At 43.9% G+C, this 269,261-nt stretch overlaps 2 protein-coding genes, 1 long non-coding RNA gene, 1 other non-coding gene and 1 pseudogene across 7 annotated transcripts; 1 reads left to right on the top strand and 4 right to left on the bottom strand.

Moving 5' to 3' along the window:
• Positions 1 to 1,083: 1,083 nt before the first annotated feature.
• Positions 1,084 to 59,880, bottom strand: MTMR10 (myotubularin related protein 10). Of its 3 annotated transcripts, XM_060179272.1 has the most exons (17): positions 59,516 to 59,880; positions 58,872 to 58,932; positions 43,135 to 43,271; positions 40,486 to 40,558; positions 39,611 to 39,753; positions 30,128 to 30,218; positions 21,198 to 21,384; positions 18,783 to 18,870; positions 18,611 to 18,699; positions 14,843 to 14,973; positions 13,246 to 13,315; positions 12,053 to 12,123; positions 8,516 to 8,685; positions 7,474 to 7,644; positions 5,761 to 5,943; positions 3,531 to 4,041; positions 1,084 to 3,229 (listed from the first exon to the last, which is right to left on the bottom strand). In XM_060179272.1, exons 1-17 carry the CDS (start codon positions 59,573 to 59,575, stop codon positions 3,213 to 3,215), a joined length of 2,253 nt encoding a protein of 750 aa, XP_060035255.1. In that variant the 5' UTR covers positions 59,576 to 59,880; the 3' UTR covers positions 1,084 to 3,212. The 3 variants fall into 3 exon arrangements, with proteins under 3 accessions (XP_060035255.1, XP_007520949.1, XP_016047319.1); XM_007520887.3 differs by having other exon boundaries at positions 1,084 to 4,041; positions 59,516 to 59,878; XM_016191833.2 differs by lacking the exons at positions 58,872 to 58,932; positions 59,516 to 59,880 and adding an exon at positions 51,954 to 52,080 and having other exon boundaries at positions 1,084 to 4,041.
• Positions 59,881 to 65,151: 5,271 nt separating this feature from the next.
• Positions 65,152 to 207,307, bottom strand: TRPM1 (transient receptor potential cation channel subfamily M member 1). The gene is made up of 26 exons (XM_060179273.1): positions 207,198 to 207,307; positions 169,721 to 169,800; positions 166,732 to 166,927; positions 162,186 to 162,399; positions 159,726 to 159,850; positions 155,243 to 155,414; positions 152,481 to 152,655; positions 150,595 to 150,718; positions 149,312 to 149,384; positions 146,725 to 146,825; positions 130,307 to 130,480; positions 127,899 to 128,033; positions 123,881 to 123,931; positions 120,706 to 120,846; positions 119,830 to 119,859; positions 113,167 to 113,459; positions 110,494 to 110,722; positions 103,727 to 103,849; positions 102,929 to 103,060; positions 102,616 to 102,744; positions 100,501 to 100,752; positions 96,474 to 96,648; positions 91,609 to 91,753; positions 90,403 to 90,602; positions 88,085 to 88,217; positions 65,152 to 68,240 (listed from the first exon to the last, which is right to left on the bottom strand). The coding sequence occupies exons 3-26, from the start codon at positions 166,732 to 166,734 to the stop codon at positions 67,019 to 67,021; spliced, it is 4,551 nt and encodes a 1,516-aa protein (XP_060035256.1). The 5' UTR covers positions 166,735 to 166,927; positions 169,721 to 169,800; positions 207,198 to 207,307; the 3' UTR covers positions 65,152 to 67,018.
• LOC132535194 (small nucleolar RNA U3) lies at positions 161,564 to 161,779 on the bottom strand. Its single transcript, XR_009546968.1, has one exon. It is a non-coding gene; the product is annotated as a small nucleolar RNA U3 (small nucleolar RNA).
• A 31,408-nt stretch (positions 207,308 to 238,715) lies between the features above and the next one.
• On the bottom strand, positions 238,716 to 268,800 carry LOC132534924 (uncharacterized). Of its 2 annotated transcripts, none has more exons than XR_009546684.1 (3): positions 268,112 to 268,800; positions 246,137 to 246,222; positions 238,716 to 238,970 (listed from the first exon to the last, which is right to left on the bottom strand). It is a non-coding gene; the product is annotated as an uncharacterized LOC132534924 (long non-coding RNA). The 2 variants fall into 2 exon arrangements; XR_009546683.1 differs by having other exon boundaries at positions 238,716 to 238,947.
• On the top strand, positions 245,293 to 245,575 carry LOC103111736 (ATP synthase subunit f, mitochondrial-like; annotated as a pseudogene).
• Positions 268,801 to 269,261: the final 461 nt, after the last annotated feature.

The raw sequence follows: 269,261 nt of genomic DNA, 5'->3' as shown, positions 1-269,261 counted from the left end.
AGGGATAAAGAATAGGAAAGCTATCAGGGGAGGGGATGGGATATGGAGTTCTGGTGGTGGGAATTGTGTGGAGTTGTACCCCTCTTATCCTATGGTTTTGTCAGTGTTTCCTTTTTATAAATTAAAAATAAAAGTAAAATAAATAAATGTAGCATGTTTCTAATATATACTGGAGACACTGTTGAATCTAAGTTTTTATTTTATCCTTTATGCACTAAACTGTTAAAACATTTCTGACTCATGATCCAAGAAAGGCAATGAAAAATTTAATTTTTTTAGGAATTAAAAATCAAACTCTCATTAAGTTATCTGTTAATACTTGCTTTAATGACCAAAGGAATGAAGTCTGTGAAAGGCAATTGTCCCTTCTTGTCTTTCCCCTTGGGATCATCATTTATAACTAGGTTAGGGATAATTTATAGGATTGGACTAGACTGCTTCGCACCACTGCTGGTATAACCTCAGGATGGGGAAGGGGTAAAAAGGCAGCTTATCAAAACCAAAGGATCAGTTATCAGGAACTGGGAACCTGGTCTTTCACAGACTAGTTCTGGGACACAGGTTTGAGCCTGTGCTACCCACGTACAGAGGAACACTTCACGAGCAGTGGAACAGACCTGCAGGTATCTCTTTCTCTCCATCCCCTCCTCCCCTCTTAATTTCTGTCCTAGCAAATAAAATAGGAAAAACAAAGACCACAAAATGTCTCCTGGGAGTGGGAATTCTTAGTGCCAGTACCGAGCCCCAGCAGGACCCTGGTGGCAATACGTAATTAAGTGAAAAAGAAAAGAATATGGTCCCTTTTTATTTACTTTTCTTCCCATCGCTGGGGTTTTGCCACTCCAGGTCATCTTTTTCAGGAGAGAGAGCTCACAGTGCTGAAGTTTCCCCGTGTAGTGAGGCCTGAGCTTGAACCTGGGCAAAAGCAGGCATACTACCCAGGTGAGCCATTCTGTTGGCCCAGTGCACTGTTAAAAATGCTAATGGTCACTACACCTTGCTTTTGTTTATCCTCTAAAACCAAGGCTTTTGCTTCCTGAAGTCACTGTTCTGGAAGACGATTTCATAATAACTATAAAACACTTTCTGTGAAAATTTTATTTAGCAGTCAAAATTCCCTTCACATTCATTACTTTTGAACAAGATCTGACATCTTCCTCCCCGTCCTGCTATATAACTTGAGTCATCATTTTAGGCACAAAAGGTTTCTGTTTTCTCTCAAAATCAGGTCTGAACTACTTGAGGTTACTGCCAGAGCAAGCAGGTTTTGTTGAAAAAAGAAAAAAAGAACAGTTTTACAGTCTTTGTTAGCACAAGTTAATATACTTTTCTTAAATAAAGTTAGATTTTTGGTTTTAAAGTTGACTTCCACATCATACAATAAAGTTAGACATTGTACATCTTTCATTTTGCTGCTAGCAAATCCAGAGCCATCCTGTCTGCCGGGCACCCACTGGGACAGATCTGTGCAGGGCCTTGGGGGTCACACTCAGGGCTCCTGTCACCACATCCGTTTTGCTGGCAGAGGCCAGGCTGTTCTAGTTGCTTTTCATATTATGCACAATAAACTGTGGCATAATAATCATGACACAACCACTCTCCAGCCAAAATTTTAAAAAGCTATTTTACTACATTTGATTATCATACAAAAATATGCACATTTCCTATTAAAACAGTACTAATAGTACCTAATCTTCTTTTAAACTTGGAAATCAGCAAAATATCAGGTTGTCTGAAAAGTCATGGGACATTTTTATGCAGAAAAATACGTCATGACTTTTTCAACAACCCAGTAGTTACTAAAAACATTAAAATGTGAGGGGAAAAAATATCATGGAAAGATAAATTATCAGTCTAAAAAAAGAGTGACAAATGTGAAACAACTTGTAACCTTAAAAAAAAAAAAGTTTAGTGGGGGAAAAATTATTATGCTTAAACAGCAGAATATGCTGTGGTATTTTAAGAGGACTGACTGGGCCTGGCTTGCAATCAAGAACTATAAAAGGTTCAGTGGCAGTAATGCTTATTTCAGAAACTGGGAAAAGCCCTTAATTCCTAGGCAATAAGTTGGCAGAAACTTTGGGTTTATGCACAAGAGGGTTTTCTTAAGACACTGTGCAGGAACTTCTGTCCCTCTAAATCCAGAAGCAACATGAAGACAATTTTACAAAAGGCAAATTTTTCAAATACAAACAGCTACTAAGTACATATAAAGGTACAACACTTCTTAAGAAGCCTGTTTCAGAGAAGGACGTAAGCTACACAAGACGCCTTAATGTAAAATACTTTTTTAAAGTTGAATGTGGCAGTGTTAAATAGCCAAATGGCTATTTAAGTGTCAAGGTTAGCCCTAGTGGGCGCTGCCATGAGAAGCTTAAGCTTTGACACCCCCCACCCCACCCCACCCCCAGTTTTAGCAAAGCGCTTGGCACACAATGTGAGGACATATCACACTGTTTACTAAAATGGCAGCATTTGAGAGATTATTTTTTCCGTTCTCTATCCCCAAGACTTCAGAACTTTGAGGGAGAAAGGGCACCTGTGACTTTATGACATCATCAGCTATACTCCAGAGTGCCCATGACAGCTCCCAGGGGAGACAGCAGTGGCTTTGGGGCAGATGGCACTCACACACACACACCCACTTCCTGTGGCAGTGGTGGCTTTGGGGAGGGATGGGAATGTGGTTCTGGGGATTCATGGCATTTAACACCATAACTGTAAAAACAAATCATTATTCATCCTGTGTTCTCTGTCTCTTAATGTCAAAGGCACTTTTACGTTTAATTGTATTATCTATAGCAAATTCAAAGTTTAACAGTGCATATATCATTTTAAAGTTAGTCCCCATGAAGCTACAAGCCAGCTCCTAATTTTAAAGCACAGTGATCTCAAGTTCCCCTCCCCCCCCCCCCAAAAAAAAAAGTGTTCCAAAAGAAGTAATGGCCTTGGAACCCCTGGTGAGTCAAAATAGAGATGACAGAAAGTGACTAGAAAAACACAGGAACACCTACTGCCTGTTGGGGGGCTTTACTGGATGCTTCTTGGACATAAACTCCATTTCTGACATCTGTTCCTTTGGGTTGCTAATCTAGTTAGTCTTGAGTAGGTGGCAGGGAAAATGGACGCAGACAAAACTGGTGTGATACATCTGGTTCCTTTGATTATACTTACTAGGAAGGAGGGACAGGGACGGCTGCCTGTTGAGTCAATTAAGAGTGAGCCAGACCTAAAATGACAAAGTAGACATAAAAACAAACATAAAAAGATCTAGGCATATCTTTAAAAAAAAAAAAAGTATGATTGATTCAACATGTTTTTAAATATTAGTGCAAATGCCAACTGTTGTTCTTAGTATAAAATCACTAGGGCTTCGAAGACCCAGGTTAGCAATTTTAGCTCAGAGGAAGAGTCTGTGGCTTCCCTGGACATGTGCTGCTAGTCCTCGTTAGCTAGTGTCTCAGTAGATAACCATATCTTGGGCCCACTCAAAAATTTGCTTAGTGGTGTCCCTAAAATGCTTCGCTTACAGAGATTGCCTACAGGAGAAAATGGGAAGGAGGAGGAGAGGAACTCCGGTGTCCCTGAGGTACTGTGCGGGTGAGGGCCACTGGCTTGGAAGTACATCCTGCTCTGGTCCCGCTCTGCAGAGCAGGGCCCCCCGGGACTGGCCCTTGGCTGCCGCAGCGTCCTACTGAGCATGTCCACCTCATCGGCCAGCAGGGAGAGTTTGTGGAAGGCGGTGATGAAGCCCCCCAGGTTGATCTGGGCTTCGGGGACCCAGCGGAAGTAGCACAGTTTCCACAGTTTTATGTGTGTCGCTGACAGATGTGGCAGAAGGATACCGTGCAGGTCAACAGGCTTGGAAAACCATTCTTGGAAGTACTCCTCCATTCCACTGTTCTGGTTTTTGGCTGGCTGAGGAGGCTTTGGCCTTATTTTTAATATTAATGAATTTCTCCTTGGAAGTAATTGTTGGTCACTGATGATTCCATTCTTGAAGGGAACTGGCATTCCTCTGAGCGTGGAGCTGTAGCTTTTCTGTACCGGAGAGAGATTTCAGCATTATTTTCCTGGAGTCAGTCTCTCCACCTCTCTCCCTCTCCCTCTAAGACAGTAATAGTACAATAGCTAGTATAAACTGAAAATCTGGTGGGGTTTCAGTCTTCAGAAGCATGCTTCCATTACAAGATTTATTCCATTTCTCCTCCACTGGACTTTCAGATTGTTAGGCCTTGACTCCTGAGCTATTAAAAGGGTGGGAAGGTGATGCACCCTTCCTTTTGCTTTGCTGGAATTTTTTCTTCCTCCCCTCTCCTCTCTTCTCCTTCCCTCCCCTCCCCTCTCCTCCCTTCCTTTTCTTTCCCCTCCCCTTTCCCTCTCTTAAGATTATATTTATTAACACAAGATAGAGAGGGAGAGCGAGAACTAAAGCGTTACTCTGGCACATGGGGTGCCAAGGATTGAACTCCGGACTCCATGCTCCCAAGTCCAGTTGCCTACTCACTTAAGACTTCTCAGAGGGAGAACTGAGAGCTGCCTGGTTCTGAAAGAACAGCCAGATTTCTGCATGAGTTTAAAGAAAAGGGCTTCCAGGCTCATGAGTCACTACTCGCTGATTCTCACTAGCTAACTGTCAAGATGAAGTCATTTCAGTTAGAAAGTGAATGACCCCTTAAAATGCAGGCTGGGTCCTGAAATTAGTGCAGCCTAGAATGTTCCTAACCATGACCACAGAACGTGTGCTCAGACCTACAGGGATGCATAGGTTACACAGGCTCTTGTGATGAATATGGCCCCCAGACCAAATGGATGGGGTTTACAGTTAACAATATTCATATACTTTTCCTATATTTGGAAGCTACTTTCTTCCCTAATCCATCTTTCTGGTCTTATTTCAAACTCTGACACCATCTCCCCAGACAATTCCTTTGGTCCATCTCCATGTTAGCTGTCAGACTCAGGCAGAAATTAGTCAAGTCATGGGCCCCTTGGATTACACTCAAAATTAGACCTACTAGATTTTTCTAAAACGGAGACCCCAAATCTCATCTGCTATGTTGTTGCCTTTAGGTTCCTATTATTAAACAATTTGTTCTGCTTTATATCTTAATGCTTTTTCAGCCACCTAGTTGCAAATGCTACCATGACATCAACCTGACTTCTCTGGGAAGACAACCTCCCCAATGAGTCCTAGAACCCCACCTCCCCAGATCCCTGCCCCACTAGGGAAAGACAGAAACAGGCTGGGGATATGGATCCACCTGCCAACGCCTGTGTCCACTGGAGAAGCAATTACCTCCCACCCCATAAGCAATTACCTTCTGCACCCCATAATGAATGATCTTGGGTCCATGCTCCCAGAGGGATAAAGAATAGGAAAGCTTTCAAGGGAGGGAATGGAATACAGAGCTCTGTATTGGTGGGAACTGTGTGGAATTGTACCCCTCTTATCTTATGGTCTTGTCAATATTATAAATAAATTTTTAAGAAAAGCATGCTAGTGCACGCTGGCAGTGTTGACATGGGAAGTGACTTCATTTTTAAGTAATGTGAATCAAGCGTTGGCCTCTCAGGCATGAGGTTCCAAGTTTGGCCCCCAGCTTCACATGTGATGGGAGTGATGCTCTGGTTCTTTTCTCATTCACTGTCCTTCCCCACCTCGTAAATAAATCTTAAAGCTCTCTTTCTTGTGCACACACACATGTAGTTTCTGTGTGCATACCAGATTTTTATTGTTAATACAGGTTTGTAGTTTACCTTTGTCCGTTTGAAAGACTTCACAGAATGGCTCTGTACACAAGGTGTGCTCTTTCCAATGTACATGGGGTTGTGGAACAGGGTGCGATCCTTCGCTGTGAACTGAAGCGACCAGTCCCAAGCTGAGGGGAATTTTAAACCCTTTTCATCACCCAGTTGTATGTTTTTGCTTATAGCAAACTCCTGGAAAATTAAAAAAAAAAAATGTTTGAACATTTGTGAAAAGATGTCAGACTCTTCTTTATTCTGGATGAGTCGCACTGTTCATCATGCAAGTCACATGTGCTAAAGGAGAACACCTCTGATATGCTGGGACCACTGGTACCTTGGGGTGAGAGCAACCTCTCCTGGCTTGTGTGATGCCAGCGAAAAGCACTCTGGACATTGAGTACAGTATCATGAGAAGATCTCATGGAAGTCCGCAACCGTCTGCCATGTGTCAAAGTTATTCTTCTAGTTGCCAGGCTTTACTTTTTAAGCACATGATCACACATTTGAGCAACTACATATAGGAGGTGTGCAATTTGGCAAGCAAATTAACAAAATTATTTGTAGATAGAAACCACTGCCTTTTTTCTTTTTCTCCCTTGAGGAGCCACCCTTCACTTCCCTAGGGGCTCTTAGATGTCTGAAGCAAAGCCCAGGAGTGGGAACCAGTTCCCTGAAGTCTTAGCATGTGGCTGGGACCCTCCCTCCCAGAGGGCCACCTCTGGCTCCAATCGGCTGTTCTTGCCTGGTGATCTGATGTTCCCTCCACAGCAAATTCAAGCTTAGTTGAAAATAAATAAAGAAATAAAGTATTTAAAAAATAGCACTGGTACATGAAAAAGAGTAGGGAGACAATGAACTTTTATCTCTGTATAACAAACTGAGGACATAGCAGAGTCCAGTCAAACAGGTATGAAGAGCTGGTGTTTCTTGGCCTTTGAAGTCCTCTAAGTCCTAAGAGCTGGTGTTTCTTGGCCTTTGGAGTCCTAAGTCCTAAGGTGCCCTGCCCTCCCCCTCTCCCCCCGCACCTATTCCCGGGACCCAGGCTCATGTGCCCAAGTTTCACTCTATAGTCTAACAAGGCTACTGGGGGTCTTGCCTTGTGTCAATTTGAAAGGCTCAAACTGAGTGTGTATATGTGTGTGTTGTGTGTGTGTATGTGTGTGCACACACTCACAAACTAGAGTGTGCAAGGAGTGCAGTGAAGGTGGTGAAAGAAGGAAGCCAAGGGCAAACAGCTCAACTGGCAAAGCCCAGAACTTGCCTGTCTGAGGTTCCTGGCTTGATACCATGTGTAGCAGAATGGTGCTCTGGTGTCTTTCTAACTCTGTATCTCATATGAAACTCTTTCATATATAGTACATAAAAGATAACATTCATATATATATAGTTGAGGGCAGGGAAGCAGCTGTGTGCAGGGCCAGCTCATAATCAAAAGGATCTGAAAGAAGCCATTTAAAAGCCACTGGCATGGGCACAGTACTAGGGGCGCCTGAAATCTCTTGAGAAGCAAAGGATTTGTGTATAGAGAGAAAAATCCACGAAACGCTCCTTTGTACGAGTTCCTCAATTTTGTTTTGCAATAATTTATTTTCAAACTAGAACTTAGGAAAAAGTGGTTAAGACAGTATTAAATTATCTCATGTAAATATGCAGCTATTTTCAATGAGATGTCAATAAAATGTTAAAGAAGGGAAGAGTAGCCGTGGCCACAGAGGGGCTTACTGTGCTCTGCTTCACACGCTGGTGAGGAGAGTTGAAGAGGAAGGTGCCGAAGAGCGAGATGCGGGTGCTGTCGTACAGCACGGCCAGGTAGGTCTCAGAGAACTCAAACGCTGCCGGGTATTGTTCTAACAGCTGCCATGTGGCATCCAAGAACAGCAGAAACAAGGGCGACTGGCAAACAGAGAAAGTGGGGGGGGGCTTTAGTGGCAATCTTCAGTTCACACTCATTCTCACATTTACCTCTGATATGAAGAACAAGGAAGGAAAATTCTAAGTCTGGAGCACTTGGCTCCTGAGTTGAGGCAAGGGTATGCGAATAGGTATCATATCTTTGTAGGGTCTAACTGTTTAAGAAGTTTGTCCGATGGTGATAAATACCACAGTCCTTATTTGCCTAGCAAGGATGTGGAAGTGAAACGGGGGCCAGGTGGTGGCGCACCCATTCAAGCACAAGGATCCAGGTTTGAGCCTCCCACTCGCTACCCACCCCCCTGCAGGGGGGTGGGTGTTTCATGAGTGGTGAAGCAGGTCTGCAGGTGTCTCTCTTTCTCCCTATCTCTGCTCCTCTCTTGAATTTCTCTTTGTCCTAACAAGTAAAATAAAATAGAAAAAATAAAGGGGAAAAGATGGCTGCCAGGAGCATCAGCACCAAGCCCCAGTGATAACCCAGGTGGCAATAAAAAAAAACCCAAACCAACAAAACCAAAAAGAAATGAAACAGTAACTATATGAATGGGCAGAATATATATATGCCTAGTCTGGAGGCAATTCTTCAGAACACTGAAAACAAACAAGTACATGAAAACCAGTATTTTTGTATTAGTATTTTCACCACCAAATATATACTAACCTTTAAAAATACAACAATTTAGATTCTAAACCATCATTTAGACTTGAAATAGGGAAACTAAAATGTACTAAATCTAACACTTAAAAGAGCCAACCCTTCTCTTTTAAAGAAGGGCCATCTCTTCACAGAGTGGTGTAAATTTTATCTTCTGCACTGAATTTAAAGATTGACAGGCTTTGAAGCCTTGGTTACCTCTTTCTCTGATCTCTTCAAGTGGTTGCATCTGTCTAGGAACTGATAGCCTGCCATGACCCACTCCTTCTGTATCAGACTCTGAAATCCAGTAATTGTCCTGAAATAGGGATCCGCCATCACTTGGACAAGAGAAGCGATAACACAGCTTAAGTCTCTTCCTTCCTCCTCTGTTAATAAAATAGGGGGAAAAAAGATTATTGCATTGAACAAAGACTGGTGAAGCAGCTTTGCAGGTCTCTTTCTCCCTATCTCCCTCTTCCTCTTAATTTCTCTCTATCCTATCAAAGAAATTGAATTAATTTTTCAAAAAGGAAAATGTGAAGACTCTGCAAATCTGAGAACTCAGTATGACAAAGGGCCTAACTGGAAAATGGGCCAAAACACTCTATATTTCACCAAGTATGAATCAATGGCAACAAGCAGATCAGGGAAGTGCAAGTGTAAGTTATGGCAAGCTCTGCATATCGTACACACTAGAATGACTAGGATCCTGAAGACAGGCAACAGCGCTGCTGATGATATGGCAAACTATCGTGAAACGCTACTGGGGGGGAAGGAGGGGGGGAGATGCTGCATGAATGAACTAAAAAAAAAATCACACCTAAGTGAAAGGTGCCCAGGGCGAGGGATCAGATGTTACAACTACTTTCTGTATGCAATATGCAGGTAAAGCAAACCTAGACACTGAAAGCAAACTGACTGAGCTGGCTGTACAAGCAGTTTTCCGGGAAAGATAGAACATTTCTATAGTTACTAAAAATTACTGAACTGGATCTGTAGAATGGGAGGGTTTTTTTTTTTTACTGATTTTTTTAATTATTAGTGATTTAATGTTGAATTACAAAATGGTTTTTATTTTCTACAAAAAAAATAAAGTTTCAGGGTAGGGTGGGGGTAAGGTCTCTTTGCATATGCAAAGAGACTCCGATGCCTGAGGCTGGTAAGTTCTATCCAAAAAGATCTGTGTACACATTATGTTCTTAGCAGCACAATTTGTAATAGCCAAAACCTGGAAGCAACCCAGGTGTCCAACAACAGATAAGTGGCTGAGCAAGTTGTGGTATATATACACAATGGAATACTACTCCTGTAAAAAATGGTGACTTCACCGTTTTCAGCCGATCTTGGATGGACCTTGAAAAATTCATGTTAAGTGAAATAAGTCAGAAACAGAAGAATGAATATGGGATGATCTCACTCTCAGGCAGAAGTTGAAAAACAAGATCAGAAGAGAAAACACAAGTAGAACCTGAACTGGAATTGGTGTATTGCACCAAAGTAAAAGACTCTGGAGTGGGTGGGTAGGGAGAATATAGATCCAAGAAGGATGACAGAGGACCTAGTGGGGGTTGTGTTGTTATATGGGAAATGGGAATGTTATGCATGTACAAACTATTGTATTTATTGTTGAATGTAAAACATTAATTCCCCAATAATAAAAAAAATAAAGTTATCAGGAGGGGATGGGATACGGAGGTCTGGTGGTGGCAATTATGCGAAATTGTACCTCTCTTATCCTATGGTTTTGTCAATGTTTTCTTTTTATAAATAAAAATTTTTTTAAAAAGCTGATAAGTTTTAGTAAGTTTAGTACAGCCATATACACAACCATATACTACACATTGTGAATATATTAAAAAGTTTGCTTATCCTTTTGGTGGTGGGAGTGGTTGTTTATGTACAATCCTATTGAAGTGTAAACATATAAACCACTATCTAGTTAATATGAGAGGCGAAAAATTGATCTTATGTCTAGAACTTCTTAAAACACAGACTGAGTCTTTTTAATACATAGGCTGTCTTTGATATGTTCTCTCTCCCAAAAGCCTAGACCAGGGAGAACAGAAGCAACTGGTAGTACAGCTATATACAAGATGCTGGGTATTATACCCTAAACCCTATCAAAGGGACTTTTCAAAGTTAATCCTATCACCAAATAATGTGACGATAACAATAACTATCCATTGTCTTCTTGAACCCTAAGACAACAGGAACCTCACATTTCCACTATAGAGCCTATATTTCCCCCAGTCCTGGAACCTTAGGGTGGGACCCACTTTTCTGCATGCTGCTCTCAATTCAAATCAAATAATATTGCATCAGCGGATCGCAACCTAATCAACGCAAGGAGTGCCACCCCAACATGCTTCACTTCAGACTGTGACCAGAGACTTCAGGTGTGGAATGATAACCCTTCAGCTTCATCACTCGGGTGAGACCTTTCCTTTCATAGTATTCTCTAATTCCATTCTAGGTGTTCCACTCCCAATAAAGTCCCCAAACCTAGGTATAGTCCAAGTCCCCTGAGATAGAGCATAGGGTCACATGTGCCCATAAACTAGGGGAAAAATATATACCTGAAAGCAGAAGTACACAAGAGCATGCAGGGAATACCCCCCAACACTTCATCTACACTATTCCAGGCGTTAGGTCCATGATTGTTCAACAATTTGTTTGGCTTTGCATGTTAACTCTCTTTTCAGCCACCAGGTTCCGGATGCCAGCAAGATGCTGACCAGACTTCCCTGGAGAGACGACCCCATCAATGTGTCCTGGAGCTCCGCTTCCTCAGAGCCCCACCCTACTATGGAAAGAGAGAGGCAGGCTGGGAGTATGGATCGACCAGTCAACACCCATGTTCAGCGGGGAAGCAATTACAGAAGCCAGACCTTCCACCCTCTGCAACCCACAATGACCCTGGATCCATACTCCCAGAAGGATAGAGAATGGGAAGGCTATCAGGGGAGGGGATGGGATATGGAGATTGGGTTATGGGAATTGTGTGGAATTGTACCCCTCTTATTCTATGGTTTTGTTAATGTCTCCTTTCTTAAATAAAAAAGAGGAAAAAAAAAAGGTTGCTTATCAAACTTCATATATGCCACTAAGCTATAATTTCATGTATACTTATCCTGTTTAATCAAAAGTTTATTTCTCTCTCTCTCTCTCTCTCTTTTTCTATCAGAGCAATGATAAACTCTGGCTGAAAGTAGTGCAAGGAGATTGAACCTGGGTTTTTGGAGCCTCAGGCATGAGAGTCTCTTTACATAACCATTAAGATATCTATCCCATCTTTTTTTTTTTTTAACTGTAGCTTATCCCTATCAAACACTAAAGAAAATTCATACTACTATCTCAGTTAATTTCTCTACACCAAACTACTTCTTCAGAGACACAATTTGTCAACAGCATAACCCACAGACATTTAAATTAGAATTTGAATCAATCAGACAAGACAGCAAGGCTAGAAAAAAAAAAAGATGTTATGTCAAGATGAGGATTTTGCATAAATTCTTAAGTGCTATGATCCACCCTTTCGAAAAAGGAGGATTTAGTATAGGACAAAATATTGGGCTCTTCTCTGTTCTAGTTGCCAACTTTGTGCATCACTTGAATGATAAGTGAAATCTGAAGTACATTTGGCGGGATTTTAGTAAATAAGAGGTAGTTAAGATAAATGTAATTTACACAAATGTGGACAATCATCAAGTTTGCCAGCCTGGGGATCAGTATTGGATTTCAGGGATGAATTACCTTGTAAGACAACTGAAAGACGCCTGCTTTCTAGAACATACACAAGTTCTGCTGAATGTTTAAGGAATGTCCTGAAATGAGAGAAAAAAAAAAAAAGATTTTAAAAAAGTTTCCACTACTGTTTTTTTTTTTTTTTGCTTCCAAGATTATCTCTGGGGCTCGGTGCCTGTACTACGAATCCTCTGCTCCTGGAGGCCATTTTTTCCCTTTTGTTGCCTTTATTGTTGTTGGATAGCTCTGAGATAAACTGAGAGAGGAGGGGAAGACAGAGGGGGAGTGAAAGATAGACACCTGCAGACCTGCTTTGCTGCTTGCAAAGTGACACCCCCCCGCCCCCCGCAGGTGGGGATCCAGGGGCTTGAACCGGGATTCTTATGCCGGTCCTTGTACTTTGCACCATGTGCACTTACACTGTTGTGCTACCACCCAGCCCCCTACAAGTATTTTCTAAAGTACTTGAAGTCCAGTACATCTTATATTTTGTTAAACATGTCTGTATTCTCAATAACCTTTATGAATTTCTCCAGTGGTTACATCATTTTCAACAAAATACATATTTATTTATTTATTTATTTTGAAGATTTATTTATTGGCAGGAGAGAGCAGCACAGTACTGCTCTGGTACATGTGCTGTGGGGGATCAAATTTGGGACCTCAAGCTTTTTAAGTCCATCGCTCTAGCCACTATACTACCTCCCGGGTCACTACATTTACTTATTTATTTTTTTGTAACAGTGGAAATCCACTAACTTTTTATTTTTTTAAAAAAAAAGGAGGAGGAGAAGCAGGAGGAGATGGGGAGGGGCTGAATTATATGACATTCTTGAAATCACTCAACTACAAAGATGGGAGATTAGCCAGGAGGCAGAGTGGGGTGGGTATAAGGAGGGTGAAACATTAAGGGTACAGGAAGGGGCCTGTGGTTCTGGTTACTCAAATCTACACATATGATTACCCTACAGAGAAACACACACATGCACTCACGCATGCAGAGAGGAGTCTTGTAAACTACAGAAATCTAGCAAGACCTGTAAACTGAACCACTGCTAGTCCTGGTTTTGATATCACAGTCTTATTTATGCAATATGTTACAGACAGAGAGAGCTAGGTGTATGTCTGTGGTTCTCTACACCTTCTGTGTAGCTGTAATTATTTTAAAATGAGGGGAAAAAAAGGGAAATAGTTATACAAACCGTATATATTCTAACCACCGAGTATTTTCCAATGAAGATAACCATTTATCTTCAGTTTCTTCAAAAGGCTCTGTAGTGACAATAATTATATACAGATGGAATTATTTTCATGCGTACACTTAAACTTAATCTTACATGGTCATTATTAGTGAAGTGTCAAGCATTTTCACTTGATAGCACTAGGCTGTCAGAAAAGTCATGATCTACTGTTTGTAGGTTTTTTTCTGGGCAAAAAAGTGTCATGACTTTCCTAACAACCCAAGATAAACATTTAAGATGTGTTACGACTGTACACATAAGCAGCATGCCCCTGGACCTCCACTTTCTCTGTGGCTCCTCCAGGGAAATCTCATCGAATCTCAACACCTCATAAAGGTTCAGGATTCCCGTGGTCTGGCAGATGGTGCAGAGGCTACATCACTGGACTTAAAAGCATGAGATCCTGAGTTAGATCCTTGCGATGTATTTGGAGTGATGTTTTGGTTCTATTTCTCTCTTTAAGTAAATCATAAAATTCTCTCTTTAAATCTTAAAAACAACAACAACAACAACAAACCCTTGGTGATTTTTGGTCTTTCTGGTCAGCCCCTGCCTTGGTGGTGACCTGCTGCCTTTTCTCACTTTCTCCTGCTGTTGTGGTTGCCGCTGCCCCCGTGAGCGTGGTTTACGTGCCTTTGGCCACTGGCCACCACAGAGATGGGGGGGGGGCACCCTTCCTTGCAGGGCTTTCAGTGTCTCAGCCAGTTGTGTCCTGGTCTTGCACCTCACAAATGCCAAGATACACTCACTTTCAACAGACTGGATAGCTGCTAATCATTCAAGCCACTGACCTTCTCACCGCCACCTACACCTCTTCTTCCAATCCCCCTTCCAGGAAAACACTACTCCAGACTTCCGTCCTAGCTGCTTCTCTTCACTTTCAGGTGACTTAGGGACACTTAGTAAACACCTCAAGGAGGAGCCACTTTATATGGGATGCCTCCCTGTGAGTCATCCCTCCAGGGCACATGGCTTAAAGCACTGGGTGTATGATGCCTACACAGATTATAACAGAGCTCTGTTCAAAATCAACACGTCGTATTTCTCAGAGTATAACTGTTTAGATTAAAATCTTAGAAAGCTTATCTGTTAGTAGCACATGGTTCTACTTGGCAGACACTTATTTTTTAAAAATATTTATTATTGAATAGAGACAGAGAGAAACTGAGAGGGGAGGGAGAGGGAGAGAGACAGAGACACCTACAGCCCTGCTTCTTCACTCTTGAAGCTTCCCCCCTGCAGGTGGGGACCAGGAGCTTGAACCTGGGGCCTTGTGTACTGCAGTGTGTGTGTTCAACCAGGTGCACCACTGCCTGGCCCCTGGGCAGACATTTATTAAAGTGTCACTAAGTGATTAATTCCTTCCCCCTAAAAATGATTTATACATCATTTCCCAAGAGGTTTGGACATTCTGAAACAATAACAATTAGTACAAATATATCAGTGAACTTCTAATATAGTTCTAAGACTTTAAAGGAATATCACGCACCAGGCACCAGTACTCTTATCTCCCACTTGACCATACACACATCTATGTACAAGAAAGAAAGAAACTTACCATTAATGCATAATTGCTTAAGTTTTACAAAAGCCGCTTGTATATCCTGGATATTGGGCAAGGTCTTATCCAAATCTGACTTATACACATCACTTCTTTGAGGGTGACTTTTAGTTACTGCATTGCAAATCCTAGTAAAGACCAAAATCTTTGAGTCATTATTCACTTATTCAGCATTACTATGAGCCCAGAAACTATTCTATAGGCCAGGAAGAAAGTGATGAACCAGATGGGGCAGGTGTCTGCCTTCATCTTGGAGGTCTAAGGAATGAGAAAAACCAGTTTGTGGAGTAGCCCTTGAGTGATGCAACTGAGTGAATGCAGGTGAGTTCAGTTATATGCTCAGAAAAAAGGCTTCTCTAGAACGATACCAAAGTTAAAGCCTAAATGACTAGGAACTGTGTAAGTGTTAAAAAGCAGCGGGGCAGTTAGTGTAAAGGTCCTGGGGTAGACCACAGGCATGGAAATTGGAATAATGAGAGACCAGTGGGGCTATGAGAGGAAGAGGGGAAGAGATGAGGTTTGACAACAAGAGAATCTGTTCTAATTATAAAGAACAGGAAAGGAATCGAAACAATTTTGTTGTGGAGCTGGGGTCTGGCACATGTGTAATTCTTTCCAGCCCCGAAAATAAATAATCCTAGCTTACTAAGTTAAACAGCTGAGACTATGAATGAGTCTGAGCTTTTAAAAATTAACTCATCTAACAGTGTTGCAGTCTCTTCACTTTCAACAGCAATTTTCCTGAGCAGACACTGAATCAGCAGGTAACTTTGTAAAATCAAACGCTTGGGGCATGACATACTGAACAGTTATTTTTTTTTTAAATAAAGATTTATATTTAAAATTTATTCATTTATTAGAGAAAGAGAGAGAATAGACACCAAGCAACACTCTGGCATATTCAGCAGGCAAACTTAAGACCTTCTGCTTGAGAGCCTGATGCTTTTTCTACGGTGTTACTTCCCAGGTCACAGTTAATTTTGAAAACGATTAAGAGGAAAAGAAAATGCACCAGAGAGACGGAGTTGTGTAAACGGCAGTTATCTTCCTCCTCAGTAATCTCTAGGGTCATAGGAAGCTCCCTGACAGCTGTTTCAGCAGATGCGGCACTGTGGGAAGACCTGTAAGTTTTGGTTTTACCACATAACTATGGTCAAGCTCTGAGAAAAGTCTGAATAAATATTCAGTATCATTAAGTAGCACTTTGGGGTTGAACATACAATGGTGTGCCAAAGAGACCCAATCCTTTTACCTCAAGGAGCTTACACTCGAGGAGGAAGGAAGACAAGCGGCGATCAAACTGTAACTCGTATACTTAAATAACAGAAGTAAGTGTTTGAAGAAAAATTGGAGCTCTGTAGGCTGATCTAACTTATAAGGAGAGTGAACAAAGTCTATCATTGCGGACTGGGGCCGGCCCATCCATCCTTAGCCAACCTGGTGGTCCCTGCTCCTGTGAGGTCACCATATTGAGGCACAACTTAGTGTCGATACCTGATTGGCAGAGCACACACAGAGTACGTCACTGCCGCCCAGTAGCTGGGACGGCAGGTGTGTACCACCCCACCGTGTCCGGCAGGAAGACTTTTGTTTGCGCCACCAGGGTTATTACTAGGGCTCAGGGCTGGCACTAAGAATGCACCGCTCCTGGTGGATTCTTTCTCTCACCTTTCTTTCTCTCACCTTTCTTTCTCCCTTTTTCTTTCTCTCATCTTTCTTTCTCCCTTTCTTTGTATTTGATTTGCTAAGACAGAGAGAAATTAAGAGAGGTGGGGGAAGACAGAGAGAGCTAGAGAGACAACTGCAGACCTGTCTCACCGCTTTCTCCCTGCAGGTAGGGAGTGGGGGCTCAAACCTGACTCCTTGTGGTAATGTGTCCACTCAACTAGGTTCACTGCCACCCAGCCCCAAGGCAGCCTATCTTTAAGAAGTGATGTCTGAATTCTTATCTAGAGAATGGACGAGTGCCAAGTGGATGGTGTGGTGAGTGCTCATGGATGAGTCTGCAGAAGGCAGCCCAGGGATAAGGACCAGCATGGACAAACACCAGCATGGACAAACACCGGGAGATGGCCACATCCAGGACAGCTGCAAGTGCAGGGCCTGATACTAGAAGAAATGTGGAAGGAAGAAATGAGGGCCCCTGGCAATATATTGGAGGGATGAAGCTGAGGTGAAAGTCTGTGGGTTTCTGATATTCTGAAAAGTGAGATCACAGATTTGATGATGGGCTTGACGTGGTGCAGGGAACTGGGGGTGGGCAGTGTGTGGAAATGTACCCCTTTTATCCTATGGTCTTCTCAATGTTTCCATTTTATAAAAAAAAAAAAAAAAGAAAAAGAAAGAAACAAAGAAAAAAAATAAAGGCTCCTAGGCTGCTGAGAGCAGGCTGGGATGGGGCATGCTGGTCATAACATGGACTCTGGCTTTGGATATAATGGGTCTGAGTAAATATTTATTCAGACACAATGAGCCTTTGAGATCTTCCATGCGGGAGATGTCAAATAGGCTGATATCCCTAGGTGAACTTATTTAGGAAGGAATGACAGCGTGGGACGAGGAAGTGGCCTTAAAGTCTCTGCAGTGTTTGGAGAGAGGAAGACAGACCAGAGAGGAGGAAGAGGAGTGTTAGAGTAGAGAGGAACAGAGGCTGAGAGCCCACAGGGTTTAGAGAGATCAGTTGGCCACAGTGTTCACTGCTATGAAGCAGATGCTGTGAAAAGGGCTATTACTCCCATGACATGAAGGTTCCTGGTGACATTAGCAGTTTACGGTGGTTAAAAACACTGTTCCAGGGCTGGGCAGTGGCAGAGTCAGTTGAGTCCACACATTACCACGTGCAAGGACCCAGGTTCAAGGCCCCTGCTTCTCATCTATAGTGGTGGTGTGGGTCTATAGGTGTTTACATTTCTCTCCTCTCTACCTCCCCTCCCCTCTCATGTCTCTCTGTATTATCAAATAAAATAAAAATAAAATTTAAAAAAAAGGAAAAAGTGGCCTCCAGGAGGGGTAGATTTGTAGTGCTGGCACCAAGCCCCAGCAATAACCCTGGCAGCACTAAACAAACAAACAAACAAACAAACAAACAAAACAGTATTCCAGTAGCTGCAGACCCAAGCAACACTGAACTACCAGGAAAGTCTAAGCCATCCAAAAGTGTCTCAAGAGGGAACGTTTGATTTATCCAAGTGTTTCAAAGTCTCACTATTTTTTGAAGGTTATGTTAAAGGCAATGCTGCAGCAAGATGGCAGCAATATAAGATCCTCAGCTATATTGATGAACTTTTAATCAGTACAACTTGAACTTAGCTAATCATAATACATCTTTTTTTTTTAATATTTATTTATTCCCTTTTGTTGCCCTTGTTTTATTGTTGTAGTTATTAATGATGTCGTTGCTGGCTAGGAAAGAGAGAAATAGAGCAAGAAGGGAAGACAGTGAGGGAGAGAAAGATAAGACACCTGCAGACCTGCTTTACAGCCTGTGAAGCAACTCCCCTGCAGGTGGGGAGTCAGGGGCTTGAACCGGGATCCTTCCGCAGGTTCTTGTGCTTTGCGCCACCTACGCTTAACCCGCTGCGCTACCGCCGGACTCCCAGTTGTAATATATCTTACTGTGTTCAAATAGGTTACTTCTTACATAGGCTAGAATATGCTAGTTAAGAAGACGCAGCCCATTTCCCAGCTGTTTTCATTGATAGGGCGTGTGCCTCACTTATTTAAGAGAAACACTCAAGTCTGAAGGAGCACTGCTTGTGTCAGTACCTCTGGTCGATCTTCCTCTGCTGCAGAGTGTCCTTGATGAGGGCCATCCGCACAAGAGCGCTGCCATTGGCATGGCTCCAGCACCATAGCTAGGAGAGAAGCAGAGCCTTCACTTAACTGGCTAGCAAAACGGGACATCAGTTTTATTGAAATCCAAACAGACATCACTTACTGGCATCCTTCTTCCAACAAAAGAATGGGAAAAGTTCTTCAGATCTTGGTCTGCTAAAGAACTTGGCACAACAAAGTATTCTGGAAGGCTGGAAGGGGAGAAAACTATAAAGTGAGAGTCCTGTGCTTTTTGCTTCTGGCGAAGTGTGCTCTGTACACCCCTTCATATAAATACATGTGTCCCCACTGAATGTGAACCCAACTTCGCAGCGCATGGTTGGCGAAAGACACTGGCAATCTTGATGTCTCAGTCTCAAAGGTGTGAGGGAGCCAATTATCACAAAACTGATACTCATATCAACTGGAAGATACAAATGGGATACCTGAAATATCTGCAGATCAACTACTAATCACACACATACGCAGTTTCTGAAAAATTGATCTGCCTGGTTCTCTTGACAGGCAGAAGCTAAAGAGATTCCAGATGTGCCAAACCAAACTGAGCCCAGAGATCTACCAACCAGTGTTTGCTCTTCCCTTCTGTTACTTGTTTCTCAGCACATTAACACCAGAGGGCACACTGGCTGCAGAGTTTAAATTCAAGTGGAGATAGAAGATTCAAGTACCAGCCTCAACTGTACTTCCTAGATGCGCCCGGGATGGAATCAACCAGTAACAACTAGCAAAGTTGTGCTCTAAAGCATCGCTTATTGAGAAGAGATACTAAGGATTTCAATGAACTTAAAATCAGACATTCCAGGGGCCGAGGGGGGTAGCTCACTTTACCATTTTCAAGGACGTGGTTTGAAGTCTTTAGCCACCACATGGGAGCCCCTGTGTGGGGGAAGCTTCAAGAGTGGTGGAGCAGTGATGTGGTGTCTCTCCTCTCCCTGTCTCTCCCTGTCTCTCACACTTTATCTGAAAGAGAGAAAGAAAGAGCAAAAGAAAGAGTGGAAGGAGAAAAGAAAGAAAGAGGAGCCTTGAAGGTACAGAGTCCCTTCAAGAGGTTCCAGGTCTATAACCCTGGTGGTAAAATAGTAGTTTGAGAAAAAACAAACAAACAAACAAACAAAAGCACTCCAGCATACCCATTTATACTGAATAGCATTAAACAAATTTTACAACCATTTCTTAGTTCCTTTTGAAGTAGTCTAGGGAACCAGTTCATTATTCGGAAAACTGGGTAAGTAAAGTTCTATTCCCTTTCCTATACTAACTGTATTTCAGGGCACTAAAGAGCTGATGAGAGAAAAGTATGATAGGAAGCAGAAAGAATGATGGATTAGAATATGACCAACAGTCATTCTCAGTGAAATGGTGAGTCAGGGCAAAGACTCGTGTTCCAAATCAAAACTGCTCTTGGTGGTTTAATCTGTCATATAAAAGGGGCATTTAGACTGAGGCTAGATCCAGGGTCACTCAGTATCGCAGAGGGGCCCGGGTTCTGGGTGAAGAAAGAGGAGGCACATGGCACAACAATATTTTGCCTCCAAACCTGAGACCTGGAACCTCTTAAGCAATCTCCATTTTATGGGAAAAAGGAGACAAAGACACACATTCAGAACACCAGTGTAGTGAGCAGATATATCAGAACACAGAACTTGCATTCCTGATCCCCTAGACGTCACAAGTTCAATACCGTCACTTACTATCACAGCCGAGTAGTGCCCTGATCTCTTATTCCACAAACTGAATTAATCTTAAGAAGGGGGGGGGGGGGCTGGGATAGGAGGAAGGAGAAGGAGGGGATCATCATCATCATGGGTGTAATACCAGAAATATCTATAATGCAGAAAATTGTATAGAAAAAAAAAAAAGGCTTGGTTTTGTCCAGAAATGATTTAAGTTAGCAAGGGGTCAGAGCCCTGGGTTCATACTCCCAGAGGGATAAAGAATAGGAACACTATCAGGGGACGAGATGGGATATGGCGTTCTGGTGGTGGGAATTGTGTGGAGTTGTACCCCTTTTATCCTATGGCTTTTGTCAGTCCTTTTTATAAGTAAAAAAAAGGGGGGGGGTCAGAGAAGACTAAACAATACAACTGTCAGAGACATTCACAAAATACAAATGTTAACTAGACTAAGGCACTGGCAAGTCAATTTCTTTCAGTAGACAGAGATAAAAAAGTGATTTTTCAAAAAATATTGATATATTTCTTCTGGATATATAGAAACTGATTTTTAAAAAGAGAGATAAAGAGGGAGAGGGAGAGAGAGAAAGAGTAAGGCAGAGAGACCTACAGTACTGCTTCACCACTCATAAAGCTTCCCCCACCCCCTGCAGGTGGGGACCGAGAGCTGGAACCTGGTCCTTGTGTACTGTAACAGGTGTACTCTAGTGGGTATGGCATTGCTCAGCCTGATACTGTGACTATGTTAAAAAAAAAAAAAAAAGGTACCAATGATAGCAAAGCTTGATTACTACTCATAAAGAGTCACTCCCAGCTCTAGATAACCTGGGTAGAACTGGACTTACCACGTGGATATCATGTAGCCCTCATTAATAGAGCAAACTCTCCACCCGGAAGCACCTGTCCTTTTGATTTCTCTGTCCCAGTCTGAGTACGTTTCAAACAGTGGAGTCTGAGGGCCCTGGCCACCGCCTACAGCACTGCTGCTGCCTCCTCCTCCACCTCCTGAGGGCAGGCCATTAATTCCATTGGCTGTTAAGAAAAAGCAACATTATTTTGCTTTAACCATCACCTTTCCTCCCAATTGCTCTCCTCTTAGCGTTTCTATCACAAACATACTCGGGTGTGGTATCTCTCCCTGCTTCCACCACAGGACAGTCTTATCTTTTCAGCAGCTCTGAGAAAAAGACAACTCTTCCTCTCGCAAAAGAACTCTGTGAGTCTTGTTCTCACCCGCCTCTCCCCAACAACTTTGCTCTTCCTCTCCCTCCACTGGCTTTCTCTCCTCTGCCTTCAGATACAAATGGGTCCTCCCCGTTTTGAAGCCACTTTTATTGGATCACTCTGGATGCCCTGAGATAACTACACCCTGCCCCTATCTCCCACACCTGCGGTTTCACTTTTTGAAGTCAGCCACCAAAATATGGAACACACTTTGAGAGCTCACATTCATATAACTTTTATTGTAGTGTACTGCTACAAATGGTCCATTTTATCATGAGCTATTATGGCTAACTTCTTACAATGCCTTGTTTATAAATGAAATGCTATCATAGGTGTGCATGTAGAAGAAGTGGTGTGTGTTTCATACTCTCCATGATTTCAGGGATCCCTGATGTATGTGTGTGTGTGTGTGTGAGAGAGAGAGAGAGAGAGAGAGAGAGAGAGAGAGAGAGAGAATGTATCCCATGTGGCTAGGAGAAAACCACTATGTAAATCTTCCATCCTTTTACTAACCATGTTACTAAATGAATAAAGTTTGTTGTCCATATTTCTACTACCTTTATTTTCTCCAAAGCTTTCTTTTCTAAAAATTTCAAAATGTTATTTATTCATTGGAAGGAAATAGAGAAATCCAGAAGGAAGGGGGAGGGAGGTAGAGAGATACTTGCAACACTGCCTCACTGCTCCTGAAGCTTTCTCTCCCCCAGGGGAGGACCAGGTGTCTGAATCCAGGTCTTTGCAAGTGGTAACATATATGCTCAACCATGTGCACCACCAGCAGTCAGCCCCTCCAAAGCATTCAACTGTCTTCTATCCCTACTGTTCTACAGAAAATATTCTTCACTCTCCCTCAGTTCCTTTCCCTAAATTTGGGGTAAACCCCAGTCATTCTCATCACACTTTGTTCAGAAAATGAACATATGCATCCATTCACCATTATCTCTTTTCTTAAGCTGCCCTGGTTATTCATTTTTCTTTTTTTATTTAATTTTTCCCCCTTTGTTGCCCTTATTGTCATTGTTGTCATTTCTGTCACTGTTGTTGGATAGGACAGAGAGAAATCGAAAGAGATGGGGAAGACAGAGAGGGGGAGAGAAAGACAGACACCTGAAGACCTGCTTCACTGCTTGTGAAGTGACCCCCCCAACAGGTGAGAAGCCAGGGGCTCGAACCGGGATCCTTCTGCTGGTCCTCGCGTTTTGCGCCATGTGTGCTTAACCCTCTGCACTACGGCCCGGCCTCCTTATTCATTTTTCTAATAGTACCTTCTCAGCCTTTACCTATCACTTATTCCTAAATCGGTGGTCTCCTACTTCTACAGTCAATCTGCCACTGAGAAGTCCACAGGGGTTCTTTGAGCTTCCCCAGAATGTCAGTCTCATGTGGGGGTTCCGGAAAGGGAGATGCTAGACTTGAAGTCACTTAGCAGGGAGAATCACTGTTTTGCACCCACTGCCACAGGAGGACCTGCACAGCGACTGGAGACAAAGCACCTCAGCAGTCCATCAACCCAACCCTGGCAGTCTGGGTGACAGCAGGCACAACTGCTCCTGGCCCACTGTCCCCACTCCAGAGACAAGTTTCCCAGCTAATGTCCCTGACAGGTATTCTGCTACTGTACTGACACCAGTCTGCAGTTTGCGCTTGGCCTGAACTTGGAATCATATTCATTTGCAGCTCAGTCAAGCAAACCTAGATGGCCCTTTGTCTCAAGGAGCCCTCTCATAATTGAGCTGGCCTTGACTCCCATTATGCCCTAGCTCCCATTCTCCCAAGGTCCACAAAAAACAAACAAACAAATAACCTTCTTTGTCCTAGGAACACACCAGCCCTGTTCCCACAATTTACTGATATCTAGTGCAAGACAGGTGTTTTCTGAGAAACTACCACGAGCGAGGCCTGAAAATTTTAAGGTAAGATTCTATCTTCTACATTGAAAGCAACAACAAGAGGGAGGTGGGGAGGCTCAGGCCTAGCCACAGTGCACTCCACAGATTGGGAGGAAAGGTCTCATGACAAGGACACATCTGGCCAGAGTCCTAAGAATTGAGTCCACTGTTGCCAGGTGGTTGGTGAGAAGGAAATGGGTATGCTCTGTCTCTATCAAATAATAATATTTAAAAGATTAAAGAGTTGTGCAGTTTAGAGAATATTCCTATTTGAGAACTAGAATTAAATGCTTTTTAGTGTTCTGAATGACAGACTTTAGAAGCTAGGAGAGAACTAAGCAATACTAGGGCAATACTGGGTCAAGAACTGGCAATATGAGGGTCGAGATGTAATAAGAGACATTGTTTTTTTGTATTTTTTTTTATTCCTGAGCAGGGCTTTAGGTCATTCACAGCACTTTGCACTGTTTGCCATTTTATAGGGTTTGCTTGCTCAAACTCTGTCCACTTCTCGACAACCAGGGCAAAGTCTATTAATGTTCTAGAATTTCTTTAGGGAGAGTCCGTGACAGAACAAGCAGTGGATATACAACCAGGCATTGGAGAATCTAGAAATTCATCAACAAGTCACAACAGCTGACCCGGGGGCCTGGTCTACAAACCAGAGGGGTCAAAGTAACATATTGGCAAAGCTGGTCAGTCTCAGGGAGCTCTGGTTTCCACTGCAAAGGCTTTGGGACATAGCTACTCAGCTGACCAAAGTGAAATTAGATACTGAGACCTCCTTACCTTGACCATCTTTTCTTAAAGTTCAAAAGTCTAATCTTGGACTCTGCTGAGACTCTTTCAGAGTGCTGACTTAATTAGCCCCTAACCACCCATGTTTAGACTGACCTCAAGTAACAACAAAGACAATAAAAAGTGGCCCAATATGAAAAGAAAGTCTATCACTTTGATGATACTGCTGAAATTAAAAGAAGTGTTTTAATTTGGCTGTAAATTACAATGGGCCTCCAGTAATTCTGATGTATGTGGCATTGGCATAACTTAAGAGACGAGAGCATCAACCCTAATAAATGAAGAGCTACAAAGAGGATTTTGAAAGGGTTATGAAACAATCCTTAAAGATTCCTATATTCCCTCAAATGTGTGCTAATAGTTTTCTTTTTTCTTTTTTTGCCACCAGGGTTATTGCTGGGGCTCAGTGCCTGCACTACAAATCCACTGCTTCTGGAGGATATTTTTTCCCCTTTTGTTGACTTTTTAAAAAAATCATTGTTGTGGTTATTATTGTTGTTGTTACTGATGTCCTTGTTGGATAGGACAGAGAGAAATGGAGAGAGGAGGGGAAGACAGAGAGGGGGAGAAAAAGACAGACACCTGCAGACCTGCTTCACCTCCTGTGAAGCGACTCCCCTGCAGGTGGGGAGCCGGGGGCTCGAACCAGGATCCTTACGCCAGTCCTTGCGCTTTGCGCCATGTGCGCTTAACCTGCTGCACTACTGCCTGATCCCCTGCTAACAGTTTTCAAGCAAACACTAAAAGGAAAATCTAATCAGTAAATAAAAAGATTAAAAAAGAAAAAAAAAATAGAGCAGGGGCTGTTGTGTAGCTGGTTGAGTGAACATGTTACAAGTACAAGGACCTGGGTTCAAGTACCTGCAGGGGGAGGCTTCATGAGTAGTGAAGCAGTGCTGAAGTCTCTCTCTCTTTATGAGCAGTGTAGCAGTGCTGAAGTCTTTCTCTCTCTCTCTCTTCATGAGCAGTGAAGCAGTGCTGAAGTCTCTCTTTCTCTCTCCCTCCCTCCCTCCCTCCTTTCCCTCTCAATTCCTGTGTCTCTATCCAATAAATAAATGAATATTTAAAAAAATAAAACAAAATGGGCTAGGGACACACATCCGAGGTATATAAATATATAGCACATGCTCCACAGGTATCTCTGACAACCAAAAATAAACAAACATCATTGAAAACATAATTGTTTTGTTGTTGTTGTTGTTGTTTTTATTGCCACCATGGTTATCACTAGGGCAGCAAGATGAATCTACTACTCCTGGCAGCCATCCCCCCCATTAACTTTTCCTTTCTATTTTACTTGATAGAATAGAGAGAAATTGAGAGCGGAGAGGAGACACACACACAAAGATAGACACATGCAGACCCGCTTCCCTACTCATGAAGCATCCCCTCCTGCATGTGTAGAGTGGGGGCTCAAACCTTGGTTCTCGCACATGGTGACGTGTACACTCCGCCTGGATCCCCAAAACATGCCTTTCTGATGTGAGATTATGCTATCACCTCAAGCTTATGATTTCACCAGTCTGTGATGGAAACGAGCTGGAAACATTGACGCTGCTAATAACTAATTTCATGGGGATATAGGTTCCTTAGCCACGAAGCATAATCTGGCATATTATCACAGTTTTCTAGCAAAGATGAATTTGGACTTTTCAGATATTATTTGCAAAGTAACAAACTGGCTGAGGAAAAACAAAGTCTCTGCACTTCCTTTCATGTTACAAAGGAAACACAACTGCCGTTCTGGTTTGTGCTAGGGCCTCCTGCAGTGTTAGCACAGTGGGGAAAAAAAAAAATCAAAGTCTGTGGATGCTCTCTGTCTTTTTGTGCTTCTAGACCCTCAGACAATGACATGGACATAGCTGAGCCTCACCTTTTCAAAGGTAGTTTCTTTCTTTCTTTTTTTCTTCTTTCCTTTTAAATTTATTTCCTTTTGTTGCCCTTGCTGTTTTATCGTTGTAGTTATTATTGTAGTTATTGATGTCGTTGTTGTTGGATAGGACAGAGAGAAATAGCGAGAGGAGGGGAAGACAGAGAGGAGGGAGAGAAAGACAGACACCTGCAGACCTGCTTCATCGCTTGTGAAGCGATTCCCCTGCAGGTGGGGAGCTGGAGGCTCGAACTGGGATCCTTACGCCGGTCCTTGCGCTTTGTGCCACGTGCGCTTAACCCGCTGCATTACCATCCGACTCCCCAAAGGTGGTTTCTCACTTGTGTGATGTGGACTACAAAAGAAAACCTCAGACTGGCTGCAGCCAGCAAAAAGATGCTTGTCTTAAATAACTGCAGGTGACATCTTCCAACTTTAGATCGTATTTGTGGAAACAGCCTTGTCACCTACCTGCCTGCAAAAAGGACTTCTTTGATCCAGCCAATGAATCAAGGTGTCATCCAGAAGGTCAAGAGCAGATTATAGGGCATTTTTCTCTCACAAATTAATGAATTCTGACTGCAGTGTGTGGAAATTGCAGGCTTCTTTGGATCTTAAAGATGCCGTTTATACTTCTGCAACAGCATGGAAGGACATTAAAGGATGTCACCTTGTGAGGAATTTTAACAAAACTTTGGCCAAGTTGTTATGTTTATAAAGTGCTCGTCAAAGGAAGAGTTTGGAGGATGAATGATAAATAAAAAGTGTCCATGAATACTTTAATTACTCTCAAATTTCATCAATAAACTACCTAAGATTAGAAGAGCTAACTGATGCAAATAAGAAATCTCAGTTAAAGAACTATGGGTTGGATGCAATCACAAATTCGAAGGGACATGGGCACCCCTTTGTTCACAGCTGCAGTATTCACCAAAGCCAAAAACATAGAAGCAGCCAAAATGTCCATCAACAGATGACCGGTTAAGAAATTATGGAATATATATTCCATGGAATACTATTCTGCAATCAAAAAAGATGATGCTGTGTCCTCTGAGACAAAATGAATGGAACTGGAGGTGATTATACTTAGCAAAAAAGTTAAGAGATGGAAGACAACTACTAGATGGTTTCACTCATGTGGCATCTAAAGAACTGACATTAAAAAAAAAAAAAGGAGAATGGACATACATGAACTTAAGGAAGGAAGGAAGGAAGGAAGGAAGGAAGGAAGGAAGGAAGGAAGGAAGGAGGAGAGGAAGGGAGGAAGGGAGGAAGGAAGGAAGGAAGGAAGGAAGGGAGGGAAGGAAGGAAGGGAGGGAAGGAGGGAGGGAGGGAGGAGGGAAAATTTTAAGACCTTGTAAGAACTGTAGTGGTTATCTGTTATCTTTGGGAGGTGGGAGGGTAGGGACACAGAATGTTGGTGGTGGGTGCAGGGTGGAACTATATAATCTTGTAACCTACCATTAATCCTAAGTAGAAAGTGAAAAGAAAAGAAAAGCTATGGGCTGAATACACTGTGGGCCAAGAGATGCCCAGGAGAATGAAGAGAGCTGTGCAAGCACCTGGCGCAGGCATCACTCAATGCATACTGGAGTTTGCTATCTGCTGGGCGCAAGGAGTTACGTCACTGCAGAGATCATGGATCTGTACATACTGGGCTGAGTTGTTTCCACCAAAAAAGGAAAAAAAAACACCAAAAAACAGCAAGAAATGGCCTGTATCATAAAATCAAGTGGGAACCAGAGACTCTTCTGTTACTCCTAAACCTCTTAAACTTTCAATTCAGCTGGTCCCTTCCAAATTTGAGATCTTACTGAGATAACCCTGATGGGCATGGTCTGTAGTATGATGATGAGCCAAAGGGATATATATATCCACCTAACAGTGCAAGATAATATAATGGCAGTCGTGTGCTACAATGCCACTAGACAACTTTGGGGATTGTTGTCATATATATATTTGCCACTGACCAAAACATCATAATATGGCAAATGACAGCATTTTATTTTCAGACAGTAAAGAAACTTATTTTAATTTTTAACCAGAGCACTGCTCAGTTCTGGCTTATAGTAGTATTGGGGACTGAACCCAAAACCTCTGGTGCCTCAGGCATGGAAGCCATGTTGAAAACCACTATGCTGGGAGTCGGGCTGTAGCTCAGCGGGTTAAGCGCAGGTGGTGCAAAGCACAAGGTCGGCATAAGGATCCCGGTTCGAGCCCCTGGCTCCCCACCTGCAGGGGAGTCGCTTCACAAGCGGTGAATCAGGTCAGCAGGTGTCTATCTTTCTCTGCCCCTCTGTCTTCCCCTCCTCTCTCCATTTCTCTCTGTCCTATCTAACAATGACAACATCAATAACAATAATAACTACAACAACAACGAAAAACAACAAGGACAACAAAAGAGAAAATAAATAAATAAAATATAAAAAAAAAAAGAAAACCACTATGCTATCTCCCCAGGCCTAAACTTCCTTTATATTAAGAAATACAACTAAAAACTAACAGTATTGCCTCAGACGAAGATAATTAGAAAGAAATGTCCAATTTGAATTAGAAAAATTAATCTACAAACACACCATCACTCACTTTCTGCAAATATATACCACAAGATAAAGCAGCTCACTCAGTAAAGCGTGAGTATCACTTTCCATCTCTATAGTGGGGATAAGCATCATTAACGTACAGAAACATGCTTATGTCAGATGAATCTACAGATGTTGTGTGTTATTCCTACACTTCAATGTAGTAACAAAATAATCATCCTGGAATATACTGTTATTTACAGGCTACTTAAATTACTACTATGCTTTGAGAAAAGGAAGTATCTTTTACTGTAATGAACAATTTGTAAGATCTTCTTTAATATCATGCAAGAGTAAGCAGATCAGAAATATATAACTGATCTGTGTTTAAAAATGGGAGAGTTCAGTATGTAAATCAAGGTGAAATCACTGACTTACAAGGAGGTTAGCATGAAACATACCCTCTGGCTCCTCCTCGATCCTTTCCTAAGATTTAAAAATAGGCTGATTAAAATGACTTTTATGCATAAAAAAATTACACGATGTGTTTTCATGTGGTGATACTGCTGACAAAGACATGTGGGCAGAACTATTTTACTTTTATAAAAACTGTCTAGAATGTACCTGTCCTTTGGATTAATGCTCAACTTCCTTCATTTTATGACATTTTTCTCATTTTTTGCTCTGCGAAGATGGGGCTTCATGCATGTGCAATCTTACCACCCTTGGGCTGCCTTTTCCGTCCAGACAAACAGAAAGGGAGAGATGCCAGAGATTCTCCTTGTGTCATGGCACTCCCACGTGGTGTTGGAGTCTGTGTCAATGGCAAGGCATGTGCCCTACATAGTAAACAATCTCTCCGCCATCTTTACCAATGTTACTCAGAAGTAGAAAGTCATTACTTTGAAAATCTCAATATGGCCCACTAAAAAATTTAATCACTACCAGCTTTTACATGAAACTAACTGTTAGTTTGGGGGTGGGAGGAGTGTTTCAACTGCCTTTTAGGTTTTTTATTTGGGGGGGGGGTGGCCAGTTTTCTTAAAAGACCAGTTTACTTTCCTTCAAGCTACCAGTTAGAAAAAAATGAGGTGTGTGTGTGTGTGTGTGTGTGTGTGTGTGTGTGAGAGAGAGAGAGAGAGAGAGAGAGAGAGTGTGTGTGTTATGTCTGGGGATGGGGGTAGGAGTGTCCTTTCATCACAAAATATAGTTTTGACTGCAGGTGAAGTACTTAACATGATTCTTACTTGAACCTATGTTAGTTACTAGTGGTAACTAACCTTCCTGTCACCTTTTAAGAACTAGTCTGACAAAGACTATCTTTTCTTTCTAGCATGTAGCTCGTACTTCTCTAATAGTTATGAAGTTAATAATTCTACACTCATTAAAGTTGGTGTTTTTTAGAAACATAAAAGAGTATAAGTTACACAATGTAAAAGTTAGTTACAATATTTAATTTTTTTCATATTTACCTGTATTGTGGTATTTTTTTCCAACATATTCAAATGCAAAGAGTAGCTGGAGGTCTGTTGGCTGGGAATAATGAGCTATTGCAAGGCATACCTAGGAAAAATTCTACATTTAGAATTGGATTTTAACACAGTTAATGAAATGTACATTAAGGCCTTGACTACTGAGGGGGTTATCATTTTGGGACAGAGACTACAGGTAACTTATTTATGTGTTCTTCTGTTGACTGAGATTATGAAAAAGCTCCTTTAAGCCAGGTGTGCCCATCGTTGTTATACCCAACACTGTTCACTCTCTAGATACTGCATATGGCAAGTACTCAGTGTTTGTTCAGTTCAAGTTTAATTGGCAAGTGATTCTGTTCAAATAACTGATACCTGAGAACTAAAGAAGCATTCTCTATAATGGAAATGCGTGACATGTCTACTTGTAAAACAAAGAGAAAAGAAGTCATTTGGGGTGGGCTATAATAATTTAATACCAGAGATTTGGAAGATGTCATGGGGAACAGGCAATGTCAATGTTCATACTTCTGAGGTTAAAAGAAAAAAGTTACAAACAAACAAAAGATTGTGAGTTTGGATAATTATGCATAATGTATCAGGAGAAAGAAAAAGAAAGCAGTAGTAAATCTGTTTCTTTTTTTTTTTTTTAAGTTAAACTGGGGGCATGGAGACAGCTCACCTGGTAAAGCACACACTTTATTAGGTGTGAGGACCCAAGTTCAATGGGTACCATGCAAAGGAAAGCTTGAAGAGTGGCAGAGCTGTGCTCTGAGGTCTTCTCTCTACCTCCACAGTCCTCTCCCTCCCCCCTGTATCTGGAAAAGTGCCAGGAGTGAAGGAGTCAGGCAGGCATAAAACCTAGGCAGTAGGGGTAGGCGAAAACTAACAAAAGAAAGAAGCATGATCAGACACATACATCAAAAGTGAGCAAAAAAATCCAACAGTCCATGGGTGGCTAAAGTGGGAAATCAGCACACTGTTTAAAGCAGACTGGTAAGGAGACTGGTTTTGGTGGGAAAAGTGAGGGTCTTCCAAGCAAACAGATCAGGGCTTGAGTCCCAGCTCTAGCAAGGTCGTGTTATGCAACTGGTCTGAAGGCAGTGCATCTCTGTGAGCCTCAGTGTTCTGTAAAATGGACAGTCAGTAAGATGGACACAACACTTAGAGTTGTCAAAAGGAATAAGACACTTAACACATGCCTGCCTTTGGGAGAAGCTCCATACCTGGCAATAATAGTTTTTATCATTCTTAACTGCTGCTGGGCAAAATGAAGGGTGATATTCTTTCTTTCTTTTTTTTTTTTTTAATTTTTTCATATTTATTTATTTTCCCTTTTGTTGCCCTTGTTTATTTATTTTTTATTGTTGTTGTAGTTATTATTGTTGTTATTGATGTCCTTATTGTTGTTAGATAGGACAGATAAAAATGGAGAGAGGAGGGGAAGACAGAGAGGGGGAGAGAAAGATACTTGCAGACCTGCTTTACCGCCTGTGAAGCAACTCCCCTGCAGGTGGGGAGCCAGGGGCTGGAACCGGGATCCTTAAGCCGGCCCTTGCACTTTGCGCCATATGCACTTAACCTGCTGCACTACCGCCCGACTCCCAAAGGGTGATATTCTATGCTAACAAAACCCTGAACTAAACTGGGAGAAAAGAGCCTTAAATAAGCAAAGAAATATATTTCAGATACATACAAGGAAAGAATACTAGACGACCTCACTTTAAAAGATTACATATTGTTCAGACAGAAAAGCATTAAGCCAGAATGATGCACTTTTGACCATAAGCAAGCAAGACATGTTCAGGTTGCTATTCCATGTCAAGTGAGTGGTACTTGGGCTGAGTGGGCTGATGCAGAGTCTATTAACTGGTAAGTAAGCCCCAGGTTTCTTGTTTGAAAAAAATATTTTAAGAAGTGCTCTATAGAGTTAATGTTTCCTGTTACTAATTATACAACCAATGAGACAGAGATAACATCTGCATCAGTTATTACCACAACAAGCAACAAAAGTGTCTTGAAACTTATAGAAAAATCCTGATTTTTCTCAGCTTGCAGGAGAGGGACTGTACCTTCATATAGCTTTCTACAAAAGTCTCCCTGAGAAAGCTTTGATTCTGAGAATTTTCCAGTCTGCTTCCTAGCTTGCCCAACAGTCTTTCTAAAGCACTTCTAGCAGTGAACTCTGCCCTTTGTTTTATTTTTTAAATCTTTTAATTTGTTTATGATTAGATAGAAAGAGAGAGAAACTGAGAGGGGATGGGAAGATAGGGAGGGAAAGAGACAGAGAGACAAACCAAGCTTTGCCCCTGCAGATGGGAACCAGGGGCTTGAACCTGGGTCCTTGCACATTGTAATGTGTGCCCTTAAACAGGTGCACCATAGCCTAACCCCGGAAGTCTGCCTGCCTTTTAAAAAGTCCTCTTCACTTCCCGGTCCTCTGAACACAATGCTGCAAGATTTGCTGCAGCTTCCTCAAGCCTGTTGTTTATTTCTACCCATCTTTCCTGTGCTGTCACAAGCCACATCCTCACTCCTCTTGTCATCTTGGGGGGGGGGGGGTCTCCTCACATTCTACAATCAATGCAACAGCATTAAGAATTCTCTTCTGAAGGCGAATGTACTCTCTGGAGAATCTGTGATGGATGCCAGACAGAGGCATAATGAGTTGAATCTTTTTACTCATCTGTCACAGAGCTGACTCTCAGCTATAGATGTCTCTTATTTTCCCCACATTCCCTCAGCAGTGTCCAGTCAGAGAAAAACCCGTGTCCACAGATTCTGACTAGTCCCAGCCATCTCTCCTCCCACCTTCTACTCAAGAGATAATTTCCTTTCATTCAGTCAGTTACACATTCTTGGAAATTGTCATCTCTGCTCAATTCTGCCCTTCACAAGCCTTCTGAGACAGAGCTATGTTCACAGTGTTAATTGAAGAGACCCTTCTGTTCTCTCTGAATAACAATTTGATATAAAATTTCTGTTTAACTAACTGTGTCTGTGTAGCTATACTTTCAAAATATTCATGTAATAGTCACACAAGTGGTTTATCCACTTTGCAGGTGGTTTGTCCACACATAAAGCAGAACACTGGGGATCTCTGGTTTACTTCCAGCATTAAGCTCACTTTCACCAAGGTAGATGCCACAACTCTCAACCATTCAACAGATGCTTACTGAACATCCATGCAGCAGTGAACCAATCAGATACAAATCCTTGTCCCTTTTAAGAATCCAGTGTGAAGACAAACACTCAACTTCACAATAGCAATAGAAATGAATTAAAAAATAGGCAAAAAAAAAAAAAGAACAGATAGGTAGGTAGATAGATAGATAAAGTAAAAAGCATACACTCACATTCCTATATTGTACTACTACTACTGAGTTCCAAAGACTGAGATTGGGGTCAGGCAGTGGTGCACCTAGTAGAGCTCACACATTAGCATGCGCAGGGGCCTGGGCTCAAGCCTGATACAGAGGAATGGCAGGAGGAGAAAGACAAAGAGAAGATGAGACACTTACAGCACTGCTTTACCACTTGTGAAATTTCCCCGCTGTAAATGAGGACTTGGGGGCTTGAACCTGTTCCCTTGCACATGATAATGTGTACCGTCTACTGGGTGCACTACCACCTGGCCCCTTTCTATCTACCTTAAAAAATGTCTGTGTGATGGAGTTTTACCACTCTTATCCTATGGTTTTTGTCAGTGTTTCCATTTTATAAATAAAAATTTCAATTAAAAATACATATGCATTTAAAAATGTCTATGTATAGGATATAAAGAAAATGTTGGTATAGAGTAGTTGAATCTGGTAAATATTTTAGTGTGTGTGCATGGGGGGAGGGGGGAAGTAAACTGCCCCTGGACTAAAGTTGCTGTTTTTATCTGGACAGAAGACAGGGACCCACTGTCAGTGGTTTCTCTTCTAAAACCAGCTGGGCTGCAGCTTTGGAGAAGTTCAAATCTCATCAAGTTGTTGTTGTTTTTAATTTTATTTATTTATTGGATAGAGACAGGCCAGAAATCGAGGGAGGAGGGAGATAAAGAGGGAGAGAGAAAGAGAGACACCTGCAGTACTGCTTCACCCCTCGCAAAGCTTTCCCCCTGTAGGTGCGGACCAGGGGCTCAAACCCGAGTCCTCATGCATTATAATGTGTGCTCAATCAGATGTACCACCACTCGGCCCCAAATGCATCAAGTTTTAACAAAAACGGTTTCCTATAATGTGGTCTGAAAGTCACCAAGGAGAATATCTCATATTTAAGGTGAAAATGGCAGATAGTTCAGGAAAAGGCCACCTTATTCTTTAGATAGACAGGGTACAGTTCTCACTTCTAGAAAGTATGCCTGGGGACCAGGCAGTGGCACACCTGGTTAAGCACTCACATTACAGTGCACAAGAACCTAGGTTCAAGCCCCTGGTCTCCACCTGCAGGGGGAAGCTTCATGAGGGGTGAAGTCGAGCTGCAGATATCTCTCTTTCTCCCTCTCTATCTATCTCTCCCTCGCCTCTCAATTTCTCTGTCTCTAGCCAATAAATAAATAAATAATAAATAAATAAAATTTAAAAAGAAAGTATTCCTGAAAAGTAACTTAGAATCAGCTAATCTAAGTACAGACATAGAGCATATGTTTCAGGTACCATCGTTATATGTAGATGCATTCTATTTTATAGTATCTGTATGTTATATAGACATGTCTTGTTATAAATGTTATCATTAAAATATTTTTGTTTCTCAGCATTTGAGCCAAAAGTTTTCCAAGAGGACTTGGTAGGGCCAGAGAGAGAGCACACTGAATAGGGTGCAAGCCTTGTCATTGGTATAGACTAGTGGGTGTTCCAGTGCGGTGGTGTGTCTCTTTTTCTGAATGAAAAAGTAGCCCCCGGGTGGTAACGTGTGCTCGACTATGTGGCCCTAATACCAGAGTGGTGAAGTTACACATAGGTCAGGCTGTGACTCTGGGGGACATATATAGGAAATGGTGGCTCACTTGCTCTGAGGTTGGAAGTTCGGTTCGTATTATCAAGTTCCTTTTTTTTTTTTCCCCTCCTTTTATTTAGCTCTTTCTGAAATAGCTGTATTTTCTTGAATAATGAGGATGGACGCTAGTGAGTGCAGTAGTACAGTGTCATTTAATGTTGTCATAATAATTTTCACCAAGAAGTACTAGGACACCCTTAACAGAATATGAACCAACTTAGCATCTTGAGATTACATATTTCAAAGAGAAATATAAATGCTGCCAGTATTTTAAAACTAAACTAAACAATGGTATACCCCACCACCCACAACCCCAGAGAACTCTGAATATGCATGTGGTCATTTTAAAACAACTTAGGAAACCAAAACATTTCTAGAGAAACCTTACCACTCAAAAGTTTCTAAGTGATAGAACCAATCTGTGATTTGCCAACTGTTACCTAATTTTAGATGAAAATGTTCACGTCAAAGAATGGGTGGGGGTATAGCATAATGGTTACGCAAAGAGACTTTCATGCCTGAGGCTCTCAAGTCCCAGGTTCAATCCCCCACACCACCATAAGCCAGAGCTGAGCAGTGCTCTGGTAAAAAAAAATAATAAGTAAAAAGAAAGAAAGAAAGAAAGAAAGAAAGAAAGAAAGAAAGAAAGAAAGAAAGAAAGAAAGAAAGAAAGAAAGAAAGACTGACTGACTATGTGGTCTGGGAGATGGTGCAGTGGATAAAGCACTGGACTCTCTAGCATGAGGTCCCAAGTTCAATCAATGCCTTGCAGTACACATACCAGAGTGATATCTGGTTCTTTCTCCTCCTATCTTTCTCATTAATAAATAAACAAAAATTTAAAAAGTTTAATAAAAAAGAATATGCTGCAATTTTTGTTTATACCACATGAAATACTGAGTTTTGATAATTACGACTTAATCCTCGTTTATTATTTTTTTCAGAACATGTAAATCAGAGACAAAATTCTTTATAGTCTTATTGCCTCCATTTTTCTCCATGCTTTCCCCCTTGCCCCCATCCCTCTACAGAAAGTTACTTCTTTTAGGACTGAGATAACTTGCTTTCTTTATTTTAAGACAGGAAGAAAGGTTTTCTACAGAAAGCTGGTTCTGAGAAAGGACAGAAATATTTGGACTAAGTCTGTTTCATGAAGACAGTTCAACAAAGTACCCTTTATCATTTACCACAACATAACAGACAAGGGCTATCCTGAATTTTCAAAGCACTTATTACCCATTTCATTCATCTGGCAACCAATGGATTTATGTGGCAATATCTTTTAAGATGCTACTTTGTTTTGCTATTTAATTTGTTCATATTTTATTTTCTCAACTAAATTTAGTATTGGTTTATATATCAAAAATGATCAACAAGTAATCTGAATGGCTCAAGAACTAAGTCAAATAAGTATGATTTCCAATTACTGCAACAGTGTCATCTGAGAGCCCTGCTCAGCTCTGGCTTATGCTGGTGTGGGGGATTTAAAGTAGGACTTTGCAGCCTCAGAAATGAGAGTATCTTTGTATGACCATTACGTTATCTACTCGCCAGTTTCTTTTTTTTGACCAGAGCACTCCTTAGCTCTGGCTACTGGCTATGAAAGGAGTCAAGCCTGGGACCACTTGTAAGCAAGTCCTCTGTATAACCACTGTGCTATCTCTCTGACCTAAAAGATGTAAGTTTCTGAAGAATATTAGGTCATGATATCAATCTCTATTTTTTAAACTCTTTTACTTATTTTATTTCTTTTTAAATTTATTTTGTTTTATTTATTAGATAAAGATGGAGAGAAATTAAGACGGAAAGGGGAGACAGAGAGGGAGAGAGACAGACAACTGCAGCCCTGCTTCACCACTTGTGAAGCTTTCCATCTGCAGATGGGGACCAGGGGCTTGAACCTAGATGCTTGTGCACTGTAATGTGTGTGTTTAACCAGTTGCGCCACTGCTTGGCCCCTTATTTATTTTACTTCTTATTGCAGGGGACGGGGGCGCGGGGAAGCCAGAGCACTGCATAACTCTGGCTTAGGCTGGTGCTAGGGGATTGAACCTGGGAACTCAGAGTCTCAGACATGAGAGTCTTTTGCAGAACCATTATGCTGTCTACCCAACCCGACTGTCCTAACTCAATTGCCTAAATTCTGTGGTACCTGTTGTTGAAATGTTATACATTCTAAATTTAACATTTTCATAAGCAGATTCTTGATGTTTTATAAAATGACTAGTATATATTTAAGCTCAAAAGTAACTTAGCTAAAATATTTTTTATATAAGTCTACCAAAAGCCTTTCTGTGTAAGATTAGACATTGCAAATTAATAAAGCATCAAAATCACAAACTAGGGAATTGAATATCTAAAAGTCAAATGAAAAATTATCTAGTTGGTTTTTCAAATCGCAGCACACTGGAAGATGGCTATAACCAACACTGTTTGAAAACTTTTTAATCAGAGATTCCACCACACAGCTTGACAGTCTATTGGTGGTTGTGCAGTTTCAGATATCATCTCAAACTAAACCTGCTGCCACCTCACAGAAATACATGAAAACAACTGCCTTCAGATCTTTTATAACAGTCTCTTTTTAATATCAACAGAAAATTTATGGCGGTGTGTCTACTGACAGTAGACGACAAATGCACCCATTTGGGGCTGGTGCACAAGCTGTCTCATTTCTGAGAGACAGCAGCTTCTTATTTCATGAAAACACTCCTTCTGTATTTCCAATAAATGAAAACAAATTTCTCCTGGAAATACTATTGTTATCCTCTGCATCTGCAGAACCACAGACTAGACCGGGAACTGGGACATTAAGTCCAGTATCATTTCTCTGCCAAAGCCAAGACATGGAGTCAAAGAAAAGTGAGTGAGTGAGTGAGTGAGTGAGTGAGTGAGTGAGTGAGTGAGTGAGTGAGTGTGTTGAGTGGGAGGCTTTCTCCGTGGGCAAGCAGTAAACACCCTCCAGATGGCAATTAAAAAGTTCTTAGCTCTGGCTATGTCTGTGGAATATCATTCAAATTAATTCATTAAAATGCCTTTATATCTTTTCTTTTTTTCCTTTTCTTTTCCATTTATTTATTTATACTAGTTCTGGCTTAGGAAGCTGGGGATTGGACATGGGATTTTTAAACCTTATGCATGAAAATCTGTTGTGTAACAACTGTACTCTCTCTCTTGTCCTAAGACTTCCATAATTTTATTTTTCCAAATATTTTTATTTATTTGATACAGAGAGAAATTGAGAGGGGAGAGATAGAGAGAGGGAAAGAGACAGAGAGATATCTGAAGACCTGCTTCAGCATTCCTGAAGCTTTCCCCTTGTAGGTGGGGATCAGGGGCTTGAACCTAGGTCCTTGAGCACTGTAATGTGAGCGCTTAACCAGGTGTGCCACTGTCTGACCCCAATTTTATTCTTGAATATTTATTTATTTATGAGAGAGAAAAGTGGAGAGAACCAGAGAGTAATTGGGGCTGGGAAGTGGCACATTCAATTCAGAGTACACATTGCCCTGCACAAGAACTCCTATGCGCTGCAGGGGGAAAGCTTCACAAGTAGTGAAGCAGTCTCAGCACACATTAATGACAATTATCTCTTCATTTTTTCAAATAAGAAAGAAATGGGGCTGGATGGCGGCGTATCTGGTAAGCACAGCTGTTATAATGTGTAGGTAACCCCAGCTCAAGGCCTCCCCACCTGAGGGGTTACTAGCTTCCTGAGCAGTGAAGCTGTGCTGCTGGTTTCTCTTTTTCTCTCTCCCTCTCTCCCTTCTTTCTCATTTTCTCTGTCTCTATTCAAAATGAATAGTAAAATAAATGTAGTGAAAAGAAAGAAAAAAGGAAAGAAACTAGCCAGTAAGGGTCATAATGTAAAAGACGTACTAATCTTCACATGATGGCTCTTAATATTTTAGGAGCTGACAAAAAAAATACAGTATATTTTTTAAATCAACTATAAACAACTAGTCCAAAGGAACAAGCCTTACAGACATTCTTTGTGTGTGTGTGTGTGTGGAATGAATCCAGGGCCTCATGTGTGAGCTCAATATTACACTGCTGATCTGTAGCCCCTATCCAATTTCCACTCCACACTTTTTGGGGGTGGGGTGGGGGGGAAAGAGAAGACCAAAATACCATGCTACCACCCACGAAGTTGCCCCTTTTGATGCTATTCATGGCGCTCCCATTGGTACTGGGGATAAAACCCATGGCCTGACACAAAAGTAAGGCATACTATTTACCCACTTTATTTCCCCCTCCAAATATTGTAGTATACTACAGTGTATACTTTACAATGTATAGTTCTCTTTACCTACTTAAAATCACCTCCCAGGCAACCTACTTACACTTGTGACTCTCACTTTTACTTTAGGAGATATCTGATAACTTCCCTCTCTGACCCCCCCCCCCCAAATTTAAACAACTGAGAAATTAAGAACTTCCACACAGAAATGAAATCGGTAAATGAAGTGCAAAGCCCCAAACATGGTAAAACAGTATTACCTTTTTGGCACTTTCTGGACCGGATTCATCAAAGCGAAATCTGACAATTCTGAAATCTTTACAGTAAATAATTAGCTCTGTTGGATTGAATTTCAGTTTCTGGTTGGGGCCGAGAACCTTTTGCTTCCTTTTGTGGTCATTTACTAAAAAAGGAAAGAAAAAAAAAGTATAAATTCTCCCTTGTTATTCACTTAAGCATACATTTAACAAATTCTTAATAAAAATAAGTAAAAGGTCACCTACAATTTGGATACTGCATCTCTGGGATCTTTCCTGCTTAACTATACTACCTAGAATGATGGGCATCAATTTTGTTTTTCGAGACATTTTAAATGAAACTTTGCACAAACCAGTACCAGCTAGGTACACTGATTAAAATTTTACTTAAAAAAAAAAAAAGGCAGATATTTAGAAAATACAAGTATCTTCATTTTTAGAATATTTTCTTGATCTTTTATTAATGTTCCTGAGACAAAAAAAAAAAAAAAAGTGGAAAAAGTAAACCTCCAAAAATAAAATTTCAATACAAGTACTTCAGTGATATGACCCCGTTAAGAAATATCTCCTGGGGCTGGGCAGTGATGAACTCAGCTCAGTACATATGCTGCCACACACAAGGACCAGCATTCAAGCCCCCACTTGCCGCCTGTAGGGGGAAGCCTCACCAGCGGTGAAGTAGTGCTGCAGGTGTTCTCTCTCCTTTATCTCCCTGTCCTCTTAATTTCTCTGTCTTATCAAGTGAAAAGGGAAAAGAAAATACACTGAAACTCCACTGAAAACACTGGTAGCAAAAGAAAAAAAAAAATAAGGAAATAAATACATTATTTCCCAAGTAGGGTCTGCTTTTTATAGGCTGGGTAAATTGTACCACATACCTGTGACAATTTGCTCAATACACGTTAAAGGGACATCATGCTCACCAAGAAGGAGGTTTCTAAAATGGAATTTCTGAAATAAAAAAATATGGTCATGTTATTTGTTAAGCTGGCAATGTACTATGAACCTGACTTTATGAGAAGTTACAATGACTCTCTATAAGAAGGAGAAAAAAGCTTTTACCTGTGTATCTCTGACAACTCTAAGGATGCATTATCTTCAAACACACTTTAGTAGTAAAGCAAGAGAGAGAGATACTTGCTACATCCACATTCTTTACACTGTTAACCACTCCAAAAATTAAATTAGGTTAAACTGTATACTACAATATCATAGTAATAGACAAGAGATGTACTATTCTTCCCCCCCCTTAGTAGGGGATTAATGTTTTATATTTGATAGTAAATACAATAGTTTGTACATGTGTAACATTGATCAGTTTTCCACATAATAACAGAAATATATTCTTAAGTATATGTAAATGTCAACCACTTTATAAGCAAACATTTGCATGTAAAACACACTAAAATAAAATAAATAAATAAGAGAGGTTCCTAGGTCATCATATTTTAATGGGGAAAAATCATGTCCTCATTTCCACAATGGGGATTTTAGAAAGGTAATTACACTTTTTTAAAAAAAAATTTATTTATTTTCCCTTTTGTTGCCCTTGTTTTTATTGTTGTTGTAGTTATTATTGTTGTCGTTGTTATTAGATAGGACAGAGAGAAATGGAGAGAGGAGGGGAAGGCAGAGAGGGGGAGAGAAAGATAGACACCTGCAGACCTGCTTCACCACCTGTGAAGCAACTCCCCTGCAAGTGGGGAGCCAGGGGCTCGAACTGGGATCCTTATGCCGGACTCTGCGCTTCGTGCCATGTGCGCTTAACCTGCTGAGCTACCGCTCAACTCCTGGTAATTACACTTTTAAAAGTAGAAAGTATAGGGGCCAGGTAGTGGTGCACTTGGTTAAGCACATACATTATAGTGTGCAAGGAACCAGGTTCAATCCCCTGGTCCCCACCTGCAGGGGGAAAGCTTCACGAGTGGTGAAGCAGGGCTGCAGGTGTCTGTTTCTCTCCCTATCTTCTCCTCTCAATATCTCTCTGTCTCTATACAATAAATAAATAAAACATTAAAAAATTAAAAATAAAAGTAGAAAGTATAAACAAAAATCTTTAGGCAAAGTATCACTCACTTTAAGTTTAAGTGCACACTAAGGATAAAGGTGACAATCTTAATCTGCTGTTAGTACAGCACTGTTTATTCGATCAAATTTATTTACTGGTAGATTTACCTATTAGTTGGTATTAGTTTTAAGTTATTCCACAAGCATATGCTTCCCTTACAATGAAGTCTGGGGCTAGAGATCAAAATGAAGTTTAAAACAAAGGGACAAATCCAAGTTTAGAACCAAATGTGCTACTGTCTTGACATATTAGGTACTTATATAAATGTATTAAATTTAACCTAAATATACCTACAGGTGATTGTACTGAACAAATATACTGTGTTTTGAAAAAATAAGGAATGACTGTGGAATCTATTTATCTATTTTTAAAGCACTCATCAAAAGTTTACAGTTACAAGGTCTGGTCGATAGAGCAGCAAGTTAAGCATACGTGGTGCAAAGCGCACAGATCCCAGTTCCAGCCCCTGTCTCCCCACCTGAAGGGGAGTCACTTCACAAGCGGTGAAACAGGTGTCTATCTTTCTCTCCCCACTCCTCGCTCTATTTCTCTCTATCCTATCCAACAACAATGACAGCAATAACAACAACAATAATAACAGCAATGATGAACAAGGGCAATAAAAGGGAAAAAATGGCCTCCAGGAGCAGTGGATTCATGGTGCAGGCACCAAGCCCCAGTGACAACCCTGGAGGCAAAAAAAAAAGAAAAGTTTACAGTCACATCTAAGTATTTAGTTAGAGAGCAATGCTATCTCTGAAAGTACAAACCACTGTATAACAAAATGAAAAGTGGGAGTCAAGGACAATGCTGGGATTTTAAGCTATACAAATGAAAGCTCAAACTTATACAGAACTGACATTTTCCATTAAAAAAAAAATACAAAACAGAAAAAAGGTTATCAAAGAAAATCTTTATCAATATTTTTCCTTGCTCCAGCTGCATTAGAATTTGACATGCTGGGGAAAAAGAATCAGTTGGTTTGAAATGCTGTGAAATCTGCAGAATGTATAGCGCATTTATAAAATTGTTTGGCAAACAATTAGGTTTTCCACTTCATCAATAGTAAAAAAAAAAAAAAAAAGACATATTTGCTTTTGTAAAGTTTATGAGATTTATAAACAAGAGAAGAATAACTCCACAGCAATGACTAGAAATAAGCAAAGTAAGGTAATTTAAAACCATTCCACTAATTCTAATCTACTCAGCTCAATATTCCCCTTAAGCTTACTTTGGATTTTAATACATTCCTAACATTAGCCACTTGACAATAATTCTATGATTGCTTCATTCCTGTGATATATATATATACATATATATATAATTTCTTCATTCCTGTAATATATAATATATATTTATGTAATATATCTGAAATGGGTATTTGTGTAATACATAATAATATGCATCCCCTTAGAGTCAAAGCCTTGATACAATCACATGATATACAAATAAAACACACCTGTAATGGCATTGGGTCATCCGTAATAAAGGAAATTCTGAAGTTACTGCATATCAGTTTTCCCCACAAATCATACTGACTGGTGTCCGTTGCAATGCATTTTCTCACGAAACTGACTTCATTTACAACAATTTCTCCTTAAAATAAAAAAAAGAAAGAAAGAAAGAAAGAAAGAGAAAAAGATGTAATTGTGTAGACTATGTAATACCACAAAACATTAACAGGTATTGTGAACTATTTTTAAAAATACAAGGAATGTTTTGTGATGATTATTACCATGTTTCAGAAGTAACACCAAAGGTACGTAAGAAGGAACACTGCTGAGGAGCTAGAACAATGGTTGCACATCAGACTTTCACACCTGAGGCTCAGAGGACCCAGGTTCAGGCCCTGGCACCACCATAAGCCAGAATTTGTGCTTGTTCTCTCTCTTTTTCTTTCTTTAAAATAAATTAAATCTTAAAAAGGAGAAGGGGGGAGGAGAAAGGGAGGAGGAGGAGGAATATGGAAGGTATGCTAGGTGATCAGCACTGTGAATACTTTCATTCTTACAAAAGTGACAGTGCTAAAAAGGATTTACACACTAAGACAGGAAATGAGGCACAGATGTCTTAGGAATCAGATGATTCCAACCAAAGTCTGCATTCTCCACTACAGGAACACCTTGTTAAGCTGCACTTCTCTTTATTACACTTTGGGTTTATTTCTTTTGCAAACCCTACAGAGACTAAGACTACAAACACCTAGATTCCAACAGCATGTTTTTCACTTCATGCTTCTGTGTCACATTTTGGTAGCTTTTGCAATATTTCAAACCTTTTCTTTATGATTGTATCTGTTATGGGGATCTGTGCCCAGTGGTGTTTGAGGTTACTACTGTGATTGAGAACACCATGAATCGTGCCCATAGAAGACTTCTAACTTAGTTAAGCATCAATTAAATGAATACACTGATAAATGTGTAACACTGTCCCACTGGAAGTGAGGTTAGTGAAAGGAGGGACTGTTGTTCTCTCACTGTAAATTAAGGGTAGAAATGACTAAGCTTCCCGAAGGCATGCTGAAAATAGCCACAGGCCAAAAGCCAGCTCACCAAGTTGTGAGTGCAAATAAAAAGTTCTTGAAGGAAATGAAAGGTGCTACACCTACGAATACATGAGCGGTAAGAAAGCAGGACAACCTTCTACTGAATGTGCTATCCCTCCTGTTAGGGAAGGCCAGTCGTTGGTCTAGGCACAACATATCCTTACACCAAAGACTAATCCAGAGCAAAGCCTTCACTCCCCAACTCAAAAAAGGATGAGAGGTAAGCAAACTCCAAAGTAAAATTTGGAGCTAGCAGAGGCTGACTCATTAAGGTTAAAGAAAGAAGCCGATTTAGTAACTTCAAAGTATATAAGGGCCAGGTGGTGGCGCACCAAACTGAACAGATAGGTTAGATGCACAAGAACCCTGCTTCAAGCCTCCGTTCCCCACCTGCAGGAGGGAAGCTTCACAAGTGGTGAAGCAGGGCTGCAGGTGGCTCTCTTTGTCTCTCTTCTCTATTTTTGTTCTATAAAGTGTAATAGAAAGAGAAAAACAGGGGATCGGGTGGTAGCACAGCAGGTTAAGTGCACGTGGCACGAAGCGCAAGGACCAGCATAAGGATCCCAGTTCAAGCCCTGGCTCCCCACCTGCAGGGGAGTCGCTTCACAGGCAGTGAGGCAGGTCTGCAGGTGTCTCTCTCTCTCCTTGTCTTCCCCATCTCTCTCCATTTCTCTTTGTCCTATCCAACAATGATGACAGACACCATCAACAATAATAATAACTACAACAACAATGAAAAACAAGGGCAACAAAAGGGAAAATAAATAATAAGAAAATTAAAAAAAAGAAAGGGAAAAACAAAAAAAGGGGGAAAATGTCTGCTGAGAGCAGTAGATTCTGTGGTGAGTGCAATGGAGAAGCTGAAGCTCTGATCACTGATGGAGGTGCTTACACTAAAAGGCACATGTTCTGAGTAGGTGAAAACAGCCATGCAGAGAAAGTCAATGGAGAGAGAAACTAGTGTTCTCACCTCCTCTGCTCATTTCTATCATTATGAGAAACCTTTAATACTGATGGATAAGACCTGTTTGCTTAAAAAAAAAAAAAAGAAGGGGGGGGGGGAAACCTGTTTGCTGACAGGCCCCAAACACCTACCAACTCATGAAGAATGCTGCTAGTCTCGAAAATCACCTGCAGCCTTAAGAAAAATGCTGTAATATATCTGAGTGGCAACGGCAACTTTTAGTCAAGTTTGTAAAAATGTGTAATATGAATTTTAAGAAGAGCATTTTAAAACAGAGGCCAGAGGACTGGATTCAAACGTGCTTTCGCCACAATCGTGGCTCAAAGCACATGTGCTATTGTCCATTCTGAAGACAACTCCTCACAAGCCTCCTCCATAGAGCCCGAGAGGCTCTGCACCCTGCTTCTGCACACTGAGTTCTCCTTTCCTCTCCATTCTCTAGCCATGGTGGCCTTTTTTTTCCTTAAATATTCTTTTTTTTTTAAAGTTTTTTTTTTCATTTATTCCCTTTTGTTGCCCTTGTTGCTTTACTGTTGTAGTTATTATTGTTGTTGCTATTGATGTCATTGCTGGATAGGACAGAGAGAAATGGAAAGTGGGGAGACACAGACGGGGAGAGAAAAATAGACACCCGCAGACCTGCTTCACCGCCTGAGAAGCAACTCCCCTGCAGGCGGGGAGCCAGGGGCTCGAACTGAGATCCTTATGCCTGTCCCTGCGCTTTGCACCACCTGTGCTTAACAGCTGCGCTACCACCCGACTCCCCCATGGTGGCCTTTTAACTGCACAGAGATACGATACCATTCTCATCTATGGGGGCTTTGTACACGCTGTTCCCAGTTCCTAGATTGTTTTTTCTTCCTTTTCCCTTAGCCTAATCATTTCTTGGGAATATTCTTTCTATTTTTTTTTCTTAATGCAGCACAACTAACCAAAATTTTAATTTTAAATTTCTTTTTTAAAATATTTATTTATTTATTTCCTTTTGTTGCCCTTGTTTTATTGTTGTAATTATTGATGTCGTTGTTGTTGGATAGGGCAGAGAGAAATGGAGAGAGGAGGGGAAGACAGAGAGGGGAGGAGAGAAAGACAGACACCTTGCAGACCTGCTTCACCGACTGTGAAGTGACTCCCCGCAGGTGGGGAGCCGAGGACTCGAACCAGGATCTTTACGCCGGTCCTTTTGCTTTGCGCCGCCTGCGCTTAATCTGCTGTGCTACTGCCCGACTCCCAATTTTAAATTTCTTATCCCTGCCCAATACTGCTGAAACACTCCCAAAATATTCTATAACCTACCTCCTAGTTTTAAATGAGTAATTGCCTAAATTAAATGCCTTAATTACAGCTTATAATTCTTATAAGTATTTTAATCAGATACTTATTCTCCTTTAGGTCTCTTTTAAAATTATTTTTATTTACTTATTGAATAGGGACAGCTAGAAATCGAGAGATATGGCAAAGAGAGAGGAAGAGAACAGAGAGACACCCACAACACTGCTTCACCACCTCCAAGGCTTTCCTCCTGCAGGTGGAGACTGGGGGCTTGAACTCAGGTCCTTGTGCACTGTAGCACACGTGTGCTCAACCAAGTGCACTACCTGATCCAGCCCCCTATAATTTTACCACTTGCCACAGCTATAATTTTATTTTTTAAAAAATCAGTGTCTATCTTCCTCTCAGAATTATGTGGAGGTATGAGGACTGATTTTTGTCTGTTGCTGATGTTTAACATTGAATAGTTCACGTTTAGCATTTAACAAGTGAGTAGCACAGGGCAGGTGCCTATTAATTGAGTGTTCAATGTATGACTGAATGGATAAGACCATTTCACTACTGGTTTATCAGACTGAAACTGCTCCAGACAGAACAGAAAGCAATAATTTAACTGGCTACACAACCAAGTGGCCAGGAGATAAGTACTGTACGCCTGAGCTTAAGTGAAGTGACAAGTCACAGAACCGCCACCAGCAGCCTATGGTGTATACAGAGAACTAGATACCATATTTCACCATTTTTCCTGCCTGTTTCTTCAAACAACTGATAAGAAAGGTAGGTAAGAAACTTGAGACTGAGTAGATTAGAAGACTTCCTGAAGATATTAAAAATAGCAAGAAGTAAATTTAGAACGGGTAAGCAAGTGCTCTGATTTCAAATTAAATACTTGCTTTTTTATACTTTTTATACTTACACAAAACTAAGTGTATGATTGCTGAGCCACTGCAAGTGCCAAAACTGAACTAAAGACACAAGTCTTAACTGGATTGTAAGGAGGGAAAAAAAAATGACAAAAACATACATCAAAACTCACTGAGTAACTGAAGTACATGAAAAGTTAAATGTTATCAACTTCCCACATCAGAATCTGAGCCACTGAATACTCCATCTTCTCTCTCCACCAGGAAATTTTACCTGTCAACTACAAAAGGAGATCTTTAACTAGAGGAGGAGGAAGAAAGAAAAAAAAAAAAAAAAAAAAAAGCAACAAATGCCAAATTATTCCCAGTTCAGTTAATCACATATTCTTGCAACACTGACTCTGTTACAGTAAATCTACTGGTTCACAAAGCCTAACCATACCATTTATAGCTATGCCACTTTCCTTAACTAACCAGCTCATCCAAAGACTTTCAAAACAAGGCTACTATGCCATAGTTGTAACTCGTAGGAAGCAGATATTTCTAGATAGGACAGAGAGAAATTGAGAGGGAGAGGGGAAGAACAACACCACTTGTGAAGCTTCCCTCTGCAGGTGGGGGCTGGAGGCTTGAACCTGGGTCCTTGAGCATGATGTGTGTTCAACTGCATGTGCCACTGCCAGGCCCCTGCATACAATTTTTTATACTCAAATAAACACTAATTAAAAAATCCCCAGCACCATCAATGAGTCACATTTATGATGTGCACATTTGGGGACAGTGTTTTTTTAGTGACCTCAATTGTCTTACCCACACACGAGTGAAAAAATACCAAGCCTACGAATAAAGAGAGAACAAGACAGTGAAAAGGAGTGTGTGTGTGTTCAGTGGGCATAGACACTGGCTAACTACAGCCTGCGGGCCAAAGCTGGCCCTCACTTTTCATATATAGAATCTTATAGAAAAGCAGTGAGAACCATTCATGTACCAGCTGTGACAGGTTTGATGGGCAACTCTGAAAATCACAGGGAACAAGTTTAGAAGATGGGGTTTGGTGCTACCTGCCAGAGCTGGCATTTTCCGTCTGAAATGGTGAGGTGCTCTCGGAGCTCAGGGAACCCACTCAGCATGGAGGGTGACCCATGGCCTTTCTTTGGAATGCATCTCCAAAGGTCAAAAGGTTCCTTTTTCACCGAAGAGCTGCAACACTCAGTCAAAGGTGAAACTGCAAACACAGGTCTAACCACTCCACTACCCATCCTCCATTATCAAAATGCAAAATAAAAGCATATATCTCAATGACCTCTCTGTTCAAGGTTAGAGTCTGAGATGCTAGTATAAACTCAGGCTTATCTTTCAGTATACAGATGGGGAGACACAGAATCAGAGAGACCTATGCAAACATGGTTTAGTATACATGTGTGCATTTCCTACTGTGTCTCCTCAAAGGGGTATGTACTGAAACTCCCCGCAACAACACTCACTTGGTATGTGCAGATCTCGGTATTAAGTAAGTGTCTCTGTCCAATGAAAAGAGCTGAGGTTCCTTGGAGAAAGAGCTGACTTCAGGGCTGGGGCAGAGGAGACAAAAGTCTGAAGCCTCTGCTCCAAAATGTCAGAGTAGGGGAGAGGAGAGGGTAAAAAGAAGATGGGAGAAGAGGAAACAAGCCAGGCTGGAGAGATAGCATGGTGGCTATGCAGAAAGACTTTCATGCCTGAGGCACCAAACATCCTAGGTTCAATTCCCAGCAATGCTCTGGTAAAATAAGTGATAGGAGCCAACATGAAGAACTTATCAGCCATCAGTTAAAGATGTCGAGAAACCAACAAAGACTGGTGAAGTTGAAGAGACAGGATGACAAAACATGGGATCATATCGTGGGGCAGATAATGGCACAGGCAAAAAAATAAAATGAGAGAAATGTGAATACAATTTGCAGTTTAGTTAATAGCATTAGTTCAGCAAAAGTTATCCAGGTTTTGTTAGACATTAACGTTTGGGAAACTAGGTGGTGAGTATGTACTAACTCCCTGTTCTCTTTCATACAACACATTTTTATTTTTTGAACACAGACACAGAGAAATTCAGAGGGAAGGAGGAGATAAGGAGAGAGATATCTGCAGTACTGTTTCACCACTCATGAAGCTTTCCCTCTGCAGGTGGGGACTGTGGGCTTGAACCAAGGCCCTCGTGCACTGGTTTTAAGGGGGGAGAAAGGGGGGGAGACTGGGAAGAAGCTCTTCTAAGCTACAACCATGCACTGCAATACCAGGGGCTAGAGAGCTGGTATAGACAGAGGAGAAGGAAGACACAGAAGTGGCTCCTGGGGCTGGGGAAACAGCTCAAGCTAGCAGTGTAGCACTGGCAAAGCAGCTCTTTTCTAAAGACACAAGAAACATAACGGAGGAAGCAGAACAAGAGTGCTCTTGCAATGTTTCACATTAGAGAGCCGGAATCTCCCAAACACCACAAATGGCCTCTTCCCTGAGCTTTGTAAGGTGGTAGAGCAGGGCAGACTAGATGCTCACACAGCCTTTGGAGAAGCACTGGGCCCATCTCTCAGCCATTAGGCTGACAGGCTACATCCTGCTGGGTGGGAACATTTTTACCACTGAGCACTTTCCAGCACACCCCTGATGAAAAGTTATAGGAGGCCCCAAGGAAGAATCGCTAAGTAGGGCACTGGCTTCATTGTGTGGCAAGTAAAATAAAATAAAAGCCATCTAAGGAGAAGGATTAGTACCAGATGATCTCATTCACAGTTAGGATTTAAGAAACAAAGGACAATACTGGGTGAAATGGGGCCTGGTAGTAGCAGGCCTGGATAAGTGCACATGCTACAATGTGCAAAGGCCCAGGTTCAAGCCCCTAATCCCTACCTTCAAGGAGGAAGCTTCACAAGCAGAGCTGCAGATGTCTTTCTTTGTCTCTTCCTCTCTATCACCCCCACCTCTCTCAATTTCTCTGTCTCTATCCAATAATAATAATAAAAGTGTTATATTAATAAATTCATAATCAATACAAAAATATTTTAAAGTAAAAGAAATGATGTATCTATCAACCTTGGTTTGGAAAACAATTTTAGACATTCTTTTTTTTTTCTTTCCGACAGTCAATGTGCAGTGGCTGATACATCTACAGAACGTATATAAGTCAAGAACATTCATGGCTTTACCTACGGTGACTGGCTGTCCCATTCTGCCTACTTTTAGCATGAAAACCAGGACAGTCACAGACACTGTAACGGGTTGTCACCTTAGCCATAAATAAATTCAGAAATTAAAGTGACCTCAAGTTGAAACTATGAAGGAGACAAAGAGTGTCTTGATCCTGGCTCTGGTTAACACAGAACTCAAAACAAGTATGCAATCAATCACCACATCCAGAGGTGAGGCAGACCTCAGGGAGAGAATGTCAGCTTGAAGGTTGAAGGCAGAAGAGAGCTGAGCTCGAGAGGTGCGATAAGTAGGAATAAGGGGTCTGGGAGAGGAGCAATGAGCCAGTCTGATGGAGCAAATTCTAGCGTTAGGAGGCAGTGTAGAGGGCCGAGAGGCAGAGAGACCTGACAGACCAGATGCTGAAGGACTTGGGTTTTATCCTGTCCAAGCAGGATTTTCTTGTGGGGGTTTACAAAGCATATCTAAGCAACTATATGGAACAGAGAGGCGATGACTACAAGGAAGAAGGTGAGTAATAGAATGCTGACTTCAGAATAGCCCAGTGGTAGAACATTTGCCTGAAGAATGCTGACTTCCCCAGCCGAGGAGAAGTCAGCCCCAAGGCCTCCTGACAAGGCAGCTAAGACCCGTGCCTGAGGCTAAGCTAGTTGCCAGAGTGCGATGTAAGGCTCGCACTTACATCACACTCACCCCCCACCCCATCCCTTTTTTTTAAACAGACTGAGTGCCAGAAGAGGCAGAGAGAGAGTGTAAGAGACCATGGCATGGAAACTTCTTTCAAAGCAAGGAGGCTGCCTTCAAACCTGGATTATGCACATGGCAAAGCAGCTTTTTCACTGGTCACTGTTCTCTGGTCTTTCAGTGGCGACAGAACCATGGACTAAAAGACTACAAAGCAGAGGAGGACTTAGAGGGGGTTGTATTGTTATGTGCAAATGTTATGCGTGTACAAACTATTGCATTTTACTGTTGACTGTAAACTATTAATCCCCCAATAAAGAAATTAAAAAAAAAAAAAAAGACCACAAAGGTGAGCCTACTAGCATTTCTAAAGCCCATCCATAAAAGGTATGTTTAAATAAAGCCAAACAAAACACCCCAAAGAGAAAGCCTTTTGCCTTTCTGGTTGTTACAGTCCAGTTGAGGAAATCAGACAGTGGAGCAGAGAACAGAGACATTTCATCAACAGTGCAAACAACAAATACGGAGAGAGAGAAAGAGAGCAAGAGAGAGAAGAAACAAGAGATCTAACAACTGTGGCTATTTTTATTTCCCAGATGGTCAGATGCCCTTCCTGATGCTTGTTACAAAAGGCTCAGACAATCAGTGCATTCACTATCGATCTCGCAGCTAATCCTGGTATTGAAAGTGCTACTGGCTTTGTAGATGGACACAGGAACAAGCTGAGTTGACACGCAAAATCTGCGTTGGGGGGGGGGTGCTTAGAAACAAACCATTTCCTCTCCCATGACTGGCTCACGTGACCCTCCTTCTAGGCTGTCACCACTTCTGTCTTTCTCTGCTGATGAACTGAAGCCATCCAAGGGCAGGACCCCATTTCTTTCAGTGTTTTGTTTAGTTCCTCCACCAATCAGCATGGGAACATGCATTCTATACTTGCAGCACAACGGCCTCATTGTCAACTGGGACGTTTCAAGTCGTCTTCCCTCAACTTCATGGATCCTTACAAAAAAAAAAAAAAAAGATCATGTCCCAGGGCCGGAAGGGAGAAAAGGCCATCAAGTGGCACTCATTAACAATCTCACATCCTCACAACAGAGCCACTGGGCGCCACCAGCCTCTGCTGTAGCAGCCAGCGACAGGCAGGAAGTCCACTGCCTCCTAAGACACCTCATTTTCTGGCGGCTCAACTTATTTGAAGGCTGCTCTCTTCAAGCTGGGTCACAGTCTGTCACTGCTGTGGGAAGGGTAGAGCCAGACAGGGACAGAACCTGTCCCTTCACTAGAGACTTTGTGTCAAGCAGTCCACCACTCAGCACATAAATCTGAACATTAAGGGAGACCCCCTCCTCCTTCACTGATTCAACACTAGGCCTGGGTATCAGGCTTGGAACGCTGACTCTGCTCTCTGCAAAATGAGTTAACTCCTGAAACTACAGTTTTCTCACCTGTTACGTCAAGATAAACTGGACCCTAGCTCAGGAGGTTGTTATGAAGAATACTCTGTGAGTTGGGTTATGTATTACTTAAGGATCTTAACAGTTGGGCGTGCCACAAACATTTCAAGAAGTCAGCTAAGAAAAAGAAGAATTTTGTGGCTTTCGCATAGGGCTAAGGAAAAAGGAACTTCAAGGAAAAAGGAACCAAGGAATATGGACCCAGTCAGAACTCTTATCTTGGTGTTTGCCTCTGTGTTTTTTGTTTGTTTTTTGCCACCAGGGTCAGCACTGGAGTTTAGCACTGCACAATGAATCCACTGCTCCAGGTGGCCATTTTTCCCCTCTTTTTTCTTTGCTAGTAGACAGAAATTGAGAGGGGAAGGGGAAAGAGAGGGAGACAGAGAAATACCTGCAGTAATTGCTTCCCCGCTTGTGAAGCTTCCTCCATGCAGGTCCTTGTACGTGAGTACATGTGTGCTTAGTCAAGTGCACCAGTACTCGGCCCCCTCTGGCTCTTGCAATATGTGATTTGGGTTTCTGGAAAGGCTTTCTGGACCTACAGGCCACTGGAGTTCTACCAAAAAGGATCTCTTCCTTTAGCACCCATCCAAAAATACCCAGAGGGAGAGGGGTAAGTGATTATCTTCACTGGCCACACCAGAAGCCGAGATTGGGCTGAGATGGGTACGAGCGATTCGTCAAAAAGGGGAACCTTTCTCAGAAACTGGTGGAAGGACTCCCAGGCAGACAAAAACCACTGATGACCTCTGTGTGAAAGCAAAATGCATCTATCACACAATAGTAGTGCCACTGTGTCATTTTCAGTTCATATTCCAGAGACCAGGTACACTACAGAAATCACTGGGGAACCAGCAGAACTACCCTTTCATTTTATTCACGTAAAAAAATCTTAACAGGGCTGGGGAAGTAGCTTCTCATGGTCAAGCACAGAGTTAGCATGCCTGAGGCCCTGGGATCCCAGGTTCAACCCCCAGCACCACCATAAACCAGAGCTTTGTCATTAAAAAGAAATCTTTATAAAAATAGCTAAAACTATCTAAATAAATAAATAAAAGGATTGTTTAATTAATGAGAGACAAAAAGAAAGGAAGAAAGAAAGGAGAGCGAGAGAAAAAAAAAAAGGAAAAAACAAAATAAAACAAAACAAAAAACAGAGCACAACTCTGGCATATGCAGTGCCAAACCTTGGATCTGCAAGCCCTGCACTCAAATATCTGCAAAGTCACAGCTCTGATTGCCATCACTTAACAAAAGGACATTATCTACACCAAAGCTGCAAGGACGATCTCAGATAAAGAGCAGCCGTTGGACCATTTCAGCTTTATGAAATAATGCTGCATTTTTCTAAATTTTCTCCACTAGACTAAAGGCTGGAATACACTGCATCTGACTCTGGCTAGGCTCTGAGACACTAATCCTAGTGACTGTCTTCTACCTTCTCTACAGACAACCTGGCTCTTGCCCCAGGCCTTTGGGTGATCTGGGCACACACTGCCCTGGCACTTTCTCCAGCACAGAGCTGGGCACCCAGTAGGCACCTGCATCCTCATCAGACCCACTTCAGCAGTTACCAGAAAAGGACAGCAGCACAGTGTGCCTGCCCATACTTGCTTTTCACAAATATATATACATATACATGTACATATACCATTTAAAAAATTTCAAAAGGACTGGGGTAGTTTTACACATATGCAAAGCAACCATGCAAAGAAGAGGGTTCGGGTTTGGGTCATGATAGGAAGATGAAGAGGAAGCCCAAGCAAAGGCAAATTTTAGACAGGGCACTAAATTTACAGATAATGACGTTCCTGGGAGAACAGGGGAGATAGCACAAAGGTTATGCAAAGAGACTCTCATGCCTGAGGCTTGAAAGTCCCACTTTCAATCCCCCACACCACCTTAAGCCAGAATTGATCAGTGCTCTGGTTTAAAAAAAAAGAAAAAATTAAAGGGGGTAGCTCGGCGGGTTAAGTGCACGTGGCACAAAGCACAAGGACCGGCATAAGGATCCCAGTTTGAGCCCCCAGCCCCCCAGCTGCAGGGGGGTTGCTTCACAAGTGGTGAAGTAGGTCTACTGGTGTTTATCTTTCTCTCCCCTGTCTCCCCCCCCCTCCCCTCTCGATTTCTCTCTGTTCTATCCAACAACAACATCAATGGCAACAATAACTGCAATAACAAGAGCAACAAGGGCAACGAAATGGGAAAAAATGGCCTCCAGGAGCAGTGGATTTGTAGTGCAGGCACCGAGCCCCAGCAATAACCCTGGAGGCAAAAATAAATAAATAAACAAACAAACAAACAAACAAATAAATAAATGATTTCTGGGGACATTCCTGGGAAATGTGCCATTAGGAGAAAACACAGATGCATGGTAGAAAATGAGTGTTTTCTCTCTCTCTCTCTCTCTCTCTCTCTCTCTCTCTCTCACTATTGCAACTGTGAGCTGGTTTGTCTCTAGTCTCTGGCTCTCTGTTTCTCCCTCTCGCTCTTTTTTAACCAGAGTACTACTCAGCTCTGGCTAATGGTGGTTCAGGGGACTGAATCTGGAACTTGGGAGCCTCAGACATAAGAGTTTCTTTGTATAACCATTACGCTATCTATCCCTATCTTCAGTCTCTGTCTCTGTGTGCATGGTTATGATAACAATCTGGCAGGCGGCTGAGGAGGGAGGGTGGGCATCCACTCAGCCGGCTTCTTCATGCACTGTGTTAGGCTTTAGGGCCACAACTTCAAGTCAGGCACAATTTCAATAAGGACTGTCATGAATCAGGCAAGATGAAATGCTAACATAAACCACAGGCTAGTTCGCTGCTTCTGTTTTCTTCACTTGATATGAAGATCTTTGTCAAGTTACCCTGTTAGGCTCTAACAAAGCACGTGGTAACTGCACACAAATGAACCAGTGACTTTGTGTTCTAATTTTCATCTGCTCGCTGAATTAAAAGTTCAAACTTTGGGCAACTGAAGTAGGATATCCTTGAAGCCAAGGCATTATGCCAAAGCATAACACAAAACACTATATCCCTGAACAATTAACTGCTTGTTCCTTGTCTCTGTGGGAAGGCCACAGGTGATCTGGCCAGGTGTGCCCTAGGTTTCTGACAGTATCAAAGGGCAGAGCGATCTTAAGCCCTCTGAATAAAAGCTGTATCCTAGGTCTTCAGATATCAGAGGACTTCCAGTTATCTCAGGAGCGTAAGGAAATGTGGAACACAGAGCAGATACCTGTGGCCTGAGATGTGAAGTAGAAAGAAGATATAAGAGACCATAACGGTGGCCAGACAGAAAACAAGGAAGAGAGTGAAAAGGCCAGAATGAGAAAGTAAGAACAGGAGGGCTCAGGCAAGACAACAAAACAAAACTCACTATTTTAGGACTGGCTAAATTACAAACAGAATGCTGGGTGACAGGATGGACCATCGTGCGTGCACAGAAAATGTGTATAAGGATAAAAGAGCTCAGGTCAGAAAACCCAGATACAGCGGAGGTTTCTAGAATAACAAAACCACTTACCATCAGGAAACAGGTTTCCATCTTCTTCAGAAAACTGATGCTTTATCAGAAAAGCAAGTGTTCAGTAAATTCTACAGTAGCAGCACACACAGTCAGTGTGAAGTTATTAAAGTTTACTGATACTTAGTAATACTTTTCACAAGCATGTCTTAAATATAAAAACTAATTAAACAGAGTTATGTGGTTTGGAGTTGAAATGTGCTATTTACGAGCATGGATGGTAAGAGGGAAATCAAAGCCTAATAATGGGCCTGTTCAGACAAAGTAAAAGAAGTCAAAGTTCGAGAGCTCATAGGCATTCATTCAGGATGAGTGCTGTTCCCTACAACTGACTTGTAAATGCCTGGGATGACAAGGATTCACACAGTGTACATGCAGGGAGCAAAGGTCACTTATCAGTTCCATTGCTCCTTCGGAGGAAGAATACAAAATATAATGTGCACAGATTGGGGGGGGGGGACTAGCAAAACTCAGAGAAAATATTTATAACTCCTGCAATAAAGTTTAAAGCAACTTAAAAAAAAAGATTAATGAGAGACGGAGACTTGTCATACGTATGTGGTGCTGGGGATTGAACCTGGGGCCTCTCATAAGCAAGTCCTCCCTTCCACCTGCTTTTCCACTTCTCCAGCAGCTAGGTTTTTGTTTGTTTGTTTGGTTGGTTGGGTTTTTTTTGCATTGTATAAGTGTTTACTGAAGTTTTTATTAAAAAAAAAATCATTAGTGATTTAGTACTGGTTTATAAAATTACATGTCAACACTGTTACCACCACCAGAGTTCTAAATCCCCAATCCCTCCATTGCAAGCCACCAGTTTTTCAAAAGTTGCAGACATGGGTTAACTATCATCTCTACAACTACCTGTCTACATTTGTACATAACCCCCCCAAGTCCTGTCCACTCTTCCCCTCCAAGCCACTCACAACACTATCACTACATCCAAATGTCCCTTTTTCCTTTTCTTTCTCCAAGTCCTGGAAGCTAACTCTTGAGAGATGTGTTTTAATAGATCTGTTTCTACTTAATATTTAAACTTCTACAGCACAGAATTTAAGGTTTCTATATTTCTTCAACTAGTACCATAAAGTTTAAAATGTTTTACTAGCTTCAGTGTGACAGATATTAATGTGTAATGACAGTCATTAAAGTGTTGGTGTTACAGTTCAGGTTTAAAACAGGACTACCACCCCACCAGTGACTTTTCCTAATTATCACACAATTCAAAAATACCAACCAGATATTTTATATGCTTTAAAAATAACCTACCACCACTACCTCTAAGGTCCTCTAAAGTAAATTTTGTTCTAAATCAGTAATTTTTCAACTGGGAGAAAAATTTGCAAGAAGAAAAAAAGGGAAAATGAGAGAGAGGGAAAAGATAGAGGGACAGACACAGTAATCAACCTGGCAATGTCTAGAAACATTTTGGTTGTCACAGCTAGGATGGGGGGGATGGTTACTGGCATCTGGTGGGTAAAGGCCAGGGAAATTAGTAAACATCTTACCATGCACAGGCGGGCCATTCCCTACAACAAAGAATTACCTGGGCCTAAAAATATCAATTGTGCCTGTGCTGGAAAACCTCATGCTAAACCAAAACAGGCAAACTTGCAAATAAAGCTGAAGTCGTAAAAAAAAAAAAAAACCAACAACAACAACAACAACAAAAACCAAGCAATTATTCAAACATTTGCTATTGATGGAGAAACCTGGTCACAATACAAGTTGTGCTCTGCATACTAGTAAAAAAAAAATATGATGACTTAGGTCGGAGGGTAGATAGCATAATGGTTATGCAAACAGACTCATGCCTGAGGCTCCAAAATCCCAGGTTCAATCCCCTGCACCACCATAAGCCAGAGCTGAGCAGTGCTCTGGTTAAAAAAAAAAAAAAAGAAAGAAAGAAAGAAAAAGAAAAACGATGACTTGAATGTTAATCATTAAGGTATGAAGCTACAGACAGACAAGAAGGCTAGTAGCACTTTCACTAAGCAACTAGAGTCCTTTTTGCTGGAAGCTTCACAAGCAGAGAAGCAGTACTGCAGACTTGCCTCTCTTGCTCTCCCTTCCTTCTCAATTTCTGTCTCTATCCAAAACAAACAAACAAACAAACAAAGTAACTAACTAACAAAAATACTTTTTCAGGAAAAAGGACTGCAAGAAACAAACAAAAGAAGAAGTGAAGTTGTGATATTCTTGGCAATTTCCTATGATGCTTACCCGTTCAAAGACAAAAATCAATCACTATGCTTAGTTTAGTTGCCGGTAAATTCTAACCAGTTTTTTTTTTTACCACTTTCAATTTTATTTATTTATTTATTCCCTTTTGTTGCCCTTGTTTTTTTTTTATTGTTGTAGTTATTATTGTTGTTGTCGTTGTTGGATAGGACAGAGAGAAATGGAGAGAGGAGGGGAAGACAGAGAGGGGGAGAGAAAGACAGACACCTGCAGACCTGCTTCACCACCTGTGAAGCAACTCCCCTGCAGGTAGGGAGCCGGGGTTCGAACCGGGATCCTTATGCCAGTCCTTGTGCTTTGCGCCACCTGCGCTTAACCCGCTGCGCTACAGTCCGACTCCCCACCACCTGCAATTTTTAGCTGCAGTTAGAAGCAAACAAACAGAGGAGGAAAGTTAGCCACACAACACTGTCCCGCAATTTACTCGAGATGGACATGGCCCTACTTAAAACACCTGGCTGGGCTCTATGGATTGTTTACCTGGCAAAAGGACTGGCTCCAATTTTTTAATCTTCGGCTCGAAATTAATCTGATCGTCCGTCTGAAACACAACAGCAAAAGCCCATCAACTCAAAGCAAGTGCGTCCCCGCAGCCCTGCAGCCCCGCAGCCCCGCGAAGCCACCTGCGGCAGACACCGCCCACCGCGCCCCACCCCTTAGGCTCCTTCTTCACTTTTTATTCGAAGGTTTGGCACTTGAGCAAACTGGAGGTGGGGGATCTGGCGACCAAAGTATGAAAACGGCCTGCGATCACGTTTCTGCCCGAGGGTTCAGCCTCCTCCCCGGGTGCCCGCAGGCCTGACAGCCACGCGGGAGGCCGCCGCGGGACAGTTGCGGGGCAGGACGCGCAGAGCACCGGCTCTGCTCCCGGCTCGGGGCTCCCGGGGGCCGGGGCGCTGCATGGCCGCGGCGGAGAGCTGCAGAAGTTTGCGCGGAGCCGGCTGGGGCTCCCGGGGAGGCTCCGGCGGCCGCCGGCAGGAGTCACGGGGCTGGGGCCGGGGGGTTCCGCGGCTCGCTTGCTCCCCAAAGTCGGCCCGGCCCCGCGGCTCCCCGGAAACGCCACGGAGTGGGACGCCGAGGAGAAAGAGAGACAGAGACAGACCGAGAGATCGCGAGCAGTTTACCTGGGCCGGCGGCAAGAGGTAGGACCTGAAGGTGGGTCGGGGCGGCTTGAGGGAAAACATGGTGGCGCCGCCTTGCCGTCCCGGCCGGTCTGGAGCCGGCAGCCGCCGCGGGCCAGCGCCGCCGCTTCCCGACGCCCGTGGGCTCAGTTTCTCGCGCGGCCGCCCAGGCCCAGTGTGAGGCCAGCCGGGCCGGGCGGGCTGACGGGCGGGGACGCGGCGGAGAGCCCGCCCGAGCGGGGAGGAGCCGCAGCAGAGTCGGGCCCAGGACGGCACCCAGGCCCATCCCCGGAAGGGGCGCGGCGCCCCGCCCCGAGAGCGACGGCGCGCTCGGAACCGCCGGACTGCTGCTCCCAGCCTCTAGGCCGCGCCGGCGCCGGGTTACGGGGGTTTGCGCCGGGCGCCGGCTGCCGGGACCTCAGCTCGGGCACCCGGGGGAGCGGTGCCCAGCAGCCATCTTGAGGACGCAGCCTCGGGAGGCCTCTCTACGGCGGCCGGTGGGGCTCATGGCCCGCAGGGACCTACGGCGGCTCGCAGCGGCCTGGCGGCGGCGTGACCGCACACCAGCGAGCGATCTGTGGGCACCTGCCTGCTGTCACGCTTCCTGGGACACCCCCCCCCCTTCCCTCCCGGCCCGGTTGCAGTTCCAGAGCCGCCCAGCTCTCTGGTTCATTGCATTTAGTCATGTAGAGGAGCTCCGGGAGGAAGGGAGAAGGGACCCAGTGTGAGAGGGACCTGCAGCGACCGGGATCGAATGTTCTGCTTAGTCTGTGCCACGAGTGATAATCCTCTTCTTCCACAAGTCCCCATACTGGGAAGGTTGCCTTCAGCCACCCCATCTGTTGTCTTGCTCTGGAGCAGATCTCTGAGACCCGGGTGTCCTGCCAGCTGAGCTACCTGCTGCCCCGCCCCCCCCCCCATGGTCTCCTCTGCCTGGGCTGTGGGGACTCTGAACACGTGACTTGGGCAGCCAGCCGCCCCCTACCACCACCTCCATGTAGTTTATCAATTTCTCTCCTCTCTAAACTTGGATGTGGAGAAAGATACTAAGCAAATCACCCTCCTTTCTTTTCTTAGCAGTCCTGACATGTAAAGATGCCAATGAGCAGATAAATGAATGAAAAAGTCCTAGAGAGGAGGGGGATGATAAGAGGAGGCTTCAGTAGGCTATGGGACCACATAATCCGACTGCCAGTTGCAAAGAACTGATGAATTTCACCAAAAATATTATTGAATTAAAAAAATTATTAGTGATTTAATAATGATTAACAAGATTGTAAGATAACCAGGCTACAATTCCACCCAGTTCCCACCACGAGCGTTCCATGTCCCATCCCCTCCATTGGAATCTTCCCGATTCTTTATCCCTCTCTAGGAGTATGGAGCAAAATTCTTTCTGGGGTGCAGAAGGTGGGAGGTGTGGCTTCTGTAGATTGCTGATTTCTTAACCTATTTCTAAGCTGGAGCAGTCTTTGGTGGGAGGAGGATAGTGATATTATACGTTGCCGAATCTCTTATGTCTTTCACAATGTCCCTGTGTCTCCCTAGCTTTCTACTTGCATTAATGGTGGTTCTTCTCTTAAGAGCTGTTTATGAGAAAGGAGGAGAAAGAGAAGGAGAGAACCAGAGCATCACTGTCACATAGGATGCTGGGGATTGAACTTGGAACTTCACAACTGAGAGTCCAACACTTTCTCCACTGTGCCACCTCCCGGGGTCACCCATTATTGGTTCATATAACATGGAGAATGATAGCATTCTCTGCAGATTATTTCCCGTTCTCCTGTATCAGAACAAAAAACAAACAAAGAAAAAAAAACCAGCATTTCTAGGATACTATTAAATTCCAGGTACTTTACTATTAATTCAATTTGCTACCAAATTTATATTCAGTGCTGATTCTGCCAAGAACAACTCATGTCAATAAAAAGACAAAGTTTCCATTTTTGTGGCATTTTTATAATGGGTAAACAAAATAAAAATCATATATAATTGGGCTGGAGAGATAGCCTAAAGGTTATGCAGAGAGATTTTCATGCCTGAGGTTCAGTAAGTCCCAGGTTCAATCCCCAGCACCACCATATGCCAGAGATGAGCAGTTCTCCATGAAGAAAAACTGGACTGGTAGAGGGATTTGAAGAGACAACTCACCTATTAGGGGATATGCCTTGCCATGCATGTGGCTCAGGCCCAAGTCCAGGCACCACATGGGAGATACTATGTCAATGGAGCAGGCTCTGGCGCTGTGGTGTCTCTGTCTCCTTGTTATCTGAATGAAACAGTGTGGGAGCGTTGAAAGTGAACGTGTATGTTGGAGATCCTGGCTCCACAAATCAAAACAAACCTGAAGAGGATGAGGGTTTTATTTGCCATGGGAGGTGGTTATGGGTGTCCTTTCAAATAAGATGACTTCTGTGCAGGGAACAAAGGAAGTGAGGGAGAAAACTGTCTGGAAGAGGTAGAGCATTGTGGGTAGAGAGAATAGCAACTCAAATACCCATGTTTTTGTAATCTGGTGGGGGAGATGAGAGAGGGAAAAACAGACTAGCTCTCAGAGGCCTAAAAGATGAACATTTTCATAACATTTTGAGCTGAGAGAGGCACAGTCTGGCTATTTTTAATATTCATTTTAATGAGAGAGCAAAAGATCAAAACACTGTTCAGCCCTGACTTATGGTGGTAGGGACTGAACCGGGGACATTGGGATGGAAGTCTGTTGGGTAACCATTATGCTATCTCCCTACCCCCTACCCTATGATGACAATTCTGATGGTGAGCTTTGCTTTCTTTAGAGCCATTATGGAGCTTAAGGTTCCCCAGTTTACTCTCAGAAGACTTTTCTTCTAGACTATGACAAAGGCCTAAATGATGTTTTGTTTTGTTTTTCCACCAAAAGCAAAGATTTAGGAATGAAGTCGAAAGCTACAATTTAAGCATCCACTCAAATACATCGTTGGAGTGGGGTTGATTAGTCTCAGCATAAAAATACATAAATAAGTTACAGGGTTTTTTTAATTAAAGAAATATGATCACTGATCAAATATCAAAGTCCCTTAATCCATGTAATGCATTTCCAGTGCTTTTGATCAATTCACCCCAGTTTACGAATTCTGATTGATCTAACTTTCAGGCTCCTTTTTCTTGTTTGAAGATTTGTTTTATTTATTTATCTCATGTGAGGTAGAAAGTTGAGAGAGAAAGAGGGAGAAGTCAGAGAACCATTCCAGTACATGTGGTGCAGAGTTAAAACCGGAGAGTTCAGGCATATAAAAGTCCTTAGCTCTACCTAGTCTCTGTCTTTTTTTTTTTTTTTTTTTTTTTATCAGAGCACTGATCAGCTCTGGTTTATGGTGGTGTGGGGGATTGAAACTGGGACTTTGGAGCCTCAGGCATGAGAGCCTTTTTGCATAACCATTATGCTATCTCTCTCCATCTCATTTTTTTTCTTTCTTCTTCCTCTTGTTCCTCTTCCTCTTTTTCTACTCTTTCCCTACTCTTTCCTCCCTCTTCCTCCCCCTCCTCCTTCTTTTGTCTCTCTTTTTTTGAAACGTTTTTTAACTTTATCTTTTTATTTATTTATTAGACAGAGATAGAGACAAATTGAGAGAGAAGAAGGAAATAGAGAGGGAAAGAGGCAGAGAGACACCTGCAGCCCTGCTTCACCACTCATGAAGCTTTCCCCCTGGCAGGTAGGGAGCAGGGGCTTGAACTTGGGTCCTTGTGCACTGTAATGTGTGTGCTTAGCCAGGTGCACCACCACCTGGCCCCATCTCTCTCTTTTTAAGCCTGAGCACTGCTCAGTTTGGCTTATGGTATAGTGCTGAGAACTGAACCTGGGACTTTGGAACTTCAAACATGCGAGTCTCTTTACATAACCATTACTGTCTCCCCTACTTTTATGTCTTACTTTCAATCACATTTAGTTGCTTATCATCTCTGCTCCCTAACTTTTGACATAACTACAGCAACCCTCTCTCTCTTTTTTAAAAAATATTTTTATATTTATTTCCTTTTGTTGCCCTTGTTGTTTTATTGTTGTAGTTATTTTGTTGTTGTTATTGATGTCGTTGTTGTTGTCATTGTTGTTGGATAGGACAGAGAGAAATGGAGAGAGGAGGGGAAGACAGAGAAGGGGAGAGAAAGACAGACACCTGTAGACCTGCTTCACCACTTATGAAGTGACTCCCCTGCAGGTGGGGAGCCAGGGGCTCAAACCGGGATCTTACCGGTCCTTGCACTTGGCACCACGTGCGCTTAACGCCCCTGCACTGCCACCCAACTCCCTCTTTTTTTTTTTTTAATTACTGGAAACAAAATTTATTTTCTTTTTTCATATCTATTTATGCTCTTTTAAAATTTTTTTATTAACTTTATTTATTTATTGGCTAGAGACAGCCAGAAATCAAGAGGGACTGAGGGTGATAGAGAGGGAGAGAGACACAGGGGCAGCTGCAACACTGCTTCACCTCTCGCAAAGCTTTCTCCTGCAGCTGGGGACTAGGGGCTCGAACCCGGGTCCTTGAACATTGTAACATACGCTCAACCAGGTGTGCCACCATCCAGCCTCTCTATTCATACTCTCTAACACGATACCATTTGTATTTTGTCTCTTAAATTGCTTTAAGATTAAGTTACAACATTATAAAAAGTTGGCATATACAAGATTCAACATACCCACCCTAAATTTCTAGTGTCATTCACAGCAGCCCTTCCCCCTCTCCAGTCCTCTACCTCATTCTTTCCAATAACCATCTTTTTCAGAGTCTAACAGTTAGTTTTGGACCTCTTCCTTCTTCTGTCTCTGTCCTTGTCCCTCTCTCTCTTCTCCGTTGCTTTCGTGGTGTGTTAGTCTGTGCCTCCAATGAGAGTGGTCACCTTCTCTTGTGCTCTTTTCCCATTTCTGTCAGACACACCTGTCCCTGTCCCTTTTCCATTTACTCCACCCACCGGTTCTTTGTGGGTATGAGATGCTGTGCCAGGGTGGCATTTGTTGGTAGCTCCAGGCATGAAGCTGGCTCTTCTGGGTGCCCCAGAGTCTTCCCAGGAGGTGCCCCTGGGGATGGTGGGGCCCAGGGCCTATTTCTAACCTCTGGGGTTATAGGTGATCTCTACTCTGACTCTTTCTGTGTAGTGAAGAGTGAGTAATGGGGAGGGGGCCAAGCCTGGAAGGTGGGACAGCACAATGGAGGGCATTTGTTAGAATTTACAGGCAGGAACACGGCATCCAGTGTTCTCAGCCATGAGTAATCTCTAGGGATCTTTACAATTTTGACCTTGGATACAACAGCTTTCATTTCTAGGGGACAGGTGAATGGGGAGGTTTCATCAAACCACTACAGTAGACAAAAGCACAGTGGATTTGTGCTGGTTCTCAAGAACCGTGCGACAGTAGGAAAATGTCCATGAGACGCTTTATCTTTCTGCATCAACAAAACTTGTGGTCACTTTACATGATTACAGTGTGATCTTTGAGGCAAAACTTACATCATGTGGTTTGGTTTACATCATTAGTGTCAAAACATAAAAATGTATTTTTTTAAATTTCTTTTTTTTTTTAATTTAAGAAAGGATAAATTAACAAAACCATAGGGTAGGAGGGGTACACTCCACACAATTCCCACCACCCAATCTCCATATCCCACCCCCTCCCCTGATAGCTTTCCCATTCTCTATCCCTCTGGGAGCATGGACCCAGAGTCATTGTGGGTTGCGGAAGGTGGAAGGTCTGGCTTATTTATGGTTCTTTTCCACTTCTGACTTCTGGCACTGCATAATTTTCATTCATTCTTTCTCTCCTTTTTTCCAGAAATACAAAGAGAGGTAGAAAGAGAGTGTGAGAGAGACCAAAGCCTCCTCCAATGCAGTGGGGCCGGGCTCATGCCTGTAGGTCTTGTCCCTGGCAAAGCAGTGCACTATCCAAGTGAGGCACTTCCCTGATCCAATCTTTCTTTTTTCTTTTCCTCATTTTCCTTTCTTCTCTTTCCTTTTTTGTTTGCTTTCTCTTTCTTATTTACATAGATTCTTATCCCTTTAGTAATTACTGGTGACACTTCAAGGCATTTCTTAGGCTATTTGGTGGCATTTAGAAAGAAAAATTGTGTGGTCAGGAGGTAGCGCAGCAGGTTAAGCACCTATGGCACGAAGCGCAAGGACTGGTGTAAGGATCCTGGTTCGAGTCCCCGGCTCCCCACCTGCAGAGGGGTCGCTTCACCGGTGGTGAAGCAGGTCTGCAGGTGTCTCCTCTCTCTGTCTTCCCCACCTCTCTCAATTTCTCTCTGTCCTATCTAACAAGAATAATAACCACAACAACGATACAAAAACAAGGGCAACAAAAGGGAGAAAAATAGCCTCCAGGAGCAGTGGATTCAGGTGCAGGCACCGAGCCCTGGCAATAACCCTGGAGGCAAAAAAAAGAAGAAAAAAAAAAAAAACGGTTCAAGCCCCCGGCTCCTCATCTGCAGGGGAGTTGCTTCACAGGCGGTGAAGCAGGTCTGCAGGTGTCTATCTTTCTCTCCTCCTCTCTGTCTTCCCCTCCTCTCTCCATTTCTCTCTGTCCTATCCAACAATGATGACATCAGTAACAACAACAAAAACTAAAAGAACAACAAGGGCAACAAAAGGGGAAAATAAATAAATATTTTTAAAAAAGAGAAATTGAGGGAACAAAATCAGTACAGAGAGAGAGAGAAGAGAGTAAGAGAGGTATTTGGGAGTGAGGAGATAGCAAAAGACTTTTTTTTTTTTTTTTTGCTTCCAGGGTTACTGCTGGGGCTCGGTGCCACTGCTCCTGGAAGCCATCTTTTATTCCATTTTTTTTTGTTGCTGCTGCTATTATTATTGGTAGCTGTTATATTTGTTGTTGCTGCTGCTGCTATTATTTGTTGGTAGGAGAGAGAAATTGTTGTTGATAGGAGAGAGAAATCGAGAGAGGAGGGGAAGATGGGTGGGGGAGAAAGATAGACATCTGCAGACCTGCTTCACCACTTGTGAAGTGACCCCCACCCCCGCAGGTGGGGAGCTGGGGGCTTGAACCGGGATCCTTGTACCAGTCCTTATGCTTTGCACTATGTGCACTTAACCAGTACACTACCACCTGGTGCCTAGCAGAAGACTTTCATGCCTGGAACTCCCAAGTTTCTCAGGTTCAATCCCCAGCACCACCATAAACCAGAATTGAGCACTGCTTTGGACAAAAACAAACAAGTTTGTGTATGGTCACTAAGCAACTTGCCTCAACTGGAGAATTATCACCTTCATCAGATCCTAATCAAAAAAAAAAAAAAATCTAGTTTTGCTAGCATATGCCAGTGAAATACTGGTTGGTGTGTCATATGTTAAAATTGAATTGGCAGATAAGCCCTGATTTCCAAACATGTTTAATTAAAAAAAAAAAAGTTTCCTTAGTCAACTTTGGTTGACTAAGATGGCACTCCTCCGTGGCTTTGATTGGAAAAATAAATGAGAGGCCAAACCCAGTTAGCATTCAGTTTATGTGGAGGCCTTCTCTCACTTCCCCTCTTGTCCTTTTGTTGTGGTGCCAGATGCCACTGCCAAGTCCTTGGCACTGCTGGCTTGTCCAGTTCTGTCTAGTGTGCCCTGCAGAGCTTTTGCATACCTAGGGTGGCCATGTAAACTTTTGGACCTCAATGCCGGAAACCCTGGTGTGGGCTCCGATCTCACAGACAGTAGTAAGTTGTCCTTCTCGATAGTGCCAGTAGCAGCCAGGGACCCCCCAAAGAAATGAGGAGCTGTCTCAGAACTGCAGTAATCCCCTTCTGGTTCTGTCAGTTGCTCTCTGTACTCAGCCTGCATGGCAGCTTCTGACACAAACGGGGGGATCTCAGTGCTCTGAGAACGTGTGATCTTCTGCACTTGGTAGGTCCACTCAGTCGTCCACTGCTGAACTGCAGAGGGGCTCACTGGGCCCCTGATTGAGCTGTACTTTGCACCCCACTCGTTCACCCCACTGACCACCTTTCTTCCTCGGGAGTAGATGAAGCTTCTGGACTTCATAGTTGTGCAAGTGTTCCTGGTTTCATCAGGGGGACAGCATTGCATTTTTGTTTCCCCCAAAGGGTAGGAAATAGTGTCTTGTACCTCTGTGCTGTCCACCGTCAGCTGAGTGTTCTGAACATCACATCTATTCTGTTCATGCATACTATCAGTCCGATGGAAATTTGGGGTGAGAGAGTCTTCTCTTTTAGCATCTGCCTGTCTTTCATCATCGTTAGCTAGAAGCCCCTGATCTGGCCCAAGTTGCAACACTGAAGGGTTTTCCTTGTGGTCCGATGAAGGTTGCCTGCAGTCTGGTGTGGCCAGCGAACTGGTGCTGGACATAAGCTGCAGGCTGGCCAGGTTCTCTGGTTCTAAGCGTGCCCTAGGGTCCTTCTCTTCTCTCCCCCGGAAGGAACAAGCTTTTCTTCTGAAGGCACTGTCCTCAAACAGCAGCTCTTCCCCGTTAAAGTGGTATCTGAACAGGCTATAGCCATCGGCACTATTGAGGCTGCTCTGCCGGAGGAGCAAAGTGGCTTCACACTCAGAAGATGCCCGGGACCGAGACTGGAGCAGCTCTGCCCTGTCGATGCCTGCCAAACTTTCCAGGGCGGTCACCATCCTGGTGGACAGGTCCTCCAACTGGGAGAGCCGCAGGTCCATGCTCTGCAGAGACGTCTTCATGAAGTTCTCTCTTTCATTGACCTCTTCCAGTCTCATCGACATGTTCTCCACTCTGGAGAATACACACAGACAGAGGAATTAAACCCAGAGTCACCAAGTTAACACAGAAGAGGAAAAATGTTACCGGTATGTGGTCTTTTGAGAATCAGAGGGCTCATTGGGCACATTTTCAAATCTCCTACAATGGGGCTGGAGAAATAGTATAATGGTAATGCAAAAAGACTTTCAGGCCTGTGGCTTCAAAGTTCCAGGTTCAAGCCCCTGCACCACTATAAGCCAGAGCTGACTAGTGTTCTGGTATTTCCCACTCTAGCTCGCTCGCTCTCTCTCTCTCTCTCTCTCTCTCTCTCTCTCACACACACACACACACACACACACACACACACACACACACACACACACACCAGCTTTCAATAAAACAAAACAAAAACAATGTTTTTAAAACACAATCAAATTGGAGGTCAGGCAGTGGTGCATCTGCTTTAGTTCACCTGTTACCATGTGCAAGGACCCAGGTTCGAACCCCTAATCCCCACCTGCAGGGGGAAGCTTCACAAGCAGTGAAACAAATATTGCAGGTGTCTCTCTTTCTCTCTCCTTGTCTCCCTTCCCCTCTCAATTTCTCTCTGTCTTATCAAATAAAAATAAATTTAAAAAAATAATGGCCAGGCAGTGGCACACCTGGTTAAGCACACATATTACCATTTGCAAAGACCCAGGTTTAAGCCCCTGCTCCCTACCTGTGTGTGTGTGGGGAACTTCACAAGCAGTGAAGCAAGTACTGCAGGCATCTGTCTCTGTTTCTCTCTCCCTCTCTTTCTCTCCCTTCTCTCAGTTTCTCTCTGTCCTACCAAATAATTAAAAAGGAAAAAATAGGGGGCTGGGCGGTAGTGCAGAGGGTTAAGCACACATGGCGCAAAGTGCAAGGACAGGCACAAGGATCCTGGTTCGAGCCCCCGGCTCCCTAACTGCAGGGGCGGGGGGGGGGGGGGTCCGCTTCGCAAGCAGTGAAGTAGGTCTGCATGTGTCTGTCTTCCCCTTCTCTGTTGATTTTTCTCTGTCCTATCCAACAACAACAGCTATGACAACAATAACAACTACAACAAGCGCAACAAGGTCAACAAAATGGAAAAAATGGCCTCCAGGAGCAGTGGATTCGTAGTGCAGGCACCGAGCCCCAGGGATAACCCTGGAGGCAAAAAAAAAAAAAAAAAAAGAAAGAAAGGAAAAAGTAAATTAGAAAGCAATCAAATTTCCTCTAATCTGAATGTAACTACTAAGAATTATTGAGAGGAATGAAAGGGGATCTTGGCTCCTCTGCATCCCCCACCATCTTCTGTCCCCACTATTTCTGCAGCCATCTTGCCCTGACTCTGCCAGAGTCACTTTTGCCAACAGCAGGCTCCTGTGGACCACAGCCACAGCTGCCTGCCCTCTGCTGTGTGGGAGGGTCGTCGGCTTCTATTCTTAACTCTTCCCGTGGGTAGAGGACTATTTATATGCCCCTTAGGAAACTACATCATTTGAGCAGGAAAGGTCTGGCTTCCTGGAAGTTTGCCACCAGGAGAACCCAACGTCTGAGGACTTCCAACTTTCTTCTTTCCCAACTCCCTTACCCTACAGCTGTAGGTTCTAGGAGTTCACTCTCTTCTGGCACTTTGGTGACCAACAGGAGACTTTTGCGCCCTCGATTTTCTTATTTATTCTAGCAAGGCTTGGTTTCCTCTGTTAAAGTAATGTCTGCCTAGTCACTTTAAACTTATTGCCTCCCTTGGTGTTAAAAGTCATATTGTGTCAGGTGGTGGTGCTTCTGGTTGAGCACACATGCTACAATGCACAAGGACCAGAGTTCAAGCTCCTTGGTCCCCATTTGCAGGGGGAAAGCTTTACAAACAGCGAAGCTGGTCTGCATATGTCTCTCTGTCTTTCTTCCCGCCCTTCCCCCCCCCCCCCCCGCCCTTCCTGCTCAATTTCGGTCTTTATCCAAAAATAATGAGTAAATGAAATATTTTTTAAAAGATTAAGGGGGTTGGGCGGTAGCGCAGTGGATTAAGTGCACATGGCGCGAAGTGCTAGGACCTGCGTAAGGATCTCGGATCAAGCCCCTGGCTCCCCACCTGCAGGGGGGTCGCTTCTCAAGCTATGAAGCAGGTTTGCAGGTGTCTGTCTTTCTCTCCCCCTCTCTGTCTTCCCCTCCTCTCTCCATTTCTCTCTGTCCTAAAAAAAAAATTCGTTCAATTTATTTATTGAGAGAGAGAAAAGCCAAAGTATCACTCTGGCATTTGTGGTGCTGGGGTTTGTACTGAAGACCTTTATGAATTCACCTCTCACAGCCATTTCTTCTTTTTTTATTTGCTAGGACAAAGAGAAATTGAGAGGGGAGTGGGAGATAGAGAAGGAGAGAGACAGGGAGATAACCAGAGCATAGCTATACCATCTGTGAAGCATCCCCTCCCCCCCCCCCCCCCCCCCGCAGATGGGAAGCAGGGGCTTAAACCTGGTCCTTGTGCATGACAATGTGTGAGCTCAGTCAGGTGTGCCTCTGTTTATTCCCTTTTGTTGCCCTTGTTTTATTGTAGTTATTATTGTTATTGATGTCATCATTGTTGGATAGGACAGAGAGAAATGGAGAGAGGAGGGGAGACAGAGAGGGGGAGAGAAAGAGAGACACCTGCAGACCTGCTTCACCGCCTGCTTCACCTGCAGGTGGGGAACTGGGGCCTTGAACCCGGATCTTTACACCAGTCCTTGCGCTTTGCGCCAGCCACCTTATGCTTAACCCACTGCGCTACCACTGGACTCCCAGAACTTAATTTTTTTAAAGGTAGTTTCAGAGATCAAACTCAGGGTCCGCACATGTGCTATAATTACCAACCCATTACTCCCCACCCCCTTTTTTTTGGTCATCAGGGTTATTGCTGGGGCTTACTGCTTGTAAAGCTCCATCATTCCTGGCAGCCATTTCCCTTTTTCTTTCATCTTGAGAGGAGGTGAGAGACAGAGGAGAGAGAAACACAGAGAGACATGCGTAGCACTGCACCACTGCTCATGAAGCTTTCCTTACTGTAGGTGGGAACTAGGACTTTTTTAAAAAATATTTATTTATTTATTCTTTTTGTTGCTCTTGTTGTTTTATTGTTGTAGTTATTATTGCTGTTGTTGGATAGGACAGAGAGAAATGGAGAGAGGAGGAGAAGACAGAGGGGGAGAGAAAGAGAGACACCTGCAGACCTGCTTCACTGCCTGTGAAGTGACTCTCCTGCAGGTTGGGAGCCGGGGGCTTGAACTGGGGTCCTTACTCCGGTCCTTGCACTTTACACCATGTACGCTTAACCCACTGTGCTACCGCCCAACTCCCAACTTTTTTTTTTTTAAAAAAGAATTTATTTATTCATGAGAAAGACAGCAGAGAAAGAACCAGATATCACTCTGGTACATGTGCTGCTGGGGATTGAACTCAGGACCTCATGCTTGAGAATCCAATGCCCAGTCCACTGCGCCACCTCCCGGATCACAGGGAACTAGGACTTTTAAGAGTCAGTAGAGGTATTTATTTTTCCTTTCCTTATTTTCTCTTGAAGTAGCCTTGGTTTTTAAGACCACATATGTTTTAGAAGTATAATCTCACACCCCCTGGACTATATATGTTGCTACATCGCAACCACCAAATAGCAGGTATTCCCCCGCCAAAGTTCACTGGAACTCCTTTAGACTTTCAGTCCATTCATCACTCCCCACTTTCTGATATTAGTTCTCAGCATAGTTCTAAGAATTTGTTTTTTTTTTTCATAGCAACATGATTTTTTATTTATAAAATGGAAATAAAACCATAGGATAAGAGGGGTACAATTCCCACCACCAGAACTGCCTTCATATATATCTGAGTTAGATCATCCGGTATTGGGGCCAGGTGGTGGTGCACCTGGTTGAGCGCAGGTTACAATGTGCAAGGACCCGGGTTCAAGTTCCCTGGTCCCCACCTGCAGGGGGAAGCTTTGTGAATGGTGAAGCGGTGTTATAGGTGTCTCTCTGTCTCTCAGTCTCTCTATCACTCACTTCCCTCTACTTCTGGTTGTCTCTATCCAATAAATAAATGAAGATAATAAAATAAATAGAGTAAAAAAAATCATCCAGTATTTGTCTTTTTTATAAGTTCTTTTAACATTCCTTGTAGGGCCAAGTTAGTGGTAATGAATTCCTCTTGCTTTATCACTCCTTTGAATCTAAGTGCTAACCTAGATGGATAGGGTACTTTTGATTAAAGGTTTATTCCATTCAGCACTTTGTTCATAATATGTCATTCTCTACTGACCTTTGTAGTTTCTATTGATAAATCAGCTGATAGTCTCATGAGAGTTCCATTTTGTGTGACTCTGTTTTTTTTTTTTTCCCCTGATATCTTTAGGATTTTTCTCTTTATCTTTTATCATTGCCATTATACTTACAGGGTTTATTTTGTTTGAAACTCTTTAAGCTTTCTAGGTTTGAGTATCTGTCTCCTCCCTTTCTTGGGGAATTAAAAAAAAAACCACGTTTTTATTTATTTATTTATTTATTTATTTATTTATTTATTGTTGGCTAGAGACAGAAAGAAATCAAGAGAAGAGGGGGAGAAAGTGAGGGTAAGAAACAGACACCTGCAGCCCTGCTTCACCACTCGTAAAACTTTCCCCCTGCGGGTGAGAACCAGGAACTGAACCCGGGTCCTTGTGTGCTGTGTGCGTTTAACCAGGTGCGCCACTGCCCTGGCCCCCTTGGGGAATTCTTTTTTACCTGCTATTTCTTCAAAAAAGAGTTTTGTCCCAAGGGGTGACTCACCTAGTAGAGTGCACATGTAACCCTGTGTGAGGACCTGGGTTCAAGCCTTTGATCCCACCAAGGGAGGGAAGCTGCACAAGCAGTGGAGTAGTGTTGCAAGTGTTTTTCTTCTTATTATTATTTTTTTTAACTTATTTCTTTATTGGGGAATTAATGTTTTACATTCAACAGTAAATACAATAGTTTGTACATGCATAACATTCCCCAGTTTCCCATTTAACCATACAACCCCCACTATGTCATTTATCATCCTGCAAGTGTTTTTCTTTCTGCCTCTCTCCTCTATCTTTCCCTGTCTCTCACCTTTTATCAAAAAAAAAAAAAAAAAAAAAAAAGGCCAACAGCAGTGGTGGAGTGGTGGAGTGATGTAGGCACCAAGTCCCAGCATAACCCTGGTAACATAGATAATTATCAGCCAGGTGTTGACACACATGGTTGAGTATGCACATTACCATGGGCAAGGACCAGGGTTCAAACCCCCACCCCTCAAGCTCCTACCTGCAGGGGAAAGCTTCATGAGCTTTTATTTCTATCCTACCAAAAAAAGGGGGGGGGGGTTACCAGGAGTGGTAAATTCATTACAAGGGCACCAAATGATAATCCTGGTGACAAAAAAAAAATTACATAATTAATTAATTAATTTAAAAGTCTATCCTTTTCTAGTCTCCTCCTGGAATACCTATAATGAGAATGTTAATCCTCTTGATGCTGCCAGAAAACACTCATGTTCTGCTGATTTGTTTTAGCTATTTAAAAATTATATTTAAAGGAGTCAGGGGGTTAAACCTGCGCAGCGGGTTAAGCGCAGGTGGCGCAAAGCTCAAGGACCAACATAAGGATCCCAGTTCAAGCCCCCGGCTCCCCACCTGCAGGGGAGTCACTTCACAAGCGGTGAAGCAGGTCTGCAGGTGTCTGTCTTTCTCTCCCCCTCTCTGTCTTCCCCTCCTCTCTCCATTTCTCTCTGCCCTATCCAACAATGACAACAACAAGAATAACTACAACAATAAAACAACAAGGGCAACAAAAGGGAATAAATAAATAAAATAAAAGTATATTTAATTTTTTAAAACTAATTTTTTAATTGGTGCAGGCGCCACCATGCAAGCTGCTTGACATGGTACCAGCTTCGCAGGAAGTTCAGCCCAGCTGGACTCTCCAGGCCAAACTGAAACCATCTCGCCTTTTGCCATGTATAGGGCTTGGGATTAAGCTCTGTGTGGTCTTAATAATATTTACCTATGGCCAGGCTCAGAGCCTGACCAATAACAAAAATAATGACAAAACCTGCACTACATTCTCTAAGACTGATCATAATGGAACAAGCAATATCAATAATACAGAATTTTTCAGGAGGCTCCAATAGGAAAAAAATGTTTTCCCCTTTATCTACACCACTTCCTTTAGTATTCCCCCTAAAATATAGAGAAAGATTGGTGGTTCCCACAGTGGAGAGGCCACCTTACATAGCATAATTGATTAATGGAAAGTTATGGTACCTGCCTAGATACAATGGGCCTTTTAATCTACCATCCACCACTGTGCTCCCACTTCCTTATGCAGGAATAGTACACGAGAACCTAGGTCACATAGTAAGCACACAAGAAAGATGGATTCCAGCTAGAGAGTTTAGCTTTATGGAGAGGCTGGCCAGGTCAGCACCACCTTGGTGACTTCTTAGTAAGGAACAAAACAAAACTCCTTGATCAAACAATGGAACAGATTTTATGAAAAATGGGCTGCTCAATTTTGTTTAAGGCCCCTAAAAACATAACAAGCTTGAACTTTCTATGAACCATTAGCTTCTGATGCATAGGGGCAAGAGGATGGCATAAACATACAGGTAGAATATTAATCTTAATCAATAGGACATCTGCCTAGCACAGGTACAGGAGTAACAAAATGTCGTTAAAATTTGTAAGCTCTAGCCGGGCGGGTCTAGCTTCACGGGCGGGTAACAGAGACGCGGAGACAACGGCTGGGCAGGGAAGCTATATTTCTTTATTCAAGAACAACGATTCATAAACTAAGACAAACTAATCACAAAACAGAACTCCGCTGTCTCTTTGCGGTGGCACAGGCACTCTCTCTTACTCTCGAACTCAGGAACCCAGGAACTCTCTCCAACTCTGGAACTCTGGCGGGGCCCCTAGGGGCGGGGCCAAGTGGGCCCGCGAAATTAACTGGACTGATCTAATTCTCTTGGGGGGGGGGGGGAACTAGAACCCAATGTAAAGCATACAACAACAAAAAACATAGAAACGGTGATGTGATCTCTAGGGAGGAAAGTGCCCCTGGAATGTGAATGTTCCACAAAGCAGGAGGTGTTCCCTACCTGTGCTGTTCTTACTTGATTTTTGTTTTGATAATCAAAGCCTTGGTGATATTTGTATTGGTGACTAAAGCCTTGGTGAATTTTTGTTTTAATAATCAATACCTTGGTGATTTTTGTTTTAATGAGCTAAGCCATATGAGACTATAAAAATAAAGTTCTGCTTGAGTATGACAGAGATGTCTGCTTGAGCTTGATTCAGCATCAACTCACTCGTCTCTCATTCTTCATTCTTCGTCAACGCCTCTCCTCCCCCAGGTTACCCTACTAACCTGCTGGGGCTGGCCCCCGGCATTTAATATTTATTTATTCCCTTTTGTTGCCCTTGTTGTTTTATTGAGGTAGTAACTGATGTCATCGTTGTTGGAGAGAGGAGGAGAAGACCGAGGGGGGAGAGAAAGATAGACACCCGCAGACCTGCTTCACCGCTTGTGAAGCGACTCCCCTGCAGGTGGGGAGCCAGGGGCTTGAACCAGGATCCTTACTCCGGTCCTTGCGCTTTGCGCCACCTGCGCTTAACCCGCTGCACTATGGCCCGACTCCCTATATTTAATTTTTTACTTTATTTATTTGTGATAGAAATTGAGAGTGAAGGGGAAAATAGAGAGGAAAAGGGAGACAGATACCTGTAACACTGCTTCACCACTCATGAAGCTTCCCCCTGCAGGTGGGCACCTGAGGCTTGAACCAGAGTCCTTATGAATTATAACATGTACACTTTCCCAAGCCCACCGCTGCCCATCACCGTTTACTATTTTTTAATGGTTCTCTTTTCCCAGTACTCAAGCTCACTGATTTAACCGTTGCCTTCTATCTTTCTGTTGAGGTCCTTTACTGTGTTGTTGTTATTACTATTATTGTTGTACCCAGGGATTCACAACTTTGGGATAACTGTTTCAGACAGAGAAGAGACAGAAGGAGAGAAAGATACCACAACATTGAAATTTCCCTCAGTGTGAGGGGGCTGAGCTGAACCTGAGTTGCATGCAAACAAAGCAGACACCTTCCAGCTGAGCTATCTGACTTGCCTTATATTATATTTTAAAGATTAATTTAATTGGGGCCAGGTGTTGGTGCACCTGGTTGAGTGCCATGTGTTACAATGCTCAAGGACTCAGGTTGAAGCCCCTGGTCCCCACCTGCAGGAGGAAAGCTTCTTGAGTGGTGAAATAGTGCTGCAGGTGTCTTTCTCCCTCTCTGTCTCTCTCCCTCTCTGTCTCTTCCTGCTCAAGTCCTGTCTCTATCCAAAAAATGAATAAGTAAAATATTTTTTAAAGATTAGTTTATTTATCGAGAGAGAAAAGTCAAAGTATGACTCCGGCATATATGATGTTGGGGATTGTACTCAAGACCTCATGCTTCTAAGTCCAGAATTCTACCATTGTACCACCTCTGGAACTACCTCTTACTATATTACTATTATTATTATTATATTTTGGTTTTGCATTTTGTTTTGTTTTATTTTATTTTATTTTTCTCTCTACCAGAGCACTGCTCAGCTTTGGCTAATGGTGGTGCTGGGGATTGTCCTGAGAAATGTGAGCCTCAGATATGAAAGCCTTTGCATAACCACTGTGCTACCTCCCAAGCTCTCTTTGACTGTCCATTTTAGCTTAGCTATTGTGTACTTTAGTTCTGTGGTTTTAGTCAGGACTTTTCTTTTTTTTTAATCTTATTTTAATTTAAAAAATTTTTTTAATACTTATTTATTTTCCCTTTTGTTGCCCTTGTTGCTTAACATTGTTGTGGTTATTGATGTTGTTGTTGGATAGGACAGAGAGAAATGGAGAGAGGAAGGGAAGGGGAATACAGAGAGGGGGAGAGAAAGACAGACACCTGCAGACCTGCTTCACTGCTTGTGAAGCGACTCCCCTGCAGGTAGGGAGCCGGGGGCTCGAACCGGGATCCTTACGCTGGTCCTTGTGCTTTGTGCCAATAGCACTTAACCTGCTGCGCCACCGCCCGACTCCCAGTCAGGACTTTTCTTATGCATTTTCTGATTTTATTGACATTCTCTTCCACTGATCATTTAGACCATTGCTTTGCAATCTATTTTAGGAAGTTTATATAGCTGTATTGCTTTTGGATTTTTTTTTTTCTCCAGGTGTTTGTCTTGCTCCATCAGCATGGGTACTCTCCTCTGTCTTCTTAGTGTAACTGGTGCTCTGTAAGGATCTGGGTGGGGTCTGTGCTTGAATGGGTCTGAGCAGGGGTTTGTAGCTGCCAGTGCCTTGCAGAAGCTATCACATGGAGATCAACCAGGTCTGGGTGGTCTCCAGAAACCACTAGGATGCCATGAACACAGGTGCAGTTCTGATAGCAGGGTGGGACCTTAGTCCCAGGTGGTGAGGGAGCACACACACCATGATGAATAGGAGGCAGAATCTGGCAGGTGTGGACCAGCAAGGGAGCAGGCAGTGGGGACCCCTTGCTTGTTGGTTATGCTTTGTGAAATCTTCAGGCTGCTTGTTGAATGTTAGGCTGGGGCTTGTTTCCTGGCAGTTTGGTGTCACTGGCAAAAATGGCAAGAATAGGATCTGCTTGTCTGCCAGGAGTTAGCACTTTTGATGTCTTTGAACCCCCCCCCCCCTCCAGCTAATTCTGCTACTTGCTAGGGGTAGGTGTGGTTCTCCTTCTGGAATTTCCCCTCAGGGTATGTTACTATGGAGATTAAATTCCAGTCTTTTGTCCACCAGTTTGACTGGCAGTGAGGCTGCAGATGTTATCACAAAGATGGCTACTATAATTCCCACCTGACTGTTTGCCAAAAGTTTATTACACTCCTGTCCCAGTGTTACAAATATAGTATTGAAATGGGGTCAGGGTGCAACTCACACCTCTGCTCCCTAGCGTGGGACCAGGGGCTTTAATCTGGGTCTTTGTATGGTGATGTGTGCATTCAGTCAGGTGACCTCTACATAGCCCCTAACATCTGATTTCTTTATGTGTGCTTTCTTTACTCAATTCTCTGTCTGTCAGCTTAGTGGTCAGCCAGCTGATGATCAGACAGAAATTTCTTTAAGCCTGTAAAAAAATCATCTAATCGAGGGTCGGGTGGTAGCGCAGTGGGTTAAGTGCACATGACGCAAAGTGCAAGGACCAGCCTAAGGATCCCAGTTCGAGCCTCAGGCTCCCCACCTGCAGGGAGGTGGCTTCATGAATGGTGAAGCAGGTCTGCAGGTGACTGTCTTTCTCTCTCCCTCTCTGTCTTCCCCTCCTCTCTCGATTTCCCTCTGTCCCATCCAACAGCGGCAGCAACAACAGAAAAAGAAAAAAAAAAAAAAGCTGGCCTCATAACCAGGTTCCCCTTTTAGTTTGTTTCTATACACCAAAAGGAAGCTTGCTCTGTCCCCAGCGGGGGACCCATCACAACAGCAAAAGCAGCCTGCTAATCTGAGAATGAAATGACATCACAGAGCAAAAGAACTCCATGTCAGCTCCCAGCACATGTAAATAATGTGCCTGCAGGAAGAAGCTGTGTTGGCAGACTTCCAGAGGCTTTCATCTGAATGAAGCTAGTACTGAGGCTACGCTTGACTTTGACCGTTATAGCACTAAGTGTCAGTTTAAATTCATTTATGTTAAGAAACAACATAATCACGTCTAGGCATCTACCCAAAGGCCATGGGAGCTCTAGTTAGAAAAGCTACATGTACCCCTGTGTTCAAAGCTGTGTTATTCACAATAGCCAACATATGGGAGCAACCTAAATGCCCATTGACAGATGACTGGATAAAGAAGTTATAGGGCTGGGTGGTGATGCATCCAGTAAGTACATGTAGTGCCATACTACCATATACAAGGACCTGGGCTTGAGTCCCTGCTCCCCACCTGCAGGGAAGCTGCTTCATGAATGGTGAAGCAGATCTGCAGGCGTCTTTCTTTCTCTCTCCCAGTCTATCTCTCCTCCTTCTCTCAATTTCTTTCTGTCCTGTCAAGAAGGAGGAGAGGGAGAAGGAAAGGGAGAGGGAGAAGGAGAAGAAGAACAATGACAACAACTATTACTACTACATAGAAGTAGTAGTTATGGGCTATATATTCAATGGAATACTACTCTGTGGTTAATAAAAGATGAGATTGTATCATTTGGGATGAAATGGATGGAACGGGGTGATTGTGCTAAGTGAAATAAGAGGTGAAGTACAACTAGTGGATGTTTCACTCTTGTGAAATACAGATGACTGGTGCAAATGAACTTGCAAAAAAAAAAAAAAGATAATCAAACCGTCTCTTGGACTTTGTGAGAACTAGTGTGCTAGGGACAGGACTTTGGTGGAGTGTTTGACTTTCACATGCCATATGTGGGTGTGAAATTATACCCCTGAGATCTTATAACTGTGTAAAAACACTGCTAAACTACTCATAAAAAATCAATTAAAAGGAGGGACAGACGCAGGTTGCTGAGAACCTCCACGCCGAGTAACGGGCTCACCGACAACGTGGAGAGGATAGGAGAAAATGAGAAGATTAATGCAGAGAAGTCATCAAAACAGAAGATGAATCTCCAGTCTCTGCCAACTCGTGCCTACCTGGATCAGAGAGTTGTGCCTATCTTATTACAGGGGCTTGCTGTGCTGGCAAAGGAAAGATCACCAAATCCCATTGAGTTTTTAGCATTATATCTTTTAAAAAACAAGGCACCGTTTGAAGATTGAAACTGACTTACTAGGAAGAACAGAGAAATGTGGTTTCTACTCTCAATTTACATGATTAAGAGGCAGCTTTAATTGCCATGATTCCCCCCACCCTCTCTTGAAAGTATAAGCAGCTTCAGGACAACAGAACTTATTTGCATAACAAAACATCCTCCTGGGGCCAGGTGGTGGCACACCTGATGGGGCGCACATGTTACAGTGCGCAAGGACCCAGGTTCGAGCCCGTGGTCCCCACCTGTAGGGGGACAGCTTCGCGAGTGGTGAAGCAGGGCTGCAGGTGTCTCTCTCCTCTGTCTCCCCCTGCCCTCTCAATTTCTGGCTGTCTCTATCCAATAAGTAAATATAATTAAAAAAAAAAAAAAGAAAGTATCTCCTTACTTTGATTCAGTCACCATACTTATTTAATGAGTGTATTCTGCGTAATTTTCTCTCAGATTGTCTTTAACTTTGTTTTTAAAATGGCCTTCAAAATAAACCATTAGAACATCATTATTTTAAAAGTTAAAAAAAATCAATTAAAAAAGAAATGATGTAATGAAATATGAGATAGCTATTGTTTTCCATCACATTCAAATAACAGTGATACAAAAAAATCCATGGAAGTTCTAGAGTTGCTTCCAAGAGAATACTTGCGCATGGCACAACTTGAATAGCCGTTTCATTAAACCTTTGTCTGTGAAACATCAAGTCCAGGGGACTGAGCAGTGGTGCACTCAGTTGAGAGCACATGTTACCATGTGCAAGGACCTGGCATCAAGCCCCCCAGTCCCCACTTGCAGGGGGGAAGTTTCAGGAGCAGTAAAGCAATGTTGTAGGTCTCTTCATCCCTATTCCCCCTCTCCCTCTCAGTTTCTCTCTGTCCTATCTAATAGTAAATATTAAAAAAAAAACTTCATTTTCTTTCTTCTTCTTCCCATTTTATTGGGTAGGGCAGAGAGAAATTGAGGGGGAGAGATAGAGAGGGAGAAAGACAGACATCCACAGACCTGCTTTGCAGCTTCCCTGTAGGTTGGGAGCCAGCAGCTCAAACCCTGATCTTTGTTTGGGTCCTTAGTACTATGTGTGCTTAACCAGATGTGCCACTGCCAGGTCCCCCAAAACCTCATTTTCTGTATACTCTTTTTAAAAAATATTTATTTATTCTCTTTTGTTGTCCTTGTTGTTTTATTGTTGTTATTGATGTCGTCGTTGGATAGGACAGAGAAAAATGGAGAGAGGAGGGGAAGACAGAGAGGGGGAGAGAAAGATAGACACCTGCAGACCTGCTTCACCACCTGTGAAGTGACTCCCCTGCAGGTGGGGAGCCGGGGGCTTGAACCAGGATCCTTAAGCCAGTCCTTGCCCTTTGTGCCACCTGCACTTAACCCGCTGCACTACTGCCCGAGTCCCTCTATATACTCTTCTTTTTGTGAGCAGCAGTCACCCTTCACCTGTGAGGAATCTCTGAAATTCCACGAGCCATTCCCTTAATGAGAGGGTTCAATGTGCATCATGTGAGCACACCAGCCAGGTCTGGTTCCTACTTGAACAAACCCGCGTTTCATGTTCCCTGGGTATTTAGTCTCCACTTGAGTGCTGAGATGAGGCCTCCCCTATAATTTAACTCTGACTCCCTGGATGGTAAAAGTTGTCTGCCCCCACTCCAAGCTCTAGCTCCAGCTATTTTCATGTCCATCTCCTTCTCCATCTGGGGCTGGCCCTTTCAGTTTTGTAATTGCAGGGCCAACACCCAGGACTGAATCTGCTTGTACTGACTTCCAGAATTTTCCCATGTGAAAAGAAGCAAAACTTCAGCCTGAATTCAGTATTTCCTCCTCATCTGTGTTGTAAGCAAAATGCTGACCAGTGACCAAAGGAACATTAAGTGTCAGGATTCTAACTCTGGGCTGTAGCACTTCTATAGGTCAACCCAACTCTTCTTCAGCCTCCAGCTATGTGGATTTGTGAGATTGGAATACACAGTGACTACAATCCAGCCAAGGTCAAGGGCTGAAATGGTCAGGGTGGTTTGCTATAAGGGATTAGCATTTGATTACAGAACCAAAGGATAGAGGGAATGGCACATACCAAGGCCCGGGGGCAGGAAGGACTCAATGCTTTTGAAAAAAATGAAAGACTGAAAGTGGAGGAGGTGGGCAAATAAATTTTTTTTTTTCTCCAGGGATATTGCTGGGGCTTAGAGCCTGCACTACAATATACTGCTCCTGGAGGCTATTTTTTTCCTTTTGTTGCCCTTGTTAATATTGTTGTTGTTATTGCTGTCATTGTTGTTGGATAGGACAGAGAGAAATCGAGAGAGGACGGGAAGACAAGAGGGGGGGAGAGAAAGACTATTAAATCCATAATTTAAAAACAAAAACAAACAGACAAAAAGACCCCTTCATTTCTCTTCTTCCTTGTTCTGTGGCTGTCTGAGTTCAGGATGACACTACTTTATCTTCAAACTTCTGTTTCTGTGTCTGGCACTGAGCTGTGACTCAGCCTCCAAAGAGTCAGCAAAGGGGACCTGGGTACAGGAACACCCCTCTCTCTCCGGGAGGCCTCTGCCCAGGGGAACAGGAAGTAGCCTGTTTGTATTGCCTGAGCTACTTTCCACCCCACTGCACGTGCACGCAGTCCCCAGGGGGGGAATGGGAATGCAACTTGCTCTTGACCTGATACCCACATTCTTGGACGGGCTGGCTCAAGAATGGTAAAAATCCCAACAATGCAGGAGCCAGGGGGGGGGGGGGGGGGAGAGGCAGGAGTGAAGCAGATCACAATTTCCATTGTAAAGCTTGGGCCCTGATTGAAGGCAAATTAACCAGGCAAAGAGAACACAAGGGCATTTTAGGTGATGGTTGTGAGCAAACCGTAGTTTCTCAGGAAATCAAGAGTTGTAATGTCTTGGAAGCTTAGTTACTGTTGTTAAAACAGCAGAAATGGGTTTTAGAAATGCACTGAAGAAATGCACATAATGTGGTAGCACAGCGGGTTAAGTGCAGGTAGAGCAAAGCTTAAGGATCCTGGTTGGAACCTGTGGCTCCCCACCTGTAGGGGGTTGCTTCTTAGGCGTTGAAGCAGTTCTGCAGGTGTCTGTCTTTTTCTCCCCCTCTCTCTTTCCCTCCTCTCTCCATTTCTCTCTGTCTTATCCAACCACAACAATAATAACTGCAACAATAAAACAACAAGGACAACAAAAGGAAATAAATAAATAATAATAAAAAAAAAGAAAGAAATGCGCTGAAGAGGTAATTTACAAAGGGCAAAGTTTGGTAGGGATCAGCCTTGAGTTTTTTAGCTGGTTGGATTATAAGGTGACAAGATCTGGAAGGGGAATGGGACCAGAGACCTGCAGCTGTGGGGATGGAGATGGAGGTGGGGGCGGGTTCCTCTTTCCTGGGGGCGAAGGTGGAATTCTTGCATGAACATGTACCAGGGAGACATCAAGGTAGATGGTGAATTCTGTTCTAATAGCTGGTGTTTGAAGCATACTGATGTGCTGACCTGGTTTGGGAAGTTTCACCATGTTTCTTTCTTTTTTTTTTTTCAATATTTAGAAAAAAATGTTTATTTATTGAATAGAGACAGAAATTGAGAAGGGGAGATAGAGAAGGAGAGGAAAAGAGACACATCTTCAGCACTGCTTCACTACTTGTAAAGCTTTTCCCCCCCCCCGCCCCCCCACGTAGGTGGGGACCAGGGGCTTGAACTCAGGTCCTTGTGCATTGCCATGTGTGCTTACAAGGATGCTACCATCTAGCCCCATTCTCGTTCTTTCTCTTTGCTAGATTTATTTATTTATTTATTTTGGATAGAGACAGAGAGAAACTGAGAGGGAAGGAAGCTCCCCCTTACAGCTGGGGAGAAGGAGCTTGAACTTGGGTCCTTGCACATGGTAGTGTGCGTGTTCAGCCGGGTACACCAAGAGCCCCTTTCCCTTTTTCTCTTTTCCTTTCCTTCCCTTCCCTTCCCTTCCCTTCCCTTCCCTTCCCTTCCCTTCCCTTCCCTCCCCTTCCCTCCCCTTCCCTCCCCTTCCCTTTCTTTTCTTTTCTTTCCTTTTCTTCTCTTTTCTTAAATAGACATGGAGAAAGTGAAAGAGATGGCAGTATTAAAGTTTGGAACTGGGTTTGAACCTGGGTCTTGAATATGGCAAAGCAGCGTACTATACAAGTGAGCTATTGTGCTGAACTGTCACCATGATTTTATGTTTATTGATAAGCAGGTGTATCTATCCTAGAACAAGAACTCTGGAAACTCAGAGATATATACTGACCCAGATGCCCTAAAACATATCTTCCAGGTTCACATTACTACCCTTAATTGTTTAAACCCTTTTTAACACTATTTTAAAATCATTGCAATTTTGAACACATTTTTAAATAGTTTTATGGACCGGAGAGATAGCATAATTGTTATGCTAAAGGACTTTCATGCCTGAGGCACCAAAGATCTCAAGTTCAATCCCCTGCACCACCATAAGTAAAAGTTGAAAGGTGCAACATCATACTCAATGGTGAAAAACTGGAAGCATTTCCCCTCAGATCAGGTACTAGACAGGGCTGCCCACTATCACCATTACTATTCAACATAGTGTTGGAAGTTCTTGCCATAGCAATCAGGCAGGAGCAAGGAATTAAAGGAATACAGATTGGAAGAGAAGAAGTCAAACTCTTCTTATTTGCAGATGACATGATAGTATACATGGAAAAACCTAAGGAATCTAGCAAGAAGCTTTTGGAAATCATCAGGCAATACAGTAATGTGTCAGGCTATAAAATTAACATTCAAAAGTCAGTGGCATTCCTCTATGCAAACACTAAGTTAGAAGAAATTGAAATCCAGAAATCAGTTCCTTTTTCTATAGCAACAAAAACAATAAAATATCTAGGAATAAACCTAACCAAAGAAGTGAAAGACTTGTATACTGAAAATTATGAGTCACTACTCAAAGAAATTGAAAAAGACACAAAGAAGTGGAAAGATATTCCATGCTCATGGGTTGGAAGAATTAACATCATCAAAATGAATATATTACCCAGAGCCATCTACAAATTTAATGCTATCCCCATCAAGATCCCAAGCACATTTTTTAGGAGAATAGAACAAATGCTACAAATGTTTATCTGGAACCAGAAAAGACCTAGAATTGCCAAAACAATCTTGAGAAAAAAGAACAGAACCGGAGGCATCACACTGCCAGATCTCAAACTATATTATAGGGCCATTGTCATCAAAACTGCTTGGTACTGGAACATGAACAGACACACTGACCAGTGGAATAGAATTGAGAGCCCAGAAATGAGGCCCCACAACTATGGACATCTAATCTTTGACAAAGGGGCCCAGACTATTACATGGGGAAAGCAGAGTCTCTTCAACAAATGGTGTTGGAAACAATGGGTTGAAACATGCAGAAGAATGAAGCTGAATCACTGTATTTCACCAAATACAAAAGTAAATTCCAAGTGGATCAAGGACTTGGATGTTAGACCAGAAACTATCAGATACTTAGAGGAAAATATTGGAAGAACTTTTTTCCGCATAAATTTTAAAGACATTTTCAATGAAACGAATCCAATTACAAGGAAGACTAAGGCAAGTATAAACCTATGGGACTACATCAAATTAAAAAGCTTCTTCACAGCAAAAGAAACCACTACCCAAATCAAGAGACCCCTCACAGAATGGGAGAAGATCTTTACATGCCATACATCAGATAAGAGTTTAATAACCAACATATATAAAGAGCTTACCAAACTCAACAACAAGACAACAAATAACCCCATCCAAAAATGGGGGGAGGAATTGGACAGAATATTCACCACAGAAGAGATCCAAAAGGCCGAGAAACACATGAAAAAATGCTCCAAGTCTCTGATTGTCAGAGAAATGCAAATCAAGACAACAATGAGATATCACTTCACTCCTGTGAGAATGTCACACATCAGAAAAGGTAACAGCAGCAAATGCTGGAGAGGATGTGGGGTCAAAGGAACCCTCCTGCACTGCTGGAGGGAATGTCAATTGGTCCAACCTCTGTGGAGAACAGTCTGGAGAACTCTCAGAAGGCTAGAAATGGACCTACCCTATGACCCTGCAATTCCCCTCCTGGGGATATATCTAAGGAACCCAACACATCCATCCAAAAAGATCTGTGTACACATATGTTCTTGGCAGCACAATTTGTAATAGCCAAAACCTGGAAGCAACCCAGGTGTCCAACAACAGATGAGTGGCTGGGCAAGTTGTGGTATATATACACAATGGAATACTACTCAGCTGTAAAAAATGGTGACTTCACCGTTTTCAGCCGATCTTGGATGGACCTTGAAAAATTCATGTTGAGTGAAATAAGTCAGAAACAGAAGGATGAATATGGGATGATCTCACTCTCAGGCCAAAGTTGAAAAACAAGATTAGAAAAGAAAACACAAGTCAAACCTGAAATGGAATTGGAGTATTACACCAAAGTAAAAGACTCTGGGGTGGGTGGGTGGGTGGGGAGAATACAGGTCCATGAAAAATGATGAATGAAGTAGTGGGGGTTGTATTGCTAAATGGGAATCTGGGGAATGTTATGCATGTAAAAAAAAAAAAAAAAGAAGTAGAAACGCAAAGCAGAAATTGACTGAGTTTGGAGTATGGCACCAAAGTAAGAAAGCAGAAGTATACTAGAGTTTGCAGTGAGTACCTCCCTAATACTTCCTCTCCACTTTTCCAAGCTTTGGGTCCATGATTGCTCAACAATTTGTTTGGCTTTGTATGTTAACTCTCTTTTCAGTCACCAGGTTCCAGGTGTCATCAGGATGCCGGCCAGGCTTCCCTGGATTGAAGACACCACCAATGTGTCCTGGAGCTCAGCTTCCCCAGAGACCCATCCTACTAGGGAAAGAGAGAGGCAGACTGGGAGTATGGACCGACCAGTCAACGCCCATGTTCAGCGAGGAAGCAATTACAGAAGCCAGACCTTCTACCTTCTGCAACCCTCAATGACCCTGGGTCCATGCTCCCAGAGGGATAGAGAATGGGAAAGCTATCGGGGGAGGGGGTGGGATATGGAGATTGGGCGGTGGGAATTGTGTGGAGTTGTACCCCTCCTACCCTATGGTTTTGTTAATCAATCCTTTCTTAAATAAAAAAAAATAAAAAAAAAAAGAACAACAACAATAAAACAAGGGCAACAAAAAAAAAAGTTGAAAGGTGTTCTAGTAAAAATAAATAAATAAATAAATAAACACCATTAAATAAAAAATAAATTTAAACAGTTTTTAGTAAGTGATACATGTTCTCCAGAAAAATGTATGATTACAAAAAGAAGGAGGAGGAAGAGGAGAAGGAGAAGAAGATTATTCTAGTTTATCCTTCCAGTTGAACCTCTACATTCCCAGATCGTATTTGGAAAATGCCGCCCCCACCTGGCTTTCATTGATTCACTTATACATGCATGCATTCATTCACTCTTCACTTCCTAAGCACAGTCAAGTGGAGTACACTGGCATGACTGGTGACCAAAAGGAATTGAAAAACTGAGTCTGCCTTGCTCCTGGCCTGGGGGACAGAGTCCTTTCATAGCTCATGATCTCAGGAAGCATAGATGAGGCCCTTCTCCCTCCTCTCTGTGAGGCTGGGAAAGGTGTTGGGAGGGCTGGTATGAGATAAGCAAGATGTGGTAGTCAGTTTTGGGGTGGAAGGCCAACCTTGGAAAAAGCAACATTAAGTTCAATAACAGGGGGCTGGGGGAGATAGCATAATGGTTATGCAAACCAACTTTCATGCCTGAGGCTCTGAGGTCCCTGGTTCAATACCCAGAACCACAATAGGCCAGAGCTGAGCAGTGCTCTGGTAACACAAACAAACAAACAAACAAAGAAAAACAAAAACAAAAAAACACTTTGTTTATGAACATAGAAATTGAAATTAAAAAAAAAAGATTTATTGGAAAAAAAAAAAGTTCAAGAGCAAGGACAAGTAAGGCTTCCCGGTCCTTAAGGGATCCTATAACTGACCACTCTTTCCATTAAGGCTGGCTCTATGGCAATACCCCCCACACTCTGAGGGGAGGGGAGGCTTGCTGGTTGGCAGATGGCTTGGCAAACGCAGGACCCTTCTCACCTCTCACAGGTGACTCGGATGCGCTCGGCGCTGGAGGACTGCTCCTCGTCCTCCTTCTCCTGGAAATGCTCCTGGACGCATTGCTCCTCGAACTCATGCAGCCTCTTCAGTTCCTCCTCGCTGAGGAACAGCTCTGTACAGAGGGAGGGCCAGGTGGGGCCGGGGAGGGGATGGGGAGGATCTGGTCAGATGCACCCCGGTGAATCTCCCAACCCCTCATAAACAAACCCCTCCTCTAGGTTATAAGAGCCAGCAATCCTTTTTCTGTAGGTGGCAATGGCTCACTTCTATTTCTTTTTTACTGTTAGTGTGCTTGCGTTTTATATGTAAATGTGAATGTATTGACCTGGGTCTTTACAAAGTTTTTACTTTTGAGACAGAGAAGCAGAGATAAGGAATGAAAGAGACCACGGCACCAAAATCCCTTCAATGCTGAGGAAACAGGGCTTGAACCTGGGTTGAGCACATGGCAAAGCAGCACACTATCCAAGTGAAAGCTATTTGGCAGCCTGACTTTCACATAGTTTCGTGCTAATAGAAGAACTGGAACATCATATAAGCAACAATAAGCTGAAAAATGAAAACCTGGTGGGTTCTCTCTCCTTACTCATTTCCTTATCATTTCCATCAACTTTTGGTCAACTTATAAATTTATTCCTGGTAGCAGGTGTCTTATTTATAGTATATACTCAACAATCAAAAGGACTGTTGAAATAAGAGTAAGGTAATGATTGAGAATATATTCACCAATGATATTTTAACCGGTTATGCAGATGACATGTTCTCACAAGGCATGCTTTCCTGCCTTTTGAGTATCTGAATAAGAAAGTTGGCATCAAAGAGAAATAACAAAGCAAGCTATCTTTTTTCTTTTAGTACTAGTTATGATGAATCATAGTAATAATTAAAAATGTTTATGTCTGAAAAATACAAATAATTACACAATTAGAACTTGTGAAGCCATTTTTTATGTGAAAGGCTCACTTTTTTTTTTGAAAGGCTCACTTTTAAGCATACACAACAGAAATTATAATTATTTGAAAAATTACCCCAAGTACTGTCTTCTGGGGAATCTTTTACATATATTTTGTAATTCATATGTACAGCAATATCTTTTGTCTTCTGTAAATACAATAGATTAACACATTTACTTTATTTTCACCTATTTACTTAAACTATTATTATTATTATTATTATTATTATTATTATTATTATTATTACTGTTTTAACCAGACTACCACCCAGCTCTGGTTTATAGTGGACGGTGGACAGGGATTGAATCTTCAAGTCTCTGGCATGAAAATCTGGTGTGTAAATTGCTATGTTATTTATTATCTCCCCAGCCCCACTCAATTTACTTATAAGAATTACTTTCCTTCTCTCTCTCTTTCTTTTCCTTCCTTCCTTCCTTCCTTCCTTCCTTCCTTTCTTTCTTTCTTTTTCTCCAAGGTTATCACTGGAGCTTGGTGCCAGCACTACAAATCCAGTGCTTCTGGTGGCCAATTTTTTTTTTTCCATTTTATTGGATAGGACAGAGAGAAATTGAGAGGGGAGGGGGATATAGAGAGGAAGATAAACACCTGCAGACCTGCTTCACCACTCATGAAACATCCCCCCTGCAGGTGGGGAACTGGGGCACTAACCCGGATATTGCATATATCTTTGTGCTTAGTACTATGTGAGCTCAACCGGGTGTGCCACTGCCTGGCCCCAAAATGAGAAATTTTAGACATAAGAGTTATTTTCAAGACCTCCTTAAGCTCTGCTCTTCACAAGAGGTCTTTCAGTAATACTAAACATTAAGAAACATGAAACTAGAACGAAAGCAACACAGAATGAAAAGTGCAGCTATTGGACTTGACTGCTGTTTTCATAGGCTTAAGTAGGTTCCTAAGGCCTCAAGGGATACACTTGTTTAAAATGAGCCCCAGGGGCTGGCTGGTGGCACACCCAGTTGAGCGCACATATTACTGTGCACACGGACCCAAGTTCAAACCCCTGTTCCCATCTGTGTGTGTGTATTATAGGGAGGGAGGGAAGCTCCAGGAGCAGTGAAGCAGGTCTGCAGCAGGTGTCTCTCTTTCTCTCTCCCTATGTATCTCCCTCTTCCTTCTCAATTTCTCTTTGTCAAATAAAATAGAAAGGAAGGGGGGTGGAGAATAGTCCTCTAGAAGACTCAACAGCTAAAAAAAAAGGAAGGGGGGAAGGCAAAAATGGTTACTGGGAGCTGTGGATTCATGACAATGCAAAAAAAAAAAAAAGGGGGGGGCAGAAATGAGCCCCAGAAAAAAATGAAAGCCTTTCAGCCTCGCACATACTCAGACCACGGTCCCGCTCATCCTGGTCCCCCTTCTCTTTCCTACAACGCCCACTGAGGCGCATGACAATGATGTAGATGTGGCTTAAGATGATCATGGGCGGAGGGAGCACTGGGCGGTCATGGAATGTCATGATCAGCTGATATCGCTGGAATTTCCACACTTGGTTGGATATGGACTTGACTTCAAAGAAGGTGTTGCTGGAACAAGAAGATAGTTTTAAAAGCTAGTTAGTCATGGACATGGTTATGTCCCAGGGCAATCAGAGTTGCACTGGAGTAAAAACATACAATAAGAGGGCCAGGCAGTGGTACAACTGGTTGAGAGCGTGCTCAAGGACTTATTATGTTCAAGTCCCTCAGTCCCCAAATGCAGTGAAGCAGGTTTACAGGTCTCTCTTTCTCTCTCTCTCTCCCCCTCCCTATCTCCCCTTTCCCTGTCAATTTCTCTCTGTCCTTATCAAAAAAGAAAAAAAAGGTGGGAGCAAGGAGTGGAATGGTTACTGGGAGTGGTGGATTCATCATGAAGGCATCAAGCCCCAAAGAAAACCCTGGTATGTAGAGTTCGGCGGTAGTGAAGCGGGTTAAGCGCACGTGGCACAAAGCGCAAGGACCAGCATAAGAATCCCGGTTCGAGCTCCCTGCTCCCCACCTGCAGGGGAGTCGCTTCACAGGCAGTGAAGGCAGGTCTGCAGGTGTCTATCTTTCTCTCCCCCTCTCTGTCTTTCCCTCCTCTCTCCATTTCTCTCTTCCTATCTAATGACGACATCAATAACAATAACTACAACAATAATAAAAAGACAACAAGGGCAACAAAAGGGAAAATAAATAAAATTTAAAAAAAAAAGAAAAAAAAAGAAAACCCTGGTGCATGAAGAAAGAAAGAGAGAGAAAGAAATTAAGAAAGAGAGGAAGGAATGAAGGAAGAAGGAAAGAGGAAGGAAGGGAGGGAGGGAGGGAGGAAGGAAAAGAAAGAAAGGAAGGAAATGAAAGAGTGGGAAAGGAAAGAGGGAAGGAAGGGGGGAAAGGAAGAAAAAAGAATACATTCAGGCTGACTAGGGATGAACAAAAAACTATAGATACCCCACATTTCAAAACACTAGCAAAGTTCTATAACTATCTGGCATCCCGGGAGATTTCTGGGATTAAACCGAATCTCCGCAGTATAAGAAGTGATAAGCACACGGCTGTCAGCCACGACATGTACTTGAAAACTGCGATGAGCAGGTTCACCAGCAGGATGTTGGCAACCAGGAGGTAGCACGCCATGATGGCCGGCGTGAGCCAGGCGCCCGGGATGCAGGGAGGGAGCCGTTTGCCTTCCTCATCAAACAGGTTGTCACCACAAGGAGCTGAAAGGAAAAGTCAGTCTCTTTTGTGCTTGCTTTTGACATAGAACAAAAAGAGTAAAGTCATAGGTTGTTAAATGACCTAGTTTTCTCTTCTAATAGGAATCATTTTTTTCATAAGTTGCTCAGACCAAGAAGAAACTCATTTTTGTGCTCAGAGTTAGACATTGTTATTATATGTATATATATATACATATAAATTGTTTTTTTAAACCATCTTTCTTTTTTAAAAATATTTATTTATTTACTCCCTTTTGTTGCCCTTGTTGTTTTATTATTGTAGTTATTATTGTTGTTGTTATTGATGTCATCGTTGTTGGATAGGACAGAGAGAAATGGAGAGAGGAGGGAAAGACAGAGGGGGGGAGAAAGATAGACACCTGCAGACCTGCTTCACCATTTGTGAAGGGACTCCCCTGCAGGTGGGGAGCCGGGGGCTTGAACCAGGATCCTTATGCTGGTCCTTGCACTTTGTGACACCTGCGCTTAACCTGCTGCACTACCGGCTGACTCTCTTATTTTTGAATTCTTTTTTCTTCATTGTTGTTGCTGTTATTGTTGTTGCTGAATAGGACAGAGAGAAATTGAGAGAGATGGGGAAGACAGAGGGAGAGAGAAAGATAGACACCTGCAGACCTGCTTTACCGCTTGAGAATCGACTCCCCTGCAGGTGGGGAGCCGGGGGCTCTAACCGGGATCCTTGTCCAGGTCCTTGTGCTTCGTACTATGTGGGATTAACCCGGTGCATACTGCCCGCCCCCCCATTGTTACTATATTTGTAAGAACAGTCATCCTTAACATGTCTCCATTTAATTTATTTAGTGGCAGAAGAGAGACAGAATGAGAATGTCCTTTTGTTACAGTGATTCTACAGACTGAACTCACAACCTCATAATTACAAGTTCAATGCTTTAAGCATTGGACCACCTCCCAGACCACTGAAAAAAGTTCTGATTTTATTTTCTGATCATTATTTTAAATGTTTTTATTTATTTATTATTGGATAGAGACAGAGAGGAATTGAGAGGGGAAGGGGAAACAGAGAGGAAGAAAGACAGAGAGATACCTGTAGCCCTGCTCCACCGCTCATGAAGCTTTCCCCCTGCAGGTGGGGACCAGGGGCTTGAACCTGCAACCTGTGCATTGCCTGGCCCCTATTTTTTTTTTTATCTTTAAGCAGAGTTTTTGTTTGTTTGTTTGTTTTTGTTTTTCCTAGAGCATTGCTCAGTTCTGGCTTATGGTGGTGCTAGGGATAGGACCTGGGACTTCTGGTGCCTCTGGGATGAAAGTCTATTTGCACAACCATTATGCTATCTCCCCAGACCAACAGACCTAACTTTTAGGGTGACTTTCTTTACTGTTGATCATTGAAACATTATTGTGTCTTCTAATTATTTAACATTTACTTATGTTGTCATCTAATTGCTTGCTGAGTTTCAGTTGCACTTTAACTTTGAAAATAATCTTGTGTGTGTTGGAGTAGGAAGTAAGGTTCACTTCAGCCCTCAAATAAACTGTTCAGAGGCCATGTTTGGAAAAAATAAAATAAAATAAAAGGATTCTTTCTTCCTCTGCTCATTTGAAATGCCACCTTGATCTTATGAGACCTTTTTTTTTGAATGGCGTAGAGTAGATGATGGGGAGAAGCATTCCAATTAGTGAAATAATTCCCATCTATTTTTTTTCTTACTCCCTCAAAAATTTCTCTATTGGTGAAATAATAGTTCATGGGATAATTGTTGTCATGCGTGTACAGTGTATCTTCAATGACAGGTGTCCGCACGCCGCTCCCACCACCAACACAAGTCCTTCTCTAGCCCAACCCGTCTCCTCCCCCAGAATCCTTTGCATGAATGCAATGCACCACATTACCTTACTTTTTAACGTAAAAAAGTACTGTGTAGTTGGGCAGTGTCTTGAATTTGGGCAGTAGTGTAACAGGTTAAGCACACATGGCACTAAGCACAAGGACCGGCATAAGAATCCCAGTTCAAGCCCCCAGTTCCCCACCTGCAGAGAAGTCCCTTCACAAGTGGTGAAGCAGGTCTGCAGGTGTCTGTCTTTCTCTCCCCCTTTCTGTCTTCCCCTCTTCTCTCCATTTCTCTCATCCTACCCAAAAACGACGACATCAATAACAATAACTACAACAACAATAATAATAATAATAAAACACTGGCACCAGAAAACCAAGAGAAATCTTCATAACTAGTATAAGAGGACTTAAGACAGTAGTTAATTAGTGAAGGCAGAGGCAAATCAGCACACATTTCATAGACTAGAGTCACTGATGCTGTGTAAACTTACGATTAATTTCCATAGCGTAGACTGGACAGCGGTTGGAAAGCAGGATTTAAAAAAAAGAAATTAGTCGTGTTAGAAAGGGAGGAGAGAAAAGACACCAGCTGAGGTTAAAATAAATGATTAGCATTAACAACACAAGAACTGTTCCGCTGTCGAGAAATGAAAAGTGTTTGAGTTTGGGGCTTACACACTCATGCCTGGGGGGAAAATAAACCATTTAAAAATATTGTGCACATTACTAATTCTAGGTAATATACATATAATTACTTCATGGATATTTACTTTACCTTATGCCATAAGCAGTAGCAGAAGCTCACTCATTATACATACCATGAAAAAGACATGAGGCAACCGGTAGATGATCATTTTTACAGGTAGGTTTCTTTCTTTCTTTTTTTTTTTATATTGTTGTCATAGTTGTTAGGACAGAGAGAGATGGAGAGAGGAGGGGAAGACAGAGAGGGGGAGAGAAAGATAGAACCAGGATCCTTACGCCGGTCCTTGCGCTTCATGCAACATGCGCTTAGCCTGCTGTGCTACCACCCAACTCCCTTCACAGGTAGGTTAACCTCAAGGTGAACACTTCACCAGTACCAGTAAATACAAGAGTCATCATATAATAATCAGATCAAGAATCAAAAACCTACATTTCAGATTTGTTACCGGAAAATGATACATATTATTTCAGGTTTACTTCTCTGTCTTTCTTAATTCCCAATTAACTTAATCGATTTTTAAATTGGTATATGTCTTTGCATTTATTTTACTGCCAGGGCTTCACAGGAAATTGTATCCTCAGGATTCCACTGCTATTGGTGGCTTCTTTTTTTTTTTTTTTTCAAGAAAGGGTGGGAGATAGGGGGGAGAGAGGAAAGAGAAAGGAGAGACTTCACAGCAACACTCCACTGCTCATGAAGCTTCCCCTGTGCATAGTGGTCTCATATAGTGGTCAGAGTCTTAAACCCAAGGGCTTATATGCAATAAAGCGTGTGTTCTACCAGGTGAACTGTCACCTGGCTCCCTCCCAACTTAATTTTTAAAAAAGATTTTTATTATTATTTAATGAGAGATATGGAGAGAAAGAAGCTAGAGCATTGCTCAGTTTTGGTTTATGGTGGTGCTAGGGATTGAACTTGGATGACCATTTGCATAACCATTATGCTATATCCCTAGCACACCACCCCCAAAATTAATTTTTTTTAAATAATAGAAATAAAAGGTCTAAACTGGATAAATAAGTTATGGGACATATATTCAATGGAATACTATTCTTCAGTTTTAAAAAGACAATATAATATTGTTATATGAAAAACTGGGAAATGTTATGCATGTACAAAAAAAAGATAATATTGTGTCCTCTGAGATAAAATAAGTGAAGCTTGAGGTGATTATGCTTAGTGAAGTAAGTGAGGGAGTGAAAGACAACTACCATATGGCTTCACTCTTATGTGGAATATAGAGAACTGAATCACATGAAGCTGCAAAACAGAACAAACAAGCAAACAAGCAACACATTAACCAAACTGTCTCTAAGACTTTGTGAGAACTATGATGGCTATTGGTGGGTGGGCACAGAACTAGTATGCTGTAATCTTAAAATCATGGAACCCATTATTAAATCACTGACAAAAATGTCTGAAAAAAATAAAAATTAAAGTAGGAAGTAGATTTGCTATTGTCCAGGGAAAAGGTGGGGAAAGTAGGAACTTACTAGTCAAAACATCCACAGTTGTAGTTATATGGATGGAGATGGACAGTCTGGAGAGCCAGCACATAGCATGGTGATGGGAATTAGTAACAGAACATTCACAGTCTAAGTGGACAAGGTCAAGAACAATGATGCCACACAAGAGACTGTCTACAAGCTCAGCCTGGGGAAAGACTGGGACCCACATTGCCTACAAAGCCATGTAAGATGGCCCATTTCTTTCACTAATATCCAGACTATTATTAATATAGATATAATCAATGGGTACCACAGGCAAATATAGAGCTATGGGAGAAAAAGACTTCGGTGGCTTGAAGAAAAGGTATGAGTCACCATGTCACACTCAACTTTCTCTCTCTTATTCCACTGGACTCCACCAGCTCTGCCTGAGCCTGGAGAGAGATTAAAGTGGAAATATGGAGAAATTGGCACTGGAACTACATTAATGTGACAGTGTGCCCACAAGGTCTGGCTGAAGGGGAGCAAGAACACTGAGTATGAATTTCAGAACAGAGGAAATGACCCAGGGTCTCAAAATAAAACTTAAAAAATTCCAGTTTCATAATCTGCGACAGTCATAGGAAAGAATCAAAGGGCTGGGGCAGAAAGAAAAAGACTCGGCTTCCAAATTAACACAGGCATTTCCATGCATTTGGAATTGATCATCTGCCTCAGAAGCAGGGAAGAGAATCTTACTATGAATTCGATTCTTACGGTCTATCTGGTCTGCAAACACCTCTCCATAGATCATCCAGTAGGGCATGTAGAAGATGTTTCGAGCCAGTTTCCATGAAGGCTCCTCATCCGGGTGCAAAATGGCTTGACGGGCTACCCCAAAACTCATCAGCACAACCAGCATGATGACCACAAAGTACAGCATGTCGATCATCTGAGTGGAGAGAAAGCATATCTGTTTAAATGCATACACATATATGTATGTATTTGTGTGTGTGTGTGTGTGAGAGAGAGAGAGAGAGAGAGAGAGAGAGAGAGAGAGGGGGAGAGAGAGAGAAGAAAAAGGAGGAGGGAGAGGAGGAGGAGGAGAGACAACCAGAGCATCATTCTGGCACATGTGATGCTGGGCATTGCACTTGGGGACTCATGCTTGAGGCTCCAGAGCTTTATCCACTGCTCCACCTCCAGTCTCTTACTGTCTTAACTCTTGAGTCAAGTTCACCTGGTCCATTATATTGCCTCCCCAAAGACTTCATGAGTGATTAATTGGGATGAAGCTCCAGCCCATCCAAGAACTGCTCACGTCTTAGCTTACTCCATGCAATGCACAAATCTTATCCCCGAACATTACCATATTCATCTCTCCCTTTTGTGCCTTCTTCATTCTCTTCTGTTGTTGCTCACACATGAGTATTTCTTTAGTAGCTACAATCACAGATGGAGAAAAGGAAGCACTCTGGGAGGTGATGGGGACTGGGAAGAGAAATTAGGGAGGAAGAAGGAGGAAGATCTCTAAGGAGGGAACAAGATTATGAACTCAAAGCACACCTCCACCAATACTTACTCACTGTATGAACATTGGGTGGTTACAGTGAGCAGCACTCTGGTTTTTTATGGACACTAAGCTGGTGTCATTCATCATTCTGAGCCCTTTGCTGGGGTGAACTAAATCATATAACCATTTGCTCCTAGCTCCTCACCCTCTAGAGCTTCTCCTCAATTCATAAGGCTTCCTTTCTTCTCAGACTTGTTCCCCACACACTATTTTACATGATTTAAGGATGAGTTGTTGGTTCGTTTTTAGTTTCAAAGTCTCTGGTCTGATTCTGGAGAAAACATCGTCATGGCTTTGTCTTAACTAAGTCACATCAATGACAGTTTGTTCAGTCAGAGCATGAGAGATGAAGACTGAACACAGGAAGGGTAATGACCCTATATACCATTTATTTATTTATTTGGGCTATGCCTCAGGCTCTGTGCCTGCACAGTTCCACCATCCCCAGCAGTTTCTTTTTAACTCCTTTTTTTTTTTTTTTTTTTCTCTCCAGGGTTATTGCTGGGCTCGGTGCCTGTACCATGAATCCACCGCTCCTGGAGGCCATTTTTCCCCCTTTTTGTTGCCCTAGTTGTTGCAGCCTCGTTGCGGTTATTATTGCCATTGTTGATGTTGCTTTGTTGTTGGATAGGACAGAGAGAAATGGAGAGAGGAGGGGAAGACAGAGAGAGAGGGGGAGAGAAAGATAGACACCTGCAGACCTGCTTCACCGCCCGTGAAGCGACTCCACTGCACATCCCCAGCAGTTTCTTCTTTTACTTTTGATAAAGGATGAGAGACAGAGAGAAGAGAGAAAAGAAAGGGGGAGAGATGCAGCACTGTTCTACTGCTCATGAAACTTCCTCCCCCTGCAAGGGTACTGGCGACTTAAACCTGGTTCCTTGTGCCTGGTAATGTGTGTGCTCTACTGGGTGAGCCAAGCCACCACTCAGCCCTGACCCTGCACCATTTTTGTCTCTGGTTTTTAGTACATGTTAGGGAGCTATCATCACATATACATGCATATATATCTGCATACACACAGTATGTCCTCAATTCATACTGGTCAGTTGGATTTTGCTGTTTTATCTTTTATTTATTTATTTATTTATTTATTTAGGGAGAGAGGGAGAGACCGACTATAGCACCAAATCTTCCTTTAATGCATTGGAGGTCAGGCTCAAATATGGGTTGTGCAAGTGGCAAGACTGAGCTCTATCCAAGTAGACTATTTTGCTGGCCCAGACTATGTATCTTCTTCTTCTTCTTTTTAATCAGAGCACTGCTAAACTCTGGCTGTTAGTAGTACTGGGATTGAATTTGGAATTTTGGGTCCCTCTAGTGTGAAGGTCTTTCTGCATAACCACTATACTATCTCCCCATTCCCAGAACTATGTATCTTTTAAAAATATATATTTTATTTATTTATAGATAGTGACAGAGGGAAGTTGAGGAGGAATAAGGAGGTAGTGAAAGAGAGAGAGAGAGAGAAGAGAGAGAGAGACCCCACAGCACTGCTTCACTACTTATGAGCTTCCCTCCTGCAGGTGGGTCCAAGGACTTGAACTTGTTCTTTTTTTTTTTTTTTTTCCTCCAGGGTTATTGCTGGGGCTCGGTGCCTGCACCACGAATCCACTGCTCCTAAAGGCCATTTTTTCCCTTTTTTTACCCTGGTTGTTTTACCATTATTGTGGTTATTATTATCGCTGTTATTGATGTCATTGTTATTGGATAGGACAGAGAGAAATGGAGAGAGGAGGGGAAGACAGAGAGGGGGAGAGAAAGACAGACACCTGCAGACCTGCTTCACTGCCTGTGAAACGACTCCCCTGCAGGTGGGGAGCCAGAAGCTCAAACCGGGATCCTTCTACTGGTCCTTACACTTTGCGCCACGTGTGCTTAACCCACTGCACTACCACCTGACCCCCTGAACCTGAGTTCTTTTTTTTTTTTAAATTTTTGTGGAGGGTTGGTATCTTTTTTATTTATTTATTTATTTTTATTATTGGGGAATTAATGTTTTACATTCAACAGTAAGTACAATAGTTTGTACATGCATAACATTCCCCAGTTTCCCATATAACAATACAACCCCAACTAGGTCCTCTGAATCCTTCTTGGACCTGTATTATGCAGGGTGACATGTGCGTTCCACCAGGTGTGCCACCACCCAGTCCCAAAGCCATGTATCTTAAAGCAAAGACCACTGCCAGAGGGGGAGAAATGTTAGGAGAAAAAGACCAGAGGACTCTGAAACCCAATTCTACCAGGACTCATAGAGAAGAGGGGGAAAAAGAAAGGACATTTGGGGGAGTCGGGCTGTAGCGCAGTGGGTTAAGTGCAGGTGGCGCAAAGCACAAGGACCAGCATAAGGATCCCGGTTCGAACCCCAGCTCCCCACCTGCAGGGGAGTCCCTTCACAGGCGGTGAAGCAGGTCTGCAGGTGTTTATCTTTCTTTCCCCCTCTCTGTCTTCCCCTCCTCTCTCCGTTTCTCTCTGTCCTATCCAACAACGACGACAACAACAATAATAACTACAACAATAAAACAAGGGCAATAAAAGGGAATAAATAAATAAAATAAAATATTTAAAAAAATTAAAAAAAAAGAAAGGACATTTGGAAGTAGTAGGTGTAAGTTTGACTTAAAATGGAAGAGAAGATGGCGTTGAATTGATATGTGGAAAACGGAGAAATAGCACATGTGTACAGGACTATAGAAAAAAAATGGGCAAAAAGTATATAAAGAGAGAGACAGTTATAGAAATAGTAGTAAACCCATATCTGTGACCTTGAGAGAACCACTGCTGTTTCAATGAAGGGAATAGGGACACAGAACTCTGGTGGGGGGGGGGCACCTGGTTAAGTGCATGCACTAGTGTGTAAGGACCTAGGTTCGAGCCCCTGATCCCCACCTGCGGGGGGGGGGGGAAGCTTCACGAGTGGTGTTGTAGGGCTGCAGGTGTCTCACTGTCTCTCTCCCTCTCTAGTTTCCCCTTCCTCTCTCAATTTCTCTCTGTCTCTATCCAATAATAAACAAACTACAGAACTCTGGTGGAGGGAACGGTGTGGAATTGTACCTGTTATTCTGTAATTTTGTAAATCATTAACAAAAAAATTTTTTTTAAAGCAAAGGATGGTGCACATAAGGAACTAACAGTGAAGGGAAGACCAAAGACCATCTCAGGAAGCCACAGCCAATGCCTGTTCCTAGCCGCATTGCCATTAGTGCCTCAGGCCATGCCAGTACTAACCATTTTTCCGATCATCATGACATAGGGCCCCAAGTACTTGTTGACACCAAAGATGTCCAGGACACGGATGTACCAGAAGATGATATCCACGCAGTAGATCACTCGGCCGTATCCCATGTACGGCTGCTTCTGCAGGCGGAGGATGGCGCCAATCATGAACATGGAGATGGCCACGAGGTCTGTGATGTTCCAGTATTCCTGCAGCCAGACTTTTATCTTCTGGCTGAGCTTTCCCGGCTCTGACATGAGGATCTGAAAACAAGTGCCAACCAACACAACAGTAACCAGGGAGGGCTGTGTGGGCAGTCTCCTATGCGTAGGATGTTGGAGAGATCTCACCCATGGAAACATTCCAGGCTATCTGGTCTCCTTTCCTGTTCAATAGGCTAATCTCTGGCAGAGAAAAGCATCTAGAAAGGGAAATTCCACACAGTCCTCTGTGTTCCTAGGTTCCTCATTTTACGCACGCTCAGGAAATGCCTTCTGAATTATGTCTTTCGGCTATCATTAAGCCAGCTGTCTTTTTATTTCTCTGCTAATTACTGGGTCCTGTTCCTCCTTTGTCCAGGAGGAACATCCCAGAGCAGAGATCAAGCTCTGTGGGTCCTGTAGAAGGGCAGTTTCTCTCCATAGAGTTGGCAGGATGGGGTTAGGAGATGTTTATTTGTTAAAATTCCTTTGCAACCTCTATGTGAGAAGTGGGGGTGGGGGAGTGAGGGAGGAGTACAGAAGAGTTGAACTTGATTTTATTACTTGAGAAATGACCCTTTCACAATCACTGCTGATTAGAAGGGCAGTTCTGGGGCATGAGAGACAGCATAGAGGTTCTGCAAAAGTCTCTCATGCTTGAGGCTCCAAGGTCCCAGGCTCACTATCTAATACCACCATAAGTCAGAGCGAAGCAGTGCTCTGGTCTCAGTCTCTCTCTTTCTCCCTATCTTTCCTTGTGTAATCTTTTTCTCCTTGTATCTCATTCAATATTTTAAGAAAAGGACAATTCTAGACTGAGAGGGGAAGAGAAAGAGAGACACCTACAGACCTGCTTTACCCCTTGTGAAGTGTCTCCCCTACAGGTGGGGAATGGGGACTGGAACCTGGGTCCTTGCCCTCTAATCTGTAATCTGCACTCAACTGGGTACACCACTACCCACCGCCATTCTTTTTTTTTTTTTTTTTTTTTCTTGCATGAGCTTTCTCTTTATAGAATTGAGTGAATTTAATCTGTGGATGGTCATTTCTGCACTTTCATAATAGCCTGAATATGAAAGGCACCTAGATGTCTACCAACAGATGAGTGGAGAAAAAAGTTGCGGAGCACACATGCAATGGACTACTACTCTGCAATAAAAAGATAAGATTGTGTCATTTGGGACAAAATGAATGGAACTGGAGGTGATTATACTCAGTGAAAAAAAAGTAAAGATTTGAAAGACAACTTACTGGATGGTTTCACACCTATGTGAAATTTAGGTGGGTATAGCAAATAAACTTGGAAATTAAAAAAAAAAGTAACCAGACTGTCTCTTAGACTCTGTAAAAAACTATGGTGGTTCTCAGAGAGAAGGGTGGGAAGGGACACAAGTATTTTGGTGGTGGGTGGGGTGAGTTATACACATATATGTAAATGTGAAGCTATATCCTTGACATAAGTCTGTAAACCACTGTTAGATAACTAAACAAGCAAATAAATAAATCGCCTGGTGGACTTAGAGACCGTGAGCTAGAACACTGCGGCTCAGAGTCCTAAGAGGCAGGAAAGCCACCCATCATCTTCTGTGTCTCAGCTCTCAGAAAACAGCCCAAATTTGTGCCCGGTTGTAGAAAGTGCTTCAATTTGGCTTCATTTACTGCTGTTTTTTCTATGACCCACTTTTTTTTTTTTTTTTTTTTTTTTTTTTATCACTAACCACCGCTTCTTTTGCCTTGCAAATTCAAATCCAGCTGGAAGGAAGGGAATACAATACGTTTGGGAGGACTACGACAGGTTGGAAGGAAAATCCCATGCCACTTAAGATTCCTATGAAATGCTTTTGCAAGAAGACTGTAGATCTCAATTGTGGTCAGTGGTGAGTGAGACCAGGGTGGGTTGGGGAAGGAGGGTGGTGGGGTAAAGACCTCTCGTATTTTCTCTAAGGCCAGACTCAGGATGTAGGCGATGACGATCCACTCCTGGAGGCAAGGCCACCGGTCCATCCGCACCAGGATGACGTAGTTGAAGAGCAGCAGGTACCCCAAGTACGAGATCTGCAAGACAGAAGACTTGATAGTGTGCGCTGGGCTTTAGTGGGAGATCTGACTCCATCCCTGTTGATGTTCAAGCATCTTTTTGGTTCAGAGAACGGCTAAACATGCCAACCCCCTGGCACTGTCCTCGATGCTGACATCTCTGAGACTTGCTAAACGGCACGTGCTGATGAGGGGGCCTTACTGTGTAAAACCAGAACTTGACAATGGGAGCGTTGTAGAATTCGCAGATCTTCGTCCCAATGGGAATGCTTCTTTGCTTTTTGTGCTCATTCTCTTCGTCTCCCTTTCTGGAGCCAGCGTCCGCGTTTGCATCCTGGAAACAGAGCATGCACGGCACCTGGTGAGTGGGTCTTTAAGTGGGAAGTGTCATGGACTTCAGGGTAGTATTTGCTGGGCTCCTTTAGGAATAAAGACTCAAGGGCCGAGTGGTAATGCAGCGGGTTAAGTGCACATGACGCAAAGCACAGGAATAAAGACAGAAGCTGGGGGACTAGCTCAGTTGGTAGAACATTCAATTAAAAATTAACAAAAATATTTGATAGGACAGAGAGAAATTGAGAGGGGAGGGGAAACAGAGAGGGAGAAAGAGAGGCACCTGCAGCACTGCTTTGCTGAGGTCCTTGAACATAGTGACATGTGTACTCAATCAAGCAGGTACACCACCGCCTGGCCCCAAATGCAATGAATCTTATAAAAACGAAAAATAGAAATAATCTGAAAACCATCTCTCTTGTTAATGATGGTTAATGATAAAAGAAATGTTAGGGTGGAGGGTAGATTGCATAATGGTTATGCAAACAGACTCTCATGCCTGAGGCTCCAAAGTCCCAGGTTCAATCCCCCGCACTACCATAAGCCAGAGCTGAACCAGTGCTCTGGTTAAAAAAAAAAGTTAATTTAATGTTAATGATAAAAGAAATCTCAGCCACATTGGAAATGAAAGTCAAATCCTGCTTCGATTATCCGGGGCACCACTGACCATATTTTCCTCCTCCTTGTCTTTGCCGTCCTCGTTTTCCTTGGATGTCTGATAGGAGAAGTCGTCGTGGGTGCGGAACTCCAAAAACAGGATGGTGGGGGGGAGTAGGATCCCCAGGATGACCTATGTAGGGTGGATGAGAAGATGGTTCATCAAGCTATGGAAACACTCAAGGAATCTCTGGGTGTGATTAAGACTTCAAAATGAGCACCGGCAGCATTAGTCACTAACCAAGGCACCCAAGAGCACCATGCTTCGGTGTTTAGATACTTAATTGTGTGGACACTTTGGTAAAATGCAGATAATGAAAAATGGAAGAGCCAGCTCAATTTTTTCTTTTAAAATATTATTTACTTATTTATTTATTTTGGATAGAGACAGAAAGACACTGAGAGGGAAGGAAGAGATAGAGAGACCTGCAGCACTGTGAAGCTTCTTCCCCTAAACCAGGTGCCTGAAATCAGGTTCTTGTGCACTGTAATGTGTATATTCAACCAGGTGCACTAATGTGTAATGTGTATATTCAACCCGGCCTCACTAATTTTTTTTTTTTTTCCAATGGATTGCAAGTAGCCTTGCATGGAATCCTGACATACCTAAAGGTGTTTTTTTTTTTTAATTTCATTTCATTTTTTAAAAAATATTTATTTTATTTATTTATTCCCTTTTGTTGCCCTTATTGTTTTATTGTTGTAGCTATCATTGCTGTCATTGTTGTTGCATAGGACAGAGAGAAATGGAGAGAGGAGGGGAAGACAGAGAGGGAGGAGAGAAAGATAGACACCTGCAGAGCTGCTTCAGCGCCTGTGAAGTGACTCCCCTGCAGGTGGGGAGCTGGGGGCTCGAACCAGGATCCTTATGCCGGTCCTTGTGCTTTGCACCACCTTAGTTTAACCCAATGCGCTACAGCCCCACTTCCTCGTTTCATTTTTAATAGCATTTAATTTACATTAAAACTATACACTAAAAATAAACAGCATATGGTGGTTTCAGTGAATAGTGCTTGTACACACACACACCCCTTATATAGGAAAGAAACAATATCCCTAGAATCTTGTAGTTCTGCAAAGCAAAGTTAAAACAATAATAATGAAAAGAACTTTTAAAATACACCAATGAAGTAGACAAAATTTTTTTTTCAAATTGCTCTTTATTTTTTAAATTATCTTTATTTATTTATTTATTTATTGGATAGAAAGAGTCAGAAATTGAGAAGGAAGGGGGTGATAGAGAGGGAGAGAGACACTGCTTCACCACTTGCAAAGCTTTCCCCCTGCAGGTGGGGGCCAGGGGCTCTAATCCTGGTCCTTGTGCACTGTAATGTGTTCACTCAACCAGGTGCGCACCATCCAGGCCCAGACCAAAAGAAAATTTATAGACAACTAACTGCAAATATGAATGCATCCAACAGGAGTTGGAAGACAAATGCAATTCACAAAAGAAGATTTTAACTTGTGACTGGGAAGGTGGCAGGGTGGCTGTGGTGTTGGACTTAAAACACACGAGGTCCTGAGTTTTATCCCTGACATCAAATATCCCAGAGTGATGCTCTGCTTCTCTCTCATATAAATAAATACATTTTTAAAAAAGTTTTAACTGACCCCAATCTAGACATCGAAAGCACACCACAACCCACAGATGAGACATCTTGTTGTCACTCTCATTAAAGCAGTGTTGAGTGTCTTCAGTTCTGAAATGTGTTTTCAGTGTTCTGTGCTGATTTAAAAAAACAAAAAATTCCCTTAGTAGTGCTTTACTAAGAACAATAAAAAAGGACTATTTCGGTACCAGGTGGTGGTGCACCTGGCTGAGCGCACATGTTACACTGCGCAAGGTCCCAGGTTCAAGCCCCGGTCCCTACCTGCAGGGGGAAAGCCTTGCGAGTGGTGAAGCTGGGCTTCAGGTCTCTCTCTGTCTTTCTTCCTCTCTATCATCCCCTCCCCTTTTCAATTTCTGGCTGTCTCTATCCAATAAATAAAGATAATTTTTTTTTTAAAAAAAGGGCTATTTCTATGATCCACAAAAATTATCTGATAGGGAGTCGGGCGGTAGCACAGCAGGTTAAGCGCACGTGGTGCAAAGCGCAAGGACTGGCTGAAGTTCGAGCCCCCGGCTCCCCACCCACAGGGGAGTCGTTTCACAGGTGATGAAGCAGGTCTGCAGGTGTCTATCTTTCTCTCCCCCTCTCTCTCTGTCTTCCCCTCCTCTCTCCATTTCTCTCTGTCCTATTCAACAACAATGACATCAACAACAACAATAACTACGACAATAAAAAAAAAGGGCAACAAAAGGGAATAAATAAAATAAAAAGTATTTTAAAAAAATTATCTCATAAAATCATTATCGAAAGAGTGCTACAGGGAGCCAGGTGGTGGCACACCTGGCTAAGCATATACATTACAGTGTACAAGGTCCCACGTTCAAGGCCCTGGTCCCCACCCACAGGGGGGAAGCTTCACAAGTGGTGAAGCAGAACTGAAGGTGTCTCTCTGTCTCTTTCCCTCTCTCCTCCCCTTCTCTTCTCATTTTCTTTCTGTCTCTACCCAATAATAAATTAAAAAAAAAAATTCATTAAAAGAGTGGTATGTGATCCAGGAGGTGGTACAGTGGATAAAGCATTAAAAAAAAAAGAGTGCTACAAGTGTGTGACTAGACCAAGTAATGGTATGGAATAGACAGATAATCCAGAAATACGTTGAAACACACATTGGAAATAAGTACAGGCCTATTTTTTTTTTCTTTTCATTTTTTACCAAATCACTGCTTAGCTCTGGCTTATGGTGGTTCTGGGGATGGAACCTGGGACCTCTGGTGCCTCAGGCATGAAATTCTGATACATAAACCACTGTGCTGTTTTTCCAGCCCTCTTGTTATTATGCTTCATTTCACTGTACCTGACCAATTGACAAATTGGCAATTTGTGGTAAACCCAGCACAGCATTTGTTCACTTCATGACTATTTCACATTTTAGTGGTTCTCACAATGTGTCAAACCGTGTCACTACTGCTTTGTCTGTTATGGTGATCTTTGATCAGCGATCATTAATGTGACTACTGGAATAATTCTGGGATGCCACAAACCATAAGATGGTGAGCATAATCAATAAGTGTGATTTATTTATTTATTTATTTTTAACTAGAGCACTGCTCAGCTCTGGCTTGTAGTAGTGTTGGGACTGAACCTGGGTCCTTGAAGCCTCAGGCATAAAAGTCTCTTTGCAGAACTATTATGCCATATGCCATCTCCCCTGCTTTGATTGATCTAAACTGGCCCTTACCCTATTTCTCTCCCTCTTCTTAGGTCTCCCTTTATCCTGAGATGCAATGTTGATCGTAGGCTTTATAATGTCCTTCAAATGTTCAAGAGGAAGAGTCAGACATTTTTTTTTTGAGTCATACATTTTTAAGTTTAAATCTAAAGCTGAGAGCTGGGGAGGTGGGGGTGCTTGGGGATACAGCATAGTGATTATGAAAATGGCTTCCATGCCTAAGGCTCTGAGTTTCCATGTGCAATTCCCAGCACCATCATAAGTCAGAGTGGAGCAGTACTCTAGTAAAAATAAATAAATAATTAAATTAAAGCTAGAAATGATTCAATTTAGTGAGGATGGCATGCAGAAAGTCAGCATAAGCTTAGAGTTTGGACTCTTGCACCAGTTAGCTACACTGGGGGGAAATTAAAATTGCTTCACCAGTAAATGCATGGATGATAAGATGGTGTTTCATCTAGTTGAGCACACACATGTTACAATGTGCAAGGACCTGGGTTCAAGCTCCCTATCCCCACCTCCAGGGGGAAGCTTCTTGAGAAGAGAAGTAGTACCGTAGGTGTCACTCTGTCTCCCTCTCTCATCTCCCTTTCCTTTTGAATTTCTATGGAGAGAGAAAGAGAGAATGAAGCTGGACCAGGAAGACAGCTCAGTGGTAGAGCACAGGATTTGCACACATGAAGTAAGTGTCATGTTCAATCCCTGGTACTGCCATATGCCCGAGCAGAATGGTGTTCTAGTCACTATCTTTTTTTTTTTCCTCCAGGGTTATTGCTGGGCTCGGTGCCTGCACCATGAATCCACCGCTCCTGGAGGCCATTTTTCCCCCTTTTTGTTGCCCTAGGTGTTGCAGCCTTGTTGCGGTTATTATTGCCATTGTTGACGTTGCTTTGTTGTTGGATAGGACAGAGAGAAATGGAGAGAGGAGGGGAAGACAGAGAGAGAGGGGGAGAGAAAGATAGACACCTGCAGACCTGCTTCACCTCCCGTGAAGCGACTCCCCTGCAGGTGGGGAGCCAGGGGCTCGAACTGGGATCCTTACGCCGGTCCCTGCGCTTTGCGCCACGTGCGCTTAACCCACTGCGCCACCGCCCGACCCCCTCTAGTCACTATCTTATAAAAATAGAAATAAGGGGACTGGGCGGTAGCACAGCGGGTTAAGCGCACATAGTGCAAAGCGTAAGGACCAGCGTTCGAGCCCCTGGCTCCCCACCTGTAGGGGAGTCACTTTGCAAGCAGTGAAGCAGGTCTGCAGGTGTCTATCTTTCTCTCCTCCTCTCTGTCTTCCCCTCCTCTCTCCATGTCTCTCTGTCCTTTCCAACAACAACAACAGCTATAACAATAACAATCACAACAAGGGCAACAAAATGGGAAAAATAGTGTCCAGGAGCAGTGGATTCGTAGTGCTGGCATAGAGCCCCAGCGATAACCCTGGAGGCAAAAGAAAGAAAGAAAGAAAGAAAGAAAGAAAGAAAGGGAGGAAGGAAGGAAAGGAAGAAAGAAAGAAAGAAAGAAAGGGAGGAAGGAAGGAAAGGAAGAAAGAAAGAAAGAAAGAAAGAAAGAAAGAAAGAAAGAAAGAAATTGATAAACAAGAAGAAAGCAACATAGCCTTTTGGTTGATAGGGAGAAAGTTCCAGTGATGTGAATGGAAGATTCAGCTGTACAACATTCTCTTACACTAAAGACTAATCCAGAGCAAGATACAAACTCTCTTCAATTCTGTGAAGGATGAGAGAGGCAAGGAAGCTATAGAGGAAATGTCTGGAGCTAACAGAGGCTGGTTCATGAAAGCTAAGGCAGGAAAGAAACTATTTCAATAGCATCAATGCCTAAAGTGAAGCAGTAAGTGTAAGGGAGAAGCTGTAGCCAGTTGTCCTGATGGTTTAGCTACGATCATTGGTGACGGTGAGTGCACGCAACAGTAGGTTTCTGCAGCCCAAGAGGTGGCACAGTGATTAAAACACTAGACTCTCAAGAATGAGGTTCTGTGTTCGATTCCTGGCATTGCACATGACAGTGATGCTATGGTCCTCTCTCTCTCTCATTAATTAACAGGTCAGTCTAAAAAAAAGTAGATTTCAAGGGAAGACAAAACAGCCTCTCTTTCCTCCCTTGCTCCCTTCTCTCTCTCTATTTATTTATTTATTTATTATCTTTATTTATTTATTGGATAGAGACAGCCAGAAATGAGAAAGGGAGAGCGGATAGAGAAGGATAGAGACACGTACAACACTGCTTCCCCACAAGCAAAGCTTCTCCTCTGCAGGTGGGGACTGGGGGCTTGAACTTGGGTCACTGCACATTGTAACGTGTGCACTCAACCAGGAGCACCACTGCCTGGCCCCTAAATTTTTTATTATCTTTATTTATGGGATAGAGAAAATCAGAAGTTTAAAGGGGAGAGGAAGATGAGAGGGAGAGAGACACCTACTTCACCGCTCGTAAAACTTTCAGGTGGGGATGGGAGGCTCAAACCCAGGTCCCTTCCTCCCTCCCTTCCTCCCTCCCTTCCTCCCTTCCTTTCTTCCTTCTTTCCTTTCTTCTTTCCTCCCTCCCTCCCTCCCTCCCTCCCTCCCTCCCTCCCTTCCTTCCTTCCTTCCTTCCTTCCTTCCTTCCTTCCTTCCTGTCATTGGTGAGGGTTTATTGACCCAGGCTGACATTTTCTGCGTGTGTCTGTGTGTGGGGGGTCAGTAAAGAGAAAGACGCCAAAGCTTCCCCAATACAGCATTACAGTGAGGGCTGGTTTGGAACCTGAGTCTCATCACTTCCTATTGGAGGATGATGCCTGGATTCACAGCTTCACAGCTTCAAAGGACAGGCTGACTCTCTTTTTAGGGTTGAATGCAACTGGAAATTTGAAATGGAAGCCAATACTCATTTGACATTTGGAGAATCCTAGGGTCTTTTTTTAATTTATTTTTTTATTTAGGAGAGGATAAATTAACAAAACCATAGGGTAGAAGGGGTACAACTCCACACAATTCCCACCACCCAATCTCCATATCCCATCCCCTCCCCTGATAGCTTTCCCATTCTCTATCCCTCTGGGAGCGTGTGCCCAAACTATCCTGCCTGTGTTCTGTAAATAAAACACCAAAGTTGGGATGACAGCTCATCTGTTCACAACATGATTTACTGAATGTTAAAGCCCACTGTTGAGACCTACTGCTAGGGGGAGGGAAAACTCCTTTTAGGAGATTCCTGCTTGAGGTGGGGAGATAGCATAATGGTTATTCAATAAAGACTTTCATGTCTGAGGCAGCAAAGCTCCCAGGTTCAATCCCTAGCACCACCATAAGTCAGAGCAGTGCTTTGGTAAAGGGGGAAAAAGGAGAAATATATATAAATCTTAGGCAATGACTTAATCTCAAACCTCCAAGTTTTCCACCTATAAGACACCTGCCAGAGGGGAATGGAATGGGGGAGGAGAGCATTGAAAAGAATCCTGGGCACAATCCACAGGAAGTGCTTGACTCAGAGAGAGAGAGGGCAGCTAACCTTCAGACCCGGGTTCTTGCGCACGCGCAGCCGCCCCATCCACATGTCCGTCAGTAGCATCTGGCTGCAGGTGTGCGCGATGAAGTCGCGATGCTTGGCGGCCACCGCCAGCTTGAGGCAGGTGGAGTTGCTCCAGTTCTTGAGCTCATAGGTCAGCAGCTTCATGGCGATCTGTTCATCGTGCTTGTATGACTGGTCCAGCAGCTCCACAGCCAGCTGACCAAAGTCTCTGAGGGGAATCAATAGGAAGGGAATAAGGCCAGCTCTCTGCGAGAGACGTATCCACAGGGGCATCACAGGGACACAGAGCCTTTGACTTCCAGGCCTCTATAAACAAACTCAAGGGGTAAGTCCCCCAAAATTGCCCCCATCTGGCCCCAGAGACACAGAGAACAGAAGATAAAAGTCTCTTAAGTGTCAGCTGCACAGGGAGGCAGGAAGAAAAAACTATCAAAGGTGAGTTCAAAAGTCATCCCTTGGGATGAGGAGATAGCATAATGGTTATATAAAAGGCCTTTCATACTGGAGGCACCAAAGGTCCCAGGTTCAATCCCCAATACCACCATAAGCCAGAGCTGAACAGTCCACTAGTAAAGGAAACAAATGGTAAAAACAAACAAAAACAAAAAACAAAACCAAACAGCAACAATAACAAACAACTTCTTGCTGCCCAGGAGATGGTGCAGTGGACAAAGTGTTGAACTGTCAAGTAGGAGGTCTTTAATTTGACCCCTGGCATTACATGTGCCAGAGTGATGCTCTGGTTCATTTTTTGGGGGGTCTCTATCTCTCTCTCTCTCTCTCCTCAAAATAAATAGATCTTGAAGGCTAAAACACAATAAAAGTAGTGTGCTCCAGAAAACAATAATGTCAGACGATGGCAGAGTTGCTTGGATATACTTCAAGTTCATGGGTCTATAAAGTTGTACTGGGATTATACATAAGGGACTTGGAATTCATCACTCCAAGTGATAGTTTGACAAGTAAAATACCAGAATGAAAAAAAAAAAATCAATAAGTGTGCTAGATTGATCAGAGAACTGAGGTCACAGGACAAACCACCTCCCCTGAATGTGGAGAGGCAGGTAGATACGGAGGATCATAACTTACTAGGGCAGAAACCCATGAACTGAATCCTTGGAAACCAGTGGTAGGGTAGAAAAACCTAAACTATAACTGAAAAACTGTTGGTGAAGATTTATCTGGGACTGAATAGCTCCAGGGGCACCTGGTCTTAGGGGTTTGTGTTCATATTTGTGTGAGTTTTACCTCCAGGAGCTCCATCAAGTTCTAGCTGAGAGGATGGGAGAAAATTCCCTCATAATCCCCAATAAAGAAATAAGAAAAAAAAAAAAGAAAGAAACATATCCCTGTTCTCTGAATAGCATGAAGCCTTTTTGCTTGACCCCTTTCTTGATCTTTCTATTTTGTTATGTTTTATGTTTTCTTCCTTGGAATTGGAATAAGCTTATTTTATTGGTATTGGTAAAAAAAAAAAAAAGAAAGAAAGAAAGAAAGAAAGAAAGAAAGAAAGAAAGAAAATTCCCTCAAACTGCTGACTGGAAGAGGGGGTGAGGAAGGCACTTGGAAATCTTTCAAAATTATTTGTTCTTAGATCTAACCCTTGTGAGAAACTAATTAACCAGAGTCCAACCTTTGGACTTTATCCGAGCCTAACTGGCTGAGGGAAGGAAAATACCTTAATTTCAGTCCCTGGTAACTATCTTGTCCCATCTAAGGGGGAGAAAAGCTGAGGGGATATTTGTGAAGGTCAAGTTCAAGGACACAGGTCCCACTAAAGTTGCATTCTTCTTTAGTCTGTGTTTCCGTATGGATATAGATTTCTTGTCTTTATATTAATATTGCATTTCAGTGTTGGAGAGGTAGCACCAGATTTTTATGCCTGAAGCAATGGAGGTCCCAGGTTCAGTATCCAGCACCACCATAATCAGAGCTGAGCATTGCTCCAGTTAGTAAGGAAATAACTGTTGACATGAGAACACAATAAACAAAATTAATAGTAGACCAGAAACTCTTCAGAGAGATGAAAGATACCTATATTGGCATGATGGACAAAGTAATTGATAAATAAGCCTTAAGCTCAACTGTGCTTAAATGAGAGATGTGTTTGTTGTCCCTCCTCCAAAAGAGACTAGTACCCAGGATCTCTCCTTTTCTTTTCTTTTTTCTTTTCTTTTCTTTTATTTATCTTTTTAAAAATATGTATTTATTTAGTTTCCCTTTTGTTGACCTCGCTTGTACTGTTGTAGTTAGTATTGTTATTGATGTTGGATAGGACAGAGAAATGGAGAGAGGAGGGGAAAACAGAGAGGGGGAGAGAAAGATAGACACCTGCAGACCTGCTTCACTGCTTGTGAAGCGACTCCCCTGCAGGTGGGGAGCTGGGGGCTTGAACTGGGATCCTTATGCCAGTCCTTGCGCTTTGCACCACATGGGCTTAACCCATTGTGCTGCCGCCTGACTCCTTATTTCTTCTTCTTCTTCTTCTTCTTCTTTTTTTTTTTTTTTACCAGAGCTCTACTAAGCTCTGGCTTATGGTGGTGTAGGGAACTGAACCTCAGACTTTGAAGTCTCAGGCATGAGAGTCTCTTTATGCTCTCTACTCCCACCCCCAGAATCTCTTCTGGTTCCTAAATCCCCGGAAACACTAACTTTGAGTTATTGTCCAAATCCTGGGAGATGTCATCCACCAGCTCACTCTCAGAGGACTCGTGGGCCATGGACTTGTAGAGTTTACAGGCCACCAGGGCCTTGGCCATGCTCTCCTCACCACGCTGCCAAAGGAACACTGCCATTTTCTGGCGTTTCATCAGCACAGCCCACAACATCAGCTCATGGAAGGGGTACTGGAAACGGCTCACAGCTGGGTCATCCACATCAATGTCAACCTCCTCTTCCTTTTTCTTCTTTTTCTTCTTCTTCCCTTTGGCTGGAGGCTCATCATCCTGGAGGGAGACCAGCAATTTTTTTCTTAGCTTTACTGTAAATGTGCAACAAAGGGGACTTGATAATGACAAGGAAGAGGGAAAACCTTCCTGTCCGAAGTTACCAGAAGAAACAAAATGGAGTCAGTTGAGTCTGGGTAGCTAAAACTGGCTCTCAAAGGTATTGAGAGGACCCAGGCCTATCCAGGCATGGCTCCCTCAGAAGAGGAATGAGTCAAGGCTGACTTCTGGACTCAAAGCAAAAGCAGATAGTCATAAACTGGAGCTGTAACCAGTTGCTTAATTAATTTTGCCAAATTAGCATAGCAGTAGGGAGTATGAACTACCCCACCTGTATCTTCCTCAGGCAGCTAAGAACACAATTGAATGGATCCTTGAATTCATGTTTCCTGGCCTGTAGTGTTAATAAAAACTTCTACAGAAATGCTTATTTGGTCTCATTCACTCAGGGTTTGGGGAAAATAGAGGCTTCTAAAGTACACCTGCAATTTCTATTCAGTGTACTCATTTTGGAGGAGGCAGGGCGAGGATGCACATTTGATTCCTGATAAGCAAACCATCTAAAGCCAAATGATCTGGTGATGTCTGCTACTATTTAAAGAATGTATACCCTTAGGTAGCTGTTTTTTTTTTTTTCTTTCATGAGTAACTGAGGAGATGCAGCAGACTTAAAACAAGCAAATAGGGAGTCGGGTGGCTGCGCAGCGGGTTAAGCGCACATAGTGCAAAGCTCAAGGACTGGCTTAAAGATTTTGGTTCAAGCCCCCAGTTCCCCACCTGCAGGGAGTCCCTTCACAGATGGTGACAGGTCTGCAGGTGTCTCTCTTTCTCTCCCACCCTGTGTCTTCCCCTCCTCTCTCCATTTCTCTCTGTCCTATCCAACAACAACGACATCAACAACAACAATAACTACAACAATAAAACAACAAGGACAACAAAAGGGGAAATAAGTAAATAAATAAAAATTATAAAAAAATAAATAATAGACAGTCGGGCAGTAACGCAGCGGGTTAAGCGCATGTAGCATATAGCGCAAGGACCGGAGTAAGGATCCCAGTTCGAGCCCCCAGCTCCCCACCTGCAGGGAGGGGGGTTGCTTCACAGGCGGTGTCTATATTTCTCTTCCCCTCTCTGTCTTCCCCTCCTCTCTCCATTTCTCTCTGTCCTATCCAACAATGATGACATCAATAACAATAGCAATAATAAATACAACAATAAAACAACAAGGGTAACAAAAAGGAATAAATAGATAAATAAATATTAAAAAAATAAAACAAGCAAATAAAAAAGAAAAAATCCTTATGTATAAACAGCACCAGCAGAGGGATAAAACCCACATTCTTTTCCTCAGTGAAATCTTCTCATGAAATAAAACTGTGACACCCACACACCAGGCATAGCTGAACCAGCGATTAACAGGAAAAATGTAGAAGGGGGTCGAGAAAAATATATTGGGTTTTCCTACCAGTGTTTTAAGCAAGTAGACATTCTGTTTATATCAGCTTTGCCCATTTGTGCCTGTGGTCCAAATGGAAAGTTACAACTTCCCATCTCCTAAAGGGATTATGAGGGATGGTTCTCAAGATGGTGCAGGATCCAAGAGAAAGGAGGGTCACAACTGGGAGAATTGGGGGTGACACATGGGAGTGGACTAGAATGATATGGGACTTAGATAATTCCAGGCCAAGACTTCCTTCCTCAAAGTAATAATAGAAATGGGCATTTGCTCTTCTATAAATATCTTTTCCAGTAATTATCTACTTTTGTTCTCCCAACCACTTTGAAGGCTTGTAAATTTCTTCCATGCCCTCAGATGCAGAAGTTGTGACTCTGAGTCTGAATAGCTTGCCCACATTCCCACAGCTGGGCAGCTGGAACCTGGCTCTCTGACTCTTATTGTACATTATTCATGACTGACTCATTTTTTGTTGTTGTTGTTCTTCTAAGAATTTCTACTTAGTTTATTAAAAAATTTAAATCCAGGGGCTAGAGAGGTGACTTAGTGGATAGAGTGCAAAGCTTCCATGCACAAGGACTTTGGTGTGAATGGCAAGCACTGTAGACAGACAAACACAATGCTGGATGGTGGAGCATGGTTTGGTGTGTGTGTGTGTGTGTGTGTGTGTGTGTGTCCCTCTTCTCTATCTCTCACTCATAAAAATATACAATAGAGTGGCCGTGGGAGAGGGGTGGGTAGCGGAGTGGGTAGAGTGCAGGACTTGCATGCATAAGGCCGTATGTGTTGGAAAAAAGCTCTTGGTCTTTCTCTCTCTTCTGAAAAATATACACATGTATGTCTCCCAGATAAGTACTAACCAGATCCAACCCTGCTTAGCTTCTGAGATCAGACGAGATCAGGCATGTTCAGGATGGTATCTCCATACACGTACATAAACACACACACACACACACACACACACACACACACACACACACGTTTACAACAGGAAACAGGAAAAAAAATGGGCTGGGGTAGCTTAGTGATATCCCACATGCACAAAGCCCTGGATTTATTCCTGGCACCAGGAATAAATAACATATTTTGCAAATAACATAGCAAAATTCTTGTGTATGTTATTTGTTTTTGTGGGTGTCTGTGTATGTTATTTAAGGCCTTTCACATGTGCTATTCAACTGCTCCTGGCCACCATCTGTGGAGTTTCCCCTGTTGCTGGACTGACTGAATTTTTATGTGATGATTAGTTATCACATTTTTAATTGAAATAATTGTATCTTGCCTTGGATTTAAATGCTTTTTTGCCAATTTCTAATTTTGTTACAAGCTCCAGTTTCAGCCATTTTGGAAGATTGATATACAGAGGTTAAAAACTGACATTATAGTGCAACCTGCTAGTATGATGGCATGCTATAAAATTAATACACAAATGTCAGTAACATTTCTCTAAGCAAATAGTAAACTAAAAGAATACATCAAGAGGGGGCCAGGTAGTAGCGTAAGGATCCCAGTACGAGCCCCTGGCTCCCCACCTGCAGGGGGTTGCTTCACAAGCAGTGAGGCAGATCTGCAGGTGTTCTATCTTCTCTCTCCCTCTCTGTTTTCCCATCCTCTCTTGATTTCTCTGTCCTATCCAACAACAATGGCAGCAATAACAACAATAATAAACAACAACAATGATAAACAACAAGGACAACAAAGAAGGGGGGAAAAGACTACTGCAAGAAAGGAATTCTATTTACCTTAGCCTCGAAAAGAATTGGGTACTTCGAAATAACAAAGGAGCTGAAATTATTTGTATATTGAAAACTATGAATCACTATGAAAGGAAATAAAAGAATACACAAGAAAGTGAAAAACTATTCCATGTTTGTGGCTTAGAAGAAATGCAAATCATGACAACAATAAGATATCACTGGGGCTGGGTGGTGGCACACCTGGATGAGCACACATATTACAGTACACAAGGACCCGGGTTCAAGCCCTTGGTCCCCACCTGCAGGGGGAAAGCTTTGTGAGTGGTGAAGCAGGTCTGCAGGTGTTTCTCTGTCTCTCTCCCTCTCTATCTACCCTCCTCCTCTCAATTTCTGGCTGTCTCTAGCCAATAAATAAATAATGATAATAAGAAAAGAAAACTTAAAAAAATATGATATTCACCTCAGCTGGTGTCAGGATGGCCGAGTGGTCTAAGATATCACCTCAGCCCTGTCAAAATGTCATACACAAAAGAGGACAGAAACAAGTGTTGGTGGAGAAAACGGAACCCTTTAACACTTTTTATGCAGTCTTTTGTGAAAGTTATGATGAAGTGGGACCCAGAACTTTGGTGGTGTGTATGATGTGCAACTATACTCCTGAAATATTCCAATAATAAATCGTGATTTAATCATCAGTAAAAATAATATTGAAAAGGAAAGAAATTTTGCAGTCTACATCTCAGGAATAAAATTAGAAATTAACAACAGTAGAAGAGCAGCAATGAAAATTTGAGTATGGAAATTATTATACTTCTGTAAATAACTTGGATGAAATAGTAAATTATAGACAATTTAGAAACAGATGGACATGAAGATTCTATGCACCCATGCTCATGGGATACAATATTCAGGGGGGGGAAATGTACCTTTAATGTGTTTATTAAAGATTATTGAAAAGGGGTCGAATTTCACTTTCAACTTGAGTGAATAAAAACAAAGTATTGTATAGAAAGTATATGATATGGAGCTCCAGTGGCGTAATCGGTTACTTATACAGAAAGTATATGATAGGAGGTCGGGCGATAGTGCAATGGGTTAAGCGCATATGGCGCAAAGCGCAAGGACCAGCACAGGGAACCGGGTTCGAGACCCGGCTCCCCACCTATAGGGGGGTCACTTCAAAGGCGGTGAAGCAGGTCTTCAGGTGTCTATCTTTCTCTCCCCGTCTCTGTCTTCCCCTCCTCTCTCCATTTCTCTCTGTTCTATCCAACAATAACAACAATGACAACAATAATAATAACAACACAACGACAATAAACAAGGGCAACAAAGGGGAAAAAATAGCTTCCAGGAGCAATAGATTTGTAGTGTGGACACCAAGCCCCAGCAATAAATAACCCTGGATGAGAAAAGAAAGAAAGAGAGAGGGAGAGAAAGAGAGAAAGAAAGAAAGAAAGAAAGAAAGAAAGAAAGAAAGAAAGAAAGAAAAGGAAGAAAAAGAAAGTATATGGTGATGGCTGAGAGGTGGTGCAGTGGAGAAAACCTTCACCTCTCAGGCAGGAGCTCCTAAGTTAGATCCCTGCCATCAAATGTATGGAGTGATACTTCGGTTCTCTTGCTCTCTCCTCTTCTTCCCTACCTCTATCATAAATAAATAGCTAAATAAAACTTTAAAAATGAAAGTTTGAGGGCTGGACAGTGGCACACCTGGTTAAGTACACATATTGCCATGCACAAGGACCTAGGTTTGAGCCCCTGCTCTCTTGCAGGGGAATGCTTCACAAGCAGTGAAGCAGGCCTTCAGGTGTCTATCTTTCTCTCCCTCTCTGTATCTCCCCATCCTCTCTCAACTACTCTCTGTCCTAAAAAAAAAAAAAAAATTAGAAAAAAAAAAAAAAAAAGACTACCAGGTGCTGCACCAAGCCCCAGCAATGACTCAAAGAAAGAAAAGGAAAAAGCAAGAACATTTGTGGGGCAGTATATGAAAGAAATGAATAAAAATGAAAGCAGATATTAACAAAGTAGAATCAAATTGTTTGAACAAGCAAACATACTAATCAAACATTTTGGCAACTTTGGAAAAATAAAGGCAATTTTAATAGAAAGAAGAAATGGATGGCATGCAGTTAAGATATTGAGCAGATTGAAAATCTCCAAATAATATGTAAACATGTATACTAATGAGTTTAAAAGTTTAGTTGAGTTGGTGTATTACACCAAAGTCAAAGACTCTGGGGTGGGGGGGGGGAGGGTTCAGGTCCTGGAACAGGACGGCAGAGGAGGACCTAGTGGGGGTTGAACTATTATGTGGAAAATTGGGAAATGTTATGCATGTACAACCTATTGTATTTTACTGTCCACTGTAAACCATTAACCCGTCAATAAAGAAATTAAAAAAATTAGTTGAAATAAATTGTTTTCTAGGAAGCCCTATTTGACCCAACTGAATGGCAAGAATAGAGGGCCTGAAAGATCTCATGATATAAATATACATATAAATATGAATATAAATATATGACACAACGAACAGGGCTGGAACCAAGCTACTTTATAGATGACTCTACTAAAACCTTCACCCAACATAGAAACTCTACCTGACACGAAGACTGAGAAAATAGGATAGTTTGGAGGGTTGCATATCATAATACTTTAAGGAATTTAACAATAATGATGGACAGAGAAGGAGAGAAAGTAAGATGTAGGGAAGAAAGGGTGAGAGAGAAGAGATACTTCAGCACCATACCCCCATCCTTGGAGCTCCCACAGTGCTGATCATGGTGCTCCCATGTGGTGTTGGGGCTCAAACCCATGGCCACATATGCAGCAGGACATGTGTTTTGTCAGGCAAGCTGTATTCCACCCCCAGTGGTCAATTTTAATTGTCGTGCTACAGAACACAAATTCATGCGAATTTATGTTAGACAAACACAAAATGAGGGCCTCTCCACCTGCAGGGGCGTTGCTTCACAGGCAGTGAAGTAGGTCTGCAGGTGTCTGTCTTTCTCTCCCCCTCTCTGTCTTCCCCTCCTCTCTCCACTTCTCTCTATCTAATCCAATAACAATGATATCAGTAACAACAATAATAATAACAACAACAACAATAAAAAACAACAAGGACAAAAAAGGGGAAAACAAATATATAAAAAACACAAAATGAGTAGGGTATATATATTTATTTGATCAAAAGATAAAATAATTTTAAGTAAATTCCACTTACTTCCATTCCCAGAAGTTTTAGAGCTTTTGGCTGCATAACAAAAGGGAAAGAAAAAAATTAATCTTATTCAGAAACTAGTTAAAAGTGCATTGGTAGTATTGCTGGTAGGAGACAGTCTTAGAGTCACAAGTATTTGGTAATGAAGGACAATATCCAAAAGCGTAGGAAATGCTTTCATTTGGAAGCTGACTCTGCTTGCAAAAGTTAGTTGAGGTAAAAGATATGGAGACATATGATCCTTATAGTAGAAAAGTTCACTAACAGAAACACAGACAAGAAACCGTGGGGGCTTTAAGAGGGGTATGGAGTCATGCGAGAACTCCCATCTGAGTTGGTCTCATGAGAAGGGTAGCACTTTTATTAGGAGGAAGACATGGTGGACACAGTAATACAATGTGATTTAGGTGGAGGTGGGTGATCTCCTCTGCAGGGTGGGATCAGCCCTTGGAAAGTCTTGGGTGTTACAATAATGAACGTGCTGGTGGTTCTTCAAGTGATGGGAGCATTGTTAGAAGTCTTTGAGGGTACTGGTAATTTTTTTTAGGAGGTACCCCGTACTTTGGAAGGCCAGGGAAGCTATAGTGGCAGGATGGATTAGAAAGGGCAGAGACAAAGAAGGTCTGGAATATTATTGGAAATGGAGGGCAAAGGCAGTGGTTGGGGCTATGTGTAGCCCCACCTGCCAAGGGGTGAAACAAGGCTTCAGGTGGTGTCTCTTAATCACCTGACATCTTGCACTTGAGGGTCAAGGTGTGTATGCTTGGGGTTGGGGTGATGAGCTTGACCTTGGACAGACTGAGTGATTGGAAAGGATAGTAAGGAATCATAGGTAAGTCAAGAGACCACAGAAAACACCACACAGTGACTTAGGTCTACCCTCTTGGGTCCAAACAAGTTGTTGTACAGAGTCCGGAAGCTCTTCCGAGTGTAGTTGCAGCGGTAGGCTCCTCCCATAAGGTACTCTAGCACAAGCCCGATGTCTATGAGGCTGATGTGGTAGTCAGGTGGAAGGTTTCCCTGAAAGGAAAGCTGTGTCTCAGACCCTGTATGAAAGCATCTGTAGTGAGGAAGGCACACGCACAATGCAGGCAGAAGTGGTCATTCCTGCTTATGGCTTGGGTATTCATGCAACAGTTCAGACATTAAATAACCACCAGTCTATAGCCACAGCAATATCCAGTCTATTCCTGCACGACTGATGGATAGAAACAGTTAAGTCTTGTTTTAGGAGATGGAATAAGCGTTTCTGATGAGAAGAGTTAGAAATCCATGGAACTGTAGACAGAGGATTGGGCAAATCCACGGGTTCTGACAGAATGGCTTATAATTCCCATGTGTGAAGGTAAAGGCAAGAAGGCACAGATGGAATGGGACTTCTTTTGTAAGAGCAGATTCTTTTTATTAGAAGGTGTTTTATTGACTGCTTGCAAGAGGAGAAGACAGCTTTGAGGGGGTTGAGTTCTGACTTCCTGCAGAAGGAGGAAGTAGCCAGCTAAACAGGAAGGAGCATTCCATAGCAGGTGGTAGGAGGAGGTCCCAAAGTGGTTTTGTTATTGTTGTTGTTGGTTGGTTGATTGCTCTTCTAATGTAAACACAGTTTGGTGTACTCTATGACTTTCTGGGGAAGCCCCCTTCACCCCCAGACCCTGGTAAGAAAGCAAACACTCTAAGCTATCCAGTTTGACTGGGACTCTGAGAAGGGTCAGGGCTTTTGGATCAGCATGGAGGAGGAGATGCTGAGACAAAATCAAGCCTATGGGAGGAGGAGGAAATTAGGAAAAGAGGCTAACTCAATCATTCTTGTCCCGGACAGCTGATTTCCCTAGGAGACTGAATTTATCAAACCAGTATCATTTGTTGTTTTTGCTAATTTCATATAGCTTGAAATGATTATGCCATCTGGTATAATCTGGTATGGTCTGGTGAAAACACATTCCAAAATTTCCACCCTTTTATAGCCACACTTACTAGGGCTGGGGTGATTACTGGTTAGAGGACAAGCTCGAGAGCCCACGTTTGATGCTTAGCAGAGTAGGGTTGTACTCGAGTCTCATATAAACAAATCTTAAAGAAATGATCACATTTACTAAATCCTTCATTAAAGCAACAGGATTGTTCAGTCCCCATTGTGACCTTGTTGGGTACTCAGAGATAAGGAGACTGCTCTGCTCCTGGGAAGCTTGCTATTTCTGGGAACAGGGCCATGGCACCAAGAGCAACAGCGTGCTCAGGCCCCCAACTCTTCCTAGATGAGCCAATGGAACCATGAGAAAAAGCTTCTGGAGAATGAATATGAGCTCCAAGGGCTGAGTGGTGGTACACCTGGTCGAGCACACATGTTACAATGCGCAAGGACCAGGGTTTGAGGCCCCAGTCTCCACCTGCATGGGGAAAGCTTTGCAAGTGGTGAAGTAGTGCTACAGGTGTCTGTCTGTCTCTCTCCTTCACTATCTCCCTTTCCCACTTGATTTCTGCAGTCTCTATCCAATAAATTAAAATAACTGGAGCGCGCGTGCACGCGAGAGAGAGAGAGAGAGAGAGAGAGAGAGAGAAAGACACACACAGAGAGAGAATGAGTCCCCAGGTAGGAGCAGAGACTATGGGTGGTGGTGGTGGGAGGTCCTCCAGTGTGCTAGTATAATGTGATGGGAAGATGTAATCCCAGTTGCTCAATGGGGTGTGAATTTCTTGGAAGGAGTTTGAACTTCATGAGACTTTGGAAGTTGTTAAGCTGGGAATTCTGTGATGCAGAATGGTGGGAGGGAGTAGAACTAGAGGCAAGAGGACTTCTGGAGACAGATGGTTGGCTCTGTACTTGGATAGCTGTAGCTTCTGCTTGTGTGCACTCACTAATCTCAGGAATCTAGGAAATCAGATTCCTTGTGTGGAAACAAGGACCCTTTGGTTCTCAGGTTCACTGGTTCTGTTCTGACTCAGAGAGTACCCATGGAAGCCAAACTGTCCTTTACTTAGGATGTAATATTGCATGAAATAGGGGGCCAGGTGGTAATGCAGCAAGTTAAGTGCACATGGCACAAAGTGTAAGGACTGGTGTAAGGATCCTGGTTTGAGTCCCTGGCTCCCCACCTGCAGGGGAGTCACTTCACAAGTGGTGAAGCAGGTCTGCAAGTGTCTATCTCTCTCTCCCCCTCTCTGTCTCCCCTCCTCTTTCCATTCTCTTTGTCCTATCCAACAATGACACCAATAACAACAGCAATAATAAACACAACAATGATAAAATAACAAGGTCAACAAAAGGGAAAAAATAGTCTCCAAGAGCAGTGGATTCATGGTGTAGGCACCGAGTCCCAGCAATAATTCTGGAGACTGTGTGTGTGTGTGTGTGTTTGTATTGCATGAAATATAGCCATACTCTCTGAGACTCTGATTGAAAAGTCTATTCTTTCACTGGACTGGCTTTTCTCTTGCTCAGACTATGAATATCTGTTTCACTATTTGCATGCCAGAGACTGTGTTCTAGTGAAATGAACCACCCTCATTTGAATCTAATCTAATCTGCCAGACTGTGGCAACATGACTCAACAGAACAGTGAGCAGAGTGAGCGAGACCCTATGGAAACACAGATGTAAGTAATTAGTGGACTTGGAAAGTGGGGAGTGGGAGGGAGGATGTGGATCACTTACTGAGAAGGGAACAGAACCAAGAGAAAAAGCTTCAATCCACAGAACATGCATGATGATATGAGCTCTTCAGCCCATAGAGTAGACAGAGGACATGGAGTTGCATGGCCAAATAGTGGTTCTGGTTAGTGGTGAGGTGAGACTTCCCTAGCTATTATCCTTGACCATGGTAACCACCCCTGATCAGCCATTCAGCACCAGCCTACCATGTGTGGCAGTGAACAACAAACTCTGAGATTATAATTCTGGGCTTTATATTAAAGTCAACTTTTGTCAATAAAGGGGAATTTATTCATTCCTGTGCTTCCAGTAATACAATGACAGCATATTTCTGGAAATTTAGAAAGGGTTTTAAAGATGTCTTATGGAAAAACATACAGCTATAAGGATTATCCAACAATGGACTGACCTTTTTAACATCCCTCACCAGCAAATGGAGAGTGTTTGGTGGGCCCAGCCTCTGAAAGAGAAACATCCAGTTACATTAAATGTGTTTTCTCTAGTCAAATCTTGAAGCAATGTCTTAACTATTCTCTACAATAGATGAGTTAGAATGTAACTCACTACTGACCTGTTTCTTTTACAAGAGAGAACTAAATATAGTTCCAAACAGACATGATGGGCCTAGACCTTGAATAAATCCCTCTCTCCATTGTTACCAGTCATCTCTATTAGGAGCAACACAACAGACCCCTTTGTGGGCCCCCATAGGATCTTGCCCTCAATGTGGATCAACAATGGTAGACAATGTTACATTCTCCGAAGGGAGGCTGGACAACATACTCTGTGTTCTGCCTGAGGAAGATGGATCCTGAAATTGGAACAGCTTGGAACGTTTCTACTCATGATCACAGAATGTGAGCTCAGATCTACAGAGATGCAGAAGTCACATAGGCTCCTAAGCTGAATATGGACCCCAGATCAGATCAGATTGATGGGGTTTACAGTCAATAGCTTTCCCATATTTGGGAGCTACTCTCTTCCCTGATCCAGCTTTCTGGTCCTTTTTCCTGCCATGACACTATCTCCCCAGACAATAACTTGAATTCATCTGCACGCATATCAGATGTCAAGCTCAGGAAAAAAAAAAAAAAACTAGTATAGTCATGGGCCCTTTGGAATATAACTAAAATAGGCCTACTATCTACAAAATGGAGGACCCCCCTCCAACTTTTCATCTCCAGCCTTAAGGTTCATGATTAGTCAACAATTTTCTTTATATGTTAACTCTTCTTTCAACCACCAGGTTCCAGATGCTAACATAATGCAAATTGGACTTCCCTAGACAGATGACCCCACCATAGTGTCCTGGAGCTCCACTTCCCCAGAGCCCCACCTCATTAGAGAGAGAGAGACAGGCTGGGAGTATGGATCAACCTGTCAGCACCTATGAAGCAATTACAGAAGCCAGACCTTCCACCTTCTGCACCCCATAATGGCCCTGGGCCCATACTCCCAGAGGGATAAAGAATAGGAAAGCTATCAGGGGAGGGGATGGGATACAGAGTTCTGGTGGTGGGAATCGTGTGGAGTTGTACCCCTCTTATTCTATGGTTTTTGTCAGTGTTTCCATTTTGTAAATAAAAATGAAAAAAAAAGAAGAAGAACTAGATGTGGTTAAGAAGTATGACACAGGGGAGTTGGGCAGTAGCGCAGTGGTTAAGCACAGGTGGCGCAAAGTGCAAGGACTGGTATAAAGATCCCAGTTCGAGCCTCCGGCTCCCCACCTGTAGGGGAGTCACTTCACAGGCGGTGAAGCAGGTTTGCAGGTGTCTCTCTTTCTCTCCTCCTCTCTGTCTTCCTCTCCTCTCTCCATTTCTCTCTGTCCTATCCAACAATGACGACAACAACAACAATAACTACAATAATAAAACAACAAGGGCAAAAAAAGGGAATAAATAAATAAATAATAAAATAAGTTTAAAAAAAAAAAAAGTAAGGGGGCCAGGCGGTGGCTGTCTTGGTTGAGCACACATGCTACAATGCTCCCAGTCTCTACCCACAGGAGAAAGCTTCTTGAGCAGTAAAGCAGACCTGCAGAGGTTTCTCTGTCTCTCTCCCTCTCTATCTTCCCCTTCCCTCGGGATTTCTGTCTCTATCAAATCAATAAATAACATATTTAAAAAAAACTATAACACAGTGGGTTAGGTGGTGGTGCACTTGGTTGAGCACACATGTCACCATTCTCAAGGACCTGGGTTCAAGCCCCCACTCTCCACCTGCAGGGGGGGAACTTCACGAGTAGTGAAGCAGGTCTGCAGGTGTCTCTCTTTCTCTCTCCCTCTCTCTCTTTCCCTTTCAATTTCCTTCTATCTTATCAAAGAAAATAAAGAAAAAAGGATGACACATCAGTGATCCAGGAGGTAGCTCAGTGGATAAAGTGTTGGACTCTCAAGCATGAGGTCTTAAGTTTGATTCCCACCATCACATGTGCCAGAGTGATGCTCTGGTTCTCTCTCTCCCTATATCTCATATTACTAAAAAAAAAAAAAACTAAAATATTTTAAAATTAGAGTCATATGTAACTATAAAAAAAGAAGTATGACACATTAAACAACATACTGACAAGACAATAAATAGTATTTATTTATTTATTTATTTAAATTTAGTGCCAGGGAACAAACCCAGGGCCTTATGCATTTGTGATACTTGTCATCTATTTCTCTGGCTCAGAATAAAAATTTTATATTTTGGGGGGGCCAGTGGTGGCGCACCTGGTTAAGCGTATGTATTACAATGCACAAGGACCCGGGTTTGAGCCCCCGGTCCCCACCTGCAGGGGGAAAGCATTACAAGTGGTGAAACAGGGCTGCAGGTATCTCTCTGTCTCTCTCCCTCTTTATTACCCCCTTCCCTCTTGATTTCTGGCTGTCTCTATCCAATAATTAAAGATACTAGAAAATAAAAAAAATTTTTTTTTAATTTTATATTTTCAGAGTTAATAAAAGAGGCAGAGATAGAGATCCCAAAGCACTGCTCTACCTTCCATGGACTTCTATGGGTGTCATCCTTGGTGCGCCCATATAGTGCGTACTACCTCCAGATACTACATATATTCTATCATTCTATCAATGCAACATATACTATATTACCATGTTAATATATAATACATTATATCCTTTTTTAAAAGACCTATCTTTTAAAAAATATTTATTTACTTATTCCCTTTTGTTGCCCTTGTTGTTTTATCATTGTAGTTATTATTGTTGTTGCTATTGATGTTGTCGTTGTTGGACAGGACAGAGAGAAATGGAGAGAAGGGGAAGACAGAGAGAGGGAGAGAAAGATAGACACTTTTAGACCTGCTTCACCACCTGTGAAGCGACTCCCCTGCAGGTGGGGAGCTGGGGGCTCAAACCGGGATCCTTACGTTGGTCCTTGTGCTTTGTTCCACCTGCACTTAACCCGCTGCGCTACCACTAGACTCCCAATACATTATATTCTATATACTATTTTTTATGCCACTAGGATTATTGCTGGGACTCTGTGTCTATACAATTTCACTGCTTCCAGCAGTCTCTCTCTCTCTTAATTTTATTTATTTGTTGTACAAAGACAGAAATTGAGAGGGTAGAGAGAGATAGGGAGAGAGAGGGGCCAGGTGGTGGCATACCTGGTTGAGTGTACATGTTACAATGCTCAAGGAGGACCTGTAATTGAATCTCCATCTCCACCTGCAGGGGGAAACTTTTGCGAGTGGTGAAACAGTGCTGCAGCTGTCACTTTCTCCCTCTCTATCTTCCTCTGTCCTCTTGATTTCTGATTATTTATCCAATAAATAAAGATAATAAAAAGTTTCAAATATATATTTAAGAGAGAGAGAGACCTGCAGCACTGCTTCACTACTTGTGAACCTCCCCCTCTCCCTGAGGGTGAATACAAGTCCTTACACTTTATAACACGTGTGCTCAACCAAGTGTGCCACCACCTGGAAGTCTCTTAAAAAATATAGAGGGTGAGGGAGTCGGGTGGTAGCGCAGTGGGTTAAGCTCACGTGGCACAAAGTGCAAGGACCCACCTAAGGATCCCGGTTCCAGCCCCCGGCTCCCCACCTACGTGGGAGTCGCTTCACAGGCGGTGAAGCAGGTCTGCAGGTGTCATTCTCTCCTCTCTGTCTTCCCCTGCTTTCTCCATTTCTCTCTGTCTTATCCAACAACGACGACAACAATAAAACAGTAAGAGCAACAAAAAGGGGAAATTAATTAATTAGTTAATTAAAAATATAGAGGGTGAGAGACAGAGAGAAGAGAAACACCATAGCACTGCTCCACCACTCATGAAATTTCTCCCAGCAGGTGCTCCTATGTGTTGGTGACCCGGGGCTTGAATCTGGGTCTTCCTACATGCTACTACCACATCCCACTCCCCACTGTGGTAGTCTGACAGCCGGCTGCCCTCGCCTCCTCACTCCCCTCCTCAGCACTCACAGTGTTGTACAGCTCTTCTAGCCGCGGGATGGTGAGGAAATGCTGCATGTTCACCCCATTTTCAATCAGGAGCTTCACGAAGTCCACCCGATCTAAGACTAGCGCGTCCAGCATGGCTTGCTCCAGAGCGTTCACCTGTGTGGCCAAGGAGACAGAGACCCTGAGTCATCCCTCAGATACACAGTGACCAGAAGAGGGAGCTGGAAAGCTCTCTGACCTCCCAGAATGCTCTCAGCCTGGCTCTCTCTGCTCTTTGTCTTGAGTACACATGCCCTACCTCCTCTCTTCAGTTTTTCAGTCTACCCCCTACATGTTATCCCCCCCCCCCCCGCTTTTTAAGGTAGGTTAATGGTTTACAGTACAGTTGTTGACATATGGGCACAATTTCTCATTTCCCTTCTTCTTCTAGCGTTTGCCCTTCTTCCGTAGCCAGTCAACAGCGGCAGGTTGAGCCTGATGTCAAGTTTCGAGACCTCCTTTGAATCTGGAGAGGTGGCAGTCATTGACTATGTGGGTCATAGTCTGTCTGGAGCCGCAGGGGCAGTTCGGGTCGTCTCTGGCTCCCCAGCGATGGAACATAGCAGCGCACCGGCCATGGCCTGTTCGATAGCGATTGAGGAGGGCCCAATCATAACGTGCTAGGTCAAAGCCGGGTTGACGCTTGCAGGGGTCTGTGATGAGGTGTTTGTTCTTTACCTCAGCTGACTGCCAACTCTGTTTCCAAGAGTCTGGAACAGAGAAGTTCAGTGTAGGCGTAGGGGACCAGATTGGGTGACGAGACGTCAAGCGTTGGACAGGGTGGGCGAAGATATCCGCGTATATTGGCAGGCCCGGTCGAGCGTAGACGTGGGAAATGAACTTAGATGATGCCGCATCCCGACGAATATCTGGCGGGGCGATGTTGCTAAGAACTGGCAGCCATGGGAGCGGGTGGAACGGATGGTTCCAGAAATTATCCTCATGGAGGAATATAATTTGGAATCGACCAAGTGGACATGGGGGCTACGGAACCATACTGGGGCACAGTATTCTGCAGTGGAATAGCATAATGCCAGAGAGGATGATCGTAGTGTGGAAGCGCTCGCGCCCCATGAGGAGCTGACCAGTCTTGCAATGATGTGATTCCTCGCGCCCACCTTTGCTGCAGTTTTTATGAGATGTTCGTGAAATGACAGAGTGCGATCGAGAGTAACGCCAAGATAGACTGGCTGGGCTTCATGCCGGATTCTCGTATCATCAAGCTGCACATTAAGCTCACGTGAGGCCGAGGCATGGTGTACAAAACACTGTCACCCCCTCATCCTGGGTCCTATTCCACCATCGTGCATCAAGATTACCAAGCCCTGATCACTTTCCCCTCCTTCTCCAGAGTCCTTTGCTTTGGTGCAGTACACCACACCCCGTCCAAGTTTCACTTTGTGTCTCCCCTTTCTATCCTTGTTTCTTTCTTTTTCTTTTTCTTTTTTTGATAATATTGTCTATCTTTTTTTAAAGTTTTTAAAAAATTTATTTATTCCCTTTCGTTGCCCTTGTTGTTTTATTGTTGTAGTTATTATTAATGTCATTGTTATTGGATAGGACAGAGAGAAATGGAGAGAGGAGGGGAAGACAGAGAGGAGGAGACAAAGAGAGACACTTGCAGACCTGCTTCACTGCCTGTGAAGTGACTCCCCTGCTGGTGGGAAGCTGGAGCTCGAACTGGGATCCTTACGCCGGTCCTTTTGCTTCGTGCCACCTGTGCTTTACCCGCTGTGCTACTGCTCAACTCCCTTATCCTTGTTTCTTAAGTTCTACTTAGATGTGAGACCATGCAGTATCTGCCCTTTTCTTTTTGAGTTTCTTTCTTTCATTTAATATGATTTCATTGAAGAGGAGGCAATTTTAATAGCTGAGTAGTATTCAATTGTGAAGATATACCACAATGTTCTTAGCCACTCACCTCCCACTGAGCATCTGGGTTGCTTCCACATTTGAGATATTACAAACTGTGCAGCTATGAACAGAGGTGTATGGCCCCTAAATGTTCTATCAAAGTTTGTAAATGACATTTATTCTTTTTCATGTTTTCCTTCCCTTTTTCATAAAGCATGAGACACAGAGAGAGATATAATAGGAGAGAGAGGAGTGACACCTGCAGTACTGTTCCACCATTACTGAAGCTTCCCCCTGACTTCTAGCCCCCTGAATTCCAGTGTTTTTTCAAAACACCTTGGAGAAGACTCAGAATGGATGGGTGCCAAGCTGGCATTGCTTTGGCATTCACCCAGCTTGTTTCCTTGACTGAGGATTCTGTGTGGCAGCTGGGTGGGCCCAGGTGCACTGACAGCTGCCACCAGAGAGAATGATGAGGATATGGCCAGATCCACCGTCTCCGTGATCCCCAGAAATGGGAGTGCCTCACCACATACCCAGTTCAGCAGCTCGATCTTGCGGGGGTCGGTCTCCTCCTCCACCTCCTCTTTCACTTTGCCTTTCTTCTTGCCTTTGCCTTTCCCTCTTCCAGCCTTGGTGGTTGCTGTGGGTGGCTTCTTCTCCTTCTCTGTGGCCTTGCTGTCTATTGGGGGTGCCAGGCTTCCCAGGGGCTGCGGTCCACAGCAAACAGTGATGGGGGAAAGGCATTAAAACTGAAGTGCACTACCCCTCACCACCTCTGGTGGTGCACACAACACACAGACAAATAGGTGCATACACACATCTACAAGCACAGGCATGTGGGCACATGTTCACACAAGGTACATTTGCATATGTACATATAAGCACACAACTTACATGTGAGTACACACTCAGACACATACACAATCATCACAGACCTGTTTGTTGGATTATCTCTGATACATCTGTAGTTTCTGTGCTTCAAAGAAGCACCTGAGTACTTAACATGCTGCCATGCTGGTGTGTGTGTGTGTGTGTGTGTGTGTGTGTGTGTGTGTTGCCCCAAGGAAACTGGGCTGAGAGGTATGTCCAGGGCACCAAAGAAGTGTGCCCATTAGTGGGTGAGCATTGCAGTCTCCACATCTTGCCCTCCATGTGTCAACTAAGAGTCAGTGACAAAGAACTCTGGGAGCAGGAGTTGCTAGGAAACTCATCTAGACTTCCAGAAAAAGGTGTGGCTTGATGACTTTACCTCAGAACTTTACAGATCACCAATCTCTGATGATTTGTAGATTCCTTGTGACAAGACCCCTTCTGGCTAGGACAACCTCATCCCAGGACCCTTTACATCAGCCAAATGGCTACATGACCAACCCATCACCCTTTACAAACCCTGAACATCATCAGCCTGAGAGGAAGATGGTTTATTTTTTGACACACAAATCTGCCATATTTTCAGGTTTTGCTCCCACCTGATTAAAATCTTTTTTTCCCCTTGCACTGACTCTTGCTACCCAATTAATTAGTCTTTTGAGCAGAGAGCACTAGACCTTCCATTTGGTGACTTGCCTGTAGCTGCCAACACAAGTAGCAGGAAGTGATTGTGAAGAGTCCCATGAACATAATGTCAGACCATTTGTAGATGGGAAAACCAGATGGCAGACAGACAGGAAAGAGCCTTTGGGTTAACTGATATCAGTGCAGAGTGGTCACAAATCAGAAGAGTGTTTTCTACTCAGAGAAGGGGGCCAGATGTGGGGTCTGGTCTGTGGGCTTTGACTCCTGGCTGACCAGAGAGCATGAAGAGATTGGGGTGCAGTGGTGATGCAGATACAGAGATGCTAACAGTGAAACAAACTTGACCTCTTTCCAACTGGATATATAAAAGCCTCTCTTCCTGCCCCCCCATCTCTCTCTGTCTCTTTTTCTTAAGTAAGAGATAGAGAAAGAGGAAGAGAGAGTTAAAAAGATCACAGTCCTGAAGCATCCTCCAATGTGATGGGATCCAGGCTCAAACCTGGGCTGTGCACATGGCAAAGCAGAATACTATCCAAGTGAGCCCCAAAGACTCTTTCAATTCACGACATCTAGTACCACACTCATTCCCTCCCAGCCATCCATCCCTCTTCTCTGGTTCCTTTCATTCAACTGAAGTGACAAGGCAGAGAACTGGGGAATCATTGCTCACATCTCCCACCCTCCCCCACTGTGCCCTCTACCATGATTAATCACCTCAAAGAGAAGCCATGTTTAATGCTTCTTGTTACCTAAATCCGTGTGCCTCTCACATCTCTGCCTCTATTTTAGCTCAAGGTGACTGTCTTTGAGCTGGCTTGTTTCAACCGTCTAGAAACATAACTCCTCGCAATTGCCACTGTTCCCACCACACCACAATACATTCAGAATTATCTTGAAATATATAAGTGAAACAGTATGATGCAGCTGACAAAGATCCTTAAGTAGGGCAGGGCAGAGGCAGCTCAGAGGGAGGCAAGCACATGTGCCTGGCTCCCGGTCAACAGAGAGATATAGATAGAAGGTGTCCTGCCTGATGGTCCCTGCAGGCAAGATCACTGGGGTGCTGGGAAACAGACGTCAGCATGGGAAGAGTGAAACTGGAGCCTGATCTAATTATACATCAGAAATAATGAGAATGGATCAAAGGTTCCAACTTGAAAGCTAGAAAACCCTTGGAAGGAAACAGGGCAACCGTTTCATGATGTTGGATTTGGCAATGGCCTTTCTTGGGGGATGATGCCAGGAACACCAGACAATGAAAGAAAAAGGGGACAAATTAGACATCATTAAAATTCAAGTCTTCCCTGGAGCAAAAGACACCTTCAACAGGGCATAGGCAATCCACTGACTGGAGAAAAGATTTGAAAGTTCTATATTTGACAAGGGATTAATACCTGGAGTGTGTAGATAGCTCCTAAAACTCAGAAACCCAAACCCAAAGCAACCAAACTGATTCAAAAGAGACAAAGTTTAGAACAGTCAGACGTTGTTCCTTCAGAGAAGAAACACAATGGTCAAGGGGTAGAGGAATAGTGACTGATATCACTAGTAACTAGAGAAGTGCAAATCAGAGTCATAATGAGATAACATCTCTGGCTTGTTTGGAGAACTCCTTTCTTGCTTTCTTTAATTCTCTCTCTCTCTTTTAAATTTTATTTATTTATTTATTTATTTATTCCCCTTTATGGTTGCCCTTGTTGTTTCATTGTTGTAGTTATTATTGATGTCGTTGTTGTCGGATAGGACAGAGAGAAATGGAGAGAGGAGGGGAAGACAGAGAGGGGGAGAGAAAGACAGACACCTGTAGACCTGCTTCACTGCCTGTGAAGTGACTCCCCTGCAGGTAGGGAGCTGGGGCTCGAACCAGGATCCTTACGCCAGTCCTTGCGCTTTGCGCCATGTGCACTTAACCCATTGTGCTACCGCCCAACTCCCATTCTCTCTCTCTCTCTCTTTTTTTTAAGAAGAGTACTAATCAGCTCTGGCTTATGGTGGTGCTGGGGATTGAACCTGAGACCTTTGGTGCCTCAGCCTTGTAAGTCTTTTTGCATAACCATTATGCTATCTCCCCAGACATCTCTCTCTTTTTTTATTTTGATAGAACACAGAAAAGTTGAGAGGGGGAGGGGTAAATAGAGAGAAAGAGAGATGCCTGCAACACTGCTTCACCACTCACAAATCTTCTCCCCTGGAGGTGAAGACCAGGGGCTTGAACCCAGGTCCTTGGGCATGGTGGCATATCTACTCAACTTGGTGTGCTGCAGTCTGGTCTCTCTTTTTAAAAATATTTATTATTTTTTAACTTAATAGGGCAGAGAGAAATTGAAAAAGAAAGGGGAGAGATAAAGAGAGAGAGAGACAGAGAGACACCTGCAACACTATTTTACCACTTGTGAAGCTCCCCTCCCCCGCAGGTGTAGACTGGGGGCTTGAACCTGGGTTTTTGCATCTCGTAAAGGAGAACCACTTTCCATTATATGTGCTAATAAGAATGTGGAGACTTTCAACCTTTGTGAATTGTTAAGGAGACAGTACAAGATGATGCAGCTGCTGTGGAAAAGTTTGGCAGTTCCTGAAAATATTAAAAAATGGAACTACTTTTGTGGTGTATAGTACTGAAGCAAAGGACTCTGGGTAAGGAGGCAGAGGGAGGGGGTGAGAGCCTTGGGGTCCTGTTGCATAAGGATGTAAAGGGGACCTGAGCTGTGGATGAGAGTGTTCTGCACAGAACTTGTGTGGGGAGATGAGAAACTGTATCCATGTGTCAACAACTTGCACTGTAAAACCATTAACCCTCCCCATAAAAATGAATAATAAAAATAAATAGAATTATCCTTGGGAATGTAGAAAGGAAGCTAAAAATAAGCACTACCAGATGCTCCTGCATTCCTACCCCTGGATTTTTCTCTGAAGAATATGAAATCATCAAAGCAAAAGCACAGTATTAATTTAATGTAGCTAAAAATATAGAAGCAATAAAAGTTGATAGTTGATTGAATAAAGATGATATGTTGTTTGGTAAAATGTAAAACTTGGGGGGGCTGGGAAGGGGTACACCTGGTGCAAGGACCCAGGTTCAAGCCCCTGGTCCCCCACCTGCAGGGAGCAAGAAGCTTTATGAATGTTGAAACAGTGCTGCAGGTGTCTCTCTCTCTCTCTTTCTCTCTCTCTCACCCTATCTCTTCCTTTTCTCTCAGTATCTCTCTGTCTCTATCCATAAGCAGTTAAGCAGGGCTACAGATGTCTTTCTGTCTCTCTTCCTCTCTATCTCCTTTCCCTCTCAATTTCTCTCTGTGCCTATCAGATAATAAATAAATAAAAATTTCAAAAAAAAACAGAAAAAATGAAAAAAATTGAAATTTCTTCCTGTTTCTTCCTTTCCTTTTGATTTCTCTGTCTCAAATAAATAAATAAATAAAATAAAATTTGTTGAGAGTCAGGCGGTAGCGCAGTGGGTTAAGCGAAGGTAGCACAAAGCACAAGGACTGGCATAAGGATCCCGGTTTGTGCCCCCAGCTCCCCACCTGCAGGGGAGTCGCTTCACAAGCAGTGAAGCAAGTCTGCAGGTGTCTGTCTTTCTCTCCCCCTCTCTGTCTTCCCCTCCTCTCTCCATTTCTCTCTGTCCTATCCAACAACAACATCAACAATAACTACAGCAATAAAACAACAAGGGCAACAAAAGGGAATAAATAAATAAAGATTTAAAAAAATATATTACAAGTCCACTTGTGGGTATATGTATGCCCTTGTGGATGAGCACAGGGTCTTGAAGAGCTATCTGTACCCCAAAAATGGAAGCAACCCATTAAGGGATGAGTGGATAAGTACAATGTTATATACATACAATAGGATATCATTAGATTTTAAACTGACCTGTGGAAGTGGCTGGTCCTGGAGGACATGACGCTAACTCCTTGAAGAAAGAGCCTTGGCAAGGCAAGCAAGGCTATAGACATCTACTTAGGTGGGAAACCTGTAATAGTCTAAGCCATGGGGTCAGAAAATGGAATCAGGATTGCTAGGATCTGGGGGTAGCATGGAACAGAAGTTAGCGTTTAAGGGGCGTACTTGTCAGTTTTACAACTGCAAAGAGTTCTGTGGGTGTATGGGGCAGGTGGTTGTGTGACACTGCAAATGTGCTTCATAGCACTGAGCTGTACTCTTAAACAGGTCAAAGGTGATCAATTCTATGTCAAGTTTCTTTTACTGTGATAGAAATAAAATGGAGGAGGGAGGCTGTGGAGACAGCATAATGGTTCTTCAAAAGACTTTCATGCCTAAGGCTCTGAGGTCCTAGGTTCAATCCCCAGCACTACTCTAAGCCAGAGCTGAGCAGTATTCCGGTTTCTCCCTCCCGCTCTCTCTCTCTCTCTCTCTCTCCCTCTCCCCTCCCCCTCCCTCTCCCCTCCCCCTCCCCCTTTTCTGTGTGTGTGTGTGTGTGTGTGTGTGTGTGTGTGTATCTTTCTCTCTGTCCCTTATTAAAATAAATTATATTTAAAAAATGGAGGGCAGGGTGTCAGGCAGTAGCACAGTGGGTTAAGCACACATGGTGTGAAGCACAAGGATTGGAGTAAGGATCCCTGTTCCAGCCCCTGGCTCCTCACCTGCAGGGAGGTCACTTCATGAGTGGTGAAGGAGGTCTACAGGTGTCTGTCTTTCTCTCCCCCTCTCTGTATTCCCCTCCTCTCTCCATTTCTCTCTGTCCTATCTAACAACAATGACACCAATAACAACAATAATAGAAACCACAACAACGATAAAACAACTAGGGCAACAAAAAGGGGGAAAAATAGCCTCCAGGAACAGTGGGTTTGTGGTGCAGGCACCGAGCCCCAGCAATAACCCAGGAGGCAAAAAAAAAAAAAAAAAAGGAGGGCAGGTGGCCATGCACCTGGTTGAGCACACTCATTATAGTGCACAATGACCTGGGTTCAAGTCCCCAGTCCCCATGTGCAGGGGTGAAGCTTCATGAGTGCTGACGTGGTGCTGCAGTGCTCTCTCTCCCTCTCTCTCTTATCCCTCTCTACTTCTCTCTATCTCTATTAAAAAAAAGTCATTAGGGAAGAATGAGAAGGAAGGGTGACACATTTACTAAAGAACTAAAGGAGATAAGCTAGAAGGAAAAACAAAAATCGCCAGCTGCCCATTATGAAGTCAAACTCAGCTGATGACGAGTGTCAGTTGCCAATCACTGATGGGGTGTCCTGGAGGCAGCTCCTCCAGTCCCAGCCAAGTGCCCCCCCCATGACGACAATCCTGGCCTCTAGCTGGACTCCAGTTCCATGACAGCCCCCAAGATGGCACTCCCCAGCTAAGCCACCTGCAGCTTCCTGATCCCCAGCTATCTCTGTGTGAGAGAGTAAATATCATTTTTAAAATAACAAGTCTATAGGGCTGGAGAGAGATAGCTCACTGGGGTGGAGGGGGGCACCTGCCTCTTGGTTCTGTGGTGTTTCCTCCCCCTCTCTTTTATACACACACACACACACACACACATTCATAAGTGGGTCTCTAACCTTAACTATTATTTTTAATTTTTCCTATTTTATTTTAATTAATGAATTAATTTTGCCTCCAGGGTTATTTCTGGGGCTTGGTGCCTGTACTATGATTCCACTGCCCCTGGAGGCCATTTTCCCCTTTTTTTTTCTTTTTTTTTTTTTTTTTGCCCTTGCTGTTTTATTGTTATTGTTGTTATTGCTGCCATTGTTGGATAGGACAGAGAGAAATGGAGAGAGGAGGGGAAGACAGAGAGGGGGAGAGATAGACACCTGCAGACCTGCTTCACCACTTATGAAGCGACTCCCCTGCAGGTGGAGAGCCGGGGGCTCGAACTGGGATCCTTATGGAGGTCCTTGCATTTTGCACAGTGTGCTTAACCCGCTGCGCTACCGCCCGGCCTTAACTATTATTTTTTAATCAGGGCATTATTCAGCTCTGACCTATAGTGGTGCTGGGGATTCAACATGGGACCTTTGATGCCTCAGGACTGAGAAGCTTTTTGGATAAACATTATGTTAACTCCCTAGCCCTTCCCCAACCTTCTATTCCAGAATGAGCCTACAGGGCTCAGAGATGTTCATGTACTCAGTTCTCTCAATCAGAGAGAGAGAGAGAGAGAGAGAGAGAGAGATTTTCCCTGGCAGAGAAGGGTGTCTTGCCCAGATGAGGTCCTGCCTTGTGCTCTGAGGGGTTAGGAGAACTTTCTGCCACCTGTGATTCAAGGCTGGAATTAGCAGGGTGAAAAAATGAATGAATAAACAACTTGTTAATATTGGAAACATTTGGACTTTTTATTTTTACTTAGAAGTCTGGTGATGATTTATTTTGTGACCAGAAATATCCATTAGGAACTCAACTCTTCTTTATAATAATCAGTCTACAGTCAGTTGACTTTGCTATATGTCATTTTACTTCAGGTCACAGCTCCGGGGAACCCACTGGTAGTATTTAGTGAGGTTGTGTTGATCTTGAGAATTTCCAGTTCCCCGGCCCTCTTGGGCTCTTCTTTTAGCATGAAAGTAGCTTGCCCCACAAGCTTTACCCTCTAGCATCTGTTTTCTGTCATTTCTCAGTGTCACTACCATTTTTTCAGGAAAATTCTCCCTGGTTTCAATGAAAAAAAAAAAAAAACGACCTCCCCATCCTTCCCCTCACATATTTTCTGTCACAGAAAAATGTACATTTTTCCTTCTGAGTACTTGCTACAATTTATAACCCAAAATTTATTTGAAAATCTGCTTTGTGTCTAGTCCTTCTTCCTGTACATCTTCCTACTCGATGTCCACCCCAGCACCACACAGAATATTTTCTCAGGGTTCTGTCTCCAGAACCTAAAATAAAGACCTAGGATGCTGTGGAAGTGGTCAACAGACAGTAGTCAACATTTGTTGGTTTGGTTTTTTTTATCATTGTTGTTATTGTGGTTATTGCTATCGTTGTTGTTGAATAAAACAGAGAGAAGATGAGAGAGGAGGGGAAGACAGAGAGGGGGAGAGAAAGATAGACACCTGCAGACCTGCTTCACCTTTTGCAAAGTGACCGCCCTGCAGGTGGGGAGCTAGGGGCTTGAACCAGGATCCTCACACTGGAGCCCCGGTCCTTGCTCTTCGCACCATGTGAGCTTAACCCACTGCACTACCACCCAACCCCTGTAGTCAACATTTGCTAAGTGAATGAATGACTAAAAAAGTAGACTTTTTTTTTAGGAAAAAAAAATTGGATTTCAGGACGTCAAAGAAGAGAATGAGTTCCACTGTTTGCCACCGTTGCATGAGCAAAAAGCAGCAGAATCTCTTCTCTGCATTTATGTTGGTGTCACTGCAAACTAAATAGTGAAATATGGCCAGTCATCGTGAGAGAGTTCCTAGAAGTTCAAACAAGTCCACTGCTCTGTCTTCATGAGTCATAGCTGCCTGAGTTGAAGAGAGCACTGTGGGTAACTTTTGAGGAGTAGCTTTGGTCTGGACAGAAACTAGGACCGTTGATTCTGAGGAAGGGCTTCAGTGTCCCCCTCCATACCCACCCGCCCCCACAGGTGGTGATCATAGCGTGGGCTTGGCTCTCTTCTGATTTATATGTTGGGACTCTGCTCAAGATGACATTGGTGGGAAGGGTTCTCCTGAGTAAAATATTTGAAAACAACAGCTCCAGAGGAATTGCAGAGAATAAGGAGCAATATATCCAAGAGACAGTAGAGTGCTAGTGGCCTGTGGATGGGCCAAGAGGAGAGCATACTGGATGACATCACTGGAACTGAAAAATTATGATATGTTAGCATCGTGGGCTGACTCTGGTATGGTGGAATGTCATAAGGAACATACTCTCACACTTGGGTCCAGCTGGGCCTGAGAATAGCTAACCCCAAAATCACAAGAAGAGGTTTTTAGGGGATGGGAGTAGATAGCATAACAGTTTTACAAAAAGACTTTCATGCCTGAGGCTCCAAAGTCCCAAGTTCAACCCCACCCCCACCCTGAGCAGTGCGCTGGGAGAAGACAAAAACAAAAAAAAGGCTGAGAGATAGGGTTTGGCAAGTGTGAATATGATGACATTTGGGCGCATTTCAGCAGATGAAAACAACTTGAGTGAAAGATGTTCTATTGCTGTATTTCTAGAAGTGTTCCCTGCTTAAAGCAGGTGACAGTTTGTGACACCTAACACAAAGTATTAACTCATGGACATCACACTTTAAAAAGGATGGCACACACTCCATCACCTGGGGCCCTAGTCAGGGAGTCCTGCGATTCCCACACAGACACGATGAGCCTAGACCTCTAAAAGATCCCACTTGCCACTGTCACTGGTCATCTTCATCAGGAACAACATAATGGACCCCCTTGTGGGCCCCTATAGGACTGTGCCCTCAGTGTGGATCAACAATGGCAGGGAATGTTACATTCTCCAAAGGGAGGTTGAGCAGCATACTCCACCACTAGAGGAAGATGGGTCCTGAAATTAGTGCAGCCTGGAGTGTTCCTAGTCGTGACCACAGAATGTGAGCTCAGACCTACAGGGATGCAGAAGTTACATAGGCTCCTGTGCTGAATATGGGCCCCAGATCATACCGGTGGGGTTTATAGGTAAAAATATTTACAGACTTTCCCCATATTTGGGAGCCACTCTTCCCTGATTCAGCTTTCTAGTCCTTTTTCCAACCAAATATGACACCATCTCCCCAGACAATAATCTGGGTCCACCTGAATACTAGATGTCAGCTCAGGCAAAAACTAGTAAAGTCATGGACCCCTTGGAATATACCTAAAATAGATCTACTAGCTTTTTCAAAAACAGAGACCCCCAAATCTTCATCTGCAATTCTTGCCTTTAAGGTCATGATTAGTCAACAATTTGTTCTGCTTTATATCTTAACTCTTTTTCAGCGACCAGGTTCCAGATGCTACCACGATGCCAATCTGACTTCCCTGGGTAGACAATCCCACCATGTGTTTTGGAGCCCCACCTCCCCAGAGCCCCGCCCCACTAGGGAAAGAAAGAGACAGGCTGGGAGTATGGATCGACCTGCCAACGCCCATGTTTAGTGTAGAAGCAATTACAGAAGCCAGACCTTCCACCTTCTGCACCCCACAATGACCCTGGGTCCATGCTCCCAGAGGGATAAAGAATAGGGAAGCTATCAAAGGAGGGGATTGGATATAGAGCTCTGGGGGAGAGCACTGTGTGTAAATGTACTCTTCTTATGCTATGGTTTTTTCAATATTTCCATTTTATAAATAAAAATTAAAAAAAGAAAAAAGAGGGGAGTCAGGCGGTAACGCAGCGGGTTAAGTGCACATGGCGCCAAGCACAAGGACCAGCACAAATATCCTGGTTCGAGCCCCCAGCTCCCCACCTGCAGGGGGGTTGCTTCACAAGTGGTGAAGCAGGTCTGCAGGTGTCTGTCTTTCCCCATCTCTGTCTTCCCCTCCTCTCTCCATTTCTCTCTGTCCTATCCAACAACAATAGCAATGACAACAATAATAATAATGACAACAACAAGGGCAATAAAATGGGAAAAAATGGCTTCCAGGAGCAGTGAATTTGTAGTGCAGGCACCAAGCCTCAGCAATAACCCTAAAGGCAAAAAAAAAAAAAAAAGAAAGAAAGAAAAGGAAAGAAAGAAAAAAGAAAAGGATGACACAGACCACATCTGGAGAAACAAAGAGACTCCTCTTCAAAATCTCAAATACAGTTGAACAATCACTTCCTGGTGATGCTGTTTATAATATTCCTGTCTTAGTCCTTTAGTGCCATAGGCTCTCTAGTGACAGCCCATATTTCCTTTCTGATGTTATCAATAATAACTTGTGTCCTCTTTTCTTAGTTAGCCTGGCTAGATACTTCCTAATTTTTGCTTAAAAAAACAACAAAAGAAAAGAATGAAGGAAAGGAAGAAAACCCTCTATTTTGGTTTTGTTGATTTTCTCTATTTCAATTTCCATCTTTATTGTCACAAAAAATACTTTGTGTTTTCATCAATGATGTTGGTTTCTGGTTTGTTTTTTTTTTAATCCTACTTCATGCATCATGCTTCCTTCGAAGACCTGTGCTTACTCTACACATTTTAATAAGCTGACTTTCATTTTCATTGACTCAAACACATTTTTCAATTTCCCTTGAGATGCCATCTTTGGTTGAGATGCTATTTAGAAGCGCAGTGAATAAATCTTGTAAATTTTGCCGGACCTCTTGGGGATATCAGTTTCCCCCCCACTCCCAACTATAAAATGAGAACAACGTCAGAGCCAAGAAGGCTGATTCAGTATGCTTATATGGCTGAGCAGGGGGGGTGAGGCACAGAGTATGGTTCAAACGTCAGGCATGACCGATTTCTACTTTAGATTTTATTATTCTAGTTTGCAGTTTTACTGATGGCCAGTCCTACATGCACAGATAGGAGCCAAATGAATAGTTTTTGTTCTGCAACCCTAGCAGACATTTCTTTCTGGATCCAAAAGTCTCAGTGAGGCTGGCCAAGGTTTTAGATTTTATCTTAAAACTGGGCAATAGTCTCTCTAAGCCTCGCTCCTGGAGGCTTAGTTGAATTCACCCTGTTTTCTGTCAAAAATGATTTAAGACCAAATTTTTATAATTCGATATATATATATACACAAATCTATCAAACTCTATGCTCTCTGTTGTTGTCATGTTAAAGTTTTATTTATTGATTTATTTGAAGTTTTTTTTACCACCAGGGTTATTACTGGAACTCAGAGCCTGTAGAACTTCATTACTACCAGTGGCTATTTTTTTTTCTTTTATCTTTCTGTTCTGATAGAGGGTGAAAGATGGAGGCAGACAGGAAGGAGGGAGAGAGAGAGAGAGAGAGAAACATCTGCAGCATTGCTTCCCTGCTCATAATGCTTCTTGCCAGGTAGGGACTAGAGCTTGAGCCCAGGTCCTTGCCCATGATGATGTGTGCACTGTGCCTGGCATGCTACCACTTGACTTCCTAATGTTATTTATTCATTTTGAATTACCACCAGAGTTACTGCTGGGGCTCCGTGCCTGTATGATGAATCCACTGCTCCTGTCAGCCTTTTTTTCTCCTTTGTTGTCTTTGATAGAACAGAATAAATTGAAGTGGAGGTGGAAGTAGAGAGGGAGAAAGAAAGACATCTGTAAACTTGCTTCTTCACTTGTGACATGTCCCCCCCCCCCCCCCGCAGATGGGAAGCAGGGACTTGAACCCTAGTCCTTGTGCATGGTAATGTGTTCACTTAACTGGGTACACCATTGCCTGGCCCTCCTAATGTTATCTTTCTAACAAGAGGTTTTGTTGGAAAAGTTTTGTTTTGCACATGATAGTAGATAGATACCTAAATAGATAGATAGGCAGACAGACAGACAGACAGACATATAGAATTTTGACAAGAAAACTACACCAAGTTAGATCAAAGAGGAATTTCTTAGGTAACAATTGTCAAGTCCTCCTAATCACAATCTCTCCATTAGATTAGGGATCCTACAGAGACTGCAGGCTCCAGGCATATAATTAACTGAATACTTCAACTATAAAAGGGTGACTTTGGAGTCAATATGCTCAGTGGTGGGCGGACAAATAGGAGTTCAGCTCCAGGTTTCCGTCTTGATTATACATTTCTCGCTTTCCCTCCCTCCCCATGAAAATGACAGCAGAGGATTATGAAGAAGGGGGGAAAACCAACCAACAAACAAAACATTTCAGGGACAAGGTGGACAAAATAGCTCACGTGGATAATGCACTGGTTTCTGGTCCTGGAGGTGGTACGTGGATAAAACATTGGACCATTAAGCATGAGGTCCTGAGTTTGATCCCCAGCAGTACGTGTATCAGAATGATGTCTGGTTCTTTTTCTTTCTTCCTCCTATCTTCCTCATGAATAACTATATAAGATCTTTTTTTAAATTTTTTAAATTTAATTTTTAAAAAATTGTGTTGCCCTTGTTTTTCATTGTTGCTATAGCTATTATTGTTGTTGTTGTTGATGTCATTGTTGTTGCATAGGACAGAGAGAAATGTAGAGAGGAGGGGAAGACAGAGAGGGAGAGAGAGAGATAGACACCTGCAGACTGGCTTTACCACCTGTGAAGCTACTCTCTTACAGGTGGGGAGCCGGGGGCTTGAACTGGGATCTTTACGCCGGTCTTTACGCTTTGTGCCACGTGTGCTTAACCCGCTGTGCTACACCGCCTGACTCCCTAAGTAAAATCTTTAAAAAAAAAAAAAAAAGATAATGCACTGGTTTGCCATGTTCTTGATCTCAGGTTCAAGTTTGGACCCCACTGCATTCAGGAAGTGTTTGTGCTTTGGTCTCTTTCAATTTCTCACTACTTCTCTGTCTCTATCAAAAAGGAGAAGGACAAGGGACAGAGGAAGGAGGAGGAGGAGAATGAGGAGAAGTGGGAGATAGCATAATGGTATGCTTGAGGTTCTGAGTTTCTAGGTTCAATCCCCAACACCAGAGCTGTGCAGTGCTTTGTTCTTTGTCTCTCTGTATCTCTCTTTCTCTGAAAGAAAAAGAAGAATAAATAGAATATATTTTTAAATGAGAAAGCTAGGGAGACAGCAAAAAAGATTTTCATGCCTGAGGCTCCAATATCCCAGGTCCAACATCACCATAAATCAGAGCAAAGTAGTGCTCTGATAAAAAGAAGAAAAAAAATCTATGTTAGTATAGTACTTATGACACAAAAACAGGATGATAGGAAAATGGAGCCAATAGGGCACAAAAGTAGGATTGTTTACAATTGAAGATAATTCTTAAGAAGTTAAAGCACTAAGATTTCAAAACACATGTCGTCCAATGATGGAAAAATGGCAGTTAGTCATCTGCTTATAATCATAGCAAAGTCAAGTCCTTTCGTTTCTCCATTTTCAGAATCAGCATAAAGACCAGTCATGAGTCTTTAGTGGAGCAGTCCTGTAAGTGTCTGTTCATTCCTTCTCTCTCTCTCTCTCTTTAAAAAAAAAAAATACAACAAGGGCAACAAAAGGGGGAAAAAAAAATGGCCTCCAGGAGCGGTGGATTCATGGTGCAGGCACCGAGCCCAGCAATAACCCTGGAGGAGGAAAAAAAAAAAAAAAGATGGCTTCTGGGAATACTGAAGTTGTCGGGCAGGGTCCAAGCCCCAACAATAAACCTATTGGATGGATATATATTTATATTTTTCATATTCTCTCTGCAAATATCTTAAAAATGGGGCTAGGCGGTGGTGCACCTGGTTAGGAGCACACATTATAGTTCGTTAGGACTGATGTTCAAACCCCTGGTCCCCACTTGCAGGGGGAAAGCTTCACAAGTAGTAAAACAAGGCTGCAGATGTCTGTGTGTCTCTCTCCCTCTCTATCTCCCCCTTCCCTTCAATTTCTGGCTGTCTTTATCAAATAAATAAAAGATAATTTTTAAATGGCTGGAGGCTATTTAATACCAACATTAAGAGTAGAAAAATGAGGTTATAAAACACAAGTGGTATTGTTTTGGTACAAGTGGTACTGAGCTTTTCTGTGGCCATTATGAGTGACTGTTGCTTATTTTTAGTTATCAAAGTTAACAAATTCTTGCTTTCGAAATGAGAAGACAGGTCACTGACCATAACAGGGGCAGGTAGGGCCCATGTGCTGTGACAGCTCCCTGGGTTATGGAGGGGCAACACAGGCAGGAGCAGGGATCCTGTCTTCTGAGCAGACACTCTCAACAATTGATGACGACACCCTCACAATGAATTCTGGAACATTCCCACTTATGCCTTAAGACTATTCTATGTGCTGTTGAATTTATTCAGAATTCCTTTGCCAAGAGTGGGGGAAACCAGGCGATTAAGAGGGAATTTTAAGGAGTTCGGCCATGGTGCACCTAGTTGAGTGTACATGTTACCATGTGGAAGGACCTGGGTTCAAACCCCTGTTCCCCACCTGCATGAGGGGGAGTTTCACAAAGCTGTGAAGCAGGTCTGTGGGTATCTCTCTTTATCTGTCTTTCTCTCCTTTCTCAATTTCTCTCTGTCCTATCAAATTGGAAAAAATAAATAAATAAAAAGGCCTCCAGGATTTGTTGTGCAGGCACTGAATCCCATTGATAACCCTAGTGGCAAAAGAAAAACAGAGAGAAAGAAAGAAACAAACAAAGGGAGAGAGAAAGGAAGGAAGGAAGAAAGAAAGGACAAACTGGAAGGAAGAAGAAAGAAAGAAAAGGGAAGGAAAGAAAGACAGAGAGGAGGAGATTTAAGTCACAGTACTATTCTTAATGGGTAAAAAAAACAATATTAGCAACCCCCACCCTCCAGACATATTTTGTCCCTTTAATGCCCTCATCTTCCTCTATAAACTCTTCACGTTCATCTGATAATGTCTGGTTGTTGAAAACGAATGGCTTTGTGCAGTGCAGTGCCTGGAAAGCTCTGCGAATCATGGTTTTTAAAATCCAACACGAACTCCCTAGACGTTTCAACCCCACTTTTAAGCTGCAGAGTCTAAAGGGCAAACAAATATTTATCCTGAATCCAGACGTAGAAAACAGACCAAAAGAGGAGAACTTAGAGCTCTACACACACTGTACGCCCACCTACTCCATCCCACACCCATGTACTCCACACCACACTCCTACACAAGCCTCTCACACTCCTAGTCCAACCCCCATACACTCCACACCACACCCCCACAGACCTTCCTATGCACACTCATTCCATATTCACACACTCCATACCACACCCACAATCACACCACGCCCTACACTGCACCCCACACCCCCACACACCATCCTGCACACAATCATGCCTCCACCACCCCCCACCCACACTGACATACTTAGCCATATTTTTGAGCACACAAAACCATACGATGCACAGGGACATACTCTCTCCTATTACACCACCTCCTTGCCCTACCACACCATGAATACCCTCTCTCATTTTACACATATGCTACACACAGTCATGTCTAAACCATACACACCAAATCACATGTATCATCATATATGACACACACTAAGCACATACTGTATGCAAAGTGTGTATACATACACACACACACACACTCCTCTAGGCCTCCAAGGTTTAATGGGGCATCATTTAAAAAGTCAGTGTTCTCAATGTAATCATTGCACTTAAGTCTAATGAGCTAGTCTCTTCCTTTTTCTCTAAAAGAGTGAAAACCTACTTTTGCTGACAACGATCAGATTCTCTGTGACTATGTCTCTCCAGAGTACTGTCTGGTCTTAACCCAGACAGTACTAACAGCTCTTGCTTCTTGCTGGCTCTTTGAAGTTAAGTAGCAATGTTTCTCAATAATCCTCCGGAATATATTCCACCCCAGATGATCCAATGCCCCAGATCATTTCCCGAGCTCTGTGTCACAGGGGACCACACACACACACACACACACACACACACACACACACACACACACACACACATCATCTGCACAAAATCACCACACAGAGAAAGCTTTTAGTTTCACCGGCCAGTGGGGCCCGAAGATGAAGATCTGGTTCCGGGCAATGTCAACGCGGTTCCACGCCAACGCCAAGCTCAGCTGATCGGGAGCTGAGGCGTTTGTTCCTGTAAAAGGCAAAAAAAAAAAAAAAAAAAAAAAGGGAGGAAGGCATCTTGACTCAGGAGGCCTGTACCACCAGGCTCAACAGGGGGCTCAGCAGTGAGTACCCTTGTCTGTCCTCTCACCCAAGTGACCGCTGAGGCCCCAAAGCTAAGGACCCCCCCCACACACACACACAACTAAAGTGACAGCCTTAGCTTAGTAGGTCTCCCTGGGAGACATGGAGTGAGGGGGATCCCATGGCTCCAAGTCTGCTATCTACAAGGAGGAGGAAAACCGGGGCTGCTCAGATGACTGCCAGTCCAAATTAAGGGGTGGTGTCCCCTCAAAGTGAGTATAGCCCAAGAGCACAGCTCCCGGCCTTTGGGAAAACCAGCACAACACTGCCAAGCAGCTGTAGTGATGGTAACCCCCAAATCTTTCTCTTCTTGCTCCTTCATGTCCCCTCTATTGCCCCAGTGTGGTCAGGAGGTAGAGAAAGGGGATGTGTGCATTCTAGAGTCACCTCAAAAGTGACCAAGCCACAGCCTCGATGGGGACAGTGACAGAGCACAGAGCAGCACTGTGATGGCAAATGAAAAACACTTTTGTTTTAGGATGTGGAGAGAAGGGAACCCTCTTACACTGTTCAGGTCCTGTAGAAGACCGTCTGGAGATTCCTAAAAACACTAAAGATCAACCAACCCTTTGAGACGGTCAATTACACTAATGTTCATGGCAATGCTATTTGCAATAGCCAACATTTGGGAAAACAGTCCAAATGGTCAATGATAAGAGGAATGGATAAAGAAATTGTGGCGTATCTACACCATGGAACACTACAAAACTGTAAAAAATGGCAGCATATTTAGTGAAGTAAGAAAGGAAGTGAAGGACAACTATGGATGACTTCATTTGTATGTAGAATATAGAGACTTGAAACACATGAACTTGAAAATGGGAAAATATATACCTATAGTCAACTCATCTCTATGGCCTTGAGAGAACCATGGTGTTTATTGTTGGAAGGAGGTGTGGGCACAGAACCTTGGTGGTAAGAGTGGTGAATCACTTTATAATCATTTAAATCATGATTAAATCACTACTTAAAAAATGATAGTGTGGGGGGATAAATAGCATGACGATTATGCAAAGGGACTCTCATGCCAGAGGCTCTGAAGTCCTAGGTTCAGTCCTCTGTGCCACCATAAGCCAGAGCTAAGCAGTGCTCTGGTTTAAAAAAAAAAAATGATGGCATATTCTCCTTTGCTACAACATGGAAAAAGCTAGAGGAAACTGTGTTAAGCGAAGTAAGCCAGATGCAGAAGAAAGAATACTGGACGATTTCACACAGACATGGGCTCTGAGAAATAAAACAAAGTCAATGGACTGTGGTCTATCACAGCAGATTTGGGGACTCAGAGGGGGAAGGAGGAGCACCAAGGACAGGTTGTGGACTTAAGTTTCTTTAGTGGGATAAGAAGATGATTTGGTTGAGGGAGAAATGTTCTGATAGCTATCTTGGGGGAAATGTGGAAATGAATCCTTGTGACATCAAATATACCGTAAATCAACATTCTTCCATAAAGTGTTATTGGAATTGGAGGGAGAGAAAAAAATAAAACCCCTTTTGCTTTTACTCTCTACCAGTGGGAAGCTTTATGGTCTAGTTATAAACAGAAATTGTGGGAGCACAGGGGCTAGGGAGCAGTTTGTTGGGGAGAGTGAATGCTTTATGATGTGTGAGGCCCTGGGTTTGAACAGTGGGACCACATGGGAGCTTCATGGAAGGCACTAAATGGGTCTCCGTGGATGGTGGAGCAGTGCTGTGGTATCTCTCTCTCTCCTTTTATCATGTCTAAGTATATAGAATCTTAAAAGGAAAAAAATGAGGGGCTGGGTGGCATATCTGGTTGAGCACACATTTTACAATGTACAAGGACCCTAGTCCCCACCTGCAGGGGAAAGCTTTGTGAGTGGTGAAGCAGTGCTGTAGGTTTCTCTGTCTCTCTTCCTCTTTCCCTCCCCTTTCCTCTTGATTTCTGGCTGTCTCTATCAAATAAATAAAGATAATAAAATTAAAAAAAAATCAAAGAAAAGGAAAGAAAAAGGAATAAACTACCAGGAAGCCACTTAGGGCACATGCATGAAGTCTTGAGTTCATTCCCTCATGGAGAAAGAAAGAGAGGGGGGAGGGATCAATAGTATAATGGTTATGCAAACAGACTCTCATGCCTGAGGCTCCAAAGTCCAGGTTCAAGCCCCCGTACCACCATAAGCCAGACCTGAGCAGTGCTCTGGTGGGCGGGGGGGGGGGGAGAGAATGGAAAGTAGGTTCTGACTAAGCCCATCCTGGCATTCACCAAAAACCTCCCACCAACTCTACCCTGAGCCTTGTCATTCCACCTGGCTTTGTGCTGAGATTCAGAGGTAACTCAGGCAGCGACCACCCGCAGACACACTTCCACACAGCAGGAGAGAATCTCCCACGCCAAGTGGGACCAGCACTCACCTTTCAGCAGTGCAGTGAGAATGGCCATCTCCATGTCCTGCTGGCCCTCAGAGCCCATTCGAAATACAGTGACCTGGAAACAGGGTTGTGGTGGAAGATTGAGTAAAGCAAGGTTGAAACCAAGAGGCAGAACAGGACAGCTTTGACAAGCAGACCACAGAGATGAACATGATTGCGCTGATTCTGTGATCAGAATGACTTTAAGCCAGATGCTTTTTGATTTCCTCAATTGAGGACTTCAAGATCCTGAAACTGAATCCTCTCCTGGATACTTACTGGATCCTCAACCTGAGCTGTTCCCTGTCCTTTGGGAGTGTGGGGGCAGAATCACACACTCCAATATCTCTATTTTCACAGAAGTGACAGAATCTCTCAACTCAAACCTGACATGTTTTTATAGGGAATTGGTAGAATTCTGTCGATTGGGCTGGGTGGTGGTGTATCTAGTTAAGTGAACATATTACAAAGTACAAGGATCCCGGTTCCCCACCTGCTGAGGGGACGTTTTACAAGTGGTTAAACTGGTCTGCAGGTGTCTTTCTCTCTCTTTGTCTCCCCCCCCCTTTCTCAATTTCTCTCTGTCCTACCCTATAAAATGGAAAAATGGCCATCTGGAGCAGTGGATTCTTAGTTGCTGGCACTGAGACACAGCAATAATCCTGAAAGCAAAAAAAAAAAAAAAAAAAAAATTCTGTAGAGTTGGTTTCATGTGCAGTGCAGAAGTCTAGAAGTCTCTCTTCCTTATAAGGACAATGAAAGTGGAATTGGGTGGCAGCACATTTTTGTAGAGTACACATATTACAATGTGGATAGATCCAGGTTCCTGGTCCCCACCTGCAGGAGGGAAGCTTCACAAGTAGTGAAGCAGAACTGCAATTGTCTTTCTCTCTCCCTATCGACCCTAACCCTATCAATTTATCTTTCTCTAGTAAAACTTCTTTTTTAGAAAAGAACAATGAAAGAAACTCGTTGGATTTTGAAAGCCCACTCCAAAGAGTGGTGATTTCATCTTCCTTAAGTCCTTTAAATTTGACTGATGTCACGATCCTCAGAATTGGCGCAATATGATGGACTGCCCCCTCCCCCCGCGCGCCACCAACCCCATGATCATTCTATTTCCATCACAGGGATCTAGCCAGGAGTCTGGAAAGTGTCGCTTGAGAAAGGCTGAACTGAAATACCCACAAGCCCATTATTGTGCATCGTGTATGGGAGGGAAGGATTAGACAGGAAGTTCAATTCTCTCTGTGGAGCTTGTTAGGAAACCAGCTCAAGCCATTTACCAGCTCTTTCTTCTTCATGCACTCCATTATAATTGCAAACAGCTGATGGGACTGTGCCTTGTTGTAATTAAATGTTTTCTGAATGGTAACGAGCAGCTGATCCTTGAGGGAGTCATTTATGAGCCTGTTCAAAGGCAATGCAACAGAGAAGAAAACAGCATGAGTGAAATCTGTCCAGGAAGAAATTGGGCCTCTCTACACCCATAGCTTGATGTGAAACTGTACGGCCAGATAGGAGATGACAGAGGACCAAGGTCAAGAACTTGCCCTAAATTCCAGGCTTGTTGAAAACCTTACAAAGGCAAAATGAACGAGAATCTGTTCCCCCAGAGAAACACCATGCTCTTGACAGCTCTGCCATACAATGGCCTCAGGAAGTGGAAAAGGAGCTTAGTTAATCTCTACTATTTTACTTTCTTGGAATGGCTAAGAGAATCTCTTAACTCTATCTCCTTGGTCTGACATTAAGGCAGTTAAAAATCTGCCTTTTGTGGGAAATGTAAGTTGGTGCAGTCATTTTGGAAAATGCTAGGCAGCTCCTCCCCACCCTCAGAGATAAAGTGGGATTTACTCTGTGATTTGTCAATTGTGCTTTCAGGCATGTATCCAAAGAATATGAAAACATTAACATGAAAAAATTGTATCTACCCCAGTGGTCCAGGAAGTGGCACTGTGGATAAGATGGTGACCTCTTAAGCATCAGGTCTCATGTTCGAACCCTGGCAGCACATGAGTCAGAATGATGCTCCGGTTCTCTCTCTCCTCCTCTCAGTGTTAATTACAACACTGTCTATAACAATGAAGATATGGAAATAGCCAGTGTGTTCATCAGTAGATGACTGGATAAAGATGTGGTCTGTTTATACTATTTAGTTACAAAAGTAATGGGGTGGAGGAGATAGCATAATGGTTCTGCAAAAGGCTTTCATGTCCGAGGCTCTGAAGTTCCAGGTTAAATCCCCAGCACCACATAAGCCAGAGCTGGGCAGTGCTCTGGTAGGAAAAAAAAAATTAGAATTTGAGCCAGGAGACAGCTTGCCTTACCAAGCACAGGGTTTAATCCCTGGCACCACACGGGGGCACCGTGGACTTCACTGGGGGAAGTTCATGGATGGTGGAGTGGTACTGGGTGTCTCCTCTCTCCCTCATCTCTCTAAAATAATGACACAAATGATCTGGGGAGAGGGGTGTCATTTAGTGGTTGCACTGTATATATGTATTGCTTTGGTTCAGCCTGCAGCACTGAATTTAAAAAATAAAGTAAAATAGGGGCTGAGCAGTGGCATATCTGTTGAGCACACACATTACCATGAGTAAAGACCTGGGTCTGAGCCCCTGCTCCCCACCTGCAGAGAGGAAGCCTCACAAACTGTAAAGCATGTCTGTAGGTTTCTTTCTCCCTCTCTATATCCCTAACCCCTCTCCATTTCTCTCTACCCTATCAAATAAATTAGAAAGCAGAGAAAAGAAAAGAAGGGAAAAGAAAAGAAGAGAAAAGACAAGACAAGAAAAGAAAAAGTGGCTATCCAGGAACAGGGGATTTGTAGTACCGGCACCGAGTCCCAGCAAAAACCCTACTGGCAATAAAGTAACAAAAGTAATAACAATAATGATAATAATTTTGTCCTTCATCATAAAATTGTAGGAGCTCAAGGGAATTATGTGAAGTAAACTAAATCAGAAGGAAAAAGGCAAACATTGACTAATGTCACCCTTGTGCCCAATGTAAGGATATAAAATTTAAGAACAGACAAGACAAAACAAAACAAAAAGACAAATGAGTGGGCACTGACCCAAGAATAAAGGTCATTTGAGATGTAGGGTAGGGAGACAAAACTCGGGGTTATAAGAAAAATCTACTTTTCATAGCAAGTGAGAAGCCGTACCCGCCTTCTTCACAGTACTTATGAGCAAAAGACAAAATGTCCGACGCTCGTCCGCTGCCATCACAAACCACCACGGGGACTGGAGGCTCTTCCCGGAGATATTCCAGGACGATGGAGACCACGTTGGGGCCCCCCTCCACCACGAGGCCCACGACTGGCACACCCTGCCCCAGCCCTGCAACACAAACCACGTTCACTGTTCAGGCCCATGCAGAGGCTGCCAGAAAGGCCTTGTATGCTTTCACTTTTTTTTTTTCTTTTCTTTTTCTTTTTTTTTTTTTTTTGCCTCCAGGATTATTGGTGGGGCTCATACCTGCGCTACGAATCCACTGCTCCTGCCGGCCATTTTTCCCATTGTTGTTGTTACTATTGTTGTTGCTGCTGTTGTTGTTGGATAGGACAGAGAGAAATTGGGAGAGGAGGGGAAGATAGAGACGGGGAGAGACAGATAGACACCTGTAGACCTGCTTCACCGCTTGCGAAGCGACCCCTCTGCAGGTGGGGAGCCAAGGGCTCCAACTGGGATCCTTTCACGGTCCTTGTGCTTTGCACTATGTGCGCTTAACCTGGCGCACTACTTACTGCTCGACCCCAGTTTGCTTTCTGAAACATGGCGGCGACCACAACTTTTACAACTTGATGGGTACTCTCTGTGGTGTTTGCCACTAGACTTTAAATAATTCTAGCCTGTGGTGATCCTTTTCCTCCTTGGATTCAAACCCCGTATTGTGGCCTCCTTCAAAACACTAGGACCTCAAAACAAGGAACTTACTGCAATACCTGTGGTTAAACTCCTGCATAGTTCACCTGGTCTACCAGCTTCTTCAAGGTGAAAGATGAGAAACATTAGAAGGAGCACTTTTTTTTTTTTTTTTTGAAAATACCTCCTTTTTTTCTCTGATCCAGAGTCTGAAATTTCCCTTGGGTCCTTTAGAGCATGGCTGTGGCCTAAGAAAGAAGATCTAAACCAACTAAAGGAACACCTAGGTCAATTCCTGGTCCCTCTTATGATATTGGTATGACATTGGACCAATTATTAAGCTGCTGTTAACAGCCATACCTATCTATCTATATATCTATCTTTCACCTATCATCAGCCTATCTATCTATAACCTACCATCTAGCTATCATAGATCCACCTGTCTACCATATAGCTATCAAAATGTCTGCCTTTGAGATTTCCAACCCAAGGCTTGACATTCTTTTTTAATTACTATTTTAAGCTTAAAGTACTCATTTAATTATTTTTTGTCCCTTTACTCACTCCCCCATTTTTTGTTTGTAATTAATAGTGGGTTAGAATTGGCATTCTTGATCTTTAGAAATATGGTGTGACCAAACAAGCTACTTTTCTAGAAATAGAGTAGAACCAGTTCTTCTTTGCTTTGCCTAGACTCCCCGAAGCACTGTGATGTGACAGTGATGTGTGGGCACCCCTTTGCTGTCCCTGCCCTACTCATAACCCTAGGCAAAGGATGACAAAGGGAAGCCCACAAGTCACAGTACCAACTGAGGTTGGGTAGCATCAAAATGTGTGTGAGAAGAAAAAAAAATTCCATTAGCTACAGGTTTATGAAAGGAGATTTGATTCTAGGACGTGTCCACAGATATTCATGGAGGCCATTTCATATGTGAATATGTGTGTGATCTTACACTTCTTTAAATTATGCTTCATAATCACCAGTGTCTGAGCCTATATTGCCTTCCACAAAAAAAATCTTACCACTAAAGATAAAAACAAAACACTTTAAAGATCACATAGCAGTTGTTTGACATTAAGACTTGCTCAAGTATGACTCTATTCCCAGGGACTACATTTTCATTCTAATTGGTTATGGTTACTATCTTGTCATCTTTCTCCCCAGAATGGCCTCATCATTCTCCCAATGAGGACAGGTCCCCCAGAGGCTAAATCACTTGCACTAAGCATGGGTGGTGACCCATTGGGGACACATCACTCTTGCAGTCTTCTTTGGTGGTTTCCTTATACAACCAGTTCCAGTCTGGTGAGAGACCCAAAGTTACTGAGATAACTTAAGGATCACATAACATTTATAGGTTGATAAAAGAAATCATATTAAATCTTTGAATAGGTAAAAATTTCCTGGTCAAACATTCAAAATGATAATGATATGGCAGGCAACACTGCCACCATGACAATGACTACTAGGCTGTTTCTTGTGTTAGTGTCCCATGTACACTTGGGACTGTTGGTTATCATTTCTCCTTTGGCTAATTCTGCTTCTAAGGACCCTTTCTGTTTCTATCCGTGTTGGTCATCACGCCAGGTTCCCTTGCATTACTTGATGCTGTGGTCTATTTACATAATCACTGTTTTGCTGGAGACCCGCCCTGCCTGCAGGGCATTGGTTTAATCCCCACTGGTTAGATGGAAGCTTGCTATCTTTGAGCTCTTTCTCTTCTCTCCACCCACTCTCCTACCAATTTCCTTTTCTGAGCTGACACTTACGTCTCAGAAGACATAAAAGGCAGTTTTTCTAATCAATAAACATTGGATTGCATTCCCGCTCAGCCATGAGTTCCTGGTCTTCTCTCTCCCACCCGTGATGCTAGCCTGGCAGGGACAAGAAGTCACGATCAAACTCAATGAGTGCAATTTGGTAGTCAGCTAAGGTCAAGGGTTTAGTGGGTCTTTGGTTGTTGGTCTGACCTTGAAGTTCCAAGGTGAGGGCACTGAACACTCTGGGATAGTTTCTTCTCTGGTTTCAGGGCAGTGGTGGTGGCCCAAAGGTAGCACTTACTCGTGTTGATCTTCTGCAGAGAGACGTGCTTCTCCAGCTGCCTCCGCAGCTTCACTTCAGCACCATATTTACCCAGTGTGCCATTGTCAGCCAGGATGAAGTGAGTGTGGGAGTTGTTGAGCAAGGAGAGCTTACTGAGAGGGTTAGACATGGTCTGGTAGACTCGAGTTACCTGATGAAAATCAGAGCACAAAGGAAAGTTGCAGAACAAATGGGGAAATAAGCAGAGTGCCCACATATGCAGCCTTCAGACCCCTCTTACTTCCCTACTCTCCTTATTGAAGGGCTGTATCTTTGCAAAATCATATAGTAATGTAGAAATAAACTCTTTTGTCCTTCTGCATCCATAAAGAATCTTTGTCCATACTCCCATGGGGGGGGGATTTTAGGAGAAGAAGTCCTGAGGGATCTGAACCCCAGTTCCACTGGGACCTCTAATGTTTATGCCCAGAATCTTTGCTGTGGTCCTATCTTGAAGAGGGAAAAGAATCTGAAGAACACCTGAGGAAGTTAGGCCGTTTCCCTTATCTGAAAGGGAAGAGGAAAAAGGAAGGACACCTGGAAGGTGTAATAATGTGTAAGTGGGGCTTAGATAGGAAGTAAAGATGGTGTCTTAGGACTGAAGACCCCACTAATGTGTCCTGGAGCTCCGCTTCCCCAGAGACCCACCCTACTAGGGAAAGAGAGGCAGACTGGGAGTATGGACCGACTGACTAGTCAACGCCCATGTTCAGCGGGGAAGCAATTACAGAAGCCAGACCTTCTACCTTCTGCAACCCACAATGACCCTGGGTCCATGCTCCCAGAGGGATAGAGAATGGGAAAACTATCAGGGGAGGGGGTGGGATATGGAGATTGGGTGGTGGGAATTGTGTGGAATTGTACCCCTCCTACCCTATGGTTTTGTTAATTAATCCTTTCTTAAATAAATAAAAAAAAAAAGAAAAGAAATGACTAGAAATGGACATCAGTTTCCATATGGTGTCAGCCATCTTTGCCCAAATAGCTCACATGCTTCTCTCATGTGTGCCTTTTCATAGTCTTCATTAAAATTTTAAAATATTGAGGGGGAAAACCCTATGAGGAATACTTAATGTTGAGGGGGAGCCTTTAATAATGGAATAAAATCACTAATGGGAGTCTTATAAATACAAAAAATCATGGTCTAGGAGGTGGCACAATGGCTAAGGTACTAGACCCTCAAGCATGAGGTCCTGAGTTCAATCCTCAGCAGTACATGTACCAGAATGATGTCTAGTTCTCTCTCTCTCTCTCTCTCTCTCTCTCTGTCTCTCTCTCCCTCTATCCTCCTATCTTTTACATTAATAAATAAAATCTTTTTGAAAAAGTCATGGGACATATACTCAGCAGTTAAATAAAGACTAATGTGTCTTTTGAGACTAAATAGATGGAACTAGTAGTGATTGTGCTTAGTGAAGTAACTAAGAAAGTGAAAGATAACTATGTGGAATATAGAGAATTTAAACACAAGAACTTGAAAAAAGAAAAAAATATATATATTCAACCCATATCTATGACTTTGGGAGAACTATGGGGGTTACATCTAAAGGGGATTAGGGGTGCAGAACTTTGGGGTAGGAGTGGTGTGGAATTATATCCCTATTATTTCATAGTCTTATAAATCAATGTTAAATCACTAATAGAAATACATATAAAAAAGAAAAATACTCTTTTGGAAAGTGGCAACCCAGAATTCTAGAAAATGATGGCCCAATAATTGCACTCCTGGGCATTGGCCACAGGACAACGCAAACTTAAGTTGCCATAAAAAAATCCTAAACAATCACCAGGTTCCAGATGCCACCAGGATGCTGGCTAGGCTTCCCTGGATTGAAGACCCCACCAATGTGTCCTGGAGCTCAGCTTCCCCAGAGACGCACCCTACTAGGGAAAGAGAGAGGCAGACTAGGAGTATGGACTGACCAGTCAACGCCCATGTTCAGTGGGGAAGCAATTACAGAAGCCAGACCTTCTACCTTCTGCAACCCTCAACGACCCTGGGTCCATGCTCCCAGAGGGCTAGAGAATGGGAAAGCTACCATGGGAGGGGGTGGGTTATGGGGATTGGGTGGTGGGAATTGTGTGGAGTTGTACTCCTCCTACCTTATGTTTTTGTTCACTAATCCTTTCTTAAATAAAAAAAAATCCTAAACAAAGACATTTGTTGCAAGCTTTCTTTGGAATAGCCAAATTGAAAACATTGAGGGTGCTCTTCAACAAATAAATGGTCAAACAAGTCAAGGTACGCTCATACTATGGAATACCATTCAGTGATAATGAGAAACAAACCACTGGTAAACACAGTGAGCTGGAGGGATCTCTAGATAATTTCATGGAGTGAAAAACAAAATCAATCTTCAGGGGTTATGTAAGGTATGAACCCATTTATATAATACTCTTGAAATGATATAATTATAGAGATGAAGGCTGACAGAGGAGGGTGTGGGAGCAGGAGAGCATTAGATCTAGGTATTAAAAAGCCACACAAGGGCTCTTGTGATGATGGTGATGCCTGACACCTGGCTGGCCAGATGTTGGTTATGCCATGGTACCATAGTGTTTGTGAGATATTACTATGGGAAGAAAGGGCACTGGGTATGTGGGACCTCTCTTTATCATTTCTTTTGCATTATTATTTTATTGGATAGAGACAGAGAGAAACTGAGAGGAGAGGGAGAGATAGAAGGAGAACGACTCCTGCAACACAGCTTCACAAGCAGTGAAAGTAGGGAAGGGGGGGATTGAGGACCAAGGTTCTTATGCTCAGTGCTGTGTGCCACTGCCTGATGCCCAATCTCTCTCTCTCTCTCTCTGTTTCCAAGGTTATCAGTGGGGTTCAGTGCCTTCACTAACAAATCCACTGCTCCTGGAAACCATTTTTTCCCATTTTTAAAGCTTTTTAATTAATTATTTATTTATTTATAAAAAGGAAACAACAACAAAACCATAGGATAAGAGGGGTACAACTCCACATAATTCCCACCACCAGAACTCCGTATCCTATCCCCTCCCTTGATAGCTTTCTTAATCTTTAACTCTCTGGGAGTATGGACCCAAGGATAGGACAGAGAGAAACTGAAAGAGGAGGGGGGTTAGAGATAGGGAAGTGACCTCCTTACAGGTGGGGAGCCAGGGACTCAAACCAGGATCTTTGCGTGGGTCCTTGCACTTCGTACTTGCGTGTGTATCATTTCTTACAACTGCAGATAAATTGACAGTTTTCTCAAAATGAAGATTTTAATTGGGGGCTGGGCAGTGGCTCACCTAGTTAAGTAAGTGCACACATTACCATGCATGTGGACCTGAGTTCAAGCCCCCAGTCTTTACCTGCAAGGTTTGGGAGGAAGTTTCACAAGTGGTGAAGCAGGTCTGCAGGTGTCTTTCTCCCTATCTGTCCAATCAAATAAAAATTTTAAAAATCTGGACAGGATTAGATAGCATAATGGTTATGCAAAGAGGCTCTCGTGACTGAGGCTCCAAAATCCCAGGTTCAACTCCCTGTCACCACCATAATCCAGAGATTATCAGTACTCTGGTAAAAAAAAAAAAGAAAGAAAGAAAGAAAGTAATACTAGGGAGTTGGGCGGTAGCACAGCATGTTAAGTGCAGGTGGCATGAAGCACAAGGACCGGCGGAAGGATCCTGGTTCGAGCCCCTGGCTCCCCACCTGCAGGGGGGGTGTCGCTTCACAGGCGGTGAAGCAGGTCTGCAGGTCTATCTTTCTCTCCTCCTCTCTGTCTTCCCCTCCTCTCTCCATTTCTCTCTGTCCTACTTAACAACAGTGACATCAATAACAACAATAACTCCAACAACAATAAAAAAACAAGGGCAACAAAAGGGAAAATAAATAAATAGATATAAAAAATTAAGTAATAATAATAGGGGACCAGGTGGCAGCATGCCTGGTTAAGAGCACACATTACAGTGTACAAGGACCAGGGTTCAAGCCCCCAGTCCCCATCTGCAGGGGGAAAGCTTCATGAGTGGTGAAGCAGGGCTATAGATGTCTCTCTGTCTCTCCCTCTCTAACTCCCCCTCCACTCTCAATTTATCTCTGTCTCTATCTAATAAATAAAAGAAAAGACAATTAAAATAATAATAGGCTGGGAAGATAGCATAATGGTTATGCAAAAAGCCTTTCATGCCTGAGGCACTGAAGGCCCCAGGTTCAGTCCCCAGCACCACCATAAGCCAGAGCTGAGCAGTTCTTTGGTAATAATAATAATAAAATCTAAAAAATAAAATAATAATAAAAAAATAAAATATTTAAAACTAAAAAAGAAAAGAAAAAATGGCTGCTGGGAGCAGAGGATTTGTATTGTATAGGCACCAAGCCCCAGTGATAACCCTCGTGGCAAAAAGAAAAATAGAAAAAGAAATAGAGTCTTAGAAACTCCAGCCCCAACAACAACATAATAATAATAAATAGCAATCTCACCAGGATCTGGGAGAAATCACTTACATCCTTTCCAATCAGATCTTCTTTATTTTCCACGATGCCCCAAGGAGCAATTCCTATGGCACAGACTCGCCCTCTGGACTTGGAGGAGTGGTCTTTCAAAGCATCTCCCACGTGGCTAATGACACCTGCAAGAAGCCATAAGTGATAGTTTTAGATCCATCTGCTGCCAAGTTCATGAACCACTCACAGTGCTCGTGCCCTGTAGCAGCCCCCCACTTGCTGTCACCTCATCCCCTACGGAACAGCATGGAGACATACTGGTCTTCCGGATTAAAAGAGACAACACAGTAGGTCTGAGATCAGATCTGAGATAACTACCCACCCTGTGTTAACTTCTAGAATAGGGAAAACAGACCCCAAACCAAGGCAAATAACTGTGCAGGGGACTCCTTCACAGGTTTCCGAGAGCAAGGAATGAAGGTAACTAATATCCCTCTGACAGTCCTTGACTGCTTTCAAGTTGAAGTTGGTGGATTGGCATACTTGTTGGTCTTTCTGTGCCTTGGTTTGCTCTCATATGCTATCAAGAAAGGACTCTTCAGGGACTCGGTGGGAATGAGGTTAATATGGGGCTCAGTTCAAGGTATGGCAAGCAGGATGGTTAGAAAGGGAGTAAGGGGAGACCAGAGATGTTGGCCATTGATTCCGTTGTACCCCACCTACCCTGAACAAGCTACTGAATAAAGATTTCACTTCTGCTCCACACATTATTAGAATCCATTATAGGTTTTTTTTGTTCTCTCACCACCAAGGTTATTACTGGGGTTTAGTGCCTATACCTCTGTATTATTCAGGGGAGGGGGTCTCATTCTTTTAATGGTTCATAGGACAGTTGTTGGCACACAGGTACAATTTCTCATCTCCTCATGTTAGGTGTCTGCAAAACACTCTTACCCCAAACCTAGGTTTTTTTCCACCATCATGTACCAGCACTCCAGTGGGGCCATATTTTGACAGCGGGTAAGAGACAAATGGGAGAGAGAGAGAGAGAGAGAGAGAGAGAGAAAGCAAGAGAGCTAGAGGTAAAGACAGATACCTACAGCACTGCTCTACTGCTCCTGAAGCTTCCCCCACTTTCAGGAAATGGGGGCTTGGACCCAGATCCTGGATAATTGTAACATGTGCATTCTACCAGGTGAAACATCTCCTGGCCCCTCCATTATGTTTCTTTTATTATTAGTGATTTAATACTGGTTTACAAAATTATGAGACAATGGTTTGGGAGGCAGCACAGTGAATAAAGCATTGGACTCTCAAACATGAGGTTCTGAGTTCAGTCCCCAGCAGCACATGTACCAGAGTGATGTCTGGTTCTTTGTCTCTTCCCTGCTATATTTCTCATTAATAAGTAAAATCTCTTGAAAATATTATGAGACACAGAGGTATAATTCCAAACCTTTCCCAACACCAGAGTTCTGTGTCCCCATTCCCTCCACTGGAGACTGCAGTAGTTCTCCCGAGGTCATGGATATGGGTTGACTATTATTTCTACACCTATCTATCTATATTTATATATGTTTGCCCATTTTTTTTTTTTATGGTCCTGCCTTCTCGTTCTTTCTAAGTCACACCTACACCTATTGCTACTTCCTAATGTCTTTCCTTTTTTCCTCTTTTCTCTTTGGGTCTTGGGATCTTGCTGGAATTAGAGTTAAAAGCCCTCTGGTCATCTTCCCCTAACATTGCTCCCCCTCCAGGGGTATAGACCAGCATTCTTTTGTGGGTGCAGAAGGTTGGAGTTCTGGCTTCTGTAATTGCTTCTCCACTGAGCATGGGTGTTAGCAGGTCAATCCATACCCCTCAGCCTATTTCTTTTTTTTTTTAATTTTTTTTTTTTTAACACTCATAAGGCATTCTCTCCCTCTAGCCCTCCATATAAGGAGAGCAGAACGATCATCAATAGCAAAAGGCAGTTGCAAGAAGCAATACCTATAGCCAACTTCACGCTCAGAAGAGAATGCTATATCTCCTCCTCGTGGGTTCGGGTGCCCTACACATTCAGAGGAACTTCTCTAGTAAGAAACTATAGAAATGATCCCTGAAAGTATAGTCTTCCTCAGCCTATTTCTATCTTTCCCTAGTTAGGTAGAGCTCTGGAGAAGTGAGATTTCGGGACACATTGGTGAGGCTGTCTGCCCAGGGAAGTCAGGATGGAATCATAGTAGCATCTGCAACTTGGTGGCTGAAAGGCAGCAAAACAATAAAATTTAACAATAAACAGAAACCAAAAAGTAGGAATAGAACAGATGAGAATAGGGATCTTAGGGTTGAAAGAAGCTAGGAAGTCTATTTTAGGTTTGTTACTAGGGCCTGTGACTTTAGTAATTTTTGTCTGAGCTTGATAGCTACCATGTAGGTGGTCTTCATTATGTTTTTATCATAAGCATTTAAAAGCTCACTGGGAGCTATGGAATACTCTGGGTTTCCGGGTTTTCATACAGGGCAAGGGTCTACTCTTACCTGTGCTGACGCCCCCAGTGAAGATCCAGGCCCCGGTGGTCATGGCAGCCTTGATCAGGCCTTTCCCAAAGACCTGCTTCAGCTTGGGCTGCATCTCAAAGTTCTGGAGGCCTCCGTGCACAGATATTAACAATTTGGGGAGCTCCAGATGCCATTCTTTCACCATGAGGTGCAGCAGCGCGTCTGGCTTGGTGTCATAGGACACCCGGATATACTGCAAAAGAGCACGGACACTCAGTATCCTTTCTGGGGTGTGAGTCTTGGATGCAAGGCCAACAGAGCAGCAGGTCCCTTTCCAATAAGAGCTGCCTGGTTTCCTCTCCCTCAGGATTCTGGAATCTTTCTTGTGAGTCTTTGCTGTGCCCAGTGATGAAAGCATGCTTTGGCAGAATTGCCAGATTTAATATTTATTTATTAATTCAATTATTTATTGATGAGAGAGACAGAGAGAGAGAAAGGAAAGGAGCGAGAGGGAGAGAGAATGGAACCGGAATATCACTTTGGCACATGTAATGCTGGGGATAGAACTCAGGACTTCATGCTTGGGAATCCATTGTTTTATCCCCTATACCACTTCCTGGTCCATGCCAGACTTTGCATATATAGAGGATGGACAGGGGAGATTGCTCACCCCTTCGAGCACAGGACTTGCATGCCTGAGGCCCCATTCGCCTCAGGTTCAATCCCTACCATCACCTTTTGCCAGAGTTGAGCATAGCTCTGAGATCTCATTCCCTATCCTCTTTCCTTCTCTCTTTATAACAAACAAATAAATCAGAAAAAGAAAAGGCTAACTTAATAAGATATGGGGTAGGGGTTTGGCAAAGTAGCCCACCTGGACAGTGCATGTGCTTTGCTATCTGTGCGACCCAGGTTTGAGCCTAACCCCTACTGAGTTGGAGGAAATTTCAGTAATATGGTGTCTTTCCCTCTCTGCCTCTGTCTCTTTCTATATATTCCTCTGAAAAAGTCAGCCAGGGATGGTGAAGCCCTGGCAATAACCAACCCCAAATCAGTATGCCTGGTTTAATTTGAATTTTATATGAGCAACAAAAAATGTTTTAGTATAGGGAGTCGGGCTGTAGTGCAGCTGGTTAAGCGCAGGTGGCACAAAACACAAGGACCAGCGTTAAGGATCCCAGTTCGAGCCCCAGCTCCCCACCTGCAGGGGAGTCGCTTCACAAGTGGTGAAGCAGGTCTGCAGGTGTCTTATCTTTCTCTCCCTCTCTCTGTCTTCCTCCTCCTCCCTCCATTTCTCTCTGTCCTATCCAACAATGACAACAACAATAATAACTACAACAATAAAATAACAAGGGCAACAAAAGGGAATAAATAAAATAAATATTTTAAAAAAAGTTTTAGTATAAATATGTCTCATGCAATACCTGAGATACAAATGCCAAAGGACAAGATGACTGGAGAAAGAAGTTATGGGACATATATCTAAATGGAATACTACTCTGATAATACACAGATAATATTGTGTCCTTTGGGATAAAATAAATGAACCTGGAGATGAATATGACTAGTGAAGTAAGGAAGGAGGTGGAAGACAGTAACCAGATGCTGTCACTCATATGAGGAATCTAGAGAATTGAAACATATGAATTTGCAAAATAATAATAATAATAAGAAGAAGAAGAAGGAGGAGGAGGAGGGGGGAGGAGGAGAGAAGGGGGAGGGGGAAGAGGGGGAGGGGGAGGAGGAGAGAAGGGGGAAGAGGAGGAGGAGAAGGAAAAGGAGAAGGAGAAGAAGAAGGATTTGAGTGCACATGTTATAATGTTTAAGGACCCAGGTTCAAGCCAGGGGAAAGCTTTAGGAGTGGTGAAGCCGTGTTGCAGGTGTCTCTCTGTCTCTCTCCCTCTATCACTTGCTTCCCTCTCAACTTCTGTATAAGTAGAGTGTGCTAACCAATTGCACCACTCGAGCTCCAGACCGCTCTCAATTTGTCTGTTTCTACCCAATAAATAAATAAAGACAACAAAAAGTTAAAATGAAAGAAAGAAGGAAAGAAAGAAAGAAAGAAAAAGAGAAAGAGAGAAAACAAGATATAGCCAAGCTACAAACTATCTCCAAGACTGTGAGAACTATGGTGGTTATAAGTATATGTGGTGTGGTGGGGTGGGGGGAATGACACAGATCTTTGGTGGTGGGTATAGAATTATATCCTGGGGCCAGGTGGTGGCGCACCTGGTTGAGCACACATGTTACAATGTGCAAGGACCCGGGTTCAAGCCTCCGGTCCCCACCTGCAGGGGAAAGCTTTGCAAGTGGTGAATCAGGGTTGCAGATGTCTCTCTGTCTCTCTCCATCTCTATCATGCCCCCCTCCTCTAGATTTCTGGCTCTCTCTATCCAATAAATAAATGAAGCTAATTTTTAAAAGTTTAAAATTATATCCCTATAGTTTTTTATAATATATGAGATCACTAATAAAAATTAAAAACAAGGGAGTCAGGCTGTAGCGCAGCGGGTTAAGCGCAGGTGGCGCAAAGCACAAGGACTGGCATTAGGATCCCGGTTCAAACCCCGGCTCCCCACCTGCAGGGGAGTCGCTTCATAGGCGGTGAAGCAGGTCTGCAGGTGTCTATCTTTCTCTCCTCCTCCCTGTCTTCCCCTCCTCTCTCCATTTCTCTCTGTCCTATCCAACAACGACAACAACAATAATAGCTACAACAATAAACAACAAGGGCAACAAAAGGGAATAAATAAATAAAATAAATATTTAAAAAAAGCATTAAAAAATTAAAAACAAGTTACGAAATACTCTTCAGTGGAATATTACTCTGCAAGCCAAAAAAAAGGACAAGGTTGTATCATTTGGGACCAAATGAATGGAACTAGTAGTGATTATGTTCAGTGAAATAAGTAAATAGTAGAAAGACAACTACCAGAACTACCAGGTGGGTTTTTGCTAATATGATGAATATAGAGTGAACTGGCTAAAAAAAAGGAAATTATACTATCTCTTGGACTTTGTGAGAACTGTGCTGGCTATAGGGGCCTGTGGGGGGAGGACAGTACTTTGGTGAGATGTGTAAATTTATACCCCTGGAATTAGATAATTTTGTAAAACACTGTTAAATTACTAATACAAATGAAAATAAATTAAAAATACATTTGGGACATACTTATAAGATTAGTCAGTGTTTGTTCAAAATTAACATGTAATTGTATTTTGTCTGGTTAACCTTAACCTGAAAGGAATCCATTCCCAAGGTAGCTCAGTTAGAATCACAGCCCAAGTAGTTGTGCACTGGCCTCATTGAGTGAGTCCTGGCAGTGGCTGGTAGCCTGGCCCACTTCCGGATTTGGACTGGAAGGTGAAGGAGAGGCTAGTGGCTAGATGCCTTGGTCTCCTAACCCATTTCTTTGTTTTTATTTGCCACCAGGGTTATTGCTGGCACTTGATGCCTGCATGACTCCACCATTCCCACTCCCGGAAGCCATTTTGTTTTCTTTCCTCTACGTAGAAGTTGAGAGGCGAGAGGGAGGGTGAGAGAAAGGAGAGACACTGCAGCACTGTTCCATGGTTTGTGAAGCTTTTCCCCTTAAGGTGCTTCCATCTGGGGACTGTGGGCTCGAACCTGGGTTCTTGTGCCTGGTAATGTGAGCCACCACCTGGCCCCTTCAAGTCATTGTGTTCCTGGCAATACACAGAATGCCATTCCTGAGGACCCAAGACTGTTGTATCTGGAACACAACTGGATTTTATTTTAACAGTGATCTTGAGCCAGTGAGATAAAATTAAATGAGAAAAATGGTGGGACTGGGCCTGTGGGAATATTCTCCAGAGTTTGCTGAGAGGGAGCCCAGAACTGAAACCTCCCCACCTGGGCAGGGAGCATCCAAAAGTCGGAGCCCACTCCCTGTGTACACACAGCTAGGAAAGGTCTTGGTCTCTTCAGGCCAACCGAGTGTTAGTGTGGGGAGGGAGATTGCGATGAAATTCCTGGAAATGTTTCCAGACACTCCTACTCTATCTAGAAGAGGTTGAAACTTTACAGTCATAAAAAAAAAAAAAAGCCCTGAATAACCACCCCCAAACAAGTCATGAGGGGCAGGGGCAGGAAATAATCCACACAGTATAGAGTGTATGCTTTACAGTCCATAAGGCCCCATACAGTGTGGGGAGTGCCAGGAGCGCTCCATGGATGGTGAAGCAGTGCTGTGGTGTCTCTGCTCTCTCTCTCTCTCCTAGTGAAAATATTTAGTCCAGGGAGGTAGCTTAGCAGTGTCCATGTCTGAGGCTCTGGGGCCACAAAAACAAAAAAAGAAAAAAAAAAACCCTATTGTGTAATTTCTCCCTCACTGCTGGAGCTAAGAGATGGAATATGGTGGCGGACTTAGGCTGGGACATGATTCATGGACTTGGAACTTTGGAATAAATTCAAGACATTGTGTTTCTTCAGTCTCACAGTTAACCAGCCATGTATGCAGATACGGTTCTCATCTTTGTAATGAGATAGAAACAGAATGTGTTTCTGTGGACTTAGGGGTCTGAGAGGCTGCAGCATCAGCGACACTCCTCCCTAATCCCCTCTTACCATGGCTTTGTTCGAGTAGCCGCCCCCCTGGAACTCGAGAATCCCGTAGGAATCTGTGGGGTAGCCCTGGGTGTGTTTGCCAGCTGACCATTTTTCTGGCTGACTCTCCACCTGCTTATTTTCCTCTTCATTCTTGCTGGGTGTTGCACTTGGCAGAGGTGGGATGTGCTGGTTGATGAACTGACCACAGCAACACCTGAAAGCAGAGGCGGACAAAAAGCCCAGGTATGGGGCCAGGTGGTGGAGCACCTGGTTGAGCTCCTATGGGTGGGACCCGTGCCAAAGGAAGGAAGCCCCGTCTCTCAGATGTACTCACTGGGGGGTTTCATGTCGGTAACAGGAGATCTGGGGACAGGATGAAAAATGCTGAAACCCTGTTCCTCCAACTGGGAGCCCTGGGTTTTGGCTTCAGTAGTTGGAGTGAAGTCTATTCCTTACTGAGTTGGGCAGGGTGGGGAGCTCTCTTAACTCCAGTACTGCAGGTTTTAGCCTTTCTTGCTGAATTTTTGTAGGTTTTCTTCAAACAATGCTTACAGGATTTCTTCTTTAGCTGTTGTCCCTTGGGACCATTTCTAGGGGCTTTCAATGGTGGCTGTGCATGTCAGGTGACTTTTAGTCCATGCTAGAGAATGCAAGAATACAAGGGGTTTGTGGCAGGCAGGACAGGGGTCTCAAGTGTGATCCTCTGGAACTCTTTGTGCTCCTCTGCTACCTGGCCACATTAAGTGTGGGGGCTGCTGGGACGGCAGGTGCTGAGGAGGGCTGGCCTGTATGGTTCTCATCAAGGATGGTCTAAGTGCTAATGAGATAAGAGGGTCATTTGGGAACAGGAAAAAGAAGACTTCTGTGATCACAGGCATTGTCTTAAATGACGTTTCTGGTGGGGAGAGTCGCTGGGGTTTGAGTAGGGATAGGTGCAAGGTGGTGGGCAAAACCATAGTTTGAGGAGTTTGGGAGGGTTGAGGTCGCATATGTCACATTAAATGCGAGATGGTCACCTCTCAGTTTGTCCATTCTGGGCTAGTGAATCATTGCAGGCATTTTTTCAGTGGGTGGATCAGAAGGATTAGATAAAGTCATCTCTCATGAGTTTTGTGGCCACAAAATAAATTTCTGTTTAGTGTAGAACAAATGTATTTTCTTGCAGGTGACTAAAATGGATGTTTCTATGGACAAAATAAGCAGTTTCATAAGTTATTGTCTAATTCACGTAACCACTCAGATCTTTCCTGTGATAGAAGTTCCTCTTTGGGAGTTGGGCGGTAGCGCAGTGGCTTAAGCGCAGATGGCGCAAAGCGCAAGGACCAGCACAAGTATCCTGGTTCGAGCCCCCGGCTCCCCACCTGCAGGGGAGTCACTTCATAGGCGGTGAAGCAGGTCTGTAGGTATCTATCTTTCTCTCCCCCTCTCTGTCTTCCCCACCTCTCTCCATTTCTTTCTGTCATATCCAACAACAACGACAACAATAATAACTACAACAATAAAAAACAAGAGCAACAAAAGGGAATAAATAAAAAAATTTTTAAAAAAGAAGTTCCTCTTCACTCAAGTGCATCATGAAGCTATCAAAGAGGCTCAGAAGTTACCCCAGAAATCTAAGCAGAGCCGTTAGCTCCTTGAGCTCACTAAAACTGAAGGGAAGACTACAGGCCCACCTGGGGATGAGTGTTCTCAGTAAAGCTGGTAGTGGATAGTGATTCTTTGCAGGGGTTCTTCGCATCTTAAAGAAGGAATTATTTAGCTTAAGAGACTCCCTCACTAATGCTCCATATAGGGAATACATTCTGGCTACCCTGCTTCACCCTTCTCCTCCCCGCCCCCAGCTCCCACAAATAGCAGAAGAATCATAAAGGAGCGACTTGGTGAAGAAACTCATTCTAGAACACAAACATCCAAAAAGATGGGAGTCGGGCTGTAGCGCAGCGGGTTAAGCGCAGGTGGCGCAAAGCACAAGGACCGGCATAAGGATCCCGGTTCGAGCCCCGGCTCCCCACCTGCAGGGGAGTCGCTTCACAGGCGGTGAAGCAGGTCTGCAGGTGTCTGTCTTTCTCTCCTCCTCTCTGCCTTCCCCTCCTCTCTCCATTTCTCTCTGTCCTATCCAACAACGATGACAGCAACAATAATAATAACTACAACAATAAAACAACAAGGGCCACAAAAGGGAATAAATAAAATAAAAAATAAAATAAAATAAAATAAAAAACTCCAAAAAGATGTGTGTATACCTGTGTTCATAGCAGCACAATTTGTAGTAGCCAAAACCTGGAAGCAACCCAGGTGTCCAATAACAGATAAGTGGCTGAGTAAGTGGTGGTGTATATATACACAGTGGAATACTACTCAGCTATTAAAAATCCATTGTGGGGGCCAGGCGGTGGCACACCTGGCTAAATGTGCATGTTAGAGTGCACAAGATTCTAGGTTCAAGCTCCTGGTTCCCACCTGCAGGGGGAAACTTTCATAAGTGGTTAAGCAGGGATGCAGGTGTCTCTCTGTGTCTATCCCCTCCACCCCTCTCAATTTCTCTCTGTCTCTATCCAATAATAAATAAATAAAAATATTTTTAAAAATCCATTGTGGATGGAGTTTGATTAATATCAAAAATACTCTGTGACTATTACCTGCGGTATTTGTATACTGAGAGAATGTCTGTTCCCTATGTCATTGTATTGAGTTTTTAACTGTGTTGAGATGTAGGTTTTTAAGTATATGAGTTCATAGTCATCTCTTTCAGCCTGTATTGCACTTAACTTAAAAGTAATATGAGTGATATATCCCTTCATTCTATCAAGTATATTTCAACTGTTTTTCATAAATGTATTATACACTTGGAAATACTGTATATTATGGAATTGAATTATCCCCTATTTTCTGACATCAACTTCCAACTGTGTCCTTAAATGTGTCAATTAATAAAGAAAGAAAGAAACTCATTCTAGGTGAACAAGTCCTGTTTGGGGAAATAGCTTATTGATGGCATCCCCTGTACCTGTTAGGGTCTTTAGTACTGGCAATCACAAAGATGCATTCTCGTTTGCAAAAGGTTCTTTCTATCCATGCCTTCTGACTCTGGAAGAGAAGAGATGGGGGGGGGGGGGAGAATTAGACTGACATATTCTGAAGTCATCTTCAGAGTTCATGCTTTTACTTCCACTAAATGAGTGTCATTAACAAGACATCTGTGCACTGTAAATGAGTGCACTCAACAAGGTGCACAACAACCTGTTGAGCTTGTTCTATGAGTTACTACGGGAAAGTTGATAACTATAAAAGGACAAGCCCTGCTGAGTCAATAGCACCGCCATTAAATAAACATGGCTTCCTTTCTAATCGCCTCAGTGTGTCCCATCTCTCTGACTTTGAGACAATCATCCAGCTGTTAGCAAATGTGAGTCCACTAACCACAGGAGCTTCACCTGGGATTTTCCCAGTGGCCTTGCAGGTTGTGCGAAGAACCTGACTGGAGATGCAAATATGTGTAGCCCCTTGTTGCTGATTAGACAGCCCCCAAGGAATCACACTCCACCGGCCTCTTTATAAGCAAACTGCTGACTCACCTCTGACTTGGCACCACCCTGCTGACTCCCTTGTACTTTCACCCTTCTTCCTTTTGAACACAAGCTCCTGTAACCTTGCCTGGGAATCCCATGACCTTATGTGAACTTCCACTACACAACAGCCTGGGAGCCCAAGATGCCAGCGCCATGGGCCCATGCTCGCCCAGCTGTGCACATGCAGAGCAAGGAGGTTGAAGGAGGTCACAGAGGAGGGGACAGTCTGGGAGCTCGGCCTCCTCAGTGACTTCTTGGAGGCCTTGGTGCAGATGACAGACAAGGCTGGGAGGGTCCCAGCCCACAACGCACCTCCTGGCCTCCTACCAGTTCCTGGTGTAACACCAAGGAGCTGAGGACCTTGCAAAGCACAACTTAGTACACTGGAAGGAAGACAAAAGAAACCTTGTAGATCCCCCAGATGGGTTAGATTCCACTCCTTGAGACAGGGAGATGGTGCATCCAGTACAGCACATATGTCATTGTGTGCAAGGACCAGGGTTCAAGCCCCTGACCCTGACTCCCAGGAGGGAAGTTTCATGAGCGGTGAAGCAGTGCTACAGGTGTCTCTCTCCCTATCTCCCCTGCCCTCCCAATTCCTCTATGTCTCCATAAAGAAGAGGAAGGAAGAAAGGAAGGAAGGAAGGAAGGAAAGAAGGAAGGAAGGAAGGGGCACAGAGCCCCAGCAATAACCCTGGTGGCAATTTAAAAAATGAAGAGGAGAGGGAGAGGGAGAGGGAGAAGGAGAGAGAGGGGTAGGAGAGGGGAGAGTGGAGTAAGATCTGGGAGGAGGAGGAGGAAGGGTGGGCAGGGGTTCACCCATTGAGTGCACATGTCCCCATGAGCAAAGACTTGGTCCCCACCTGCAGGGGGGAAGCTTCACAAGTGAGGAAGCAGGGCTGCAGGCCTCTCACCCTCTTTCCCTTTCTATCCTCCTCCTCTCTCAATTTCTCTCTGTCCTGTGAAATAACAGAAAGAAACAAACAAAGAAAGAAAGAAAAAAAAAAGAGAGAGAAAGAAAGGGGGAAACAATCTATTCCTTTAAAATATTCCTGTTCATCAGAAATGGTTATTAATTTTTATATAGTTTTTTTTATTTTAATTATAATTAATTAATTAATTGAATAGAGACTGCCATAAATTGAAAGGGGAGTTAGAGAGGGAAAAAGAGAGACACCTGAGGGTCTTCAGGAGCAGTGGATTCATAGTGCAGGCACTGAGGGCCAAGTGGTGGCACACCTGGTTAAGCACATGCATTACAGTGCTCAAGGACCCAGGTTCAAGCCCCTGGTCCCCACCTGCAGGGGGAAACATCAGGAGTGGCAAAGCGGTGCTGCAGGTGTCTCTCTGTCTCTTCCTCTATATCTCCCCATACCTCCTCAGATTATCTGTCTTAAATAAATAAATAAAAGTAAAAGTAAAACAGAGTGAGACACCTGCAGCCCTGCTTCACCACTCCTGATGATTGCCCCTGTAGATGGGGACACTTGCTATGACATGAGTGAGCCCGGAGGGCATCATAATAAGTGGAGTAAGTCAGTTTCAGAGGACACATGCTGCAGGACTCATTTATGTGTGGTTCCAGGAGTCACTCATTCACAGAGATAGAATGCTGGTTGCCCACAGGTGCTAGTGTTTAGTGACTCTCGGGTTCTAGTCTGGGAAGATAAAACCATGGGTGAGTGAGATAGCTCACCTGGATAGTACATGTGCTATGTACTATGTGTGCAATGGATAGTGCATGTGCTATATACTATCTGTGCAACAGTTTCAAACATGGTCCCCACCACTTTGGTGACTCTATTTCTCCCTCTGTCTCCTCTCCTTCTTTCTATCTGAAAAAGTCAGCCTGGAGATACAAAAGTGCAGCAAATAAAAAGAAGGGAAGAGGGGGGTGGGCGGTAGTGCAGCAGGTTAAATGCACATGGCACAAAGCGCAAGGGTAGTGTAAGGATCCCAGTTTGAGCCTCCAGCTCCCCACCTATGGTAGGGGGTCACGGGTGAGTAGGGGTGTCTGGGGGGGGGGGTCGCTTCACAAGCAGTGAAGCAGGTCTGCAGGTGTCTTTCTTCTGTCTTCCCTTCCTCTCTTGATTTCTCTCTGTCCTATCCAACAACAACAGCTATAACAACAACAACTAAAACAATGGCAACAAAATGTGAAAAATGGCCTTCAGGAGCAGTGGATTCATAGTGCAGGCACCGAGAAAAAAAAAGGAAGAAAGAAATAAAGAAAAGAAAAGAAGGAAGGGGAAAAAAAGGGAATGATTTTTTTGCCTCCAGGGTTATTGCTGGGGCTCGGTGCCTGCACTATGAATCCACTGCTCCTGAAGGCCATTTTTCACATTTTGTTACCCTTGTTATAGTTGTTACAGATGTTGTTGTTGGATAAGACAGAGAAAAATTGAGAGAGGAGGGAAAGACAGAGGAGGGAGAGAAAGACAAGACACCTGCAGACCTACTTCATCGCTTGTGAAGCGACTCCCCTGCAGGTGGGTAGGTGGGGGCTTGAACTGGGATACTTTACGCCAGTCCTTGCCCTTTGCGCTACCTGTGCTTAGCCTGCTGCGCTACTGCCCGGCCCCTATAAAAGATTTTTGAGATGGATGATTGCAAATGAATATACTGTGTTTATTTTTTTCCCACCAGGGTTATTGCTGGTGCTCGGTGAATTATACTACGAATCTACCGCTCCCGGCAACCACTATTTTTTTTTGTTTCTTTTTTAAATTTTTTAAAATATGTATTTGTTTTACCTTTTTTTAAAAAAGATTTTATTTATGAGAAAGATAGGAGAAGAGAGAAAGAACCAGACATCAGTCTGGCACATGTGCTGCGGGGGATCGAATTCGGGACCTCATGCTTGAGAGTCCAAAGCTTTATCACTGCGCCACCTCCTGGACCACTATTTTCCCTCTCGTTGCCCTTGTTATTTTATTGTTGTAGTTATTATTGTTGTTATTGTTATTGATGTTGTCGTTGTTGGATAGGACAGAGAGAAATAGAGAGAGGAGGGAAGACAGAGAAGGGAAGAGAAAGACACCTGCAGACCTGCTTCACCACCTGTGAAGCGACTCCCCTGCAGATGGGGAGCCTGGAGCTGGAGCTGGGGACTGGAACCTGGATCCTTCTGCCGGTCCTTGCGCTTTGCGCCACCTGTGCTTAACCCGCTGCACTACAGCCCTACTCCTTTGTTTCTATTTTTTATTTGACAGGACCAAGAGAAATTGAGAGGGGAAGAGGAGAGAGAGAGAGAGAGAGAGAGAGAGACCTATAGGCCTGCTTCACCACTCTTGAAGCGTCTGTTTTCCTTGCAGGTGTGGAGCGGGGGACTTGAACCTAGGTCCTTACAAATGGTGATATGTGCGTTTAACCGGATGTGCCACCACCTGGCCCCCGCAAATGAATATGTTGTATGCCAAAGACATGTACTTTTAAAATGTGCTGGGAAGTAGCATGCCCAACAAAGTGTACATATTATCATTTGCAAGGATCCTGATTCAACTCCCCGACCCCCACCTGCAGGGAGGAAGCTTCACGAGCTGTGCAACTCAACTGTAAGTGTCTCCCTCTCCATTTCTCTCTGTCTCTATCAAAAAAGGGGCTGGGCGGTGCACCTGGTTAAGGGCACACATTACCAAGTGTAAGGACCCAGGTTCAACCCCCCCACCAGCAGGGGGTCCACTTCAGCAGGTTTGTAGGTGTCTTTATATATATCTGTCTCCTCATTCTCTCTCAATTTCTCTCTGTCTTATCTAACAACAACAACAACAACAAAATTAGAAAGGAAAAAATTGGCCACCAGGGCTCCCCAGCAATAAACTAGAGGCAAAAGAAAAAAAAAAAAAAAGGAATATGGCCGCTGGAAGCAGTCATCATGCAGGCACTAAGCCCTGGCAATAACCCTAATGGCAAATAAATAAATAATGCAAAGAAATTAAATCAATAAAAATGGTCAAGATGGCAATTTTCACTTCACCACAGTTAATGTCAAGATTAAGATTTAAAAAGGGGGGGGAGCAAGATGTCTAGCCAAGACCCACTACAGCCCTGGAATCAGAACCAGAGCCCGGGAATCTGCATTCCAAGCATCTTTGGGCCCCACTTCCTAATCTATCCTCAGCCTCCTGCCACTCACCCTTTCATGCCAGACTTTTCAGAGAACTGCTCCATTCATGGTGCAGACACACAAGTCAGGAGATGGCTCTGGTGGTGACAGTGGTCCCTGGACACCAAGAGGGGAGGGGTTCAGTGCTGGGAGGAGTGAGGTAGTCTACTCAGGACTGGCATGCTTTTCTTGGGTGACAACCCAAGTTCAGGGTTAGGGTGCAGCCCTAACCCTGGGTGCAGTAAAGCTTTCAGCTCGGGGAGCCAGGAGCTCTGCAGCCGAGGTTCACAGCATTTCCCACAAAGCTGTGCGAGACATCCCGGCTGAATACAGTTATCGAACATTCCAAGACTGGCTGATGCTGCTCATTTTACGGCCTTGCACTATTGTGCAATGGTCATTTCCAAGGAGTCCGGAGTTGTGGGATCATGTGGTCACCCTGTCCCCCACCGGGAAGTTTTTTTTTGTTTTTTTTACGAGGGTAGACCATGCCAGTGGCAGGGCCATGTGAGATTTTTATAGGCAGTCACATGTCTGGATGAGGAGAGTTGGTGTTAACTTTCCTGCATAGAGTTCAGACGTGTGGATTTAGTTTGTGGGGTGAACAGAGGGCATGTTGTTCCTTCTGCTTCACTCTGGAGCAGGGTGATACCCACGACAGGTAATTCTGCTAGGGAAGTAAGTAAGGAGGTAAGAGACTGTTGTATGCTTTACATTGGGTTGTTCTAGCTCTCCCCCTGCCAAGAAAATTGGTTCAGTCCTGCTAGTTTCGCGGGCCTGCTTGTCCCCGCCCCAAGGAACACCGAGAGAGTTCCAGTGTTCCAGAGTTAGTGCTTGGCACTGCCACGGGGAAAGAGGAAAGAGAGTTCTGTTTGGTGAGTAGTTTGTCTTAGTTTATAAATCGCTGTTCCTGAATAAAGAAATACAACTTCCCTGCCCAGCCGTATGTCTCTGGTCGTCTCTGTTACCCGCCCGTGAAGCTAGCCCGGCCAGCTGGAGCCTCCGAATTTTAACAACAAATGGCTCCCACATGGACCTGACCTGAGCATCTCTCAGATAAGTGAAGACAATTTGGCTACCTATGTACTATGGCCTTCTCTTCTGCTTGTGAAGAGATCTCCAAAGGCCTCTGCTCTTTCTTCACGAGACTGTTTTGCTGTTTCTGGAACATTTATCTCTGGACCACTCTGTGGTTTCCACTCGCTCAGGCGAACTCAAAACAGCCAGCGGAGTCAGGAAGAGCCAGCGGGCAAGAGGCGAGGCGCGGAGCTGCTGTTTCCACCTGGTTAAACAGCCAGCCAGCCGGCTGCGCCCAGACAACCCCGCGCACCGCGCCCGTAGCCCCACAGCCCTGCAGCCCGCAGGAGGCCAACGCCACCACACAGGAGCCCGACGCCAACACGCAAGAGCCCGATGCCAACACACTGGAGCCTGATGCCAACACGCAGGAGCCCGATGCCAGCACGCAAGAGCCCAATGCCAGCACGCAGGCCAGCCCACAGGAGCTGGCTCTCCACCGCGTGGCGCAGGGCACTGGACGTGTGATCCCTCCACGCTGCTTGGCCACTGCGAACAGGGCAGCAGACATGGCAGGGCCATGGGGCAGGGCTGCGGCAGCCTATCATGGCCGCCACCCCTGGGCACCTCGGCCCGCGCCTTCTACAAGGCTGGCCCGCCCGCCCTCGTGCTATGAATTCTGGACAGATCCTGAACCTCCCGGGCTCCCTGCCGAAACTGGGCACACTGGCCGAGATCCTCAGCTCCGGTCTGAAGACAGACAAGCTGGAGTAAGCAGAGATTCATGCAGAGATCGCAACCGGCAATTCCTTGAAGTGGAGCTGCACGGGAAGCCACCTCCGGATGGTGACCCCCCCCAACAACTAAGACAGTACATATCTAAATTCGTGTTTAAAATGACATGTTTTCGTAACAAAGGTTTCTCTCCTTGTGTATTAATGACCATGTTTATGTGTATGTTTAAAGTTTGGTAAACAGTAACTTTAAGGCTAAATTCTTACTAGTCAAAGTTAAATGAAAAAGGTTTTCAACGTAATTCTCATAAAGATAAAATTAACTTACATTTAAAGTCTGAGGTAAAAATTAGTTAACAATCAATATATTTTAACTAAGTTGGTCTAAAGACCTGCGTACACCTAGGGTGTGTCTCCATCTTGAATGGGTATAACAAAAGGTTAAATAGACTTGTTGATATGTAAAACTCTCAATTACCTTCTCTATTAGAAATGGTAGATTACACAATGGCTATGCTAATTATTCTCATGCCTGAGGTTTCCTTTCCTGTGCACACCTAGGGTGTGTCGCCATCTTGAATGGGTGTAACAAAAGGTTAAAAAGACGTTGTTGATATGTAAAAATCTCAAATTCCTTCTCTATTAGAAATTTTAGATTGTGCTGTGGTTATGCTAATAACAAGTTTTGTTTCATAGTAAGTAAATTGCAGCCAGCTGCCTTTGGGACTCTAGGCCGTTCCCCACCCCCATGCAAATGCCTGTCGAGGCAAGTACGCCCCCCAGAGGCAAGAAGTGTTTTTTTAAGCTGATAAAGTTTTGCCCACAGAGGCAAAAAAAATGGCCCCCTCAGGCCTTCCCTTGGCAACACACTGGTTCTTGTTACTTGCTTACATGTTTCTCCATGTTTGTGCCAGTTTCTTTTTTAAAAATGCCTGTATGATAGAGGTTTCTGTTCACCCCACACCCCTGATACTTTGGTCATTTAATTAAGAAGAAAAGGGGGGATTGTTGTATGCTTTACATTGGGTTGTTCTAGCTCTCCCCTGCCAAGAAAATTGGTTCAGTCCTGCTAGTTTCGCGGGCCCTCTTGTCCCCACCCCAAGGAACCCCGAGAGAGTTCCAGAGTTCCAGAGTTAGAGAGTGCTTGGCGCCACCACGTGGAAAGAGGAAAGAGAGTTCTGTTTGGTGATTAGTTTGTCTTAGTTTATAAATCGTTGTTCCTGAATAAAGAAATACAGCTTCCCTGCCCAGCCATTGTCCTCGAGTCTCTGTTACCCGCCTGTGAAGCTAGCCCAGCCAGCTAGAGCCTCCGAATTTTAACAACAAGAGACAACTACTAGATGGAATACAGAGAGTTGAAATACATGAACGTAAAGAGAGAAAGAAAGAGATAAAAATAGAAAGAAAGAAAGAAAGAAAGAAAGAAAGAAAGAAAGAAAGAAAAGGGAAAGAAAGGAAGAGAGAAAGAGGAAGCAAGAGTGCTGGGAGACAGCACAATGTCATATATATATTTTACCACAATTAATGTCAAGATTAAAAAAAAGAAAACTAGATGTTTCTCAGAGCCTGGGAATCTGCATTCCAACCATCTTTGGGCCCCACTGCCTACTCTACCCTCAGCCTTTCATGCCAGACTTCCCAGAGAACTGCTACATTCATGGTGCAGACACATAAGTCAGGAGATGGCTCTGGTGGTGATGGTGGTCTCTGGACACCCAGGAGGGATTCAGTGCTGACTTTCATGTCTAAGGCTCTGTGGTTTCAGGTTCAATCCCTGACACCACCATAAACCAGAGCTGAGCAGTCTTCTGATATATATATATTATAAAACATAGGAAGAAAGGAAAGGAGAGAGAGAAAAAGTAGTGTCCAAACTCAAGATTTAAAAAAAAAAACCTTTGCTTTTTTAACTTTTTTAATATTTATTTTATTTATTTATTCCCTTTTGTTGCCCTTGTTGTTTTATTGTTGTAGTTATTATTGTTGTTGTTATTGATGCTATCATTGTTGGATAGGATAGAGAGAAATGGAGAGAGGAGAGGAAGGTAGAGAGGGGGAGAGAAAGACAGACACCTGCAGACCTGCTTCACCGCCTGTGAAGCGACCAGGGCCCTGCACTAACAGTGGAGGGGGGCAACAGAACCGTGGGGGTGGGTGCAGTGTAGAACTACACCACTTTAATCTCATAATCTTGTAAACCATTTTTAAACATTAATAGAAATGTTTAGATACAAAGTTATAGGTCTAGGAGGCTGCTCAGTGGTTAGAGATCACACCTGGACTCCATCCTAGACACCCACATAACAGCACCAATGGAGCTCCAAGGATGACAGAGTGGTGATATTCTCTCTCTCTCCCTCTCCCTCTCCCTCTCCCTCTCCCTCTCCCTCTCCCTCTCCCTCTCCCTCTCCCTCTCCCTCTCCCTCCCTCTCTCTCTCCCTCTCTTTTTCCCTCTCCTTCTCCCTCCCTCTCCCTCTCCCTCTCCCTCTCCCTCCCTCTCTCTCTCCCTCTCTTTTTCCCTCTCCTTCTCCCTCCCTCTCTCTCTCCCTCTCTTTTTCCCTCTCCTTCTCCCTCCCTCTCTCTCTCCCTCTATTTTCCCTCTTCCTCTCCTTCTCTGTCTCCCTCTCTCAAAATATAGAATAAAACATTGACTAGAATATGACTCAGTGTTTTTACTCATGTGTGAGATTCTAGATCCATTCCTCTACACCGTGTTAAAAACAAAAGTAGAGGTTAGATAGTGGTACACCGGGTTGAGCACACACATTCCCATCCCCAAGGACCTGGGTTTCAAGCCCCCAGTTCCCACCTACATCAGAGCAGCATCGTGATAGATGAAGCAGTGCTGCAGATGTGTGTATATGTGTGTGTCTCCCTATATGCCCCTCACCTCTCAATTTCTGTCTGTCCTTATTTGATAATTAAAGTAAAAAAAAACAGTACATGTATAGTTTGTACATGGCTGTGCCAGGTCACATCTTTATGACCTTGGTCCTGTCCTTCAACTTCTCTGCAGATCCAGCCACCTGTGGGCTTAGAATTGCTTTCCCCTCAGGGCATATCAAACTTGCCCCAGCACTGGGAAATGGAGAAGGATACACTGTCCTCAGCATGTTCCTGGAGCAGGCAGAGCAGATGGGCTGGGAGCCTGAAGCAGTTAGGGGTTGGGGTGCACAATGCCCAAAGACCCCCAAAGCTGCAGAGGGAAGCACTGGCAATAGGTAGCAGCTTGCTTTCCTAAAGCCACCTCCAGCACCTCCCGTGTACTTTCACTCCCAGTTGGACAGCAATAGAAACATTGCAGCAGGGCCCAGCAATAGCTCACTGGGTAGAGCACACGTTACCGTGTGTGAGAACCTGGGCTCAAGCCACTTGTGCCCATCTGCAGGGGGGGATGTTTCACAAGTGGTGGAGCAGAGCTGCAGATGTCTCTTCTCTACTCCCTTCTATTTCTCCCCATCACACCCTATCATAAAAACAAGGTGTGTGTGTGGGGGGGGGGGATAGCCACCAGAAGCAGAGTCACTGTGCAGACAGAGTCCCAGAGATAACCCTGGTGACAAATACATATATGTATACTGAACCCATTGATGATGCTTTGCCTTCATGGCTTAATCGCTTTTCAAAGGCTCTTTTAATGGAGTTTTTTTTTTTTTAGACCTTGATCCCCATTAACATCTAAGTCACAGAAGGTATTTGGGGCATTGTTATTTCCTTGGAGGAAGGTATCTACTTTTCCAGGTCTCCAGATCACACACACACACACACACACACACACACACACACACACACACACACACACACACACACTGGGACATCCTGAAACCATTTTCACCCAAAGCAAAGACAAATTTTTCTAGTCCTCCCCAAGCACTCCAAGAGGACTGCAACTGAGTAGACAGTCTGCTTTGTTTTCACTTAGTTCAGAATGAAGATGACTAACCACTTAAAACGCCTGAGTGTCAAATTCCTTCTCTAGGGCACATATCAACTTTGCAAAGCAAATAAATGGAGGTAGAGAAGGGCCAAACCAAACAGAATCTCAGACTTCTCCTAAAAACAATAACCAGTAAAGCATGCACAATTACTGAGGACCCCTTCCTCACTGGTTAGTTGCTATATCCAGTTACATTTCCTGAGGTATAGAATTCTCTGCCAGTGATCTGTGGATGTCACAAGTGCCACTGGCAATGCCAGGAAGTACCATTGCTGCGATATTGTCTGCAAAGTGACATTTGCCGAACATTCTTGAAGACAACCCTTCCTAGAAACTGAATGTGTATTATTTAATGCCAGGAGAAGCAGCCCTCTCTCTCTTCTTAACCCCTTCCTACTTAACTCAGAGCAAGCTTGTCTCATCGCTCTTCTCTCCCTTCTCCTCCTTCATTTTCAGTACCTAACCTGATTGGCCCGGGGACTAGTCCTGTAAACAGTTTCATTCCTCCATATCTCTCCATTATTTCTGCTAATTTTCTGCTAGTTTGGGTGTGTGTGTGTTGGGGTGGGGGGAGTGGGATCTAACAAAAGGAAAATGCATTGCATTGGCGATAGAATGTTACTGAAGTTAAAGAAGAGAAAAATGTACAAGGGGATAAATAAATATTGCTGACAAGGCCTTCATTCTGAAATGACATGGATCAACATTTCAATATATATTAGACTTTCTCTGATAATAGATTGTGGTGGGGTGTGTGTGTGTGTGTTAAAAAATGGGGTGTGTGTGTGTGTGTGTGTGTTAAAAAATATATACAGTCATTCTGCATAGTATCCTGAATTCTGCTTTGTCAGCTTGAAAATGGCTGCATTGGGGCTGGAGAGACAGCATAGTAGTTTAGCAAAAAACTCATGTCTGAGCCTCTGAGGCCCCAAGTTCAATATCCAGCACCACCTTAAGCCAGAGCAGAGACATGCTCTAGTCCTATTTCTTCCCCCCACCTCCCTCCCTCTCTCTCTCTCGATATACATATATATGTATGTATATGTATATATATATATGTATATGCATATGTAATTGAAATAACAGAAAGAGAAAGGAAAGAAGAAAGGAAGAACACGACTATATTCCATTTACTATTGTAACTAAACCATGATTTAAGTCCCTAATCCTGTTTGGACATTTGGCTTGTGTCTCACTATAGTCAACAGTGCAGTGAGAATTTTTACCTCCTTCATGACTATCTTCTTAGGGTGGATTCCTAGACATGGGATCGCCAAACTTTGACCACATATTGCTGAACGGCCTTTCAGAAACTTATTCCCATCCCCCAAAGGAGAGAGAGGGACTCTCCGCTGCCCTCCAAAGTCCTGTGAAGTGAAGCTAATGTTTTCCCAGAGGTCTTAATGGTTCAAACACCAGTTGATGAAGGTTCTTGAGTCTAAACAAACCCCTTTCTCCCACTGCCAAGGACGCTGGCCTTTCCTAGAGCTCACAGGAAGAGGCAGGCTCTCTCGGGAGGCTTGGAGACAGATTAGATGCTAATATGTCAAGCTGGGGCCCCGGTCCTGCAGTAAGACCTTCTCCGCTGCTCCCCTATATCTGCAGGGGGCACCTGCAGTGCTAAGGGTACTCCAGTGCCTAGGGGGTCTGCCAGCAAACATGGCCTGTATCTTCAAAGAGTCAACCTGGTGGCTCCTTGAGCCCATATCCATCAGACACCCCTCTGGACTCTGTCCAGTCAAGCTCAAGGGCAGAAGAACGAGATGCTCCAGAGGGCAGAAGCTGGCCCTAGAATGTACCTGGTACCTGGTAGCCTTTCCTAAGCTCTCACACACCTAAGTGTACCCCTGCCTGGGATCATCCCCATCTGTGCTTACCCATGCCTGAGACTGCCCACATCTGTGTTCATTCCATTTGTGACAATCTACACCTGTGCTCATCCATGCCTAGATGACCCACAGCTGTGTTTATTCCATTGACGGTTACCCTCACAGGAGTTTGCCCTGCCTCAGATTATTCACACCTGTACTCAACCCACTTGAAATTTCCCACACTGGGGACCTGGCAGTGGTGCATCCGGTTAAGTGTACAAGTTACCATGCACAAGCAGCTGGGTTCAAACTCCAGCTCCAGGGGGGATGTGTCACAAGTGGTAGACTGTAGTTGTCTGTAGTTGTCTCTCTCTCTCCCCTCTCCATTTCTCTCTATCATATCAAATAAAGAGGGGAAATGGCTGCTGGGAATAGTGGATTCATTGTGCAGGCACAGGGCCCAAGGAATAGGAAGGAAGGAAGGAAGGAAGGAAGGAAAGAAATAAAGAAAGAAAGAAAGAGAAAGAAAGAAAGAAAGAAAGAAAGAAAGAAAGAAAGAAAAGAAAGAGAGAGAAAGAAAGAAACTACCCACCCCATTTGAAATTGCTCGATTACTCACACTTAACTTTCCCCGGCTTGTGATAATTCACAGCTGTGATTATTCACACCCATTCTCAGCCAATCTGAAATTATCCACACCTGTGCTCACCCATGCCCTAAATTATCCACACCTGTGCTCACACAGGCCTGAGGTTACCCACCCCTGTGTTCATAGCCCTGTGCTCATAGCTCAGGCTCACCCACATCCGCGCTTACCAGCAGCAGCAACAGCAGCAGCAGCAAAGCTGGGAGAGCACAGACTGGCCTCCTTCCTCGCCCTTCTCCCCCAGCCAGGCAAGAAGTTGACCAGGACAGGCCTACCGCTTAAGAGGAGAGGTCCACATGAGAAGCATGTGAGCACTAGGGCCCTTGTGACCCCCAAAAGGGGGTGGCCCCGTGACCTCCATCCCAGGCCAGTGAAGAAAGGGGGCATCACTCTGCCAAACTGTTCAATGTGGGAGACTGATGAGCTAGGACTTTCCCTTTGAAGTGACCCCCTGTCTCTGGAAATGTCAGTGTGGTTTGCATAATTGAGACAATTGGACAGATTGGCCTTTCAGAAGCCCTTCAGCCAGGCCTGGGAGCCTGGAGGGCTGCATGTGGTCTGAGGAGCCCTAATTCTCTTGCAGATCATCTGGGGGGAGGGGCAGAGGTCAGGGCAGGCAGTGTGAGCCCCTCGTGATACCCTCTCTCTCTGGGCGCTCCCAACCCTGCATCCCTACTCTATTCTGCATTGGCTGTATTCACAGTCACCTCCAAACAGCTACAAACAGTGGCTTTGGGGTGAGAGGGTGTTGCCAGAACACTATGCATGGGAGTTAAGTTGTTGTTAAGTTGTTGTAGCGCTCATCTAAACAGGAAAGAAAGGGCAGGGGTAGATAGCATAATGGTTGTGAAAAGAGACTCTAATGCCTGAGGCTCCAAAATCCCAAATTCAGTCCCCTGCACCACCATCAGAGTTTAGCAGTGCTCTGGTAAAAAATAATAATAATACAAAAATTTTAAAAATAAACAGGAAAGAAAGCCCCAAACCCTGAAATTCACCTCTCCCTCTCCCTCTCCTGTCACCAGTGTTATAGCTGGGGCTTGGCACTGTCACTAAGAATCCACCACTTTGTATTGTTATGTGGAAAACTAGGAAATGTTATGCATGTATAAACTATTGTATCTACTGTTGACTATAAAACATTAATCCCCCAATAAAGAAATTTTAAAAAATAATGAAAGAAAATTTTAAAGAATCCATCACTCCTGGTAGCCATTTTTCCTTTATTTGTTTTTTCTATTTTATTTGATAGGACAGAGAGAACTTGAAAAGGGAGGAGGAGAAAGACAGAGAGAAAGAGAGATACCTGCAGACCTGCTTCACCACTCTTGAAGCTTCTCCCTGCAGATGGGGAGAAAGGGTTTGAACCCAAGTCTGTGTTGCTCTAGTCTCTCAACTCTCCCTGTTTCTAGTTCATAAAATAAATCTTTAAAAAGTTCAAAAATAGGGACTTCCGCAGGCAGGGCTACGGAGCAGTAGCAACTGTGTTTCTCTCCTCTCCCGGGTCAACTAGGAATACCAAAGGAGACCACCTGGGACCACAACAAGGCAGGACTACAACGAATTCAGGAACCCACCAAATCACTGGTGAGTGCAAACACATGTGGCTCCTGGACAGGAAGGAGCCTAAGGAGAGATTGAGCAGCAGGTAACAGTCTGGCAGTTTACCAGTTGAGGCACCTCCAGTCTGCTTTACCAACAAAAAGACTGCTGAAGAGATGAGAGGACCCCCCCTAAGACTCACCAAATGCAACAGTGAGTCTCCATTGCTACTGCTCTCAGAGGCTGGAGCAGCAGGAAGGAAGCCCCGTGCTGACATCTGGGAGCACTGCTAGGAAACTAAGAAGAAGAGCTACACCTCAGTAGCCTAGCAGTGGGGCTGTATAGTGGGAGACTTTCCAAATTGTTCTTCTGATGAGAACATGGTGAATAATTGCCTTAGAACCTATAGACTATAAACAGGACTTGTTTAGAAACTCACAGAGCCCAGCAGTGCTGCCTGGCTTTGCAGAGAAGCTGAATTAAGCCCGGAGCTTTGGATCCTTGGGGTGTGAGAGTCTCTTTGTACTAACCACTGTGATATCTCTACCCAACCCTGCTTTATCTCTTGCTCAGGAGTGAGTGATTAAGCTAAGAAGCCTATTTCTAAGTTTAAAAGCCCTCAGGATCCCATAGCCTACAGGGAAGAAAAAGAACAAAAGAGGCTTTTAACAGCCTCTGTGCTCCAACTCAGGGACTGAAATAATATTGAAACAACTGTTAATTTCACAAAATAATGAAGTCAACATCCAAATGCTTGTCAGAGGAGTGAGTAAAGAGTTTGAAAGAATTGTTATCAGAAATGCAGAAACAACAAATGAAACTCTGGAAGAAAAAAATAATTATCTCAAGGTTATTAAAGAGCTGAAAGCTGAAATAGTTGAGTTAAGAACACAACTAGCTGAACAAGCTAAAACAATATCAGAACAAGGTAACAAAATAGATGAACTCCAGAAAACAGTAGCGGGGAGAGAGAATAGAATAAATGAGGCTGAAGTCAGAATTAGCAAGATTGAGGATGAATTAGAGACACCTAAAAAAGAAGTAAGAGATCTCAAAAAGAGATTAAGAGATACTAAAAACAACAACAGAGACCTATGGGATGACTTCAAAAGAAATGATATAAGCATTATTGGCTTACCAGGGGAAGAAAGGGAGGGGGAAAAAGCATTCTTCAGGACATAGTAGCTGAGAACTTCTCTAGTCTAGACGGCATAAAAGACATACAAGTTCAAGAAACCCAGAGGGTCCCAAACAGAATAACCCAGACTTAAAGACACCAAGACACATCATATTTACAATGGAAAGGAACAAGGATAAAGAAAGGATCCTGAAGGCTGCAATAGAAAAACAAAGAGTCACATACAGAGGACAACCCATAAGATTAGCAGTAGACTTCTCCACACGAACACTACAGGCTAAAAGAGAATGGCAAGATATCTGTCGAGTGCTCAATGAGAAAGGCTTTCAACCAAGACTACTGTATCCTGCTAGACTGTCATTCAGACTAGATGGAGGCATCAAAACCTTCCTAGACAAGCAACAGTTGAAAGAATCAACTATCACCAGGCCTGCCCTGAAAGAAGTTCTGAAAGTTCTCCTATAAACCATCAGACCACCATAAATATGCCATATATCAAAACACTCTAAAAATCTACAAGAATGGCATTAAAATATTTTCAATCATTGGTATCAATAAAGGTCAATGGCCTGAATTCACCTATCAAAAGGCACAGAGTAGGAAGATGGATCAGAAAACATAACCCAACAATATGTTGTCTACAAGAAACCCACCTACTCAACAAGATAAACACAGACTCAAAGTGAAAGGATGGAAAACTATCATACAAGCCAATGGCCCACAAAAAGGGGCAGGAACAGCTATTCTCATATCTGACACGATAGACTTTAAAATAAATAAAATTTAAAACGATAGGGGTGGACATTACTTAATACTCAGAGGATCAGTCAACCAAGAGGACTTAACAATTATTAACATCTATGCACCCAATGAGAAGCCATCTAAATACATCAAACATCTACTGAAAGAGCTACAGCAATGTATTAACAGCAACACAGCCATAGTAGGGGAATTCAATACCCCACGCTCTCAACTTGTCAGATCATCCAGGCAGAAAATCAATAAGGACATAAGAGAGCTAAATGAGGAGATAGATAAACTAGAACTATCAGACATTTTCAGAGTCATTCACCCCAAGAAACTTGAATACACATTCTACTCAAGTCCACCTGGGTCATTCTCAAGGACGGACCATAGGTTAGGCCACAAAGACAGCATCCACAAATTCAAGAGCATTGAAATCATCCCAAGCATCTTCTCAGACCACAGTGGAATTAAACTAACACTTAACAATCAACAAAAGATTAGTAATAGTCCCAAAATGTGGACGCTCAATAGTACACTACTTAACAACTACTGGGTCAAAGAAGAAATAAAGAAAGAAATCAAAATGTTTTGAGAGTTCAGTGAAAATGAAGACACAAGACAATGAGAATTCAGTGAAAATGAAGACACAATATCAAAATATTTGGGACACAGTGAAGGCAGCACTGAGAGGAAGTTCATAGCCATACAAACACACATTAGGAAACAAGAAAAAGCTCAAATAAACAATCTGATTTCACACCTTAAAGACCTAGAAGAAGAAGAACAAAGGAACACTAAAGTAACCAGAAGGGCAGAAATAACTAAAGTTAGGACAGAAATAAATAACATTGAAAATAAGAAAACCATACAAAAGATCAACGAAAGTAAATGTTGTTTCCTCGAAAGAGTGAACAAAATCGACAAACCTTTAGCCAGACTCACAAAACAAAAAAGGGAGAAGACCCAAATAAATTGGATCATAAATGAAAGGGGAGATATCACAACAGACACCACAGAAATTCAACATATCATGTGAGGCTTCCATGAACAACTATATGCCACCAAGTTGGAGAACCTGGAAGAAATGGACAATTTCCAAGATGCCTAGAACTTGCAAAATTAAATAAAGAGGAACTAGATAATATGAGCAGCTCATCACAACTAATGAAATTGAAACAGTTATCAAAAGCCTTCCCATGAATAAAAGTTCTGGACCAGATGGTTTTACAAATGAATTCGACAAAACCTTCAAAGAAGAACTAATACCTCTACTTTTAAAAGTCTTCTAGAAGACTGAAGACACTGGAATACTCCCTTCCAGCTTCGATGAAGCCAACATCACTTTGATACCAAAAGCAGACAGGGACACACAAAAAAAGGAAACTACAGATCAATATCTCTGATGAACATAGATGCTAAAACATTGAACAAAATTCTAGCCAAGGGAGTCAGGCTGTAGCGCAGCGGGTTAAGCGCAGGTGGTGCAAAGCACAAGGACTGGCATAAGGATCCCGGTTCGAACCCCGGCTCCCCACCTGCAGGGGAGTTGCTTCACAGGCGGTGAAGCAGGTCTGCAGGTGTCTATCTTTCTCTCCTCCTCTCTGTCTTCCCCTCCTCTCTCCATTTCTCTCTGTCCTATCCAACAACAACAACAATAAAACAGCAAGGGCAACAAAAGGGAATAAATAAAATAAATAAATATTTAAAAAAATTAAAAAAAATTCTAGCCAACTGGATACAGCAGTATATTAAAAAGATTATTCATCATGGCCAAGTGGGGTTTATCCCAGGCATGCAAGGTTGATTTAATATACATAAATCAATCAACGTGATCCACCACATCAATAAAAGCAAGACCAAAAAGCACATGGTCATATCAATAGAGGCAGAGAAAGCCTTTGACAAAATACAACATCTCTTTAAGATCAAAACGCTACAAAAAAATGGGAATAGATGGAAAATTCCTGAAGATAGTGGAGTCTATATATAGCAAACCTACAGCCAACATCATATTCAGTGAAAAACTGGAAGCATTTCCCCTCAAATCAGGTACTAGACAGGGCTGCCCACTATCACTGTTACTATTCAACATAGTATTGGAAGTTCTTGCCATAGCAATCAGGCAGGAGAAAGGAATTAAAGGGATACAGATTGGAAGAGAAGTCAAACTCCCTATTTTCAGATGACATGATAGTATACATAGAAAAACCTAAGGAATCCAGCAAGAAGCTTTTGGAAATCATCGGGCAATACAGTAAGGTGTCAGGCTACAAAATTAACATTCAAAAGTCAGTGGCATGCAAACACTAAGTTAGAAGAAGATGAAATCCAGAAATCAATTCCTTTTACTATAGCAACAAAAACTATAAAATATCTAGGAATAAACCTAATCAAAGAAGTGAAAAACTTGTACACTGAAAAGTATGAGTCACTACTCAAGGAAATTGAAAAAGACACAAAGAGTGGTCAGGGAGGTGGTGCAGTGGATAAAGCGAAGCCCCGGCAGCACATGTACCAGAGTAATGTCTGGTTCTTTCTCTCTCTCCTCCTATCTTTCTCATGAATAAATAAATAAAAATATTTTTAAAAAATAAAAAGATGCAAATAAGTGGAAAGATATTCCATGTCCATGGGTTGGAAGAATTAACATCATCAAAATGAATATACTACCCAGAGCCATATACAAATTTAACGCTATCCCCATCAAGATCCCAACCACATTTTTTAGGAGAATAGAACAAATGCTACAAATGTTTATCTGGAACCAGAGAAGACCTAGAATTGTCAAGACAATCTTGAGAGGAAAGAACAGAACTGGATGAATCACACTCCCAGATCTCAAATTGTATTAGAGGGCCATTGTCATAAAAACTGCTTGGTACTAGAACATGAATAGACACACCGACCAGTGGAATAGAACTGAGAGCCTAGAAGTAAGCCCCCACACCTATGGACATCTAATCTTTGACAAAGGTGCCCAGACTATTAAATGGGGAAAAATGAGTCTCTTCAACAAATGGTGTTGGAAAAAATGGGTTGAAACATGCAGAAGAATGAAACTGAACCACTATATTTTATCAAACACAAAAGTAAATTCCAAGTGGATAAAGGACTTGGATTTTAGACCAAAAACTATCAGGTACTTAGAGGAAAATATTGGCAGAACTCTTTTCTGCAAAAATTTTAAAGACATCTTCAATGAAACGAATCCAATTACAAAGAAGACTAAGGCAAACATAAATTTATGGGACTACATCAAGTTAAAAAGCTTCTGCACAGCAAAAGAAACCACTACCCAAACCAAGAGAACCATCACAGAATGGAAGGAGATCTTTACATGCCATACATCAGACAAGAGGCTAATAACCAGAATATATAAAGAGCTTGCCAAAATCAACAACAAGACAACGAATAACCCCATCCAAAAATGGGGGGAGGACATGGACAGAATATTCACCACAGAAGAGATCCAAAAGGCCAAGAAATACATGAAAAAATGCTCCAAGTCTTTGATTGTCAGAGAAATGCAAATAAAAACAACAATGAGATACCACTTCACTCCTGTGAGAATGTCATACATCTGAAAAGGTAACAGCAACAAACGCTGGAGAGGTTGTGGGGTCAAAGGAACTCTCCTGCACTGCTGGTGGGAATGTCAATTGGTCCAACCTCTGGAGAACAGTCTGGAGAACTCTCAGAAGGCTAGAAATGGACCTACCCTATGATCCTGCAATTCTTCTCCTGGGGATATATCCTAAGGAACCCGACATACCCACCCAAAAAGATTTTTGTATACCTATGTTTATAGCAGCACAACTTGTAATAGCCAAAACTTGGAAGTGCAAACCAGGTGTCCAGCAACAGATGAGTGGCTGAGCAAGTTGTGGTATATACACAGTGGAATACTACTTAGCTATTAAAAATGGTGACTTCACTATTTTTCAGCCGATCTTGAATGGAGCTTGAAGAAATCATGTTAAGTGAAATAAGCCAGAAACAAAAGGATGAATATGGGATGATCTAATTCTCTGGTAGAAGTTGAAAAACAAGATCAGAAGAGAAAACACAAGTAGACCCTGAACTGGAGTTGGTGTATTGCACCAAAGTAAAATACTCTGGGGTGGGGTGGGGGGGAGAGTATAGGTCCAAAAAGGACAACAGAGGATCTAGTGGGGGTTGTATTGTTATGTGGAAAACTTAGAAATGTAATGTACAAACTGTTGTATTTACTGTCGAATGTAAAACATTAATCCCCCAATAAAGAAATTTAATAAAATTTAAAAAATAATAAAAAACAAAAAGTTCAAAAATATGGGCTGGGGACATAGCATAATGGTTATGCAATAGACTTTCATCCCTGAGGCACCAAAGGTCTCAGACTCAAGCCCCAGCATCCCATAAGCCAGATCTGAGCAATGCTTTGGTCTCTCTCTCTCTGTATCTGTCTTTCATTAAAATAAATAAAATATGATATATATGGGTTGGAGCCAAGATGGTGGCTGAGAGACAACACCTAGTGTGAGCTCTGCAAGGAAGCTGCTTTCAATCTGGGAATCTCCGCCACCAGGTTCCAGATGATACCATGATGCCGACCTGACATCCCTGGGCAGACAACCCCATCATGTGTCCTGGAGCCCCACCTCCCCAGATTCCTGCCCCACTAAGGAAAGAAAGAAACAGGCTGGGAGTATGGATCTACCTACCAACGCCCATGTTCAGCTGAGAAGCAATTACAGAAGCCAGACCTTCTACCTTCTGCATCCCATAATGACCCTGGATCCATACTCCCAGAAGGATAAAAAATAGGAAAGCTATCAGGGGAGGGCATTGGATATGGAGTTCTGAAAGTGGGAATTGTGTGGAGTTGTGCTCCTCTTATCCTATGGTCTTATCAATATTTCCATTTTATAACTAAAAATTTAAAAATGTGATAAAGATATATGTATACATGGTATTAATCTTTGAATAAATAAAAACTATTTCTAATTTTTAATTTTTTTCAAAAATATGTTTTTATCCAATTTCTCTCTTCTATAAATGGAAAAAGACATAACACGCTTTTTCTCCATCTTACTTCCTTGCTATTTGTACCTAGTGTCTCTGCTTTTCTTGGTTTTCTCATTTCTTTCCATAGCCCTATAGCCCTAATCTTGGCTGATGCATGAAAATGGTAGCAACTAGACCAAGCTTGGGTGGTTTGCAGTTTTCACAAGTTGCACAGAAGCAGAAAGTATTGCCGAATATGTTCTTTTTCGTTTTGCAAGTACCCTCTCGGCTAGATTCCTAGAACTGAGATGGCAAGGGTGAGTGGTAAATGCATGTGAAACTTTGCCTTGCAAAGTTGCAAGATTCCCTCCTCCATCGTATTTTCTGCTACGTTGCGTTTCCAGCAATGTTTTGTGAGAGTTGGTGTTTCCCTGTCTCACCACCAACAGAACAACAGACTGTGGAAGATCTGGATTTCTTACTAAGAAATCACATCTCAGGGCTAGCGGTGGCGCACCTAGCACACACATTATAGTGCACGAGGACCCAAGTTCAAACCCCTGGTCCCCACCTGTAGGGGGAAAGCTCCATGAGTGGTAAAGCAGGGCTTCAGGTTTCTCTCTGCCTCACTCCCTATCACCCCCTCCCCTCTCAATTCCTATCCAATAATAAATAAAAATTAAAAACTAAAGAAAAATAAATCATGTCTCTGTGTAGTTTATGTCTATAATTTTGGAGATGCTCTGTTCTGGTGCCAGGTAGTGGTACACCCAGTGAGTGCCCACATTACTATGTGTAGGGATCTGGGTTCAAGCCCCTGGTCTCCACCTGAAAAGTTGAAGCAACGCTGCTGTTGTCTCTCTGTCTGTCTACCTCTCTACCTTTCCCTCTCCTCTCTAGAACCTGGGTTTGAGCCCCCCTTTCCCATCTACAAGAGAGGCAGAACTCTTCACTAGCAACGAAACAGGTGTGCAGGTATCTCTCTTTGTCTCTCCCTATCTCCCTGTCCCTCCCAATTTATTTTGGTCCTACCAAATAAAATATAGTAAGAAAAAAAAATGTCCAAAAAAGAAAAAATGGCCGTGGGTAGGGGTAGATAGCATAATGGTTATACAAAGAGACTTTCATGCCTGAGGCTCCAAAGTCCCAGGTTCAATCCCCCACACCACAATAAGCCAGAGCTGTGCAGTGCTCTGGTGTTTCTCTCTGTGTCTTTCTCTCTCTGTATCCCTCTCAAAAATAAAATAAATATTTTTTAAAAATGGCTATCAGGAGTGTTGGATTTATAGTGCTGGCACTGAGTCCCAGGGTTAACCCTAGTGACAATAATTAATACATACATAACATACATACATAAATACATAAATGGAAAGGAAAACTAGGTTGTTTTTTAATAACAAAATCAAAAGTAGGGCATTTCCCTTCATTGTTAGTTTTAAATAATTTATGACTTACTTACGAACATATTTGTATGAGAGGAGAGAAAGAGTGGGCCAGAGACCAGAGCACTGCTCAGCTCAGGCTTAAGGTAGTGCCTGGCATTGAACTTGGGTCTGCTTGGACCTCTAATATGTGAGCCCTATAGTCTCACTTGTGAGCTATCTCTGAGCCCCTTTCCTTTGTTTTGAAAGCTTGTTCAAACATGTAATAGGGACAAGATCACTCCAGGCTAGCCGGAGCTAGCCGGAGCTAGAGTCCCTAACCTGCCCCTCGTTCTGTTTCTAGAATCCCTCTTGGATGTGCAGGGGACTTGGGGGGTGGGGTGGCACCAGCTGACCTCATTTCTTGTCTGACCCTAAGGACCTGCTTTCCTGTTCTTTGTCTCATCCTCTTTCCTTTTTGGCTTCTCAGCGGCTTATGTCGCAACCACACTGGCAGATGATGTGCAGTAGGAGAACAAACACGTGAGAAGAAACCAGCCAAATACTTAATATATCTCCAGTTTCCAGAATCATCTCAACAGTGAAGAAGAGCAAAAAAAAAAAAAAAAAAAAAAAAATCGATGCTTTTCTGTGGAAACCATGAGTGACATCAACGCTGTAGCAGCCCCGGATGGGATGTGTGTCAGGAATGGGTGTGGCTATGGGGGTCAGTTTGAGAAAGGAGGGTGCCATGCCTGGTGCTGCTGAGAAGTGACTAGAGGTTCTGGAAGCTTCCAGCAGAGAGCCTTATCTGAGCCGGCTTCCCTCCTCACTACACTACTGATGTCTCATCAGTCCTCAAGTCTACCCATCATGTGTAAGAAGCCCCAGTGGAGGGGTCAGGCAGTGGTAGAGTGCAAAAATTATACCATATGTGAGAATCTGGGTTCAAGCCCCCAGACTCCACCTGCAGTAGGGAAGCTTCATGAGTAGTGGAACAATGTTACAGATGCTTCTCTACCTCTCTAACTCCCCTTTCCCTCTCAATTGCTCTGTCTCTAATAATAATAATAATAATAATAATAATAATAATAATAATTTCCCCATCTGCAGGGGGAAAGCTTCACAAGCTATGAAGCAGTGCTGCGTGTCTCTCTCTCTCTTTCTCCCTCTTTACCTGTCTCCTCCTTCCCTCTCAATTACTCTGTCTCTATCAGATAAGTAAACAAGTAAAATATTTTTAAAATATTAAAAAGAAAATGACAAAGTGCCCAATCTCTGCTCGCTTGGGCTGCAATAAACAAAGTAGAACTGTGGTGGTCAAAGGTATTTGTTTATTTACTTATTTATTTAGGGGCATGGGGAATTAAGTATATTAGGGTTTGATCAACTGAGACCTGGAGTGGACAGGTCAGGGAGCGAGATTTGAACTTCCAGCATGGTAGTGGAATGAGGGATTTGTTTAGGAATAGACACCAAAAGGAGGCAGGAAGACAGGGTGGTCTGCACTGAAGCAAAAGTCTCAAAGGGAGGGTTTGGGAGGGAGAGGAGTCACCGGCAACTAACAGAAAGTTACACTCTGTTTCTTCTGGTGTTTATGGCTTCCTCAGTTCATGAAAAAAAAAAAAAAAAGAAAGAAAGAAAGTTACACTCAGATGTGGAATCTAGAGAACTGATACACATGAACTTGCAAAAAGAAAACAGAAGCAAGCAAAGGGTCTCTAAGACTTGTGAGAACTATGGTGGTTATCTTCAGAAGGTGGGAGGGTTGGGGACACAGAACTCTGGCAGTGGATGTGATCTAACAATCTTGTAACCTAAGAAAGGGTCATGGGGTATTGATGTGCCCATATGTCAACAATGATACAGTAAACCCCAATAAAATGAAACAAACTCAAGTTTACTGAGGACAGTGCATTCATAGCCAACCGGGGCTAGAGTAAGAGAAAGAGCCAAACTCCCATGATGCTTCCTGCTTGGATTTCTTCTGGGGAACCCGGGCATCCTGAAGGAAAGTGGGGTCAGATGACTCTTGTGTAATTAGACCCACATTTTAGGAGTTCTGCCATCGACTGGGGAAGCATTAGCCTGGTATTTGGAAAGTGGAAGTCCCCCGCTAGGCGGGCAGAATGTGACATTCAGACTGTTAGAGATTCCAGCACAGTGATTCACAGTTTTTGTTTTTTTTTTCTTTCAACTACCACCAGGGTGATTGCCGGGGTTTGGTGCTTACACGAGGAATCCACCACACCTGGTGAAATTTCTTCTTCCTCTTAATAACAATATTATTATTATATAAAATTATTATTATTACTAGTTGATAGAAACAGACAGGCTGAGGGGGGAGAGTGAAACAGAGACTGGTAGAGACAAAGAGACACCTGCAACACTGCTTCACCACTCCTGAAGTTTCCCCCTGTCGGTGGGGACTGGGGAATTGAACCTGAGTCCTTGGTGCATGTGCATTCTACCAGATAAGCCACTGCCCAGTCCCAATCCAAAGCTATTGAGAAGACCCTGCAAAGCTGCCTAGGGTAGGGCTTACAAATGAACAAAGTGGCAGGCCAGGTGGTGGGGCACCTGGTTGAAAGCACATGCTACAGTGCATAAGGACCTGGGTTCAAGCTTCTGGTCCCCACCTGCAGGGGGAAAGCTTTGTGAGTGGTGAAGCAGGTCTGCAGGTGTTTCTCTGTCTCTCTCCCTCTCTAGCTTCCCTCCTCCTCTCAATTTCTGACTGTCTCTATCCAATAAATAAAGATAAAAAAATTTTAAAAAAACAACAAATGAACAAAATATCCACGATGAGTCCCAGCTGACAGCAGGTAGGCAAGGCCCCACTCTACAGAGATTCTGGTTTTTGACTTTTCAAATCAAAACAAATAATAATAGTTTGTTGATCCCAAGAGGTGACACAGTGAGTAGGGCACTGGACTTGGGAGCAAAGAGTTCTGATTTTGATCTCTGATCTCACATGTGCCAGAGTGATGCTCTAGTCTCTTCTCTCTCTCTCTCTCATATGTCAATAAGCAAATTAAATCTTAAAATAAATAAATGAGAGTGGTCCGGGAGGTGGCGCAGAGAATAAAGCATTGGACTCTCAAGCATGAGGTCCTGAGTTCAATCCCTGGTAGCACATGTACCAGAGTGATATCTGGCTCTTTCTCTTTCCTCCTGTTTCTCATAGATAAATAAATAAAATCTAAAAAATAAATAATAAGTAAATAAATGAGAGGGAGTCGGGTGGTAGCGCAGTGGGTTAAGTGCATGTGTTGCAAAGCTCAAGGACTGGCATAAGGATCCCGGTTCAAGACCCTGGCTCCCGATCTGCAGGGGGTTGATTCACAAGCAGTGAAGCAGGTCTGCAGGTGTCTATCTTTCTCTCCCCCTCTCTGTCTTCCTCTCCTCTCTCCATTTCTCTCTGTTGTATCCAATGACAACATCAACAACAACAACAACAATAATAACCACAACAATAAAAAAACAAGGGCAACAAAAAAGAGAAAATAAATAAATATACAGAATAAATAAATGAGGGGCCAGGGTAGATAGCATAAATGCAAAGAGACTCTCATGCCTGAGGCTGTGAAGTCCCAAATTCAATCCCCCATGCCACCATAAGCCAGAGAGTTGAGCATTGCTCTGGTAACCAACCAACAAATAAATAAATAAAGATTTTATTCATCAATAATAAATTTGTTGATGCAATTGAAGATCCTACACAGATAAAATACTGTAATCATTTAAAAACAATGGACTAAAATGAAACTAACTCAGTGATTATTTCTATAAGAGAAAAATGTACCATATTTATCTGCAAGTATATAAATAAATTTGTTATAATAAATTTGTTATTTGTTAGAATGTAAAAAATCTGTTGTCATCAATAAATACACATGCCACATGCTTGTTTGCACAATGTCATAGAGCAAGATGGGAATAAAATTTTAAAACACAGTTTTAAAAAATGTGAAAAAAAATAGACCTTATTGGGAGTTGGGCGGTAGCACAGTGGGTTAAGCGCACATGGTGCAAAGCGCAAGGACCAGCTTAAGAATCCTGGTTCAAGCCCCTGGCTCCCCACCTGGGGAGGTCACTTCACAAGTGGTGAAGCAGATCTGCAGGTGTCTATCTTTCTCTCCCCCTCTCTGTCTTCCCTCCTTTCTCCATTTCTCTCTGTCCTATCCAACACCGACGACATCAATAACAACAACAATAATAACTACAACAATAAAAAACAACAAGGGCAACAAAAGGGAATAAATAAATAAATATTTTTTAAAATAGACCTTATTGTTAAAAGCCATTTTAGATTTATAGATAATTTGAAAAGAGAGCATTATAAGGTCCCACAGGCCTTGCATTCTTCTTTGTTTTAAAAATGTGATAGAGAGCAAGAACCAGAGCATCACTCAGAACCTCATGCTTGAAAGTACGATACACTGCCCACTGTTTTACCTCCTAGGCCCTGCTGCTCCTTCTATTATTAACATATTACATGACTGTGGTACCATTGGACTATGATGTAAATACATGTGTTGGAGATCATTACTGAGATCATTACTGGGATGCATTGGATCGACCGTCTCATGGTGCATCCCGTGAGTACCCATTCATTGGGGAAACTGACGATCCTTCCTAGCCGACTGAATCCACATGGATCCCAGTCACTTTCAAAGCCAGCAACAAGCAGCTCCTGACACCTTTCAACCTGACACTGTTGACTGGCTACGGAAGAAGGGCAAACGCTAGAAGAAGAACTGAGCTACAAGCGACATATTCTCCTTCTCTAAAGGCTTTGTAATTATGTAAGAACAAAAATCGTGTAAATTGCTATCTCCTCAATAAAGTGATATTGAAATTGGGAAAGAAAAAAAAAAGAATAGTCTATTCAGAGAGAGACAGTCAAGTTTGATGGAAAGATTGTATAATAATTATAACAATAGATAACATGGATCAAGTGCTTATTCAGGTGCAAAAAAAAGAGGGAGGTGACTAGATAGTTTATTTGGCTTTCCTCAGCTTTTATCTGGTCTCCTTTCTCTGTTCCAGGATCACATATAACATCAATCTGTCGAGCTGTCTTGAGATACAATTGACATATTACATTGCAAGCTTTCTGGTTTTAGTTTTTTGTTTATTTTAGTTTCATGAGAGAGAGGAAAAGCTGAGAGAAAAAGACAGAGAGACCAGAGCACTGCTCAGTTCTGGTGGTGCTGGGGCCTCAGAGCCTCAGACATGAAAGTCTTTTGCAGAACCACTACTCTGTCTCCACAGCACAACATTGCATATTTTCAAGGCACACAACAGGTGTGATATATTCATAAACTTCAGAATGATCTCTGCCATAGTGTTAGCTGCCATCTTCATCCCATGACATCATAGCCCTTCCTCTTTCTTCTTCCTTACTTTTTTTTTTAAATTTTATTTAGTCCCTTTTATTGCCCTTGTTGTTTTATTGTTGTTGTTATTGATGTTGTTGTTGTAGGATAGGACAGAGAGAAATGGAGAGAGGAGGGGAAAACAGTAAAGGGGAGAGAAAGATAGACACCTGTAGACCTGCTTCACTGCTTGTGAAGCAACTCCCCTGCAGGTAGGGAGCCGGGGGCTCGAACTGGGATCCTTCGGCTAGTCCTTGGGCTTTGTGCCAATTGCGCTTACCCTGCTGTGCTACAGCCTGACTCCCTCTTTCTTTCTTTCTTTCTTTCTTTCTTTCTTTCTTTCTTTCCTTCTTTCTTTCTATCAAGATCTACTATCTCAGCAATATCCAGGTGTTGATACAGGCTTACTAGCTATCACTACAATGAAACACACTAGCTTCCCAAACAGGTTGATCATATAACCATAATTGTAGTGAAAAACCTCAAAGACCTTTGTTAGTAATTCCCATCCAATAGACAAAAGGCACGTAAAAAATTTATCAGAACTGCCCCATCAGTAAATCAGAACCCAGTGAAGTTTACAGAACCCTTCCCCCCACCAACCACAGCATCAAAATCTTCTCAAGTTCATATGAGACATTCCCCCAGACAGGTCACATTTTACCATGAGAGTACCCATTAAAATTCTTTGTGAAGGAATAAAAGTTAAAGCATAGTATCAGCCAGAATGAAATTAACCTAGAAATTAGAGAGTTGGGGAGATAACATAATGGTTATGCAACAAGCCTTCCATGCCTGAGGCACCAAATGTCCCAGGTTCATTTCCCAGCACCACCAGAAGCCAAAGCTGAGTAGGGCTCTGGTAATTAATTAATTAATTAATTATTCTTTTAAAAAATCAGTTCTAGAAACGCAGTTGAATGATTCCCTCCTCCAAATACTTGGAAGATTAAATAACACATTTCTAAAATATAAAGTAAGTCAAAGAGGAAATCGCAAGATAATTTTTATTTTTTAATTTTATTTGCTCCACTCTGGCTTATGATGGTGTGGGAGATTGAACCTACCAAGTTAAACTTTTAAGAATACTTTGAATGGAATAAAATGCAGGGGGCTGGAGAAAGGATAGTTTGTTGAGAAATAGGTGGGGTATCTGTCTCTATTCTGCAAGGAAGGCAGCAGGGTGGAAGGGTGAGTGGACGGAGGTTGAGGATCTAGTGCCCTGCAGTGGAGGGGAGTGACAGTGGGTGGAGGTTGAGGTGTGCTGGCACCCACTTCTCAGGGAGATATGGAGCCATCCTTTTGTGACAACAACAATCCTGTAAACACAGCATTTCCTCCACTAAGTGCTCTTAAATTTTTTTAATTTTTAAAATATTTATTTTCCATTTTTGTTGGCCTTAAGTTTCCTCATTGTTGTTGTAGTTAGTATTGTTGTTGTTGATGTCATTGTTGGATAGGATAGACAGAAATGGAGAGAGGAGGGGAAGACAGAGAGGGGGAGAAAAAGATAGACACCTGCAGACCTGCTTCACCGCCTGTGAAGTGATTCCCCTGCAGATAGGGAGCTGAGGGCTCAAACTGGGACCCTTATGCCAGTCAGTCCTTGTGCTTTGTGCCACGTGTGCTTAACCCGCTGTGCTACCGCCCGACTCTTGAAGTGCTCTTAAATTTTAATATATATTAGTTAATATATATTAATTTGAGAGAGATAGAGATACAGAGGGAAACACACAGAGAGACCAGAGCACTACTCAGCTCTGGCTTCTGGTGATGCTGGGGACTGAACCTGGGACTTTGGAGCCTCAGGCATAAAAGAAATGTTATTTTATCTATCAGCAATCTAATCTATCTTCTATGTACCTAATCTATAATACCTATCATCTATCAATTTCTCATCCATTCATCTGTCATCTATTCGATATAGACAAAGAGAAATTGAAAGGAGACAGAGATGATAGATAGATAGATAGATGATATGCAGCACTGCTTCAACACTTGTGAAGCTTCCCCCCTGCATGGACTTGAACCCAGGTCCTTGTACACTGTAGCATGTACACTCAACTTGGTACACTATCACTTGGCTCCTTTATCTCTGTCTGTCTATCTGTCTGTCTGACTGTCTATCTAATCATCATCATTTTATTCCATCCATCCATCCATCATCCATCCATCCATCCATCCATCCATCCATCCATCCATCCATCCATCCATCCATCCATCCATCCATCCATCCATCCATCCATCCATCCATCCATCCATCCATCCGCCAGAGAAACAGCAGGTCTGGGGAGCTGGTGCTGGGAGCCTTGGGCCCCCTGGCGGCGCGTTCCCTGTCTGTCGCTCCCCCGCCTCCGCTCTACCAGGGCCCTGCCGGCTTTGCTGCTAAAAGGCCGGTCTCAGCGGGGCACCCCAGCGCGGCTCCGGGCCAGGCTGAGTAACCGGGCCCCTTTCCCGGCTCGGGGTTTAGCCAGCACAGTTAATCACGAGAGAGCAGATATTAAGGGGCATTAAAGGGCCAGCTGCCGCCCTACGCCAGGCCATTATGAAGATTACCCCGGGAAGGCCCAGAAGGGGGTGTCACACACCCTGGCAGTGGCGGGGGCCCGCTCTTCCGCGGGCTTCCCAGCTCCGGGCTCCTCTGCACCTCCTTCCTTCGGGCCTGCCACAGTCATTCCAGTAACTGCAGGGAGAACTGAGGGGTGTTCCTTGGGGTTCACTGATGCTGGGCAGGGAGCTTAGTAATGGGGTGCAAGGGACGCGAGGGGCAAATTAGCATAAGGATTGGGGTTGCCAGTGGACTGTGCCCAGACCCTCTCCTCTTAAGTTCTCTCTGTCCTATCGAAGAAAATAGGAAGGAAAAAAAAAAAAGGAAAAAAATGGCCACTGGGGAAAGTAGATTCATAGTGCCTGATCCCAGCCCAAGAGCTAACCCTAGTGGCAATTTAAAAAAATAAAGGGAAGGAGGCAAGGATGGGGGAAAAGAGAGAGAGAAAGGAAGGGAGGGAGGGTGAATGAGAAAGGGGCAGTGTTCTGCCAGGAGGATGGAGGGGCTAGACTCACAGGTCACTGAAGGCAGCTCAGAGTGGTCCCGGCAGAGCATACTTGGAAGTGGAATTGACACAGACTGGGTGGGGGTAGATAGCATAATGGTTAAGCAAAAAGACTCTTCACATTTAAGGCTCTGAAGTCCCAGGTTCAGTTCCCCACACCACCATAAGCCAGAGTTGAGCAGTACTTGTGCTTTTGTAAAAAAAAAAAGAAAAGAAAAGAAAGAAAGAAAGAAAGAAAAGGAATTGACACATGCTTTTTCAATACCGTGTGTGTGTGTGTGTGTGTGTGTGTGTGTGTGTGTGTGTGTGTGTGTCTAGGAGCTACCTGCCCCCCCAACACCTCCAAAGTATTTCTGATCCTTAGTGTCCCCACCAAAAAAAACCCCACACAGTGCTCCCCCAAGTGATGAAGAACAACAGGTGAGCTTAGAACCCAGTCAATTATTGGGGGAGGGGGGAGTCAAAATGCAGCAAGGACTCAGTAGGGGCTTATGCAGTGACTGAAGGGTCTCTGGATGGGGTTCCCCTTCCTCTAACACCTCCTGTGTGTGACATGGGCTATGAGGTTGCGGGGGTTGGGGGAGACCCAGATGACAGGAAGGAAATATGAACCCATCTCAGGAGACAGGGGTCCAGATGTGGGGGTTCTGCTGGCCAGTGCTCCCTCCCCACCTGAACACAGTCCACAAAGGGGGACATCCTCTGTCTTTCCGTCCACCTCAGCCCACAAAGCTCACTCACCTTCTGCGACCCTGATGTGGCACTCTTGAGTGAGCTCCGCTTGAAGGAGCTGCCTGCCTTCTTGAGGGAGCCCATGATCCTGTCTCTAGGGGTCCTGGGTGGGCAGGCAAAAGCAGAGCCCTCCACAGCCCCCCACTAGTTTAGCAAGGAGGCCCAAGCCTCAGCACAGCCGGCCAGTGACTGGATCAGCGGAGGATTGAGGAAGGCATGCTTGTGCCAGCCATCCCTTAATGCTGGGCTCTCACCCCTGGGTGCTGGGGGGCCCCTCTGTAACATCTGCAGCCAGCCTTAATCCTTCCACCACTCCCCACAGAGGTTTGGGGGGGGGCAGATTTAGCAAATGGAGATTGAGAGTAAATCTGCTCTTAGATGTGATAACTGCAAAGGGTGACCAGGCTAGATGTGGGCTTGCGGTGCCCAGACAGACCCGTCTCAAAAGAAGAAGCGGGGGGGCACTTCTGCTGTTCAGAAGAATAGCACCCAGGCCTTCAGAGCCCAGAGCCCGCCTGAGGGACCCCAAGCCTCACTTTGGAGCAGTCACTGCTACAGAAAACAACAATTTTCCCCCAATAACTCATGGCAGAGCTGATTGGCTCTCTGAGGGAGAGAGACATAGAGGGAGGGAAGGAAAGAGACATAGAGAGAAGGAGAGACACCTGCAGCAATTGCTTCTTGTTGGGCTAGTGTTGTGTGTGTTTCTTCCCCAGGCATGTGCTCTCTGGGTTGGAGAGAACTCGACCGAAGCCAACCTGGGCTGCTGCTTATTCAGTGATGTGGGAAAGAGACCAGGAACTCGTGGCAGAGCAGGAACACAATGCAGTGCCTTTATTGATCACAGACAACACCTTTATATATATCTTTAACTGGAAGTGGCAAGTAGGAAAAGGAAATGACTAGTAAAGGGGGTGGAGAAAAGGAAAGAACGGGAAGGTAGTTTTAACCGGTGGGATTAACTAATACCCTGCGGGCAGGGCGGGTCTTGAGGTAGTAAGAAGATAGATCAGGCAAAACAATGATTATGTAAATAGACCTCACTATCAGCAATGCAGAGAACTGGCTGCAAAACTCAGGAGAAGGTCTACACCCCGGTGGACTAGAGCCCATCTTGGATGGAGCTTAAAGAAATCATGTTTAGTGAAATAAGTCAGAAAGAGAAGGATGAATATGGGATGATCTCAGTCACAGGTAGAAGTTGCAAAACAAGATCAGAAGAGAAAATACTAAGCAGAACTTGAACTGGAGCGGGGGTTGTTGCCTGAATCTGTGCAGTTTTCTATGCAGTGATTCTTATGGATGAGAAGCACCAACCCCCCCCACACACACACACCCCTGATCTCTTACTCATTCAGCAGGGTGGACCTGAACCTGGTGATGTTTCCCTGAGCTGTGTGAGGAGCTGGCTCTAGGGAGCTCCCACCTACTCATGTCCTGTGCTCAGAACCAAACTCATGTGTCCAGAGCCCAGAGCGGCTGACTCAGCAGCTCCAGATAGCCACGTTCATCTCCCTCTAGGATAAGGGGGTGGGAACTCATCAGAGCTGAGTGGGTGGTGGCCTAGAGATTCCATCACCTCTCAGACTAACTTGCAGCTACTTCTGCTTTCCTGTTTTCTCAAGGGGTCTTAGATACCCCCACTCAATAGCGTACTTTTAGGGGGTCACAAAGTGCATGTTGTCTTCTGTGCTATGAGCTTCCTGGTGAAGGCAGTCAGCTGTCTCTCTTCTGCTTCAGCAGGGGCAAAGGTTAATCCCTCTGCCTCCCTGTTTCCCGAATATTGCTGGCATTGCTTGAATGGCGCCCCCAGTTCTGCTGGGCTTTTTGTCCTTCAGGGATAAAGCCTGTGTCATCCACTTACCGTCATTTTAGTGTGGTTGGGGAGGGAGCAGAGGTTAATGCATCACTTCAGATCACCACGTTTAACCAGAAGTCTATATTGGATTAAAAAGATCAGTGCTTGAGGGAAGTGGGAGGGAGAGTTGAAGGGAGAGAAAGGTGCTTACAGAGTTGGGGTAGATAGCATAATGGCTATGCAAAAAGACTCTCATGCCTGAAGCTCTCAAGTCCCAGATTCAGTTCCCCACACCACCATAAGCCAGAGCTGATCAGTACTCTGGTAAAATAAAAGAGAGGGTGTGTGTGTGTGTGTGTGTGTGTGTGTGTGCTTGTGTTTGTCCAGCTATGAGAATCCATCAGATAATATGTTTATGCAAAAAGAAGGAGGAGGAGGAGAAGAAGAAGATGATGATGATGACTATGGATGTGGGAGACAGCATACAGTTATGCAAATAGATTTTCATGCCAGAGGCATCAGATGTGCCAAGTTCAATCCCCAACTACCAAAAGTCAGAGCTAAGATGCAGTCTGTTAAAATTAATAAATCAGAATGTAAAAGATAATAAAAAGCATAATTTTAAACAATGTACGCTGGTGTGACTCCATCACCACTTATGTGTGTGGGGGTGGGGGTGGAGGTGGAGGTGGGGGCCTAAATGTGTGTGTTTTACAAAAAGTGAAAAAAAAGGGGGATGAACAGGACTCCTCAAAATGCTGGCCTCACTCAGATGTGTGAACTATTTGGGGTCAAGTCCAGTGGAGGCCTTGCAAGCTCATGAGAAACTTTTAGTTCTTTCTTTTTCTTTTTCTTTTCTTCTTTCTTTCCTTCTTTCTTTCTTTCTTTCTTTCTTTCTTTCTTTCTTTCTTTCTTTCTTTCTTTTTATCAGACCACTGCTCAGCTCTGGCTTATGGTGGTGATTGAACCGAGACTTCAGAGCCTCAGGCAGAGTCTCTTTGCATAGCCATTCTTCTTCTTCTAGCGTTTGCCCTTCTTCCGTAGCCAGTCAACAGCGTCAGGTTGAGCCTGATGTAAAGTTTCGAGACCTCCTTTGAATCTGGAGAGGTGGCAGTCGTTGACTATGTGGGTCATAGTCTGTCTGGAGCCGCAGGGGCAGTTCGGGTCGTCTCTGGCTCCCCAGCGATGGAACATAGCGGCGCACCGGCCATGGCCTGTTCGATAGCGATTGAGGAGGGCCCAATCATAACGTGCTAGGTCAAAGCCGGGTTGACGCTTGCAGGGGTCTGTGATGAGGTGTTTGTTCTTTACCTCAGCTGACTGCCAACTCTGTTTCCAAGAGACTGGAACAGAGAAGTTCAGTGTAGGCATAGGGGACCAGATTGGGTGACGAGACGTCAAGCGTTGGACAGGGTGGGCGAAGATATCCGCGTATATTGGCAGGTCCGGTCGAGCGTAGACGTGGGAAATGAACTTAGATGATGCCGCATCCCGACGAATATCTGGCGGGGCGATGTTGCTAAGAACTGGCAGCCATGGAACCGGGGTGGAACGGATGGTTCCAGAAATTATCCTCATAGCCATTATATCCTGCATAGCCATTATACTATCTGTCTACCCCACCCCCACCCCAGTACTTCCTTAACCACCCAGAACACTGAAATTCGAGTGTTAGCCAGAACTAGATGTTCTCTTCCTGAGAAGTGAACTTTCTATGGGAGAAACTTATCTCTATGGCCGAGCAAAAGCTTAGTAACTGCACATCTGGTCCTTCTTACATGGGTCACTCCCTCCTGGTCATGTGGACTTTCCCACTTCCACTTCCTCTCCCTTTTCCTCTTCCTCTTCCATTTCTCCTCGTCCTTTTCCTCCTCCTTCTCCCCTCCCCCAACCCCTCCTTCTTTTTGTAAAACAGTTAATGCCAGTCCTTCTCTGCAATTTGTCTCAGGGTTCTCACCGCAATGGACCATTTCTTCCATAGGTTGTTGGACACAGCTACAAAGTTTACTTATTAAAAAAAAAAAGGGAGGGGATCGGGCGGTAGCGCAGGGGGTTAAGTGTGCATAGTACGAAGTTCAAGGAAGTTCAAGGACAGGCGTAAGGATCCCGGTTCAAGCCCCGACTCCCCACCTGCAGGGGAGTTGCTTCACAGGCAGTCAAGCAGGTCTGCAGGTGTCTATCTCTTCCCCTTTTTCTTCCCTTCCTCTCTCCATTTCTCTCTGTCCTGTCTAACAATCACGACATCAACAACTACAATAATAACTACAACAACAATAAAACAAGGACAACAAAAGGGAAAATAAATAATATATATTTTTAATTTTTGTTGTTTATCCATTTCGAATGAGATAGATAGTTTCATATGAGTGAGAGAGAAGACTAGTGTCACCCCAGTAGTATATACGGTGACTTGAATCAACTCAGAGCATTGGATCAACCTTCTCGTGGTGCATCCCGTGAGTACCCATTGATTGGGAAACTGACGATCCTTCCTAGCCGACTGAATCCACATGGATCCCAGTCACTTTCAAAGCCAGCAACAAGCAGCTCCTGACAGCTTTGTTGTTGACTGGCTAGGGAAGAATGGCAAACGCTAGAAGAAGAAGAGCCTCCAGCATGCAAGTCCTGTGCTCTACCCACTGAGAATTCCCCTGAGACTCTTTTCTGATGCTAAAAGTAGAATCCCTAGTTCAGATCTCCCTCCCTCTCTCTCTTTTTTTTTTAATTACACCAGCGTTATTACTAGGGTTTGGTGCTGGCACTACGAATCCACCACTCCCGGCAGCCATTTTTTCTTTTTTTTTTTTCCTTTCTATTTTATTTAATAGGACAGAGAGAAATTAAGAGGGAAGGGGAGATAGAAAGAGAGATACCTGCAGACCTGCTTCACAGCTCATGAAGCTCACACACACACACACACACACACACACACACACACACACACACCGCAGGTGGGGAGCAGAGCCTTGAACTTGAGTCCTTGTGCATTCAAATGGATGTGTAACTACCTGGCTCCCCAGATCCCCATTAGGGAGAACCCTCTGAAGTTTTGACTGGACAAGTCATAGTGGAACTGAGAAAACGATGAAGGGTATGAGCAAAGCTGTGTGTCGCGCACGAGAGTGCCACAGCACTCTCCTCATCTCTCTATCTGAGTGGAAAACTCACACAGGGGGTGGACAGTGCACACCCAGTAAAGCACACATGCTGCCATGTGTGAGGACCCAGGTTCAAGTCCCTCGTTCGCACCTGAAGGAGGAAAGCTTCACAAGTGATGAAGTAGTGTCTCCTTTTCTCTGTCTTTCTCCTCTCCCCCTTCCTCCCCCACCTTATCAAATGGAATAAAAGGAAAAAAGAAAGAGGGAGAAGTGGCATAGGAGTGGGGGAGTTGTGAAATTTTGCACGTGGGGAGGCTTGGCCCTTTGATGACAACAGTAACAACAACAGTAGTAGTAGCCGTCAGAGTCGGCGTTGGAGTCGGAGTCGGAGTAGAAGGAGTGTGGAAGACTCTTAGACACAAGGAAGACTCACTCTGTGAGTATGGGGGGAGGGGTGGGAGCTGGGAGCCGGATGTGACCCACATAGATAGTTGTTAGATTTCACTTTTCTTTTTCTTCTTTTTTTATATTTATTTATTTTCCCTTTTGTCGCCCTTTTTTATTGTTGCTGTAGTTATTGCTGTTGTTATGGATGTCCTTGTTGTTAGGACAGAGAGAAATGGAGAGAGGAGGGGAAGACAGAGAGGGGGAGAGAAAGACACCTGCAGACCTGCTTCACCGCCTGTGAAGCTACTCCTCTGCAGGTGTGGAGCCAGGGGCTCGAACCGGAATTCTTCTGCCGTTCCTTGCACTTCGTGCCACATGCGTTTAACCCGCTGTGCTACCGCCCGACTCCTTAGATTTCACTTTTCTGAAGCACCCACACACACACCTGGAAGCTTGTGCTCTGGGATGTCCTGCTGAGAAGACTGAAGGCACAGATCCACCTTCTCCCAGTACAGGGATACAGGGGTACATCTGATTCCAGCTCAGCCAGACACACTTGCCTAGACCGTGGCGTGGCATCTGGATAAGGTGAAACAGTGTTCTCTGTGAAGAGGAAAGTCAACACTATAAAGGATAGTCAGCTCTCTCTATGAGAGAACAGCTGACACTATAAAGGGACAGTCATACTCTCTAGGAAGGACATCTGGCTTTTTACAAGTTACTGTTGGGACTCTATGAAGGGACAGCTAACACTCTGTGAAGGGATTGTTGACATTTTTTTTTTTTTTTTTTTTTGCGAAGGAACAGTGGAAACTATGAGGGACAGCTGGCATTCTTTATAAGGGGATGTCTTTCCAAAGGAACAATCGGGACTCTTCATGAGGGGTGCTTGTTAGAAAAGAAACTCTGGGCACAGCAGACCCTGTAAGGCATCACTTGGACCCCTGAAGTGGGGGGGGCAGTGTCTTGGAGAGGAGATCCAGGCTCCTGGGCTTCCTACTTTGGAGTTTCCTAGCACAACTTGAAGGCCATTTTTTTCCCCCACAGATTGGTGGTTGGCACCTAACAAAGCGGCAGGACCCAGAAAGTTCAACACGATGTGCCCAGTGGAAGGTCAGAGTTGGATGGGGCTGGGAGTCTGGCGGTAGCACAGCAGGTTAAGTGCACATGGCGCAAAGTGCAAGGATCAGCTTAAACATCCCGGTTTGAGCTTCCCGGCTCCCCGCCTGCAGGGGGGTCACTTCACAGGTGATGAAGCAGGTCTGCAGGTGTCTATCTTTCTCTCCTCCTCTCTGTCTTCCCCTCCTCTCTCCATTTCTCTCTATCCTATCTAACAATGACAACAACAATAATAACTACAACAATAAAACAAGGACAGCAAAAGAGAATAAATATTTTTTTAAAAAAATTTTTTTAAAAGTTGGATGGGGCCAGTGGGAAGCTCTTCCTAGGTCTGGCTCTAGCAGTTTCCAGAAGCCAATGGGTTGGGAGCCTCCTAAAAATTAACAGAGACCATTTGAGGTCACAGCATCACATGTGCCATCTGCAGCCTGACTGCCAACTCTCCGCAGAGTCCTGTGAGTGAAAGAATTAAGTCCATACTAAGCCCGGATGCTACTGCTCCTGGCCCATTCCCCAGCTTAAGGCCTTGCATCCGGGCTCATCTTAAAAGCAGGATTAAAGGTTGCAGGCGTGGGGGGCCAGGCCAGAGCTAAGCCCCGAAATGGAAGCTGGAGATCATCACCTGCACAGTGATGGGGGAGTGGGGAGGTTAGGGGCACTCGTGTCATCTCCTTGGCCCATCTGGCCGCCTACCTGCTCTGGTGTCAAAACATGACAGACAGGTGACCTGTTCCAGGCCAGGGCCTGGGTTCCACTGGTCCTGCCATTCTGGGGTTCTAGTGTGAGTAAGATGTCCTCTGTGAACTGCAGACTGTTCCCCAAGCTCAGCCCGGGGTGTCACGCTGCCTTGCTCCAGGCTCAAACGCTGGTGGAGGCTACTTTCCCTGTGATGCATTTAGGCAGGTCGCCCACAAATACAGATTCCTTCACTCTAATGTTTGCAACATTCTGACATTGGCAAAGGAGAGGAGAGGAGTGGAGAAAGTAGTGGGGGCCACAGCAAAATCAAAATGGTGCACTATGGGCAGCACTGATTTTTATTTTAAGGTTTACGTGTGGTCTGTAGTGTAGTGCAGCAGTGTAGTGTGTAAGGCATTGGACTCTCAAGCATGAGGTTCTGGATTCATATCTACATGTACCAGAGTGATGCTCTGGTTCCTTCTTTCTTTCCCTTTCTCTCTCTCTCTCTCTCTCTCTCTCTCTCTCTCTCTCTCTCTCATATTAATAAAGCTTAGGGCTGTGTAGACAGCCTCATGGTTCTGCAAAAAGACCTTCAGCCTGAGGCACCAAAGGTCCTGGGCTCAATCCCCAGCACCAGCATAAACCAGAGTTGAGCAGCATTCTGCTTTAAAACAAAGATTTTGTGGTGCTGGGGAGTGATGTACCCCGTTGTTCAGGAGTTTGTAGTCTTTTGCTCCCCCTAGTGTCTAACTTCAGTACTGCAAACCCTCTGGCACGACAAGTTTTTTTTTTTTTTTTTTTTGCAATGGATCCTTGTGTGTCGCAGACATCTCACAAGTGCTGGTTCCCTCAGTGTTTTGTGTCAGGCTAGACAGAAGCTGGTCCTTCAGCCAGTGCTCCTAAGAACTTTAATGTTGGGGGGCCGACAGGTGACTCACCGTATGTGACTATGGTAGAGGACCCTGGTTTAAATTCCAAGCCACATGTTGGAGGACCTGAAGCGGGGTGTGTGTGTGTGTGTGTGTGTGTGTGTGTGTGTGTGTGTGTATGGTGGAGCGACTCTGCAGTGTCTTTCTTCTTTGTTTCTCACCACCTACCTAAAAAAAAAAAAATACTGCTGGGAGCCCCAGCAATAACCCTGGTAGCAAAACAAACATACACACACCCCTAATGCTGGATGCATGTCCATTATTCTTGTTCCTTCACAGGAGAGCAGCCACAGGGGGTATGGAGGGGGGTAAATAGTAAGAACAGTGGTTTGCACTCCAGACTTGCATACCTGAGATCCCAGAGGTCCCAGGTTCGACCCCCAGCATTGCCATAAGCCAGAGTTGAGCAGTGCTCTGGTCTTTCTCTTATCTTTTCTCTTTCTCACACTAAAATAAAACAAATAAAATATATTTTAGGGAGTCAGGCAGTAGCTCAGCGGGTTAAGCACATGTGGTGCAAAGCTCAAGGACCGGCATAAGGATCCCAGTTCCAGGCTGGACCCCGGCTCCCCACCTACAGGGGAGTCACTTCACAGGCAGTGAAGCAGGTCTGTAGGTGTCTGTCTTTCTCTCCCTCTCTCTGTCTTCCCTCCTCTCTCCATTTCTCTCTGTCCTATTCAACAACAACAAAAATAATAACTACAACAATAAAACAAGGGCAACAAAAGGGAATAAATATTAAAAAATTAAAAGTATATATATTAAATAATAAAAATAAAAATCTACTGGAAATTTTTTACAACAATAAATAGGTAAATAAAATAAAACAAAATAAATAGTGGCACAGTGGTTAAAGCACCAGACTTATGAGCATGAGGTCCTGAGTTTGATCCTTGGTATCAGTTTGCCAGAGTGATGCTCCGAGTCTCTCTCTCTCTCATTAATTGGTAAATCTTTAATAAATAAAACAAATCTTTTAGAGAGAGGTATTGACTAGGCACTTCCTCTTGAGCACAGCACATGTAGCTGTCAGTCTCTGTCTTGAGTAGGGGTGCTCTGATAACACAAGCTCTGAGTTTTCAGTTGTCATCAGCAACCCCCACAAAGTCAGGATACAACAGCTCTGTGTCAGGGAAGAGAGACGCCAGTGTCTCAGCCCCCCCCCCCCCGAAAGCCAGAATGTTCGAGTGTTTGTCACTCATCTCTCTCCATCTGAAGAGAGCACTGTGAGCTGGGCCCTTGCTCCCAATAACAGCTGTGATAGCTGGGGGAGGGGTTGGTAGAGTTAAAATAAAATGACTTTTCTTAATTATTTCAGCTCAGCAGTTTCTGACTTCCGGTTTGAACAGGAAACCGTGACTTCTTAGTTGGTTTCCAGGACTTTAATAAAGACTTTGGGAGTCATGTACAGAGAAACAGTTAGCACACTATTTCTCCTGGGGGTGGGGGAGAATCTAAGACTTCCTATTCTATCATCTTGTAAAGTCCCTCCTCAGGCTTTCACTTGTGTTTATGAATAGCACTTTGAGACTCTCATGCCTGAGGCTCCAAAGTCCCAGGTTCAATCCCCTGTACCACAATAAGCCGGAGCTGTGCAGTGCTCTGATGTTTCTGTGTCTTTCTCTCTCTGCATCTCTCTCAAAAAATAAATAATAAAATAAATATAAATAGCACTTTGTTGGAACACAGCCATGTTTCTGGGTTTACATAAACCCACATCTAGGGCTTCCATGCTACAGTAGTAAAGTGACTAGTAGTAACAGGGATCTTATGGCCCCAAGACCTGATAAATCTTATGTTCAATCCTTCATGGAAAAAAAACAAACAAACATGTGGGTTTCTGTGCAAGAAAAAAACAAACAAACAAAAAACAGCGTTTTATACACTTCCTAGAAAACATGACCAAAGGGATATCACATTAAAAGGTGCATGGCAAAAAAGGTAACAGCAACAAATGCTGGAGAGGGTGTGGGGTCAAAGGAACCCTCCTCCACTGCTGGTGGGAATGTAAATTGGTCCAACCTCTGTGGAGAACAGTCTGGAGAACTCTCAGAAGGCTAGAAGTGGACCTACCCTATGATCCTGCAATTCCTCTCCTGGGGATATATCCTAAGGAACCCAACACATCCATCCAAAAAGATCTGTGTACACATATGTTCTTGGCAGCACAATTTGTAATAGCCAAAACCTGGAAGCAACCCAGGTGTCCAACAACAGATGAGTGGCTGAGCAAGTTGTGGTATATATACACAATGGAATGCTACTCAGCTATAAAAAATGGTGACTTCACCGTTTTCAGCCAATCTTGGATGGACCTTGAAAAAATCATGTTGAGTGAAATAAGTCAGAAACAGAAGGATGAATATGAGATGATCTCACTCTCAGGCCGAAGTTGAAAAACAAGATCAGAAAAGAAAACACAAGTAGAACCTGAACTGGAATTGGCATATCACACCAAAGTAAAAGACTCTGGGGTGGGTGCGTGGGGAGAATACAGATCCAAGAAGAATTCAGAGGACCTAGTGGGGGTTGTATTGTTATATGGGAAACTGGGGAATGTTATGCATGTACAAACTATTGTACTTACTGTTGAATGTAAAGCATTAATTCCCCAATAAAAAATAAAAATAAAAAAGGTGCATGGGATCAACCTGCCAACACCCATGTTCAGTGGAGAAGCAATTACAGAAGCCAGACCTTCCCCTTCTCCATCTCATAATGATACTGCTCCCAGAAAGACAAAGAATAAGAAAGCTTTCAGTGGAGGGTTTAGTGGTAATTGTGTGGAATTGTACCCCTCTTATTCTATGGTCTTGTCAATATTTTTATTTTATTAAAAACATATGTCCTATAGCTCTGAGATCCTGGATTCAATTATTGTCACACACAAACACACGCACACACACACACACCCAAATAAATAAGAAATAAAGGTGTAATCAAAGTCTAGTCAAAATTGTAGGAAAACATCAGGGGTCATTATGATAGTCTGGTGGCACTGAAATTTTAGCTATGGGTACAGTAAGGACCATACACATACAGATGCATAAAGTGTACCCCTGAAATATTACAGTATTGTAAAGCAGTGGTAAATCAATAGAGTTCTATTTTAACATATGGGGTCAGAGTGTGGCTTAGTAGTAGAGTATTCATTTTTATTATAGTTATTATTGTTGTTATTGTTGTTAGATAGGACAGAGAGAAATGGAGAGAGGAGGGGAAGACAGAGAGGGGGAGAGAAAGAGACACCTGCAGACCTGCTTCACCGCCTGTGAAGCGACTCCCCTGCAGGTGGGAAGCTGGGCCTCAATCCAGGATCCTTACGCTGGTCCTTGCGCTTTCTGCCACATGGGCTTAACCCGCTGCACTACCGCCAGACTCCCGAGTATTCACCTTTCATGTATAAGGTCCTGAGGGGGATCTCCAGCACAATGTGGCAGAGTGGTGATTTGGACCAGGAAGATAGCATAATGGTTATGGGGAGAAAAAAAAAAAAAACGCTTAGATGTTTGAGGCATAAACCTGAGGTTCCAGGTTTATCCCCAGCACCACCATAAGCCAGAGAGGAGCAGTGCTCTGGAGAATAATAATAAAATAATAATAATATAAAATAAGAAATTAAGCAAAGTATGAACTTGCTTCAAGGACTTCAGCTCTTTACTGCATGAATGTTTGCACTTGAGAGAATGAAAGTCCATGGAACTTCAACAGAGCTGATATTAACAAAGCATAAATGATAAAACCCGAATGGGAAGCAGCTGCTCAGAGGGTCACTGGAACGCTTACAGCTGTTCTGGTTTCTGGAAAGCTCCTGCACCTTAGCTAACTACAAAGTATGCTCTGCTTCTTATTCCCATTGCAACAGTCACTGCAGCACATGGTGCATTCTCCTTCCTCACCTCCAGGGACAGGCCCCGTACCTGATCTCCTCAAGTGGGAACAGTGTGGGTCCAACAGAACCTCAGCTTTTGAGAAAAGATCAGAATCTTCTCAGCCAGATGCCACTGTTTGCAGGACTCAGAACACCCAGGTGATGGATGAGAACCGATGGGAGCCATGCCCTGCCTCCCCATCATGTGACAACCCCTCAGCACATCTCAAATTCTCCTTCAGGACTCATAATGGACTGTGGATCTCCACTTTCACAGTCTCGCAGGGCCCCAGCAGCAAGAAAATAGTGAGTTTTTCACATCATAGAAGGATACCTGAGTGGTCTAGGAGGTGGTGCAGTGGCTAAGGCATTAGACTCTCAAGCATGAGGTTCTGAGTTCGATCCCCGGCAGCACATGTACCAGAGTGATGTCTGGTTCTCTCTCTCTCTCTCTCTCTCTCTCTCTCTCCTATATTTCTCATTAATAAATAAGATCTTTAAAAAAATGAAAGAGAGGGAGTCTGGGCGGTGGCGCAGTGGGTTAAGTGCTCACGTGGCACAAAGCACAAGGACTGGTGGAAGGACCTGCAGAAGGATCCTGGTTCAAGCCCCCAGCTCCCCACCTGTAGGGGAATCGCTTCACAGGCGGTGAAGCAGGTCTGCAGGTGTCTAGTTTTCTCTCCCCATTCTGTCTTCTCCTCCTCTCTCCATTTCTCTCTGTCCCATCCAACAATGACATCAGTAACAACAACAATAAGAACTACAACAATAAAACAAGGGCAACAAAAGGGAATAAATAAATAAATATTAGAAAGAAAGAAGAAAGACACCTGAAAAGTTCTACTTCAGGCTCACAGGATCACTGTGTATCTGCTAGGAACCAATCACAAGGATGCAAGATGGCCGCGCCCTTCCCTGTCCTCCTTGGAGTCCTGGTTTACCTGGCGTCTGATGCCAGGAAGGCAACACTATGGGGACACAATGGTGAGGAGTGGGCTACCCTCAGTGTTGGAAGAGTTTTGCAGACACCACGTGCAAACTATTCTCTTGGGTGTGACTAAACCTCCATAAACGGTCCAGTGCAGCTGGTGTTACCCTGAGAAATCCTGAAAATGCCTCACATTACTCAGTGGTACACCGTGGGTGGGTTTCTGAGAGCGGACTGTGCTGGCCAGTCAGGGTCCCTTAGGGACATCCAGATGCTGGTTCCAGCAGCATCTGCCACACAACAGAAAGTGAAGAAGGGATTGAAACAGATGGACCCAGGTGCTAAGATAAAATCTCTCTGACTATTAGCGACCTGTCATAGCAGAGAGCAGCTTTCTTTAGATCTTGTCACTTCCCTGGTTGCCTAAGTTGCTGAAGCCTGAAAAATCTCACCTTCAGAACAGGTGGACTTGTCCCTGAAGCCAAAGGTATGTTACTCTCAACAGAATTACAGTATGCCACTGTCCCAAGGGACACATGGGTTGGGGGTTATCACACTTTATTTATGACTTTAAAAGGGGGAGAGAAATAGCATAATGGTTATGCAAAAAGACTCTCATGCCTGAGGCTCCAAAGTCATAGGCTCAATCCCCCATACCACCCCACACCAAAAACTGAGTAGTGCTCTGGTAAAAGCAAACAAACCAAAAAAAGGCTCAGGGCAAAGTTGAGCGCACATGTCACAATGCTCAAGAACCTGGGTCCCAGCCCCTGGTCCCCACCTGTAGGGGGAAAGCTTTGTGAGTGGTAAAGCAGTGTTGCAGGTGTCTCTCTGTCTCTCTCCCTCTCTATCACCCTTCCCCTCTCAGTCTCTGGCTGTCTCTATCCAATAAATTAATAAGATAACAAAAAAAAAATAAAAGATCCATACCACTTATTGGAGAAAAGCACCTTAAAGCCACATTGAAAGTCCACTTCACACCTGTGAGAATAGCCCACATCCACATCAACAAAATAGGAATTGGTAAGAGTTGGCAGAGACTTGAGGGGGAAAAAGAAAAGAAAAAAAAAAAGAGTTCTGGTCCACTGTTGGCAGGAGTGCAAACTGGTGTGGACCTTATGTATGGAAAACAGTCTGGAGAGTCCTTAAATAAAAAATGGAAATACTGTATGTTCCTGCTATACCACCCGTAGGCATTTATCCAAAAGACATATGCGAACACTAATTCAAAGGGACATAAGCACCCCTATGTTCACAGCTGCATTGTTCACAATGGTCAAAGAGTGGGAGTGACCGGACATAGAAGAGATTCCAATGGAATGCTACTCTGCAGTCTAAAAAGACGCCATTATATCATTCAAGACAAAGTGACTGGAACTGGAATTGATTATGTTTAATAAAATAAGTATAGAGGTGAAAGACAACTACTGGATGGCTTCAATCATATGTAAAATATAGAGCATTAAAGTAAGCTTACAAACAAAACAAAAAAAAAAGGTAAAACCAAACTGTCTCTCAGATTTGAGAATTGTAGAGGGTTATCTGTTGTTGTGTTTGTTTAGAGGAGGAAGAGACACAGACCTTTCGTGGTGGGTGAAGTGTGAAACTATATCCCAGAAATCATATAGTTTTGTAGACTATTATTAAGTCACTAATAAAAATAATACTGAGGGAAGCTGACAATAAAAATAAATAAATAAATAAATAGTCTCACTGTCAACTAATGCATCTCTTGGTCTTTTGGGTTTTGCTTTCTCATGCTTCGATGATACTTCATTTTTCACGAGACTCTTCACTAGCAAAAACAAACAAATTATGATTTGCTGAAGATACAGATGATGGTCAGCAAATTTTAGCATTACATCTTTTCTTTTTTTTTTCCAACAAGGTTATCACTGGGGCTCAGTGCCTGCACAGCTAGTAGTTATTCCACTGCTCCTGGTGGCCATTTTTCTTTTTCTTTTTTTAAAAATATTATTTATTTATTCCCTTTTGTTGCCCTTGTTTTTTTTTTTATTGTTGTAGTTATTATTGTTGTTGTTGTTGTTGGATAGGACAGAGGGAAATGGAGAGAGGAAGGGGAAGACAGAGAGGAGAGAGAAAGGTAGACACCTGCGGACCTGCTTCACCGTTTGTGAAGTGACTTCCCTGCAGGTGGGGAGCCAGGTCTCAAACCGGGATCCTTACGCCCGGTCCTTGTGCTTTGTGCCACCTGCGCTTAACCCGACTCCCTTTCTTTTTCTGATGGAGGTAGAGAGAAATAGAGAGGGGGGAGATGAAGAGAGAAAAAGAGACATCTGCAGCACTGCTTCACAGCTTGTGAAGCTTCCTCTCTGCAGGCAGGGCTGGGGACTTGAACCTAGGTCCTCAAAAATGGTGATGTGTATACTTTACCAGGCGTATATAAATTTTTTCTCTTTTTACATATAATACTATTATACACTTAATAGACGGCATAGTATAAACATAACTGGGAGCCAAATTGTTTATGTGACTCACCATTGCAGTCTGGAACGGAACCCACAGTATCTCTGAGGCATGTCTGTACACACACATCTGAAACTTTAAATGATTATAAATGGGAAGGGCTTGCCCTCTTATTCTGGTCTCTATAGTGGCTAAGCCAGGTTGCATTCCCAACAAAAGCACACAGAGGCTCCAATTGCTCCATATCCTTGTCAACACTTGTTAGTGTCTGTTTTATTGGTAATAACTACCCTAATGGGTGTGAGGTCATTGCTCCTTATGGTTTTAATTTGCATTTCCCTAATGGTGAGGGGGTTCCAGGCATCTTTTCATGTGCCTGTTGGGCATCTGTCTGTCTTGTCTGTTCTCGGAGAACTATCTATTCTAGTCCTCAGCCTTTTTTTTTTCCCCCATTGGGTGGTTTGGTTTATGTTGTTGTGGTGTGAGAGTTCTCTACACATTCTGGATATGTATAATCCTTTTTTTTTAATTCTTAAAAAGATTTATTTATTTATTTATTTATTATTGGGTAGAGACAGAGAGAAATTGAGAGGGGAGGGGGAGATAGGTAGAGAGACTGAAAGAGACTTGCAGCCCTGCTTCACCACTTATGACGCTTTCCCCCTGCAGGTGGGGACCAGGGGCTTGAACCCAGGTTCTTTTGCATGGTAACATGTGCATTCAACCAGGTGTACCACCACTCAGCCCCTCAATTTCCCTTTCTATCTGGCAAAGTCATCCCAGAGCAGTGTCACCCTAGTGATGAGAATAAATAAATAAATAAGTAAATAAATAAGTAAATAAATAAATAAGCCAAGAAGCAAAAGAAAGCAATTTGTAAACATGAAGAGCAGGCGCTGTAGAGATAACACAGTAGAGGTGAGCTGGCCTTGAGTGTCTGAGAACCCAGAGGTCTCAGGTTCATTCCCCAGCACCTCCATATGCCAAGGTTGAATAGTGTGCTGGTTTCTCTCTGCTTGATGAGTTCTCTTGGTCTTAGCAACCTCCGACTATCAGGAATGTGAAGCACAGAGCAACAACTTGAATAGCACAGGAACTACAAGCATAATTCAGAACGAGAAGAATTCTTTAGGAACAAAAACCCACCTGTTTCTTTTCTTTTTCTTTATTTAACTTTTCTTTCTTTATGGGGGGGGGAGGATTAGTGGTTTACAGTCCACAATAAAATACAGTAGTTGGTGCATGTGTAACATTTTTCGGTTTTCCACGTAACATTAACATAACACATAACACCTCTTCCACCATCATGTTCCAGGACCTGAACACTCCCCCCTCCTCCACCCCAGAGTCCTTTACTTTGGTGCAATATATCAAATCCAGTCCAAGTTCTGCTTTATATTTCCTCTTTTGTTTTTATTTGTCAACTTCTGTCTCTGAGTGAGATACCATATTCTTGCTTCTTTTTCTAGCTGATCTCACTTAACATGATTCCTTCAAGCTCCATCCAAGATGAGGTGAAGGTGAATTCACCATTTTTAGTAGCTGAGTAGTATTCCATTGTGTATATACACCACAACTTGCTCAGCCACTCATCTATTATTGGACATGTAGGTGGCTTCCAGGTTTTGGCTATTACAAATTGTGCTGCTATGAACATAGGCGTACACACATCTTTTGGGATATGTGTGTTTGGTTCTTTAGGATATATCCCTTGGAGAGGAATTGCAGGGTCATAGGGTAGGTCTCTCTTTCTCTCCCTCTCTATATCTCTCCTCCATCTCAATTTCTCTGTCTCTATCCAATAAATAAAAATATATTAAAAAGAAAGGGACAGACAGGAAAAAAGAGAGAGACAGACAGACTTCCAAATCTTCCTTCAATGCATCGGTAGCCACACTCAAGTCTGAGTCATTCACATGAAAAAGCAGGGGCTTGAACCTGGGTCCTTGAGTATTCTGACATATGCACTGAACCAGGTGTGCTACTGCCTGGCCCCCATTTTGATTTTTTAAATATTTATGTAATAGAGAGAAGGAGCGAGTGATCCAGGAAGTGGTGCAGTGGATAAAGCATTAGACTTTCTTTTTTTAAACTTTTGTTGTTGTTGTTGTTGGATAGTACAGAGAGAAATTGAGAAAAGAGGGGAAGACAGAGAGGGGAGAGAAAGACAGACACCTGCAGACCTGCTTCACTGCTAGTGAAGCAACCCCCTGCTGGTGGGGAGCTGGGTACTGGAACTGGGATCCTTACAGCAGTCCTTGCACTTTGAGCATGTGGCTTAACCTGCTGCACTACCACCCAGCCCCCAAGCATTACATTTTCAAACATGAGGTCCTGAGTTCAATCCCAAGCAGCACATGTACCAGAGTGATGTATGGTTCTTTCTCTCTCCTCCTATCTTTCTCATTAATACGTAAGTAAAATCTTAAAAAGAGAGAAAAGGGGGGGAGAGAGAGAACCAGACTATCACTCTGCCCCATACAATGCTGTAAATTGAACTATTTTATTATTTTTTATTGTTATTGGATAGAGACAGGCAGAAATCAAGAGGGAAGGGGGAGATAGAGAGAGAGAGAGAGAGAGACAGACACCTGCAGCACTGCTTCACCACATGCAAAGCTTCCTCCCTGCAGGTGGGGATCTGGGACTCAAACTTGGGTCCTTGAGCATTGTTTTAGGTTTTTTTTTTTAACTATCCTTATTTATTTATTAGATAGAGACAGCCAGAAATTGAAAGGGAAGGGTGAGAGAGACAGAGAGACACCTGCATCCCTGCTTCACCGCTCATGAAGCGTCCCCTGTAGCTGAGAACCAGGGGCTTGAACCCAGGTCCTTGTGCATTGTAACATGTGCGCTCAAACAGGTGCACCATCACCTGGCCCACTGAGAACTGAACTCAGAACCTTGTGCCCATAAGGTTATTGCTCTAACCACAGTGCCGACATATGTGTATTCTACTGGGTGCGCTCTATGTCCTTGTGTGTTTCCATTCTCCTCCCACTTTGGCTCAGGCCTTGGATACAAGGCTTGTTTTGGCTGAGGGGATATTAACAAACACAGTACAAGCAGAAGCTTGTGAAGAACCTGCACACCAGGGCTTGCCCTCTTTGGCCCATGGGAACTCCTGGCCAGCTGCCACCATGTTGACATGCCCGAGCTAGCCTGCTGGAGACGCCGTATGGAGGCCTGAGGCCTCAGCCAATGCCAGACACTGGAGATCTAGTCATCAAAGACCATCTGCTTGGTTCAGGGCCTGGGTTTCTGTCTTATTTGGGATTCAGCTTGATTATGTTTTCTTCTCTCCTGGCTGCATGGGTGGGGAATTCTATCCTGTCAGAAAGCTTTCTCGGGGGTGTTCTCCTTGACTGTGGTCACAGGTCTCTAATTAAGGGGTGAAATCAAAGGAGACGCTCCTCAGATCAGGACTAAGTTAAAAAGTCATTTAGAGGGAGTTGGGAGGTAGCGCAGTGGGTTAAGCGCACGTGGCGTGAAGCGCAAGGACTGGCATAAGGATCCCGGTTCCAGCCCCGAGCTCCCCACCTGCAGGGGAGTCGCTTCACAGGCGGTGAAGCAGGTCTGCAGGTGTCTATCTTTCTCTCCCCCTCTCTGTCTTCCCCTCCTCTCTCCATTTCTCTCTCTCCTATCCAACAATGATGACATCAATAACAGCAACAGTAACTATAATAACAATAAAACAACAAGGGCAACAAAAAGGGAATAAAAAAACAAAACAAACAAAGTCATATGGAAATTCAAGTGACTAGGGATGGGTGCTGACGCACCTGACTGAGCGCACGTATTGCAATGTGCAAGGACCCAAGGTCCCCGCCTGTAGGAGGAAAGCTTTTTGAGTGGTGAAGTAGTGCAGATGTCATTCTCTCTCTCTCTCTCTCTCTCACCCACTTGATTTCTAGCTGTATCTATCCAATAAATAAAGATAATAAAAAATTAAAGAAAAAAGAAATTCAGGCGACCAAAAATATATATTTTTTAATCTTATGAGCTCTAAATTTGTAGGTATGTCTTGGGTTTTATTTTTGTCTTCAATGGCATTATTAAAGTAACTGTTATGCTTTTCTCACAATACTGGAATATAAAACTTCTAGTAAGGAAAACACTTAAAACTTCTAGTAAGTATTTTGGGAAAATTCATGGTAAGAATGTACCCTATTTTTTATAAATAGATATTGAGTGTTATTGCAGTAATAATAATACTGAAATATTATATTTAAGTTATACAATATTTTTGTTAATTTTTATTGCCACCAGGGTTGTTGCTAGGGATCAGTGCCTGCACAAGAAATATACCACTCATAGAGACCATTTCTCTTCCCTCTTCTTCTTCTTCTTCTTTTTTTTTTTTTGCATAGAGACATAGAGAATCCCAGTGAAGAAGGAGGAGGCAATGGATATGGAGAGAGAAAGAGATGCTTCCCCCCAAAGATGGGGACGGGGGGGGGGTTTAGAACCTGGCTTCTTGCACATGGTAATATGTGCACTTAACCAGGTACACCACTGCCAGCCTCTATATAATTTATACAATGTCTGACACTGAGAAGAGCAACTAACACACAAAAGGAACCAGAAAACAGAGCTTTCTGGCTTGCTGTTTTGGCTAAAGTAGGAACAGAATAGTTCAGTGCTTGTCTTGTAGACAATTATGGCCTCAAGGAGTAGCCAGCCTGAAGCTGATATCTTTTGAGGAGATTCGTGTGTGAGCTGGGAGTCAGAGAACAGTGAGCCTGCTTATTTGAAGAGATATGGTGAAGGAATAGGAACACAGCTACCTGAGAAGCAGTTGTCATCAGCCATTAGAGGTGTACTGAAAATAACTGATCCCAGAAGACTACCCTTGGGTCCCAGGAGAATCCCCAGGGTTAACAGAGTAGCTAGGAAATTTTTAATAAGATGACCTTGCTTGGTTGCCTCACTGCGTGGAGAAAGAACACTGAATTATGACAATAGCAACTGTTACTATGTGATAAATTCCTTAAATATTAATTTCAGCCTACTTGTACATACATACAAGGTAACTCAAATTCCTCTCTCTCTCTCTCTGCCAGGGTTATCTCTGGGGCTCAATGCCTGTATGATGAATTCACTACTCCAGAAAGTCACTTTCTCTTCATTTATTTATTTTGTTTTTGTTTTTGTTTTTTGATAGGACAGAGAGAAATTGAGAGGGATGAGGGAGATAGAGACAGAGAGGGGGAGAGACATGCAGCATTGCTTTGTGAAGCTTCTCCCTTGCAGTGGGGATTAGAGACTTGAACACAGGTCCTTATACATGGTATCACATGCATTCAACCAGGAGTGCCACTTCCCGGCCCTCCTCAGCTTAACTCTTGAATGTACTCACCTGATTTCTGAGTTGTCTTACTTTTCACTCATCAACTAATGACAGCCATGGGGTTCAAGGACCTTACCTTCCCCTTGCCTGGAGTTTCAAAGCAGACATCATGGCTTCTTGTAACCATCTGACTCTTTATGGGTTCCATGCGCAGTGATTCCAAAACAAGGGTACAACTGACAGTGGGGAACCTGAAGTAATATTCCCCCCTTGTCAAGCTCATGCCTCTTCAAAACTCACCCCCTCATACGAAGTGCAAGGACCGACATAAGGATCCCGGTTCGAACCCCTGGCTCCTCACCTGCAGGGGGGCTGCTTCACAGGTGGTGAAGCAGGTCTGCAGGTGTCTGTCTTTCTCTCCCCCTCTGTCTTCCCCTTCTCTCTCCATTTCTCTCTGTCCTATCTAACAAAGACAACATCAGTAACAACAACAATAACTACAATAACAATGAAAAAACAAGGCAACAAAAGGGAAAATATATAAATAAGTAAGTAAATAAATAAATAAATAAAAAGATTACACAAAACTCATCCTTTCCCCACTTGCCAGCAGGAAGTTGTCCAAAAAGACCAGACATCCTGTCCTTCCATAGAAATGGAAAGAGATGGAGGCCAAGTGGTGGTACACCTGGCAGAGTGCATATGTCACATTGCAAAGTGCACATAACACAAGAACCCCCCCCCACCTGCCAGAGGAAAGCTTTGTGAGTAGTGAAGCATTGCTGCAGGTGTCCCTTTGTATCTCCCCCTTCCTCTTGATTTCTGGCTGGCTATACCCCACAAATAAATAAAGATAATAGAAAAAAAGAAAAAGAAAGAAAAAGAAATGGAAAGGGGTATTGGCAGGACTGAGCATTACAAACTCCATTTTGTTCAGCATGTGGCTGATAGGATCCCAGAGGCTGGCCTTGAGAAAGCTGAGGCTGTGGGTCAGATGGGTTTTTTTTTATCTTTTTATTTAATTTAATTAATTTATTTATTTTATTTTACCAGAGCTCTGGCTTATAGTGGTGGGGAGGATTGAACCTGGGACTCTGGAGCAGGCAGCAGAGCCTCTTTGCATAACCATTATGCTATCTACCCCAGCCCTTATTTTATGTATTGTTGGATAGAGACAGAGAGAGGGCAGGGGTAGATCACATAATGGTTATGCAAACAGACTTCCATGCCTGAGGCTCCAAAGTCCCAGGTTCAGTCCCCTGCATCATCATATGCTGAGCAGAGCTCTGGTTAAAAAAAAAAAAAGAGAGAGAGAGAGAAATGGAGAGGGGAGGGGGAGATAAAGAAGGAAAGAAACAGAGGCACCTACAGCCCTGGTTCACCACTTGTGAAGCTTTTCCTCTGCAGGTGGAGACCAGGGGCTTGAACCTGGGGCCTTGTACACTGTACTGTGTACTCGAGGTGCACCACTGCCTAGACCCTGTGAGTCAGATGGATTTTGAATTTATGTGGCCAGAGCTGCTATGTGACAAGTCTAGCAGATGGAGACTTGTCTCAAGTGGCCTCCCCCAGGGGTCTATTCTGGCTCCTACGCTATTTAATAATTACATCAATGACCTCCCAGAAACTTCTTCAAGGAAGTTCATCTACGCCGATGACATCTGCTGTGCAACTCAGGCATCCAAGTTTGACATCCTCGAGGAAACACTCACGAAAGACATGTCTCTGGTATCTGATTACTGTAAAAAATGGCGACTAATCCCTAGCACTGCAAAAACGGTATCATCTGTTTTCCATCTACACCATGCCTCGGCCTCGTGTGAGCTTAATGTGCAGCTTGGCGATACGAGAATCCGGCATGAAGCCCAGCCAGTCTATCTTGGCGTTACTCTCGATCGCACTCTGTCATTTCACGAACATCTCATAAAAACTGCAGCAAAGGTGGGCGCGAGGAATCACATCATTGCAAGACTGGCCAGCTCCTCATGGGGCGCGAGCGCTTCCACACTACGATCATCATCTCTGGCATTATGCTAGTCCACTGCAGAATACTGTGCCCCAGTATGGTTCCGCAGCCCCCATGTCCACTTGGTCGATTCCAAATTATATTCCTCCATGAGGATAATTTCTGGAACCATCCGTTCCACCTCGGTTCCATGGCTGCCAGTTCTTAGCAACATTGTCCCGCCAGATATTCATCGGGATGCGGCATCATCTAAGTTCATTTCCCACGTCTACACTCGACCGGACCTGCCAATATATGCGGATATCTTCGCCCACCCTGTCCAACGCTTGACGTCTCGTCACCCAATCTGGTCTCCTATGCCTACACTGAACTTCTCTGTTCCAGACTCTTGGAAACAGAGTTGGCAGTCAGCTGAGGTAAAGAACAAACACCTCATCACAGACCCCTGCGAGCGTCAACCCGGCTTTGACCTAGCACGTTATGATTGGGCCCTCCTCAATCGCTATCGAACAGGCCATGGCCGGTGCGCTGCTATGTTCCATCGCTGGGGAGCCAGAGATGACCCGAACTGCCCCTGTGGCTCCAGACAGACTATGACCCACATAGTCAACGACTGCCACCTCTCCAGATTCAAAGGAGGTCTCGAAACTTTACATCAGGCTCAACCTGATGCTGTTGACTGGCTACGGAAGAAGGGCCAACGCTAGAAGAAGAAGACGCTGCTATGTGAATCACTACAACAACTACTTCTCTTTCTCCTTCTTGTTCAGGATCCTCCTCTTTCCTCTTCTTCTTCTCTTTCTTCCTCTTCTTGTTTTTCTTCCTTCTTCTTTTCCTTCTTCCTCTTCCTACTTCCCCTTTCATCCTTCTTACTCTTCTTCCTTCTCCTTCTTTCCTCTTTCCTTCTTCCTCCTCCTCCCTCATCTCCTTCTCTTCCTGCTCATCCTCCTCCCCAACCCCCCTTTTTTTTAGGCAAAGAGAGGTAGAGATAGTGAAAGAGACCACAGCACCAATGCTTCCTTCAATGCGGTGAAAGCCAGGCTTGAACCGGGGTCACAGTCATGTCAAAGCCATGCACTATCCAGGTGAGCTGTTTCACCAGCCAGGGAAAAGCTGCAACTTCTTCTAACAGAGTCGTATCTGGAGAATCTACGAAGGCTTCTTGAGAAAGTCAGAGCTTACATCGACAACCTCTCTTCATCCTCTCCGCCCCTCCTTCCTGCCCTCCCTGTTCCTTATCTGCACCTGCAAACTGTCCCCACCCTCTACCTCTCTTTCCTCACCCCTAAAAATCCTCCTAGATGCTTGAGATGTGAAGGGGATTTTTGAAACATAAGTCTTTTAGAGGATTTGCTGTCCACCTATTTAAAGACAGTTTTTCCTTCTTTTCTTTTTCCTTCCTTCTTTCCTTTCCATTTTCTATTCTCTTATTGTTTTGTTGCCACCAAGGGGCTCAGTGGCTGAATGATGAATCCGCCATTCCCAATGACCATTATTTTCTTTATTGTTTTATTTTATTTTACTTTATTTTATTTTTATTTTTATTTATTTATTTATTTATATGTATTTTCTTTACTTTCCCTTTTGTTGCCCTTGTTGTTTTTTTATTGTTGTCGTTGTTGTTGGATAGGACAGAGAGAAATGGAGAGAGGAGGGGAAGACAGAGAGGGGGAGAGAAAGACAGACACCTGCAGACCTGCTTCACCGCCTGTGAAGCGACTCCCCTGCAGGTGGGGAGCCAGGGGCTTGAACCGGGATCCTTCAGTCGCTCCTTGCGCTTGGCGCCACGTGCGCTTAACCCGCTGCACTGCCGCCCGACTCCCAGTTGTTTTTTTTTTATTTTCTTTATTTTCCCTTTTGTTGCCCTTGTTGTTTTTTTATTGTTGTCATTGTTTATTTTTATTTTTGACAGACAGACTTTGAGCAGTGAAGTGAAGATAGAAAGGGAAAGAGACGGAGTCGGGCGGTGGCACAGTGGGTTGAGCCCACATGGCGCAAAGCGCAAGGACCCTCGTAAGCATCCTGGTTGGAGCCCCCGGCTCCCCACCTGCAGGGGAGTCGCTTCACAGGTGGTGAAGCAGGTCTGCAGGTGTCTGTCTTTCTCTCTCTCTCTGTCTTTCCCTCCTTTCTCCATTTCTCTCTGTCCTATCCAACAACAACGACATCATTAACCACAACAATGTTAAACAACAAGGGCAACAAAAGGGAAAATAAATTAATTAATAGAAAACTGAGTTTAAAAAAAAAAAAAAGAAAAAAAGGGAAAGAGACAAATACCTACAGACCTGCCTCACCACTCAGTGAAGCCTCCCTGCTGCAAGTGGGAAGCAGGAGTTCAAACCCCACCATCTTTGCGCATAGTGCCATGTGCACTTAACCAGGTGTCACAGCCCAGAACCCAGAGATACTACTTTGTTGGTCTGCTTCTGGATTCTGCTTGTGAAGCCTTCTGTTTTTATCATCACATTATTGGGTTCGCTTGTGTTGCTTGTTATGTGTTCTGTTTGCAGTCCACTGTTGGCTGGGCACACCCCTGCCTCTGGGATATTGGTTTGGTCTTCCACCCGCCCCACATTTGGTTTAGTCATGTTGGTTCACGCTTCTTCCTTCTCCCCGCCCCCTATCATATGTATTTCCTTTGTTCCTGACTCTTCTGCCAGAGGAGAGAGATGCAGGACAGAATTGGGTTGTGATTAGATTAGATTAGTTTGTTGAACCACATCCCCGCTTGTGAATAAAGATTGAACTGCATTCTCAGCTCAGCCATGAGTCTCTGGTCGTCTCTGTCTCCCACCCTTGAACCAGCGATGGCTAAACCAAATGTCCCAGAGGCAGGGGGGGAGACCAAACCAATGTCCCGGAGGCAGGGGGGTGCCCAGCCAACAGTGGACGTGCAAACAACACATCGCAAGCAACACAAACGAACCCAATGTGATGATAAAACAGAAGACTTCACAAGCAGAGTCCAGAAGCATACCAACATTACTTCTTACATCAATGCTCACCTCTTGATTATTTGACCTTTTGAGTGGTCAGCACTGAGCCTTCTTTCAGTCACGTGTCCAGCCTCAGTCAAGTCACCAGCTAACTGTGTCCAGCTCACAGAACCAGATGAAAGCAGTGGGAGAACTATTTAGCCAGTTCTAGTCCAAGCCAGCAACAGTCTGATGGATTATTGTTGCTGCGAGTCATGAGCTACACCAGTAGTCAGGCAAGATGATGATGAAATGGTTCCAGATGAAATTACTGACTGTGCAATAAAACAACAAGGGCAACAAAAGGGAATAAATAAAAGAAAAGAAAAGAAAAAAAAAAAGAAATTACTGACTGTGGGCAGAAGTAGAAAGCATAATGGTTATGCAAAGAGATTCTCATGCCAAAGTCCCGGGTTCAATCCCTCACACCACCATAAACCAGAGCTGAGCAGTACCCTGATCAAAAAGAAAGGAGGAGAAGGAGGAGGAGAAGGAGAAGAAATTACTGATTGAAGAATTCACTTTAAAGAGGCTGGGTGGTGGCCCACCTGGTTGAGCACACGTTACAATGCACAAGGACCTGAGTTCGAGCCCCTGATCCCCACCTGCGGGGGAAAGCTTTGTGAGTGGTGAAGCAGGGCTACATATGTCTCTCTGTCTCTCTCCTTCTCTATCTCTCCCTACCCTCTCAATTTCTGGCTGTCTCTACCCAATAAATAAAGATAAAAAAAAAGAAGGAAAGAAGGAAGGAACGAAGGAGTGCAGCAGAAAATAAAAATATATAATAAAATTGACACTTTAAAAAAAAAATCACTTTAGAATAAGTGGGGGTAAGGGACAAGGAGGTAGCAGAGTAGTTCTGCAAAAGGCTTTCGTGCCTGAAGTTCTGGAATCCCAAATTCAATCCCCAGCACCACCAAAAGTAAGAGCTGAACAGTGCTCTGGCTAAAAACAAACAAAGGAACAAAAATGTTGGTTAGGAGAGATAGCATAATGGTTCCGCAAAAAAACTTTCATGCCTGAGCTCTGGGGTTCCAGGTTCAATCCTCACTATAAGTTAGAGCTGAGCAGTGTCCCAGCTTAAAAAAAAAATGGGGGTGAGGTGGAGGGGATAGAAGCATGGAAGAAAGCAGATGGGTTATGGGGTAGCAATTGTTGAAACTGCTGAGGAATCCCTGAGGTTCCTTATAATACTTTTCTGCATTTGGTCATGAGTGTTGTATGCTTTACATTGGGTAGTTCTCCCCCGCCAAGAGAATTGCATCAGTCCAGTTAATTTTGCGGGCCTGCTTGGCCCCGCCCCCAAGGAAACCCGCCTGAGTTCCAGAGTAAGAGAGAGTGCTTGCGCCGCCGCAAAGAGACAGCAGAGTTCTGTTTGGTGATTAGTTTGTCTTAGTTTATGAATCGTTGTTCCTGAATAAAGAAATACAGCTTCCCTGCCCAGCCGTTGTCTCCGCGTCTCTGTTACCCGCCCATGAAGCTAGCCCGCCCAGCAAGAGCCTCCAAATTTTAACAACAAATGGCGCCCAACGTGGGGCAATGCTAGGGTTTCGCGCGGTGTGACATGTAGGGCCAGGATTGGTTGAAGGGGGAAATGCTAGGGTTTCGCGCGGCGTAGTAAAACCTGGGGGCAGAGACTGCATCAGAATAACTCCTCAGCAACACATGAGAATATTCTATAGTATAAAATTAAGGAATCCCCAAGGAGGTGGTGTAGTGGAGGAACAGGACTCTCAAGCATAAGGTCCTACGTTCAATCCCTGGCATCATGTGTGCTAGTGATGTTCTTGTTCTTGCTTTCTCTCTTTCCATAAATAAATTATCTTAATAAAAAAATTTTAAAAAGAAATATTAAAGGTAAATAAGAAAGGGAGGATGTAAAGAACAAAGGAGAGGAAATTACCATTCCATTTATAAATGCATGATCCAGCAGATTGACAGTGAGATCTGCAAGATGACCCAGCTTCATTCCATCCAAATTCACTACCAAACAGAGCCTCTGACTCCTGGGCCAGGCCCTTTCATGCCCCAATATGACCAGAGGCGGCGATGTTCCAAAGGAGCTCAGAAAGGGCTGGGCTGTGGCTCACTGGGTAGAATGCACACTTCATTCTGTGTGAGTACCCGAGTTCAAGTTGTCCCCACCCCCATCCCCTGATCCTCACTACCATGGGGGAAGCTTAGTGAAGCAGTGCTGCAGATGCTTCTCTTCCTCTTTGCTTCTCCCTATTTCTGTCAGAAAGGAAGGAATGAGGAAGGAAGGAAGGAAGGAAGGAAGGAAGGAAGGAAGGAAGGAGAGGAGAGGGGAGGAAAGGGGCTGGGGAGACAGCATAATGGTTATAAAAACAACTCTCATGCCTGAGACTCTGAGGTCCTAAGTTCAATCCCCAGCACCACCATAAGCTAGAGCTGAGCAGTACTCGAGAAAAATTAAATTAAAATAAAATAAATTTTAAAAGCCCAGTGATGGAGAGGGGGGGTGACAGCCAAATGTGATGCAGGCACTGAGCCCCAACGATAACCCTGGTGGAAAAAATAATAATAACTAAATAAAAAGGAGTGCTGGTAGGTCAAAGATATTGGAACCCACATCTTTTCAATGATTAGTGGTTTTTCTTTGTGTAGGGAACTACTTAGTTTATCTAGTGTTTGGGGAAAGGAAGATTTGCCCTCGTGTGTGTGTGTGTGTGTGTGTGTGTGTGTGTGTGTGTGTGTGTGTGTGTGTGTTACATAACAAACAGGTCTCCCTCCTTATCCCTTAGGGCTGCCTGGCAAGGCTGCCATGTTCTGTATCTAAAGGTGTGGGCAGGAACTGTGGCAGGATTGAGCCCTGCTGAGCCACACTGGGCCAGGTCAGTCATGCCAGCAAGACTTCCAGTCCGAATGACTTCCATTGCCTCTTTCCCACACGTACCCAGCACCCAACAAGCAGAGCTTCTTCCCTTAATCATCAGATGGGAAAATTAAGCCCCACAATTATTCGTCTGGCGCCCCAGGCCCCGCCAGCCCGTCTGATCAGACGCTGCTGGGTGAAGCCGCAGACACAGGGCCAGGAGCAGACTTGAAAGGAGGCTAAGCTGGGGAGCAGGCCTTCTGGGTCTTCTCAGCACCCTGAGAACTTCTGAGTCTTCCAGCCCTGCGGGGGTTTCTGGGGAGGTGGGGAGATTCTCCAGGGTGATACCTGGGTCTGGAAGCAGAACTGAAACCATTCACATAGGCTTTCCCTATTTGATTGTCTATTAGTATACTAAACCTTTTTTTTTCTTTTCTTTTTCTGTGACTTGATGGGGGCTTCACAGCTCTGGGCCAATGTTTTATTCAATTAATTTATTTATTTCAGAGAGAGAACTGGGCAATAGCACACTGGGTTAAGCACAGCACAAACCACAAGGACCTACGTAAGGATCCCAGTTTGAGCCCCCAGCTCCCCACCTGCAGAGGGGTTGATTCACAAGCAGTGAAGCAGGTCTTCAGGTGTCTGTCTCTCCCCTTCCTTTTTTTCCATTGGCAATTTTATTTATTTTTAAAATATTTTATTTATTTATTCATGAAGAAGATAGGAAGAGAGAGAGAAAAAAAAAAAAAAAAAAACCAGACATCACTCTGGCACATGTGCTGCCTCAGATTGAACTCAGGACTTCACCCTTGAGATTCCAATGCTTTATCCACTGTGACACCTCCCAGACCACTCTCTCCTCCTCTCTATCTTCCCCTCCTTTCTCAATTTCTCTCTGTCCTATCCAATGAAAAATGGGGGGAGGAGGGGAATGGTCTCCAGGAGCACTGGATTTGTAGTGCTGGTACCGAGCCCCAACAATAACTCTGGAGGCAAAGAGAGAAAGACAGAGGGAGAGACACCACAGCATGAAGCTTCCCCAAGTACTGTGGAGGCTGGGCTTGAACTTGGGCCCCAAGCATGGCACCTTATCCAGATAAGTTATCTAACCAACTTGACATAAAAATGTTAACTGGGGGGGGGGGGTCGGGCGGTGGCGCAGTGGGTTAAGCGCACGTGGCGCAAAGCACAGGGACCGACCGGCGTAAGGATCCCGGTTCAAGCCCCCGGCTCCCCACCTGCAGGGGAGTCGCTTCACAGGCAGTGAAGCAGATCTGCAGGTGTCTATCTTTCTCTCCCCCTCCCTCTGTCTTCCCCTCCTCTCTCCATTTCTCTCTGTCCTATCCAACAACAAAGCAACGTCAACGATGGCAATAATAACCGCAAAGAGGCTGCAACAACTAGGGCAACAAAAAGGGGGGAAAATGGCCTCCAGGAGTGGTGGGTTCATGGTGCAGGCACCGAGCCCAGCAATAACCCTGGAGGAAGAAAAAAAAAAAAGAAAAATGTTAACTGGGATGGGGGGAGAGCATGCAGTGGCACAAGGATGTGGGTACAAGTCCCTGGTCTCCACCTGCTGGAAGGAAGCTTTGCAAGCAGTGAAACAGTGCTGCAGGTGTCTTTCTCTCTTCCTCTCCCCTCCTCTCTCAATTTCTCTCTGTCCTATCAAATAAAGGGGAGGAAAGGAGTAGGGGTATGGCTGCCAGGAGTGGTGAATTCCTCATGCAGGCATTGAGCCCCAGTGATAACCCTAGTGGCAATAAATAAACAGGTCAGGCAGTGGTTTGCCTGGGTTGAACACACATGTTACAATGCACAAGGACCCCAGTTCAAGCCCCCAGCCCCCACCTGCCTGGGGGAAGTTTCATAATCAGTGAAGCAGGTCTGCAGGTATCTTTCTCTCACCCTGCCAATCTCTCCCCTTCCCTCTCGATTCATCTGTCTCTAAAAATAAATAAGTACGGGGAGTCCGGCGGTAGCGCAGCTGGTTAAGCGCAGGTGGCACAAGCACAAGGACCAGCTTAAGGATCCTGGTTCAAGCCCCCGGCTCCCCACCTGCAGGGGGATTGCTTCATAGGCGGTGAAGCAGGTCTGTAGGTGTCTATCTTTCTCTCCCCCTCTCTGTCTTCCCCTCCTCTCTCCATTTCTCTCTGTCCTATCCAACAACGATGACATCAATAACAACAACAATGATGACTATAGCAATAAAACAAGGGCAACAAAAAGGAATAAATAAATAAATAAATATTTTAAATAAATAAATAAAAGCTTAAAAAAACTAAACAGGGTTCAGCAAGTGGGGAGGAGGCCGCCATTGGGTTAAAGATTCTCTTCACTGCGGGCACCCACAATTGGGTGACCTGCCAGCAACTAGCTAAGGGTCTGTGTAGTGTCTTGTGGGATCCTCCTGTCCCCACCTTCCCCAGGTGGAGGGGAAGGATGGGCCCCACTATGCCCCCTGGCTGCTCTGAGGCTGGTATTGCCAGAGCTCCTTGGCCGCGAAGAACATAGCTTTTCACCAATCCCCTCCCCCAACCCTTCCTTTACCTCCGTGGGCCTCCACCCTGCACCCCACCCCCTTCCCTGGGCCTCCTACCTGCTCCATTTCACCATTCTGAGCCCCCTTTTTCATTCAGATGGAGACAGAGAGAGCACCTCCTATGAGGTGCCCGGCCACCAGCCTGAGTCTGGCACGTGGCAGTGCAGGTGCCCTACCTGGTGAGCTATCTCTCTGGTCCCCGACTGTCCTTTTGAGTGGACGCTGCCCAGTCGAGTTCTCCCGACCTAGACTTGAACACCCAGACGCGACCACTGGCTTTGCTGTTACCGGTCGTACTTGACCCCCCTCCCCCCCACCGCAGTCAGTCCCGGCCTCTCAGGCTTCCCTGCGGCCCTGGAGGTGGGGGGTGGGGGACGGTCACGCCGCCTTCTGAACCCTTCCGAGCCTCACGGGTCCCAGATGAGAAGCTGGGGGCCCACAACCCTGCTGTTCACCCAGGCGGCAAAGAGCAGGTGCCTGGGGACAAGGGGAGGGGCGGGGCCAGGACGCAGCCCCGCCCCCTGGCACCACCTGCTGGCGCAGGTGTGAGACTGAGGGGGGCGGACGGGAGTGGCACGGGACTCCTTGCCAGGACGGCTGTATTACCTCCGGCTCCCACGACCCGCCCTGGCACAGGCAATGCACGTTTGCAGCTGGTCCTGGGCACAAGTGGGAGGGCACAGGGGCAGAAAGACGGGGTCACCCAGGAATGGAAGGGGGGCAGGGGCCCCGAGAGTTCAGAAAAGGCTGGAAGAGCGGAGGCAGGCAGCGGGGACTAGGGGGCAAGAGGGGTGGGCTCCCGCCTCCACCTGGGAGGTGTCCAGAACTGGGGGGCTGGCCCCTGGAGAGACACTGGGGCCTAGAACCTGCGCCCGGTGCATCCCCGCGCACTCTGGGGCAGGAAGGGGGCACAGCGAGGCCCGCGAGGTGCCAGGGAAGGATCCTGGTTCCCGGCGTGGTGGCGAGGGCGCGCCCCGGGGTGTAGGTGCTGGGCGGGGAGGATTGGGGTGCCGCAGACTCCCTGCCTGGCGCTGACCCACTTTCCCTCTAAAAGCCGCAGCCGAACAGGTGGGAGCCTCGGGTGGGACTCCGGGGACCCACCCAGAGAATCATCGCCACCCTGCAGGGGGCGGAACCAGCTTTCAGCGAGGGGGGAAGAACAAGGGGGAAGGGAGACGCGGGGCAGTCAGGACCGGTGAAGGGAGGGTTGGGGGGGGGATGAAGTGGAGGGGTGGAGGAGGAGGGGGAGGAAGAAGAATGAAGAAAAGAAGAGCCTGGCAGTGCTCACCTGGTTGAGCGCATATGTTACAGTGCGCAAAGACCTGGCTTCGAGCCCCCGGCCCCTACCTATTGGGGGAAAGCTTTGCAAGCGGTGAAACAGGGCTGCAGGTGTCTCTCTTTCTCTGTCTCTCTCTACCACCACCACCCCTCTCGATTTCTGGCTGTCTCTATTTAATAAATAAATAAATAAAAATAATTTTTTAAAAAGGAAGAAAAGAAAGAAGAGTGCAGTAGCTCGCCTGGATAGTGCTTGCCATAAAGATGTCCCAGGTTTGGGCCCAGCCCCCACACCATCAGAGGAACTATGTCTATCTATCTCTGTTTCCTCTTTCAGAGGTGGAAGGGCAGTGGGGGAGGGGCGGGTCTTCTTGCTAAATTCTGGTTCATCCTTCTCTGTCCCTGCCACCTATGGTGTAGCAGCCTCTCCATCTGATAGGACCAGAGGACATCTGTGCTGACCCCCTTTCTCCCTCTGCACCCCACTTCCACTGAACGATGAATGGGTACAGACTGTGCCAGCCTGTGCAAATATGCTCGGAACAGAGGGGGTCAGGCTTTTCCAAAGAAAAGCAGAAGAGCTGGCCATAGTGAGCCCCCACCCCCAAGGTCAAGCACTGGTCTGTGCTCTGCATGGAGCTATTGGTCTTATTCTCATGAACCTCTGCAGGATGTAGTCTGGCAGGGAAGGAGCCGGAGGCACAGAGAGGTTAAGTATCCTGTCCAGGATGACACAGCTGTCGAGTGGTGGAATTGGGACTGGAGCCTGACTCCTGCAAATTAACAACTAGGCTTCCTCTCTTTTCCACTACTTGTCTATCTGCCTTTCATCCCTCTCTCCCTTCCTCCTTCCTTCCTTCCTAGACTTTATCTATTTGTTTACTGACAGAAAAAGGTAGACAGCATAATGGTTATGCAAGAGACTCTCATGCCTGAGGCTCTGAGATCCTGGTTCAATCCCCACCATCATTAGCCAAAGCTGAGCAGTGTTCTGGTAAAAAAAAAAAAAAAAAAAAAAAAGTAATCTGTTTACTTGACATGAGACAAAGAGAGAAAGAGAGGGAGGAAGGAAGCGAGACACAGAAAATCATGCACCTTCCTGACAGCTCCACTTGCTGCTTTTCCACCAAGACTGTTCTTCCTGCAACAAAAGGGAGACGGCTGGCAGAAGAACTGAGGACCCTGTACCTGAGATTCCTACACTTACCAAGTTCTAACACTGGGGGTCTGGTGCCCAGTCTGCACTTCTAAGCTAAGCTCTGCACTTGACCTCCCAACCCCCCCCCACACACACACCTACCAACAACACACAAGTTCACAAGCACCCTTAGTCCCCTTGGGCCAGGGAGTGGGTAAGAGGGAAGTCCCCAAGGCAGGAGAAGAGGCTCACTCAGGAAATATCAGGGTCTCCGGTATAGATGAGGGAGTATAGTGGTAGTGCAAGGGGCATCACTTGACTGACTTGCTTTGTCTCATGGCTACATGGGTGTCCTCTGGTAGCTTCAGTGTCCGAGCAAGCCAGCTTCTGCTACAACTGGTCAGTAGGGGGCTTTTTTTTTTTTTGTCCTACTTTTTTTTTTTTAATAAAATGTTTTCTCTAGGGCTGGGTGGTGGCACACTTGATTGAGCTCACATGTTTTGTTTTAAATATTTATTTATTCCCTTTTGTTGCCCTTGTTGTTTTATTGTTGTAGTTATTATTGTTGTCGATGTCGTCGATGTTGGGTAGGACAGAGAGAAATGGAGAGAGGAGGGGGAGACAGAGAGGGGGAGAGAAAGACAGACACCTGCAGACTTGCTTCACCACCTGTGAAGCGACTCCCCTGCAGGTGGGGAGCCGGGGGCTCGAACCGGGGTCCTTACGCCGGTCCTTGCGCTTTGCACCACTTGTGCTTAACCCGCTATGCTACCGCCCGACTCCCTGTACTTTTTTTTTAATTACTTTGTTAGGGAATTAATGTTTTGCATTCGACAGTAAATACAATAGTTTGTACATGCATAACATTTCCCAGTTATCCATATAACAATACAACCCCCACTAGGTCAGTAGAGGGCTTTTGAATCCTGCAAAAAGACCTTCCTGCCTGACCCTTCAATGTCCCAGATTCAATCTTCTGCACCACAATTATGCCAGAGCTGAACAATGCTCTGGTTAAAAAAAATAAGAAGGAGGCTGGGCAGGAGGTCTGGGAGGTGGCGCAGTGAATAAGGCATTGGACTCTCAAGCTTGAGGTCCTGAGTTCGATTCTGCAGAAGCACAGTGATGTCTGGTTCTTTCTCTTGCTCCTATCTTTCTCATTAATAAATGAATATAATAAAAAAAATTAAAGGAGGAGGGATGGGCAGTAGTGCAGCAAATTAAGCACACATGGCACAAGCGAAGGACTGGTTTAAGGATCCTGGCTCAAGCCCCCAGCTCCCCACCTGCAGAAGGGTCGATTTGTAAGCAGTGAAGCAGGTCTGCAGATGTCTATCTTTCTCTCCCCCTCTCTGTCTTGCCCTTCTCTTGATATCTCTCTATTCTATCCAACAACAACAATAGCACTAACAATGACAAGGTCAACAAAATGGAAAAAATGGCCTCCAGGAGCAGTAGATTCGTAGTGCAGGCACTATGTTGAGCACTGTAACATGTGCTGCTCAACCAGGTGGGCCACCACCCAGCCATTCTCTCTCTCAACACACACACACACACACACACACACACACACACACACACACACACACACACACACACACTCGCACACACACTCGCACACACACTCGCACACACACTCGCACACACGCATGCACACGCTACAATAAACAGTATACTTAGCTCCCCTTCCCAGACACAATACATCTATCTCTCAATTTAGTCTTTAATACAAGTTCAAATCATTTCTCATGTAATGACATCTTAACTAAGCCTATGTTTATATTACTTGGGTAAGTTTATGCCTTCTTTATTTGTTTATTCAGTGAAGCACTGCTCAGCTTTGGCTTGTGGTGGTGCCAGTAATTGAACCCAGGGCCTCAGAGCTTCAGAGCATGAAAGTCTTTTGCATAACCATCCTGGCCTGGTCCTATGCTTCTGCTATTTGTGATTTTTGTTCTTTGCAAATACCATCTTCTACCTGGTTACTAATTGTATCTGGGGAAAGTATTGAATTTTGCATGTTTACTCGGTCTGTAGGGCAGTTGACTGCTTCTTGTGTGCAATTGAACTTCCTGAGGATGATAATAATAATGATAATGATATTATTATTTTATTATTATTATTCTTTGTCACAAGAATTACCAATGGGACTTGGCGACCACATGACTTATCCATTATCCCTAACAGCCTCCCAACCTATCTATATCTATCTATATATCTATATCTATGTATAGAGAGAAACAAAAATAGATAGGGAGAGAAAGAAAGTGAGGGAGACAGAGAGGAGAGATACCTGCATGAGGTCCCCCCAAGGCTTTAATATCTGCTTCTGATTCCAGCATTGCCCTGATTTCGCCAAGGTGCTGGTTTTGCATGTTTGTGTTTGTTTTAGACAAATTCTTGATTTCCTTCAAATGTCTGGGGATCATTGACTGTCTGATCTTATTCACCAATGAGTGTTGGGACAGTGGCTCTCAAAGTGTGGCCTCGGCAATGATATTTTCCTCTCATGAGAGCTCAGCGGGTTTTTTCAGCATCTCCACCATGTGTGATATCGCAACAGAATGAAATCAGCAGCAGACAGGAAAATCCAGCTGCCACTTAAGCCAACAGACATTGGCAAGGTCTTCAAAAATATAGAGCAATGCTGTTTTTCTTTTTTCCCTACTAAATGAGTTGTTTTGAAGGGAGGAGCTATTTTCTTTTTTTTTCTTTTCATTTTTTAATATTTATTTTCCCTTGTTTAACATTGTGTGGTTATTATTGTTACTGATGTCATTGTTGTTGGATAGGACAGAGAGAAATGGAGAGAGGAGGGGAAGACAGAAAGGGGGGAGAAAGACAGACACCTGCAGACCTGCTTCACCGCCTATGAAGCGACTCCCCTTCAGGTGGGGAGCCGGGGGCTCGAACCGGGATCCTTCCACTGGTCCTTGTGTGCTTAAGCCGCTGCACCACCGCCTGACTCCAAGGGAGGAGCTATTTTCATAAACACTGTGTTGCTTGTGTTGATGTGGAGTTTTATCACTTTAAATGATATCATTTTTAAATAGATACATAAATACTTAAAATTTCCATCTTAACTTCTAGTACAGTAAATAATGTTAAGCTTACCTAACCCCCCCCCCCCATCTCCTACCTCAATAAAAGTCCTCTGGAGTGTGTAAACAGTCTGAAAAAGGTCAAGGGATCGTAAGCGTAGTATGTTTAGGAACCACTTGCTTGGGGACTGGGAAGTAGTACAGTGAGTTCAGTGCACATGGTGCAAAGCCCAAGGACCAGTGTGAGGATCTGGTTCGAGCCCCTGGCTCCCCACCTACAGGGAAGTCGTGTCAAGAGCGGTGTAGCAGGTCTACAGGCCTCTATCTTTCTCTCCCCCTTTCTGTCTTCCTCTCCTCCCTGGATTTCTCTCTGTCCTAGCCAAAAACAACAACAACAACAATAAACAATAAGGGCAACAAAAGGGAAAAAATGGATTCCAGGAGCAGTGGATTCCTAGTGCAGGCACTGAGCCCCAGCAATAACACTGGAGGCAAAAAAAAAAAAAAAAAAAAGGGAACCACTTGCCTTGACTTAACCACTATTGGTTTTCTATTATAATTATTGTTATTATTATTATAAACCAGAGCCCTGCCCAGCTCTGTTTTACTCTATGTTAGTAGGGATTGAACCTGGGACCTCAGGCATGAAAGTATTTTTCTACCAAGATAATCACTATGCTATTTCCCTGACCTATTTATTGTGTTTTAGGTTAAAAAAGAGAGAATAGCACTTTTTAAAAAATTTTAATTGCTACCAGGTTTATCCACTAGAGATCAATATCTGCATAATAAATCCAGCATTCCCGGAGGGTATGTGTGTGTGTGTGTGTGTGTGTGTGTGTGTGTGTTTAGAGAGAGAGAGAGAAACTGAGAGGGGAGGGAGGAGACAGAGAGTAGGGAGGGAAAGAGACAGCACTTTATTTATTTTTTTTATTTATAAAATGGAAATATTAACAAGACCATAGGATAAGAGGGGTACAATTCCACACAGTTCCCACCACCAGAACTCGATATCCCATCACCTCCCTTGAAAGCTTTCCTATTCTTTAGCCTTCTGAGAGCATGGACCCAGGATCATTCTGGGGTGCAGAAGGTGGAAGGTCTGACTTCTATAATTGCTTCCCTGCTGAACATGGGTGTTGGCAGATCAATCCATACTCCAGTTGAGACAGCACTATAAAAAGATGACATTGTGTCCTTTGGGACAAAATGGATAGAACTGGAGGTGATTATGCTTAGCAAAATAAATAAGAAAGTGAAGGACAAGTACCAGATGATTTCACTCATATGTGGAATTAGAGAAATGAAGCACATGAGCTTGGAAAAAAAAAAGTCAACCCATATCTAAGACCTTGGAAGAACTATGGTGGTTATCATTGGGTGGTGCAGGGCACAGAAGTTTGGTGGTTGGAGTAGTATAGAACTTCATTCCTGTGAGTCAGGGGGTAGTGCAGTGGGTTAAGCGCAGGTGGCGCAAAGCACAAGGGTCCCGGTTCCAGCCCCAGGCTCCCCACCTGCAGGGGAGTTGCTTCACTGGCAGTGAAGCAGGTTTGCAGGTTTCTATCTTTCTCTCCCCCTCTCTTCTGTCTTCCCCTCCTCTCTCCATTTCTCTCTGTCCTATCCAACAACAACAACATCAATAACAACAACAATAATAACTATAACCATAAAACAAGAAGGGCAACAAAAGGGAATAAATAAAAATTTTTAAAATACTTCATTCCTATTATCTTATAATCCTATAAACCACTATTAAGTCACTAATAAAAGGGAAAGAAAGAGAGAGAAACAACTATAAGCCCTGCTTCACCATTTATAAAGTTTCTCCCCTGAAGGTGAGGACCTGGAACTTGAACTCATGTCCTTGAATGCATGGTAATGTGTGTACTCTACTGGGTGCACCACTGCCACTTTGCCTTTTTTTTTTTTCTCTTTACTGGAGCACTGCTTAGCTCTAGTTTATGGTAGCGCTGGGAACTGAACCTAGGACTTCAGAGCCTCAGGCATGAGATTCTTTTCACATCACCATTATACTATCTCCTCTGCCCTCCGGAGCATCACTCTGGCACAGTCAATGCCAGGGATCAAACTCAAGACCAAATGCTTGGTTAACCCTGACCTCTACCCCTTTTCCACTGCCATCTGTCCTCCCATTGTTAGACTCTGCCTCTTCTTTCTTTTATTATTATTAATTTTTTCTCTTTTAAAATATTTATTTATTCCCTTTTGTTGCCCTTTATGTTTTATTGTTGTAGTTACTATTGTTGATGATGATGTCATTCTTGTTGGATAAGACAGAGAGAAATGGAGAGAGGAGGGGAAGACAGAGAGGGGGAGAGAAAGATAGACACCTGCCAACCTACTTCACCGCTTGTGAAGTGACTCCCCTGCAGGTGGGGAGCCGGGGTCTCCAACCAATTCCTTACACCGGTCCTTGCACTTCGCACCATGTGCGCTTAACCTGCAGTGCTGCCGCCCGACTCCCTATTATTAATTTTTCTTAGGCCAAACTCACACATTTGCTGACATACTTTCCCTGCTTTTCCAGAAGGCCTGGAGAAGTCCCTGGCTGTGTTGGGTGAGTCATCTTAAACTCAATGCCAGTGATGAATGAATGAATGAATGAATGAGCAAAGGCTCTGGCAGTGGAGACTCTGAGTGAAGACTAGGGGTTGTTTGGGGCATGGGCCTGAGTCAGGTGGCTGTTTGGGCTAGGAGCCTTCCTTAGTGGCAGCTCATGTGAGTTGCTGGGGCCAGGGGTTAGACAAGCTGTGCAGTCAGTAGAAAGGCTAGGAGGGGCCCCAGGGAGACACACAGAAGGAGGTGGCAGACACCTTCTCCTTTGGGCTTAATTTAGACACAGAGCTGTGAGCCCCCAGGGCTCACTTGCTAGGAGAAGAGCGAAGCCAGTGTGATCTGCAGACACTCCAGGAAAAGACTGCAGGCTCCAGACTCCTGGGCTCTGGGCTAGGCTGAGGGGTTGGAAACGGAGAGGAGGTGGGAGGCAGCTAGGGAGTGTCCCCCGAGATGGAGAAGGGCAAATGTTCCTTCTGTGGAAGATGTGTGGGCATCTAGGGCGTTGGGAAGAGCACTGCCCTTGTTCCCTGCCTTGCACCTGAATAGCTAATAACAGCGGGTCCCAGTCACCTTCTCAGGTAATTCAGGCCTTTCAAAGATGGTAGGAGAGGGTAGGGGAGATAGCATAGTGGTTATGTAAAGAAACTTTCATGCCTGAGACTCCAAAGCCCCAGGTTCAATCCCCCACACCACCATAAGCCAGAGCTGAGCAGTGCTCGAGTTAAAATTAAAAAATAAAATAAAGGGGGCTGGGTGGTAGCGCAGCAGGCTAAGTGCACACGACACAAAGCACACAGACCGGCATAAGGATCTGGGTTCCAGCTCCCAGCTCCCCACCTGCAGGGGGGTCACTTCACAAACGGTGAGGCAGGTCTGCAAGTGTCTATGTTTCTCTCCCCCTGTCTTCCCCTCCTCTCTTGATTTCTCTCTGTCCTATCCAACAACAATAGCAATGACAACAACAATAATAATAACAACAGTGATAAACAAGAGCAACAAAAAAATTGAAAAATAAAATAAGAGGGGGACAGCTGGGGGGGGGGGCGGAGTATGTGACCACAGAGCAAATATCAGAGGGGCAGAGTGGGGTAATGAGGAAACTCAGATAGGGTGCTAAGAGAAACCGCTCCCCTCTGATAGCAGGGACTGAGCTATGTGCCTTGGCAAAATGAAAACCAAAGCAGAACCAGTGAAATAGCTCACTTGGATAGAGCGCTGCTTCACCACATGCATGACCCAGGTTTGAGCTCGGCCCCCACGGCACTGAAGGTAGGTTCAGTGCTGTGGTCTATTTCACTGTCTCTTTTTCTGTATCTAACAAAACAACAAAAAGTTACAGCCTTGTAACCCACTATTAATCATAAATTTTAAAAATGGATGAAAAAAAAAGAAAGAAAGAAAGAAAAAAGGGCCAGGAGGTGGCACACCCACTTGAGCACCCTCATTACCGTGCGCAAAGACCCAGGTTCAAGCCCCTGTCCCCCACCTGCAGGGGAGACACTTTACAGGCATGAGGCAGGTCTACACAGGTGTCTATCTTTCTCCTTCTCTATCTCCCCCCCCCCTCAATTTCTGTCTCTATCCAATAAATAAATGAATAAAAAAATATTTTTAAAAAAATAAAAAGGGAGGTGGGTGGTGGCGCCCCGGTTGAGCGCAGGTATTACAATGCGCAAGGACCTTGGTTCAAGCCCCCGGGACCCACCTGCAAGGGGAAAGCTTGCGAGTGGTGAAGCACTGCTGTAGGTGTCTCTCTGTCTCTCTCTATCTATCTATCTATCTTGATTTCTGGCTGTCTCTATCCAATAAATAAAGATAATAAAAAAATAATTTAAAAAATGTAAAAAAGAAAATCAAAGCAAGCCTAGTCCCACCCCAGAGCTATGGAAAGTTAGGCCTTGCTCTCCAGAAAAGCCTTTCTTCTCTCTTTCTCAAAGGACCCGCTTAATTTTTCCTTTTCTTTTCTTAGATTCAAGTGTTTATTTGGTCTAATTCTGAAATACATCCATGCAGCTGAAACAATTTGGCTGCCTGGGGTGAGAAGAGACCACTTCCTGGCCTTTTAAATGAGAGCCCCCCACCCACGTGGCTGCAGGAGGGGTTGGGGCAGAGCGATGAGGGGTGGGGTGGTGAGGGAGGGGGTTGGGGACTGACTGGTCACTTAGCGCTGGGCCCCAGCTGGAGGCTGATGGGCTCTCCCGCAGGGAAGTGTCAAGACCCTAGTTTCTCCAGGACCTGGTTGTTTGTGCGGGTTACCACCTCTGGGTGGGGGGGAGGGGGGCCCCAAGGGATGGGGTAACAGGTGCAATTTGACACGTGACCCAAATCTTCGAGGTGCAGGACCTCTGTGATGGAGACAAAAGCGTGTGCTGGGCGTGGCTCTGATGGTTAAATGAACAAGCTATCCCTATTCCAAAAGAGGTGTGTGTGTGTGTGTGTGTGTGTGTGTGTGTCTGCCTGTCTGTCTTAGCTGGTGGGTGGGCCCAACTCCACAGACACCCATCCCGTAGCTCAATGATCTGAGGCCTCGTGTGTCTGGGGGACACCCCTCGATGTTGTCAGGGACTGCTACGTCCCCTGTTTTGTAAGCCGAGAACACTGAGTCTCAGAGTGAAACCAGTACTTGCAACCCCAGCCCAACAATAAAGGAGGTGAAGCCCGCTCAAGTTCATGGACAGCACCGCCCGTCTTGTGCCTGCCCTGGGCTGCACATCCCCTGCTGGCCCCCTCTCTGAGCGTCATGGGTCAGACTGCCTCCACCACCACCACCCCCCCCCCACAGATGTTCTATGGTGCATCCAGGTTCCAGCACCATCACCTGCCTCCAGCCTCAGGACTTTAGCATATGCCTGCCCTGCCCGGTTTCTAGGTACTTTCCACTCCTGCTCAGTACTCAATGCCAAAGATGCTTCCCCAGACTGAGGTGTGGCTTGCTGGGTGCCACAGTGCCCACCATCCATGGGGGTACCCTGTCTGTCTGACTGTTGTCATCTCAGAGTCATCCCAGCAAGCTGCAATGTAGGCAGGCCCCAGTGGGGAAGGATAGGATAGAGGCAGGAAGCTTGGGCTTAAGGGCTGTGAGTCTCCCAGCCTGTGGCAGCACACTGCCCCTGGTCCATTCCTCTCATTGCCCGGCACCTCAGAGTTGGCCTTGGTTCCCTTCTCTGGAACTGTCACCCTTGTGATTGGTGAGGGGGGGAGGGGTGTGGGGAGGTGGTGAGTTTAAGGCACAGTTCCACTTGGGGACACAGTGACTTGACCACAGATGGCAAAACTGTGGGTCAGATACAATATATACATATATGTATATAATTTATTTGTTTATTTTGCATAGCAACAGAGAGAAATTGAGATGGAAGAGGAGATAGGGAGGCAGAGACACCTGTAGCACTCTTGAAGCTTCTCCCCCCTGCAGTTGGGGACCTGGGGCTTGAACTTGGGTCCTTGTGCACTGTAATGTGAATGTATGACCTCAACCAGGTGCTCCACCACCCCGCTTCAACATCTTTCTAAAAATTTTAAAAAAAAAAAGTCTATTGATTAGAGAGAACCAGAGCAACACACAGGGTACCGGATTCAAACTTAAAACGTTCTCTGTGCTACACTGAGACACCCGCCTTTCTAGGTGGTGGCTTTCCTATCTTGGGGACCATTTTATGGAGACACACTGATCCACCCTGGTGTCTTATCAACGCTCTGGGAGTCAGGGGCCAATCTAACACATGGAGGAGTTTTGGGGAGGGCTGCAGGACCTGGGAGTAGGGGTGGCTCTCACTGCTCTGCCCAACTGGTCCTGAGGTAGAAGGGGTCAAGGGGGACAGTCACAGCACAGAGATACACAGGAATCTAACTGTGGGAAAGGGAACACCCCAAGCTATAGGGAGAGGTGGGTTACCCTATTCACAGTATTGGGACAACATAACAGCCATCTGGAAAAAAAAAATGAAACACAAAAAGCAAAGCCCCAATTACCGTTTGTGTCTCCTTGAAAATAAACCCCAGCAGGATCCAGATGGAGGAAAGATTTTAAATGAAAAAAAAAAAAAGACAGAAACCATAAAAATATTAGAATATAGAGGAAAATGAGGGTGAAAAATTATAATCTTGGAGGAGAGTGACTCTTTGATTTTGTTACAAAACCCTGAGGCCATAAATAACAGCAGGGATTTATCCTACCCAGGAAGAACTAAATATTTCTGCTTCTCTCAGAAAACATCCGGATTCAAGCAAAAAGCAAATGTTAAACAGAGATGGAAGTGGTGGCATGACCCTAAAATGGGATGATTACACAGTCACAAACAGAGAAACACAAACAAACAAAAAGGTGGATTTGTGTCTCTGGTATGAGGCTCTTGTGTACCTGACAACATCTGAGATGCATGCCACAGACTCATGGCTGCTATAAATCAGTAAGAGGAGGGGCTGGGTGGTGGCACACCTGGTTGAGCACACATGTTATAGTGCACAAGGACCCAGGTTTGAGCCCTGGTCCCCAGCTGCAGGCAGAAAGCTTCACAAGTGGTGAAGCAGGGCTGCAGGTGTCTCTCTGTCTCTCCCTCTTCTCTATCACCCCCTTCCCTCTCAATTTCTGGCTGTCTCTATTAAATAGACAAATAAAGATAATTTTTAAAAATCATTAAGAGGAGATATTTCCAGAGGTGGTGCACCTGGTAGTGCACACGTTACCATGCACAAGGACCTGGGTTCAAGCCCCCAATAACCAGCTACGGGGGAGGGAGGAAGCTTCATGAGTGGTGACGCAGTGCTGCAGATGTCTTTCTCTACCTCTCTGACTCTCTCTTATCCTTTTCTCTGTCTCTATCCAAAATGAATGAATTAATTAAAAGACTTCATCTTTACAAAATAATATTAAGCAAATTATTAAATCCCTTCAACTGAATCAGAAAATGGGTGAAGGGTAGAAAACCCTCATAGTCAGCGGACACCCAGGACTCCAAGATGGCGTCAACTGCACCACTGAAGGAGAAGAGGTTCTTGGATGTGAAACTAGGGGAACTGCCAAGCTGGATATGGATGCGTGATTTCACCCCAAAAGGCATTGCAGGGCATTTCAAAGAGGTTACTACCATTACTACACAAGTACATCAATGTGAAGACAGGCAGCATGGCTGGGGTGTCAATGGTGCTGGCCGCTTACATGCTGTTCAACTACTGCCACTCTTAACAAGGAGCTCAGGCACGAGCGATGACGGAAGTACCACTGAAGAGGCCTGGTGTGGAGGAAGCACTACATTCCTGACGGGCCATCACTCTGCACCCTGGAAGAAACCCTTTTCTATCCTGGATGAGATTAACACTCAATTAAAGGTGACTGGTTCAAGGTGGGGGGAGGGAGAGAGGGAGGAAGGAAGGAAGGAAGGAAGGGAAAAAGAGAAAGAAAAAGAAAGAAAGAAAGAAAGAAAGAAAGAAAGAAAGAAAGAAAAAGAAAGAAAGAAAGAAAGACCTCGTAGGAAAGGAAAACACTTCTGGACACTTGGAAACATGCTTGCTCTCACTTCAACAAGAGAAATGTAGGCTGACACACCAGTGAGAGCCTAATTCTCACCTCTCAGATAGACAAGCTCTGGACTTTGACAACCTTGATGCTTGCAAGGTAGCCAGATCTGCTGTCCAGCTCACTCACAGGGCTCCTGGACGTTATGCATGGGGAGGGCGGGAGGCGGGGGAGGGGGGCTTGTCAGTCCCTGATTACTCAGCTTCTCCAGAACACTGCTGGAAGAGACTGGGAAAGAGCTCACTATGTAGAGCTTAGGGCTTAACCATACCTGAAGGCCTGGGTTTAAGCTCCCGGTCACATGTGAGCACCACAGCACCCTGGGCAGCTTCGTGATGAGGGAGTGATATTTCTCCTCTGAAATAAGAGGTATGAAGAAGTCAGTCAGGTGGCTGGAAGGTAAAGTGGTAAAAAAGCAGTGACTTATCAAGTGTGATGTCCTGAGTTTGATCCCTGGAATTCTATGTACCAGATTTTCTGGTTCTCTCTCCTTCTCTCTCTTAATATTAATAAATAAATACATATTAAAAGAAGGAAGAGAAAAAAAAAAGGAACAGAAGAAGAGGATGAGTAGGAGGAGTTGATGATGATGGAGAAGAAGAGGAAGTAGCTGTCAGCCAGGAACAGTAGAACTGCACATGAATGAGACCTTGGCCCCCTCCAAAAAAATAAATAAATCACAGCACAACTCTCCCAGAGCAAAGCAGGGTGGCTGGGGGAGGGGGAGTGACAGACACAGAGAGGAACAAAGACAGAGTCAGAGAGAGAGAGAGAAATCTCAGCTAAGGCTGGGGTGGATTTTATGAGCTAGTCTTTTCCGCCATTACTTCCGACATCACTTCTGCCGTCACCTCCACCACTGCTTCCACCATGTTCTTCCAGTGGGGGTTTCTGCATCAAGATGTGAATACCAGGGAGGTTGGATGGTTGGGGGACCCCCAGTCCTGGAGGCCTTCCCCCTAAGAATAAACCCTGCAGATAGCTGAAAGCAGGGAGTGGGAGGCCCTTAAACATCCATCTCCTGGCGGAGGGGGGTGCTTCCCATAGGCTCTTCTGTTTTGCCCTTGTCCTGGTCCTAGGCACTGCGGATAGCACAGCGAACAGAGAGCCCCATCCCTGCCCCTTCCCTGTGACACTAACCAGTCCCAGAAAGGGGACAGACCTTGGTCCCAGGGCCTCACAGATAACTACAGCAATGGCCAGGTGAAATAATCATGAGTGCGAAAGAAAGTGTGGGGGCAGTGTGTGTGTGCGCACAGGCGTGTGTGTGTGTGTGTGTGTGTGTGTGTGTGTGTGTGTGTGTGTGTGTGTGTGTGTGTGGTGCTTCTGAGAGAACGGGGCTTGGCTGGGGGCCCAAGGACCCCCTCTGAAGAGGAAGTAGGCAGCAGTGGCTAATTCCTGGTTGTCACCAGGCTGGGAGGAGAGAAGGCCCAAACCTCTCATTTCTGCTCAGGCTAATATTAGCTTGAGAGACGTGAAGAGTAGTGTCTTTTTTTTTTTTTCCCTTTCTCTTCTTTTCTCCTCTCACAACAGCTATTAGTCCTTAAGGGTAAAGAGTGGGGAGACAGAGGAGCCCCTGTTGGGTTCTTCTGCGGTGGAGCTCTGCCATCGGGTAAGGTAGCTTCTCACAGGCCTGGCAGAATCACCCAGAAACAAGCGTCTAATTATAGCTGAGCATCTGCGACACTAAAATAAGGACGGTGATCAACACGAGCTTTCAGGTTTTTCACTCAGTCAGAACAAGTCACTAAAAATAACCAGGGATGGATCCTCCACGCCCCCAGACAATGTGTGCCATCCCCTCCACATGGGTCAGGGACCCAGGGGCTGGGGGAGACATGATCCTGCGGCCACTGTGCTGTTGTTGTCACCTCCCCTTTGTCACCAGGGCAGTAACACATGGCAGGTGGGGGGAGGATAGAGATGTGGGTTGGGGAGAATGGATTCAGTCAGTGAAGCCCTTTGGGGACACCAAGTGCATGAGAAGGACGCCTTGATGGAGGAATTGGGGGCCCCTCCCACAGCCTCCAAGGGTCTCAGGGTCCTTGACCAGCTTCTCAGCTGCTGGGTTAAGGAAGACTGTACACACACACACCACCACCACCACCACCACCACCACACTACATGCATAAGGCAGCATATGAGGATACCAGGTCACTTCTTCCCCATGTGGGATGGGGGAGCTCATAGGTCTGTATACTAAGGCCTCCACCCAGGGCACCCCACCCCTAAGTCAGAACTACACTCAAGGACTGGGAGATAGCTCTTGGCTGTGTGCCTTGCCCTGAGGACAGTGGAGGTTCAAACCCAAGGGTGCCACATAGGGGAAGCTCTGATGCTGTGGTATTTCTATCTCTCTCTCATATATATGTGTGTGTGGATGTGTGTGTGTGTGTGTGTGTGTGTGTGTGTGTGTGTGTGTGTGTGAATTTTTACCTTTTTAATCTTTTTATTTGTTTATTATTGGATAGATAGAAACTGAGAGGAGAGGGGGAGATAGGGAGAGAGGCAGAGGGACACCTGTAGACCTGCTTCATGGCTGGTGAAACTTCCCCCCACACACACAGGTAGGGAATAGGAACTTGAACCCAGGTCCATGTGCACTATACTATATGCACTTAACCAGGTGTGCCACTGCCTGGTCCCCAGAAATTTTACTTTTGAATTAAGTAATTTTAGGGTTTTTTGTTGTTGTTGTTCTTGATAGAGACAGAGAGAAATTGAGAGGGGAGGAAGAGAAAGAGAAGTGGAGAAAGAGACACCTGCAGCACTGCTTCACCATTTGTAAATCTCCCCAACCCTTGAAGATGGGGTGGGATTTTTTTTTATATTTATTTTTATTTATTTATTCCCTTTTTGTTGCCCTTGTTGTTTTATTGTTGTAGTTATTATTGTTGTTGTCGTTGTTGGATAGGACAGAGAGAAATGGAGAGAGATGGGGAAGACAGAGAGGAGGAGAGAAAGATAGACACCTGCAGACCTGCTTCACCGCCTGTGAAGCGACTCCCTTGCAGGTGGGGAGCCAGGGTTCGAACCCGGATCCTTATGCCGGTCCTTGTGCTTTGTGCCTCCTGCGCTTAACCCGCTGTGCTACAGCCCGACTCCCGGGGTGGGATTTTTAAAAATGAAGAAGAGGGCTAATGAAATAAGTCACTTGGATAGTGTGCTGCTGTATATGACCCAGGCTCAAACCTGGCCCCACCACACTGAAGAAAGTTTCAGTGCCAAGGTGTCTGTCTGTCTCTCTATTTATGTCCTTCTCTGCCTCTAAAATAAGTAAATAAATAAATACTTAAATGATAAGGTATGGATGGTGACACAACTGGTTGAGTTCACACATTACCATGCACAAGGACCTGGGTTCAAACCCCTGGTCCCACATGCAGGGGGGAAGCTTTACGAGTGGTGAAACAGTGCTGTAGGTGTCTCTCCCTCTGTATCTCCCCCTTCCCCCCTCAGTTTCTCCCTGTGTCTATCTTAAATAAATTAAATAAAATAACAAAAATTAATAAATAAATAAGTTATAAGGCTGAGGAGTGGTGAAATTGTGTGTGTCTGAGGCCTTGGAACCCACCTGTTCAAAACTAGGGGTCTCACCAAGAGACCCAGTAAGGGTAGAGATAGAGCACAGAAAGGCAAGGCGAGTGGCCTGAAGGTGGAGCAGTGGTGGAGTCTTAGACCAACAAGCCTGAGGACCTGGGTTTGATCACCAGCATCACAATCACATCTGTCAGAGAGACACTCTGGTCCTCCTCTCTCTCTCTCTCTCTCTCTCTCTCTCTCAGAAGAAAGAAGAGGCCGGGTGGTGGTGCACCTGATTGAGCGCACATGTTACAATGTGCAAAGACCCAGGTTCGAGTCCCCGGTCCCCACCTGCAAGAGAAAACTTCATGAGCAATGAAGCAGTGCTGCAGGAGTCTTTTTTTCCAATAAGTAAATAAAGATAATTAAAAAAATAAAATAAAATAAAATAAAGGAGAAGAAGGAAGAAAGGTGGGGGAGCCACTGTGGAATTTTATCCTACTCATAGGACCATAAGGCCATGGTTGGACTATGTGTTCGAAGAACGGGACTGTCAGTGGTGCACTGGATGAGCACACATGTTACCATGCCCAAGGACTCAGGTTCGAGCCCCAGGTCCTCACCTGCAGGGGGAAAGTTTCACGAGTACTGAAGCAGTGTTTCAGGTCTCTCATACTCTCTCTCTCTCTCTCTCTCTCTCTGTCTTTTCCTCCCCTCTTAATTTCTCTCTGACTTATCAAAGAAAGGGAAAAGAGGAAAAAAAGCTGCCAGGAGTAGTGGATTCATCATGCGAGTACTGAACCTGATAACCCTGATAGCAACTAACTAACCAACCCAGGGCCTGTCCAGAAAGCAGGGTGTATACCTGATCTCAGAATCCACCTACCTTCTGAGCCAGGAGTCTTTGAATAATGTGCAACCTACACAACTGCCCATGGCCTGCTGTGGTTGCCACAGTGGTTGCAGGTGGGGACCAGGGCTTGAACCTGGGTCCTTGTGCACTGTAACGTGTTCTCAACCTGGTGTGCCACCACCTGGCCCCTAAATATTTTTTTAAAGAATTTATTTATTTATTCATGAGTAAGGTAGGAGGAGAGAGAGAAAGAGAATTTCAGCCCTAAGAGCCCCTGCCTCAGACTCAATGAAGGTCTTTTCCCTGGGCAGACCAGTAGGGACACAAACCATGGGGTTTTCCTAGGTGATGATGAATGTGTTGCTTTGTACATTTTTTAGGTTAATGATTTGCAAATTGTGTCCTTGGGCCTCTTGTACTTCCGGCTTGAGCTCCAGACTGATTGAAGTAGATAGCAGGTGAAGTAAAGAGCTTTTTAGGCTTAAAAAAAAATATATATATATATATATTTAGGGTGGTCTGGAAGGTGGTGCAATGGATAAAATATTGGATTCTCAACTATAAGGTCCTGAGTTCACTCCCCGACAGTACATGTACCAGAGTGATGTCTGGTTCTTTCTCTCTCTCCTCCTACCTTTCTCATGAATAAATAAATAAATTCTTTAAAAAAAATATTTAGGGGCCAGGTGGTAGCACACCAGGTTGAGAACACGTTACAGTGCACAAGGACCCAGGTTCAAGCCCTGGTCTCCCTCCACCTGCAGAGGGAAAGCTTTGCAAGTGGTGAAGCACTGTTGCATATGCCTCTCTATCTCTCTATCTCCACCTCCCCTCTCAATTCCTGACTGTCTCTATCCAATAAACAAATAAAGATAATTAAAAAATTTAAAAGATTTATTATAGGGAGTCGGGCTGTAGTGCAGCGGGTTAAGCTCAGGTGGCGCAAAGCACAAGGACCGGCATAAGGATCCCGGTTCCAACCCCGGCTCCCCACCTGCAGGGGAGTCGCTTCACAGGCGGTGAAGCAGGTCTGCAGGTGTCTATCTTTCTCTCCTCCTCTCTGTCTTCCCCTCCTCTCTCCGTTTCTCTCTGTCCTATCCAACAACGACAACAACAATAATAACAACAACAATAAAACAACAAGGGCAACAAAAGGGAATAAATAAATAAAATTTTTAAAAAAAGATTTATTATGAGAGAGAGAGAGAGAAAGAGTTCTGAACTGGAACAGGGCCATGATATGCCCAGTAGAGCATACACATTTTACCATCAGTAAAAACCTCGGTTCAAGCTCCCAGTTCCCACCTGCAGGGGGGATGCTTCACAAACTGTGGAGCAGTGTTGCAGGTGTCTCTCTTCTTTGTCTCTCTTCACCTCTTTCTGTTTCTCACCCGCTATAAAAATAGAATAAATGGGCAGCGGACACCGCCCCGGCTTCACTCCGGCTCCACGTCCTGGGGTCCGCCCCCGCCTCCGCCACTACAGGCGCTTCACTCCGGGGAGGCCTGGAGGGCCCCAGACTCAGACGTCGGTGATGTTGGCTTCATAGAAGCTTGCAGGGAGTATTCCAGTGTCTTCAATCTTCTGGAAGACTTTTAAAAGTAGAGGTATTAGTTCTTCTTTGAAAGTTTTGTAGAATTCATTTGTAAAACCATCTGGTCCAGGAATTTTATTTTTGGGAAGATTTTTGATAACTGTTTCAATTTCATTAGCTGTGATGGGCCTGTTCATGTTATCCACTTCCTCTTTACTTAGTTTTGGAAGTTGGTAGGTATCTAGGAAATCATTCATTTCTTCCAGGTTCTCTAGCTTGGTGGCATATAGTTGTTCATAGAAGCCTCGCATGATATGTTGAATTTCTGCAGTGTCTGTTGTGATTTCTCCTCTTTCATTTACTATCCGATTTATTTGGGTCTTCTCCCTTTTTTGTTTTGTGAGTCTGGCTAAAGGTTTGTCGATTTTGTTTACTCTTTCGAAGAACCAACATTTACTTTCATTGATCTTTTGTATGGTTTTCCTATTCTCAATGTTATTTATTTCTGCCCTAACTTTAGTGATTTCTGTCCTTCTGGTTGCTTTAGGATTCCTTTGTTGTTCTTCTTCTAGGTCTTTAAGATGTGCAATCAGGCTGTTTATTTGTGCCTTTTCTTGTTTCCTAATGTGTGCTTCTATAGCTATGAACTTCCCTCTTAGGACTGCTTTAGCTGTGTCCCAAATATTTTGATAGCTTGTGTCTTCATTTTCATTGAACTCTTGAAACATTTTGATTTCTTCCTTGATTTCCTCTTTGACCCAGAAGTTGTTAAGAAGTGTACTGTTGAGCTTCCACATTTTGGCACTGTTACTAATCTTTTGTTGATTGTTAAATGTTAGTTTAATTCCACTGTGGTCTGAGAAGATGCTTGGGATGATTTCAGTGCTCTTGAATAGGCTGATGCTGTCTTTGTGGCCTAACGTATGGTCTATCCTTGAGAATGATCCATGTGGATTTGAGTAAAATGTGTATTCCAGTTTCTTGGGATGAATGACTCTGAAAATGTCCAATAGTTCTAGTTTATCTATCTCTTCATTTAGCTCCCTTATGTCTTTACTGATTTTCTTCCTGGATGATCTGTCAAGTTGAGATAGTGGGGTGTTGAAGTCCCCTACTATGATTGTGTTACTGTTAATATATTGTTGTAGCTCTTTCAGTAGAAGTTTGATGTATTTAGATGGCTTCTCATTGGGCGCATAGATATTAATAATTGTTAAGTCCTCTTGATTGACTGATCCTCTGAGCATTAAGTAGTGTCCATTCCTATCTTTTTTAATCTTATCTATTTTAAAGTCTATCATGTCAGATATGAGAATAGCTGTTCCTGCCCTTTTTTGTGGGCCATTGGCTTGAATGATAGTTTTCCATCCTTTCACTTTAAGTCTGTGTTTGTCTTGTTGAGTTAGGTGAGTTTCCTGTAGACAACATACTGTTGGGTTGTGTTTTCTGATCCATCTTCCTACTCTGTGTCTTTTAATAGGTGAATTCAGGCCATTCACATTTATTGATATCAAAGATTGAAGATATTTTAACGCCATTCTTGTAGAGTTTTAGAGTGTTTTGAAATATATCTTATTTGTGGTGGTCTGACTGTTTATAGGAGACCTTTCAGAACTTCTTTCAGGGCAGGCTTGGTGATGGTTGCTTCCTTCAACTGTTGCTTGTCTGAGAAGGTTTTGATGCTTCCATCTAGTCTGAATGACAATCTAGCAGGATATAGTATTCTTGGCTGAAAGCCTTTCTCATTGAGCACTCGATAGATATCTTGCCATTCTCTTCTGGCCTGTAGTGTTTGTATGGAGAAGTCTGCTGCTAATCTTATGGGTTTTCCTTTGTAGGTGACTCTTTGTTTTTCTCTTGCAGCCTTGAGGATCCTTTCTTTATCCTTATTCCTTTCCAATCTAAGTATGACATGTCTTGGTGTCTTTAGGTCTCGGTTAATTCTGTTTGGGACCCTCTGGGTTTCTTGAATCTTTATGTCTTTGGTGTTGTCTAGACTAGAGAAATTTTCAGCTATTATGGCCTGGAGAATGCTTTCTTCCTCCCCTTCTCTTTCTTCCTCTGGTAAGCCAATAATGCGTATATTGTTTCTTTTGAAGTCATCCCATAGGACTCTGTTGTTGTTTTCAGCATCTCTTAATCTCTTTTTGAGATCTCTTACTTCTTTTTTAGTTGTCTCTAATTCGTCCTCAATCTTGCTAATTCTGTCTTCAGCCTCATTGATTCTATTCTCTCTGCCCTCTACTGCTTTCTGGAGTTCATCTATTTTGTTGCCCTGCTCTGATACTGTTTTAGCTTGTTCAGCTAGTTGCCTTCTTAGCTCAGCGATTTCAGCTTTCAGCTCTCTAATAACCATGAGATAATTAGAATTTTCTTCCATATTCTCATTTGTTGTTCCTGCATTTCTGATTACAATTTTTTCAAATTCTTTACTCACTCCTGTTATTATTTCCTTAGCTAATGTTTGGATATTGAACTCGTTGTTTTGTGCTTCACCCTCTGGAGGAATTTTAGCTGGACTCTTGTCCTGGTTTGAGTCTCCAATATTTTTTCTTGTTGTTTTAACCATTTTATATAAGTTAACAGTTTTTTCAATCCCTGAGTTGGAGTTCAGTGGTGTAAAAGCCTTTTTTTTTTCCCCTGTAGGCTATGGGAGCCTGAGGGCTTTTAAACTATCAATAGGCTTCTTAGCTTAATCACTGACTCCTGACCAAGAGATAAAGCAGGGTGTGGCAGAGATAATCCAGTGGTTATGCAAAGAGACTTTCACAGCCCCTCAGCTATGCCACCGAGGTATAGGTCTTCTCCTGAGTTTCCCGGTTAGATCTCTGTACCCTGGTGTACCCTGGTGTCCCTCCCTGTTGCTGCTCCAGATTCTGAGGGTAGTAGCAATGGAGACTCAGAGTTGCACTTGGTGAGTCTCTGGGGAGTCCTTTCCTCCCTTCAGCTGTCCCCTTGTTGGTGGAGCAGACTGGAGGTGGTGTCTCCACTGACAAACTGTTGAACTGTTAGCAGTCACTTAGTCTCTCCTTAGGCCCCTCTCTCCTCTCTGTCACCAGCCACGCGTGTTTGTACTCACGGGTGATTTACTGGGTTTCTGTGGTCATTCTAGTCCTGTCTTGTTTCGGTCTGGGTGGTCTCCTTTGGTATTCCTAGTTGATCCGGGAGAGGAGAGGAGAGGAGAGAAAGCGATCTGCTGCTCGTAGCTCCGCCTCCCCTGCCAGCTTCTATGAAGCCAACATCACTCTGATACCAAAAGCAGACAGGGACACAACCAAAAAAGAAAACTACAGACCAATATCTCTGATGAACATAGATGCGAAAATATTGAACAAAATTCTAGCCAACCGGATACAGCAGTATATCAAAAAGATTGTTCATCATGACCAAGTGGGGTTTATCCCAGGCATGCAAGGTTGGTTTAATATACGTAAGTCAATCAATGTGATCCACCACATCAACAAAAGCAAGACCAAAAACCACATGGTCATATCAATAGAGGCAGAGAAAGCCTTTGACAAAATACAACATCCCTTTATGATCAAAACACTACAAAAAATGGGAATAGATGGAAAATTCCTGAAGATAGTAGAGTCTATATATAGCAAACCTACAGCCAACATCATACTCAATGATGAAAAACTGGAAGCATTTCCCCTCAGATCAGGTACTAGACAGGGCTGCCCACTATCACCATTACTATTCAACATAGTGTTGGAAGTTCTTGCCATAGCAATCAGGCAGGAGCAAGGAATTAAAGGCATACAGATTGGAAGAGAAGAAGTCAAACTCTCCTTATTTGCAGATGACATGATAGTATACATGGAAAAACCTAAGGAATCCAGCAAGAAGCTTTTGGAAATCATCAGGCAATACAGTAATGTGTCAGGCTATAAAATTAACATTCAAAAGTCAGTGGCATTCCTCTATGCAAACACTAAGTTAGAAGAAATTGAAATCCAGAAATCAGTTCCTTTTTCTATAGCAACAAAAACAATAAAATATCTAGGAGTAAACCTAACCAAAGAAGTGAAAGACTTGTATACTGAAAATTATGAGTCACTACTCAAAGAAATTGAAAAAGACACAAAGAAGTGGAAAGATATTCCATGTTCATGGGTTGGTAGAATGAACATCATCAAAATGAATATATTACCCAGAGCCATCTACAAATTTAATGCTATCCCCATCAAGATCCCAAGCACATTTTTTAGGAGAATAGAAAAAATGCTACAAATGTTTATCTGGAACCAGAAAAGACCTAGAATTGCCAAAACAATCTTGAGAAAAAAGAACAGAACCGGAGGCATCGCACTCCCAGATTTCAAACTGTATTATAGGGCCATTGTCATCAAAACTGCTTGGTACTGGAATATGAACAGACACACTGACCAGTGGAATAGAATTGAGAGCCCAGAAATGAGGCCCCATACCTATGGACATCTAATCTTTGACAAAGGGGCCCAGACTATTACATGGGGAAAGCAGAGTCTCTTCAACAAATGGTGTTGGAAACAATGGGTTGAAACATGCAGAAGAATGAAACTGAATCACTGTATTTCACCAAATACAAAAGTAAATTCCAAGTGGATCAAGGACTTGGATGTTAGACCAGAAACTATCAGATACTTAGAGGAAAATATTGGAAGAACTTTTTTCCGCATAAATTTTAAAGACATTTTCAATGAAACGAATCCAATTACAAGGAAGACTAAGGCAAGTATAAACCTATGGGACTACATCAAATTAAAAAGCTTCTTCACAGCAAAAGAAACCACTACCCAAACCAAGAGACCCCTCACAGAATGGGAGAAGATCTTTACATGACATACATCAGATAAGAGTTTAATAACCAATATATATAAAGAGCTTGCCAGACTCAACAACAAGACAAGAAATAACCCCATCCAAAAATGGGGGGAGGACATGGACAGAATATTCACCACAGAAGAGATCCAAAAGGCCGAGATACACATGAAAAAATGCTCCAAGTCTCTGATTGTCAGAGAAATGCAAATCAAGACAACAATGAGATATCACTTCACTCCTGTGAGAATGTCACACATCAGAAAAGGTAACAGCAGCAAATGCTGGAGAGGGTGTGGGGTCAAAGGAACACTCCTGCACTGCTGGTGGGAATGTCAATTGGTCCAACCTCTGTGGAGAACAGTCTGGAGAACTCTCAGAAGGCTAGAAATGGACCTACCCTATGACCCTGCAATTCTTCTCGTGGGGATATATCCTAAGGAACCCAACACATCCATCCAAAAAGATCTGTGTACACATATGTTCTTGGCAGCACAATTTGTAATAGCCAAAACCTGGAAGCAACCCAGGTGTCCAACAACAGATGAGTGGCTGAGCAAGTTGTGGTATATATACACAATGGAATACTACTCAGCTGTAAAAAATGGTGACTTCACTGTTTTCAGCCGATCTTGGATGGACCTTGAAAAAATCATGTTGAGTGAAATAAGTCAGAAACAGAAGGATGAATATGGGATGATCTCACTCTCAGGCCGAAGTTGAAAAACAAGATTAGAAAAGAAAACACAAGTCGAACCTGAAATGAAATTGGAGTATTACACCAAAGTAAAGGACTCTGGGATGAGTGGGTGGGTGGGGAGAATACAGGTCCATGAAAGATGATGAATGACATAGTGGGGGTTGTATTGTTAAATGGGAATCTGGGGAATGTTATGCATGTACAAACTATTGTATTTACTGTTGAATGTAAAACATTAATTCCCCAGTAAAGAAATAAAAAAAAAAAAAGAATAAATGAATGAACAACCAAACAAGCCGTGAAGCCAGGCAGTAGCGCACCTTGCTGAGTGTGCACATTACAGTGCGCAAGGACCTGGGTTCCAGTTCCTGACTCCCCACATTGTTGTTGTTGTTGTTTTCTAAAATATATTTTTAGCATTTTTATTTATTATTGGATAGAGACAGAGAGAAATTGAGAGGGGAGGGAGAGAGAGACAGACAGAGAGATACCTGCAGACCTTCTTCACCACTCATGAAGCTTTTCACCTGCAGGTAGGGGCCAAGGGCTTGAACGCAGGTCCTTGTGAACTGTAATGTGTGTGCTTAACCAGGTGCACCACTGCCTGGCCCCTGATCCCCACTTTATGTGTAGTTAAGCAAGGCTACAGGTGTCTCTCTCTTTCCCTCTCTGTCTCCCCTTCCCTCTCAACTACCTTTACCCTACATCCAAAATAAATAAATTAGAAATAAAATAGGATAATATAATAGTATAAAAGTTATGCAAAGAGATGTTTTTCTCTAAGGCTCCAAAGTCCCAGGTTCACTGGTGTTCACCAGTCCCTCCGAGCCACCATAAGCCAGAGATGAGCAGTGCCTGGTCAAAAAATAAATAATAATAATAATGATAACAACAACAACAACAACCACTGGGAGTAGTGGAGTAATGCAGGTGCTGAGACACAGATCTAACCCTGGTGACATAAATAAATAAATAAATAAACAAATAAATAAATTCAGTACCTCTCACCCTGCTCCAACTAGAAATCTCTCAGTCTCTCTCTCTCTCTCTCTCTCTCCTTTATTTACTGGACTACTATGTAAGCTTTGCTTTGGGAAAAGCTTCTGCAGGCAAAATTGCCTAAACTAACATTTTCTGCTCAGTGAAAAGATCTTTCAAGAGTGAGAGTGAAATAAGGCCTGAGGGAGTTCATTACCAGCTGCTCTCCCTGGTAATGGGAGTTCTGAAAGATGCATTTCAGGGAGAAGGAAAAAAAAGCAATGGGGTGAAGCTGAAGGCTTGTGGTGAGAGAAGGTGTGGGGAACAAAGGCAGCACATGTGAAGGCCAGCAGAGAGACACCACCACCACCACCCCGACCACACAGACCAGCATGAACCACATCGAGTGAGGGAGTGAACCGCAGAGGGAAGAAGGTTCTAGACTGGAAAATACACTTGTCAAAAAAGAGTTATGTGGAGCTCACTATTCAAAGATCCCTCTTCTGTCTGGATGAAAAATAAAGTTATTGAGGTTAAATTTCTTTTAAAAAGCATATAAGAGTTCTGAACTGGGACAGGGCCATGATGTACTGGACTGGGTACAATAGAGCATACATGTTATCATCTGTGAGGACCTGGATTCAAGCCTCCTGTCCACACCTGCAAAGGGGAAGCTTCATAAGCTGTGGAACAGTGTTGCAGGTGTCTCCCCTTCAGTCTCTCTTCGTTTCTCACCCTCTATCAAAAACAGAAAAAATAGGGTACAGGGCAGGGGTAGATAGCAAAATGGTTATGCAGAGACCCTCATGCCTGAGGATTCAAAGTCTCAGATTCAAAACCTCTGCACCACCATAAGCCAGAGCTGAGAAGTGCTCTGGTTAAAAAAAAAAAAAAAAAAGTGAGGCGATAGAACAATGGTTCCGCAAAAAGGCTCTCATAGCTGAGGCTTCAAAGTTCCAGGTTCAATGCCCTATGCAACCATACACCAGAGTTGAGCAGTGCTCTGGTAGAAAGAAGAGAGAGAGAATAAAGCCAAGGAGTTAAAGCAGATTTTGTTAATGTTTTTGTTTATGAGAGAGAGAGAGAGTACCATCCTGGTATATGTGATTGAACTTGGGACCTCATGCTTGGGAGTCCAGTACTTTATTCACTGCACTACCTCCTAGGTCTCAAGTTCAGTTTTCATTATTACTGTTGTTTTATTTTGTGTTTGATGATGATGATGATGATGATGATGATTTCTCTCTGTCCTATCCAACAATGATGACAACAATAATAACTACAACAATTTTAAAAAGGGGGCAACAAAGGGAAATAAATAATTTTTTTTTAAATGTGGGGCTGGGTGATGGTGCACCTTGTTGAGTGCACGTGCTACAATGCACAAGGATCCAGGTTCAAACCCCTGTCCCCACCTGCAGGGGAAAAGCTTTGCAAGTGGTGAAGCAGGGCTGCAGGTGTCTCTCTGTTTCTCTCCCTCTCTGTCTCCCTGTCCTGCTTGATTTCTGGCTGTCTCTATCCAATAAATATGTAAATCTATAAAGATAATTTTTAAAAAGGCAGAAAGGGAGCTGGGCGGTAGCGCCCTGGGTTAAGTGCACATGCCGTGAAGCACAAAGACTGGTATAAAGATCCCTGTTTGAACCCCGGCTCCCCACCTCCAGGGTTATTGCTGGGGCTTGGTGCCTGAACCACGAATCCACTGCCTCTGGAGGCCATTTTTCCCATTTTGTTGCCCTTGTTGTCATCATTATTATTGTTGTCGTCATTACTGTTGGATAGGACACTTCACTTGCACTTCATGCCACACGCAGCTTAATCCGCTGCGCTACCGCCTGACCTCCCCCCCCCCCACGTGGAGAATTTTTCATGCAGGTACCAAGCTCCAGTTACAACCCCTGGCAGCAAGTAAGTAAATAAATAAAAGGTGGCAGTTTCAAGAGTGTGGGACCCTTGTTCCAATACATAGAAACATACATAGAGGGACCAGGCGGTGGCACACTTGGTTAAGCACATACACTACAGTGCGCAAGGACCCGGGTTCAAGCCCCTGGTCCCCACCTGCAGGGGGAAAGCTTCACGAGTGGTGAAGCAGGGCTGCAGGTGTCTCTCTGTCTCTCTCCATCTCTATTTTCCTTTCCCCTCAATTTCTCTCTGTCTCTATCCAATAAAAAATAAAGTTTAAAAAAAAAGAAACATACATAGACTCATACATAAATTCCTGATATAATGTTTCCATTCAAAGATTAGAGCAAAGGCATAGAGGGAAGGCTGGAAAGATTCTTCAAAAAAAGTGATGAGGAGTCACAGGAACCATAATGCTAGATGCTGAATTAACGCCTACACACAGGAGTAGGGGAGATGGTGCAGCCTGTGAGAGCACCATCTGTGCGTCTGAGGCCTCAGAGGCTGCAGGTTCAGTCCCTGGCATCGCCTTATGCTAGAGCTGAGCAGTGCTCTATTATTCTCCCACTTCTCTGATCGTCTCAGTCTTCTTTGTATATATATATATATGATTTTTTAACCAGAGCACTGGGATTGAACCTGAAGCTGCAGAGCCTTAGGCATGAGAGTCTCTTTGCATAACCATTAAGCTATCTCCCTATCTCTAAGTTACTTTTTATGTACACACATAAATACTTGAAATCATTTGTACTTTAAATACTTTCATATTGTAAATACAACATATCATAGACACACATATGTTTAATATCGATATTATGTGTATACACATATGTACATATAGACTAAATATTTGAACTAGGAGACACATATTTTATTTCCACAGCTTTCAACTAATCTTTAAAGATAGAACCATTTGGGAGTCGGGCTGTGGCGCAGCGGGTTAAGCGCAGGTGGCGCAAAGCACAAGGACTGGCATAAGGATCCCGGTTCGAACCCCGGCTCCCCACCGTAGGTCTGCAGGTGTCTCCTCCTCTCTGTCTTCCCCTCCTCTCTCCATTTCTCTCTGTCCTATCCAACAATGACGACAACAACAATAATAACTACAACAATAAAACAACAAGGGAAACAAAAGGGAATAAATAAAATAAATAAAATATTTAAAAAAAAGAAAAATACAACCATTTAGGGCATGGGTAGATAGCATAATGGTTATGCAAACAGACTCTCAAGCCTGAGGCTCCATTAAGTCCCAGGTTCAATCCCCTGCACCACCACAAGCCAGAGCTAAGTATTGCTCTGGTAATAAATAAATAAATAGAAAAAATACAACCATTTGCATTACAGAACTATTGAAAGCAAAATGTTAGGGAGTAGAGATATAAAGGCGTAGAGAGACTCAGAGAAAGGAGGTGTGATCAGGGTAGTCAGACCAAAAAAAGTATTTTAGTGAGAATGTTCTTAGAGACCGAGAACAACAAGTAGTTTAGAGCTGAGCAGTACTCTGGTCTCTCTCTCTCTCTAATTAAAGTAAAATATTAAAAATATTTTTAAGAGGGAGTCGGGCAGTAGCACAGCAGGTTAAGCCCACGTGGCACAAAGCGCAAGGACCAGTGTAAGGATCCTGGTTTGAGCCCCTGACTCCCCACCTGCAGGGGAGTCGCTTCACTAGTGGTGAAGCAGGTCTACAGCTGTCTGTCTTTCTCTCCCCTCTCTCTCTGTCTTCCCCTCCTCTCTCCATTTCTCTCTGTCCTATCCAACAACAATGACAATAATAACTACAACAATAAACCAACAGGGACAGCAAAAGGGAATAAATAAATAATAATAAATATATATATATATATTTTTTTTTTTTTTTTAAGGTGGTCCAGGAGGTGGTGCAGTGGCTAAGGCACTAGTCTCTCAAGTGTGAGGTCCTGAGTTCAATCCCTGACAGCACATGTACTAGAGTGAGGGCTGGTTCTTTCTAGCCTCCTATCTTCCTCATGAATAAATCAATAAATTCTTTAAAAAAAAAAAAGATTTTTAAGAAAAGATACTACAAGGAGTCACATGGTGATGCACCTGGTAAAGTGCACACATTACAGTGCACAAGGACCCAGGTTCAAGCCCTTGGTCCCCACCTGCAGGGGGAAAGCTGTATGAGTGGTAAAGCAGGGCTGCAAGTGTTTCTCTGTCTCTTTCCCTTTCTATACCCCCTCCTCTCTCAATTTTTCTTTCTCTATTTAATAATAAATAAATAAATTTTTAAAATTTTAAAAAAGAAAGGGACCTGAAGCATTGCTTTACCACTTGCAAAGCTTTCCCCCTGCAGGTGGGGACTGAGGATTCGAACCTGAGTCCTTGTGCATTGTAATATGTGAACTCAACCAGGTGCACCACCACCTGGTTCTGGCTCCCCTTCTTTCCCTTCTTAATTTCTCTTCATCATATGTGTGTGCGTGCATGTGTATATATAACCACATGCCCTGTTTAAAGATAAGATAAAATAAGGGCTGGGGAGACAGCATAGTGGCTATGCAAGAGACTTTATTTTTTTTATATTTATTTATTTATTTATTTATTTCCTTTTTTGTTGCCCTTGTTTTTATTGTTGTTGCAGTTATTATTGTTGTTGTTATAGCCCTATGTTCTAACTGCTAAGCCATCTCCTCCCTGTCCAATTGTTTCTTTTATTTATTTATTTATTTATTTATTTATTTATTTATTTATTATTTTATTTTGCCTCCAGGGTTATCGCTGGGGCTCAGTGCCTGCATTATGAATCCACTGCTCCTGGAGGCCTTTTTCCCCCCTCATTTTGTTGCCCTTGTTGTTGCCATTATTATTATTGTTACTGCTGTTTTGTTGTTCTACAGGACATAGAGAAATGAAGAGAGGAGGGGAAGACAGAGGGGGAGAGAAAGACACCTGCAGACCTGCTTCACCACCTGTGAAGCAACTCCCACCTGTGGTGGGGAGCCGGGGGCTCGAACTGGGATCCTCATGCTGGTCCTTGCGAGCAAGAGACTTCCATGCCTATGGCTCTAATGTCCCAGGCTCAACCCCCAGCACCACCATAAGCCAGAGCTGAGCAGTGCTCTGGCCTCAGTCTCTTTCTCTCAGTATTGCTCATTAGTTTAAATAAATAAATGAATAAATGAATGAATGATAAATAAACAGGGTTGGTGAAATAGCATAATGGTTACGCAAACACTCTCATGCTTGAGGCTCCCACAGCCGGAGGCTCCTACATCCCAATTCCCCCACACCACCTCAAGCCAACAGCTCTGAGCAATAAACAAGTGAAAGAGAAGCTGGGCCAGGGTATTTGGCAGTGGTAGTGCATCCCTGAAGGAGGGGTGACTCACAAGCAGTGAAGCAGGTCTGCAGGTGTTTCTGTCTCTCTCCGTCCCTATCTCCCCCACCCATCTCAACATCTCTCTGTCCTATCAAATAAAATAGAAAGAAAATAGGAAAGAATGGCCTCTGAGAGTGGTGGATTCATAGTGCTGGCACCAAACCCCAGCAAAAACCCTGATGGCAATAAAAAACAAACCACAGAACATCAAAACCACCGTGAGACACCACTTGACACACATCGTCAACACATCGTCATCAGAAACACAAGCTAGAACAAATGTTGGGGAGCAGAGATGGGGATGGGATGTGACACTGCAGATACTCTGAATGTTCCTAGAGCCGGGAGTGAGTGCAGCCCCTTTGGAAAGCATTTTTTTTTCTTAATTTTTATTTTATTATATATTTTTTACTTTTTTTTTTTTTATTACCAGAGCCCTGTTCATCTCTGGCTTATAGTGGTGCGGGGGACTGAACCTGGGACTTTGGAGCCTCAGGCATGAGAGTCTGTTTGCATAACCATTATGCTATCTACACTCCACCTGCATTGACTTGGTCAGTGGGAGCCGGGGCGGTGGCGCAGCGGGTTAAGCACACATGGTAGAAAGTGCAAGGACCAGGATCCCGGTTTGAGCCCCCGTCTCCCCAACTGCAGGTGGGGGGGGTCACTTCACAGGAGGTAAAGCAGTTCTGCAGGTGTCTATCTTTCTCTCCCCTTCTCTGTCTTCCCCTCCTCTCTCAATTTCTCTCTGTCCTATCCAACAACAATGACAGCAATAACAACAATAATAACGACAATGATGACAAACAACAAGAGCAACGAAAGAGGGGGACAATGAATAAATAAATAAAGTTTTTTTTTTAAAAAAAAGTGTTGGTCAGCTTGGGAACAGATGACTCAGCAGTTCTCACCTGGGGCCTGGACCCAGCAGATACCAACAGCCCTGCAGTTTGTTGTCTCTGGGGGGTGTCAGATCCCCACCCCCAACCCCAGCTAGTGGGGAGCCTGGAGAGTGGCAGATGGTAGATGCCATTAATAGGACCCACAACAAGCAAGTTCAAGCTCCACCACCGGTGCCTTTAGTTACCACAGGTGGCCTTCCTCCTCCCCCGCTTCCTTGTCTTACTCCTTTTCCTTCTCCTCTTCTTCCTCTTCCTTCACCTTCTCATCCTCCTTTCCTTACTTCCTCTGTTTCCCCTTCTCCCTCCTCCTTCTCCTCTTCCCCCCTCTTTTTTTTTTCCTTTCTTTCATTTTTTTTTTTTGAAACAAAAGCAACGAGACAGCAAACATAGATGAAGAGATACTCAGAGACCTTGAGGTCTTGAGTTCAAATCACATGTGCCTGAGTGATGCTCTGGTGCTCCCTCTCCACCCCACCCCCATCTCTTTCTTAAATAAATAAATTATTTTAAAAGCTTTTTTTTTTTAAGATTATTTATTATTGGATAGAAACAGTGAGAAATTGAGAGGGGAGAAGGAGATAGAGAGGGAGAGAGACAGAGAGACACCTGCAGCCCTGCTTCACCACTCATGAAGCTTTCATGAGTGGTCTCCTTCAGGTGGAGACCAGGGGCTTGAACCTGGATCCTTGTGCATTGTAATGTAAGCACTTAACCAGGTGTGCCACCGACTGGCTCCCCTTTTAAAAGTTTTTAAAGGCTTTCATAACAAGCTGGAAAGATAGCTCAGTGGTTCTGCAAAAGCCTTTCATGTGTGAGGCTCTGAAGTCCCAGGTTCAATCCCTAGCACCACCATAAATCAGAGCTGAGCAGTGTCCTGGTTTAAAAATATAAGAGTGAGGGTTCAAGCCCCTGCACCACCATAAGCCAGAGCTGAGCAGTGCTCTGGTTAAAAAAAAAAAAAAAGCTAAAATATAAATTAAAAAAAAATATATATATATAATAAGGGAGGTGGCACAGTGATCCAAAAGCATTGGACTCTCAAGCATGAGGTCCTGAGTTCAATCCCTGACACCACATGTACCAGAGTGACATCTGGTTCTTTCTCTCTCCTCTTTTGTTTCTAATTAACAAACAAAATCAGATATATAGGGACCAGGTAGTGGCGCACCTGGTTGAGTGCACATGTTACAGTGCACAAGGACCCAGGTTTGAGCCCCTGGTCCCCACCTACAGGAGGAAAGCTTTGCAAGTGGTGAAGCAGGGCTGCAGGTGTCTCTCTGTCTCTCTCCCTCTCTGTCTCCTCCTCCCCTCTCAATTTCTGGCTGTCTCTATCCAATAAATAAAGATAATAATTTTTTTAAATCATATATATAAAAGAGGGCAGATAGCATTATGGTTATGCAAACAGACTCTCATGCCTGAGACTCCAAAATCCCAGGTTCAATCCCCCGCACCACCATAAGCCAGAGCTGAACAGTGTTCTGGTATAAAAAAAAAGAGAGAAAGAAAGAAAGAAAGAAGAAAACATGAGAATGAGAGTGGGACACAGCCCAGTCCCTCATCCAGGACAAGTTGGCCCACCATGCCAGGTGAGCCCAGGGGCACAGGATGAGCTGGCCTACCATACCAGGTGAGGAGGTGCGGGGCACAGTGGAGGAAAAAAGAGCTGTGGGAATCTGCGCACAAGAGGGAAATGCCCAGAAATGTGCTCTTGGTGGGATCTCCTCCAGTGGGGGCTGGAGGAGGGCATAGATGGGAGCTGGCAGCAGCTGGGCAGGGGTGCACCCAGCTGAACACATATTACCATGTGCAAGGATGGGGTTCCCTCCCAACTGCAGGGAGGGAAGCTTCATGGGCTGTGAAGCAGTGCTGCGGGTATCTTTATGTCTCTCTCCTCTATTCACCACCTCCCCTATTGATTTTGCTCTGTCTCTATGGGCACAGGGCCCAGAAGGGCATGTCAAATGAGAACCAGGTACTTGGGGGAAGATAGCATTGAGGGAGAAGCAGACACACCAGATGGGTCCAGCCCCTCCACACACACACACACCACAATCCCTGTCTAAGCCAGTGACATGTTTGCACAGTGCACACTCTGTTGTTGCACTGAAAAACAGATAAGCTTAGGAACAGCTGACCTGGAGAATGTACTTGCCAGCATGACCCAGGAAAGAAGGCCAGGACCCAGGGTGTGCTTGTTTGTCACCCACAGAGAGACCCAGGGCCTCTTGGGGACCTATTTGTGTGTGTGTGTGTTTTTGTTGTTTTTATTTATTTTTCTTTTTTTTAAGTTTTTTTTTTTATTATTCCCTTTTGTTGCCCTTGTTGTTTTATTGTTGTAGTTATTATTGTTGTTGTTGTTGTTGGATAGGACAGAGAGAAATGGAGAGAGGAGGGGAAGACAGAGAGGAGGAGAGAAAGATAGACACCTGCAGACCTGCCTCACCGCCTGTGAAGCGACTCCCCTGCAGGTGGGGAGACGGGGTTCGAACCGGGATCCTTATGCCGGTCCTTGTGCTTTGCGCCACCTGCGCTTAACCCGCTGCGCTACAGCCCAACTCCCTTATTTTTATTTATTTTTTTAAATATTTATTTATTCCTTTTTGTTGCCCTTGTTGTTTTATTATTCTTGTTGTTATTGATGTCATTGTTGGATAGGACAGAGAGAAATGGAGAGAGGAGGTGAAGACAGAGAGGGGGAGAGAAAGATAGACACCTGCAGACCCGCTTCACAGCTTATGAAACGACTCCCCTGCAGGGGGGCAGTCGGGTGCTCGAACCTGGATCCTTGTGCCAGTCCTTGCCCTTGCGCTTAGCGCCAACTGCTCTTAATTCGCTGCACTACCGCCCGACTCCCTTATTTTATTTCTTTATTAATGTATAGAAACAGAAAGAAATTGAGGGGAGGGGTAGATAGAGAGGGAAAGAGATAGAGAGACACCTGCAGTTCTATTTCATCATTCGTGAAGCTATTCCCCTTACAGGTGAGGACAAGGGGCTTGAATCCAGGCCCTTGCTCACTGAGGTGTGTGTGCTTAACCAGGGGCACAACTTTCTGGCCCTTGTTTTGTTTTGTTTTTTTATGAACGGTTTATTTATTTAAAATTTTTTATTCTTTGATTTATGAATATTTATTTATTGGACAGAGACAGAGATAAATTGAGAGGGATGGGAGAGATAGAGGGGGAGAGAGAGATTTCTGCAGCACTGCTTCACTGCTTGTGAACCTTCCCCCCTGCAGGTAGGGAATTGGGGCGGGAACCTGGGTCCTCGTGCTCAGTAATGTGTACTCTCAACCAGGTGAATGAACCACAGCCTGATCTCAGTTCACTTGTCTGTTAATGAGAAAGACAGAGAGATGGTACCAGAGCATTACTCCGGCACATTTGATGCCAGGGATTGAACTCAGGACCTCATGCTTGAGAGTCCAATGCCTTATCCACTACATTACCTACTGAACCATTGGGACCTGGTTTCAAGTCTCTGCCCAAGGAGTCCCGTCTGGACCCCCATGTAAGGAATGCACACTCAGGCCTTGGCTCTGTCTGCTATCCTTCTGCCCACCCACCCCCCAACAAACACCCTGTCCTCCTACAACTAGGCTCCCTGCCCTGACCTACACACATGTACACACAAGCGCGCGCGCGCACACACACACACACACACACCAGAGAAAAAGAAAGACAGACAGACAGAGCAGCCTCACCTGGACCTTGAGTGTCTCTCTTCCCGCACTGCCAATCAGTTCATGGGGTCCCCCCGACACACACACACCCCAATCACTGAGTTCCTCCTGGCCTCCTGGCACCTTCCCAGAACTGAGAGCGAGTTCTGCAAACACTGGCTGAACCAAAACCCAGGCGTGGCTGGCGGTTCCCGGGCAGATCTCACTTCTAGGTCCTGCTCCCTGCTGCCAAGTCACAGCCTGCTAGGTGGCTGGTGCCCAAAAACCTGAGGCCAGGCGGCCCCGACACACAGAGAGCAGGCAGAGGGAGACACAGGGTGCTGGGACAGTGTGATCTGACCCCTTTCCTTTTCTTTTTCCTTTTTTTCTTTTTTGTATTTTGAATTTTTATTTATTTATTTATTTATTTAGTTTTGTTTTGTTTTATTTTTTTTTAATTTCTTTATTGTATGTTTTACATTCAACAGTAAATACAATAGTTTGTACATGCATAACATTCCCCAGTTTCCCATTTAACAATACAACCCCCACTATGTCATTTATCATCCTTCATGGACCTGTATTCTCCCAACCCACCCACCCCAGAGTCTTTTACTTTGGTGCGATTATTTATTTATTTTATTTGATAAAGCAGAGAGAACTTGAGAGGGAAAGGAAAGAGAGAAAGAGACACACCTGCAGACCTACTTCACCACTTGTGGGGCTTCCCCCCTGCAAGTGGGGACTGGGGTCTTGAACCCAGGTCATTGCACATGGCACCCCCACCCTCTTGTTTTCTAAGAATTTCATTTTCTCTTTGCTTTCGTTTTTGTCATCACCAGGGTTATCACTGGGGCTCAGTGCCTACACTATGACTTCAATGCTCCCAGTGGCCATTTTTCCTCTCTTCTTTGATAGGGAGAGAGAGAGAGAGAGAGAAAGAGAGAAGCTAGAGCATCACCGTGGGACCCACAGTGCTGGGGACTGAACAAGGAATCCCAGGAGTACAAATCCAACACTCTACCAGCTTAGTCATTTTCCCAGCTGAGGACTCTCACCTTCCCCGTCCTCCTCCTCTTCCTCCAGTACAGTAACAGAGAAAGAACAACAGACAGAGACCAGAGCAGCACTCTGGCTTCTGTGATGCTAGGTATCAAACTCATGCTTGCAGGTCCAATGGCTCTACCTCTTG

Source organism: Erinaceus europaeus, chromosome 20 (genome assembly GCF_950295315.1).
Source record: "Erinaceus europaeus chromosome 20, mEriEur2.1, whole genome shotgun sequence".
Classification (NCBI taxonomy): Eukaryota; Metazoa; Chordata; class Mammalia; order Eulipotyphla; family Erinaceidae; genus Erinaceus; species Erinaceus europaeus.
Note: the sequence above shows the minus strand (reverse complement) of the source record. Positions and strands in the feature narration are given on the sequence as shown.

Bases quoted from the DNA above. Each gene is read 5' to 3' on its own strand.
- MTMR10 (XM_007520887.3), bottom strand. From the start codon at position 59,575: ATGTTTTCCCTCAAGCCGCCCCGACCCACCTTCAGGTCCTACCTCTTG. The intron at 39,754-40,485 runs GTATGTGGTACA...TTCCTTTTTTAG, and splicing joins TATTGAGCAAATTGTCACAG to TAAATGACCACAAAAGGAAG. The intron at 5,944-7,473 runs GTAAGCCCCTCT...TTAATTTTCCAG, and splicing joins AGCGTGTGAAGCAGAGCACA to GAGTTTGCTATAAGCAAAAA.
- TRPM1 (XM_060179273.1), bottom strand. The intron at 146,826-149,311 runs GTGAGTGCTGGT...TGCCTTTTACAG, and splicing joins TCTCACTGCACTGCTGAAAG to GAACAAACGCCTCAGCTCCC. The intron at 90,603-91,608 runs GTACATGTCGTG...TTCTTGTTCCAG, and splicing joins CTGCTCATCGCAGTTTTCAA to CAACACCTTCTTTGAAGTCA.